Below are 224185 nucleotides of genomic sequence, written 5' to 3'. Positions count from 1 at the left end.
ATGGTATGAAGCTTTCCATGAGTGTAGTACTAGTAGGTCTATATTTAATATTTAAAACGAACAGGTGTGAGTAGTTAAACGCAGTGTACCTTATTCACCACGATTTCTTCAAATATGTATATTTCTATCTACACGGAGCGCCTCGATGATGATGGATATACCCTGAGAGCAAATTGCTTAATTGTAAAAGGTCCTTCAATCATTATCTATACATCCACATTTATAATACCACGGTTTGTATTTCACCCAGCTATTTACAAAATGTTTTAAATTTGTTTATCGCTGCATTTATTAAAACAACGATGTTACTTTTCTGTTGTCTGTGGAGAACTGGTGAGCTGTTCAGAAACGGTAAAAGTAATCACCGATCTTGTACGCTGCAAAAGATAAACACATTACCATTTGAAATCTTGTCTAATGTTTCGTTTTTCGTTACGAATGAAGAATAGCTTCTGTAATGTGAGTGTCACAGACAAAATGGTTTTTACTTTATTGGCTTTTTTCATCCACCGTATCTAACGGGTTTTTCAATAAATGCCAAACGTCGCAAGGTAAATTTCCAGTTGCCATCCTCACTGAAAGGTGTACCTAAATAAACCACAGATTAAAACTCCCATTAGAACACACGTCCTCAGTGCATGGATCTCTAGTCATTAACCAGGGGAATTAGTCAGATTGGGACATTTTAAATGCCGCTTTATTTTACGCCTAAATCTGACTCAGGGCTGAGGTTGGTTGCGTGTTACAGATACCACAGCTGTGAGGACCATATGGAAATCAACTCACGTCGGCGGTACCTTTCGGGTCTCATTTAAGGACGATAACTGTGACACCTAGACGCTTTTCAAACCATAAATCTGAAGGCGCTGGCTGTTGTTTATTTTAGCTGCGACGGCGTTTATTTTTAGTGCGACTGCGCGTTTGGTTTGCCGTCGCTGCTTTTGCTCAATAGTCTGAATCTCACCAGCTGACTTACAAAGATTTGGCGCTTTCTTCGTACGTGCTTTCCCGCCCATGTGTTAAAGACAACGAAAAAGACGATGAGACAGTACCGATTCACGGTTTTGTCTCTCGTGGCTGTTTCCTTGCTCATTTCCGAAAGCTGTGGAGTTAAAGCCAAAGAAGAAGAGCCTACGAACCCAAAGGATCTCGTGAAACCTGTCCGTAAATCGGCCATACCCGAATTAGGAGAGTATTTCGCCTGCAAAGAAGAAATCGACAAGGAAGAGTCATTGCTGGATTATTCTGATAAAGAACGGGATAATTTCTGCCTCAAGAGACTACAGAAGTTATGGTTTAAAATAGATCCTCATCTTGACGATAAGAATGATACTTGGTTGTATGGGGACGGGTCTGATGACAAAAACGAAACTGAAACTGAGAGCCACGAACGAGAACGTAGACAGGCACGCAAGCCAAAGGCCAAAGAAAGCAAAAGTAAAGGGCCAGTGAACATCAGCAACGAGGATGGCTCTGAAGATGAGGAAGGATCAGGTGACGACGCAAAGGAATTTATCTTTAAAGACGCAAATAAAAACTCTACCAAACCTGAAAAACTCCCACCTTTTGCCGAACTTTCGAAATCTGCACGTGAATGGATAGAATCACTAGGAAGGGCTAAAATTGGCCCGTCTTCGAAATCTCGACCGAGACGCGGCGCCACGCCGTACCCTCCTTACGATCTCCCGCGGGCCACGAGGAAAGAATACCGCCTGTTGACAGACTCAGAGAGAAAGAGGTTCCACGCCGCCCTGCACAAAATGAAGACCATTTACATCGAAGGTATCAGTCAGTACGATATCTTTACGCGTCTACATCTCAGTTGTAACGCCCCGGCCAACCACCAAGGCCCGGCGTTCCTTCCCTGGCATAGAGAGTTTCTCAGAAGGTACGTGGCAGATGTTTTGATAAATGCTTTATTTTACCTGATTTAGATGTTAATTCAGTTATACTGATATGTCATATATAATACAATTCTTCATCATTTTTGTACAGTGTACTATCTGATGCTATGTATAAATCTATGGCCTGAAAGAAATGTAATGGAGTTGTTCTACGCGTACCCTCAAATTGACCTCAGTCCCTTTTGTCAAGTATAACTGCGCCATCCGCTCTCTGCAAGGGGTCCACATTCCAAAGCTTCGGACATAAATTGTCTTTGATTTACATTAACTGTCTCTTCTAATATTATGACTAATTCGGCTGTCTAACAGACCTGGAATGTTGTAATCGTCGGTTTGAAATCAGTTGGTTGACAATCCCAAATTTATTGAAGGATTGTCCTTATTTTTTATTAATCAAGATACACCCTGGTAGATTGTTCAAAATGTTCATTTTTTTAGTTTACGAAAACACTACCGGAAAGAGGGCCATCATCCAACAAAATGTCAATTACCTAATGTTGACAAAGCGTATTTTGGACAATGTCATTTTGATTAAGCATCAGCCTTAATGCCAGTTCATTTGCATCCTATTTTTACAGCTCAAGAGGTATTGCCTTTAAATGAAATTTAAGGACATGGTACAGGTATATAAGGTTGTGGTTAGTATGGTGTTAAGGGTTAGTATGATGTGAGGCTTATTTCTTCATTATCGTCCTCTTTATCCATTAACTTCAAATATACTTAAAAAGGTGAATTTCTACAATAATGTTTCCTGTGTACGTTCAACCACAAGTATTGAGTCACTAGGGCACGCGTTTTGGTTGACATATCCACCGTTGAATCTTAATGGTTTGAAATAAACTTGTTCATTTGCAATTACAATCCTATTAAGATTAAACTACAAGTCGGATGACTACGTTATCATATGGTGTTCACAGTTGGTTGATTTTATATCCTTTATATCCTGAAACTCAGATGTCTTATTGGGCGAGCGGCAAAGGCCGAAATTGGCGGCCGCAAATTCTGAATTAGTTCTTAAGATGACTGACAAAATTATCTAAAACATCGCTTATGGTGATTATTTTAGTAAAAATATCTTCCCATTTTGTGATCAGGAGTACAATAAACCTACAAAATCCACCATTTTGTATTTCGATTTTCGCCCGTTTCCATGGTAATGTTTTATTTCCGTGGTATAATTTGGGTCTGCATATAAAGGGTACAATAAATTCCTAAAATAAATCACTTTCTCTAGGGGATTTTGCGCTTTCTTATATTACATTGTACAAAGGATGATTTGACTTATGGTAAAACGGTAAGTCGTTTATATAGAGAACAAACACGTTTTTTTATACCTACGAGGCGTAACTTTTCTACCCTTAATCAAAGGGCTTTGTCCTTCTGTGACCAAGGCCATTTGATGAAGTGCCGAAACGCAATGCCTCGTAGTTGAAACACGTTTAGTCTTTTACAAACGATTACCTTTCTTAAGGATGATTTAAAAACCACGTGTCCTTATACAAGAGACAATGAAGAACCAATTTAACTGAATTTGATCCGTTTTCAAAGCCATACTCTCTTGCCATTAACGCATATTCCACGCTTTTTGAAACGACCGTTTGATTTAGTTTGCTTTCATGTGTTGAGGTCGTTGGGGGAATAAGTTGAAATATGAAGTATTTAGCCATTAAATGGAATTTGTTGTCGATAGGAAGAACTGCCAATGCTGATTTCCACCTTGCTTCTTTTTCCCATGGGTCACAGCTAGCTTCACAATGAACAAACTTACAAATAATTTATCCACGGCACTGTGTTTCGAAATGTTCTTTTTACAGTGAACGAAGATACATGTACTTCTAGGGTACATGTGTGTGAACCGTGCAAAGGTACCCTGATATCAGGGTGATGCTTAAAGTACGCATTTCAAGTATCATTAAAATACTATACGTGTCACTAGCTGAATGTCATAATCACTAGTTATTCCGCTGATAGATGTTACACGGATGACATCAAGTTGACCATTAATGGCGGATAAACTGCATTGATAACACTTCAAGTGAAAAAGATGCTACATGTACGTGTAGTATTTAGAGAGCCTATGAATATGAAGACAGTATTGTGCTCAATTTTATTATTATTATTATTATTATTATTATTATTATTATTATTACCAGCAAACATACTATTTTCATTGACCTAGAAAACGGAGTTTACTACACCATTTTTTTCTGATTTTGACCGTTTGCAATATTGTCACATTTCTGACAACTTTTCTCCTTACAAATCTGCCAAAAGTACTTACAACCCGGCTCGCTATCCCAACATTTTCTAATACCTTCAATCAATATGAAAAACAAAGTTCATTGCCGTGCTTCCGTCTATTGATTGCCCACGTGCTGTCTTGCGTACGTTTTTGTTATTCATTTTAGAAAAGATCGATAATAATTTCAGTCATATCAAGTTTCAGAAATGAATAAAGGCTCCTTTCCCTGTGGTGCCTTACCCAAAAACCACCCACACCCACCTCATCCCTCCCCGCGTTTCAAAAGGGACGAAATCGACATTCAAGGTAGCATGTATCTTATGTTTCAAAGTGTCCCGGGTTGAAGAATACTTTAAGGTATGGCGCATTTTCTCTCACCATAAATCCTCTCATAAGTTCCGAGAATCTCATTTACCTTTGAAGCGTCACAATTTGAGTTTTTGCTCGAAAGTTGTATTGTCCACGGACTTACTTTGAAAATTGTCTTTTATGGAGATTGAAAGAACTATGCCTTCATTCAAAACAATTTCCGTTTTCATAAACAAATGGCGAATCCACATGACAGTTGGTCTTCAGTGACGCATAGAACAAGACGGACCGAAAAAAGGCAATTACCAGCCACTCTCATCTTATAAACGAAACAAAGTCAGCTATTCAATCCTGGGAAAATTTTAATTTATTTTCTTGTTCTGTTATTTTTAACAAAATGTCCTTATTTTCACCTTAGAAGGCCACCGTATTTACCAGATACTTTTACGGCATTAACTCACGCAATTCTATCAGTAAATTAATCTTAAACAAGAATGAACCTTAAGGTTAAATGGAGCCAATTTAGACCATTTTATATTTTGACATATACTTAAACAGTGTAAGTCATTGAGGTTTACGCATTTAATTTAGGAAAGTAATTTTGACATACAATACAAAAACATTTTGCTGATAACAAGGAACTATTTTTTCCCTTTCACATTAAATTGAAGAGAAAGTGATATTATAGATGAAATATATCTGAGGTGTGATATAAAATACCCCAAACTGACGGTTGAAATGAACTTATTAATATGGCCACAATATTGTGCCCCCTTTTGCTACCTTGTTTTGACTATTGATGCAAACTCCTCACACCCTCAGGTGGTATTTATTTAAAACCCAAAACGCCTAAATGCGGTAAGCACATTAAGGTAAGTTTAATGGGAGGTATTAACCTAAAGATACACCCTGTATGAATACTTTCTATACAGGGTGTGCCATATGGTACGCAACAGCTTATTATGTTGCACAAAAATGCGAGGTATAAAACGGGACATTTCACCTCATGTGATATTTTTTATAATTGTATTAAAGTGCACTATAAATTTAAAAGCAAAACACACTTATGAATAATGCCACAGCGTTGACTACGTAGTATGTGTCCCCATTTAAGTCGAACATTAACCTATGGAAAAGTTTAAAAAAATTATTTGTGTCGTATCATAAAAAGAGAGTACAAAAAGAGAGCAAAGAGAGTACAAAATTATTATTATTATTATTATTATTATTATTATTATTATTATTATAGACATTCGTGCTTCAGTTCGAATAAGTGAAAACAATTCAAAAAAAGTGCCTCAGCCCTCTCTCCTCTCTTCAGAATAGTTGGGTACTATTAGTGGCAGAGGAAAATAACGCCATTCAAATTAATACGTGCCTTTACACTGACAGCTCTCTAATAGATTAAATGATTTCTCTGACGTACGTGACAGACATTGACATTGCAAATACCGAAATGCTTTCAATTCTTCTGAAAGACTAATTTACAAATCATCAGGATAAACAGTATACAAGACAATCATTTCAAGAGACTGTCATAGATCTATGACAGATCATGATGGTGAGATTAGAAGATCGGGATTTAAACTAGGATCACTAAAGGATAACCAAGTTCATTCTGTAATTGGACATTAATCTGTATTTGGTTGTCATGACAATGACGTCATTGCACGATGACGTCACTGCCTGAACCCGATTCTCCACTCATGCCATGTGGATTGGATAGTTGAAATTGTTTGCAGTTAAAGAGAAAACGATAACAATTAATAGGCAGTACGTTATGATGCATTACGACCAAAACCATCCTTAATTTGTGGTTTTGCGTTCTTTACGCACTCACTTAAAAGTTGACAAATATCTTAAAAGTACCCATTGACAATCTTCTGAAACTGATGACACGGCTTACGTCCACATTCTGTGTTCCCGTTACTACCCAATCTATACAAAAATGTGAAGAGCGGTCCAAAGTTCACAATCAAAACGAATTAACAGATCATTTACTTTGTAGGTCTTAAGCGAAACCTCGTTGCCTTTTTTGGCATCTGCTCAATATACATGTTCGGACAGGGTACCCAGTATACTACATGCACAGGTAGTACAAAGTTTTGGAGAAAAGGCTTATAAATATATAGGCCTATTGTGGAAATACAAACCGGAAGGCCATATACTGAACAGAACGTTTTTGACTTTGGCCTTGATCCCTAAATATGACCGTCATGTAACGGTTAACTGGGGTATAGGCTACAGGACATCGTACTGTTATGCTCTTTGCATTTAACTTCTAAGAACAAAATGGAATATAGGCATAATAAGCCGAAGTTACAATGTAGGTGAACACAAACGTGACCTACATAGCAAAAGCACTATTTGCATGATTATTGTTGCTGTACCAACACAACGCGTCAAAGATGTAAATACCGGAAAACTGTTCATATTACTACTGAAATTATAGGGGCATAATATATATTAATTACTCCACGGGTTGTATTTACTGAATACCATATTATACACTACGTTTCTTTTTAATATTCTACAGAATCATTCATCGGATGACAAATCTGACTGTCATTCATAAAACTGGGACATCATCCATTTTTTTTCTAAAATCTTTGAACTTTAAAACTTTAAAATCGATCTTTTCACAGATTCGAGATCGCACTGCGTCGCATAGATCCCAGCGTCAGTTTGCCATACTGGGACACCACACTGGATGCCCGACTGAAGGGCGACCCCGGAAACTCCATTCTATGGGCGGACACATTCCTAGGCACGGAGGACGGCAAAGTGACACGTGGTCCCTTCAAATCCTGGATCGGCAACACCGGATTTCCGCTGTACCGGAACATCCGGTCGGGCGTGTACGGACTGATGAATGATAAGATTGTGGATAAAATCCTTAGTGGAGATTACCGATACCTTGCACATATCTCGTGTCCAGGTAGGGGAAATTTGTGAATTCAGACTAAGATTAATTTTGAACCGATATGGGTCCAACTTGCGTCAATAAATTCTTTCACACGCGATTTCGTTACCCATATCTTTGGCCATTTTTTGCACATAGTCTTCTTTAACTAAAAAAAAAACATATCGCATGTACACTGTGCAATTAGCTCAGATTTGACGTTTCTGGAAAATTTCTTTTGCCACCTGGTGGCGTGGTTGATTCGCTATTTGCAAGAATAGTAAAATATTGCCACCCCTCATTACCAGACAATATGCAGTCGCGTAAACGCCTGAAACGGACACGTATTTTGTCAGACGGAACCTAATGAATGTTACATATATTGTGCTTAAATGCCACTTTATCTTTTCCATTACAATAACGAGATGTGCTATCTGCTGTGTCAACAAAAAGTCGACAATTTAATTTGACGTTTTTGGGTTTTTTACAAATGTAACGTTGGATTAACTGCATTTAGTATTCAGGGTACATGTAGCTGTCATATACGCATCGTTCAGCTTCATAATTAAAGCAAAAAGCGTAACTGATAACACACTTTATGCTTACCATTTTTTCACCTAATTTCTCCTAAAAAGATATAACCCAAAAGTTTATTGCGGTCAGACCTTCATGTATGTATTTATGGGCAGTAGAAGCTTGGCTGAGTGGTTTTCTCCGTTTACCTCACCAGAACTCTATGCAAAAGCCATGCATTCGACGCATCTTCTGAAGATCCTAACGAAAAGTTAGACTCTTATGGCAAATGATTGCTGGGTACCGCCGGCTTTTGAGATTGTAAACTCTTCATAATTGCAGTAAAAAACTAGATACATATATCTTGAAATAGCACGTTGACTTATAACCCATGGAACAAAATCAAATTCAACCTCATCTGAGAAGGTGGTTTTGTTTGAGAAGAAAACGCATCCATTGACACAATAAAACTTTTTAAACAACAGTGTATATCAAAATTTTGGCAAAACTGCCAATTACACCGGATGCGTCCCTCTCTGTGTAGTAGTTGTAGTGATTCATAACTACTGGGATCATCCCAAACTGATATTATAACAGTTCATGCAATCACATCTGAATCTCTCTCATCACCAGGTTCCGGCAGTTTCTTGGAGGTGGCTCACGACGACGTTCATTCCTGGGTTGGCGGGAATATGGAATTTCTAGACACCGCGCCGGATGATCCGTTGTTCTACATGTTCCACGCTTTCATCGACTTTCTGTGGGAAGGATTCCGCCAGAAACAGAAGGAGAGGAAAGTAGACTGTGAGTTGGACTACCCAATGGCCTTCTTCGGACCGTGGCAACACGCCCCCTATATGCCAATGAGACCATTTTGGGGCATGCGCAATATCGACGGATGCAGTGACGAGTATACGGAGACGTACTACGAGTATGCGCCACGGCCCACGTGCACGGCGGAGAACCCCGACTGTGGCTCCCCCTATTTATACTGCCGTCGACCGGATTACATCTGTGTTACCACCAAGCGCTGGGACCGGTCTGCCCCCTGTCGTCAAAACTGCGGTGGATTCGTGGGAGAAAAAGAACAGACAAACTCTTATTGCCTGATAGACGCTAGTGGGCAGTACAGGTGTGACGAGAGGGAGTGGGCGTACCTACCTGTGAAGGTTATCTACTCCAGGCCCATCATGTTTCCCACTTACGGCGACTGGTACACAAAACCGGTGCCCAGAAACTTCTCGGTCGACCCAAGCAGGTGCGTATGAGATATTTGTTTGTTTGTTTTAAAATTCTATCTGTGTCTGCATCATTGTGGTGTTGCAGCTTAATTTGCGCTGCTTCTCGTTGTAAATGTGATGTGTTGTGATGTGTTGTGTCCTATTGTGTTGTGATGCATTGCGTTGTGTTGTGATGTATTGTGTCCTATTGTGTAGTGATGCATTGCGTTGTGTTGTGATGTATTGTGTCCTATTGTGTAGTGATGCATTGCGTTGTGTTGTGATGTGTTGTGTCCTATTGTGTTGTGGTGCATTGCGTTGTGTTGTGATGTATTGTGTCCTATTATTTTCCGTTTTCTTGTTCAAAGTCTCTCTTCTTTTGTTAAAACCTCTCACATCTGTACGTGCATTTATGCGATAACATATAGCTAAAATACCTTCTTATTTTGCCCAGGTATGCCAACAACTCCAACGATTACGTGTACCCGGCCGACAACATGAGCCAAGCCAACAAAACGGCCAAGTACTGTGACATCCACTGCGAATGTTGCGGCGGGGCTGCAAAGATAACGGTTCAAGCTATGGGTCTGAACTACATCGGAGAGTACCACGACTACGCCATCGTGGACTCCCGCCAGCCCATTGCGAGTGCGACAACGTTCGTTGCCGTCCGCAACCCGGAATACAGCGGATTTAGTACGTATTCGTATATACGCGCGTACGACGCGTGCGGAAACGAGTGTTACCCCGCATGCGTCCTCCACTACTCGCCCTACTTCTGGGGTCGTCCCATTGACTGTTCCGGTGTAGTGCGAATTGACCCCATCAGAAACTTTCTCCCCTTACAATATGGTAGGACGTACCGAGATGCAGCTTACCTAGGATACACTACCGGTATTCCGTACTTCGGCGCGGGTGAGGAGTGCTCCGTGGTCTTCTACTGCAGCGGCTACCCCAGAGTTCAAAAGATGCCGTCTTACTACGTAAGGTTTGCGCGGACCAAGAAGTATTCTCCCCCCGGGATGAGGAACCAGTGGCTGCCCAATCCTCAGGGGATGCCCCAAATGCCTTTCGAATACGTGAACCCGTACCTACAAATACAGAGAAACTTGGGACTTATGAAAAAGAAGAGATCGACACGCTCCAAAAAATAGACATGGAATATTATTATTATCATTATATGAAACGATATATATTGGAACATTCAACTCGACTTCGTTTGGCTTTCTTCAAAAGAACTGGACATATGTACCGTTATATACTGAAAGTATATCTTATTACACGTGTCGGAAAGCACGAAGGGAACAGATCAAGAAAATTCAACTGTCAGTGACATTAAAACACCATATGGAAGTTTACAAAATTTGTTTTCTAACTGAATTTCTTGAATACCATTGGCCAAAAACATTCTTATAAACACTTTAAGATTAATTTCATGATTGGAGTAGCCTCTAATGGCCATTGATAATCATTATCTTATAGGATGGAAGAGTTTCGTGATAGCCCACTATTGTTTCATAGATTAAAACTGCTGGAAATTGGACTGGACTTATTGGTGAATACAATTAAAATTTAAGGAAATAAAGAATTCTGTTCATTTTGACATATTTTTGGACGGCGTGGACATTACATTGAGCTCCAGCGGTCACTTATTGTGGTGGAGAATTTCGTTCTGAGAATTTTTCTTTTAGTGGTAGGGATGACCATTACATGTAGTACATGTACATGTATCTCGTAAAAACATTCCTGGGATTTTTGGCAGCTCATATTTATTCGTGTAATAAATGATAATGTTATTTTAGCTCTGCATTTAAGGTACTATGGTTCCTTGTACTTAGTACATGTGTAAGGTTAATTTATTTATCAATTTACTAACAGCAAGCTTTGGCGCGATCGGTTAAAGATAAATATATCAATTCCTACATACTAATAGTCAAATGTCAAGTATATGGATATGTGTATGAATTTCAATTTGTAATATAAAATAACGTTTACAAATGCAAGAAAAATGTATGCATTTATTGCTCCTTACTATATGAAAGATATTTGATTAGACCATCTATACTGTCTATTCCTGCAGTGCGAAAAAGAGTCACTGTTTATCACTAGAAAGGGTTGGTATTATCGGTGTAATTCATGTTTAATTTTTCCGTTTACTTAGATGGCGTTTATTCAAGCAAAAAATATCTTCTATCTAATAATATGCTGTCTATCGCATTATTTAAATATTATTATCTGGATTGATTTATTGTACAGAGCACTGATTTCGACTTAATAATACTGTGTATTCTCTGGCCGCATGGTCAGTAGTTTTGGCACTATTTGAATATCAGTCGGTTGATTTTCAAAGTAAAAAAAAAAAAGACTTCACCTATCGCTGAGCGTTTTTTTTTTCTTTTTTGAGTTCTCTGTTTTCTTGTTTACATAAAGCATTTTGGGAATAGTGCCTACTAATTGTGTCTTATGGGCTACATGTAGTAGGCCTACATGTACATGTAGGGGCCTACTTCTGGAGACGCATGCCATAGCTGTGCAAATTTATACTAACAGAATAGTGTTCTGGTTTGCATAATATTATACCCGCGAATAGAAAAAATAATAAAATAATAAGAAACACAATAAGTCAAAGCTATATAAGAGAGAACGAAATAAAGTGAAATATTTTTAAAAATCGCAATTTGCTCTGCGAGCACTGAGCAGTTTTGATTGTGTTAGATGTACCGATCAATTGTTTGCAGGTTGCTGCGCTGTAATTGATGACGTCATCATTTATTGTGCAAGGTGCTTGTAAAAGAAATTCGAAGGTATGGAAATTTTACAATATTTGAGCGTTATTGATTCGATAATTGCTGTACACAGAACATTTCTTGTATACTCATTTCTTGTACTTGCTTAAAATTGCAGCTTTTTTCCTCATATTGAGTGAGTAATAGTAATTTTAATGTACTAGTATTGGAGTGCATGTACATGTATTTCTACAAGGTGCAAGACTTATCAGTGCTACAGTTATGACTATTAAAAGAGTATACCAAGCAAATTGGATGCAACAACAAACAAGGAAATTCTTGATACTGTCATACACGTAACTTTATCTTTCAGAAGTGAGGTTTTCCAGTACATTACTGCCTCATGTATCATGTGTGTACGGATGCATTTGTGTAGACCCAGATAGTAGTGAAGGCCACTCCAGACTGAAGGAAGATGTCCGAAAAGTAAACTTGCATTATTATTATTTGAATTTCGTCATCAAGTTCAATATTTTTCTAGACTTACGTACATGTAGGAGGATTAAATACAACCAATTAAAATAAAGATATGTTTAACTTGTCAGAGGTAAAATAAAACATTGAATGATTTCAGACTCTAATCTCACCATCAGAAATTATGACGTGGAATGTGTACTGAAAATATTGACAAATAAACCAGAGACTTGGTCATTGTAAATTCTTTAATACATAAGTTAATGCATTGTTTACCTTGTAAATGTTATAACACATTCAAATATGGTACATATACTCCCTAAAAATATCAATGTAGTATATGTACATTTGTTAATTCCTACTGTTACAAGAATTAGGGTTGATTTAACCACAGTGATTGCAATCTTCAAAGTTTCACAGATATACTTAGATTGTATTGAAGGATGAATGAGGAATTTATTAATTTCTTTCCTTGTTTCAAGTTCATCAGAATTCACCGATGCCACGAGGAATTCTGGCTCGTCTCGCCCATCCTCTGATATCAGCGGCACCAATGTTCCTCTGGTTTTGATCAGTGCTTACGAGGAACAACTGAAGAGAAATAAATTAGGAAAGCCTTTACCCAAGGTAATATTTTGGTCATAACTTTTATAATATTGGCTTCTTTACTTTTTTATCAGAAGGAAGATTAAATGAAGAGAAACTAGTTTGGAAAATCTTAATTATAGAAACCCCAGTAGCTGTGATATTTGAATCACCAATGTCTATATGCAAAAACATCTTAATTCCTTTGAAGTCCACAGTCCAGGCAGAAACTATATGTTATTCTTAAAGTCTCTCTTATTACTGAAAATTACTTATTTTGGCTGAAGTAGGGGATTTTTAAAAGTCATTTTAATTGAAATTATTAATTTTGCTTACATATTACAGCTATTTGGCAAATTAAACCTGACTGTAGAGTGGGCTTGAACTGCGTTGGTTTTGGTTTGTCATATTTTCTTAAAGTATCAGTATACCATGTTTATAATCAGTTTTAATTTACTGTATGTGAAAGTGAAGTTTGATGTATGACTTCAAATTTTAGCTCCCTTCTGCCAGATTTTGCTACACAAACTGGCATGAGTTGCCGCACACTGATCTCCATGGCAACCAGCTGCATGCTCCGAGGGTCAGAGAAGGTAAGTGTCCATTTATTTGTTGTCATGGCAACATGCATTCATAGTATCCCCTATTAAATACCAGTACTTGCACAAGCACAAAATTCTAATTTGTGAGTTTTATTGTTAAAAGTGGAGCTGATGTGTCTGATTTCTTATGTTACATCTTAAATCTCTGGGTTTAGCTTTCAAAAAACTGAATGGATTGACTGAATTTATGCAATAATTATTATAGGTTATTTCTAGATAAAAATTTCTCCATTAGTTGAAAAATTATATAAATTAATTTCCTTTTGGAATGATTTTCTGCTCTATCCATGCTGCCCCGAACTTTATTGAAAAATCATTGGTGTTTAACATTGTTTTATTTTTGTCCTTTTGTTCCCACAGCCCCAGAGGAAAAAGAAATGACCTTCTACTCGGCCAAGGACGCCAGTGACCGACCACTCCATCATTCCAGGCAAGGCAAGGAGAGGATGGACTACAGAGATAAGACAGAAAACTGGGAACAGGCAGAGGTAAGGGTGGATTAGACTATAGAGTTAAAACTGAAAACTGTTTTTCCAATTTGAATCTGATTTTTGCTTAGCTGTTCTTCAACTATAGCAACACTCATTGTAAGGCCACCAACCTATTTTTGCCTAATTTCTTTGAATTCTCACAACCCAAAATTCTGTCTTTATTTTGTTCAAAGTCAAATATTAATTTAATAAACCAATGTGTGATTTTACAAATGATTTTTTCAGGTCTGCAACCTTTCCTTCCAAGAGCTATCGGATGCATACCAGAGAGAGAATTTTAAGCGTATCCTGAAGCGTTTGCTGAGAGTCCAGGATCTGATCCTAGTGGAAGACAAACTGACAGAGCTCAGCAGCTTTTCTTTTCCACTGTAAGTTAGCCTTACTCAACATTTGAAGAAAATTATATTTCTAGTATTATTGGTTACTAGAAGAAATTGATCAGTTGTGTGTGGCAAAGCTATGTTTTGTTAATAAAAAGTGTTAAATTATAGCCTGTTTGAGGAGAAGATGGTCCATTATACATCCACACTTCTTGTTAAGATTCTCTGTAAACCCCACTCTCAACATAATTGAGGTAATTTTTAACAACCTGTTTCAAAATACTGGCTAGTACTTAAAGAGTCGTTGTAGTACTTTAAGATGATACGACATTTTTGAGCAGCTTACATGATTCTTGTATCTTGCTTGTAAGTGCCTTGGGGTCATAATGCATTTTATAGTGATTAAGTTGGTTTTAAAATTTGCAGAATACAAGTATATCTGACCCTTCATCTTTCCATTTCAGCTGCACCCATCTGAATCTTAACAGAAATTATATTTCTTCTTTCAAGGTGAGTTTTTTTTCCCTTTTTTTAAAGACATATTGTGGTTACATACTTGTATATACAGTTTTGAGAAATAGTAATATGTATGCTGGTTACATCTAGTTGATTTTACTGCAGCTTATAATGAGTGATAATTCAAACTTTTAAATGTGTTTTTTTGTAAGAATAATGAAGTGTGATAATTTCATATTTTCAAAGTGATATACTACAGTTATGTCTCTTCCAGGATCTTCCCAAAATTCCACGTATCCAGTACTTGACTATATCAGATAATAACATAGTGAACCTGAATGGATTGGATAATTTGAGGAAAACAGAGCTAAGAGAATTAAACCTCAAGAGAAACCCTGTGGCTTTTACTGAAAATTATAGACCAAGGTACCCTTTGATATATAATTTTTTTTCTTTTTGTTATTTATGTACATATTTATTTTTGTAATGTTATGTCTTATTTTATTGTTAACTATGTTAATTTTCCAAAACTGTTTACAAATTTCATTAAAAAATTGTTATTAGAGACCATATTAATCCTAACAGTTATTTTTAAAAAACTGTTTAAAAAATTTCTTATCCTCAAAATTACAAACAAACTAAAAAAATAATAATAATCTAATTTTTTTCAGGGTGTTTAAAATTTTACCACAGCTGAAAGTGCTGGATGATATCCCCAAGCTTCCGTCTGATGAAGTTTTTGATGAAGAAGGTCCACAGTCAGAGGGAGGATGTCTCATTTCATAAGATGCAGCCTCACTAGAAGTCAGATGGACTTTAAGACAGTTTAAATATTCAGGAGTTTTACTTATATGAAAGAAATCTTGATGTTCACGAGCATAGAACGTGGAAGAAATTCATTGGGACATTGGGATTAGTTTTGTGTTACATTTGGCAAGTCGGATTTCTCACTTTGTACTTAAATTGTCTCTTTTATAACTATGGGTGTAAACCAATACATTTCAATTTGTGATTATTAATAATTACACAATTTAAATATTTAATATATTAAAATAATTAGAAATTGTAATTATTATTATTTTTCATATAATGTACCACACAATATTTTTAATAGATAATTTTTAATCTTTCACATTACTTCATCTAGCAATGAATTTTATATAAATATTTTTCAGTCTTAAAATGTCAAATTTTATTAAAATGCAATGTTCATACAGAATGTACAACACAGATGTCTTCAACGTTACACATTCCGAAAATACAGTACGTCATTGAACTCTTCAAACTGCAAAACCTTTAGTCCAAATTAATTTTTGTCAGTTGGGGTGTTTTCTTGTTCAAGCTAGTTTTACAGTTGGCAAACTTTATTTCAGCCGACTTAAGCTTTGATAGTAGAGTTTACGTAATGATATTTCAATCTTAACTGCTAATTCTATGCACATATCTTTCATTGACTGTATAACAACTATGTTACATAGTTTGTTTGTAAAACTGTAGGTTTAATTATTAATCCTCGGCTAATGTGATTTGAAGTTCTGTTCCGTCCTGGCATGGCATGCCATATTGCTTGCTGGCTGGTTCCAGCGGATTTTTACAAAAAGTTGCAAATCTGTGTTACTGGGTAGAAATAAATCTGATCTATTCTATTCTGAATCATTTTTTTTTTATGAGTGAGATGTTCTGATGAGTGTTTGAGAATGTGCCCTTATGGGAGAAAATTATCCGAGTTTCATCATAATGAGAGTGGGCCAAAATGTGTTCTCCTATCTCTCACAACCCACTGTGACAGAGGCTTTACATTCTCGCAATTCCACTGTGTTAACTTGAATTTAAACTTTTTTTACACCTGAGATTAGAATGACTTACATATGACACAATTAAGCCCTCTTATAAAGACTTTACTTTTATATAAACAAATGCCCTCACGGTCAATGACTTAAAGCTTGTATTTTTTTTCATGCATTTTGTACATGAGAGACAAAAATCACTGCTACATTAACAGTTCTGCTTTCATCAAACAGAGATGGATCTTTCATTACTGTAACACAATTCCTTGTCAAAACTGTCACTGGAATATGTGACCTATTCAAGAAGAATTCTGTATGGACACCAGCATAACAGTCACATTGTCTGCACTGAGCTTCCTCACTGCCTCGTTGGCCACTCGCCCGCAGGCGGTCTCAAAGTCTGAGTGTAAACGTTCCTTTGATTTGGAATTTGCTGCATCACTACTTGCATGGAGCTGAAATACGACAAATTGGAAGTGCATTTTTCTTTGTTTTTTCTATATTTTATTTTATTTTATTTACTTTGCAGTTTTTAATTACAGGAGGATGGTGCTACTAAATCCAAGCAAAATTTAAACTGTCATAAACTGACACTTTACATATCGCTTCTCTGCTGATTAACAACAAATACTCTTAAAATGCTCATTTAGAAAACTGACTTCCACAATCATTAAAAATACAATGTTGTTCAATACAGAAGCCTCAAATATACGTACCTCTAAAATTCTATTTACAAATAAGACAGATTCTTCACTTTTGAATGTTTTCCATAGGCCATCACAAGCTATCAAAATGTACCTAAAATAATAGCAAAACTCGAGTCAATGTAAGCACTGTGACAGATGTATTCACTAAGTTACATGGATCCTAGAGTAAATGATAATTTAGTAATTATATAAAGTAACTTTAAAACTTAGAAAGTCCTTAAATGCAACTTGTTTTTAAATGACAATAGTGAGAGTTTTGGCTGGCAATAAAGATAGAAGTCCAGTATTGTAACCTTAGAACACTACATAAAAAATCGAATAAAGAAAAATCTTTGGAAAAAATAACATTTTGATTTTTATTGTTTCACTATTTACCTGTCATTATTGGTCAGCTGACATCTCTTGACATCTGGGATACACGTGACACCGTGGGCTTTGTAAGGACCGTCACCCAGTGACCGGGACACCTCCAGTATTCCCATCACACGCCCATCCCTGGAGACAAATAGACCACAGTTAGCTGTGACAGTGTGTTAGGTCAGACAATGTGTTGTTATACAGTGTGTTAGGTGTGACAATGTGTTGTTATACAGTGTGTTAGGTGTGACATTGTGTTAGTTGTGACAGGGTATTATGTAACAATTTTTTTGTGTTAATATAAATATGCTCTATATGTTGTACATTGTACAATTTTTAGGTCAAATTACTCTTTTAAAATTAGACGTGTTTACTCTCATCTTCCCCTTAAACAAAACTTTTGAAAGGTGGGAAATTTCACAACCAATAATACACTCCTGTATAAATAACAGAAATATATAAACAAATAATGAAAACATATCAATCAATCAATATACAACACAAAGTCATATATGTCAATGTTTCTAAGTTAAAAAAGCCATACTTAACATTGCCCCCTGCTTTCTGTATTCTCATCCGTTCTTCATACTGTGTTGGATTGTGGTCTTTGGTGAGAGGAACTGCCATATAGGACTTCTTCTCTTCACTGTATCTGCACAGAATGGCCTAAAATACAAAAAAAAATTATTTCACAGATCAGACAAATGTGATAATTGAATGTACTTAAAACATAACTTACTAATGGAACTGAAAGATAAACTTGTTAATTGTTCTTTGATAATTTGATAGTGATTGTAAAATATTTAATAAATATGCTCATTTTGCAACAAATAATCAGATCATCTAGTACAGTGGTGACAAAATGCTGCAACAACATGACAAACCTTAACACTGTGTCACATTCAACACAGTTTGCCTCACCTAAAAAAAAAAACACTGTACTTCCACACCTGACTAATGTCACATCCAACACAATGCATCATTCTTTGCACAATATATCACACCTAACACACTGCTGATGACTCATCTTACTGTAATCAAGCCAGTTGGCTATATAGAATGTGTCGCAACTAACACAATGTGTCACACCTAATGCAGTATGTCACACCTAACACACAACAACACCTAACTGACAAGGACTCACCTTACTGTCCCCAAGGTTGGCTATATACAACGTGTTGTTGATCACCAGAACTGCCACTGCTGTAGTGCCATCTTTCCATGAAGGTTTCCTTCATTACAAGAAATAAATCAGTACTTTTTATCATTATTAATATTTAAATGCAGTATCTTTCAAAGCAGTATATGAACATGTATCATGCTGGTATATACAATTGTAAAAAGGATCATATGGTTCTAATTTAATGTGTTTTCCAACTTTAACTGCTGGACGATACTTTCCCTTGCACTTCAACTGTTCAATAATGATAATAATAAACTTTATTCAGTGCAATGCATGCAAGTTACACGTACATTTTCCCATTAATGCACATGTAGTACAGTGCATGAGAAAATGAGCCAGAGTATCCGTATGCCCTACTGTATACTGGAACAATGCAGTGGGCTTAGTAATGATAACTAGCAATATGATGTCCAAACCTACCTGGCTGTTGCTAACTTTAAGAAATCATCATTTGTCTTTTTAAATGCCTCTATTAGCTGCCTTTTGATGTCCTTCTCAACTTGAGCTATATCACCTGGGAAAACAAAGTCAAGAAATTCTGGGAATCTATAAAGATTGCGGGATACAACTCAAAAAGTGCAGTCCTCATAATGTTTGACCATGTCAGTTGCATATTACATATAAAGAATGTACATCAGTGAAATTGTGGAAATGCAGTGCTTGGCTGAGTATTCAATTCCTGTATCAGACTAAGTCACTTACAAACATCTCAACTAAGACCTAACACTTAAAATAAACTCCGACTTTTTATCAACAAGTACAAGACAGAATGAAAGGTGTTGACTCTCCCCTACCCAGAACCATCCCCCTGCTTCTTCTTATTATAAGTGAAAGAATTTAGGGTCAAGTTATTTACAATTCCTTAACATCCCTACTTATCAAAATTAATTGCAAGCATACCTCAGCAATTACACAATATTACAAGTGCCTTTCTCATCTAAGACTTACCTTTGGGAAATTTACATGCAATATTTTTGTGGAGGTGGGTGGCAGCATACTTGGAAGCTCTGTCGCCGCCGTGTCCATCAAACACAGCAAAATATGCAACTCTAGTGCTGAAAATGGAATTATTATATTGCATTCAATTTCAATTCAACTAATTTCAAAAGATGGCAGGTTTTCTGATGAGCTATTGAATGAATAAGGGGGAATGGTCATATTGTGACTGAAACTGGTCTATGTAACAGAGTTGATTCAGTATTTTTTTTTTGGTGGGGGAGGGGGGGTGATGTAAATATGTTCATGTTATATTTTGAATTTGCATACTGCTAAGCCATATGAAGATTAAACTAAGTCTAAAATCAGTTAAATAACTTGGACCTGAACCCTGTATGGTGTTTGGATGGTAAATTATACTTACAGGACTGTTGACTCAAAAAAAAAGTTTTTTAAATCATATTTGCATTTTTTCAACAAATATCTCACACACAATATCTTTAATGAGAGATGCTCACATGCTACTATCTACGACCCCAATCTCCGGTAACAGATCCTCAGTAAGATAGTGTGCATCTTGCATGTCCTCACGCTCTCCTTTTCTGTCCGCCACAAAACCTTTCAGCATGTACATTCCACCTGTGACAGAGACAAGAAATAATAACAACAAAAAATAAGAAGAAAGGAGATATCAAAAAGAAAAATTCTCAAAGTGTTAGGATATTGCAAATCCAAAATGAAGCTGACACTGGGTAAAAATATTGAAAGCTCTATTAAAATCAATTTGCATTCATGGGAGTTTTTTAAACTTACATAATTAGTCTTATGATTTGCCTCCTTTGCTTTTAAATAACATTATTTATCGATATTTAGTGATAAATAAAATGATAATAATCCCTTCCTCAGCACAAAGTTTGATATGTTAAAACCTTGTCAAACAATTTATTCACACACTGAGGTTGCATTGAAACTTATTTCAAAACAAAATTCACATATTCCATTGTGCCTTTCCTCAAAGATGGAGGATATATTTTAAAAAATCCCCCCATAAAGCTAGGTGCCTTTGAGGGCATAAAAAACCAAATATCCACATTCAGACTTTCATCTCATCTTTACTATACTAGTACGCTACTTTAGAAGACAGGCAACTGTAATCACCATGTGTAAAAACATCTAAACTTTGTGCCACAGAATACAAACTTGTCAAATGAATAAACCTATTAATTTCTTGCTCCCTGCCTCAGCATTGGTCCTCTCTTGAGCACAGGTCTCTGTAGTGTCATTTTCTGAAAGGGCCCCATCCTGTGATTCATCTAACTTTCTTTTCTTCCCTCTGTCTCCTTCACCATATTCTACATGCTGTGTGTCATCTTTCTGACTGGCATTGGGGGGAAGGTCACTGCTATTGGGAGGCAGGGCAATCATATTAGGGGGCAGACCACTGCTATTGGGGGGCAGATCATCAAACAGACCCCCTCCCCCAGTACCCTGTGTCATAGAGGCATAGTTGCCCCTCACCCCCCTCCAGACAGCTTGACTGGGATTAAAGCCAGACTTGGACCACCTAGGGGCTTGCCCTGGGGGATTCTTCTCTGTGATACTTGTACATGTGGTCTCTGGCTTGTTGTTCTTAGTTTCTGCAAAAAAATTGTTATTAAAAGTAAACCAGCATACTGTGAAGCATTTATTCTTAGCAGATACATATTGGTAATATTGATACTAATAAATATATTGAGTATATTCAATCCAGTGTGTAAGACTGCCGGCTGAATGACAAGGGGAGAAGGAGAGAAGAGGGAGAGAGGAGAGGGGTGGAGAGGGGGAAGGGCAGTCCACCACCATGTACCAGCTTGAGAACTTAAAAAAAAACAAATTATATTTATATATTTTTATAGCCTTTTCCTCTCTCCAAATCCATCATAAGATCTTCTTTCAATCAGCATACTGAAGATGATTACCACAAACAGTACCCCCCCCCCCCCACACACACACACACAGAGGAGCACACACACACACATTTTTCAGCCTTCATTGTGCAGGACCTGATATGCTTTTTATTCCTACTAGTATTTAAAGTAGTGCTGTAAACAAAAACCAATGAAAACGATGCATACTACAGTAGTATTACGCACAGTACAGTATACTAGTACATGAATTATAATATAATATAGTTATTGTACAGTACTGCATTGTTCCAGTATACAGTAGCACTGGCTCATTTTCTCATGCACTGTACCACACGTGCATTAATGGGAAAATGTACATGAAACTTACATGTACATGCATTGCACTGAATATAATTATCTACTAAGTTCATCTGCCTAGCAAAACTGTATTTTGGCTTTGAAGAATGCTATATGCAAGCAGGATGGCGAGAGCGTGTGGGAGAGAGGGGAGAGAGAGAGAGAAACTCACCTGGTTCCGGTAGGTCACCAAATAGGTCCATTTTCACGAAAACTACAATGCCTGGTACATTTACAACAACTGCAGTCACTGCAACTGCTTACCGCCTCCACTAGGCCAGCATGGCGGATTAGCTAAGAGTTTGCAATCACGTGACTAGGGAATTCCCTAGTGACGTCATAACACTAGAAACCTCGACGATTCATGATTAATCCTCACTCCCACATTGCGTTCTTTTCTGTGAGAGGAGTTCAAGACTTAGAATCTGGGAATCTCCTTTTTTTACCAATACATTCTCAACTGTTTTCGAGTTCACCCAAACAATTAGTAACCAACTGTACGTACATGTATGTACAATAACATGTACAATTGTAAAAGACATTTTGAACACTTTGTGTTTTATAATGCAGGTAGCAATGCAGGCTCTCCTGGGTCCGAGCAAATAACATTTTACATAAAAAAAGGTATAGTTTAGAATAAGTGATCGATTTGACAACTTATTGCTGTTCATTATCATGAAGTCAATAATAATTATTTTCTCCTTACTTAAAAGTTCTAAAAACGATGCTTAGCTGTGGAATCAATGGGGATGTCTATCCTGTACCAGCTACGCCACAGGTGTAATTTAAATTGCGTCAACAACTAACCTGGGATGGCGCCATGTATGTCAGAAAAGTTTGTTTTTTTTTTTCAAAAGTTACGTAGCCGCTATAATCATGCGTTTTGTTTTTAAGTCCCCCCCCCCCCCCCTGCCGACATATGAAATGGCAAAGACTAATAAAAACTCTCATCGTGCTCTATAACGTCACAGGCGAAGTCAAAATTAATCTCAATGTAACACAAAATGGAAATAAAAGAATCTGAAGTCATCTAACTAGGAAGGTTTCTGACAGGCAGTAGGCCTACCACGATACGCTTTGCATATGAGGCCTGTCAGTTCTTAAAAAAAAAACTGAACCTCAACTTCAAATAACCCTGGATCTGCCCTTGCTAGGACCACCATAACTGTCACACCTGACTTCCACGTCAGTCACACAGCAAAACATTAGGCAGGTTGACACGTCTCAGTCTGAAAATCAGGTATGTAAGTTTCCTTGTTTTTATTTATGCCTCCTCGATGCTTTTGATTTTGTAAAATTTGTGATCTCAAATCAGAAGTATTGGTCACAAATGTAGTAATGTATTATAGCAGTGGAATCAAGGTCTTACTGGAGTCTGCACAACTGTTAAAGTGGGAGGGGCATGGTTTCACAGTTCATACAGAATTATGGCAAGGAGTTTTAAAACTCCTTGATTATATATACAGTAAGTACACGTACCGGTTATGTGCATGTATACAGGTTTGAAAGTTTCTTAATAATTTGATAGTCTTTACACAATCTTTTAATTTATTTATGTATTTAATAGATGTGTTATTATGTACTTTGAGGGTCATAGGTAAGATAAAATTTAAAATTATCATGTTTTACCCTCAGTAAATAAAATTTAATAAATAAAATAATAAATTAATTAATTGTCATGCATGTACCCGTAGCCTACGTTGTTTCTTAGACGACCCTTATAATTTACACTTAATTTCTTGTATTTTTCTCAAATAAACAAGAGAATGTCGTTTTCAATACTTGTGGTAGAAATAAATTATTGGTACCTGTAGTACTCTCAAGGGTTTCTCACAATTGCCCATTAATTCTGCACTTTTGGCAATAGGTAAAGGTTTTATGTATGAAAGCGAGAAAGGTATTTCTATTATTTATTTTGAAATTTGTGAAAATAATGTACATGTACAAAGCCTTTGCACAGGTGACATTATTCCCATACTTACCCCCATATTTGACTGACCATAACATGCACTAACACTGGCCTTTTATTCCAATCACTATCATTCCTGTCACACTAACCATGACACCATTATCATTACCAGGTTGACAGGTTTCATACTGACAGCGGTGTTAATGTTCAGTCTAAAATGCCCATTCTACGCCATGCTTAGGCAGATATTAAATACGATGATTTTTTTTTACTATGAAAAATCAAGCGTTTTCAAACTTATGTAAAAATTGTTATCGCTTAGTAATGTTTCGCAATTTAATAATCCAGGAAAATTCTAAAAATATGCATCCTAACTAAGATTAGAGTCGTTTTGATGACTTGTTATTACTATTACTATCACTATGTTTATTATTTTTATTACTACATTTGTAGTAATTTTGTGTCACATTGTGTTACTCAGCATATTATGCCACATGTCATCTTAAGAGTGACGCCATAATTGCGATTTTGTGATAAAAATGGAAAAATCGGTTTCTCAAATTGCTCCTTAAACTGAACACCGTTTTAACGCTAATTTAATGACACTATTTAGTACTCCAAAACTCCGTCAGCGATTTTTCTTAAAGGCCTGTGTTCAGATTTTATCGTTGATACGGCAAAATAATGCCTTTGTTTAATACAAATGTGTAATTAGAGGCTCATTACTCCTAAACAAAAACATTTAAAACAAAATGGCGGCACGGGATTGAACCCCATACACTTGTGGTCAACTATGCCAATTTCGGTGATAAAATATTGTTCAGGGATAAAGTTACGCCCCATACTGGGTGCTACCTCACCTCAAAATAGAAAGATGTTAATTTGACGATAACAGCTTTGCCTTGTCGATGCTTATACATAGCAACGAGAAATATAAACGCTGATATTTTATAATTTCGAGGTTATTTTTGTTTTAAATCAGCACAAAGGTAGACGCACTATTGAATAATAAGGGGCAGGAAAAACCTCATTTTCGGTGTCTAGATGATAATAAACCTTTACAATATCCTTAAAGGGATAATAACTCTTCGTTTTGGCCAAAAAATGAATTTTCCTGGAGTAAGCAACAATTTTCCCATACTTACCAATGGTTAATGAATCCATTTTTACATTCAAAGTTAGTCCCTGTTTTTTTTCTAAAAAGTTTGGTTTTTTGTTAAAGTCTCTTAAGAGATTATAACAGAGTATAGCCATCAATGGAGGTCACGTGGTCTGAAGACAAGCTCAGATATCAGAATAATAGCTATAACTGCTGTTTTTGTCATAAAACAGAATACATTATATTTCTATGAGTTATTCACAATGTTTTATTGTGAAATATAGACCTCATACGAAGAGTTATTATCCCTTTAACTTGTGAGTTCCTTTTGCAACTATGTGTTTTCTCGTTTGTAGTTATCAGTTCAGCATTTACATCTTCAATTTGTGGTCTTCATTTCCATCAGGCGCTCATTTGCCTTAATAGGTTGTTTTAGAATTCAAAACATTGTGGTTAACTTGGAAAATAAAAGGCAATCAAAGTTATAGACACCTGTACTTGAAAACACGAATTACACACCGCTAAGTAAATGAATTAAATTACATTGTTAATTAAGAGACAGAAAGAAGGCGGAAACAATTTCCTCACACGTGTTTGATCCTTTTTCTTCTTTTTGTATACAAGAGATCGGTAAGGGACCGAAAACTGGCAATTACCCAGACAGCTGCACTAAATAATCCGAGAGAAACCAAACAGCAACTGCCGTAGGTACGTCTACCAGAGAGTTCTGTTCGATACAGATTCCGTTCCCATTAGTTTCAGATTCCGTTTCCCATTAGCCCAAGACATTGACCCACTTAATTCGCGGTACCTTCACTTGTATAAATCTAATGGCGGAGATGTGCGGATTCACCGTCAAACTGACGTCAAACTGTTTATTTTGCGAAACTTTTCAGGGTGCAAAAAACGCCGGTGCAATAATGGCAGTCAAGCATTTTTTTCTTTCTCATTATGCCAAGACCCATTCAGCAGAGACCAGATTGCCATTTTATTTTACCCTGTGTACATTTTCCTTCCAGAAGTTGAGATGAGGCGGAAACCTCTCCATTACGAACATATCTGGACCAAGATTTGTGTTCAGAAATATATGCTGTTGGTGCAGAGCGTTTGTCTTTTCGTCGAGGTGCTATTTATCATCGGAATATCACCAACATGGCCAACAGTGAATGTCAACCGCATCCTAGCTTGGAGTCCCAACAATACGCGAGGGACGTCTCCCACAAAATTGGTGTCTTTGTCTCTACTGCCAAGCGCTTCGTACGAAATCGTAAGACCACGAGATTACAGAAACATGGAAAGTAAACGATTTGTCTATATGGTGCAAGGGCCGAGTCAAATTGACATTAAAGGACTCGATGAAACAATTGACCGCGACGTCTTTTGGTTGACTTTTGGAAATAAATCTGGTGACATTTTTGCAGAAAGTTCAACAGCAGTTTCAGGAAGAAACGCCCTTTTACACTATGCTGTTAATTTGGCATCGCAGACTTTGAACGGTGGATACCTTTACTATATATTCATTGATGACGACATTGTTCTATCCTTGCGTAATGATGGAAACGTGAACTGGAAACCATGGGACCAAATGAAAAATAACACTTTTGAAAGATTTGAGGATTTTCTCCTGGACTTCAGACCGGCTGTAGGATACGTCCGGTTCCAGGATGACGGGAGGCAACCAACAAATCTTAGCAGGTCCACAGACCTCCATCACGATTTTGACGAGTGTTTTAACGCTTTCCATAAAGACACGTTATCATTTCTCCTTCCTTACGACACCCACTTTGACTACGACTCCTGGTACACGGGTGGCTGGATTGCCCGTCATCATATGGGGATGTTGTACCATTCCTACAGGATACAATGTAACTCTCTTTACATCGATAATACGAAGCATATGGGTCGGAATAATAGATACAAGGCCGGTTACGACTTTGCCAAGCCACGAGATTATATAAAAAGTTCGATTACGTCAAACGATTTGCAGAGATCAGTGCTGCAGGCAGACAGTGAGGGGAAAGGGCTTCAGCCTACAGGGCGCATGCCTGGTGAGCCAAAAGTTAAAAGGAATCACCCCTATTTGATCACCGATGAATTCATAGGTTCTAATTTTATAACAGATCATCCTATGATTCAAAAAATAATTTCCTGGAGAAAGACACCGGAAGTTGAAAAGATCCTGCGTTTGCACACAAGAAATAATGAGTCCAGTTTTGTACCTGATTCTTTATATACCGATTCACCGACTCGATTTTGGGTACCTTAAACCAAGTCGGGTGCAGAGAAAAAATAAAGGAAGACGACTTCGTACGTGGATAAGGTGCCTCTGACAAGTGAATGGGGCAAGTTCCGATTCCCCATCGCCCCTATTTATCCAAAATGCGTAAAACTGGTGCATTAATTTTGAGGGATTTTGCAGGACTTAGGCACTCGTTCTGATAGACTTTGGGATTCTGAGATATACATCATTTTATACATACATCATTTATAATAATAACAATTATTATAATTATTATTGTTTTGATGGCTATAGTTGTCCCACAGCTTGTACTGGTAATTTGACACGTTGTCTGCAGATGGGCAATTTTTCTCATGCGTTAGTGCTATAGGCGAGCCGGTGCGACTGCACCATTATCTCACCTAAAACAGTCGCAGGTGTGCATTCACTTACCTGTTCACGGCGTCCCCATCGTCCTGGGCAGCGTTAAGCCCGCTATGCTTGTACATGTAAGCAGTGAGTGCACCTGTAGACTGCTAAGTGCACAAACAGATTAACGTAGGCAGATATAACAATAAATACTATAACTGGCAACAGCAGCTTCCACTATAAACTGGAGTCCATATGACGCTACGCTCGTAGTTTACCTAGCCGCCAAGGGTCACGGTGGCAGAATCTGGTGTTAAGAGTGACCAGAAAAAAAAAACACATTAAAGGCAGCAGAAGCTCTTCCCAGATAATGTATATATATTCCTTTGTGATTTCTTGGAAATGAAGAAACACATTACCTGGGATTGATGTAATATATTTCGCTACCCGATAAATCACAAAGGAACTTATTACAATGTATGTTACCTGGAAATCGTTACTTATTGTAATAAATGTGCTTTTTTCCAGGTAATCTGCATGTTACTTTGTACCATGTTTTATTTTCCGAAAAAAGGAGATGTTGCTTCATTGTAGGGTCTCGTACGTACATCTCCATGTGTTTGAATTTGATATATATGTAAAACATACTTCAAATGAAATTTAATACTTAAAATTATGTATTTTCTCATTTTATCAGAAAAGGTTTTATTGTTTAGACTATTACTATTATAACCAGCATTAATCATTTTAATTGTTTTATTCACTTCAGCTTTTATTATTTATATAATCACTTGCAATTCTGATAACTTTATTTGTAAACAGCACTGAGACGGTAGTGTAGTGCGGTTTTTAAGAAATAAATATTATTATTATTATTATGTGATCATTCCATTATAGACAGATATGCCAAATGTCCGTGTCTATCTGTAAATTGTAATTAATAACCGAGCAATTGGAAAGATGAGACTTTGCCACAGCAAAATTAATATCATTGAACGAATTGCTTATCATGACGATTCCTTAATATAACGGCAGTAAACCTGATAAAAAAATAAAAGTCTACAGATCTCAATTTTATCAGAGATTTGAATGTTATATATCATGGTGATGAAGAGAAAATGCGGATTTTTTTTTAGGAAAATTAATTTTGGCCAGGTTAAGGACTAAGACTCGTGTGCCTTTAATCTGAATATAAACGAATAAAGTTATACTGTTTACTGTATCAATTGCTTTATTCGAGATAACTGTCAGAAAAATTCAATGGTTAAAAATTAAAAGTAATTAAAATGTTTTTATTGTTGATAATTCTACGGAAAGGAATATAACAATTAAACTAACTACTAAAATGTGTTGAGAACAGTCCAGAATATAAGAATATAAATATAAATATTGCACAGCAAGATAAACCATTCTTCCTTTAAGATTTCAACATGTGCACAGAAATTGCTTTTGACAAAAAAGAAGAAAAAAATTATACCCAAAAGTGTGACGGTGAGTCAGTATATAATGAATCGGCTATAAAACTGGATTCGTTATTTCTTGTGCGCAATTGGAGAATCTTTTCGACTTCCGGTTTCTTTCTCCAAATAAGCAGCTTTTGAATCATAGGATGATCTTCTTTAAAATTAGAACTAAGATAGTCGTCGGTGATTAAGTAGGAATGATTTCCTTTAACTTTTGGCTCACCAGGCATGCGCCCTATTGGCTGAAGCCCTCTCCCTTTTTTATCTGCTTGTAGTATGGATTTCTGCAGAATATTTGACGTTGTGGCACTTTTAATATAATCCCGTGGCTTGGCATAGTCGTAACCGGCCTTGTATCTATTATTCCGGCCCCCATGCTTAGTATTATCGATGTAAAGAGAGTTACATTGTATCCTGTAGGAATGGTACAACATCCCCATATGATGACGGGCAATCCAGCCGCCCGTGTACCAGGAGTCGTAGTCAAAGTGGGTGTCGTAAGGGAGAAGAAATGATAACGTGTCTTTGTGGAAAGCGTTAAAACACTCGTCAAAATCGTGATGAAGGTCTGTAGATCTGCTAAGATTTGTTGGTTGCCTCCAATTATCTTGGAACCGGACGTATCCCACCGCCGGTCTCAAATCTAAGAGGAAATCCTCAAATCTTTCAAAAGTATTATTTTTCATTTGATCCCATGGTTTCCAACTTACGTTTCCATCGTTACGCAAGGATAGAACAATGTCGTCATCAATGAATATATAGTAAAGGTATCCACCGTTCAAAGTCTGCGAGGCCAAACTAACAGCATAGTGCAAAAGGGCATTTCGTCCTGAAACTGCTGTTGAACTTGCCGAAAAAATGTCACCAGATTTATTACCAAAGGTCAACCAAAAGACGTCGCGTTCAGTTGTTTCTTCGAGTCCTTTAATGCCAATTCGACTCGGACCTTGCACCATATAGACGAATCGTTTACTATTCATGTTTCTGTAATCCCGTGGTCTAACGATTTCGTACGAAGCGCTTGGCAGTAGAGACAAAGTTACCAATTCTGTTGGAGATGTGCCTTGCGTCTTGTTAGGAGTCCAAGTTAGGATGTGGTTGACGTCCACTGTCGGCCACTTAGGCGATATTCCTATCATAAATAGCACTCCGACGAAAAGAAAAACGCTCTGCAACAACAGCATGTACTTCTGCACACAAATCTTGGTCCAGCAATGTTCGTTAGAGACCGTCTTCGGCCACATTTCGTTTTCTAGAAAAGATAAATATACACAGGGTAAAAAAATTGACATTCTGAGCTATGCTACAAAGGTATTGTCGCACTGAGAAAGGAAAAAAGAGAAAAAAGTCCAGGACCTACGGATGCTTGAACGGGAAAATGTACCGAATATGGTAAACTCAACGGAATAAAAACTGATTTCACGTGTAGGATAAACAACTACTACATGTAAGTTACTAGTACTTCTACTACTACTACTACTACTACTACTATAGGAGAAGAACATATTGCTTCATCTTCATATCATCGCCGCATTTGTCTCATTTAACGTTCACTTACGGTTCTCAATCTATTCTAGAACATTTGGTGTATTTTTTTCACAGTTCAAATGTTGTTCTGTAATGAATGTAACATCCCAAGAACTGTTTTTGGGAAGTCCTTCAGAATTTCCTAGAACAGATTAAGAACATTTTTCATTAAAAGAGAAAAACATTATGTTCTAGGACAGATTGAGAACCGTAAGTGAGCGTTAAATGAGGCAAATTTTCACAGGGAGTGTACCTTTGGCATCGAGGTCAGTTAAGTACAAGTGTGAGATAATACACTGTCACCTGAGCGATATATACATGTACTAAGTATATACCGAGCAAAAGCACTTGAATTTCACCCAGAGGCACCCCTAAAACATAATATTTAAAGCTTATATATCCAAATGCAGCTACATATACCAAATGTAGCGGATGAGATCCTCCTCGTTGGACAATAATTAATAAACAAATTAATTAATAAATTAATAACCACGATAGCTCTTGCCAGGTTCAATGATTTTTCCTATTGATTTCGAGCGCCCCATGAATACTAGTATGTCATTGTAGCACCGATATTTAAACATTTTCTGAAAATGTTCTCAAGTGAAACTGAGCTTCCGTGTTACAGAGCTTACAGAGCTGTTAAAACATAGTTTATGGCATATTTCTTTGCATGGACACCGATGCCTTGTCAAGAAATGAAGAGGCGGGTATGGAGAACGTTGCGTTATTTTGAATAATAACAAAGGTACATTATCCTAACACTTGGTGCTCATTTGCATATTTTGATATATTACGGTACCGTAGTGTCTGTTCCATTGTACGGTTACCAAAATGATGTCCTTCAAGCAGTATAGCTACTTCTCTGTGCGTTTAGGGGCGTTTACCCACAGTATAAACCTTAAATATAGCACGTGCATGTGCTTACTTCTTTTCCCACAAGTTTAAGTTGTATTATACATAAATTAACTTGGTTATCTACTTTCCCTACCCCGTCTCTTTTTTTAGGTCTTTTTATCTAAACTTTGTAATTTAAATAAGATATAACATTGGAATATATAGGCCTTTCATTGTGTGGTTAAAAAGTTTGTTCTAAACATGTAAGCAATGACACACATGTTAATCTTCAAAAAGACGTTCTCCCGTTTATCTAGGATAAATACAAGTCAATTAATAGGGTCATCTAAGAAACGAGGTACATGCATGCCATCGACAAAATTTGCACATTTTAAACCTGTACACTCACTTACTATAATTCTGTAAGAACTGTAAAACCGTGCAGTCACTGTATCAGCCGGCTCCAGAAAGACGTTGATTCCTCTGCTGTCATATGTACTATGTCCAATACCACTGACGTACGTGACACCGCGTGGACAGGTGAAATGAAGGTGTGAATGGTTGTCACCTTCACCCGTAGGCAGTAAAGCGGTGACAATGTGCGGAAGAAAGGTATACCTTTGTGAAAACCCTACAATTACAATTAGGCCAAATGTTTCATCCCTGACGTGGATCACTTAGGGTTACCTTGCCTTCTACCAGGACCACAGCTTGATTTTTCACTAGATATTTACAGAAATGTCACTGGTGAATTCATGGCATCCTTCTCAGAGACAAATTTCATTAACTGTGTTATGTTATAAGAATAAAATTGACTTTTTCTTCAATCAACAGCTAAATAATGGGGGTAAAACAATTTCAATAGTTAGCTGTTGATTGAAGAAAAAAATTAATTACTTTATTGTTCTGGCACTCTTCTGAACTGTTAGATAATAATTAATCATCAGACATGGTAGAGGGTAGGGTTTACTTTCCAAGTATTAAGAAAAAATGTGAACAAATGGCTTCATGCGCATATATGCAAGATGTGGTTTAACGAAACTGAGAGTCCGTGTAACGGAGAGTCCGCCCTCCATTTAGTTATAATTGTAAGGGTTAGCCTGACCTATGCGGGTCAAAATCTACCCTCTACAGATATTATAAGGGAATCTTGAAAAAGCCAGTGAATGGCAGAGAATGAAATGATTGTCTATTTATTTAAAGACATATCTGTGAAAATCTTGTGAAAAATCAATCTGTCGCCCTGGTGGAGGATAGTCAAAATCTAGGGTGAGGCTTACTTGTACAGTACAACTGAATGGGAAGCGGATTCTCTATCATGGGGGACCCTCAATTTCGTGACACCGGTGCAAAGAAAATCTCGCTAGACAGAAATGTGCAAAGGTCAGATAATTACCTCCGCCAAGGATGTTATGTTTTCACCCCTGTTTGTCTGTCTGTCTGTCATCAACATAACTCAGAAAGTTATGGACCGATTTTGATTAAACTTTCAGGAACTGTCAGTAGTGGGTCAAGGAACAGATAATTATTATTATTATTATTATTTTATTTATTTTATCTTATTATTATTATTATTATTATTATTTTTTTTTTGTGATCCGGATCAATAATCAATCAAAAATCAATAATAATAAAAAAATTGCCGCCTTGGCGGAGGTCTGCGCTCTCGGAGTGCTTTTCTAGTTGGTTGTGAGTTTCTAGTGAAAACCATTCTCTCTCCAACCCTGATAGAGAGCGCTACTGATGATTGCGATTGTATTATTTTTTATTATTGTCTTTTTTTTTGGCTTGGTTAATGATCGTCTGCCACTTACAACGGAAGAGGTATATAAAACTTTATTTAGATTTGTATTAAATGAGTCAGTGTACAGGTGACTTTGAAGATATTTTCTTTGTTGTTCCAAGTTTTTGTGAAAATGGAAAAATAGCGGAAATTTTGAAGTAGTTTAGAAAGATTGTTTTACATCTTATTTATTAGTTTTAATTGTTTGAAATTTGTTTTATATGTAATTTTATATGAAATGTGTTCAGTAATCTTAATAAAATTGCAACATGAAAAAAATTGATGAAATATAAGATTTTTCAGCTTTGTTTACATTTATAACAGGAAAAGGTTTTGTTTTGTTTCACATTTGTATTTAGGGATTTAGTGTACAGGTAAATTACATAATTTTTTATTGTTCCCAGTTGTTGTGAAGGATCAAAACACGAAGGAAAAATCGAAAAAGTTAGGAGGGATGTACTTAAAAGTAGATTATAGTTAAACATCTACTCATAAGCTTATGAAGCTTCAGAATTTCTAGCTTTAGTTTATTAATATTTAATAATATTATGATAAATTTAATAAACATATTTTACTCAGTTTACCCTTACAATACAAAGTCTGAAACTAATTTGTAAGTATGAAGGTTTTTTCTTTTCCAAACCAGACTAAACTACACTGAACGGATATTTCTATTTCACAATATGCACCTCCTAGTATATATTGTACTCGCATCGCGATCATAGAATGAATTTTTCGGATCTAATATTTAATTCTTTATGTCTAGAATTGATTCATATTAAATCATGTTAAATAGGCGTTAGAGATAAACTGACGATCATAATCAGACAAGGCTATGGAGAACCTGCGCGCACTGTCAAAACGCATTAGGATATCCAGCACAACTAAAAATGGCTTTATCCAGTGACATCCAAAGTCATCGTCTCTGGGATCGCTGTCACAGTGTAAGGGTTTTTTTAAAAATAATATGACTGTTTTTTGGGTGTATTAAATAGCAACAAATAATACGTGTACATATAGATCGTTCCAATCTCCCTTATCACAACCGTGGTGCCCCTCAACTCTGAGAACGCACAGCTGGTGTTTCGTTTTTGAAGACTGTCAGAAAAAACTATTTTTTATTATTTAATATGAAAAATTAAATAATAATTATAAATGTATGATGTTAGAAGAAACTATATATTTTATATAATAATAATAATAATAATAATAATAATAATAATAATAATAATAATTATTATTATTATTATTATTATTATTATTATTATTAATGATGTATGTATATATAAATATTTAAGGAACTGAAAAACTGTTAGAAAAAGTAACTGTAGAATCTCTCAAAATGCAACAGTTTTTAAACTATATTTCGCAGCGATGGGTGTGTGTGACGCAGAATCAAGTTTCGCCTCAACCCACCCTTGTAAAAGTTACCTTTCCAAGTTTTTTTAATGCCACTCACGACGGCGTATATGCGAATGTCGGTGTTTATTTGTTTTTCTGCTCTTCTGCTTGGACTTAGGTACCCAAAATCGAGTTGGTGAATCGGTATATAAAGAATCAGGTATAAACCTGGACTCATTTCTTGTGCGCAAGTGAAGAATCCTTTCAACTTCCGGTGTCTTTCTCCATGACATTATTTTTTGAATCATAGGATGATATTTTATAAAATTAGAACTGATGAACTCGTCGGTAATCAAATAGGAGTGATCCCCTTTAACTTTAGGCTCACCGGGCATGCGCCCTATTGGCTGCAGGCCTTTCCCTTCGCTATCTGCCTGCAATACCGATTTCTGAAGCATGGTTGATGTAGGCTTAATTGCACTTTTTATGTAATCCCGTGCTTTTGCATAGTCGTAACCGGCCTTGTATCGATCGCTGCGACCCCCGTGAATGGTATTATCGATGTAAAGAGAGTTACATTGCATCCTGTAAGAATGGTACAACATCCCCATATGATGACGGGCAATCCAGCCGCCCGTGTACCAGGAGTCGTAGTCAAAGTGGGTGTCGTAAGGAAGGAGAAAAGATAACGTGTCTTTGTGGAAAGCGTTAAAACACTCGTCAAAATCGTGATGAAGGTCTGTAGACCTGCTGGCATCTGTTGGTTGCCTCCAATTATCTTGGAACCGGACGTATCCTACAGCCGGTCTAAAATCTAAGAGGAAATCCTCAAATCTTTCGAAAGTGTTATTTTTCATTTGTTTCCATGGTTTCCAGTTAACGTTTCCATCGTTACGCAAAGACAACACAATGTCATCATCCATGAAGATATAGTAAAGGTATCCACCGTTCAAAGTGTGCGAGGCCATATTCACGACGTAATGTAAAAGAGCATTCCGTGCTCCATTGTGCGTTGCTCTTGGTGAGAAAATGTCACCAGATTTGTCTTTAAAAGTAACCCAAAAGACGTCGCGATCGATTGTCTCCTGAAGCCCTTCTATATCAATTCGTCGCGGTCCTAGCACCATGTAAGCGAATCGTTTACTTTCTAAGTTCGTGTAATTCCGTGGTTTTACGATTTTGTACGTAGCGCTTGCCAGCAGTGAGAAAGTCGACCATTTTGAAGGAATCGTCCCTTCTGTCTGGTCACAAGTCTGAATTGATATGCGGCTGACGCTCATAGGCGTTCTCCCTAATATCATCAACAATCCCATGAAAAAGATTGAGCCCTGAACCACCAACATGTACTTTATAACGCAAATGCTGGTCCAACACTGAGGGCCATGGACAGCTCTTGGCCACATCCCGATATCTGGAAAAGAAAAACATACACGTGCCATTCTGCCTCTACTGAATAAGTCTGGGAAAATTGAAAAAGGGTAAAAAGGAGAAAAAAAGAAAAAATACAAGAGTCAAAGGCTAGGTTACATTGCCATGTGATGTTCGAACTTTGACCGAATAATAATAATAATAATTTTTATTAGTTCTAGCACATTTTTGACCAACAAGTCTTTATGTATCGTACATTTAATTATATAGGTAAACATTTAGCGTGTATGCTTCAATATGAATTAGAGGACATAAATAAATTGAAATAAATTGGTTTGGAAATTTATAAATGTTTTGTCTTTCTTTATTTAACCTTCAAGTTCTTTGACCAATGAGATAACAGCAAATTTTCATCCTAGCTATGGCATCAGCTCTTATCATATTAGGATGGCGTAAAGTTCCATGTAAAAATAACCGTTAAATCAGTAATTCATTTGAATAGACATTGTCCCTCTTTGCTTGTTGACGGTTCTTGTTTACTGATGAAACAACAGTTAGAATACAACGGCCATGCGATGTCCGTTCGGTGCTTTTATAGTGCCAGTAAATCCCTTTTCGTGCGGCGAATGGGCGGGGGCAGGTAGTGACCGTGAAAAATCATACGAAATTGTACGGATAGATGGCTTCCGTAGCCCCTACTGGTAACATTTTTGTCAAGAAAACATTTGACAATTTGAAAAAATCGCAAGCCCGTAGGCCGTAGCATCATTGTAAATGGTACAGTTCCCGTTAGGGTATTGTTTGGTGAACTTGCCGTGATCGTGATAAATGTTCAACTTCTTTCCTTCTATCTTTGGTGGTTTTTAAAGACATGACAATAGTAAATATGTTTAAAACTTTAAGTTATTCATATGCAAGTTTCTGAAGCTGTGCGTTTCCTTACCCTGACTGCAGGGGTACTTGAAATCGTAGGGGTATACCGACAACGTAGCAGTCTTCACGATAGCGTACGGCAACTGTACTGAGACTGAAAGGGCTCCGTATGATCACTTTTCAACCAATAACCGAATTATCCCCACGTGACTTCATGATCAAGTTGGAGACTGAAAGGGCTCCGTATGATCACTTTTCAACCAATAACCGAATTATCCCCACGTGACTTCATGATCAAGTTGGAGACTGAAAGGGCTCCGTACGATTACTTTTCAACCAACAACTGAATGCCCCCACGTGACCTCAAGGTCACGGCAACCACACGTAATGTCAAGGTACTCAACGTACCCCATAGCTTACTTAAGATGTCAAAATTATCGCACGGAACATTGTATACGATTTCATAGTGTGGCGCCCATGGCAATAAAACGTAGGCCTAATCTTGGCTTAAATGAGGAAAGGGCAGTGTGATACCTACACCGGAGTTCCACCCCAGAACAGTAGACTTTTCACAACAATGTTATGGATTTTTTAAAATTCCTAATTTGTCCCCTTATCTTATACAGTGACCAAGGCGCATTTGACAAAACTGCATTGGTGCTGGGGCACTTGCGGTTGACCGCAAATGTCTGCGATGGGCAGTAAATTACTAATGAGTGCGAGTTGGTCAGGACGCGAGTATAAATATGTGATTCCGACATGAAATATAGAAATGTCATGCTTATCTGTATTTGTTGTTGTTTTTTTATTCAAAGTTTTCGACCAGAAATGGCATATATCATAATGTTTGATTTCAAAACGCGCTTAGTATTTTGCTTTTCGCATTTTCAGTGCGTATATGTAGGGGACAGAATATAAAGTAACTTGAGCGAAAATTACAAAAATTAACGTACCGAGCTGTCTTTCAAGTGCACATTTAAAAATTAGTGGTATTAAACATTCACAGAAGTAATCACCAAAGTTTCTTTACCGAAACCGTGGTAACCAAAGTTTTACTTGAAAGAATGATGTAGGCCTACGTACTTCGTACATCGTTAACGTCAATATTTATCTATTATTATCACGTGAAATGTAACGTGCACATGATACTGTTGATTTATTGTGTATTTATCAGATAGAAAAACACAGAACATTTAGTTTTGTTATGACGAAAAGCAAAGCAAATGAGATTTGATGCATCTGTGCAAAATGAACCCTTTTCTAGCAGAGCTAGGTTTCGATCCTAGGACCTCGGGGTTATGGGCCCCGCACGCTTCCACTGCGCCACTCTGCTCCAGTCGTGTTCTGACGTAGGTAATTTTTATCATTTTTAATTTTATTTATCAGGTTCTTTTTTAATTAGGCCTATATCTTATGTTTCAACCTTTTCAATTTAAATTAATTTAATTTATATCTAAACTTACATTACATGCATTTTAGTCATTTATTTATTTATTGATTAAAAAATAATGTGCACCCAAAAATTAAACATTTTGTAAGACATATATATTAAAAGTTATCTAGCTTGATCCTGGTTGTTGGTTGAACAAGTTCTTAATGGGCCCTCTTTTTTATATTTGCGCACGGGAAGTCATTTCTTGACGCAAGACTCTTTAACCAAAGGAGATTTGAAAGATAACTAAGCACGTTTTACGCCATTTTGACGTCTGCTCTCGCCGCATACATACTTACTGACCACTAATAGTGATGCAGAAGCACTTGTGTACCAATATCCACCAGTTCAGAGCGTTTAAAGTCCCAGGGATATGGTTGTGTATTGTCACTACATATGTAGAGATATCGAGAAGGGGAATTCATTTCCATAATTTAAATTAATACAACTTGTTGACTGTAGTAATTTACTAGTCTGTGGATTTGTTAAGTGCTTGAAAATTCTGGACATTATCAATTATGATATAAAATTAGACAATGGACTGTTTGCTTTATACGCTGTTTCTTGAGATTTTAATTGTATATTTGCAGAATACCAGTCCTATCAAACACTTAAATTCCAAGTCTCTTGATTTGCAGTGGAGCTTATGGAATTTATCTTATGGAAAGTGGTCACTGGCACCAGAATATGAACATAAACTTCATGAATGTTATCCAGTAAAGATGAACGATGGCTTGTTTTAAGAGGAATGGCTTTAAATGTCTCAACATCTCATTCCTATTGATGCTTTACACCACGGCATGTTTTTATTGGGCATTGTTATTTTTTCACCACACAAATCAACGTCATTGGGGTCGGGTGGCCGGATGTGACGTCACGATTGACTTTCTCTCGGGTTTTAATGCATCATCCTTTGTCGTTGCCCCTAGATACCCGTTAAGTGTCGGTTATGAAGTCGTGAATCCTCGGAACTTGACCACCGCCAAAAGCAAACTATTTGCGTACATGGTTCAGGGTCCCAAGCGAAAGGAAATAAAATGGCTAAAAGAGTCAGCAGATCGTGACGTCTTTTGGCTGACATTTTATGACAAATCTGGTGACATTTTTTCGCCTTATTCAACAGCGGTTTCGGGAAGGAACGCTCTATTACATTATGTTGTCCATTTGGTGTCAAACACTTCAAACGGCGGATATCTCTACTACGTATTCATTGATGATGACGTTGTGCTTTCTTTACGCAATGAAAATGCAGTCAACTGGAAACCATGGGATCAAATGAAAACTGATCCGCTGGAAAGATTTGAAGATTTCCTCTTATACTACAAGCCGGCCGTTGGGTACGTTCGGTACTACGGAGGAAGGCAGCCAACAAACCTCCGGCAACCTGTAGATCTGCACCACGATTTTGACGAGTGTTTTAACGCTTTCCACAAAGACACGTTATCATTTCTTCTTCCTTACGACACCCACTTTGACTACGACTCCTGGTACACGGGCGGCTGGATTGCCCGTCATCATATGGGGATGTTGTACCATTCCTACAGGATACAATGTAACTCTCTTTACATCGATAATACTAAGCACGGGGGTAGAAACAGCCGCTATAAACCAAGCTTTAATTACGTCATGCCACGCGACTATATAAAAAGTGCTCTCCTTCAAAAGACACTTCAGGAACCAAACAAGCCTACTCCGCTATTGCTAGCCGTCCTGAAAGACAATGGAGGCAGTGGACTGCAGCCCATGGGACGAAAGCCCGGGAAACCGAAAGTGAAAGGGAATCAGTCGTACCTGGTAACGGAAGAGTTCCTGCGAAATCATTTCCACCCTGAGCACCCTATGGTTCGGAAGATAAGGGCGTGGAGAGACATGGAATGTGTGAAAAAGGTAATACAATTCAATTACCGCTAATGCAGTTTTTGTTGGTTCACTAGTACATAACTGAGTAGTGCTTTATTGTGTAAATCAATTTATTGATTAATTTACTCATTGTGGCATGTTTTAAACGCTCAACTTACGGATTGAGATTAAAGATTAAGTTGGCATTGGGCATGGAAAGTGTCACATTAGAAACGATTTGTACATGGAGCACTTTTACATTCAAAGTCCTATTTGCGTTGCTTCGCGCCAATGACTTGACCTATTAATAAGAAAACATCAGAAAATACACCACTTTGTGAATAGATTAAAATGAAAGTGATCCATTCATCATTTTGAATCAAAATAAAAAATATCTTTTTTCTGTTTTGAATTTTCCTTTTCAGATATTGAACCTAGGTCAAGCTAATAAACGAGAGGTTCCTTTCATTCCTGATTCCCTGTTTACCGACTCACCGTCACACTTCTGGGTGCAGGACGAACACCAGTGAAAACACTTTCTGAAAACTGCATCACGTGGTGTGTAGGCTGCCCCTACAGAGGAATATTTCTTCTGAATCGTGCAGACGACGTCAAGAAAAGCAGTTCAGTTGAGTAGAAGCTGCATAAAAAAGGATGGATGGCGATTCACAAATCACAAGTCGAAGATATGCCATGGGTCTTGGCAAAAAAAATTACTATGAAGTTTAAGTGATTAGATTGGGTTTCACACAAAATACAGTGTTTAATTTTGTCTACCTTTATACGGGAAAACGTTCGATTTTAGATTTGTATTAAGGGATTACACACAATACAGGTAAATTTGAGATTTTTTTTCTTTATTGTTCCCTTTTGTCGTAATTATAAAAAATGAAGGAAAAAATTGAAACAGAAACTAGCGTGAAATTTGTTGATGTAATTTATTAACGTATTCAGTAATCTCTGGCTTTCATGAAATAACAGCATAAAACTGTGAAAAACGTGTTTTACTGAGTTTACTGTTATAATACAACGTGTGAAACTCATTTTAAGGTAAGTAAGTTAAAAATGTTAAAACAGTTTAAATTCTTATCTCACGTTTTCCTATATTGCGCAAAGAATTTTTTATAAACCAAACTAAAACTTCACTTTACGGATGTTTCTTCGCGATCTGCATGTCTCAGTATATATTGTATTCGCATCGCGATCATAGAATAAATTGTTCGGCTCGTGTTTTCACTGTTTTATGTCTAGATTTGACCAAGTTTACCAAGTATGTATGTACCATTTGTAATATTTTGATCTATATTTTGATCTATTTTTCATCTATATGTCATTATGTCTATATGTCTTTCGTTCAATCATTCATGAATTATTTTATTTTTAAAATCGCTATTATTTTTAATGGTCACTCGAATGAGCTGTGATTGAGAGAGTAACAAAAAATAGTAAGTTAGGTGCTGTGACGTCAATCACCAAAACTGAATAAACCTATTACATCACCTTTTTTAAAGTAATTCACGTACTTCTGTATCAGAAAATAATATTATATGACAAGTGCAGAGAATGAATACGTACACAGCCACCATATATAAAGAGAAACACTCATACTTCTTGGTTTTATTCAGGAGAAAGGGGGAGGCTGTAACCAAGATTGCACTGGAAGACTATTAGAACTGATAATGTCTTACATGTCCACAGAGGATTGTGTTAGGTGTTCTAAAATTAGGGCTTATAGCGCAATCGTGTTGCGCTTCAGCTCACCGACCAGAGATGGGTGTGCAACTGCCCTCCACATTGTACCAGTGACAGAGGGACCTTTTACTCACTACATGTTTGCAGTTTTTTCTTTGCCTGTTTACCAACTGAGCGGAGCGCGTTTTTAATGAGGATTTTGGCACATCATTTGCATTAGTATCCTTTGCCGTTGCTCCGGGATACCAATTAGGCTTAAGACTGGGTACCCATCCCTAGATCGATCTAACTGGATCGGTAAGGGGTTTCTCGCTAAATTGCTTTCAGCTTAAGTGGCTTAGATGTCTGGGACGCCTACTAAAGCTGCTAAACGATAATTAATTACCCCCTATCAGCTTCAGTTGGCATGACAGACATCTAAGCCGCTTAAGGTAATTGCAATTCAGCATGAATCCCCTTGGAGATAGTTCATTCCAAAGTTAGTAAGATAGGGTCTGGGAATGGTCAATAAGGGCGCATTCCCATAGATTTTAGATCGATCTATCCCCGTGGGGAATCTCAGTAGATTACTGTCAGATAATCCGTCTTAAATGTCCATCCCGCCTACTACAAGCTGTAAGGGGGTAATTAACTTTCGTGCCCGCTCGGCTGACAACTATTTAGCGTGAACCCCCCAGGGAGTTAGGTCGATCTAGTTGGATCGATCTAATCTCTGGGAATGAGGTCTAAGTGTCGGCTATGAAGTAGTGATTCCCCTGCACCTCTTACCCATGGTAGAGAGTAAATAGTCCCGTGTTCCGTTTCACTAAAATGTCCTTCGTTTTTGCGCTTTACTTAGACTGCTTAAATAAAATTTGGGCAACAGCTCACGTATGCAGGTCAACTGTGTGTACGAGTACATTATCTGGTTATTCTTTTAGATGTGGAGATTGCTGAATTTTCCTTACTGGTAACGCGCAAGGTTTGCGTAAGATTTGCGTATCAAAAAAATGATTATCGATCGTAACAATTTTAGTAATTTAGTAGTTTGGGGCAGAAAATACCGTATGATGATTAGAAAATATTTGAAATCGTAACAATTTTCTTAGTTTGAGAAATTTTCTGAATTTTTTTAACACAAAGGTCTTACCATATATATATGAAAATGCCAAACACAAGCCGAAAATCTTTCATACCGTTAGCTTTTTTTTGACTTGTTTGATAATTTTCATACATGATCCAACTACCAATCCAATGAACATTTTTGCTCACAAAGGTTTTATGACCAATATATGCCTTTACTTATTATAATGAATGTTTAAAACAGTAAGGGAGTCAACTACATTGTACCCTAGTGGGTGTCTTTATTCAAGCTATGCGAGTACACTTGCTTCATACTGTAAGTACCCATACGTGAACCGGAGGTGATTTTAGTTTTCATGCAGCATGGCAAGTAAAATTAATATTTCTCTCTCTCTCTCTCTCTCACACACACACACACACAAGCACCCAGACATATGTACTTGTACTATTGGAACTATTCATACACCTGGCTTCAGTGACTTGTGTGGAGTCAGTCACAGAATACCATAAGCACTAAAATTTAAATTCTGTCATTCCGTGCTCACTTCATATTCCAACGTGGCATCTACATGAAGAACACAGTGGTGACTGTCTACTGGCTACCTACATATACATTTTACTATGCCCCATACAAGAAGGGGATGGGGTGAAATCAGAGCTATCTGAGGAAACCATTAGCTGTATTCCTATTTGCATAAAATAAACTAAACTCATTAATATTACTTACAGTCAAAACATTTCTATATTTAACTACTGATACAGCTGCTGTATTAATCAAAGTGATATTAAATATGCAATTAAGTTTAAAACATGCAGCTTAATTGGAATAAGTGTCTCATTGCACCCTCTATAATCTTCCAAGTATTTAAGCCGGTACTTTCTTCATTTTGACTATTATATATCGGCTCATTTCTGCTATACACTGGGCTTATAATGCCCTATCAAAGCTATGATACATTTTGACACGATTTTGATTCACATTGTGTACCATTAAAAATTGGTGGGATACACTAGAATATATACATTTTTTCTTTAGTTAGAAATGCAGCTGTGTAAATGCAAAAAAGGTGTGGTGACCCTTAGTCAGCCTCAAAAACAGAACATAAATACTGCTGCAGCATACACTATGAAAACATGTCTGTTGTTTAACAGAAATTCACAGACAAAACATTTCATAAAATATTCCCTTTACATTGTTGGTATTACTAATCGTTGCTTTTGTTCAATGTACAACAACAGAACAAAGTAAAACCGAATTTTCTATCAACCAGCATTTGTCAGATCTTTCACTTCAAGGAGAAATGTTTCTAAATAAGATCAATAAAAAAAACACTTTTACGTCATATTAAATCAAAGACAAAAACTAAACATCAGATCTTTGATAGTAATAAATCACTTAATTGTACAATGTTTCTACTAATTGCACAATTGTACAATAAACTTACAGCATTATGCATGCAATAGCAAACAGTCAACTTAATCAGATCTGCACAAACACTGCGACAAGAACTAGATTTACCAAAACTCATAAACGATGTTGGTGACCACTAATACAAACAGCATGACAACCATATGTAGTATGCTTAACTATATATACATGTACAGCTTTGTCAATCAAATACTCAATCATGATTCAACAAATGAAGAATACACACAACTGGGTCCAACATGCCTTTTGATCATGTAAGCTGTCATCTTCACCGTCATCTGTGGTGGCAAGCTGCATATCTCGTGTTCAAGATAACATTTAAAAGAACCCAACCTTTCTGCTAACTCATGATGATATATATATATATATATAACTACTAATGCCATAGTTTAACAGATGCAGATTCTTGGTGTGTGTGTGGTGGTGGTGGTGGGGGTGGGGGTGGTGGGGGGGGGGGGGGGGGGGTTGGGGGGCACAATCAGTAAAAGCCCCAGTTTGGATCCCCACACAAAAAATATACCCTTTTAGAAGGATAAACCCTTTCCTATATCAATGATGCTCCAAAAAAACAGTAAAATCTCTGAAATGAAATCCCCCTAAATATATGACTGATTGTCTCACATAGGAACATTTACATACATGTATCATATAATTCTTCCCAATACATTACTATACATCTGTCCCACAGATACCTGATACTCTTACTTATAATGTATTCTGAGATCACAGCATGAAACAAAATCTTAAATTCTGAAAAATGTGCATAGAAGTGTGAAGGGGGCACAATCAGTAAAAGCCCCAGTTTGGATCCCCACACAAAAAATATACCCTTTTAGAAGGATAAACCCTTTCCTATATCAATGATGCTCCAAAAAAACAGTAAAATCTCTGAAATGAAATCCCCCTAAATATATGACTGATTGTCTCACATAGGAACATTTACATACATGTATCATATAATTCTTCCCAATACATTACTATACATCTGTCCCACAGATACCTGATACTCTTACTTATAATGTATTCTGAGATCACAGCATGAAACAAAATCTTAAATTCTGAAAAATGTGCATAGAAGTGTGTGTAATTTGCTGTAGTTGAGTATAATTATAAATACAGGCAGATCTTCAAGAACAGATTAGAACATACATTTTATATATAGGAATTCAAAATACAAAATGATAATTGTGTAAAATTAAAATAGTTGACTTTCTCCAAAGTGTCCGTATCATCCTTGTCTCAACCAGATTTTAAGTTGTAAGAAAATAAGTACGTAGTAAGAAATGGCTTGGTGGGCTGAAAACCATGTGTTTGGAGGCCAAATGAATCAAGTTGGAAAGCTGCCAAGAAAAAATCGGATATCTGAATTGGATTAAAAAAAAAAAAAAAAAAAAAAAAAAAAACAGGACTGCTCACCAATGACCATTGATCTGTTTAATAGGTACATCAAATGTGTACCTTGGAACAGTTTCTGGCCCATACATAATACTGGCATCTTTGGAAAGTCTCGGCAATTCTGGCTTGCTCGCCCAATGGTAAATAATCTCCTGGTCTGGCGGACATGTTTTACGGAACACCTCGCACCTGTACGCGTTGGCTAGGTACCGCCAGAGGTGTACAAACTCATGCGGGAACTCGAAATTTTTGAAAACTTTGGACACCACCCTGATGTGGTGCAGCTTAGGTAGCATTAAACAATCCAAATGGGACAACTCATTGCAGCAGAGAAACTCGGTCTTTGCCCCAGCTAAGTACGAGTCCATTTTCATCAGTTCTGAAATTAAATGTGTTGGTGAAAGCGACACCTCTTTGATATAGAAGGAAAACTTTGAGAAGCACCCCAGCGAGGCTTCCGCAGCTTTTGGGTTATTGAACCGCAGGTCAGGATTCGGAAAGTTGTCATCTATGTACTGCACGATGTCGTCACTGTCGCAGAGTACCTCGTTGCCATGCACCACAACCGGCAAGCGACTGGATAACTTTTTGAAATCTGGTGGTGGCTTGGACATATTGACAGTTGTGACTGTGAATGTTAGTTCTCCAGCATTGGCTTTCAGTAACAGAATCATGAACATGCGATGGCAAAATGGGCAAGCGCCATAACTTTCTCCATCGCGTCCTGCTTTAACAAATAACTCCAGGTGATTGGATGGCACAGACATTTCCGTATTCATGTCACCAGTGGTGCCCTCTTTTGGGCCGTTCTTGGCCATATTTGGCACTGAATATTGTTCCGCTGCCTGTGTTTTTTCGATGTCAGTTGAACCTTGCTGAGTCAAGTCCCTCCCAGGTGGGAAATATCTCAATGACACCAATGTTTAATGCTCACTCACTCTACCTGAAAGAATAAAATTATATAAATATTAAGCCTTGAACAGTAAACTGTGGCACTAAGTATAAAGCAAAAACATTGCTTACAACATCCATCTCAGTACATCAAATGCCCCTCAAGTAAAGGACTCACTGTGAACAATATTTTGTTTCAGTCAACAGCTTAAAATATATAACCAAATCAAAATCTGTTGTCAAATCACATAATTAATGCAAAAAAAAAAAGATTCAAAATGTTTTTTCCTTCCCTTATATGAATCATCTTCATCATTAAGCAAACAATGCATGGCACCAAGAGCCTAAAGCCAGATTACAGGCAGACACAACAACAGTACAACTAGTACATTGCAATATGAAAAACTAGAGCACATAAAGGACACTAGTACATGGTACTAGTGCTAGGTATGATTTACAGGAACAACAGGCCCGTAGCCAGCAATTTCAAAAGGGGGGTTCTTTTTCTGAAAACGTGGACCTTTTCCCATAAAAACTTCATGTACCTAGATCAAATTTTACCCAGAGTGGACCTTTTCCCAGCAAAAGGGGCGGTTCTTTCGAACCCCCCGAACCCCCCCTGGCTACGGGCCTGAACAAGATAATATAACATCACAACAAATGTGAAAAGATTATCAATCATCTCTCTAAACAAACATCTTCCACAATCTGCAGGAACAAACAGCAAGAGGCCCTTTCCTTATCAAGTTGTGCACTTAACTAGACTGGTCCACTTTTAGAGGTCCGTACATGTCACGATATCAATGCTACTGCTGGTTTTGATGTCCTTTCATGGGTTCTGCACAAGTTCCATTCCCACTATTTACTTAGGGGTCATCCAATTTGTATCATCATTTTCACAAGTCTACCAACTGTAAACTCATTTTTTACTGGGGGTGGGTGAGTTAAGGCCCTCTGTACGCTTTCAGAAAAATTACTGAAATTATCATTAGCTCTTCACTTTTTATTCTCTCTGAAAGGGGGAGGGTCTGGAAAAAGTTTAGCCTTTATAGAATTATGAAAATGATGATAAAAATGGACGGCAGTCATATTGGTCACGGTATTACTAGTAAGTCATAAACGTGGACCAGTCCACTTAAGTGTACTGTTCAATGTGAAAAGAGCCTTCAGTCTGCCGATAACCTGAAAGACTCGACCGAACACTCAAAAGACTGAACAATTTGTAAAGAAAGCACCTACCCTGAAGACTTCAACAACCAAATAGGTGTACATGTAAAGTACATCTCACACCCAAGCTCTTACAACATTAAGTCCTCTAATCTGTCTAAGATCCCATTCTCATACCTAGATTGTTCTAACAGATCGATCCATCTCCATCTCTGATGTCTGGCAGGCCTAATGAAGCTGTTAGGGGGTAATAAACTATTGTTTAGCAGCTTTAGAAAGTGTGCCAGACATCTAAGCCGCTTAAGCTGAAAGCAATTTAGCGAGAAACCCCTTGGAGATAAATCGATCTTGTTAGATTGATCTAGGTATGGGAATGGGGTCTAAATTACCATCCTGCAATCAAGTCACAGATAGATCTCAGCATGGAATATGACAGCGTGACAAGAACACAACATGATGGTAATTGACTGCATACAATTATTCCTACTATAAAGTAGTGGGACCACCTTAACAGCAGACAATTTATACACCTATGTTGTGGAAGAGTTAGATCCTGGTTTAACAAACCAAGTGTTCAGTTTTACGAGTAAAAAAGATTGATGGACTCATCGCAAGCAATTAGTAGCAATCAATAAAAAAACGCTGACAGCGAGTTAAATGCCTTACTCTCATTGCCAACAATCTAATGGTGCGTTCTCAATCAAGTTGGATTCAACCATTTTATACCACCTAACTCTCCAGGCTGTCTAATTACAAATAGTTTGAAACAGGATGCCAATCAAATATTCTCAGTCTTCTTTTGTCATGAAACTGACACAATATTTCATTTGATTTGATGTATAAACTAACTTATCTTGGATCAAAACTGCCTGAAATATTGGTCTAAAATTTCAACCAACTTTTGGCTGTAGTTTCTTTTGTGAACCAGGCCCCATTTATAATTGTATATATATTTAGACTTTTGTCTTCTTTACTCTGCCCGCATCTTTATCTCACACATACTGTGAAGGTCAGTCTGGAGCTAAATGCCATGAAAACAATCAATGCCACTGACACTGTCATAACATGATTGCTTTACCCCACAAGGTTTGTCTCGGAGGGCCGAGGGTCAGCCATATGCCTGGAGAGGGAAATGGCTGTGTATGTGTGTGTTTAGGTATGTGTATCTATGTGTGTGTGCGACTGTGTGTATGTGTCTGTGTGTATGTGTGTGTGTGAGAGGGTATATGCTTATGTGTATAAGTTTATGTGTAATTTTTTACTAGTGTTTGTGTATGTACTAGTATATACATATTTGTGAGTGTGACCACCCAATTTTTGGCATAATTTCTTAATGTAAATAATGTTTGTTTGTGTGTGCATTTGTGAGTGTGTTTGCATATATATGTTTGTGCATGTGTGTCTGTGTGTGTGTATATTTATGCATGTGTGATTGTGTGCGTGTACATCTGTTTGCTGGTGTATGTGACAGAGAGAAAGAGGAAGTGAGAGTTATTTCAGTGCCTCAAACACATACTTTTTTCTCTCTATGCATGCGGCTATTTAATCAAAATCAAAATTACTTAGTATTCAGGCATCCCGTCCTGAATATATATCAAATCAGATTATACTCGATTTGTTACAGTTGGATATTTAACATTAATTATTTCATAAATTACATAAATAATTAAAGAATCAAAGAGTCAAATGATCATAAAAATATCAGTTTTTGAAAATGCATTCAATTATTCAAAGCTGGTAAGTATAAATGTCACAAATCATCCATTCCTGTGTGTCTTGACAATGTCGTGTCATCTTTATGTCACAGCTGACATCAGGCAACCATTTTATATTCAAATCAGGAACGGAAATTACTCATTCAGATACTTATCGGTATAAGATCCAGAAATGGCACTTTTTATTTAACATTAAATTTGTGGGCAAGTCATAGTTTTGAGCATTCTAATCCAAGCTGGGCAAAAAGGAAAAAAATGGCCAAGTAAACTTACCTGGATACTAGTGAGTTACAAAACATGGCCAATACACTTCTCTGTCCTACCTGTGATTTCCCTACCCCATTTTGAAATATGTACTTACTTATAAAATCGACAAGACCAGAACACTTCAGTATGTCATGTGACAGACACGATTGTTTCCAAAAAACAAGCAGACAGAACTGTCAACAGTCCTCAAATTAAACAGAACTATAACTTGTTTGCTTAATTGAACAGCTGTGGTATACTATAGTTAACAGAGAGAAGTCTTCCTCCTCCCCTCTCCTCACTTACTGGCTGATGTGATCCAATTTCCAAGCTGATACATATCCACATATTCAGTCTGCACTACAGAATACAGTCTGTTATAGTACAGTTGGGTCTGTTGCAATAACTATTTAATATGTCTATGCACATATTCTACTCGATTTTTTCCAAAATTGAACTTTTTTTAGACAAAAAAAAAATAAATAAATAAATAAATAAATAAATAAATAAATATATAAATAAATAAATAAATAAATAAATAACCGACAATTTCAAATTTGAAATTTAACTAGTTAGAAACAGCACAGGCATCTTTACAAGATTACAGTATTACGATTAACTGTTAATCAGACTCTATCTCGGAGTGAAACCCATCCGGGAACCAGAGGGCAATCTAAATGCAGAAATTACTTGGAGTGAAAGCCAACCAGGGAACCAAAGAACAATTAACATGGAGAAACTCTGGGTGAAAGCCACCTGAGAACCAAAGAGCGATTTATATGAAGAAACTACTCAGAGTGGAAGCCACCAGGGAACCAAAGAACAGTGTAAATGTAGAAACTCGGTTAAAAGCCACCAGGGAACCAGAGGGTGATCTATATGTAGAAACCTGGGGTTAAAGCCACCAGGGAAACAAAGAACAATTTATATGGAGAAACTTGGGGTAAAAGCCACCAGGGAACTAACAAGCAATTTGTATGTAGAGACTACTCAGAGTGAAAGCCACCAGGGAACCAAAGGACGATTTAAATGCACAAACTCAGGGTAAAAGCCATCAGGGAACCAGCGGGCAATTAATATGGAAATAAGGTATTACACACTCACACCAAGGAAATAAGTGACCACCTGACACCTTTTTCACAAAACAACTTTAGCCCCAAACATTGGTCTTAATAACTTTCAGAGTCCAAATTTCCTCATTTTGAAGTCTTTAAACCTGACCCAACAAGACTTCTGATTGTCTTTCCAATGATATTTACCCTTAGTAATGACTGTTGCCCATTTACCTGTAGGTAACAATCTAAATTCTTGAAATATTAGTGATTAGTCACTACCACAAATTTGACATACTAACTAGTCAACTATCAAAATATAGCAGTCTAATTTTAGCTTAATCACTGAACTTTTTTTTGGCAAAACAGGCACCTGTTCAACTAACATGTCTTGACCACCTATTCAGATGGCTTGACCACTGGCTCACTTGACTTGACCTCTTAGGCCACATTCACATCGAGTTGAGCCATGGCTCTACAAAGCCACAACCTAAATATGGCGGACGTACATGAAAGGAACACCGCCTAATCTTTTAATAGTCTCTCCACCTCTCACACGCCTCTCCATGTATCGTCCCAATGGAGCCGAGATTTAATGACTGTACCCCCGCAGGGACGACGCATGGGGAGGCATGTGAGAGGTGGAGAGACTATTAAAAGATTAGGCGGTTTTCCTTTCATGTATGTCCGCCATATTTAGGTCGTGGCTTTGTAGAGCCATGGCTCAACTCGATGTGAATGCGGCCTAATTAAGAGAAAGGTAAACTACAGAAAAACTTATATCAGTCCCCTTTTGTAATGTGACACAAAAGGAAAACCGCTTGATATACAACTGCCAAAAATAAAACAGAGATCAAAACAGGATTAAAAACATTTCAGATAAAACTCTCTAACCAATACATGCCCATTTTAATACACCTTGGTCCTGGGCTATGGAGAAATGAAGGCACCAGTTTGACTGTGGACTGCAAGAATACAGTATATATCAGCATCTGGTACGTGCATCTATATATATATATATATATATATATATATATATATATATATAGTAGAAATAGCCTGGCCATGAGCAAGGAGTGGCCAAAAACTGACCATGCTGACCAAACTTAGGTTTACTAATAAAAGTTTCAACAGCGGGCTTGCTTTCTCTTACTCACAGACACACACACACACACAATCTGTCTAGCTCTGTCTTCTTTTTCTCTCTTTCTCTCTCTCTTTCTCTCTCTCCCTCTCAGTATTCATATTGAGCTCCTTCATGCCATTTTGTACACCCTGAATAACTTGCTTAAAACAAATTACCAAATATTTACACAAGGAGTTAATCAATACATATCAGTCGATCATTCAGTAATTCAGTGTATCTCTTGATCCACCCAGCTGACCAAAGAAATCCTACAATTTATAACACCTGTACCAGTAATCAGCTGACCCTAGTACCTTACCTGCCACTAAAAGACTCCATACATCAGAACCAGCCGAAACAGGACAGGACAGTCTGACTGACCACTGGCTTAGACTGACCACTGACTGAAACTGACCACTGACTATAGCACCACTCCACTGACCAGTGGTCAACAGCTAGCCAGCTCTGGACCAGACTGGTCAATTCTATTCTGGTAAAAACACCAGCCAAATGCAGCGCCTACAGCAGGATGCTTTGACCTCCAGAACCCTCCTGCAGTCAATACTGCAGACTCAGGTCTGATGCATGACGTGATAGTGGAGAGCCTCTTCCACAGTGGTCCAGCTCTACATCTGACCTAGCCAGTCCATTGGTTTAATTTTTGATTGGTACATTTGGAGCTTGTGATAGGGAGTACCCCCCCCCCCCCGGCCCATCTCCCCATAGTACAAGGCATGACCAGTCATACTGGTGCCATACAAAACTGACTGCACCACCCCTTACTGACAAAATAGGCCCCCCTCCGGCAACTGTTGCAGGAGTACTTAATGTAAAAAAGGGCCTTAAAAGGCATGGTTACACTCAGGTCAACTTAAACTAGACACTGCTTTAAAATTGTTCCTATTCAGGTATCATGCAGTCAAACTTCACATACTGTAGGCAACCCTCTCCTACCCCCCCCCCACCCCCTTCCCCACCCCCGACAAGACCCCTTCCATTCCCTCTCAATTGTAAGCCTCATGTACAACCTCCATCTGTAGTGATCTCTGGTAATCTGACAATATAAATTTGGATTGATCTACATGTAACTCTATACTAAATAAGAAATAAAAATCTCAAGTATATTATCTGAATCCAGATCCATGACATTCTTTAAAATCTTATAAGCCCTACTTTGGCAAAGCAATTACCTTTATCAAATATTCAATGTTAAATCCTAATTTAGCAAGAGAAACTGCACACTTGAATCTTCAATCCTAAACTTCTAGCTGATCTTGTTAAAAGCTATTATTTGTGTAAAATGATCCCGTGAGTAATTGTTAAAAGAGGTTATCTCCTGAAGTGAACCCAGTGCACCAGACATCTTTTATCTCAAATATCTGGAATCATGTTCTGTGCTAGAGGCTTTTCTAGTCAGGAAATATTTTGGCAATGCTACAAAAGAAATATCATGCAATATCAACATAATTATGATTTGATAGGCCCTCCCTTAAGGCCAACAAGGCACCAAAACATGTCATAAAGCCCAGAAATCAATGATTAAAGATATATTTTTTGCCTGACTTTATCCATAGAAAAATTTGACAGATTTGCTTAAACTGAATAATTCAAAAGGCAGTATATGGTCCAACTTGCACTTTTTCCTCAATCTGTCTTTATTTAATTTATTATAATAAATGTTGTGAGTTTCATATCTTGTCCATTCTTTTTTAGTTTAATTTCAATTTTATTTATGTATTTATTTTTATTTATTATTATTATTATTATTATTATTATTCCAGCTGGGATTGTAAAATCACTTCCAGACCGCATGCAGTTCATTGTTTTTACAATACAGCAAATTAAGCCATTCAGTTTTAAAGTTTTGAAAGAAAACACTTGGTGACATTTAAACAAGTCCTGAAAGTTGTAGCTTCTTAAAACATGGGCAGATGAAACGAATCTGAAAAAACATCCATTTTATTTCCAGCCTACAACAGCAAGGCTATTTCCTGCAACAATACAATGAATCTTACTTTTTGCAAATTGAATCTATTGCTCCAACATTCACTTGTAGCCCTGCCATTTCGCTCAAGGCACTAACACAAGGACTGTTAAACTTCTGCTTGAATAATAGATCAATTTTTTGGCACAAACCCATTTCGGTAAACATCTCCTGACTCAGGAAGCTAATTTGGTCCATTTTGGAACTTTTCTATTCATTTAATTTTCCATTTCACATGATGCCTGAGTGCTATGATTAAATTGCGTTTAACCATAGTTAATTGCATTTAACCACTGGTCTGGGAATTTATCACCTGGGGGTTTTCCACATTATACTCACCATGAGTTCACTTCAGGATAACATTTCTTCAAACCAACCAGTTGGTTTATATTATTTTAGACCAAGCGGAATTTTTTAACCACTTCTATATAAAATTTTTGGTTATAAATAAATTTCATGACTTATCATTAACCTTGGACTGAGTAACAAGTGGTAAGGGTCCAAGCTAGTCTTTACTAAAATTAGAATAGGATTACTTTAGTACTGGTTTAAATTCCCCAATTCAACAAGGAGCCCTGAGTAAGATTTTAAAGGGGCATTACGTGGTAAATTATTTGAAGTCATTTCCTTTTCAGGCCATTCAAGTGAAAAGGAATTTAAACCAGTTGATAGTAAATAACATTAAATCCTTTTATTTGAACAACGAGCTCATGGATTTGAATATTCTGTTTCTCTTTCATTTTACATAACAATCCTTCAGGATGTTACAAAATATGAAGAATGGGTCATTAATTTTCATTGATTATTTCATTATTTAACTGAGATGCAAATGCCAATGTATATTCTCTATTTCAATGGATTAAAAAAGATGGGAAATTTATTTTCCAGAGAGAGCAAAATGTAAAGCAAAAAAAAAAAGGGGGGGGGGGGGGGAGAGGTTAAACGATCAAAAGCTAGAAACAAACACACATTTGTAAAAAATCAATCTTAATAACTCCATCTAGCTTCTACTCACTGTGTGGAGGGCCTCCTGTTCCGCGCTGTATCTGAAGATTGCATCTTTCTCATTTTCTCCATATGTCATCAAGATGACTCATTTATATTGATGTCACCAGCAGTTACAGTGACATATTTATGTCTGAGGAGACAAAGTTATCATTTTCCATTCTCTCTGGATGACATCCTGATGGGGTGTGCTGTATAATGGCTACCTTCACTTCCTCACCTGCTCAGGTGGTGTGAACGCTCTAAAGTTTTCTCTCCAATAAGCTTTTTCTTCTTCTTTCACCTAAAAAAATTAATGGATTGTAATTTGTAACTTTATCCGTAAAGGGAATTAACAATTTTCTCTGACCAGTATGGCTTTGATGAAATATCTAATTAAATACCCATCCTTATCTTTACTCATACTGCACATAGTGTTTTACAAACCTGTACTCAAGTATTTGTTTCCCCCTTGAATCCAAATTACATATATCTCCCCAGAACTGAAGACTTTACATCTCTCTTGGTAAATTTTGAAATAAAAAAATTACACTGTGAGCCTGGTTTTCATCCACTGTCCGACCACGCCCACCTCAAATATTCACTATTCTCTTTTCCTTCCATTTTAAATATCAATTATACCACAATAGATCAGAAAGCACCTGTCTAAGGAACAAAGATAAAAAATGTCCTCATAAAAAACTACAAGTTAATTGTTTCTAAAGAGCTGAAAAGTGTTCCTTCTTGTGAGACTTGACATCCAACCCTCTATTTTATCTCTTTTCAGCGAGGATGTACTTTTAAACCATGTATTTTCAGAGGCAATTTCAAAACCTGTTTCATATCATATTGTACATCACAGAGCAATTATAGTAGAGAACCCATTGTATTATAAAAACAGTTTAACTGATTTGTCTGCCATCTGCCATGTCTTTGAACACATTTCAGGAAAATGTGCATACTTCAGGTGTGTTTAGCACAGATCTAAGTTAAAACCTATGGGTCATTCCACAAAAAGTGAACATTTCAGTCTTTTCAGAATCATACACATTTTGTCAGTCAAGCACATGCACTTTCACATGCATATGATACACACACTCTCTCTTACTCTCTCTCTCTCTCAAAGACACACACACACACACACACACACACACACACACACACACACGAAGAATCACATTTGTGAACTAATTCCCATACATGTAAACAAACACACACACACTTAAGTAAGATCTTTAATCTGCTTTTATGAAGATACTTTAGTCTGCAAAACCTTGATATGTTATAAAATTTATGTTATAAACAACAAGTATGAACATCTTTCACATGAACATTTATCAGAAGTTAAATTACTATTTGGCACACCCATTGCCGTGTTACGTGTTATGCTTCCCGATTCAAACGAAACTCACCTTTCATGTCTCTTAAATCAGGATTTTTAACATAAAATACACTTTTCTAAAAAAAAAAAGGTACCAAGAATTTCTATTAAATCTTAATAAGTGATTTCCATACTCAGGCTGTCTGATGACATCAGCAGGACTACTCCAGGTTCAGGTAAACCTTAGTGTGCCATGTTACAGTACAGTTTTCTGAACTGCTATCCATCCAAGCCGCATATGCACATTATGTAGAGTCAGCTGTCTCCGTAGTTTATATATATCTGCCCTGCGATGTGACTTGGCCCAGAAATAAAGCCAGTTTACACACACTGTTGGAGTACGGAAAATAGAAGTGGCACTAAATTTTATCTTTCTTATAAGAGGCATTTTGACTAGGTAAATTTTGATAAAATATAATGATAATAGTATTGTTTTATCTCTCCTAAACTGACCAAGTTTAACTTGATTCCATTTTGTGAAAAAAATTCAACATTGACCAACTCACATCAGAGGAGACCTCAATATGTTTCTGATCTCACGTAACATTATAGAGCACTGACATCTTGTATATAAGGGTCAAAGCATTAAGACAATGACTTACTTAGAACAGGAAAATTATTTTAAAATACTACAAAAAAACATCAACAGTATCAGATATTTATTTTATCTCGAAGGAATTATCTTAACTAGGGTAAAAATGAAATTATGGATCATTTCTATGTCACAAGAAATGACTGTGTCAAAAACTTCTAAGCAGCTAGCATTTCAGGCAATTTTGGTCTTAATGTGAGTTTGTTTTTTTAATTAAACTTAAGTTTTTCTACTAGCCTGGTACCTCTTTAGATGTGCAATTGTCTGGGGCAAGTGCCTAGTAGCACAAATTGTTTGCCATGTGGGTAATTTTCAAGGAGAAAGATATTTATGTGGTTTTAAATGTAGATTTTTATAATTTCCTGTTGAATATCTGGTGTCGGTGGTATGTTTCATTCTTTTTTTAAGACTTAAAGCACTGAATGATTAGCCTTGGACTGGAATAAAAAAAATGAATTGCTTATTCACAGGAACTTGGAGGCAATATATTTTGTTTATGTTCATTAGCTCTGTCAAAGTTAAGGCAATGGTTTTTAAATATTTGGGGTCTGTTGTGCGATGGAGTCAGTAAGTCAGGGTAGCATTTAGTTAACAATTTTTTTTTCAATTGTTTGCATGGATTCTCTCTGCATCAAAATACCACGCGATGAATGTTTTCAATTTTTATCAAATTGGGAGAAATAGAACACCTTAAAACACAACAACTCACTCAAAAAAGGCAAAAATGATGAAAAACATACATAAAAATCATACCCAAAGGTGAAGACCAACTTTGAACTTGTGAACAAAACTTGGCCTACCTCTACACATCTACGACCCACCTGCCACCCTGTGCTTGCCTACAAACTGCCAGCAACTAATCTCAGCCAGATTAGCACTACCTTTAGGAGTTAACTGTATTGAATTACAATCTAATAGTTTTATCTGCAGGTTATCAGAACAACATTTCTCTTTTCAAAAACACGGGGGTCTTATGCCTGGTGATAAGAAAATCCAGTCCTGGCAACTATAACTGTGCCACCATCAGTCATGTAGCCTACAATTTAAAAGAGGGGTGGGGACCTTTCCACTTAAAAAGTGAAACATTCCTTTTTAATGGAACAGCACCTAGGTCAAATTTAAACTTGCAGATCTTTTCTCAGATGACAAAAAAGTCAGAAAAGAAGATAATATTAAATGAAAATAATAACAAAATAATAAAGAAAATAACTCTATAAGCCATGGTAGTAGTTAGTGCCATCTGTCACAGTCTCTAATGTTTGAATAACAGCTAGCAGACACTGCTGTGTTGTCTGTAACATTTTCCTTTGAAATTCAAATAGGTGGATTTGTATAATTATTTCAACTTATCGATTTTTTGCAGACTTAAGTAATTTCATATTTAATTAGCAGGTTAAAGATATTACTTTATAGTGTGTGAGTGTGTGTTTATGTGTGTGAATGAGTTCATGAGTGTGTTTCTGTGTGTGTGTGTGAGTGTGAGTGTGTGAGAGAGAATGCCTAGAATAGGAGGGAGGGAGAGATGGAAGGGGTTTGAGAAAAAGTCATTCTGACTTCATTAGTTTTTAGACCAAGTTTGTTACTATAGTAATTACATCTATACTGTGTAGTATAGCCTGAATAATAATAATAATAATTTTATTAACGTCTCACGTTTTAAAAAATGAAACCCACCCTACTAAGGGTTATGAGAGATTAAAACCTGTACTACTGCATTTAAATTTCATAAAAGTTCTTTAAAAATATAAATACTAGTACTGAGAATCCTTACCTTAGGCTGTATTCCCAGAACTTTTAGATCGATCTATCCCCGTGGGGAGTCTCACTAGATTACTGTCAGATAATCCGGCTTAAATGTCTGTCCCACCTACTACAAGCTGTAAGGGGGTAATTAACTTTCGTGTCCACTCGGCTGACAGTTATTTAGCGTGAACCCCCGGGGAGTTAGGTCGATCTAAAGTAGATCGATCTAATCTCTGGAAATGGGGTCTTAGTTTTCTGCCTCACACATTAAGTAGGTAAGGCCTCATAACTTCCTGTGTTAGAAACTCTCAATGCGATTAATATACACTTCCCGGGTAAACTGTTTCCTCTGTCCCACACTGAAGTACGTACAGTATATCATTTGCAATTCAAGTCCTTCCAGATCACCCTGAGCTTCAGAGATAACTTGACACTATCCTCTTCACTACGACAGGGACACTATCGTCTTCAGACGATCGATGAGAATAGTTACACGATCGACGAGATTAGTTGGACGATCGACGAGATTAGACGATCGACGAGAATAGTTACACGATCGACGAAAATAGTGACAGCATTAGTTTTAATACACCGTAGATGAGAAATGTTTGACAGTTGAATTGACGAAAGTAGATGTTGAATTTATGACAGGATCATTTAAACTTGAAACTGAATCGATGGGAAGGCAGTGAATCGACGAAACATAACTGAATCGACGACATGATTTTTTGCCCTTTTGGCCGCCCATATCGGGGGCAATCGAATGTGGTCAGAGGTAACTTGACACGATGAAGATAGGCTATTGTGAAGAGGTTAGTGTCAAGTTATCTCTGAAGCTCAGGGTGTTCCAGATTTGTATCAGTTCACATACCAGTTTCACAATGTTTAAGTATTTTATTTCTAGCTATGCATTACTTCGGCACGCCAGTTGTTGTAAGTTACGTCTCTTGTAGCCCTGAGAGTTTCTGACACTGCCACGAGTATTGAGGCCTTATACTGTACCAGGGTACATGTGATATAACTTTTTAACTAGAAACGTTTACTTGAAATGCCGAAAACTAAGGTCATACTGTAGCCGCTCTTGTTGTTGTTAAAATTACATCTATTTATTTTTTCTCTTCACTTATCAACCGTAGCATACATTTGTACATTTTACTCTACGCTCTACTGATAGATTAACAAAATTCAGCGGTATAATTTTATTAAAACTTACCATTAAAAGCTACACCACTGTAGCGGTAATCAGTTTACCGGAAGTAGGGTAAATCCCTGGTCCAAAATGGGATTCTATGTCAGTCAGTAACAAATCTCTTACTGCATGTCGTTCAAAATTGTATTGACATATCGGTGATCAGAATTCCATTTTTTATTTCATTTTTACTGATAAACAACAAGATAACACTTTATCATCTTGCATTCCGATGTGCTTGCGTTTGTCCAGGGAATTATATCAGACATAATTCCCTGGTTTGTCCGACTCTGGCGTCAACTACTGCCACCTATCGCAAGATTTCCAAATCAATGACCATGACTTACACATATCTGGCGCAAAAGGATCGAGTATTTCGCCAAACATATGTGCGTTTGCAAATAAAATAAAAATAAAACAATGATCAATGTGTTGAAATAAATTGAAATTATCCGCTACTATGAAAAGTGAGCAGTTAAGACATGAAATTGTGTCAAATTCATTTCATTTTTTTTTTTTTTTTAGATTCTTCAAAACAATTTAAAAACAGTTCTAAATCCTGTTTAGGAATGATCAGTGCTTATTCATAGCGAAAACGTTTTGTTTTCAAAAAGGTCAATGTATAATTAATAAAAATAAGAAGAAGAAGAAGAAGAAGAACCCCCCTACATATTTCCTACTTTCCTGTCCTATTCTTTAAAGACTGCTCAAGATAATTTCGGTTTTGTATTATAAACTGATGTGTCACACTTCCAAGTGACAAATAACCTTAAAACAACATTGAAATAAATAAATAAATAAGCGGGATGAAATTACTGTAAAACCATATAAAATGTAAACCGTAGCAAAAAAAAAATGATAAGCAGACGATTTTTCCATATTAGACAACTAGAACCCATGGCGAGCATCCTTCGCCAACTCAGAACAGGGAATTATTTCGGATATAATTCCCTGCTCAGAATGAGCTTTCAAGAGGATGCAAACTTTATGATAACGGCACGTCGTTCTGGTTGTTCCACCCGGAATAGTAGGGTCGGCTTGAAACTCACCAATGCTGACTTTGGTCACGGAATGTTCACAGGGCTGGGGTGAGATGCTGTAAGACCCCTGAGAACCAGGGTGATGGCACTTGGCAATTTGCCAAATACCTGAATATTTTTTCAACAAAATCAGTCAGCCGTTATCCCACGTAGTTGCCCTACCCAGAGGGTTTGAACACTGTTCTCTAGCGCCACGTGCTTTTCCCCTATAAAAACCTGTGCTCAAATTCTCTTTCACACAGTAGTTTGGCAGTTGAAGAAGTAGGAAGAACGACTGAGGAATATCACAGGATTACCAACTGTTCGCGGTAACCACGTTTTTATTGACTTATTGTAGGTTATTGCTGACAAAAAAATCTGTTTTCGTAGTCTACTTGTTATGAAGGTTCGAGGTTCAAGTTTTTAACCACGGATTATGCTTAGCAATATCTTTGTCCCAGACAGAGTAAAGTTCGGTGTTTTTTTCTTTTCATTCCGTCTTATGTGGGCATGCTGACTCAACCAGATCTCTGGTTGCAAGTTAATTCCAATTCTTTAATTTGCATTTTAAATATAACCATACCAGAATTCTATTAAAATCCTTACTTTCATACCTGTCACACGGAATGAGTATTCTGTTACTGGTTACTTTCCTGTTTCAGACAATGAAGATTTCGTTTGTGTGTTTGCTTGTGGCAGCGGTAATAATGCTGTACGTCCACAGAACTGAAAGTTTGCCTCGCATCCGCCTGCATAGCATCCGTTTGCCTGTCCCTGTTCGTGACCGGGATGGAAAGAGCCTGAAGCGAGGAACTGGACAGCAGTCTTACTGGCGAAAACTCGAGAACGGTCCCTTCTTCATCACAGAGTGTGCGGTGTATGTTGCAAGTAATAACCTGGACGTGCCAATATCTCTTATCACCAGTCTTTGCCAGAGGGCCCATGGGCTGTACATAAAGGGTACAAAACGTAACGAACAAGCCTATGTCGGCAGTATAAGGAAGGCTGCGGAATCTAGGCCTGCTTCAGTGAGTTGACTGACAAACTGACTGTTTTAGCATCGAACATTTCTAACCAGCTTAATAGTATATTTTGAGTAGGTTTTCTTGAAAATTAAAAATGCTATGTATCATTGTTTATGATTCAAGAAATTAAAAAAAGTATTTAAGTCCTTAAGTTCTTGGCTAATAGTTTAAATGAATTTTAAGTTCTTTCTGAAAATTTTTTCTTCGTTCCAAATATAAGTTTCCTTGTATTCTTCCATTCAATTGTCTCCCATACCATAATTACAATATAGAGGACCCATTTTTTGTCCAGAAAACATTTTGATTTGTTCCAGTTCTTTCTTTACCTATCGTATTGAATTCCAGAGACCTGCTACATTGAGAGACGAGAAAAGTGGACCAACTGGTTACTGGGAGAAGCTAGCAAACCGAGACTTCTTCATCAGTCAGTGTGCCGAGGACGTGCGTAAGGCAGACAGCAAGGCGACAGACGATGCGGTTCAGACCATCTGCGGCAGAGCAGCCGAACTCTATCGCACCTATACTGGTAGAAACCAGGCCGCCTACTTGAGTTGTATCCAAGAAGCAGTGAGCTCGCTTTCGTCAGGGGTAATTTTTTAAAGTCCAGTGCGATTTTTTCATGATGTCCAAAATTAATGTTTTATGATTGAAATAATCAAAAGAAATGGCAAGTGTCGAGTGATTTTAACTTTGCATTTTCAATCGATGATAATTTGATATTTGCCACAAAAAAAACTTAACAGCTTTCTTAGTAAGAAAGATACAGCAATACGCGTTTGCTTTCATTAACTTAACAGCCACCGATTTAAACAAAAATTATCAGACTTGTGCATACGCTTTCGTCCTCGGTACCCTTTTTGTTTCAAAACCACGATTAATATTTTATTTTTATTACCTCGTTCATTTATTTTTCATGCAATTATACATAATACTGCCTCATGGGTAAATTTAGCTTTTTTCTCCTCTTGATGTCAACTTATTTTCCCTCTTCAGAGAGGCAATCGTGGGCCAGATGTAGACGACACCGAGACTGAAAATGATGTCACGGATAAAGAAATGAAAGAATTCCTTGATGCACTCTTAAATTGGTAAATATTATAATTATCCAAGTCTGAAAACATCTACTCATAAAGTCATCCTCACTTTGGGCTTACTATTTCAGCAGTTTAATGGTCTACTTTTATGTTGATTTTCTTAACGTTAGGTTTATTACATAACAACGCGTTTTGTGAACACAAATTGTGGCTTAAAGTTTAATACTTAAAAGGTGTCGGCCGTAGTATTATTGATACTATAGCAACGTAATTTCACATAATTAAAGAACTACTCTGAACAGTTAGAATTTTTCACTTTTATTTTCAGAAGAGTAACCACCACCAACTATTTGGAGTTCTTGGTTGCGATCGGTTATTTTTTCGATTTAGATGGGCAATAAATCAGTCTATATTGTGTATAATTTGTTTGTTCTTGTTAGTTATGAAACTCTTTTCTAGTTGGCTTAAACTCTTTTCTAATTTTTTAAAACATTTTTTGGTAAAAATGGCGGATAACTATAGTATACTTTTCCTATATAATCATGGACACTGCAAATAGTATAATAACACAAACACTTTATTAAACTGTAAATGCTGACGCTATCGTCGCTCATGTTAGTTGAAAAAAAAAACAGGAATAAAGACGATACTACAGTTTGACATACGGTACATAAACATGTCAATCATCTTACAATCGTAACAGTTACTACTGGGATATCCTATCCCCATCAGACCAATTAGGGCACTCTTATCTGAAGGTATTCTCTCACAGGCATTTTCAACAAAGGCGTCTTGCCTCTTCATCGCTGGTACTAGATCACCCTTGTCTAGGGGAATCCTGACTTGCCAATAAAGCATATTTCGAGTTACCATGCTCGTTCAAAAACAAAATGTCTCTTATGGAGTGTTTGCATTGAAGAAGCAAGAATTCACCGATTCACCGATTCACTTTTTATCTGCTCATCATAATTACTTAAAATGCTCGTTTATATTACATATATCATTTTTTAATGTGCATGTAGTTGTGTCCTTTCTGCCTGAGCGCTTAGCGTCAAATGGACACAGCTCTAAATGCCGCATGCGCAGCACTACTTACCACAAGAAAGCGATAGCCTCCTGCGCAAGTTGTCTCAGCCAGGAGAAATCAATTCAACTCTAATTCATAAAATTCAAACGCGTTGAAGTATACATTTGATCTCAAAGCCCGGCATAGAATATGTTGTATACTGCATGCAATTGGCGGCGGCATAACCTTATCTGCTAACTCGGGGTTGAGAGGGGTGAAGCAATTTTAGAGAAGGGTCCTTTTTTTACTGAAAAAATTAACTTTTCGTCGCGAGACCTATTTTAAATATTGCTACTTTTTCTCGACAAAAAGGTATTTCATTCTAATCTACCTTCTAACCCATTATCAATCCAGAATAAAAAAAAAACTTGTTATTGAAACGTCTAGCGTGGTAGGCCTATACCATTGTCCACCAAAATATCCACTTATCGAAGAGGGTCTGTTTTGCGGACTTCTAGTGATAAGTATTAAATTATTAGATGCTATATATTTAAATTAAAAATGTCATTTCAAATAAAAACTTCTAATTGCACGGCTTTGATAGAAAAGATGGGCGGGTATCGTACACGTGGACATCCTTTGTATCAAGAAACTCGGAGACACCCAAACATTTCCTAGACCTCCATTTCACTTGAATCATGGAGAGATGATAATCAAGAAATATAAACATTGAAAACAATGGATTCAAAGAATGCCTAAGTTGTAATAATTAAGATTAAGGTATACTCGAGACCGTCAGAAGGCCAAACCTCACGCCCCAAAGCTCACGTTCGCTTCATCAGCAACGGAAATTTAAGAAAATAGTCATGGAATATCTATTCTTTTTTATCTCCAAAGTTGTCACCAAACCAACAAAGTCACACGCATACAAATCACAAGGGCGGATCGAGGCCGTCTTCTGGGTCTTTTGGATTTTCAAGTTTACATTGATGGGGATCTATTTCTTTTTGTCGGAAGTCGGTCAAAAATAAAGAATGGATCAACAAAGATAATTTGGAAAACGGTCAGAAAATAGCTATGGATCCGCCCCTGAAATCTGTGCTGAATGAAGGTAAAATATTCAATACCAAAAATCAGTATCTTGTACGTAAGAATTTGAGGTGTAGCTTACATGTACTCTGTAGGGTCGGGTGTAATAGGAACGGTAGTCTTAGGAATTAATAGAAGTCCGGGGTCCCATATGATAAGTATGGGTAAGGGTTAGTTGGAGTATTGGGGTCAGCAAAGGGACTGAATGTCACCTGACATAGTAATGGGAAACTGTTCATAAGCAGACTGTTCCACTACCATTGCCGTTGTGTTTGCTTTTGCATCGTATGGAAAATCTTAGCTGCGGCCATCCCTGAAGTACGTTTCAGCACGCTCATCTTCTCTCTCTCTCTCGCTCTCTCTCATCCATTCATTCTCCCATTCTCTCTCTCCTCTTTCGCAGCTTGACGTGGCATAAACCTAGCTGATTTGTTTTAGCAAGACGCCCGTGTGTATAACGTGTATATCGAAGAAAGAATTTGGCCATCCTCGTGCAGTCCCCTAATACACGAAGTGAAAAATCACGCAAGCAATCTCAATATTTCTATACCTTGACTTTGAGAACAATTTCTTTAATTATCATTTTCTGTTGAACTAAACACCGTTTAAATCGTTCAATGAACCCAGCCTGTTAATCTTAGGCTAGATAGATAATCACTAAAAACCAAGGCACAATACAGAAATCGCATTGAAATTCCGAGTTTTTCTGCCAGAACCTGTCGTAGAAGCAAATATTTTCCTCTGACCCGAGTTATCATATTGCGTCATTTTACTAACCATATCATGACATACCTGGAAACTCCATCCCAGCAAAGGAGCGCAAATTTCCTGAAATTTTGATGGAAATCTCGTCGCAGTCTCGCTCTGTTTGTGTCACTAGCGGTGTCAGGTAACTCGATCCTGGAGACGAGTATTTAAGCACCGTCTACTCCCTGCATTTGCACATGACTGGGGGACTGGACAGAAGTGGAAGAAGTCGAAAACCATTGGAGGCTGATTATATCAAAAACGACCGAGATCAACTGTAGGTTAACTGTAAGTAAAGTAGGTAGACCTTTTGTTTTTAATATCACCGTGTTTTGCGACAAAGGTTTAGCCAAAACGAACCAGAAGTTCTTTCGGTCATAAGCTATTTTTTCATTCTTTTACTTTTGATAAGTCTATTAGATCTGGTATAAGAACATGAAATTTCCTAGATTAGACAGTCTGTTTGTTGACGTCATCGTTATAACGTATGTGTTCACATAGGTCTGTATATATATATACACAATCTTTCTCGAACAAACGTCAATCTCGCACGCGCACGCACCCGTGTATTAATACATATATGCTTTCATGTAAATTTCACTTCAACCTTACTGAATAGAATAGTTAGTGCACACTTCAATGACCTTCTGGTCTTATGTTATTGAACAGTGCAGCTTTCTGTAGCGCTCCAGTTTGAGAGACTGACCAAGCTTATATGCTTTCTATGACCTCAGAGAGTCACCTACACTCGACGCGACCAGTTAAAACTAGATTAATATTGAATAGAATATTAATTGTGAAAGGGAGTAAAAATCCTGCATTTAGAACAGGTGTGACGAAACTGAGGGTCTGTGTAACAGATAGTCCGCCCTCCATATAGTTATAATGGTTAGGGTTAGCCTGTACCTAAAGTGTGTCAAAATCTAGGGAGAGGCTTACCTATACAAATGAAGAGAAAGCGGACTCTCTTTCATGGGGGAGTCTCTGTCACGTACGTTACACTGGACAAACTGGTGCGGTACAGGACAGCCCTTCCACTCATGTCTGCAAAAGCCCGCGCACAAACACGCACGCACATACACGTGAACACAGTCCTTCTCGAACAAACGTCAAACTCGCACGCGCAAGCACACGTGTATTAATTTTAAAAAAAGAGCGCCAAAAACATTATTACTTTATCTTTCAGAGCAGCTCTGCGATGAAGTTCACGATTTTATGTCTACTGGCCGTCGCCTTTGCAGTATATTACGTCCATGAGGCGGATGCTTTTAGAAGAAGATTCCGATTTCGCGTACGCATCCGAATACCACGCATCCGGTTACCACCCGTCAGGCTACCCCGAATTCGCCTTCGAATACGCTTTAACAGGATCAAGCATGCCCTTAAGAGATTAACAATGAGAAAACCGCCCAGTCAATGGGAAATGCTCGCTAACAGAGGGGTTTTCGTGCCAGAGTGCACAAAAGCAGTGCGTGAACAGGAGCCCGATGTGCATGCTTCCGATGTGGCCAACTTGTGCAACAAAGCATTCGATTTCTACGTTGCTCACGGTCCCCGTAATGAGCAGGGCTTCACGAATGCAATTGTGAGGGCAGCAGAGGTTTTGTTCAGCCGGGTAAGTTCAGGAGAGACATTGGCACTGGTGTGATTGCTATTTTGTAGAACACACCAGGATTAAAATTCACATTGACACATTTATAAGAGAAGTAGATTATTTTCCCCCCAAAAGTGGCTCATTGGCAAACTCCACATTGGTTTTTCTTCCTATTTCATCTGTTTGTTGTTTTCTTAATTTTAGCACTTGATTTGATTTTTTATTTAACACTAGGATCAGCCAGATACTCTATCCGATGAAGAGATTGCAGAGATGGAGAGAGAAATAACATCCGACTCGGACGAATTTGAAGACACAGCCGACTTTCCGAACTCGGACGACACCGGTAAGAAAACTCATTATGTCGCGTTTTGCTGATGAACATGCCTATTTGATTATGTTCCTCTTACTTGTTACTGAATAGTGTTTTTCAATTTAAAAAGTTCCATCATCTCACCTATCCACTACCCTCCAGTTTACCACCATCTCAACTCATTCCGTCTACAATGTGAGGGAAAACATAGTTGTTTTATTGAAGTGAAATAGAAGTTTCCACTACCAGTACCACTGGATCCATTAAAAAACTAATTTCACTTGGGTTATCATTTACCCCTTTGGATTTTACACTACCATATGGTCCATAATTCCCACCTGTTTAAAACTACAGTGTATGTAGCGTTAATAGACGTTGATTGAAAAAAACTTTATTCATGTAGTTCTACATCATTTACCATTTATTTGTAGAGAAAGTCGAATAGCTGATCCAACCACGTGACTTAAACACAGAAGTAATGTCCTGTCAGGAGACCGTCATGTTGAGATTTTTGATCAAAATCAACTTTCCGCAGCAATAAAATTGTAGAAAAAGTCGACTAAGAGCTGTTCAAGTGTTTGCTTTTGCATCGTATGGAAAATCTTAGCTGCAACCATCTTTGAGGGGCGGAGCACGTTTCAGCACACTCACTTCCCCCTCTCTCTCTCATACACGCACACACACGCTCTTTCCCTCTCTCTCACCTCTCCTTTCTGTCTCATTCATTATCTCATTCTTTCTTTCTCTCTCCTGTCTCTCTCTCTCTTCTGTGCCTGCTGACAAATGCGTCTTAATTAATTTGATGGTGCGGGTCTGGTCAGACGACACCAGATTGTTCTCAAGCACCTTAACTTTTATAATCTCAAGTTATGGAGATTGGTATTTCTCGGAAATCAGATGTCACAAAATGCCAAACGCGCTAATGACGAAGAGAATAAAAAGTTTTGCAGATCATACAAGCACAATTATATCATCTAAATGTATTGCTTATCTCGTAGACTAAAAATCCACCAGTAGTAAATGCTGAGAATAAGAACTGACCTTAAAAAAAAAAACAAATTCTTGAACAGCATAAAGAGAACTAAAAAACGAATGTTTCTGAGGCTCAGTCCTTTCTCGCACACTGAAAACCTCCCTCAAACTTCTACAGGTATACTGTATCGTCCTTGTAGTATTTGTTCCCTGTGCCACAAGTGTTCACATATCGTGTTAAGTATTGGTGCTACCTCGTTAAGGTCGCCCCTGAGTTCAGTCTGCCTATAGTCTGTGATGTTTTTAATGCGGAGCACTGGCGTCCTCCATTGTTGTTCAAAGTCTCGTATGTCCCTCTGCGTGATCTCGCTGTGTGCGTGGAGGTCATATCTGAGACAGGGGTTAAGGAAATCAATTTTTTTATAAATAAATAATTTTATATAAATAAATAAATAAATAATAGATCTGTAAATGATCAGATCAGAAGAAAATAATTTACCTGCACATGTCACTTATTACAACAGCTTCATCCTACTGGATTAGAAAGAAAATGGAACATATTCAAACAAAGTTAGGTCACATTCACAACCAGTTGTGGACAAACTGTGGACAAACTAGTGCCATGATCCACTTCAAAGCATGCCAAGATTTAATTCCTCTGCCCCAGCAGGGACAGTGCGTGTGAGAGGTGGGAATCCATACTTGATCCAAGAACTAGTATAAAACAAATGAATATTTAAGTTTACTACAAAATCACAACAACTTCTAACCACAAAAAAAATATATGATATATTAAAATTATATGTATAAAAAGGGGCCGAGCAGGACACAAGTGCCATCTAGTGTTCACCAAGTAAACTAGGCCCTGTGTGATGTATAAAAACTCTCATGCTTTTTGGTAGCTTTCCCTTTACAGAGTCGAGTGCGATAACCACAGCAGACGATATCATTACAAAGGATACTTAGTTCCCATTATAAATCTACAAACGTTGTCTTGGGGCTCTATAACCCTTGACATCTGCTGCGGAAGATCCTCAAATCCAGACTTGTCCACAAAACTGAAGACAAACATCACAGCATCTGCTTGGTCCTTGCAGGCCTATAAAGGAAATTATTTCTTAGTCCACATTTTATCAACTTAAATTATGTTAAAAATTGCAATCAATTTTGTGAATTACTACCACAAATTCAAGCATGGATATTAAAATCCAGAGCTTGACTACTTCCCTTCAATGTGGTCAAATTAAACACATTATCATTACTCATTATGCATTCCCTACTTTCTTTATCTATCTGAACAAGTTCCAGTATAAATTTTGTTTAAAAACCCATATTTCATATTTCTATTTAACAATCATCCAACTTTTATTAAATCTCTCATAATGCCCGTGCATTGCTGCACTTACAGGTAAAACATGATCAAACTTTCATTAAATCCCTTGTTATGCTAGTGCATGATGGACTTACTGGTAAAACATGGTCAAACTTCTTGAGGGCATTTTCTCCTGCGTCCCAGAACTGGAGCTGAAACATGACCACTTTGTCCTCATGTAAGATCTTCACTGGCCAGTATACTTCTGTAGTCTGGATACCTGGGGGGAAAATGTGACATTTTATATTAAACAGTACTACGTAGTATATAGTAAACAGTGGGAAGATGTGGCATTTTATAGAAATGATATACATGAATGTGTACTGAGCACAGGCATATATTCTTATTTTCTGCAAAAGTTTATCTTTTTTTAACCCCCCTTGACTGGTTTAGAATTTCTTAATCAAACTTGATTCGCAGCAGATGTTTTCTCCAAACACATAAAGGGAGTTCTTTCAACCGCCTTGAAACCATTCTACCTACAGGCCTGATATATATACATGTACAATTTGAAAGGACCAAAAGTAACAAGCCCAAGCATGAAATGTACAGATAACAGACTTGAAAACAACCTCTAAATAACTGCAAAATAATTCCACTATGTCAAATGTACTGGTCTACTCTCTATGACCAGCAGCTAACATCCTAGACCTATATCTACCAGTACTTATACCTGGTGTTTCGCTGTGTATGGAAGGCACTTCATTCCCTGACAGCTTAGAAATGGTGCTTGTTTTACCAACGCCACTCTTTCCACACACGAATATCTTAAACCTGTACTCCTCCGGAGCCAAATGTGGGGGAAAACTGGGTCTTTCCAGCAGCCCTGTCAGAAAACAATGCCAATTGTGAGTGTGGAATATTATATCATTAGCATAAAATACATAGGGTCTTATATTGTACCAGTATTTTTTTTAAACAAGGTTTAATCTTGAGATAGAAAAGGAGGCAAACTGCATGTAGTATTTCAGCATGACTGTGAAATATTATATAATTAGCACAGTCTAGAATATGAAAAATCTGACATTATTAATTGGTATGACAGTAAATCTTTATAATAAAACATCCAAAACCAGTTAAAATTACTAAATGAACTCAATTCAGTTGACAAGAACTACTAGTATGGCTGCAACAAAATTTACAAAAAAAAATGTCACTCTCACCGAAGACTTTTCGTTGATGAAGATTCCTGTGCATAATGGACATAATGACCTCTCGTCCCTCGTGACTCTTGTACCAGTCCCACTGGACATGACTGCCTGGCTTGACCAGGATGTCCATTCTGTAATGACCATGAACTTAATTACCAAGGTTACATGGTTATATGGTAACAGCTTACCCTATCAGGAGCAGTGAGATAGCAGTCTCATGGATATCCTAGTCAACTAAGCCAGGGAACTGACTTCAGTATTTTTTTTTTTTTTTTTTTTTTTTTTTTTTTTTTTTTGTGTGTGTGTGTGTGTGTGTGTGTGTGTGTGTGTGTGAAACTGGGACTGCTTTCACACATCTGTATCTAATCTCATTTCATTACATTGTACACTGTACAGTGGACCAAAAACTTCTAGCATGTGAATGTGATTCCTTTCGCATGGCCCATGTAACGAAGCTTAGGATGTGTAGCTTAAAACGATCGTTGCAAAACACAGCGTACAAACTGAAAGCAAGCACAGCCATGGAGGGAGCAACATACAACCTACAGTACAGGTGTACCAATGTCAGCTACAAAATGTGAAAGTTACAAATACTAGTACGTAGCACAAGTGCATTTACTGCTTGGTAAAATGTATATCTTCATTGAACTTTCTACCATACTTATTTTTCTTTTCATATTTTCACTCAAAAGTAGACAGCTTCAGTGAACAACACACAACTGAAACTTAGTCAAAGACTTGCTTCTAAACCTCACCTTATTTACGTTTGGCACACTGGCGCTTTCTACAGGTGCCCGGAAGTGACCTATTTATAGCTTGCATCCGGGCATTTTAAAGATGGATTCTTCCATGTTTGGGCTTGTTGCAAAATGCGATGACGTGAAGTTCTGGTGAATGGTGGATATTACGTGAGGTTTTAACTTAAAAGATGCAATGAGCTCAATGCAGAGAGGTACGAAACGTCAGACTGTGGACAAGGACGGATGGGGATCTCGGGTGAGATTAGAATTACTTCAAAACGATGTGAAAACGAAACTCGAAAGACGTTCAAATACTGTATACTGAGTACATGTCATGTATCATATCAAATATCGAAAGCGGTCTATCTTCCACGTCTGCATTTAACGCTCATCCAGATTTTAAATAGATCCTCTGGTTCGAATGTTTTACAAAAAGAAGATGAAGTTATTTATTATAATCACAACAATGTTATATCGTCATTATTTTTTGACAATTTCTGAAAAAAAAATCTTCAGATACATTACACATTGAGATGTCCAGTCCCCAAAGACTGCAAACGGTGTCTGAGCAATAAACCTGCAATATGAGCGCACGCTCGGCTGTCACCTTGATTGGATAGTAAACGATTGTCGTAAAATCGCTAAATGATATTAAAATCGGGTACATAAACTTAAAAACCACCTAGGACAACCTAAGACTGCCACATTAATCCAATACAATGCAAAAATAAACTATAACAAGTGGTTAAAGCCTTCAAAACGAATGTCGTAAAGTCCCCATATACCTCCATAGAGACAATAAAATAGAATAAGCTTCTGAAACAAACCTGACCCAGTTCCAACAGAATAATCGAAATAAAATACTGCCGGGCATCGGAGCGGCCTAAAACTTGGCACGCTTACCGCTAATACTGCAGGCTACATCATCCCGTCGCTCGTTTGTAAATTCCGTGCATGGCATACGCACAATCAAACCGTAAATCCAAATATCACCAAATATCACCCCTGATGTTTATCTTGGTCCTCTCAACAATCCAATTCAGGAAATGACGTAACCGCAGAGGTCGCATTGTCCAATGGCATGGCTTCTTTTTCGTAATGGTAGGTTAGAGAGGACTGAGATAAACATCAGAGGTGGAATTTTCATTTACAGCGTATGCCATGCACGGAATTTACAAACGAGCGACGGGATGATGTAGCCTGCAGTATTAGCGGTAAGCGTGCCAAGTTTTAGGCCGCTCCGATGCCCGGCAGTATTTTATTTCGATTATTCTGTTGGAACTGGGTCAGGTTTGTTTCAGAAGCTTATTCTATTTTATTGTCTCTATGGAGGTATATGGGGACTTTACGACATTCGGTTTGAAGGCTTTAACCACTTGTTATAGTTTATTTTTGCATTGTATTGGATTAATGTGGCAGTCTGAGGTTGTCCTAGGTGGTTTTTAAGTTTATGTACCCGATTTTAATATCATTTAGCGATTTTACGACAATTGTTTACTATCCAATCAAGGTGACAGCCGAGCGTGTATGAGCGTTATTAATTTTTGTTGATAAATTGGGGCTTAGCAATAGTCCAAATTAAGGTCCATTGGTCCGAAGGTTTGATAGTCCACAGCTGATGCATGAATAAAGTGTTTAGTCATAGTGTACTGGTAATAAAGTAAAGTTCATCAGAGGTGTGTGCATACAATTCTTTGGACCAATGGACCTTCAGATTATTGAGAAGCCCCTGATAAATCTAGTTGAAATGCATCCTTGCCAGTAAAATGCTGTCATGCCTTTGTTTGTGTGGTTTCAGGGAGGCTATATGAATGCCAAGAAACAGAAACTTCAGGAACAGTTCCAGGAAGAAAAGCCTGTAGCCCAAACTGAAGAAGGGCAAAGTTCAAATATATTCCATGGAGTAGCTATCTTTGTAAATGGATATACAAGTATGTAGGGCAACTTGATATGATTTTGCATGTACTACATTTTAAAATAAATGCAACTACAAAACATAAGAGAATATATTTACCTAAATCAAATAGCATGTAGGAATTATATTGTCCGTAACAATTTTTGCAACTGCCCTTTAAATTGTATTTTACATGACATGAAATAGATAAATACATATTTACCTTTTAATTTATTTATTGATCTATTTATAAATGTATTTATCGATATATATGGTATGACTATTTATTAATTTATTTCTATATTTTGCTCTCCTCAGATCCATCAGCCAACCAGTTAAAGCGTCTTATGATGCTTCATGGCGGGAAGTACATCCACTACCTGTCCAAACTCTCAGTCACCCACGTCATAGCGTCCAACTTGCCGGACAGTAAGATCAGGGACCTTAAGGTACAGAAAGTGGTCAGGCCAGACTGGATTACAGACAGGTGAATGACACAATGACCAGCTCTAAACCATGCACTGGTCAGTTAGTGACACTGACTCAGTCTAACGAAAGTCTTTTGAACTTGGCTGGTGATACATTTGTTAGTATCGAGTTTATGAGTTCATTTTCTTCATCTATATGAAATTGTATGCATCATTATGGGCCTTCTTTTCTCTTTTGCGAGAAGGTTCCTGGAAAAAAACTCAACAAATAAATGTGATTGCAATATTGCTGTTTTAATACAGTAGTCTGAATATATTATTAACAATATCTTCATATCAATAAATAAAATTATTGATATTTTGATATATTCCAGCATCAAGGCAGGCAAACTGTTGTCACATGTGCCCTATCTTCTGTATACAGCCAGATCAAAGCTACAGCCAGCTCTCAGCTTCTCCAGTCATGCAACATCCTCCACACACCAGCCTCACTTTGGAAATGAGGCTGTCAGTAACAACAACTCTAGTTGCCAGTCTGCATATAGCTCAAGATTGGAAACTGAAAGCAATGGAAATTCTGTCAGCAGTAGTAAAACGAAACACTATTCAAGTTCTAGAAATGATCTTTTTTGTGAAGAAGGTTATCTTTCTGGTTGTACTTCGCTATCGCGACATTCACCAATTAGGAACTCTATTTCACCTGCCACAATTTCGCATCATTCTCCTATCACAGAATCTGTCTCAGTTGTTAAAAAATTACCTGATTTTCATCATGGGGCAGCTCAACCCTCCATGTCTGAACAAAATCTTAATAAGGAGCTATCAGATTCTGGATCAAAGCATTTCAAGTCTACAACACTAATGAGAGAGAAGGTCTCAGGTCAAAGAGACAGCTCTGGAGAAGCAGCAAGTTTTTTAAAAGACAGCGCATTCCACATTCCACCTCCTAGGAGGACAGTTGATGTCAGCCGTGATCATCCATTTTTGAAAAACTCCGACCCAGTTTTTAAAGATTTATCATCAACATCATCCGTGTCATCACTATCATCAGCAGGAACATCGTCACCAATGCCTGCATCAACATCACCATCATCATGTTTGTTACAAACTTTAAACAAAGGCCCAGATGAAAATAATGCCAGTTCTACTACTCCACCAAATACAAATCAACATGTTCCAGATAAAAGTGCTCATTTTTCTGGACCCTTCAGAATGTCAGACAATGTTGAAAGATCAGCCAGTCAGCAGATTTCTCCTTCCAGAATTCTAGTCAATGCTCAAAGATCAAGTTCTAATGTACAGCCGTTCTCTGTGTCCCCTCAGTCCAAAATCTCAGAAAGTGGTCAAGGGTCTGGTGGTAGTGGTCAAACTTCTGGTTCAGGTGGCCAGCTGCACCCTTCATCCAGTGTGGCCAGCACGGCCAGAAGTGGTCAAGGGTCCAGTAGCAGAGGGCAGTATTCCCCACATTCCCGTATGTCCAAGGCTGGCGAGGCAAACTTTGTTGCAGAGTTCTACAGTCACTCTCGCCTCCACTATTTGTCAACTTGGGGGGCAGAGTTCAAGGCTTATGTTAATGAGCTACAAAGCAAAAGCTGCGATTTTCTGGGGCGTGCTCATCTGAAGGAGATGATGCAGAAAAGAAAGAACGGTACTGATGCATCATGGGATATTGCTCTTGATCGTCTTTCTGTGTCTTATGGTGAAAAGTTGTCCTCTGAAATTTGTGATATTAGTGGAATGGGTATAAAAAAGTTCAATAGTGACAAAATCAAGCAGCTCAGTGAGGAATCAGGGCGGGTTATAATGCACATTGATATGGACTCATTTTTTGTGTCAGTTGGACTGAGGAACAGGCCAGATTTAAGTGGTGAGTCAGTGTCGTAATTTTTTTTTTTTTTTTTTTTTTTTTTTTTTTTTTTTTTTTGTGAATGATTTGAAAATTTGTCACAAGTTTACCACAAGATAATATATCTAAAATATGTAAATTTTGTAAATCTGTGACATTTTGACATTTGAGTGTACATATTTTTGTTTTTTAGAACTAAAGTATATGCTTCACAATGGTATTGAATTCAGTTTGATATTAAACTGAAAGCACTGATTGAAACTTGGATGATTTTGGATTTTTTTCCACAGGAAAACCTGTAGCAGTCACACATTCCAGAGGAAAGGGGGTCCCTGACAAGTCAGAAAAAGACGTTGAGAAAGAATTCTCTCTTTGGCACAAGAAAAAAGAAGAGAGAATGAGAAAAAATAAAAAATCTGTCATTCAACAATCCAGTGAACTCGATTCCCAAACGAACCTGGATGATGATCTTGATACTGACCTTGGTGAGGTACAAGACAAGCCAGGTCCAGTTCAGCAAAGCAGCGAAGCAACCTTTCATTCCATGGCTGAGATTGCATCTTGTAGTTACGAAGCAAGGAAGGTGAGGAGATGCCGTGCTAAGTGAATGTAAAATGTCCACACAAGTTTGATGCAAAATTATCATAACAACATATCTCATGTGACATTGTATCTCAACTAACACACTGCATCTTATCTAACACAAGCTCAACTAGCACAAAGCATCTTATCTAACACAACTTCAACTAACATAACAAACCTCAACTAGCACACTTAATCAGAACACACTGCATCTAATCTAAGAAAATCTACCATAATGCACCCTAACTAACACAGTAGATTTCAACTAACACATTATACTGTTGTGACACAATGTTGTACATATTTCCAGGTAGGAGTGAAGAATGGTATGTTCATGGGTCAGGCCAGGAGGCTCTGCCCTGAGCTAGTCACCATACCCTATGACTTCGAAGGCTACAAAACGGTGGCCCAGCAACTCTATGATATCATAGCAAGGTAGTAAAGAGTAAAATATATCTCAGTAATTGTTAAGTAATGAAAATGGGGATGCTTGGGCGTGATGCATGCATTTTAAACTGTTTTTACCATGATTTCTACATTCTGGCTACCAAAGAAAATTGTATTTTTTTTTTTTTTTTTTTGAAAATTAGGTTTAGATATATAAATATTTTATTGTTTTTTACAGCGGTAATTGTGTTTCATTGAATTTGAATAAAATTATACTTGATGCCTCAGTATTGATACATAATACATCGTGTTTTATTAATTTGTATTGTTTAAAAAAGGAAAAGCATAATTAGATTGAAATTGATATATTTAGATAATTAAGAAAAGAAACTTCTGAGCGTTAAACACATTTTCTCCCATTCAGCTACACTCATGACATAGAGGCTGTAAGTTGTGATGAGATGTATGTTGACTGTACAGAACTGCTGCAGGACACTGGGGCCTCGCCTGAGGAACTGGCGGCCATTGTAAGACAGCAGATTAGAGCGGTCACCAAGTGCAATGCCTCGGCAGGTTTAGGTACTGAAGGTGTTTGTAGTTTTGCTCTGTGTGTGTGTGTGTGTGTGTGTGTTTGTGACTGTGTGTGTCACTCTCTGTGTGTGTCACTGTGTGTGTCACTGTGTGTTTGTGTCACTGTGTGTATCCTTGAGACAGAGAGAGGAGTGCAGAGAGAAAGTTAAATACATATATGATCCAAAGAGATGTGCATTTACTTTTGTTGATTATTTGTTTATGAAAATTCATAATTGTGTTTGTGTCTGAAACTGATCACATGCATACTGTTCAGCCATTCAAATGGACCTGTAGTTGGTACTAGTGCAAAAAATGAAACTTCATATTGATACCCTTGTTATTCCATTATCCCACCACCAAGATATAAACACTTCTGATTTTCATTTTTCAAATAAATGTTATTCTGTTTTACAGGGATTACACAGCAAGCTTTCAAGTTGGTTCTACAGAATAAATGCACTTTTTTTCTGTTTTAATAGCGTTAGTTGAGATTTCACAACAAGATATTTTACATTTTCTCAGCCAGTAACATACTACTTGCCCGGATGTGTACCAGAGTGGCCAAACCAAACGGTCAGTTCTACTTGCCCCCTGATCAAGTGACAGACTTCATGAAAACACAGTCCATACAAGATATCCCTGGTGAGTAGGAATTTACTACCAGGCAGACCATAGCAAAGAAGGGAAACATACATTAGCTTGTACATTGAGAGCTTAATAGATGTATTTTATTTTATTTATTTTTTTTAGATTGTTTTGGTTCTTTGGGTGGGTAACTTCCTCCCCCTCTTCACCAATTGGGGCAGTAGGATCTTCCACCAAATCAGTGTCATCATAATCCAGGACAAAATAGGCTTCACCTAGCATGTCTAAATCATCCATATCTGAAATAAACTTATGCAATGGTTTATTTTCTTGAATGAATATACATGATAATGAGCTTTTCTTTCAAATGAATATTAACATAATTTTACATTATTAATATAGTATTACACTATCAGCATAGCATTACATTACTAACATAGTAATACAGCATTGCCGCATTAACTATGTTCAAATATTCAAACCAAAAGCAAAGTTAAATTACTTTTATATTAAATCTATGAAAAACTTTATCATGAAAATATATAATAAGAAAAAATTACCTCAACAATATCCAATCCAACTACCATAAATACCGTAACAATATCCAATCCAACTACCTTACATGCAAAACACATGCTCAACTGCAACATATAAGTTTGAACAGTGTAACTATGTTAGGCAATATTTAACAAATTTTTTTTTCTATAACCCTAATCCAAAAGAAATAGCTATAAACTTATTCATGCAGTGTTCAATGTATCATGCTCAACAATAAAATTCGAACAAATATGTAAAAAAATATACCAACTTGGACTGTTGTTTTGATCAAATTACCTGTAATATGATAGGAAGTACAAACTATAATATACTTTATCAAATATATATCTTTATCCATATAATTTGTCTCTCAGAAAAAAAATTATTTGTATCATTTCTTCTTTGGAAATCTCATTATTATAAATATGCATATTATCAATAAGAAAATCCATTCCCTTCTCTTTTAGAAGGTTTTCATTCAATATCTTTCCTAGATAGATTATAGTTCTGGCTTCATACAGAGAGTTTGGTTTTAAGTTTTGTAATGAAATTTGAAACAGAGATGAAGGATTCTCTATCCATTGTTTGGTCCACGTGATATCTATGTCTAGCAAAATGCTGTTTATGTTGGTATCATCCATCACCTAGACAAAAAAATACAAATAATTAAATTCCTTTTATTTCGGCACTGCCGAACATTAAGGAAGTATTTATATACAACTATACCTTAACTAATAAACTAAATATACATCAATATAATCATTCTAAGGCGAAATCTCTTAAATGAGATGGCATCTTAATTTGTCTACCAAATCTTGATCTTTTTACAATTGGTTCCACCAATTGTGGTTCATTCAACTGAAAATCACTCTCTCTTTCAACAAATTTTCTCAATCTATCATGATGTACCACCTGGTTTTTTCCTTTTTTATCGTTAATGGTATAGAGAGGTGGGGATGCTTTGATAACATCATATGGTCCTCTATATAAGGGTCTAAGTTTCTTACTTTCTCCCTTTTTATGACTTTCATCCTTCAAATATACCTTCTGACCACAAGTATATTCACTCTCTCTCAATTTTGCATCAAACAATTGTTTTTGACGTCTCTGCACACCTTTCAATTTTTCTCTAGCCATTTCATGTGATCTATTTAGGCTTTCATTCAAGTTTTTCAACCATTCATGAGTCTCATATGGTATCAAATTTTCATTCACACAACCTGTTAGTAAATACAATGGCATAAAAACTTCTCTCCCTAACATCATCATGTTAGGAGTAAACCCTGTTGATGCATTCACAGTTGAATGTAATGCCATAACTAATTGAGGTAAATCTCTATCCCAATATCTTACATTCCCTTCTACATTATATCTAATCATCTGTGTAATAATACCCATGCATCTTTCAACTTGTCCATTAGCACTTGCTCTAAAACCAGTTGTTCTAAGTTGTTTGATTTCTAATAATTTACACAAATTTCTAAATAGGCTACTTTGAAAATTTGAACCTTGATCTGTATATATCTCTTGTGGACAACCAAAAGTAACTATGAATTTTTCAAAAAATGCTTTTGCTACTAATTCAGCTGTCTGATTTGGCAATGCCACACATTCTATCCACTTAGTAAACTGATCTATCATAACCAAAATATAAGAATTCCCAAATTCACTTTGAGTAAATGGTCCAAGTATATCTAAATGAACCTTTTCCATAGGAAATCCTGCATGATGTAATTTCATTTTGGCTTTTGGTCGAACAGTACTATGCTTGTTTTTATTGCAAAGTTCACATGAACTTACATACAATTTACAATCTCTATTCATTCCATGCCACTTGAATGATTGTTTGAATTTTTGCAAAGTTTTCTCATAAGCAAAATGACCAGCTGTTTTTGAATCATGACGGAAAAATAAAACTTCATTGACCAAATCTTTTGGTACAATTAAACATAAATTTCTATCCTCTCTCTTTTCCCATTTGTAATATAAGACATCATTCAAAAGAATCAATTGTTCTTTGCAATTCCACAATCCTTTCACTGCCATACTACACAAATACAACTCTGATTCTTTAGGTTCACCATTCTCTAACCAACCTATGATTATTTTCAAATCTGCATCTTTTCTCTGCAATTTTTTCAAGTCATATCCTTTCAACCAATTGCATAATTCATCTCTTTCATTCTTATCAGTTTTATCATTTGTATCAGCCCTCTGACACATCAAAACTGAACTGAATTTTTCACAATTTGTTTCATTCTTCATATCATCCATTGCATTCGATTCAACTACATTGTCATCTGATTTCTTACTTCCCAGAGGAATTACATCATTCACATCAGTCTCAAACCTTGACCAATTATTATGTACTCTCTGACAATAATGACATCCTGCACAGGGTAATTCACTCAATTTCACTCCCACCTTATAGCAATCACATTCTTTCATAGCTACAGGTATTCTTGATTATGCATCTGCATTTCCATGCTTCTTTCCTGGTTTATGTTCAATGGTAAAATTATACTGAGATAATTCTTCTAACCATCTTGCTAACTGACCATCTGGGTTTTTAAATCCTAACAACGACACTAAACTATGATGATCTGTTCGGATTCTGAACTTTCTTCCCAACAAATAATGTCTATATTGTCTACAGAAGTTTACAACAGCTAAGAGCTCTTTTCTAGTTGTACAATAACGCCGCTGTATAGGTGACATAATTTTACTTCCATAAGCAATAACCTTTTCTTCACCATGTTGTAACTGTGAAAGTTCTGCTCCTATACATGAATATGATGCATCTGTATCAAGTATAAATTCACCTTCAGACAAAGGAAAGGCTAAACAAGGGGCAGTTGTTAACTCTTGTTTTAAACTTTCAAATGCTATTTGATGTTCATCTGACCAATTGAAAACACTTTTATTCCCTGTCAACTCATACAAACAAGCAGTTTTCTCAGCAAATTGAGGAATATGATCTCTATGATGATTGATGAAACCAAGGAAAGTTTCACCTTAAAACTTGTGTATGAAAAATGCAACAGCTCTTTTTTTTTTAAATCAAATCAAATCAAACAATTCTCTTATTTGGTAAAGTTAATTTTTGCAATTTTAATTAAATTGCAATTAATTTTAATTTTAATTTTAAATTGCAATTAATTTTAATTAAATTGCAATTAATTAAATTAAATTGCAATTGCAATTTAATTTGCAATTTTAATTTTAATTAATTTGTTAAAACAAGGTAATTATTGGATAAACTTTGTCCCTTTTACCTGCTCTACAATTCCCCATAGGTGTGGGCAGGTCAACCTCCAGCAGACTAAAGTCCATGAACATTCAGACGTGTGGTGACCTTCAGAAAGTCTCCCTGTCCACTCTGCAGAAGGAATTCGGCCCCAAAACTGGCCAATCACTGCACAGGTTTTGTCGGGGCATAGATGATCGTCCAATCAAAGTGGAGAAGGAAAGAAAATCCGTCTCTGCTGAGATCAATTATGGGATTAGGTTCACGAAGGTAGACTGCTTGTTTATTTTCATTTTTTAAATTAGCTAAACTGTCCAGCATAATGACATTTTAAAACTGTTCAATTTTTACACTTACTGAAAGCATACCTGTAATAGGTGAACATTTGGGATTTCATCAGTCACATTGAAGTTGCGAGACAGTTTATATTGAACAGTATAGTGAGAACTGCTCACTGTAACACTGTCCCAGGTGTCAGACAAGTTGTGCTCCCCCCCCCCCCCCCTTGCTTGTTCTTGCAGTGAAGGTCTCAAGTCTTGGGACAAAAGCTTTATGCTTTCAGTTATCATAGAAATTCTCCTTCTTTTGGTCAAAATTGCATCATATTTACATCAACTTGCTGTGTTCCAAGAAGTTTTTCAAATGACTATGAACTCAAATATTTATACTTAATCATTTAGTTCAACATATTAATTTATATCCTTTTCATTTTAACAGTGGGAGGAAGTGGAAAAGTTCTTATATGAATTAGCAGAGGAGGTTCACAATCGCATGTCAAAGGTCAAGGTGAAGGGCAAATGTATAACAGTGAAGTTGAAGGTCAGGAGCCAGGATGCTCCTAAAGAGACTGCCAAGTTTATGGGTAAGAAGGAAAACTTATTCACACAAGTTAATTATTTCATCTACATGTTCCAACATCACCCAGTCTGTACATTGTGAGTAATTATTATTGGGTGCCATCCACTTTCAGCAGGTTGGCTGTCATGGATCACCATGCCTCTTAATCTTGTGCCATTCCTATACTTTCACTATATTTTTGATTGGTCCTTTGTTTTATGCGTTGTGACCACTAGGGTCAAGTATGATGGATAGATGGGATATTGGGGACGAAAATGATCAAATAAATGGTTAGAAATTATGACATACAAGTGATAATTTTGTTAAGCAGAATTATCCTAAGAATCCCCCCATTCACCTTCACTTTTATTTATTTATTTTGATGCTAAGTCAAAAGTAGTTTTGTATTTGTAGTTATCCCTTTCACACTTCATTTAGGTTTGTGTCGGCCATGTGTAATCTGTGGATTTGTTAGTCCACAGATCAACTGGTTGTGAATGCAGCCTCATATTCACTTAGGGACCTTTCCCACAGATATTTGGATCAATCTATCTCCATGGGGAGTCTCACTAAATTGCTATCAAATTAACTGGCTTAAACGTCTGTCACGCCTAGTAAAACTGTTAGGGGGTGGTTATCTTTACTCCAAGCCAATTCGGTAGGCGTGAAAGACATTTAAGCCTCTTGAGCTGATAGCAATATAGCATGAACCCCCAGGGAGTTAGGTTGATCCAGATGGATCGATCTAAGTATCGGAACCCAGTCTTAGCTTTTACCATGTGACTATTGTATGACTAGGACATGGAGTATGTGACAACCTGGCCAAATCTGTCACCTTGGCAACCGTCACTGATGAAGCAGATCTGATTGGACAAGAGAGTGTCAAACTTGTACGTCAACTTAAGATTGATGCAGAAGATTTCAGAGGGGTAAAGTATAATTTCTTTCAATCTTTTTTTTAAAATTTAATGTAGTGTAATAAATAAAAGCAGAAAAAAATCTGGTGCCCAAACATTAAACCTTCCATTTTAGACATTTGATTATTTTGTTTTTGCATGATCATATAAAATTATTTTGCCATTCATACTCATGAACAACTATTGTATTACATTTCCAGATAGGAATCCAGGTAAGCAAACTGGAAGACAACAGTGGCAAATCCACAGTGAGGGGTGGGAAACAAAGCATATTAGCTTACACAAAACAGTTACCAGGACCTGGGCAAGATGGCTCTAATGTCTCAGGTACATCAAGACAGACCAAAGCTGAAGTTACTGTGGACTCAGGAACGAAAATGGCAGAGACACCTGACATGTTTGAGTTGGCAAGGTAAAGCAACACTGAACGCCTTCAAACTACTTGTTTTAAGTCAGTTAGCAGAAAATTTTTGTAAAAGATTAAAGCTAATTGTAGGGTCAGAGTTGTGATAACCTGAGAAAACAAACGTCTTAATCTCCCCCCCCCCAAAAAAAAAAAAAAAAAAAGAAAAAGAAAGAAAGAAAAAGAAAAACTGCTATTGGAACAATATACGTAGTTGACTATATGCACTGTTTATTAGTTTTGTACCAAGAAAATAGTTTGTTCTTGGCCTCTTTTTTGTGATCTTTAGTTCTAATAGTCAGCAGGATAATTTGATAATATATAAGAAAAATATGTAGACTGCCATGTAGATTTTAAGGTTGAATACAAAGTTGTGTTTAAAATTAATAATTTGTTCTTATGCTTTGTTTTAACCAGAAGGAAGACTGCCAAGGGTGTCCTTCCCCCTCTCCCCAACCTTAATGTTCCTGTGACCACGGCCCGCGCTGTACAGGCTGAGGCAGAGACCTATCTGCCGTCCCCATCTCAGGTACGTGTATGTATTTAGGATTCAATTTATTGAAGATAATGAATTTGAAAGTGTTCATTATACTGGTAAGGGCAGATAAGGGAAAATTGGTATGAAAAAATATAGAAAAAAACAATTTGTAACTTATGTTCTTGGCATCATTGACTGTATTCTGTTATTAATGTATTGTCACTCTGTTAGGTTTGAAACTAAAAAAAAATGTTTGAAAATACCCTTTTGAGACATCATTGAATTTTTGTACAATTTGCTGGAGACAGGTGGACCCTGAGGTACTGAGAGAGCTGCCTCCAGACATTAGAGAGCAGATAGAAAATCAGATCAAAAGCCACAAAGAAAAAGCCACTGCAGCTGCGTTTACCCAGAATGCACCTCTTGCCAAGATGGCAGCAGAGAATGGTACAAAGTCGATACACAAATAAACTATAAATTAGTCTTAGACAGCCAGATATTTTCACATAAAATATCATTGCAATTCATTTAACATGCTGTGTATATTACAAATTTAAAAAATTAAAAAAGTTACTTTGCATCTTTGTGAACCTGTTCTGACTGCATTGCTGTTATTTAATTATATATTTATTGAAGATGGAGAACCTTTACCAGGCTGTTCACACTGGAGAGTGCCCACTCCACCAAGCACTCAGTCTACAACTAAGAATGACACCAGAGATAAAACAAACATTGATGTTGATGACGCAGAGAAGAGGCCCAGGCATCTGTCTGGTCCCATTGTCCCTCTTCCCTCTCTGTCTCAGGTACAGGTTGTTGCTCCCTTAAAAACTGCTACATAATAAGCAATTTTGTATTTTTTTTCATTTGGCTTCAAGCAGATGTTATTGTGTTTTATTTAAATAATTGTTTTTCTAGATAATCCTGTAACCTTCAGTTCTATTCTAAAAACACTAACAGAAAAGAAGGATAAGTAGATGATTTTGCCTTTTTTGACAACTAGAACCCAGTTTTTTATAAGCATTATTTATCCTCAAATAAACAAACAGACAAACAAACAAACAATAAACCCTCTTCACAAATGACCATATTTTCAGGTTGATATGAGCTGTTTTGATGCATTGCCACCTGAAATGCAAAAGGAACTTAAAGATGCCTATGAAAGACAAGAAAAGAAACAGCAGCAGCAAGAACTGGTAAAAAAAACTTTTATCACTTTCCCTTCCTGGCAAGTGCCACATTGTTTATAAACAAGTATTTTAAATGTTTTTACAGCTAAGTTTAATTAATTGTTTAGATTAAAAGAAGAAAGGGAATTGCTTTTGGATGAAAATGTGATAGAACTTAGAGTGCATTGAAAGAGATGGAAAAATATTCATGTATTTATCATATAAATATAACTGGGCTGTTGTACTTTACATTGTACTACACTTGTTTCTTTTGTCCCACGATCTGAATTTTAAAAATTTTAAAGTCATTTTGTGAAGAGACTCTTGATTCATTCCTTCTCATTCTTAATTTTTTAATTGATAGTTTTTGCATAACCTGAATATATGGATGATTTTTTAGTTCCAAATGCTGCAATCGGGAGACTCATCGAGGAAAAAAAGGGTGTGCTCAGAGTGATCTGTGTTGTGTTTTGTGCATTGCGGTATATCTATGTGGAATGTTTAAACTGACATGTGACATTTCCAGTTTGGTTTGGTTGTGTAAAAATAAACATAAGCTGCATTCAGAACAGCTGTCTAACTAGTCCGCAGATCAAAACATGGCAAACCACTTAAAAACTTCCCACCTAATCCCCTAATAGACACTGAATAGATTCCCGGTGGGGATTGGGTAACAAGCATTCAAGTAGGTTGGTCACTTTTGAAACGAGGACTAGTTTGTTTGCTGTTGTGAGTGGGGCCGTAGAGACAGGAATTGTAGTCCTAGGAATAGAAGGCCTAAATACTACATGACTGCTGAAGGTAAGGGTCAGCTGGAAGTATCAGGGTCAGTGTATGGGGAGACTACCATTCCTGTCGTATCAATTTTATGTCATATATGTTAGCCCAGGTGTGAATACAACCTGCCAGTGGAGTGGATCAGTACAGTATTTTTATTAATGTGGTTCACTGCACTAAGCACACGGGTAATTAGGCTATTAGTGTTTGCATAGACTCAACTGATGTTTATAAAGAGGAGTTTCAAATAGAGTTGTAAACCCCAGGTGTGTATTTTGTGATTTTTTCCATTGCTGCATAATTGTTTATGAAGCACAACATTTGTTATTGCACTTTTTTTTGCATGATGTCAGGGCTTGACAAACTATTTTGAGGTACTTGCCTGGGGGGCAAGTAGGTCTGAAAATCTACTTGTCCCACTCTCAGGGGGTAGGGATAGAAGAGCATGGAGAGACGGTGTTGTGTAGATACTAAAATATCAGTAGACATAAAGTGGACAAATAAATGATCGGCAAGGTACTACTTTATTCAGATTTTCTTGATTCTCTGGAGAATTACACAGAGGTGTCATGCAAGTGATTCATTAGTATGTCGCTTGCATTTTTGGACAAGTTCGGCAAAATTATAGTTTCTGGACAACAGAAATTACTTGCGCTGGGAAGTTAATGCCATTAGGTATGTCAAGCCCTGTGATGTGTTCATTTGCAGTACATGTGCCAATGTGTGTACACCAGGCCTGTGTTCATGTTATAAATATCTTCTAAATACCCAAAGTGTATTCATTATATGTTATCTCAATTTTTTTATTTATTTCAGTTGTCAAAAGAAAAGTCACCAACTAAAAATGCCTCACCCAACAGAGCTGGAAAGAAAAAGGGCAGCCCACTGTTCAAGGTTTGCAATAATCATAAACTTATAAGGGGTCATCTGCTTCTAGAGGGAGTTTGGTGGTTCAAAATAAATGGTCAAAAAAAGGTCTGCTCTGAATAAAAATTTCATGAAGGTTCAGTGCAATTTCTCAATGTTGTATGGGTAAAACAGACCATTTTTAGACCCCCCCTTGAGCCTTTGAATAGCCACCAGTTTCGAAAGGGTTTACTTTCAGATAAACAGATTCACATGCCTCCTCTTGTTTCCAATATACTCGTATAATCACCAGCTTTTTTTATATTCTTCTCAACACCTGTTGATCTGTTAATCTGATTGCATTCAGTGAGAATTAATCCTGGCAGAACTGGATTAATTTACTAAGACTGATTGTTTCAGTTGGGAATGAGTCCTATGTATTTGTGTTACAACCTGATATTTACTTGGACAGATTGTTTCAGTTGGGAATGAGTCCTATGTATTTGTGTTACAACCTGATATTTACTTGGACAGATTGTTTCAGTTGGGAATGAGTCCTATGTATTTGTGTTACAACCTGATATTTACTTGGACAGATTGTTTCAGTTGGGAATTAGCCCTATATGTATTTGTGTTACAACTTGATATTTACATTAGGTCCCCCATGGGAAGCCAGGCAAACACAAAAAGCTCAGCCCAAAGAAGCTGAATTTTACCAATCAGCCGAAGATCAGTAGTGTGATGAATCAACCAGCTAAAGGTGTAGTAACGGAACAAACCAGAAATCAGGTATTGCCTTCTGTATTTTTTTAATCTTTTACATTTATTTATTTTATTGCAAATGGTGGCAAGTGATTTCCTTCATAGGATAACTGTAACAAGTTTTGTTTTCTATATTTTTCTTGTGAGCTATTGAAGTATTCATTTCAAAATATATAAAAGTAATTAAAACCTTTACCATTGGATAACTATCCTTGATTTGAATTTACACGTAACAGATGAACAGCAGTAACAAAACACCAGGTGGCGTGGGGTCGGTGCAAACAAAAGGGGTCACTGTGGAGCAAGACAAGCCTGCTGTGAATCTCTGTGGTGCAGTGACATGGTGTGAAGTTAAAACTCTACTGATGGAGTGGGTGCAATCAATGACAGGTTGGTTGTAGGGGATGTAATTTTACTTAGAATTAAAATGAACTATTTTAGACTGTCTGTTAATAAAAAAAAGCTGAGTAGATAATCGAAAAAAAATTTGTATTCGTATGTTTCTGGGACTGGTATCTCTACAGTACTTAGATTTTTAAGGTAATGCTAATATTTGTCACTTATTGAAAGGGTAAGGAATATGTTAGTAATTCAAAAATAGAACATGAACAGTTTGCATTCAGTGTTGCAGACTATCATCATTATTATTAAAGCACAAGTATTTTATTTTGTACAGTTACTCATTTTTCACTGGTTGGTATTTGCAGCTCCAGTTGAAGAGGACTTGGACATAATTGTGCAATATGTTTCTGAACTTGTGGAGGACAAGAACTTGGAGATGGTGGACCTGACATTGAAGTTTCTAAGAAGGTAAATGTTGCAGTCTCTCTCTCTCTCTTTCTCCCTCTCTCTCTGTCATATCATGTATTTTAACTTGATGCAGAGAACATATTGGTCATCAATTCTTATACATAAAGCTACATGTTCAATAGTCACATACATTTACTACACTAACCTCAATAAAGTATCATTTGATTTAGTTTTTACTAGGATATTTTACAGAACCTGTTACCAAAGGGATCCTTTCAATGTAGCACATTTGTACACAATTATAGTATTTGTATATAGCTGGTGATAACACTTATTGAACAAAACATGACATTATTCTAATTTCAGACAAGTCCAGAAAACTGCATCTAAGGAGTGGAGTAGCGGTTTCCAAAATGTGCTCCGTATGGCTCAGCTGGTGGTCCAGGCTTTCTACGGTAGCTCCCTCAAGTGGGAATAAACATTTATAATAATAGCTGGCCACCAGCTCTAAAACATATAGACATGAAGTTCACATAGCATCATATGTATTTGTTGATAAACATATCTCCTTTGCTCCTCCTGGAGCATGAGGTGAGGCAGATAATATTCTGCCTGGAATAAAACAATAGAGGCCAGCACTGCATACCTGTCTTTCAACTATAGGTGGCAGCACATTTAATCAATTCAGTTTTCTTATCCAAAGATATTTGATAAAGATAAAAGTATGAGCAGCATTGAATTTGTACTGCCTTTTGAACAGCATTACTGTTTACAATGGGAAGATTCCACATTCTGTTTAAGTTTCCATAGAATAAAAGATGGAATTTAAATTTTATTTACAACTCTAGTCATTCAAAATTCATTTTTTTGGCCAAAACGAACAGTTATTATCCCTTTCAATTTCTAATATACTATAATTAAGTCTATGCACTATTCTTTTCCAACCATTGTTGTTTTTCCTTCACTTACAGGACAGAACATGGATTTAGGGTATCAGAATAGAGTGTAGCAATATTATTCTCCTTTTTCTTTCCTTATGAATCCACTGACAGTACTGTGAACTCATACAGTCACATGATGAAAACACTCATGCCATAGACGACAGCAGTATTCAGCTTATCTTGTTGACAGAGACCTGAGGCACTTGGTGACAAACATCACGTAGGCCAGTCACATGTACATGTATGTTGACTCTATGGAAAATCATAAATGAAGCGAATAGATCATTAGCTAGACTCTTATCGCATGCAATCATATTAACAGATTAGGACAACTCGAAAATTTCCTGGATTCTAAAATTTCATACTGAATTTTAATGACAACCAAGCCTTTGTCTGAAACTGTTAGTATATTATTTTTCAGAACATATTTATTTTCTAATATTCTAACAATATTTTAATAATAATACCACAAAATTTTTTTCAAATGTGCATAAATTCAATAAAACACTAATTATATCATTAATTTCCAAAAAGAAAATTGTCAGTGAAATGCAAAAACAAACTACCCTGGCCTTAAAAGACAGCTAACTGGTGCATAGATAATATATAACTCTGCTCTACAAAGAACAGTTTGTTCCACACCCCCAAGATGGCTACAGCTTGTGTAAGCAGAGATGACGAAGAAAGCCTACGAACCAAAATAACTGAACATTTTATCAGCTGTCCATTATGCCTTGAGGAGTACAAAGATCCGACAGATTTACCATGTAGGCATACATTTTGCAAAGGTTGTCTGAAGACTTATATACCTGACTTAACTCCAGGAAGTAAATTACAATGTCCCGTGTGTCAGAAAGAAACTAAAGTACCTAAAGATGGACTTGAGGGCTTCACTCACAATTTCTTCATTGAAAGCCTGCAGGACACTGTACTTCAGCCAATACATAACAAAAAGTGTGGCTTTTGTGCCTTAACTTCACAAACTGAAACTGTAGCAACATCAAAATGTATCAACTGCCACGACTACCTATGTGAGAGGTGTTCCATATTACACTGTGGCACGAAGTTCACAAAAGATCATAGAGTGCTCACTTTCCAACAGCTACAGAGCAAAGAATACAAAAAAGAAATCCAAGAGCAGCAAAAGATTTTCTGCCCTGAGCACAAAGATGAGATGATAAGATACTTTTGTTCAGACTGTGAAGTCCCCATTTGTTGTGACTGCAGAGATCTACACCATGATGGTCACAAAGTCATCTCCCCTGAAAAAGCTGCAGACAAGGTAAAGCCACAAATGCAGACAAAATTTCGTGGGATTGAGAGAAAATTATCTAAAGGTGAGAAAACATTACTTAAAATTGATGTTACATTGGCAAAACTCCAAGAAAATGAAAGCTCTGTCCAGCAGCAGATAAAAGATCGGGCAGCTCACCTACGCCACCTGGTAGATCAAAAAGAGAAGACCTTACTACAGGAGCTTTGCCAAGAAACCAGCACTCACAAGAAAAAATTACAAACTTTCCGCAATAACTGCAGTGCCACGTGCTCCTCCATCAAAACCGCAACAGATGTAGTAAAGAACATCCTTAAGCATGGTGCCCCCATAGATGTCCTCATGTTACAACACCAACATGGACAGAAACTAGATGAACTATGGTTCACTTCAGCTGTGGAGGAAATTCCCGAAGAAGTAAATCTCACATTTTCCACCAACTCGGAAGTGGACCAAGAGATATCCAGTGGGGATGGCCTGGGGAATGTGCAGATATCTAGACAACCAGCTTTGCCCAAGTTTAAACCACAGGCTGAATGTATGCTGGAGTTTGACACTGGCTGTTGGAGACCAGTCGACATTTCAGTGAGTCCAAATGGGAATTATGTTACTACACATGACGTCAAAAATAAGGTAAAGGTTTTTAGTTCAGATGGTACATTTAGCAAGGAGATCACAAATATTTCAGACACAAAAATGAAATGGCCAGTAGGGATTTGTCACTTCCCTGATGGAAGGATGGTTCTAGCCTGTAGAGACAATAACAAACTGTTCATCTTGTCACCACAGTGCAATGTACAGCAAACTGTAGATGTCAACAACCCATGGGGTGTGGCTCTCAATGACAACTGCACTAAGATTGCTGTGGCACAGGGTGAGAAAAAAAGGTCTGTGAGTGTGTTCAGTATTGATACCAAAGGGCAAATAACTTTAACTGATGTGATAAAAGACAAAGATGGGAAACAGTTGTTCAATTCACCATATAAAGTGGCATATATGAGTAACGAGTCCCTTGTTGTCAGTGATACATCAAACCAACTTCACATCCTAACCCCATCTGGTGACCCACTGTATCAGTACACAGGACCTGAAAACAAGTTAGGTCAACATCGTGGTGTCTGTGTTGATGCATATGACAACATACTGGTTTCTGATTATGATAACAACTGTATACACCTTGTATCCCAAGATGGGAAGTTCATCCAGTACATAGCAACCAAAGCTGATGGACTATATAAACCATGGGGATGTGCAATCAACCAAGATGGAGATCTGGTTGTGACTGAACTTGATGGGAAAGTGAAAGTATTTCAATACTTGGAAATGTGACGTGCTTTAAAATGCTCAGAAACTGAACATTATGAAGTTTTTTTGTCTATTTCACAAAAATGGTATTATATTATGAATAAATTAAAATTTTGTATTGCACAAATGACATGAAAAGGATCTTTTCCATATAATGAAATGCTGATAATATGCGCATGTAAAGAAATGTAAGATATGACTGTGTGAGATATTTCTTGAAGATGTTCATTTACAGGCTATTTAGTGCATGTGATGACAGGAATCAGACAATTGCCTGCAGCACCAGTAACAACTGATGTTTGTTTTTATACCATAATTGAATAATATGCTTATCTTCAGCACCAATAAGACAGTAGAGGGCAGCACTGCAGACCTCTCTGTCAACCATAGATGGCAGCACATTCAATACATCCAGATTGTATGACAAAGATAATAAAGATGAAACTATGAGGATTATTTTTTCACATTTGGAAAGAAATTGTCCCAAAATTGAGTCTAATTAAGGTTTCATCTGAGACAGTGTATTAAATATGCAATATTTTTATTATTAAATATTTCTTCCAGTTTTCCATGTTACATTTTTAATACCTGATGGAAAATTTATTGGGAATTATTAAGCAAACGATACAAAAATTATGTTTGGAAACTTGATATTGTTTATTTGTAAATAGCATATACTAACATATAGATATACATGCTCTATACCAAAGCAGACAGAAAGATAAAAAGTAAAAAATCTATTTTTATGACTCCTTAAACAATGAAAAATATAACACAACCTTTTGCATCATTGAGAACTTTTAGGAAAAATAATTATTCAATGAAAAATAGAAATATTGTGTCAATATATAGGCCCTTTTTGTACAAATATTCAATAAACATTATTCAAATTTAATCAATCAAATGATATATTTGAAACCAGGCGAGTGAAAGGACAGCAGCACAAAAAATGTGATAAACATCGTAAATAAAACTGATACTTTGTAACTAATATGTTTGGAAGTACTGTAACAAACAGAACATTAAACCCATTTGATGATCATAACTCCACCTATCTTTTACTCCTGGAAGTAGAGATCTCCCCCCTTTCCCCCCCCCCCCCCCCCCCTTGACCTGTTCCTGGCAACGCCCTCAATTAATCCACGTCCCTCCTGCCAGTCCACACCACCTCGGCCCGCTTTTTCTGTCATCTTTCTCGTTTATTTGATTGATATCATAGCTTCGTTTCTGGACATTTCACGAAAGTTTCAATAATATGATAGCAATTTATACACAGCACTACCTAAAGACATACTTTAATTGATTTAAAAAATGAAAATTATCTTTTTACCATTTTCAAAGCTACTATTATATAATAGAGATATTTTTAATCAGTCATGCCACAGTTAAATTAAACAAAATATAATAAGACTTATCATAAATAATATTGCATGCAAGCTTGTGTATAAAGCAAAACATTTCAAAATGTCAAATATCTTGTACATTTCATGAAAAAAAAGTAAAATTGAAGTCATATATAAGAAATTGAAAAACATAATTCTCAAACAAATGATGCAGCAAAATGTTAATATTCTTGAAAAAATCAGCTAACATCAATAATTCAATTCAAATTGGAAATTCATAGACCTTGACCTTTTTTTCCAGAGAATGTTTGCTATTATTGTGTGACAGTTTCATAAAACAATGCAGCTAGAAAATGCATTTTCTCAATTCCCAATTCTCCTCAATTCCAAACTTTCTCATTTCCAACTGTAAAAATTACTTCATAAAAAATTTTGTACCAAAGAAATGAGCAATGACTTTTATTCACCTTACACATGGTTTTACCACCTCAAAATTTATGCCTTCAATCAAGATATGTAAAATGAGCTATAAAAACAAAATTTCTTGGGTGATTTGTAGAAAAAGAATCATAATTTTTTTAGTTCCATACCTTTGCAAGCATGCATACACTGCCTCCCCTCTCTTCTACTCACTTGGAATAAATATGAAATATCTATATCTATTATAAAATTTCTACAGCTAGTTAATATATATAAAATACAGGTACATAGTATTACATAGAATTCTATTGCACTTTCTGAATGCATATACAGTGATATTTGATATCTATGCTAGCATACAGATATACATAAATGCATTATACACTATAACTACACACTATAAAAACTGTGGGAAAGATCCACACCATTTACATGTAACAATTAATAGATCGCTACTGGTTGTATCATTTCACTAAATTTGTGCATTATTTTCTTTTTCTTCCATACACCATATGTGCACCTGACATATATGTACATATTATATTGCATAGCTATATATACATGGCTACATACACTTTCAGTGGGGGTGGGGGTAGTGAAACTTCCTAATATAAAAAGTAAATTTGATGTCTTAAAAAAAATTTGATTCCTAAACAGCTAATTTTGCATCACAACCACTTAAAAAATCCATTCATCTTGGTGACTTGTGAAAAGTGCTGCATAAGTGTAAAGAAAACCTGAAAACATTTTGATCTTAGAGATAAATATTCTTAGTTTCCAGTTTGTAAGAGAACTGTTTTTCCTTTGACAAGTTGATGTTTTTAGTGGTAAATCATTTAAGAGTAAGGCTCAAGTACAAATATAATTTCTGATATGACCAAATTTGAAGGATATACAGAACATAGTACTTGTTTATATAAGGTTAAATTTAATCTCCTATTTACTGGAACAGGAATATGGGTGGCCCTGAAAAGGGCACCTTGCGTAATACCAATGTGAAAAACCATTTCACTTCAAAATTTTTGCTTTTTGAAGTTGATTTTTTTCACTTATATAGACCAAGTGCAGATCTTTTGTGTAAATGAATGGGACAGTGCTTTTATGGGGAAATAAAAATAATTTTATCAAAGACGGCTAACTTTAGTCTCCTGTTCCAGTAAAAACTGCTCTGGAATTGGGGGTCCTGAAGAGGGCGACTTGTGCGACCTGGCTACTGCTATGTGAATACACTGGACCCACTGTTCAGCACACTTGCGTTCTTTTGGTTTTAGAATAAACTTCTGATCATTGGCAAATATCTCAAAAGCTCGTGGAATGTCTCTCGAGCCCTTCTTGATGGCTTTCACACTCTGGATCTTGTTGATTGGAAGATACGTTTCTTGGGTCTGGAATGAAACAAATACTTTGTACATGGTGTAGGCCCCAAGAAAGCCAAGTGTTGATGGATTTTAAAACAAAATGATAAGCAAACATTGATTTTGTTAAATATCCATCATATCCTTTCTAAATTAATAAAATACACCAGTAAGGAAAATGTCATGTAATGTCATATAATCAACTTTTAAATACACCAGGGTAAAAGTTGTTTCAATCATCAGAAATATCATCATAATTCTTTTTACAATACATATTTGTGATTTTCAGTCATCTTCATGAATGGGGCTATTGGGCTGCTCCCCCCCCCCTTTCCTCGGCCTCAGTCCTCCTGAAAAAGTTCCAGCCACACACCATGGAGAGTTTTTGAATCAAAACCAGTGACTCCTTCTTTTATTTTAATATGAAGGGTCATTAAAACCTTTTTTTTGTAAAAAGTAAATTATGTTGGCAAAAGAGATCCTTACCACCCCTCCTTTACTAACAGAATATGTCATTGTTGAACCAGACAAAGTAAAATATCTCGTTTTCCAGCGTTTGAAGAATTTCCAGCGACCTTTCTTCTCTTTCAGATGACCCTGAAAAAAAAACAAGCATAAATTTTCCTAGATGTATATAAATATGCATTTCTTAACAGGTTCTTAAGTACATTTTACCTGCAGATCACTACATATCACCCACTATCTCTTAATTGTAACCTGTGAACATGTTGAATATAAACTTTATCTAAATAATGTTATTATGGTTATTTATTACCATGGTGCTAAAATATATGAGGGATACATCCCATAAGAAATAGTTACATTTTCACAATGAATTAAAAAAGAGCTCATCGTGGCAGATCTAAGTTTCACAATAGTTGCCTAGGAAATACCCCAAGCAATACAAACTTTCATCAGAAACACTGATTTAAAATCCACTCCCAGTAAAAGTGAAATGATTTCCAGCTTAATTCATTCACATACAGCAATAATTGGGTGTCCATCTTGTAACAAGCCTGTTGCCTTCTCTGGGTGGTTACACAGGAAACATGCCCAGCATCGCTGACTGCCATTAAACTCAAACACATCAAAGAATCTGACACTGTCCAGTTCCTGCCTCAGACTGTCCTGATCCTGAAAGAAAACTGGACTTTATACATAAAAAATGACAGTAGAGGGACCAGGGGTGGGGCATAGTGGGTCATGTAACACCCCTCCCCTTTCCCAAAATTACAGAATAACAAGTAAAGCAAGACAAATGCAAGAAATTATCCATCTCTGGTCTCGACATATTACAGTAATAATTGTCCTCTTCTAGTATATATTTTATTGCAATGCCAAACTTTTAATTCATAAAATAATAGAAATTCTTGATTCCTTGGTCCTTGAAGTTGAAAAATGTGTATACTATGCGTGAGGTGTAAAATCATCCATTCAGAAAATTAAATTAAAATATTGTCAATGGAAACAATTATCTAACATTGCTTGAAGTATTAAAAAACTCTTGGATTGAGAGATTTAAAAAATCCCACAAAATTTTGAAAAAAAAAAAAAACATGGAATTTTCAATTAAGTAAAAAAAAAAAAATCTACAATCAATCAATCAGTGATCAAACCTTTGTTGTTGGAAATGAAGAGGTGACCACTGTGACAAAGCTCCTCCCACTGTCTGCTGTATGCATCATAGTCTCCCAGATTTCCCGCAGCTCTGCCACAGAAGGGTCACGAGGACTTAAAGCTGATGGAGCTTTGGCCTAGAGCAAGATATTACACTAAATAAACTGTTTTGCAGGAGTAGAAAGGAGAGTTAAAGGTGGGATAATTCTGATTTTAATACAAATAAAATTTTAAAATATATTCACACATTAATAATATAGATCAGGATACAAAAAGGTTATAAATAAATATAAATATTTCTACGCACATTTACCACTTACAGAAAAAAACACTTTTTATCTCAAAAAATGACTAAGCAGAATTAAAAATCGTGGAAATCTGTGATTCCACAGAAAAAAAGCTTATGTCTGTTTATGTTTGTTGACCTAGTGAGGTATTAATTCAAGCACCTGTCTGTCTAAAAACATGAGATGTATCCAGGTTTTTGCCTGCTTGGTTTTGATGTTGAAGGAATGCTGACAATACAAGCACTGATCTCCTTTCTTCTCACACAGAAAATGAACTTTAGGACGCTTCTTGTGCCTGTGCCCTGAAATGGGAATATCCAGATACATATAATCAAAGGTAAAATGAATTGAAAAGGTTAGTAGGTATGTGCTTTATTCAACAAAATATTGACTGACACATAATAATATCTATGTTATACATCCAAGCGTATTTTCCAATAAAAAATTTAAATCAACTACTTGACTTGCAATAATTTTTGTCTAGTTGACAATGTTGCATCTCCCTCTCAGAGGCTTCAGTTGGTCTACTGAAAATACAGACTGCAAATAGTTGTTCATCTGTATTCTCAGAACACCAGCTGAATTTTTAATAATATTATAGTGAACAAAATAAATAAATAAACAAATGAATAGATGAATCAAAAAAAGAAAACAAAAAATAAATAAATAAATAAATAAAGAACTGAATTATCATTTCTTTGGGGGGGGGAGAAGAGGGAAATATAAGAGAAGGACAATTCATTATAATAACAACTCTTTTAAAAACCACTGATCAACTGCAAATTCACTGCATTACCTTCCAGTGTTATTTTACTAGGCAGTGGTATCCTCAGCGCCACCCTCTCCATGTATACCTTGATCTTATCAAAGTGCTTCTCACAGAAATGTTGGGTCGCATCCTTCTGTGGATAGTACTGCTAGAATATGTAGACAAGTATCTCTTTTAACTGTTATTTACAAGTTGTTGATCTCTGTTTACAAACTTAGATGAAAGTGTTGTTGGTGTATATCTATCCATGTAATACTAGAAGAACTGCTGTTGTAATATTAATATAATACCTATGTAGAGGTAGTGGTACTGTTGTTATATATTTACCTGTGTAGAGGTAGAGGTACTGTTGTTGTTATATATTTACCTGTGTAGAGGTAGAGGTACTGTTGTTGTAATATATATTTACCTGTGTAGAGGTAGAGGTACTGTTGTTGTTATATATTTACCTGTGTAGAGGTAGAGGTACTGTTGTTGTTATATATTTACCTGTGTAGAGGTAGAGGTACTGTTGTTGTTATATATTTACCTGTGTAGAGGTAGAGGTACTGTTGTTGTTATATATTTACCTGAGTAGAGGTAGAGGTACTGTTGTTGTTATATATTTACCTGTGTAGAGGTAGAGGTACTGTTGTTGTTATATATTTACCTGTGTAGAGGTAGAGGTACTGTTGTTGTTATATATTTACCTGTGTAGAGGTAGAGGTACTGTTGTTGTTATATATTTACCTGTGTAGAGGTAGAGGTACTGTTGTTGTTATATATTTACCTGTGTAGAGGTAGAGGTACTGTTGTTGTTATATATTTACCTGTGTAGAGGTAGAGGTACTGTTGTTGTTATATATTTACCTGTGTAGAGGTAGAGTCACTGTTGTTGTTATATATTTACCTGTGTAGAGGTAGAGGTACTGTTGTTGTTATATATTTACCTGAGTAGAGGTAGAGGTACTGTTGCTGTTATATATTTACCTGTGTAGAGGTACTGTTGTTGTTATATATATTTACCTGTGTAGAGGTAGAGGTACTGTTGCTGTTATATATTTACCTGTGTAGAGGTAGAGGTACTGTTGTTGTTATATATTTACCTGTGTAGAGGTAGAGGTACTGTTGTTGTTATATATTTACCTGTGTAGAGGTAGAGGTACTGTTGTTGTTATATATTTACCTGAGTAGAGGTAGAGGTACTGTTGCTGTTATATATTTACCTGTGTAGAGGTACTGTTGTTGTTATATATATTTACCTGTGTAGAGGTAGAGGTACTGTTGCTGTTATATATTTACCTGTGTAGAGGTAGAGGTACTGTTGTTGTTATATATTTACCTGTGTAGAGGTAGAGTCACTGTTGTTGTTATATATTTACCTGTGTAGAGGTAGAGGTACTGTTGTTGTTATATATTTACCTGAGTAGAGGTAGAGGTACTGTTGTTATTATATATTTACCTGAGTAGAGGTAGAGGTACTATTGTTGCTCATAGCAGTGATACCACTGATACCAGACACTGTTCTCTCAGAGTAAGTGCTACTGACTGTGGCCGCACTGTGAGGGCGGTCGTGTTTGGGACGAGCATCTTGATATCTGAATTATCATTACACAACATATGAAACTGTATTCTTCGTAGGATATATCACAATGTAACTTTTTTCCAATTTTTTATGGTGCTAACCAAGTTCATCTGTCCCAACAAGCACTTATAAATAAATAATTGTTTCCCTGTAATGTATCAGCTATTAAATACCGCCCCCCCTCCCCCCACATCAAAATCCCACACTCTTTTGTCATTCACAGCTTTTTGGACAGCTTACACCCAATAGCTTGTTTACTTTCACATGCATTTAATATATTATGATCAAACATGACTTGAACTATGATTAACAATGTATGCACAAGAATTGCGTTAACTAGTATATCACTATAAAAACCTTTACTTTGAGAAAGAGTGAGCATTTCCTGGTCTTCCATTGGTTACTTGTGCTGTGGTGGAGGAGGTCAGGGGTGGAGGGTTCCCCACAGTAATAACTGTCACACCCCCCTCTGTCTGACTGTATGAGGACTTGAACTCTTTCTCTGTATGAACTCTGAAAGGTAGGACAATAAATAGAAAACTTGGAACTCTTTCAGTGTGTGACATCTGAAAGGTATAGTGACAATATACAGAAGACCTAAAATTCTTTCCTTGATTGAACTCTGAAAAGTATGACAACATGCAGAAGACCTGAACCTTTTCTGTGTGAACTCTGAAAGGTATGGCAATAAATAAAAGACTTACAAACGTTTTATTTCTTTGTGTGTGTGTGTGTGTGTGTGTGTGTGTGTGAGAGAGAGAGAGAGAGAGAGAGAGAGAGAGAGAGAGAGAGATAATACTTATGAAAATATTCATTCTCTTGGTCATGATGTTATGGTCACAATAATGCAGACACACACACACACAACATGGCTCTATTCAAGCTCCACTCACCCTTTTGTATGGATATCCTTAATCTGTTGCACGAGTGCCCTTACTCCATTTGATGCATGCTCAGAGTATTGGTGCAGCGTTTTGATATGTTTGCCCACAACGTTCCTGTATTTCTCAGTGATATTTTTGATTGCACGCAATATTACCAGCAGGGTCTGACGCTCTGCATCAGGAGTTAGAGACATCAGATACTCCATACAAGCTATGGCCTGGATCTGAAATATAGTACTGATCGAATTACCAACACTTCGTATCAGGGTTTAGTAACATCAGGTATTTCATGCATATAAGAAATGGCTTGAATCTGAAATATAGTACCAGGAATTCTTGTCATTATAAATAGGGCTAATTCAGTAAGTATAATAATTACATTTTTGTTTAAAGTGGGCAATAGAGTGCAATAAAAGAAAACTGCATGACTTCACTTATTAATACTTTTTAGGCATTCCAAGTCGCTGCAACTGGATCAGAAATTTGTTTTTTGAAGGTATCCTTCCCATCAAATCTTATTTTCAATTCTAAACTATATATTATATATTTTTATCAGGGTATCAGAATGGATTGTAACAATTACCCGCCCCCCTCTCATCTCTCCTCAATTGCATAAGGTAAACAACAGTGAGCACCTATGTTTTTTAGATGTGATATCATTTCTTTTGCCTTATGAAACCACTGACAGTAGTGTTGAATTTACAGGATGAAAACATTTGTGTCATACAAGCTAGAAATGTTCAGCTTATCTTGTTGACAGATAGCTGAGGCATATGGTGACAAACATCACGTAGGCCAGTCACGCATGTGTGCATGTGTGCGTGCATGTGTGCATGTGTCTGTGCATGCGTGCGTGTGTGTGTGTATACTAACACCATGGAAGTTAATAATAAAAAGGTCAAGCTATGCTGTGTTTATGAAATAAACTAATATGAACAATTACGAAAAAATCCAACCTCTTGAAATATTATTTGGAATCTTATAATAAATGCTATGGTGCTGGCATATCTGATAAGGGATGGCTTCAAAATTTTTTCACAAGAAAAAAAAGAAGGGTTATAATTTGCTTCTGTAAAAAAATAATTTCTTGCTCGTGATATCATGTAAGTGTGTATGCACGAGAGATCACACATACACGCTGTCACAAACTCCAATGCTCTGTACCTGATATTACAAGTATAGATATATCCTAGTACCTCATAATCTCTGACTTGCTTTAAAAAGAGTATTTTATCATATCTAATAATAACGGGATTAAGAATGGAAGAGGGGGGGGGAGGAAGTATCAGACGGGGGGGGGGGGTTAATATTATAAATTAAATGAAGGAATAAAAGAATTAATGAAAGGTATTGCAGACATAATCAGGTTAATCACCAATCACGAGAAATTGAAGGCTATCACCATTCATCAAGATATGATAAAAGCACTCCCATGATAATATAACTATTGTTCAGAACAAGTGGGTTATCTTGTAGATAAAAACCAGAGTCATAAGGCTCCAGACATCCCATAGACCAGTCTTGTGTGCCTATATGTGGATACAGTGAAAATTAATTATCAAATGATTAAAGGAGACAGTAATGCATTACTCATACACCTGGAAGGACAACTAAAAAAATTCCTGGATTCTGAATTTGTATACCCTATAGTGTGTGCGTGCGTGCGTGCGTGCGTGCGTGCGTGCGTGCGTGCGTGCGTTGTAATCTGGCTAGATTTTAATTTGACATGATAAACATTTTTTTCACAAGGAGAGAGAATGAGAGTTACATGCTTGTGAGGATATTTATTAAATGACAGGCGTGCACATTCATGCACATATGGACACACACACACATACATATTTCTTGCATTTTCCACCAGGGCATGTAAAAAAAATTGATATAATATGTGTGTTCGTGTGTGTGTGCATGTGAGGGTGTGTTGCAATCTGGCTAGATTTTAAATTGACATGCTACATATGTAAATTATTTTTCATCATATCTTCAGGAGCATTTATTAACAAAGATATTTTACTCACAAAATATGAGTACTTAAAATGCGAGCACATTTTTGCAAATATATCATTCATACAAATCTCTAATGATATGCTTAATTTTTAAAAATGTCACTGAAAAGCAAAAACAAACTACCTTGGCCTTAAAAGCAAGCTAACTGGTCAATAAATTGAATATATATCTGCTCTCCAGAGAACAGTTCACTCCATAACGCCAAATGGCTACAGCTCTAGTAAGCAGAGATGACGAGGAAAGCCTACTCGCCAAAATAACTGAACATTTTGTGAGTTGTTCTTTGTGCTTTGAGGAGTATAAGGATCCCACAGATTTACCATGTAGGCATACATTTTGTAAAGGCTGTCTGAAGGATTATATTCCTGACTTAACATCAGGAAGTAAATTCAGATGTCCAATGTGTCAGAAAGAAACTGAAGTTCCTAAAGATGGACTTGAGGGCTTCACTCACAATTTCTACATTGGAAGCTTGCAGGACACTGTACTTCAGTCAACACATAAGAAAAAGTGCAGCACTTGTGCTTTGGTGTCCCAAACAGAAACAGTGGCTACTTCAAAATGTATCACCTGCCATGACTACCTATGTGAGAGATGTTCTCCATTCCACTGTGGTAGCAGACTCAATAAAGACCACAGAGTACTCACCTTTCAACAATTTCGTAGCAGTGAGTACAAAAGGGAAATCAAAGAGCATCAAAAGATTGTCTGCCCAAAGCACAAAGATTTGATGATAAGATATTTTTGTGCAAATTGCAATATCCTCATTTGTCCCGACTGCAAAAACCTACACCATGATGATCACAAAGTTATCTCCCCTGAAAAAGCTGCAGACTTAAACCACAACTTCAGACAAAATGTCATGGGACTGACAGAAAATTAGCAACAGGCAAGAAAACATTAGCTGCAATTGATGAGACATTGGCAAATCTTCAAAAAAATGAAAGCTCTGTTCAGCAGAAGATAAAAGATCGCGCCACTCACCTACGTCACCTGGTAGACCAACGAGAGCAAACCTTATTGCAGAAGCTTCACCAAGAAACCAGCACTCACAAGAAGAAATTACAAACTTCTCGCAATGACTGCAGTGCCACTTGCTCCTCTATTGAAACCTCAACAGATGTAGTAAAGAATATCATTCAGCATTTTGACCCCATTGATGTCCTCATGTTACAACACCAACTTGGACAGAGACTAGATGAGCTACTGTCCACTTCAGTTGTGGATAAAGCCCCTGAAGAACTTAATGTCACACTAACCACCAACACAGAAATGGACCAAGAGATATCCAGTGGGGCTGGCCTGGGGAATGAGAAGATATCTAGACAAACTGCTTTGCCGAAAATCAAACCACAGGCAAAATGTATTAGGGAGTTTGACTGTAGAACTAAACATTTTTATCAATATTTAGCCAGGTGGGTGATACCAGTTGACATTTCAATGGGTCCAAACAAGGAGTATGTTACTACACATGACATTCATAACAAATTCAAGGTTTTTAGTTCATATGGTACATTAAGAAAGGAGATCACCAGTGTCTCTAACACACATCTGCGTTGTCCAACAGGGATCTGTCACTTCCCTGATGGAAGGGTGGTTCTAGCTGATGCAGAAAATAACAAAATGTTCATCTTGTCACCAAAGCTGGAAGTACAGCAAACTGTAGATGTCAACAACCCATGGGGCGTGGCTCTCAATAACAGCTGCACTAAGATGGCTGTGGCACAGGGTGAGAAACAAAAGTCTGTGAGTGTGTTCAGTATTGATATCAAAGAGGAAATAACTTTAACTGAAGTGATAAAAGACAAAGATTGGAAACAGATGTTCAGTGCACCATATAAAGTGGCATATATGAGCAAGGGGTGCCTTGTCGTTAGTGATATATCACAAAAGAAACTTCACATCCTAACCCCATCTGGTGACCCACTGTATCAGTACACAGGACCTGATAACAAGTTAGATCGACCAGGAGGTGTCTGTGTTGATGCATATGACAACATACTGGTTACTGACTATGATAACCACCGCATACACCTGGTTTCCCCAGATGGGAAGTTCATCCAGTACATAGCAACCAAAGCTGATGGACTAGAATACCCATGGGCATGTACCATCAACCAGGATGAAGATCTGACTATGACCCAATGGGACGGGAAAGTGAAAGTACTCCAATACTTGGAAAAATGACGTTCTTTAAAACTCTCAGAACTAATTGCTTTCACCCCTATTTGTTTGTCTGTCTGTCTTTCTGTCCGTCTGTATGTTTGTCATCAACATAATTCAAAAAGTTATGGATGAATTTCGATGTAATTTTCAGGGTAGGCCCGAAATAGGTTAATATAGAAGTGATTAGTTTTTGGTGGTGATCCAGGTCAATAATCAATAGTTAATAATCAAAAAACTAAGTTATGGACCAATTTTTATGAAATTTTCAGGAACTGTCAGAAGTGGGCCAAGGAACAGATGATTAGTTTTTGGTGGTGATCTGGATCAATAATCAATCAATCAATAATCAATAATAAAATATATCAAAAATTTAGGGGTGAAACGGCATTGGATGGAGACTTTGCTGCCTTGGTGTAGGTCTGCGCTTTCTGAGTGCTTTTCTAGTTTCTGGTGTATTCTACAGAACATAGCATATATATATATATATATATATATATATATATATAATTTCAACACATACAAATACTTAGCTGTGATAAAACAACCATTTAACAATTACAGCATTATGTGAAGGAAAATTGTTGTATTGCATAATGTGCATGGAAAAGAAAGTGTTGTTTTATTAATGAAAATGTTTTTTCATCTTGAAATGATAAAAAAGAAATGAGCAAAGATGAACATCAGAGGGGAAAAAATCATTTGTCATAAGTAAAGTAAACCTTGATTAAATATTTTCTATTAAGGGCTATTTAGCCATTATTTGGCAAAAATCAGAAAAAAAGACTTTGATACAAATAACAACTGATATTTGTACCAAAAATAATTATATGCTTATTTCAATGTGTATTGTATTTGGAAAAAAATTACTAAGGGTACAAAAATATTTCAAATAAGATGAAGGTCTGAATACCAAATGGGTTTGCAGTAAAATTTGGATTCTTTGCAGATAATGATAATTTTTTCTCTTTTTATTTATGTGTATATTTATCCTTTTACTTATTTTGTTTGCTTTTTTCTTCTTTTATTCTAACATTTTTATTGGGGTGGGAGATTGCATTTGACAATTAAACTAGCTATATTTCCGTCAAAGCCTGAAATAAAGTGTAATAATTGTACATAGAAATATTAATGTCACAGTGATAACTGTGATGACAGTGATGACTTTGAACTAAAAGATGAACACATCAAAGTGTATGAAAATGCAAGTAAAATTATCATTTGTTCAAGGCACCAGCCAGATGAAAAGTATGTTTATCATCACTATCTAACTGCAAACATATCAGATATCAAATAAATTTTGTTGTTGTACATATGTCTGTGAAGGGAGGTGAAAAGATGGCTTTGACTGATTGACTGAGAAATATTGTATCATTTGCTTTTAACTTTGTAATTATTTTTTTCTGCTCTTAAATAAAATCCAAATGTTCCAATAACTATGGTTTAAGTTATCATATAATGGAATAGATAAAAAAAAGATCAATAATCATTAATAATGACTGACGGTAACCTGAAATTCTATAAATTAAATAAAAGACCGCAGTTTTTCAAGGAATAGAAAAATGAGTAGCATTATACAAACTGCAAATTTTGGTAACTGTACTAAAATTGTTTTCAGTGCACACCATTTTTTTTTACCTATGGGAACTCTCTCTCTCTCTCTCTCTCTCTCTCTCTGCCTGCAGCTTATGAGAAAAAACATTACATTACTCAATATCTCTATAACAAGATTATATCCCGTATGATTACCAGTACACTACTTTGTTGCAACATCCAGTCCAAGATCAATGCTTGAAGAATTATGATATAAATTACCTCTGAAAGTCTCCCCACTGCTCCTGTTATTTGAATAACTTGACATATAAACGCAGGATGTTGCTGCGCTGTGGCCTTCACCTTGGCCATGTGAGGAATAAAAGGTTCTGCATTGTTCAGCGCCACATCTAACAGTAACTGTATCACCATGGCAACTGTTGCTGTTGACGACAAGTGCGGCACAAGTTTAGAGAGATGAGGTTCAAGTAGCTGAAATTTCAGAGAAAAAGGATAAAATCAAGACCAATCTTCCAAATGTAATCTTAAAGTCAGCAATTACTAGTATATACAGACTTTCTAAGATCAGACTGTGCCCTAAAGTGGTGACACTTACAGCATTAGTAAAGAAAAATTGTCAATGATATAAAACAGACTTATCCCGCTGCTGGCACTTTGAACTAAAGGATGAACACATCAAAGTGTATGAAAACGCAAGTAAAATGTTCCTACTGTTCAAGGCACCAGCCATAGAATAAGTATGTTTATCATCACTATCTAATTTTTACTTATAGTTGTGACCATTTTAATTAAGCCACAGTCCCAGAAATCCCAAATCAGTGAAACATAAATCTGAAATACCTAATATTCATTTTTTCATTTGTTAATCAGTTTTCATGTCTAATATCAATTTAAAAATTAGAAGACTGAGAGAGCATTGTGAGATTAAATAGATCCAGTTTCTGTACCAGGCATAAATGGAATTCACATGGTAAAATTAGCTACTAAGCACCACCAAAAGATACTGTACAGTATTATTGAACTCACAGATGGTTTATGTTTGGCAACCAACCCAAAGAGATGGAGCAGACTATTTTTCTCTGGTAACTCAGAGTTCTCAGGAGTGGAAGTCATAGCCTCACTTCCATTTGTTGGTGCGGGGGTCACATCAGTAGCAGCAGGGGTATCACAGTCAGGAAGGAGATCAACCAGATCAGAAAGCATGTCATGGACTGGGTCTTTGTTTTGTTTATAAATCTGTGGAAGGATGCGGATAAGGCCATGGTTACCTGCAACACGAATCACCATTTTTTAAAATCAAATACTATCTTCCACGTTGAAATTAACTTCACTGGTACACTGTATTATTGTGGAAAAATGTTATGTGGACACTGCCCAAACTCAAATCTTTGAAAGACTTAAATACTGTTGCACATTACTTATGTGAAGTCTATTATTTTTTTCAAATAGATAAGTTCAGAAAGGAGAAAGAAATTTAAAATACTACAGTAAGTACAATTTTATTATGTAAATTAACTACTGAATTCATGGCTTATTAATTCATGTAAAATACTCATGTTCTAATGAATAATTTTTAATCAATTATTTTCTTTAATGTAAAACATATGAACTACTTTTAAGATAAAATACTGATTTTCTGAGCAGTTAAGATCTTGTACATGTATTAAGGTAAAATAAAAAAGAAAAGCAAATTAACTAATCCACCTATCAGCACACTCTCTAGAATTGGTTTCATGTGTTTTGCCAGCAAGTCAGGGCTGTCTATGGCTGCCAGTGTTAAGTAACTGGACACATTGCGACCAAGTTCTTTATTCCCTGCTTGAAGAAACTGCACTGCTACGGGGATAGCCAGCTGCATGACCGGACGCTTGGAATAATGCTGAAATAAAAAAGATGTATATATTTTTTACATATAAACAAATGTATCACTGATGGGTCAATTCATTCCATAATCAGTCAGATATTTGTGATCACTTTCTTTTAACCTATGCTTAAGGAATTGTATCAATCCAGCAGAGAGTATTCCATGACCATACTATGGCAGTGGTGTTTAAAAACAAGATGTACATAACAGAATATATCATCTTACTGACTGCTATAGAAATCTTTAACTAACAAAATACTCAAAGTAATACTATTGCAGATCTACAAAATATTGTGTTTTAATAGGACAAATCATTTGATAAAACATGAATGAAAATTATAAGATTTATACATTAAAAAGGCGTGCTTAGCTAATGAAAATTTTGGTTAAAAGTAAAAAGGGCCTAGCTGACCACATTTGCTGCAATTCTGATACCTACAAGAAACATGCAGCTGAGCACGTCAGATGCAATCTTGGCATGTGGCGTATCCTCATCTTTATTGGTTGGCTTCAGATCGTGCTTCAAACATGACTCCAACAGGGCTATTAAAGACGGTGAGTGTTCCTCAATTGTGCTGGTCTCCCTGAAAATTAACACTGACATATTAATTTCAGTTCATTTGAAATTATTGATCCTTAATCAATTACCTAATTACTTGGATCAAGTGAACATCAGGGAAGAGCAATGCCTTGAGTGATAAGATTGACTAAAAATAAATTCGCCGAAATATAGATCTGTTTAAATATAAAATTTGACATTGAGACTCATGAGGATTTGTATTATTATTGATCTGGTACAAATTCTGAGCAACTGAAGAGCCTTTTATTTGGGGTATCTTTACGATAACCATAATTAATCTCTGCCTGTCTAATGTTCCATCTGCCCACCTGTCTATGTGCCTGTCTGTCAACCTGTCCCATCATCTACCTCTATTTGTCAATCAGTTGTCTTTGTCCGTCTGTTTGTCTGCCTGATCATCTTTCTGTCTGCCTGTCTCACAAAAATCATTTCACAGCAGAAGTCACCCTATTAATGCATATCACCCGTCTTTCTGTCTGTTTGTCTGCCTGTCTGTCTCGCACATCACTTACCTGACAGCAGAAGTCACCCTGGTGATGCAGCTCTCCTATCTGTTAGTCTGTCTGTCTGTCCATTTATATCTGTACGTCTGTCTGTGTCTGTCTGTCCATTTACCCATCTGTCTGTCTATCTGTCTGACTATCTGTCCATTTGTCTGTATCCGTCTGTCCATTTATCCATCTGTCTGTCTGTCACGCACATCACTCACCTGACAGCTGAAGTCACCCTGGTAATGCAGATCTCCACCACGCTCTGGTCGTTCAAATTCTCCAAGTACCCGCTGGTGTCCGAAATCTCCCGTAGTTTCTGCAGGATGATGGACAGGTCATGAACTATGGACTTGCTGTCCACGGAGAACAGGTCTCCTGCCTTGGAGAGGTCCCTATTGGTGAGAACTTTTTCGAAAAGTTCATGCATTTTGTTTTTCTCGTTATCTCATCTTAGCAGCATCCTGTAATGGTAAAAATGGTTTTATTTATTAGTGCTGATATATTAGTCTAAGGAAATGGGGGTGGGGGGCTTTATGATAACTAATTTTGTTCTGAGCTAGGTTAATACAGTATGCTTATTCTTTAATTAATAGTAACTTGTCATCCTGTAATGCAGTTTCATAATTAAATAATAAAATTGTCTACTTTGGTACATATATGATGATATAAAAAAATCAAGCTGGTCCTCTGGCATTTAAAGTAGTCATAGGACTGGCCAGATATAGGCAGTTTCCCCATGTCTGCACTAACGTACTCTACCAAGCTTCTACAAGTACATGTAATGTGGTAAATAGTGAATCATGCCATGTTTCTAGTTGGCAAAAATATCCCAGGTGTAGGAGAAAAACATGCAATTCTATGGTTTATGGTGAGTTGGAATTCTGCCAAAATTTTCTGGCACAGCCCAAGATAACTCATTCAATTATGGCAGAACATAATCCATAAAATCCTTGTTTATTTAACATTATTTAAAAGGCGAGACAGTAAAAAACACCTGTTTTTCTTCACTGCTCTGTTTGCCAGGGTAAAAAAAGTACGGAAAATAAAGTGAACTGCTGGGCAAGAGACAGAAATTGTAGCCTAATTAGTGATTAAACCGGTTCTAAACCAGAACTGTGCCACCATAAAAATATTGTGAATTACATGTACTCGTATAAAAAACACATCTCAAGTTGGAATTAGATCTTAATTGAAACTGATGAGGACGAAAATATGCAAGTCATAAAGGCAGTCAAGTCACAGGAACTAGAACATGCGTGACTTGTGTTGACAAAAATTACCCTCGTCTCGTCGGGGACCTCGACATTACAAGATTGAAGACGTAAAATGACCATATTTATATATATCCACCCAAATAACCATCACCCTGTGAGTTCTTACCTATATTCTAAGTGAGTTTATAACGTATGTAATCAAAACGTCTCTCGGTTATTACTAGAACGATGTATTTATATTCCCTTTAACGTCGGCTCAGGTGTTGATGTTGGTCTTTACATTTTGTTTCCCTCTTCGTCGATAGATGGCGCCACAGGGTGCAAGTGGCAGGTGCGATAGTCCATTTACCAAACTGATTTTTTATCAACTATTGCGTTCTTTGTTAAATTGAAAATATAATTTACACAAGAACAGAAAATGATATTATAACAATGAATTGATACTAGCTACATATTGTATTTGTATTTCCTTTGTTCTGTAAATGGTAATTTCTTTCAAATATTTACGATAACAAGGTTTGAGACTATAGCCTCGTTTTCGCTACTGTTTATCTCTCATGGCAACTTGAAACACCTCTGTTCATTAAGCTTTACACGGTCTCAGCAGTTGAAGTAATACATTTTGAGAAGAATATTGTTGAAAGTTAAGCTAAAAAAAAGGTAAGACGATTCCGTTATGAACATAATCAAAACTGCAAAATATATAGCACATCGATAACATAAGCATACAGTAATATAATTCGCTTACCGTAATTTGTAATTTGTGGTTAGTGTAGCGCTGCAGTGCCAGTATAATAAAAGATTCACAATCACAGACATATGTAAAGGTATCTCAGACGTTATCGGAGTGGCGAAGATTTTTTCTCGTTAATTAACAACTTATTTACAATTCTTAAAAGTAATGGTGAAATAAACCTTCCATTATTTAATCATCATCTCATTATATATTTTAAAGCAATATTTCTCACAATGGGTACTCAGTACTGCATCAGTTTGATCTTTGAAGTTACTTGTACATGTATGAAATTTCTCTGCAAAATGCTGTAGTAAAAAAATTCACTTCTTTATTTAATAAGATATTTAATATATTTATCATTATGACTATACCAAGGAGGGAAATTAATGTATGTTTTTACCTTTGGTCAGAAATGGGTAAACATAAAATCCATTCAATGACATAATTGAATGATTGACTTTAGAAAAGGTTATTGAGCTGCCTTGGTGAAGGTCTGCACTCTCTGAGTGCTTTTCTAGTTACATATATTTATATATGTATTCCTTTGACGTAGAAACCAGTCATGCCACGAGCACGTTCCCCAGGGTCAGACGCCAGCGATGTGGACCAGGAGGGTCTGGCGGAGCAAGAGCTCCAGAAGCTCCTGCGACAGCAACGTGTCATGGATAATGACCGTGCTGCATACACGGAGGAGTCGCAGAATATCATCAGAAAACAGAGGTAGGTGTGACACCTGGAAATGGTTAACAAAAAATGGATATTGCTTATTTCAGTTATTTTTGTGTATTTATGTCCTGGGGGATATTGTATGAATTAACAGTTAGTATTTGGTCTTGAATTTTTATCTTAGCAAACTTGATGGATCAGATACTTCTTCGTTTAATAAAGTCCAGAATCAAGTACCTCCCCCCCCCCCCTCCCTCCCCCCACTCATCCCTCTCCAATTGTCTTTTTCTTTTGAAGACTTACATTTCTTTTAGGACTCTTCCAATCAAATATTTGGCTATAACTCTATACATAACATCTAATTCATAGTTTGCTTTGTTACAAGCATAAAATCTTTATAACTATATGATAAAACAGTCCAGGTATATGCTCCATACATGCAATATATATGTTAATGCTACTATTAATACAGTAGTTATTGGTGTTAAAACTACAGAATTTTTATTTGCCGTTCAAATTCTAAATGTTTTGATACCATAAGAGAAAGCTTACGTGAAGTTAAAATTGTTTTAATCTTAGTAAATTCATGTGCAAGTATAATTTTTTTTAGGGCGGAGATGGAACAGCTGGAAAGTGAGAAGCAGGAAATACTGAAGGAATTACGATTGGCTGAAAGTAGAGCCAATCAGATTGTGGATGATGATAACACTGACATGTTGCAGGGATTGCTAGAGGCCAAAGGTCAGTCATATAAAGAAAGTTCAGTCATGAAAAAAGTTTTTAAATATAGTGACATCATTTTCTTTTTGTCTCAATGTTCAGCCATGTTCAATCGTTATATATTAGACAGTTTTACTGCATTTACATGATAAATATATTTGAATCAAATCAAAAGAAAACTATTATTTCATATTCAATAAATACCATTTGAGATATTAAACACATTAATATTTGTTTACTACAGATGAGAAGGTGGCTGAGATAGGCCAGGAGAAGCAGCTTCACGACGAGTTGGACGCCAAGATTAAGGAATGGGAGAGGAAGATCCACGCCCAGCACAAGAATATGGGCGGAGTCCACATGTCAGCTCTCCATACTGCCAAAGTACACAAACAGACCCGTGTACTGGAGAACAAACTTGATGGGGTACGTGAATGACAGGTTGAGTGACAGGTTGGGTGGGTGGGATTAATGTGATTGACAGGGGTTGGGCGTGGCACATTGAACAGCCATAGTGTAACTAAGCATGCTGAAAAAATACTATGGAGCAGAATCACTCAATATATTATTTGATTACCAGTGAATTAATGATATGGAGAATTCAAATTAAAATTGGCTTTTTATTTTTAGCGATTGGGTCATGACCAGAAGGGCAGCAATTAGGATTTCTGCAACAATGCATTTCTTTTAATAATAAACTAATAATTTAATTGTAACTTTCCAGAATTTGAAAGAATTCAACAAGATGCTCACTCGTAATGCTTCCCTGCGTGAGGAGATTGACAGCCTGCGTGTGGAAAGGGCAAGGTTCGAGGGACTTTTTAAGAAACTGGAGAAAGAGCTGAACACACTGAGGAGAGAGATTGGAGATATTGTTGAGCAGTCCACGTCTGCTTATGATGCCAGGTTAGGGATTAGTTATAAGTGATGGATCTGTACAGAGATATAAGATCTATAATATTGGGTGAATTTTGTACCTTTTTGACAAGCCGGTTCCATTGTTGTCTGGTTACCCAGTTTTCTGAAATAGCAAAGCTTTTTAGCATCTTCATATAGTTAATAGAATATTAATAGATATTATAATTTCCATTTGTAACCCTTTTACTCTAACAAATTTTAGGTCACTTCAACATTTTGTTTCTAAAATTTTCTGCAAATATCTATTCACAGAAAAACTCAAGTTTGCAACTAGTCTTGAAGTTCTCTTTTACTGGCTGGTTTCTTTGAAACCATGACATATCCCAATACAAAGATTCTGTCCCCCAAAAACTAAAACAATTTTTAAGATTCTGAATGCATTTTTAGAATAGTTTACAACCTGAAATATTTACAAAAAACCAACGACAGACCAAAAACAATGCAGAAAAACATCAAATCTCAACCGACACAATCTCCAAAATCTCACCTAACCCAATTATCTCCCACAGAGATGAAGCCCAAGCCAAGATGATCCTGCTGAAGGAGAAGGCAGACAAGGACATGCAGCAACACAATGCTGAGATGAAGGAACTGATTAGAATCATCGACCATGACCGCAAGCTGAAAGAGTTCATGGGGATCAAAGGTCAGGAGAGACAGGAGGACCCACAGCTGGTGGCTTGGAGAAACAAGAAAGGTATTGTATTGTATTGTGTTGTATTGTATTGTATTGTATGCAGACAAAATTTCCATTGAAAGCTAAAAATCCATGCTATCTTGATATACAAAATAAACAAAATTGCAATCAAATTAAATGTAATAAATTGAAAATTAGTTTAATTGTATGTTTTAGCATGTATTTTGAAATGTGACTGTGATATGTTCTTTAAACATGATTTTACCTCACTGGTTGCAGAGTCTCTTGAAAACGAGCGTAAGAAGGGAGACCAGGAGGACTCCGTGGAATCTTACGAGGCTGCCTTCCGCAGAATTCGTGAGCTCACTGGTGAGGAGGAGATTGACCTGCTTGTTAACAGGTTTATTGAAGTGGAGGATCGCAATTTTGCCCTTTTCAACTACGTCAACGAACAAAATAACGAGACAGAGATGCTACAGGACCAGATTCAGGAGGTGAGGAAAATAATTTTTTTTATTCTTTTGAGAGCTTATATTATCTTAAAATTATTTTATCAAACAAGCTTAAGGTTCTTTAAAAGTAAGAATTAACCTTCAGTATCAGTGAGTATTCATGTGATGATTTTGTGTTACACATAAAAATAAAAATTTAAGAAATCTGACATTGAACAAGGCAGTTTTTTAATTCTCATATCCACTTTTTTCTCCACAGATTCAGAATGAAATTGAGAAATTCAAGGCACAGGGCATTGAGATGGAGAAACAACGTAAAATAATCTTAAAACAACTGGAAGAGAGACAAGCAGCTGCTTCCAAGAGTGCAGATGAATATGATGAGAAATATAAAGGCACATCTAAGATTCTAGACCAGCTTAAAGCAGGTAGATATATCAATTTTGGTAAAAATGACTTACATGCTGAAAATATGAAGGGCAATATTTTTTGCACCGGATATGGGTGGTGTTTGATTCCATACCAACATAAAATTTATATTTAGATTTTTTAATAGTTTTTTAATTTTTGAAAAGAAATATTTGTATAGGCCTCAGTACTTGGGACAAACTTGAGAGTGACTTTGCACATTTTAATAATGATTTTACAGAATTTTCTTCTTTTATTATGAATAAATATGATATTATGATATAATCATTTCAATTTGATAATAATAGTGCTAATCAAAATTAATTCCTCTCTCCCAAGGTGTGGAATCTCTGTTCAATAAGATCAACTGTGATAGGTCAGCTATAGATGACATGCTGGGAGCTCAGTCTGGAGTGACCAATAACAACATGTTACAGTACCTGGGCATCATAGAGCAGAGGACCAATGAGCTGCTCTCTGTACAGGCATTTACCTACTCTAAGGTAAGGGCTAACACGAGTGTACAGGCATTTACCTACTCTAAGTTAAGGGCTAACACGAATGGTGGAGATGCAGTGCTCAAGCATTTATAATCTGAATGTTTCTCAGTGGCTAAAATCCATCCATTTGTAATGATTATGACCAAAATTTCATTTATTGAAAGTTATTTTTGAAATGAATGAAATGGTTATGACATTAATTTGGCTCAAAGACAAAAGGTAATGAAAATTTTAATTTGCTGCCTGAATATGGGATCCAATACGCAGGCTTACATGATTACTTCATTATGTTTGATGAAAGAATTCATTTTTTTCTTCTTTTTTAATTTCTCCAGGATGAGACGAAGTATGATTCAAAGACACCAGGTCTGCTGGGAGAAGGACCAGACGCACCCACACAACAACCTCATATAGTCCCTCCAACTGTTGGGTGAGTCACAGATTTAATAGATCTAGCCCCCCCCCCCCCCCCCCCATCCACCCACCCACCCCTCTTCCTCCTCCAAGATAGGTTTGACTTATAAACAGTTCGGTCATATCAACAAAATAAGAGAAAAAAAATTAAAAGAATTATGATTATGAATGATATGAGATTTGTGTTATATTGTATGTTTATGCCTCCCCCTCCCAAAAAAAGTTTTGTTGGCAATAGTTGAATAGTTGAATAGCTCATTCAGAAGATTGAAACGTTAGTTGGCTTTGTGCCAGAAAATACATTGTCAGTGTCTGAAAATGATAAATTTTGAGAAAGTAAAACTTTAGAAATGGTGAGGCATTTGGACAATGTAAAGCAATTACCAAAGTGACTTTCAAATCCTGACAAGGTTTTTGTCTTTTTTACAGCGATGAATATGACAGCGAGGTCAGTGAAGCCAGCGATGAGGAAAGTCGTCCATTTACTCGATCAGAGCTACAACACAAAGTCATGAAAACTGTTCGGAAACGAGAATCAGCAGCAAGAAAAGAGGGATTTAAGTACGATCTATCAAACGCCAGAGAAAAGACACAGAAAAAAGATAAGAAGGGAAAATAGGTCTAGTCTGATAAATGAACTGATTCTATTTGTGCGCTTTGAAGCAATGACTCAAGTTCAGTCTGGTCCCAAGTAACAAAGAAAACTGAAATCATGACACACCACAAACAGTGAAATCATGACACACCACAGTGTCTGAATTCTACATCAAAGTGGTATGTGTTTGGAGAGTGAAGTGAACTGAATGTCCAATGTATTTTTGCATAATTACTAGGCAGTTTTGTTGTGCCAAATAGCATGAAGTTGTATCACAACCAAAGAAGATTTGATAAAAATATTGGCAGAGTGATATTTAAGGGAAATCTTGATTCCTTCTTCCATGAATTCCAAGAGCTTTCTGCCCCGATAACATATATCATAATTTCTTATCGCACAGTCAAGTCTTACCTTAAAACTGTCCATTCATATATATCTATATTAATATATTGGATCATGTCTCTGAATGAATTTTACTTGTAACTGTATCACTTCCCCCCTCTTGTGAGGTACTCTGTAAAATAATATTTTTAATGTAAATAAATTGAGTATATATCTTTAATAAAAAATGTACAAGAGAAAAATTATTTTCACTTTTTTTTAGTTGGTTGATATCATGCTATCTCCAATGTGGGTGTTAAACGGGTCTATTTTAAATAAAAGTCATTTTAAAAAACAAAAGAGAGAGAGGAATATTTCTCAAATAATTTTATCACACATTTTCTGACACATCATACAACCAATAACTAGTAGCAGTTCAGGTTCTGTAAATAACATTCTATTATGTGTTATTTTACAAGTTTTTTTTCATTGCTGCTACTTCAATAATACTTGAAAATTTCAGTAAGCACTGAAATAACATATTAACAACAATAAACAACACAAACAAATAATATGAAAAATCACAAATGAATTCTTAACAAGGCAGCAAAGCTGTCAAATGTACAGACAAAAAACAGAAAATAAAGATGCAAAAAAGGTCATTTTGTCAATTTTGATGCAATAATAAATAATGCTTATAATAGCACTGTCAGTCAACACTGAATTTTAATCTTGCACAACAGGTAACATGGTCAATAACAGGAGTGGACCCAGTATTACAAAGTATCTATGTTGATCCATCCTCCATTTTGATGGTCTTCCAACAGAAAAAATAGATACCAGTCAATATAAACTTAATAACCTGACTGTCTTCCGGAAGACCCAGAAGATGGTCTCAATCCACCCCTTCAATAAGATTACAGTTTCAGGACCATGAGAGTTCAAATTCACATTATGAAAGTCTCAATATTTGAAAAATGATGACAGTGCATAAAATAATATTACATAATGTTTAAAGATATAAAAAACAATACAACTGCTTATGTAGAAATACAGAAAATGTGCAGAGCCCCAGGCAGATGAGAGCCTGCCTGGGGCTAAAAGTCACAAATGCAAGTGTTTGAGAAAAAATTATAAAGGAAAACAACAAAACTAGAAAAGCACTTTGAGAGTGCAGACCTCTGCCAAGGCAGCAATTGTTGATTATATTGATAATTGATTGATTATTGATCCGGACCACCACCAAAAATTAATCATTGTCCTCTTTGGCCCACTTCCGACAGTTCCTGAAAATTTCTGCAAAATCAGTCCATAACTTTTTGTGTTATGTGGATGACAGACAAACAGGGGTGAAAATATAACCTCCTTGGCAGAGCTTGAGGTAAATATAATTCCAATGAAGCTGCTATTCAAACTTTTAATCTTCCAGTTTGATATATATATATATATATATATATATATATATATATATATATATATATATATATATATATATATATTTAAAACTTATTTGCAATATTAAACAAAATTTACCTGCATAATTATCACTGCTTCCTTATCATTATCTAGCAAAGAGCTTTACCTTTGGGAGTTTACAGGGAAATATCAACAAGTGTGCTTTACGTAATCTCATTTAATGGCCTATTAAAGCAAATGACTTTATAACTCTGAAATTAATCTAGTGATACCCAAGGGTAATTTACAGACTGACCCACTCAAAGGTCTTCAGGCCCATAAGTCACACCTTAAGAAAAGCACAAAACCATAATGCCCAAAATAGGAGACTACCAATCCTGATGCAATAATACATTATGTTTAACTGCACAGTCAACATCAACTTATGCACAACAGGTAACACAGACGAAAGTAAATGCATAAGGTTTCAGGCCCATCAGAGTTCAAGTTTATACTTAGAAAGTGCCAGAATGAGAAAAATGAAAATTTCACAAAAAATGCATAAATACAATAAACATGATAATCCGATAGAGCTGGTTTTCTCATGAGCTGAAGGCCAATCCTAAAAATCGTACTTGTAAGTTTAAAATTATAATAAGTAGCACAGTTTTCTTTTCATAATGTTTGCAGTAGCAGTGCAAAAAGATTGTCAATTTTGATGTAACATTACATAATAAATTAGAGAATAATTATCACCAATTTTTGTTTATTGACTATAAATAGGATGGACATGTAGAAAATATGATTACCATTTGGCTTCATGTCCATGGGAGCTCCGAGTCCCATAATGAATATGCCAAAAAAGATAATGAATATAACACTAAAATGTATAACTTCCAGAAAAAGAAGCCAATTAGACTGCTTTTCTAACTCAGGCTGCATTTTAGTCCTGTGTTTCTTTTTTGAAAGTTTGACAGTCATAAGTAACACGGTTTTTCCATAATGGTCATCAAGGCAGCAGCACCAAAAATTGTGTTTTCTGCTATTTTGATGCAACATTACATAATGCTTAACAGCATAATGACCATCGATTTTTAATAATAAAATATAAGTGTCATGGATTTTCACAAAATGTGACTAGCACGGGTCTTCAAGCCCGTGGAGGTTCTAAGTCGCACCTTGGAAATGCCAATATGTGAAAAATTAAATTTTCACAAAAAACTGTTTAATTGCCAGAAAAAAATTACCAAACAGACTGCATTGCCAACTGAAGCTGTATTTTAGACCCATGTTTCTTTCCTGTAAGTTTGAGAACAGTAATTGACATGATTTTTGTTAAATGGTCATCATGGGAGCAGTGCCCAAAATAGGGGTTTCTTCAAATTTTGATGCAACATTACATAATGTTTAACAGCATAATGACCATCAATTTTTAATTATAAAATATTAGTATCACGGATATTCAGGAAATGTGACAAGCAAAGGTCTTCAGGATCATGGAACTTCAAAGTCACACCTTGAAAATGCCAATAAGTGAAAAATTAAATTTTCACAAAAAACTGTTTAATTGCCAGAAAAATTTACCAAACAGACTGCATTGCCTACTGGAGCTGTATTTTAGTCCCATGTTTCTTTCCTGTAAGTTTGAGAACAGTAAGTGACATGATTTTCCTTAAATGGTCATCATGGGAGCAGTGCCCAAAATAGGGGTTTCTTCAAATTTTCATGCAATATCACATAATGTTTTACAGCATAATGACCATCAATTTTTAATTATAAAATATTAGTATCATGGTTATTCAGAAAATGTGACTAGCAAAAGCCTTCAGGCCCATGGAACTTCAAAGTCACATATTGAAAATGCCAAAATGTAAACAATACAGCACTGTTCTGAAATGGGTTTATTTCCATTTTTAGCACTTTTTAAACATAAAACAAAATAAACAGTTTACTGCCATTTTTATATGACCAATGAAGAAAATTGATGAGATGGGAAAAGTATCAATAGAACAGTTTTAAATGCCCAACTTCCTCCATTCTGAGATTCTGAACATAGTGGATGAATGCATCTGACAAACTGCAATGATATGAGTTTATTTCCATTTTTGACACTTTATTACACAATACATGATAACAAGTTTACCATCATTTTTACAAAATCAACTAACAATGTTGTAAAGATGCAGGAAATGCCAAACAAACACATTTACATATCTTATTAGTTCAATAATGAGACTGTTAACATGCCTAAGAATTGAATGTGAGGAAATGTGAAAAAACAGCATTACCTTTTAAAATAATGGACTGATTATGCTGATTTTCAAACTCAACCTGCGTTTTAGTAAGATTGGCCCCTCCTGTGAGTATAATGACAATTGGCCAATCTGTTTTTCTTATATTGTGTTATCAGTGTTGCATATATACTGAAAAAAGTGAAAAAAAAACAGCATAAATTCCCTATAAGTGACCCGATCGTGCTGATTTTCGAATTTGACCTGCGTATTATGAATATTTATCAGTTCTGTAAGTTTCAAGCCAAAGGGTAAAACAGCTCTTCATTTATTGTGTTATCAGTGTTGCAAAAATGCTGAAAAAAAGTGAAAAAATAGCCTAAATTCACTAAAAATGACCCAATCATGCTGATTTTCGAACTTGACCTGCGTATTATGAATATTCATCAGTTCTGTAGGTTTCAAGCCAAAAGGTCAAATGGTTTTCCATTTATGGTGTTATCGGTGCTGCTTATATGCTGAAAAAAGAGAATAAAAAATAGCCTAAATTCACTAAAAATGACCCAATCACGCTGATTTTCGAACTTGACCTGCGTATTATGTATATTCATCAGTTCTGTAAGTTTCAAGCCAAAAGGTAAAATGGTTTTCCACTTATCGTGTTATCGGTGCTGCATATATGCTGAAAAAAGTGAAAAAACAGCATAAATTCCCTATAAGTGACCCGATCATGCTGATTTTCGAACTCGACCTGCGTATTATGAATATTCATCAGTACTGTAAGTTTCAAGCCAAAAGGTACAATGGTTTTCCACTTATCGTGTTATCGGTGCTGCATATATGTTGAAAAAAGTGAAAAAACAGCATAAATTCCCTAAGAGTGACCCGATCATGCTGATTTTCAAACTTGACCTGCGTATTATGAATATTCTTCAGTTCTGCAAGTTTCAAATCAAAAGGCAAAATGGTTTTCCACTTATCGTGTTATCGGTAAAAGTGCACGGCGACGGCGACGACGGCGACGACGGCGACGGCGACGACAGACGCAGATGATGGCTATATGTACAGACACATCTGTGTCTGTACATAAAAATGGTATGTTCCACCATTCTCACTACTTCATAAATCAAATAGGATCATTTCATGATCAGTACAATGAAAGTAAGAGTATTAATTCTTTGACTCACTACCTCATATAAATTTTTCAATGAATATTAAAATAACTTAGTTGTGCTTCATGCCACGAGGCAGTAGCTGATTACAACATCTTATAATTTCATTATCTGTCACACTTTATTCTTAAAATTCAATTGTACTCTCCGCTACAATTTCATTTATTGAACAGATTTAATTTTTTTCTCTTATTTATAATCAAGTCCATAAGTACTGATATCAAATGACAAAAAATTCACCAGGGTTAATGTATTTCACCCTATTCCTTTCTCTAGAGTAGTCTCTGCCACATTCATCTGAATTTCTGCTATCTATGGGTGCTTTCCCAGAGATTTAGATCGATCTAAAGATTAAGTTTTAGATCGACCTAACTCCCTGGGGGTTCAGGCTAAATTGCAGTCAGCCGAGCGGACACCTTATTTAATTACCCCATTACAGCTTTTAGTAGGCGGGACAGACGCTTAAGCCGGCCAAGCTGACAGTAATCTAGTGAGACTCCCCACAGGGATAGATCGATCTAAAAATCTATGGAAATGGGGTGCTATTCTATAAAGAACCTGCAAGGACTGCAGTTAGTTCTTCTCATCTCAAAAGCTTGTAAAACTTTTAACTTAAAAGTCTTCCTCCACAAGATATTCGCACAACAGTCCCTACAATTTCCCAATTTCTTTCTTGCACATAGTTATATACCGAGTCACTCAAAATGACAGAATTTAGTTGAAAATAATATCTAAATACACAGAATTATTGCACCAGGATTGTATTTCTTAAATTTAAAGTTCCAATATACATATCAGGGGATTATTTCCAGACTTTCACCACCCCGTCCCTGGAGCAGGTCACTATAAAGCACTGTGTTGTCTGGAATGTGTTAATGTCCGTGATAATGTCGTGATGACCCTGGGGCGGGGCGTCAGGACTACGCCGTGGTACATCGTCCACGCCCGCCCCTTTCACTTTGGCGTAGTTTTCCTGGAGCACCTCAGTGCCCTCTATTAGCTTAGACCTGAAATATAAAGAGAAACATTGACTAAAAAAATCACTAAAACCAAATCTCAACTAACACAATATCTTACACAAAATCTCAACTAACACAATCTATAACATCAATTCTCAACTAACACAATATCTCAACTCTACACCCACTTACTCATAGGAGACTGTCGTCTGCTGGTTGATAGGGTCGCTGGCTGCTCCACACACGATGTGGGAGTTTGTGGGAGTCTGTAGATCCCAGTATCTGACCCTCATGTCACTGCCTGCCGTCAGGAGGAAGTTACTTCCCTCCGTCACCCCCAGGTACAGACCATTCACTGAGTGACTGGACGTCTGGAGACGTGGAGAGGAACAAATAATAATGAATATATATAATTATTTACTTCATTGAAATTAAATTAATTCTCTATTCTGAAGAGCAATTAAGATGGAGAAAATGTTAACTAAACTAGAAGAAACAGTAAACAAAGAAGAAACAAGGAGAGAGGAATGTGTGTGTGTGTGTGTGTGTGTGTGTGTGTGTGTGTGTGTGTGTGTGTGTGTGTGTGTGCACACGCACGTGCGCATGCATGTGCATGTGTCTGAGAGCATGCATGTGTGCACACCTGAGTTGAAAGAGAGGGACTAACCTGAGTAGTCGAGAGTGGAGGTGCAGAGCTGGCCCAGAGGGTCTTCTGTCTAGCCCCAGTCTCCAGGTCCCAGAATGACACCTCATTATTCCCCTGTACTGCTGACACCAGCCAGGAGGGGTGGAGAGGATATGGAGTCACTCTCCTCACACGGGCACCTGGTGGTTATAATAATAATAATAATAATAATAATAATAATAATAATAATAATAATAATAATAATAATATGAATACATAGCTGAGAAAGTGGATTTTATGATTCATCCAGTAGTGTAACATCAGTGAAAAGCAAAAAAAATCAATAAATGAACAAATAATTTTAAAACATACATTTAAATAAATAAATAAATAAATAAATAAATAAATAAATAAATAAAGTCACACTAGCTCCTCTACCTACCAGTGGGGTGTAATACAGTAGTAATAGGGAGTTGAAATCTCATGTCCCAGCAGAGGTGTGTGCCATTACTGGTCCCCAAGGCCAGCCAGGCCAGCTGATGATGGACGCTGAATGATGTAATCAACCCTGGAACAGTAACAGTAGGGCTTTACTACAGTGACAATAACAGTGTGATATTAACCCTGTGACAGTAACAGTACTGCTTTAATATAGTAACAATAACAGTGTGTTAACAACACCAAGTAAATGGACATTCAGACACCTATACTGACCATGCCTGGGGTCATTCTTCAGTGTCCATGCTTTCCTGGGTGACCTAAGGTCCCATCCTATAATATGACCACTGACTGTGGCATAGGCCAATACTGACTGGGAGCCTGAAATTAAATTTCTAGAATTCAAGAAAGTTTAAAAATAAGCATTATAAAAATTAATAATTAAAAGTGTAGAGGCATTTATGAGCCAATACTATCTCAAGAACCTCCCACCTGGATTAATGACTTGAAAAATTATTCAGAAATTCAAGAAGAATATTTACAAATAATCAAAAATGATATATAATAATTGAGTAGCCCTTCACATAGAATAATATTGCTGTTAGTGTTGCACCAGTTTAAGAGAAAGACAATTTCACAGCCTGGTTACTATGGAAGAGAGTCGCCTAAATGGAGCTCCTGTATTTGACGCAGCCAGTGAACAGGATTAATTCTGATTAACACAAAAGGGCTTGTGAAAGAGAGTTAAACTACTCCCATCTTCTAGTAAATCATATATATCACAGTTTGTACTACTGGTATTATGTCAAACTGTTCTAGTTAACCAACCCCATTAGACCTACCAGTATCAAAATAATTCATGTCCACCAGAGTTCCGTGCTCCTCCGTATCAACCGATTCCGACAACACTGCAGACATTTTGTGTGCTGGATCAATTCTGTGAAGAAAGGAAAAGAATTACAGTCCATGTGTCCAAACTTACACTGATACAATTGTGACTGTTATAATGAAAATTAATGGGCCTTTTTACCACCTTAGCTGACTCAACTTAAGAAATAGCAGAGTATTTAAATCAAATTTTCCTTCAGAGGAGACATTTTTTGGCCCAAAGGTGATTTGTCTGAAACCCAATAACTCTTCCTTCTTATATAAGCCAGCGTATGTGTGCTGTGCTTTCATTTGCATTAGATGATTTGCGTTATATTTTCCTAACAGACTTAATGTTGAATTTTTTGGAACAAGATTTACTAAGACTAAGCTGAATGAGGGACCTTCATCACTTACCTAAGAACATGGATTGTGCCATTGTCAGATCCTGCTGCCAGGGATTGGGAACTCTCACAGAATGACAAACATTTGATCTGTCCACCTGAATATATAAGACGGTATTTTCGTTTAATACATAATGGATACACACAGACATACCCAGACAAACAGTTTAATTTATAATTAGAGAAAGGCCAAGAGTTATAACCATGTAACTAACTTTTTACAAGGAAACTTAAGTACTCTCTTAAAAAATTTATCAACATTTTCTAAACTTTTTGATGCATGTCTTTATCACTTTATCATCAAAAACTTTTCTTTCCTTCTTTTCTGTTGCCATCTCACAACAAAGTACATTACTCATATTTAATCTTCTTGAACTATCTACTTAAATATTTGTCACTTTCCTACCTTGTTTGTTGTACGTCTGCCTTGATCTATTAGTGACACTCTTTCCTTCCATTCTACTTCCATCCCATAATTTAACACAGCCATCATTAGAGCAGGTTGCAAACAACTGGTGATCCTCGCTGACTCGAATTCTGGAAAAATGGAGGAAATGTTTTTAAACAAGTGTGTCATCGGGTAAATGTGTCATCTGTTGTTGATTTGTTATTTATCAGCCTAACTCAAAAAGTTATGAAAAAGATTTTGATGAAATTTCAGGTTACTAAGGTCAGAAATGAGAGTGATCAATCAATTACCTAATCAATAAACAATCACAAAACAACTTAAAGTCAATTACCAAGGTTACATGGTCACATGCACACATGTTATCCTATCAGAAATACTGTTACAGCACTCTTATGGAAATCTTAGTCAACTAAGACAAGGAACTGACTTAAGTTTGTTTGGTGAAACTGGGTCCTGAGGTGCAATGAAAAAGGTCTGCACTCTCAATGATGTCCTAGTTACCTATTCACTGCTGCTCTGTGCTCATGGAGATGCGCCACCAGAAACCCCTTTGGTCGCCATGTTGACGGCGGCGGGCGAGGATCATGGGTAGCGTTATCTGATAGCTCCCTTGTAATACAGTCATGCAAGTACTGTTCTCGTTTCTCATAAACCAGGTTTCTGAGTTCCAATTTGCAAGGTGAAATTTTACCTTAAAAATTAAAAATGTTTGATAAATTTATAAATATTTCAGCCTATTTTTTAAAATTCAGATGTGAAACATGATGAAAGTTAATTTTTCAGATATTTGCTCTCTCTCTCTCACATACACACACACACACGTACGGGTGGGCATGCACACACTTTACACACTGATATATGTACACACATGTACGTGTACATGCACAAAGGCACACATACATGTGTATGAAAACACGCACTCAACAGAGAGAGAGAGAGAGAGAGAGAGAGAGAGAGAGAGAGAGAGAGAGAGAGAGAGAGAGAGAGAGAGAGAGAGAGAGAGAGAGAGAGAGAGAGAGAGAGAGAGAGAGAGAGAGAGAGAGAGAGAGAGAGAGAGAGAGAGAGAGAGAGAGAGAGAGAGAGAGAGAGAGAGAGAGAGAGAGAGAGAGAGAGAGAGAGAACAACTAAACCACTCACTCTGTAACTGCAGTTTTTCATTTTTGGTCACCATCACAGGTTTCTGGGGCACCCCCTCCACCACTGTCCCCCCCTGGGACAGCCCCAGGGTGGACTGGTTCGGACTCTGGTCCATGGACTGACACAGCGGGGACATCTTGGGGTCCGTCGTCATGTGGGTGAGGGTAGGTTCCGGGAGACCAAGCTCCTGTTTTTGTTTTCCTGGTTTTGGCAACTGGGGGTTGGTGTCTTCCTCGGCAGCCCCAAACATGTGTTTCCATTCTTCATTCTGATATATATGGAAATAGAAGAGTTACCCTAATGAAAAAGTCCTACAGGATCCTATGGGACTTTTTCGTAAGGGTACAGCAGTTATAATTATCATAAATTTGTTCATGCTTTTTAATTGTTTAAATACAATTCATTGACAGATGTTATCAAAATATGTCAAGTTTTATCAACGATCTTACATATCTTATCTCAACGACTTTCCAGAGCTTTGCTGATCTACATATATGACCGTCACAGCGATTTCTCCTCATTAGTTGTCTTTTTGAGAAAATTTTTCAAATTCTTTGCATCTTATGTTTCAATGGGTACAGCTAATGTCTTGTAGATGTGCAAACTCTCTTCATTAGAAAAAGTAGTCAAAGTAAATTGTAAATGGATATATTCCAAAAAGTTCATTTTTAATTCTCTTATGTTACAATATAGGTCTCTGCAGGAACTGAAAGGTTACAATTTTGCTGAAGCTATTTATGAAGGAACAAATCAAATTTTATGGATTTTATGAATTTTATGTCACTTAGTGAAAATGTAGTCAATCATATAATTATGATCATAAGGAAGAGGAAGTAGAACTTTTTATCCTAAAACATGGACAACTCCTATGCACAAAGCTACAAGCAGACAGATTTTAATCTAAACATGATCATTTTAAGGTTACAGTTTATTTTCCTCTTTTTCAATCAAGAAGAGACTTCTTGTATAATCACAAAGAGAATCAACAAGCCAGCTTTAAAACAAATGGTTGGTTTCAGTATAAAGAGTCTTTATGAACTTTTAAAAATCCTTAGGCAAAGGTGATGTAAAATGGTATAAAAAATTATATGCTCAACTCCCCCATTTTGTAAAAAAAAAACAAAATTGTGAAAAGCAGTTTTAAGCAAGATTAAGAGGAAAACTGGCAGACTTAATATTATATTTTCTTCCAATAATAGTCTTAAAAGGAAATCTAGCAAACAAAGGTCAAATGTAAAGCATTTTATCAAACCACACAGTACAAGTATGTAAAGGTGTTTCTCTCTTTTCCAAAAAAAGCAAATGGGAAAAAGAAGTCTCAAGGATTTCGAGATGGCTGCCGATGTCTACAATATCAATACCTGAACTTTTGCCGTGTTTTGAGATGCACCAAGGAATAACTGCATAGAAAGACATATACTAGATAAAATTTCTGGTTTGACAAAAATGCTTATTGTGCATTCTAGGAGCAACAAAATAGCAGAGATATGATGTCGACAAAGGCTGATCAGTTTGGTAATGTGAATTGGTAACAAAAGGTACACAAAGATGTTTTTCAATGTCACTCTCAGGGATGAGACTTTTTGACTCCCCAAAAGTCCAAAATCCCTACTAGTTTGAAAAATCTCTATCCAGCAATCTGATGCCAGGCACCTGCAGTGATGTCAGACTGACGAAGACGTCCGATTGACATTGAAATATATCTGTGAGTATCATTAAAATATTAGTTTGTGACAGCAGGGTATTTACTACCATGAAGAGATACCAGTAAGAGTCTTTTAAAACATTGTTAGTAGGCAGGTAAAATTTTTAGTTCAGTCTAAAAAGTTGCTGGGCAACAAAGAAAAGCTCTCCACTTGTTAATCCCTTCCTGTGACGACTTCTCAAAAATCGCACAAAATCACTGCAATTATTCAGAAACAGTCTAGGTAAAATTGAACTCTATAATCATGTTTATTTCCTACCATGGTAGAAGTCATGCTTTCTCCGGTGGCGGGTTTTTTACTCTTTTTCCTGCTGGCGTTAAGCTGTAGCTCCGCCTTCTGCTCCGGTTTGATCATGTCTGCATGGCGACGCGTCACGGAGTTGCCAAAACTTGAAATGTCGAGAACACCATTTTTGAAAGTTTCTTCTTCAAAACTACTCCCAGACTCTGAGTAGCTGAAAAATAAATGCAAGAACATATTCTTAAGTGAGATATTTTTAAAAACTCTATTAAATCTTTAATCACTAAGACAATGAATTTGCATGGCCATTTTTCTATTCCATACTGTTACTGTACAAGTCACTGAAGAAGTGCAGACTTCACATGGTTTATAAAAACAGGTTTTTTAATACATATGGACTGAGTATTGGGATCTATATTACACAGTCTTCACAAAATGTAATTATTTCTAAATTATACAAAAGTTTAGGAAAAGTCTAGCTTTAAACCAACATGGGAACTAGTACTTAATTTGTAAGTAAAAAAACTCAGCATCTTTAAAGATGAGTTTGTAATAGATTTGGATATCAACATTACCCAACTTAAATCTACTGTTCCACCTACCCTGATCTCATTCTGTTTATCTTTAACATAAAATCCTTCATGAACTGAAAAATATTAGACAGTTTTTTTTTTCAAAAAATTCATTACAAAGTCACAACAGTTTATGGAACTTTTAATAAATTCTGAAAATGTTCACCTGGACAGCATTATTTCCTGAGGTTAACTATTTCAATATCAAGATGTTGATTGAAAAAAAAAATTACTTTATTCATGCTCTACAAGTTATTCTTCAAATGACTGGAACATCAGAAGTATTACTGTAATACTATACATATAACCAAAATATTATACCAAAAGTTTATCCTCCTCTTTGTCCCCTAGTCCTTGAGAGAACAACTTTCTGAACATTTGGTTCAAATTTTCATCCATTTCATCATAATTTGGCGACCCGTGTCGGGTGATGTCTCGGGCGATCTTTCTGTTCTTCAGCACCTCAAAAAATTTGTCAATCAGTGGAGATTTGATGACATAATCATAGATGGCTCTGGGGAGGGGGTCCTGTAGAGCATTCATCAAGACAACCTGGAAAAAAACTTAAAAGATGAATATGATATACTTTTTTACCTAAGAGTAACTACGCTCTATTTAACCTACTGGGTTGTAGTGGACCCTAGGTAAAAAGAGTGAGGAACCAAATATGTTTAATGCTATTCCCTGTAAACTGTCTCCTCACAGAAGACATGATTTTTTTCAATGTAAAAAGTTATTATTGACAGCTTTAAATTATACTTGGAAAAATTTATATATGAATCAAAATAAGAATTCAGTAATCCTAATTAAGTAAAAAAAATCCCTTATTCTGTCAAATACAGCACTTATATCAACTTGTCTTATATCCCTTCGTAACCTTCATCTGACCTACATGTCACCTCCTGTCACATGTCACTGACCCAATTACCACTGACCTTGACCTAATTATAACTGACCTCTTTATCCACCTGTATGATGGTTTGTTGCAGAAAAGGCTGCACCAATGGCAGGAGGTGACAGTGAACATCTGCTATGTTAAGGCTGCGTGCCACTGCTGCTATCACCCCTGCTGCTCCAAACCTGATCCAGTCATTCTGGAAACAGAATGGATATTGTTTTGAATGGTCAATTAAAATTTGAATATAAAAATGGATATTACTTTAACATAGATTTTCACAGCACTGAAATACATTTTATTAAAAAATTACTTTAACATCAAATTTAAAGAACGAAATTCGTTTTATCAAAAATGTTATTAAGCATAAAATCTAAATGCAGGGATAGGTAGAGTACTGCTTCCAGAGAAAGAGAAATATGCTTATTTCTCCAAGAAAATTAAACTTGGCAGGAAAATTCCTGGCATTTCTTTAATACTTACAGGGTGTGCCAAAAAGGGAACAATCTCCTTCAACAGTTCATGTAGTATTGGTTTCTGTATTAGCCCCAGTTCCACCAGAGACGTCACAGCAGCCAGGGCCTTGTGAATCACAAACTCCTCTATATCACTTAGACCCTAGAACTCATACAAATTATATTACATCAATCATTCAAATAAAATATTAAGAAATTTGAGCAAATTCATAAACTATACTGCCTGAAACAATGTTTGCTTAAAGTATGTAATATTGTTTATTTGAGACTTTTCAACAAGTGATGGTTTTGTGCACTATATCATATTAGATAGATATGTAGATTTTTGACATCGGCGTCAACCTACCTGTTCTAGTAGAGGTTTCAGTATAGAAGAACTCTGCCATCCAACATAAGCTGCCACACCCACAATACAGTCGAAGAAGGCTCCTCTCAGTTGCCAGTCATACTAAATATTAATTACTTCTGATTTAATTGTTTTCTTTTCATAAAAACCGTAATAAGACAGGTTAAATTCTTCTAGAATGCTATTAGATATTTTATCTTTACTTTCAACTACCCAAAGCTAAAAAGTATGTAAAATGTCTCTAGTTGACTTATCAAACACTACTGAGGAAAATTAATGCTATTATATGAATATTAATAATAAATTATTTTCTTTTTGTATGAAATGTAGCAGTTCAATTTAATTTTTGGCAGCCATTATGAAATTAAAAAGTAAAATATTGATATACTAGTAATGTAATAATGACATTATTATTGATGTTACTTACTTTGTCATTCAAAAATGTGATCATGTGAGACAGCAAGGTGTCATTGGCTGTAAAATAAATGGTCACATCAGTCTCTATAGTTACTTAAGGAAGATTTCTCAAAAGAACGCTGAGAGTTATTCTGTGAAAGAAGCAAATGGAGGAAAGTCTGGATACATGCTTTTTTTTTTTTTGTTTAGAAACATTTATTAGTCTTGGCAAAATCAAATACTGGCCTAAGTAAGGTGCTGTTATTTATCTATTACCATATTATCATCACCTTACCTTTCTGCCTTCCAAAGAAAACACAAAGTTTTGTGATTCCGTTCTCAATCAGCGTCTGTTTCACTACGTTTGCAGGGTCGCTAAGCAACATCTGCACCTTTTGCTGTATGGTTTCATGTAAAGCTTGGAGCTCCGCGTCGTAACTTCCCTCGTACTGGGCATCCTCCTGCCCTGCTGAGGTCCCCTTATCCTCAGATGACCCGTTTAACTGAACCAATTCCAGAAATCTGAAACATAAAACAACATGACCATTCATATACACTTAAACATTTATCTCTAAGTCTGCAGTGTCTGTCAGTTTTTGCACATTTCAAGAACTATAAGTAATCATCCATAAACGGATATTCTAAGTCCAGATATGTATTTTAAAAATGAATTATGTATGTATCATCTAAACTGATTGTTATAAAATCTTCATGAACAGACCATTTGTGATAAAACATCCCCCCCCAGGTTACCCACATCATAAAGTACCCCCCTTTCCCCACCACCCCCCAGGTTACCCACATCATAAAGTACCCCCCTTTCCCCACCACCCCCCAGGTTACCCACATCATAAAGTACCCCCCTTTCCCCACCACCCCCCAGGTTACCCACATCATAAAGTACCCCCCTTTCCCCCACCACCCCCCAGGTTACCCACATCATAAAGTACCCCCCTTTCCCCACCACCCCCAGGTTACCCACATCATAAAGTACCCCCCTTTCCCCACCACCCCCCAGGTTACCCACATCATAAAGTACCACCCTTTCCCCACCACCCCCCCAGGTTACCCACACCATAAAGTACCCCCCTTCCCCCCCAGGTTACCCATATCATAAAGTACCCCCCTTTCCCCCACCACCCCTGGTCTACCCACACTATTATATTACCTGAGAGCCAGTTCTGCCAGGTGAGCAATGTTTTCAGCATAGGCCACCCTCACAGACACCACGGGGTCCTGGGTCAGGTGGGACTGCCCAGAGAGAAAGTCAGGAAGTTAAAGTGGTGTTTATGGTGTTTTCCATATTTTATGAAGTTAAAGCGATGTTTATGGTGTTTTCCATATTTCATGAAATTACAGCGGTGTTTATGGCGTTTTCCATATTTTATGAAATTACAGCGGTGTTTATGGCGTTTTCCATATTTTATGAAGTTACAGTGGTGTTTATGGTGTTTTCCATATTTTATGAAGTTACAGTGGTGTTTATGGCGTTTTCCATATTTTATGAAGTTAAAGTGGTGTTTATGGCGTTTTCCATATTTTATGAAGTTAAAGTGATGTTTATGGTGTTTTCCATATTTCATGAAATTACAGCGGTGTTTATGGCGTTTTCCATATTTTATGAAGTTACAGTGGTGTTTATGGTGTTTTCCATATTTTATGAAGTTACAGTGGTGTTTATGGTGTTTTCCATATTTTATGAAGTTACAGTGGTGTTTATGGTGTTTTCCATATTTTATGAAGTTACAGTGGTGTTTATGGCGTTTTCCATATTTTATGAAGTTACAGTGGTGATTGTGGTGTTTTCCACATTTCATGAAGTCAAAGTGGTGTTTGTGGTTTCCATATTTCATGATGTTACAGAAGTGTTAGTGAAATTTGTGGTGTTTATGGTATTATCCATATTAACTTCTTCTAATACAAAACAGTTCAAATACAAGACTTAATTTTAAAACATATTCTGCATGACATATTTACATTTTATAACTGAAAACCAAAACTTCCAACTACATGAATGATCTTTAAACCAGTGCCAAAAAATAGTTCTGAGAGAAATGACGTTTGGATCAAATAAAAAATCCCTCATATCTATCGTCTTTTAAAACTATAGCTCACAATGCCAAGGCTGTCAGTATAAAGCATTAAATCAAGAGGCTGCTGTATAATATGTCTACTTACCATGCTGGGTATAATATACTCCGGGAAAATGTTAGCATCACTGGAAAAATATGTGGTTATATGCAAGGTTATTCTTTAAATATTGGCAATAATCAATTTAATATGAAACAGTGCACAAGAATATAATTCTTTTTTTGACTTACTACAACTGGGCTTACTTGAGCCATATTTTGTTTCAGCCACATATCTTACAACTTAAAGCCAAAAAAAATTTTAAGTCAAATCATAAACTGGTTCCCTCTTTCTATAATAGAAACCAGTCTTTGTTTTACGTACCTCCTTGGGACAGACCTCACATGGTCCAACGAATGTGTCAACACACGCACCGTCTCTGCACGAACACGGGCAAATTGGTCATTAACTAGCAAAAGCTGGGAAATAAAAAGAAATCATTGACTGCACAGCTGATGCTAAGTAAGGCTTATTTACAATTGATATTACCTTACAATTAAATCAAATAATAATGTGCAATATCAAAATTTAATTCCACTTTCAATGCTAATTCATAAATAATCTTATCATGTTCAGTTATTTTTTTCCCCTTAGTTCTCAAGGGAAAGCAATTTCCTATTCTTATATTTCTATACATTTATCTTATTTTCTATTTCCTACCATGTAGGGGACCAGTCTGTCCAGTATGACATCAGAGGTGACATATTTGGACAAGGACAGCATGATCTCTAGAGCTGTCAATTTGGAACTGCAATACTGAGGATGACAAGAAAATTTTAAAAATTCACAAATTTCACACCAGTAGAGTGACATGACAATTTCATGCATGCAGTAAAGTAATATAAATATTTAATACCATTGAAATGAAAAGAAATTCTTATACCTATGAAATTCTCTATTACTGTCCTGCCTTTTGAATTATGTTGTAGCAACTGCAGTATATTTGGGTGTGCATAAATTTCATCTTTTATTTCTTTAATGTGTCTAAGAGAGAGAGAGAGAGAGAGAGAGAGAGAGAGAGAGAGAGAGAGAGAGAGAGATACTTGCATGTAAACTTCTCAAGCTAGAAGTTATAACAGATACTTACATGTAAACTTCTCAAACTAGAAGTTATAACAGATATAAACAGCACAAGTCCCATGTTCTTCTCTGGGTGGTCCTCATCGACCCCCAGCTGGATGAAAATCTGTTGCAAGTCTTTCTTGATCCTAGAAAAGAACTCATCTGCATGATCTGTTGTCTAATTGTGTGTTCCATTGATTGAAAAGCAGTAAAGGTTACAGTAACTCTGCTCATGATCTGTAAAATAGACTGCAGCATACTAGTACTTCTTAACCCTGTCATCAGACTCATGTTTAATAAGGATATTAACCATAAACCTACTATAATTACAATGTATATAAACCTACCTCATCACTCTGTCATCAGAGGACATAATGGGAACACTGGCAAATCTCTGCAGGTATAACTTGGCAAAGGTGTAGAAGTATTCTGGAAAAGCTTTCCCTCTCTGCTGTATCAGGTATTCCTCTGCTGTTAGTCGGTGTCTTGGGTCGCGTTCTATCATGTTACGCACAAGTTCCTAAAAATAGATATGTATTAGAAAATCATATCAAATACGAAAACTTCTTTATATCACTTATATAACTCACATCTGGATTCAATCTGGGATTAAACTACCTTTAACCCAAAAATTGAATTATTTCAGCCAATTAAAGAAATCAAGTTTCTGAACTGAATCAAGCATGTGTGGGGAAAAACATTAAAATATAACACTTTCCTCACATCAAAAGGATTAGCTAGGAATAATTTTTATTTTATTTTTTTTTCATTTATTTATTTTTTTTTTTTGGGGGGGGGGGCTTAAATTAACAATTTTTAGATTGAGAGCGGCAAACAGTACCATACCCTGATATGTCTGTCATCAATTCTCTCCAGTATCTGCCAGGGACTATAGCAGTCCTTGTCTCCCTTCCTGTACTCCAGGAGCTGGGACAGGTCAAAGGGACGAGTGCCCTCAGTGAATAACTCTGTTATCACACACCTGGAAGAGACAGAAAGACAAGTAAGAATCACCTGGAAAAGACCTGATTCAAGGTAAAATTAATCAAAACAGACCATCGATGCCGTGGGTCTAGGTGAGAACACCTTGAAAAGACAACAAGACAGGACATCAAGAGATTAAAAATAACAAGTAATTCAAGATGAGAACATTTCTGACCTACCTTTAAAATGTTATTGGAATCTGTCCAGAACTTTCTGAGTTAGGCTGTTATCTAGCAAACTTATAAAGGAAAAAAGATCATTTCCTTGGGCGAAGGTAATAGTTTTATGTCCATAATTTTTGTCCATACCCAGAAAAAATAAGTCCATCCAATTATCTTAAATCCATCATATAATTTATGTCCCTACCCTGCAGAAAATATATCCATGGCAGAGTTAAGATCTCCCTTCTTGATGACGCTGGTGGTAAGGTCTATGTTCTGCTGGACCTGACTCTCACTGTTCTTGCCTGTAAAATATCACATCAATAACATAAATGTAAAATTTCAATTTTTGTCAAATAGCTTTAAGAATTAACTGATAATTTACCAGTCAATATTTGATTACTTTAATTCAGGTGAGTTTACAATTCATATCAGTGTTTATTTACCAATTATGTATGAAAATCTTTAAAAATCATCACCAAATACAGATTATCAAGTCATATTCTAAGTAGTCCGAGTAAGTGTGTGGTTTTATATCAGTAATGTTTAAGACTACAAAAGTAATGGTTTTGATTTTTTACAAACTAAAAAAAACTAAATCTTACATACCAACAACAAAGGAAAGTTTTCTGTCCAAAAGTTAAACATGTCTAGGAGTAGGACTATGGTAATAACTTGATATATTCAAACAGCTTTTTTTTTTTCAGAATTTTACTTTTTAAAAATTTATTGTTTTTCAGACACTCTCTGCAATCTACATTCAAACATGTTTCCAACTAATGTTCCCAAAAACTTTTGAACCAACGTTTCAAAGTCATCTACAAAACGTCTTTTGGGGAAGAAAAAATTATCAATTCATGTTGTTTGAATATATTGAGTATTTACCATAATTATCATAATGTATATAATTATGGTTATTATAAGCAACAAAAATAAATGGATGCACTCTGGGAAAATATCTAGGTATAAGCAAATCATTCTTCTTTTAAGCTTAATAAAAAAATTTGAACTTGTGGGACAGTCAAGGTAGAAATGGGAGCATGAGAGGCTTGAAACTACTTTCAAAGGTCACCAGGACAGCAAAATAAACTATTTGATCAACATCTGGAAAGATAATCATTTGTTCATGAAAATAATCCAATACAATCATTCTAATAAAGGGGATATATCAGGATATCATCAAATGCCTGTTGATTTCACAATTCAGTAGTTCCACTGGTTGCATCCTTTCTTGCACACAAAATGGGTACTGTACCATGCTACATATAGATATCTATCATTTAACACTAAAATTATCAAAAAGGGAGGGCTGGGGTTTTATAAATTATCCTAAAATCATATATATATATATGCATAAGTTAAAATGGAATGGACTGAATTTTGATTTCTTTTTGATTTTTCAGAAGATGGAGGGACAAAGGATAACGTAGCTAGGGCAGGGTACTGGAGTTGGACCACCCTGACTGGAGGGAGCTCTCTCTTATAAAACTGTCCCTGCCACCCTACTGTTTCTATTCGTAAAATTCCCAGAGTGTCTCCAGCTAGCTCGAGCTCGCTGTGCGGCCTCGGACATGCCTGTGCTTTCTATAAACCTCTCCGGCGCGATGTAACATGTTCTTCTTCTGGAGGTGTCGAAAAAGTAGGAGAAATCTGCTGGGTTGTCCTGAAAAGTGAATATAATAATAATAATAATAATAATAATAATAATAATAATAATAACAGGTTCTCTTTAAAATGCACATACGAGCACAAAGTAATATTATAATAGTGCATCTTGGTGAAAAAGGGAAAACCGTTGAAAAAAATTAATGTGAATATCAGTAAGGTGTACCCAACAAACACAGAACATTTTATAACATTGCTGTAATGTTCCCAGGACGTTTTTTGTTATATTTACTTTATGGCAACGTTATAATAGCATTCTGTGTGTGTTGGGTATGCCTTACTGAGCATCATGCAGCTACTTACATCAGGTAGGTATGTGGGTTTAAAGCTGGCAAAGTCTGTCAACAGCACCCAGTTCCATGATGTCACCAGGACGTTTTCAGATTTTATGTCACCATGACACACCTGACATAATACAAATCTTCATTATAAGTAACAGATGAAAGACAATACTGAGATAATAAATTGGTTACAGTGAAACAACAGGGTTTTTATTGTCTCTTGCATACTAATGGTGAAAAATGTCATTTCTTATCTGTAAATTAACATACTATACTTAGTCCTGACACCCACTTCAAAAACATACCAATTAGTCAGTTATTTAGTCTATTTAGTTTGGTGTAATAAGCAGTTAGTTATAACTATACAGAAGAGGGGCCTACCTGCAGCTTGTGGCACTGGTTTAAAGCACACAGCAACTGGAACGCAATCCACTTCTTCTCTATCGCAATCAGGAAGGGCCTGGTGCTGATCCTGTCATACAGACTGTCCTTGATAAACTGGCGGAAGATGAAGGCTGCCTTGGACGTCTCTGACAGCTGGGGTAATCCAACAAAATAGAGTATTATCATTGTTATAATAATATCATTATTTATATCACAATTTTTATTTTTATTATTATTATTAGAACTACTGCTAATATTACCATTTGTTATTTTTATATTATCATCATCATTACATCTTTCACGGCTGGGGTAAATTATTATTATTATTATTATTATTATTATTATTATTATTAAACTGATTAGCATATATTAAGATAATGGTTTCCTTGGGCTTATGTTATACTACTGATGGTCTGAATGCAGTTGTCTTAATGAAAACTTAACAAGTAATGTGACTACACTGAAATTACAGTTCCTTAATTCAGTGTGACACTTTAGCTTATCGAAATTTCAAAAAGAAAAGAAAATTACAAACATAACCAAATCTTCTCTAACAGCTTATTAAAATTTTTTGGAATACAATAAAGAAGTGCCCAGTTAAAAACTTATAAAATTCCTCATTTTCCACATTTTTTTTACCAAAACTTACCACAGTTTTTTGGAATGGCAGACAGTTGGTGGCATTTAACAGCCTCATGTTCACTTCTACAAGTAACACAAGATTTAATCAACAAATCTACAGCACAAATATGTCCCTTAAAGCCATATCGTAGGAGCAACTTGAAGTTATCACATACGATCCACTGTTAAAGTACTATAAAGTAAATTACATCAATGTAAAATTAAAATTCTACCTTTATTTTTTTCAAATTTTAAAACATTACACTAAAGCGTCAACTCAAATTTCTTCAGCATGAATCACGGTAGCAATTATATTACTATTCAACAGGCCAGAAAGTTATCATCAATACCCACATAGCAAGTGCATACCCTACTCCTCCCCCTCCCCTCCCCCAGTACGGGGCCCTACACCCACTTAATGAATTACCCTTTATATCAGAAGAACAGCACCCACCTTCTATCTTCTTCCCGTGTAGCGTGTACGGCAGGGACGGGTCGTGGACCACAAACACTTTCACCACCACATTGCCCTCCTTGTGCTTGGCCTGTGCCACCTTGAAGAACCTCGTACTGCCAAGACTAGAACACAAAAATGTATAAGTTAATCATCAATCTTTCCATCTCTCGCTCTCTTTTAATCTCTCTCTATCCCAATCTCTATCTATATATATCTAACTGTTTGTCTATCTCTCTCTCTCTCTGTCAGCTATCACATGTATAACTGATAATAACGATTGTCAGTGAGTCTAACTAAAAAACTCCAGTAACAACATTATATAAAAAATTATACAATCTGTGTACTATACATGTATATCGTGCATATGTAATACAGTAAATTGCACATTCGAGTATATGTATTATATGTTGTAGATACAGAACGGATTCTTTATTGACAAACACCTTCACATAAAGGTATAATCAATTACAATACGATACTAGTGGCTAGAACATAGAACAGACAAATAAATAGATAAATAAATATATATATATACACATATAGATTAGCAATTGTTGAAATCAGTGACTATACACATGTATACGAATGTCGCATTCCATAATCAATTTACCAGGTTTGATCTACACGCCCAGTCTCTGCTGACAGCGCATAACGGGTCTCACACTGGTACTATGATCTGGTTTGTACATATGTACTGAACATTGTGTTTGCCCCAGTAAGTGTGCTGTAATATGCACTGGTACAATGTACTGTGTATTGTCAATTGTGTCGACACAATATGAACCCACCTGCATACAAAATCATACTCTGGCAGATCTGTTAAATAGTGTTCGACAGGAAGAATCTGCAGCGGCGCTGCCCCCGTCAGCTGGTTTCCCATTTTGCTAGTAAGCTAAAATGAAAACTTGGCGGACACTCACTGGCCTTGCTGGTGAGAGTGCGACGTCTGCGCCGGCAAAGTTTAAGCAGAATCTACATCAGTTTCAGCTTGTTGCAGCAACTATAAAGCGACTGACTCAAGTGATATTGCGTTTCAAAATTTTCTCTCGGTTCTCAGTAAGCTGGAAGTGGAAAATAATATTCCTTTGGAGAGTCACTTCTGCTCCTGGGAAGTCATGTTTACTTCCTTTGTCATGAGGAACATATATCTCGCATTTATATTGATCTATGATATTCATAAAAATACAACTTTAGAAGGTAAAATATTGATAAGTAAACAAATATAATATATTTATGTTGTAAATGTGCATGTACACTGTACCTTTTTCCCCAAAAATAGTTGTTTAATTTTACTTTAAAAAGCAATTATGGGTGCGTCATGAACTTTCATATAATACTGACTGCAGTCTAGTGACGTACCATGTCAGGACTCAAGATGTTGAAATGTGTCAGCTCAGGTCAGTATCAGATGTCATGTAAGGCCACATGTCACAAACATTACCGAAATAAATACCCTTTTATATCGCTTGCCAACTTATATTATACTGAATTTGTGATTAATTCGATATCTGAAGAGTAATTCTATTGACTGTCGTTTTATTTGTCCAAGTTAGTGGACGAATAATTAGTTATTTCTTGAAATGGCATTTGACCATTTTTATTCCGAAGGTTCATTCTGTTGAATCCTTATTGCCTGATCAGCACTAATTAAGGCAAGACATTTGCGATTTTTGCATCCTTGTTGCCTTATAAAAAAATAGATATGACAATATAGTCCAAAACTTCAATAGGCCTAAAGTTCCTTGGTCCGAATGTTCACTATAAAACCTTCGGTCCAACGAACCCTTAATAAATAATGAAAATGGTACGATTTTTCGGACCAGTGAACCTTTTGGCCAATGAACCTTCGGACACACCCATGATCACTACCGCTTTCTTGTTTTAGAACCTGGCGAAGAACGTACTAGCGGGCTCCTACATGTACACCTATGGTAAGCGATGTCTGCGAGTGCGGAGCGAATGGATGTCACGTACGCCTTGCTGCCGTTTGCTGTAATTGATAATACAACGGCTCATAAACTTTCATTCGTGCGTGGCGTGCGTGTGTGCTAGATATATTATATTTATCGCTGGTTGTAAAACAAGAATAGGAAAAATTTGCCAAGAAAAGAGAGAAACATTAAACCGCGGACGAGGGAAATTTAAGTAGGCTTTTGTACATGTACGTGGGTTAACCTTTGTCATTAGTAAAATCACAGGGTTGGTTGGCTTGGGTTTAGCTGTTTTTTGTTTTTTTTCTTTTCTTTTCTTTTCTAGACCCAAAATTAGACCTACTTTAGTTCAGGATATAACCATAGTTGTCATTATAGTAAGTAATGGACTGAAAAATTAACTGCGCCCCCCCCCCCCCCTTATCATATAAAAAAGTATCCTGTGTCAAAACGAACAAAAATTGAAACAAGCCTCCTTGTCAGTTTTTTTCCTATGTATTGCTAAAAGAATGGCCGAGGCTACTATGTTATAGATTGATTTTGTTTTTACATCTCCTCCAAAATCGCTATGTAGAGTTGGTAATGCGCATTTTGCCCCTTTTTGTGGTTAAGGTCACCCTGAGCTTCAGAGATAACTTGACACTAACCTCTTCACAATAGCCTTGTAACTTGACACGATGAAGATAGGCTACAGTGAAGAGGTTAGTGTCAAGTTATCTCTGAAGCTCAGGGTGGGTTAAGGTAGGCTACTTCACACATTATCAGATTTATGTCAATTCGTCAGCCGGAGATTACAATACATTTCGCACCCCAGAAGTCATTCTTTATTTATAACATCAGAATACATCACTGTGTGCAGCTGTCTGTTATGAGTTATCAATTTTATGTAACGTCTGGAATGCTGTAATATTATGTTTCTGTTTCTCTTCCTAGTCTAGTCTTGAGTAGAGTAGAGTAGAGTAGAGTAGAGTAGAGTAGGGAGACTGAACTCGCTAGGTGGTAAGTGTTAATTTTTCTCACACGTTACAGCTATAGCTAGGTACATTCATGCTGTAAGCTGGAGTGAGCAAATTCATCCCGACGTATTTTTGATGCCACAGCATTATGACATAATGTGACAATATTTATTTTAGGGAAAAACTCCTACCGTATCTATCTCCCCTGAAGCTCACACAGGCAATTTACAAACGCGTTTACATATGCAGCAGGCGTTATTTAATGTGCAGCACGTTAAATATAGGTACCTTATTTTCTAACTGACGGGGGGAACCAAACGCAAAAACTTTTTCGCCAAAAATAAGTACCTTATCTCCACGATTGCCTAAGGCTGTCTGACTGAGCAGATATCAAAAGGTGAATTTTTTCCATAAACAAAATTAATCCGTAAAAATAGGAAGTTTAGACAATTAATAGCTATCAATAGTATTATCTTTTAATCGTTAACTTAAGCAAAACGGCATCGTTGAACTGTGCAAAATCCAGTTTCAAATATGTCGGTGATGAGTACAAAGAGGCCTTATGACGCTGTCACACACATAGCGTAAGAAGTACGCATGAGTATCGCGATTGACATCGATTATAGGCACAACTTCGAGGGCATGAAATCACCCTGAGAGTCCGGGGTCCCATAATAAGTTTGGTACAGATTGGGAATGACCTAAACTATCGGGTGGGTATATGGGGCGAGTGTTACCTGTAGACTACGGTTTTCAGCGGACTACCATTCCTGTCATAACGGTTTCACAAAAAAAAAAAAAAAAAAAATGTCCGAAATTTGGTGCTGTTTGTAGAAATTGAAAGCGCTTCTATTTTAAACGTTTGTCTCTCAATTGATTTAACCTTTATTGTATTGTCAAATCATCTGTGTTCAGACCAATTTTCCGTCTACGCTCATTTGTGCAGGCGCCATTTGTGAATATGGACCGGGGTTTTCCTGCTTCTCTCTGGCCATTAGACAACGAATCTAGCCTATTCGGAAAAAATATTGTATCATTTATCGCTTGAAGCACACATTACTTCCTCCAAGAACAATCTATCATTATGTCTAGGAAGGTCCGTGTGAAACATCTCGAGCAGAGCTAGATTGGAGAGGCAACGGTTGAAACGTGGTCTTTTTCAGTTTCCTGCGGTAATTTAAGGGCCCCTTCCCAATTAAACTGCCGTTTTACGTGGATTGATCCAACTCCGCGGGGACTCTCGTTGAATGCAATCAGGTTGCCAGATTAACACGCCTCCTCCTGGCGTTAAGTGCAGAGTTAGAATACAGAAAAGCTGGTGATTATAAGACCCCATTCCCAGAGATTAGATCGATCCAAACTAGATCGACCTAACTCCCTGGGGGTTCACGCTAAATAGCTGTCAGCCGAGCGGGCGCGAAAGATAATTACCCCCTTTCAGCTTGTAGTAGGCGGGACGGACATTTAAGCCGGATTATCTGACAGTAATCTAGTGAGAGACTCCCCACTGGGATAGATCGATCTAAATGTCTGGGAATAAGACTACGTTGGAAACAAGGGGAGGCGGGTTGATCTGTTAATCTGATTGTATTCAGTGAGATTCAATGGCACTGAGTCCTTAGGGTGTACCAAGCGACTATGCGGACTTTTTCCCGATATTGTTTCATTTGAAGTAAATGAGGCGCAACGTTGTTATTCCACCCAACAAGGCCCTTCCACATCGAACGGTATACTAAACTAAACTGGACCGATCCACTTTGAGAGATCAAAGCATGTTATTACGCTACAGTGGTTTTTATTCACTTTCAAAAGTTCCAGACAAGTCTACGCCTTGTTGTTAATTCAAATGTCCGAGAACTATGTTTAAGTGACTCTCTTACAGAGTAGCCAGGTTATAATTACTGGTGAAGTTGTCAATCTCTCAAAGTAGACCGGTCCAGTGAAGCATACCGCTCGGTGTGGAAATGTCCTAAGATGTCACATATGTATAGATTTGGGCCCAAAGGCTGAAGCTCGCTTTTTTTCACATGGAAATATCCTGTCACCGATGTCACCAGCTGCGACCTCGCGTCGTGCACTTAGGCTGCATCTTGGCATTGGAACCAAATATTTCCCGCCAGCTGTGCGTCTGAATGAAACATGGCGAAGTCCGATTAAAAGCAATTTTCGTACCTTACATTTTCACCTGTGCAGGTGCCTCCATTTGTCAACCAAGAGCTATAAAAAAAAAAAAACAATAAAGTACTTCAGACAGTGTCTCACTTTTATTAATTTATAGTTAATTTCTGTGTCCCACGAACGGTTTGTGTGTGGAAAAAATTTTCAGCACAAAACAACCTCTCTCTATCTCTCTCTCTCTCTCAAGATGCATCAGTGTAACTGGTGACCGGCTTCGCATTCAGCACTGACATTTACTATGATTACTTCACAAAATACATGGACACTTTATCGCCCTCCACTATCCTGTCTTCTTCCTCCAAAACGTGTTGGTGCTTCCTATTCCAATTGGTTTTACATCAGGAGCGGTTCTGCAATAAATATCAGAAATAGGTGCCAGGAATGGACGTGGGTTAAGGGCATCGCGTTTTATTATTTATTGCTTAGCTACCTTCGGCAATATTGCATGTGAAACTAGAAAAGCACTCCGAGAGCGCAAACCTCCGCCAAGGCAGCAATTTTTTATTATTATTGATTATTGATTAATTATTGATCCAGATCACCACCAAAAACTAATTATCTGTTCCTTGGCCCACTTCTGACAGTTCCTGAAAATTTCATCAAAATCGGTCCATAACTTTTTGAATTATGTTGATGACAGACAGACAGAAAGTCAGACAGACAAACAGGGGTGAAAACATAATATGTAACCTCCTTGGCGGAGGTAAAAAGAAAATTTTATTCATATGCATACTGGGAGAAGGGAAGCACGTCCCTATTATGACCCAGCAAACACATAACGTTATTAATATTATAACATTACGATAACTTTAACATAACCAAAAACGTTCTGATAGCGTACAGTGTTTGCTGGGTGCCTATTTGATATAATCTTCGCTGAATTCGTTTGGTAGATGATTTTAGCAGCCTACCGCTGGCACCATAAACCCTCTACCAGGGCCACAGTTATAATTCTGTGGATTTTTTGCTGAGACGACAGAGATTAAACAGAGACATATCTGTGAATATCTTGTGAAAAATCAATCTGTGGCCCTGGTAGAGGGTAGGCACCATACAGGTCCAGCTGTCAGATATGTCATAATATAACACAAGAGCTCATCTCCAGTATATTGTAAATATGCAAGAACATCGATATAAAGGTTAAACAGCAAGTGCTCTTTCGCTGCCCTGGATATGTACGTATGCAATGTTAGCTATATAAATAGCACAAAACTAACGCAGACCCAGACTAGTCCAGACTAGTTTGACTATCAAGGTAAGGCCGGTCAGGTTCGCTCACTGGACTTTTTTTTCTTTTTCGGGGTTCCTTTTATCCGTAATATAGCAATGAGTGATAGACATCATGTCTTTATCTTATATTGGAAAATGTGATTATTGCGATGTGTAATTGTTAGGGAAAACCTGTCATTAGAACATGCTACAATGAACCAATGAAAATTATTATTATTATTATTATTATTATTATTATTCATACATCCGATGATCGTTCATTTTCTAATTTATTATATGTGCAAAACGGCTGGGCCATCCATTGTTCACATTTAATAATAATAATAATTTAGTTTTTCTGCCTTAAGTCACTCTCCCCAGCTTTATTTAGATGTATTCCATTTTCTCTGACACTGATGAGTTTGCTTGCAGGTCACTTTTGCATTTTAATGTGAATTAATCCGACTCAGATATGTTTTTAATCAAAATGTGAATACCAGTCTGACAGGCCATCTCATTTTGTGACTTTCAATCTCAAATGAGCTCCATTGTTTGCAACCGCGGATAACTCGATGAAGACTAATATTTCTGTATTACGGGAGTTAGAATGTCAGAAATCCTATGAATAAACGCATCCCAAATTCTGAGTTCAGAATAAGTAGTTGGCATACTCGCTTAATGTGCTGTTTGGTCCTGTTAACGCGGCAACAAAATAGGTTACAGGTTTTATGAGCGTCTATGAAAGTTGCACGCTATTTGTTTCGCATTGAGGGCATGTTATTTCCCGCCAGCTGCAATGATAATATAAATTTTGGCAAGACTGGTTTGTTGTTTTTTATTCATACTATCTAGTCCTACATCGGGTCATATGCAGACTAACGTAAATGATGTGCAATTGAAATCACTGTAGTAAACATGGATAAGCGTACACTTCACCAACTGAGGGACATTTTTGAAAAAAAGTTCGAGGCGCAGGCCCGTAGCGGGGGAGGAGGGGTGTTTGGGGCGTTCATATGAACCGCCTTTATTCCTGGGAAAGGGTTCTCTCTCGGCAAAAAATTAATCTTGGTGCTAGAAGGTTTCATGGTGAAAGGCCCACCATTTCAGAAAAAGACACCCCCCCCCCCCCATTTGAAATCACTGGCTACGGGCCCGAGGCGCATACATGTAGGCCTACACGCATACGCACGCGCCCGATGTAAGCCCCTTGGTGCCCATAGCACTCCCAGCACCACCTGTCCCCATAACACATTAAAAATCCCGCTATGTACTTCTTTGTTCTACTACTTTTTTTACTTTTTTTTGCTCTTTCAATTTCTATCTATCTATCTATCTATCTATCTATCTATCTATTTTGTGCTATTCTAGCAGCTTTGAGACCCTTGGGCCTTAGTGGAGGTGTCCGAAGCACGTGCTTATACATAAATCCGGCCCTGGCGCGCACTTACAAACACACGCATTAAATATTTAATAAAATCGTAAAAAATAGAGAAAAGATAACGATAATAACACACTGGCAATACGATACAACTCTACTATTTACAACACATAGTCCATTTTATATAATCATTCACATATTGTAGCCCTTATTTGTTAGCCTCCCAGACGGCAAAGCAGTAGAGGTGTACGTTTAAGCTGGTTTGCCGCGGTGCAGTCACATGACGAGTACATCGAGGGCCGTAAACAGGTGGAGAAAGTGTGTGGGTTAGCGTTCAGGCATCAGCCAACTGCTATTCGATCCGTCTTGGGCGTTTTCACTGCCGAGCTAGAGACCTCGTTGCCGCACAGTCAAGATTACGACTGTTTACGTCCATAATAACATCCGTGAAAGTTGAGACACCAAGTTAAAAAGGAAAAATATCAGGTAGGTTTATGAAATGTTTGGAGTAGAGTTAATCATGTTTTATCGTGATTGAAGTTTTGTTTAGATCTGGCGATCCAGGTGCTGAGTTTTTTTTACCGGCTGAATCATTTTGCTCCGAAAGGGATTACCTAAAAAACAGCAAAACTCAGCACTCGGAGTCAATGGTAGTAACAGATCGGTGTTAATTAGTTTATTTCAGAACAGAAGTGCACCATGTAATGTCTGTATGCACTCTATTGATTTAAGGGAAACAACAGTGGATACGGTGTAGATATGCCAAAAAAAAAAAAAATATAATAATAATAATAAATGCCGGCATTTGAGAACCCAAATACGATTGATTGCACCGAAATCTTCTGTGTACTTGGCGTATTACCAGGGGAAAAGGAAAATGAGAGCTGGTGAGATTAAATAGCAGAATAAGATTATTTAGCCGATCTGAATGAGTCATAAGCATGCGACATATAGCTGTTTAACGCCATAATGATATTCTTTTTTTCTTTTCTTTTTTCCTGTACAGTTGAAACCCTTATGAAGCGCATGTGTAATAAAATAAGTCAGTTATTTTTTGCCAGGTACGGTTCATTTAGGTAACTATAGAGATCTACGACAACCACAGGAATACTTAAGCAAGATATTGTTCACACGTTCCGAGTCACTCTGCATCTTTATTCTGCGTTGTCTTCGTTGTAGCCGTTTAGTGTTGCAAGTTTGGTCCACTCTCGGTCTAAATTGTCTTTGAACGCAACGAGCTTGAATAGATTTCGTCCGAACGCACGTCCGAATTGCTTTTCCCCATAAATAATCACCCAACTTGCTCAAGACCTATTTGTATCTAGGCTGCAACCTTTATTGCTATGTAAGTGCATAAAGAAACCCATTCCCCTGTGTTCCAGGGATTCTTCAGGTCCATTCCTCATTTTTGCTAAGCTGTAAACATAGCGCAAGTTAAGCAGTGGGAGAACAACAGAGCCTAGTTCAAGGGGGCACTGCCATATCGTGCAGGGAATGTACTGCCAACGGGAAAATCCACTATTTCAGATAGGGTATCTTAACACCAAAAGACAAAGACGTTGCTCGGTTCTATTTTTAAACATATTCAGCGAAGCCTGAGAAGATTTTTTTTACAGAGTAAGAAAGAGATTTCCTCTACTCCTTATGAATCTGTGATTTTTATGAAAGGTTACTGTTAGTCTTTATTAGTTATGATGGGTTTTGGAGTATGTTATATGTGCTCGCCGCAGGAATACTTTCCACATCAAAAATAAAAATTCCAGAAAATAGCTCCAGAGACGACGCCGGCGGCTTGCATTGGGAAGAAGACATAATGCAGTCGGCAAAATGCTATTTCTTCAGCCTTAAAGCCATTACACCTTCTTACTGCTCACTCCTTTATGTCGAATTCTTTCTAAGATATGTCTATGCACAGCGATAAAATGTGAAGATATTGAGGAAATTTGCAGGCAGGAGGTAGTAAATAGGAATCTTAATGACAGCGCCGTTACAGGGCAATAATGCGCTTGTGGCAAACTATCACGGTGACAACAAAATATGCAGTCTTCATTTGCCATAAAATGGCCACGACCTTCGTTAGGAACAAAATAGTTTTTAATGTCTCGGGGCCTTGACATTTTGTGGTCTAAAGTACCCAGAGGACTATTTAGACGAGGCGGACTTTAAACCGGAGAGCAGTCCGAATTGCATCACCGGACAAAGACAGCCCAGAGGGAAAAGCTTAAGTCGACGTTAAATCTTTTGGAAATGACATGTCATATATCTTTATGTATATGATCTCCTGATGACGTGAGTGAGACCGAATTCCGGTTTAATCATGTGCTAGTTTAAACAGACTGAAATATTCATGGATATTTGTGGTTGTATTTATCAAGGTCAGCTCGTGATGGCATGGACGTGTGTCCACTGGAGTGTGTGTCTCGCTCACCTCTCGTGTTAGGTGTCATAAGAGGGTCACTCTACAAAAAAATGAACATTTAGGTCGCATCAGAGGGTCACAAAAAAAAATGGTCGCATAATGACGCAAAATATTTCGTGTAATATTTGCATAATTCTGCCTTGCTCCATTATTTTCTCTGTGTTATACAATGGACGCTTCCGATATGAAAATAATTTAAAAGTAATTATAATGTGATAAATAAAACAATATGAAAATATTACTCAAAATGTTTACGTCACTGACCTGACTCAAATATTCACTTTTTGTGGAAAGACCCCTTTCTCTAAAAGGCAGGCTTTTATTTCACCAAAGGTCTCGAGTCGATAAGTTTTTTATCTTAAATCTGAAGATTCTATTGCACTTTGACTAATGACTGATATCTGTATACTTAAACTCCATATAATGTGCAAAGTATAAAACCTTACACAATTATTCATCATATCGACCTACGCTATTTCCAGCATTATTTCTGCAGAGCATATAATTATGTTTCTAAATTCATTTGCTTCTCTCTCTACATATAATAGTATGCGGGTTTGCGTGTTGTTCATTTCGCTTATAGGATGCTTTTATCTTTTGTCTTTTTTATCTCTCTTTCTGTGTTGACAGTGCAGTATCTTTCCGATGAGCCGATCAAAGTGGGTGTTTTTTTGTTTGTCTGCGTTCTTTACTTTTTATTTCAGACATTTTGAGGGTCAAAAATGTCTTTTTGAGATCGATTCAGACATGCCCCCCCCCCTCCAAAAAAAACAAAAAAACACGAGGGGTGGGGGGGTGGACCCCACACTATATTTCAGACTTTTTTTCACAAAATGGCAGTTTCATCCCTGCATCCACCGTCAGGGCAGAATAGACCTAATTCAACCCCCATCTTGTCCCTTCTAATGGCTACACATCAACAAGCAGTACATTAAATCTACACACTTTATTATTAATACTTAAGACAACCAAGACCCGCGGATGACATGATACTTGTAAAGAAAATTGCCTTAATGGCAATGTCAAAGAGAGAAAAAAGGAAACAAATAAAAGACGCCAAACTGTGTTGATAAAAAGTAATACCATGACTCTCACGTGATGCCGCAGGCGGCCTTGGGGATGTATTGACTGTTATTCCGCCACATGTGTTATTACTTAACACAGTTCTTCGCGATAGTCCTCTCAATCTCCTAAGTACATCGCGTATATGTGGGTTTTATTTTATTTTTCATCTTTTTAATAACTTATTTATTTATTTATTTTTGAAGGACAATAATTTCTGTAGGAACAATGTTCTATAACAAGAAGGACCTTCAAATGCCTTATAAATGTATTTAAATACAAGTATCTAGACACATCGATTCAAAAATAAGCGTAAACCAAAACAATATCGCATCTCTTCTATAAGTGAAAGGAATGTAAACCGCGTAAACTAAACCGCAAACATTAAACGAGCACAGCCTAGTGTTCCACCTACTAAGATAATAAAAAAGATTCTGCTGTTATGACAAGACACCCCCTCACGCAAACATTTTCAGGGACAACAAGAGAGAAAATCACCGGTGACACGTAACGGTCGCGGTAGGGAAAATCCGTCTCTCTTGCGAGATTTTAGACGATGGCTATATTATCTAATAGACGTCTGGAAATTTTTTTATGAATAAAGATGGGGCACAGTGAAATGTAAAGAGAAATTATGCTCCATACGCCAGTCGAGATGGGCGTCTTTTTTTTTCAACAACGCCCACCAACTGAATGGCGGTTTATAATACATAACGGCGTCACGGAATCTTGTGACTCTGCTTGGAGTGAGCGTTAGTCAGAGGGAGGTTGAAATGCTAATGATTTACAATAGACCTATACTATGTGCGTTTGAAAATACTCCAAGAGTTTTTTAATGTGCTGTAAAACTACCGGTCTTTCCTAATTTAAACATCAAAAAAGCCTCACAAGTACCTGGTGACGACTTTGGGGGGGGGGGGGGGATGAACCATGGGCAATCCACAGCTAAAAAAGATATTTTATCAGAAATGAAGCACACCAGCGAATGAAAGTGCAGGAACGGGTATAGCAATAATTTATGCATTGAAATTTTTTTCTCGAGGAAAAGAACATTTCGGTCGAAAATCCCGGATGGAATCCCTTTGACAATGAACTCGCACAATTCACGAAAGAAGGAGAAACGAAATGAGTGAGAGAGTTTAGCCTAATTTCCCTCACACAGATGTTTGCTGGTGTAGAGAGGGCCACCGTTAATACTCTGAAACGCAGGGTGTAGGTATTTAGTACCGCTGGCATTCCCATGTATGAGGAGTAAAAAAGAGATAAGAAAGTTCACAAGGTGGATGCAGTATAACAGGCATTGCGGTAGACACCTGTGCGGGCGGTGTACCATATAGACAGACAGTGACTGGTTATATATATTACGTCGGGTGAAAAAAGCTAGAGGGTCACTTAATAATCCTGAATGCTGTTTTTTCTTCAGGTAATACCTCCTTTTCTTTGAGAGAATCAAGGAGTTGTATGAGATACAATATATAATGCATATATAGGCCTACAATAGTATTATACATATATTGATCGTCATGCCGAATCATATCCTTTTATTTTATTTTATTTCATTTTACTTTATCTTTATTTTTGGCATAGCAAAAAAAAATTACTGATCTTGCAAAAAAGATTACCGCAGCGGATGCCTTCCCAGGGCTCCACATTGGTACCGAACGTAATGAACTTTGGTTGGCATTGTTTTAGGAAAAAGTCTGCATTTCAATTTTATAAAGTCATTTGTAATTATTTGTGTAACGGAGGAAAGACCCTTTTTCAGAATAAATTTATATTCAAAAACCTGTTTCGAAGTAGGGCAGTCTGTGTTCACATAGTGTAGGCCTAATGGTTAATTAGCCATTATTTCTTTTAAAATACAAAGGATTGTCAAATACGAAATGAAAATCGGGTTACATGTATTTATCATGGACAAAATAATCGCCCTTACATCCTTCACAAATATGCAAACTGTGACAGTAAAACACCCCTGCAGGCAAACGATCTCATTAGTTCTCGCGGTGTATTACGAGATTTCGCCAGGTGTGCACAGCATGGCGTTGCTCTTATAACTCGAGTTAAATGAATCGTCCCTGTAAAGTTTTTACACTCGTGTCTGATTGTCTGCTTGGGTGCGTAGAATACGCTTTTTTTCACTTAATTTCACTTCTACACCATTCGATTATGGGATAAAGTGTGCCATTTGGTGCAATACGTTTTGGAAAAGCGCCCTAAGATGAAAATCGCTTATATTTGCCCAAGGAAAATCCCAAGATTTACCAATTGACTCCAAAACCTCGTTTATGTCTCAAGGTGACTTACAGAGGTTTCAGGTAATTCTACCTGTAATATGTGGGTTCGCTTAGAAGATATCACTCTCAATAACTCGGGTGTTGCTCAATAAAGTGTTTTATGGGATAAACGTGTCCTCTTTTTGCAGCGTTTTTTTGTACCCTGCTCTACGTTTTTACGCTGTACACCACGGACAAATCAAAGGCACGTGCACCTGGTTAGCAAGATAACGAAATAATTAATAAACATTGTTGTTTTAACGTGAGACTCGAGTAGAGTAAGACTACTACTAAAACGGTCTCCCATTGGCAACGAAAGTCTGTATGCTTGTTTTCTGTACCTCCATAAAAGTCTTAGGCCTATCTCTTTCTTATATCATCAAGGGTTACGACCCAACCGGCAATTTTGAAGATTGAAATGAAAAAAAAAATTAGCTTACTTGTAAAGGAAACATGTAAAGTTGTAGCACTTTTCCCTGGAAATTAGAAAACAATTTAAATACTTTGATCCTTGAGGCTGTGTGCCGCGTTCTTTAAAATAGGGGTCAAGTCGTATTGTTACAATTATGTATCCAATTTTTTACATTGAAAGACATTTTAAAAGAGTAGATTACTTTTTTAGATATTTATCTGAATTTACTTCCACGTGAAACAAATAAAAATAAAAAACGAAACACAACACTGTAACACAAGAGAGGAAACTGCTCGAGAGACGCAAGGAATTTCCCCTTTAAAACAGTCTGTGTTTTCAATATCGAAATTTCAAACATCCTTATTGGATTTCCTATGTGGGTTATTCAATCATGCCTCATATAATGCGTGTACGGACATGGATTACATTACATTACCCGCTTCAAACACCTTCAACTCCGGTTTATCTATCCAATTAACTGACGAAGTGAGGCAGTCATATTTCCGGTCTAAAAAAGTCCATGTCTGAGCACTCCCTGTGTCTGTGTTATATAGTAGGAGGAGGCGTTGCCTATGATTCAAAGAGCACAGTGAGTACAGTGCCAGCGATATGATTAAAATATGAAATATATTAGCATTATGATGAAGACCTAAATATTAATATGTGATAAAGCATTTCTGTCACCCTGAGTTTCAGCACACCAATGGCGACAATTTTTGAAGAGATATGGTTAACCTTAATTTCAAAGATGGGAACCTTCATGATAAAGTTGAACAGAGAAAAGTTTATCTCCATCATAACATAGTAGAATATGCAATTATTATTTGTCAAAAAAAGCATAAAATGCACAGAAAACGCTTTTTTGTCGCCGTTTGAATGATAAAAATAACGTATAAAGGTACACAAAAAATCCCGTGTAATATTTGTAGGTGAAAATTACCTTGAGCGATACCTGCATCTCTGCAATGCAAGTCTTGTTTATTAATAACTTTTTCCTTAGCCGTCTCAAGTATTATCACTTTCACACAACTTGTTATGTCTTATTTTGAGCCGAGAGCACTTTTCTTTACAGTGACTCATTTACCACCTGGGAAGACGTTCTAGTCGAGTAAAGATGTTAGCTATACAGTGTGTGCATCTTTTTTTAAATATATATGCACTGGCAAGAATGCATGCATACAGATAGACAGGCAGAAAGACACACAGACAGACAGACAGTCAGACATGCAGACAGAAAGGCAGACAAACAGACAGACAGACAGACAAGCAGACAGACAGAAAGACAGACAGAAAGACACACAGATATACAGACAGACAAACAAACAGGCAGGCAAACAGGCAGACAGAAAGGCAGACAGACAGACAGACAGACGTGCAGACAAACAGACAGACAGACAAACATGCAGACAAACAGACAGACAGACTAGCAGACAGACAAACAGACACATGGATTGTAGCAAGGACTGGATAGCGTGAGCTCGAGCGTGTGCGTTTACCCCCAAATCACCAGAATATACGAAATATACGGTGTCCAAAATATACACGTAGTAACAATTTAACATCCACTGTATTTTTATCGCTACAATGAATTGACGCACGAGTAGAAAAGGCCAAGAAAGGGGCATTAAATGAGTGGCCTTCATCTGTAAATATACGTAGACTTCACCTTGAAGCAGCTCGGGTAGAGGCATGCATACCCAAACAGAAATAGTTGTCCTCACAAGAATATTATGGCCAATATTTCACGAGTGTTCGGTGTAGTCTGGTTCACAGTAAAAAAAAAAAGCCATCGGGCGGATAAACAAGCATTAATATAAAAAGTAAGGATTTTTTACGTCCGATTTCCAGTGAGATCTCTGTTGTATAATTCTACTGTCTATTCACGCAGAGAATCCACTGTGTTACAAGCATTCTCTGTTAGTCATGACTGTATAACAAATCAACTTTTTAACACGTCATATGGTTTCAAATGACCTAGACAGATAATGCGCATCTGAAATATTCAAGGTATACGTTTAGCATATGTTTTCAGGTTAATGGTTATATAGACTTTGTGCATATTTTTCAACAGTGAAAGGCACTTCAAGAGAGATCAGTCGCGGCATAATGCATTTTTGATGGCTGGTCCCCATTACGAAAATCATATCGTATACAACCTATGGCCTGTTAATGTCGATAAAGTAACTAAAGATCTTTTTTGTGCGATGATGAACAGAGGGAAGATGAGATTGAAAGACAGGCTAATATTTTGATATTGTGGACACTTATCATTCTGTGCAGAACTCATTTAGTAGGCCCTAGATAAAATTGTGGACGCCGCGAGAATATTGAGCAGATTTTAGTGTTTTATTCTCCCGACGGGAAAATGTCCAACATATGCGGTATCTTCGTGAGTGATGATACTCGGATGTACGGACCTGGACATGCCCAAATTCAAAAGGGCCTTTTTGTCCCCTTCTCTTAATTTGAATTGTAGGAATCTCAAGGAATACGCCGAGCTCAATCGTACTGTGCATTATTTCATAGAATCGCCTTCTGGCAATCATTTTCATTCATGGGGCATAGACATGTATTACGATGGGGTTGCCCCTCAAAATCTTTCCTCTAACCGCGTATATTCACCAGAATTTTCTGACTCAGTTCTTTAATTCTGTTATGGCAAACTGATTTACCACTTGATTTCAAATGTCCCATATGATTTGATATTTTAGCTCCAACAGTCCTTCATAAATTGTTAATCTCCATGTTTTGCTGGCTAAGGAAAACGACATCTAGGCATGCCAGTCTTCCTCGACCAACGCCAATAAATGAATGCGGTGTCAGTTTCTAAAGAAAAAAATTATCTTGTTAATTTTTCTCAATGAGATACATCAACAACAGATTTTAGAACTGTCATCTTGGATCCAGCGATATATTTTTTCTTAATTCAGAATTGCCTTGCAAAACATCAGAACCCGCATTACGTCACAAAGCGGCAATATCAATTACATCAATCAGGGATTGTTTTTTCACTTAATTCAAAATGATTCAGCAGACGCTGACATAACAGCCCGCAACCCAAATATTACACACAGGTTTGAGAAGTATTACGTCCCAAGGCAGGAATATCAATTACATTCATCATGATTCTACAGGTTTGTTTTTTGTTTTTAAATTCAGAATGGCCCAGCAGACAGTGACGTCACAGCCCACAGTCGTGACGAGTATTACGTCACAAGGCGGGACTATCACAGTCAACGCCCCCAATGACTGGCAGACAGGAATCTTTGGCTGCTTCGAGGACATCACAACATGTACGTATAGGTAGAACTAGTATGACCAATGTGTTAGAAAATGCATCAGTTTCGAATGCGATAGGTGATCCTATCCAAGAACAACTAAAACAATGTCTATGTGTATGTATCTATTCATAACTGTCGTGTGTCCTGAATAATAGTAGATGATCAAATGAAATTTAGTATAATTGGAAATGAAGTAAAAGCTATCCTATAAATATTCTGTCTAGTGTTGTTTATGTATTTGTCAATTCATATCTTTCATTTAACTTTTTGAAAAATTCTCCTTATATTCTATTATCACGATAAGCAGTACGCCTATGGAAGTTCCAGATTTCTCATAAACTACTTCACAAATAAGGTACAAACGTGGACAACACATCTAACTTCATCAAATAAATTAGCCGCACTGTAACATAGATTAAGGGTATCAATGGCTTTTTCCTACTGGACAAAAGTGAAATGATAAAATCAATCATTTCTATATTAACGAATTCGTGTATCGTCTCTTCCAGGTCTATGTGGACTGTTCTGCTTCCCGTGCCTGTTGTGCCGTACCTCGGCTCAGATGGGCGAGCACTACATCATGCCTTTCTGCTGCCCGCTAGGTGTCGTGGCCATGAGAACTAAACTGCGCATGCTCAGGGGTATTCAGGTAAAACCTTGCGTGCATTCGACGTTGAAAATCAGCCATTGTAAAATATTGCAAACTTTCTTCGCCAGTATACTAACAAAATGGTACTTGAAAAGAAAGGCTAATTATGGACCAGCGCTTCATTCGTTCAGTGTTTTTCATACTAGAAATATGTAGCCTCAAAAAATTCCTTTACTTTATTTAAGATTAAAAGTGTCTGGACTCTCTCTCAATCACAGGCCCTTCTAGCTGGTGCTTTTTATGTCGATGTAGACTTCTAAATAGCTAATTATGAGCAACGAACTTTTCCTGAAATGTCGTCAATTTTCTCATTATAACAAGGCATACCTGAAACGAATGCCTTGAGAAATTGAAATGATAGCCTTAGCCAGGTCCGTAGCCAGGGGGGTTCGGGGGATTCGAAAGACCCCCCCCCCCTTTTGCTGGGAAAAGGTCCACTCTGGGTAAATTTGATCTAGATAAACTAAGTTTTCATGACAAAAGGTCCACATTTTCAGAAAAAAACCTTTTGCAGTTGCTATCTACGGGCCTGGGCTTTCCAGATCAATTTAAGAAAAAAAAAGGCTGCGTCTTTTATTCAGTCCTGCTATTTGAAGCATTTTGTGAAAATGGTTCCCGCGTTACTTACCGTCTTTTTAAAATGCGATATATTTGTCAGTTTCTCTTAAAATCAATAAAGAACTGATTACATAACAACACTTTTGCAATATGTTTTATTTTACTCATATTTTGAAGACGTATGTTTTCTTGTCGATCAGGGCTCCATCTGCTGGGATTCTCTTGCCATGGAGCTGTGTGGCCCATGCGCAGTCTGCCAAATGAAGAGAGAAATGGACAAAGCTGGCTGGTAACCTTGAAAAACGCTTGCGCGCGCAGACTGTTGCTTAGCAACAACAAAGGTCTATCTCTGTAAAAAGAACATTATCGAGGAAGTATGCTTTAATGGCTAACATGAACGAAGTTATCTTTGTGCAAAGAAACAATTCTACATTTGAAAACTCTTCTTTTGAATAAAAACAACCTTACAATACAGAATGTTTCTTAGCACAAAGTTAAGTTAGTTTTTATGGGGAAAATTTGCAATTGATTCATCGTTCGCTTGACAATTAGATTAAGGGACGGGTTTTTTATTTTAATACTTTTATGGGAAATATATAATTTAGATTCATTAACTTACTTTGATAAATTAGGTTAACAATACTTGACAAATTATTTTAAAAATGCAAAACAATGAATCAGTTCCGTAGCTTTTTGTATATTAAAGACAAGGTTTGGCAGGAAGGATTATCGTAGGCGATTATGCGACATGAGATGATATACTGGTAGAATACCTCTCCGCGTAGAAATCTCCATTACGCAATTCCACTGGTGTATATCGGCGAAATTACTACATCGAGAACGAGATTTTTTCGCGGAGAGGTAAAAGGAGCTGCCAAGCTGGATTGTTTGAACTTGTGATTTATGCTTTCATTGATCGTGCGCTTCGATTTGGGTAAATCTGTGCACCTGCTTTTCATAATAATATTTTTCAGAAATTATTTTCTGATGGTTTGACTGAAAGCAACCTTTAAAATGGATGGCGTTTCAGCATCAGCGGGACCAACAAAGCCAGACTGCGCATCTGGTTTGGTCACGCATGCGCATATTGCTCAAGGGTCCTCCATTCTAAAGTATGAAAACCATTGAGTTTGAACAGGAAGATATAAAAAATATTGGATAAAGAGCATCAATTTATAAATAAAAGTCGCTATTTCCATTTAAAAGAAGTGAATACGCATTGGATCCTTTATATATACTGTACTTGTAGAAAATTAGTTTTGGTGCAAGCATTTTGTATTTATTTTATATTTAATTTTTGAAGCATTTTCCTTGGGTGTAGCTTTTGTGTCTTTGAACGTAGTTTAGACCACATTATGGACACATCATTGTACAGAACTTTTTGTAATGATGTATTATATTGACTATTGCTATTTTACTTGTAGCCAAGACTTGTATTGCTAAAAAGGTAGCACGAACATAAATCTTTATATTGATTCTGCGGTTACTGTAACTATTAATATTGGTCTTTCTGTATACTGGGTTTTTAGTTGCGACTCGTGTTGCAGAACGGACCAGAGTAGACATCTTAGTATGCAGTTCACACAATGTTGGATATTTCTTCAGTCGTTGAAGGTTATACGGTAGCAGACATGATATTTTCTGCATCAAATATATTTGGTGTATAATTTCTAACTGTTCTTGCAAGTTTCAGAACTTTTCGTTTAGTTTTGATGTTGGTCCATTTCAATCTAGAGCACGTGATCTGTAGTCGTGAACGACCGGAAATAATCTCGGCCGTTCGGATTTGAAATGCACGTGCCGACCTTATTTCGATTTCGAAAGATGTTGTTAGAAATAAATACCGTACTCATGTTATGTGTAAACAATGATTTATGCTCAATTTCGTATGCCTTTCGATTCACTTCAGCAGGAGATCAGTGTGGTCTCCTCAAGAGGGATTGCAATTTATGAAACCATCCGATGTGATAACAATGAAAATTTCTATATTTTCATATAATTTCTTACTGAAATATAATTTATTTCGCTATTATTTTTTATACGTAGCAAAGGTACGTGCAGTTTCATCGATAGAAATCGATATTTCTTGAAAGTGTCATATGAAGATGGACCTAGCCTTTATAACAAACAGGTCCGTTTTTGACACATTCTGGAAAATCTTCCATTTCCATTGATGATGCTTTAAAACTAAGATTGGTCGAAAAGTGATGGACGACTAAGTAAATACCACAAATGAAAACTTCTGTTGCATGTTTTATGTTACTGAATGAAAATAAATTTTGACGGCTTTTGCCTTTCGTTTTATTTCATTCTTCTGTATTAAAATGCATTGTGATGTGGTCGCTTCAATGTTTCTGACCACACTAGCTCCTGTTGACTCTCTGATAACTGCCTTTAGCGCTTTACAAATACACTTTTATTTGTATTCTGTTGCCTACTGTTATTATCCCTGTAATCATTTTTGCTTTCTTGGTCAGGTTACTGATAGTGAATAGTGATCAAAATGACGTCAGAAATACCCGGAAAAAATTCTTATTTACTGTCAATAGTGGTATCTTCATACAAAACGTTCTTCAGAGCAGACAACAATATACCGAGTATATAGGGTTCAACAATTTGGGATTCGTCGCAGTATGTTAATGATATCATGGATATTTTTCAATTTGCTGACCATAATAAACCTTTGTATACATAATGACTGTTGATATCTAAATAGCAGAATTGCAGACTGTAATGGAGCAATCAGACTGCAAACATGACTACAAAGAGCGATGTCATTATCAAACCCTCGTTAATTTTTTTTTTTTTTTTTTTTTTTTTTTTTTTGCTGCGTTAGTTGATAAAGTAATGATAAGGTTCGATAATAGGAGCAATAGCCTGAATTGGAAATATCATCAGACACCCCTCCAATAGTAATATTTCCATTGTATTGTATAGTACACACCTCCTTGTACTAAGTAAGGTACAGTACCAAAGGCCCTACTGAAGTTTTTTTTAAATTTCTTTTAAATAATGAAAACATGTTGTAACTTCATCCGAAAGTTTCTATTTTTCAGATCATAGTGTTCCCCAAAGTGGTTTTTATCATAAAAATCAAGAAACAGCATTTAGAGTGGAATTTGCCATTAACAATTTTAACTAGCGAAGATTGGTAAATGCAAAAAGTTGTGCCGCTCTCTCATTGGTCGAAATAAATGGAGTGCTGAGAACAATGGGGGAGACGAGGTTTGTTACACTCTCGTAAAGTCTCGCTTTGCAGAAAACAAGCATTGATTATTGTGTCTCTCCTGGCAATAGTGTTTAGTATGGCGGCGCACCTTGCTAGCCATGTCGCTCAGTACATGTGTACGGTGCTATTGGGATATTTCAGAAATAGTGATACTGAAATATTACCATCAATATTTTTGTCAGAGGGGGAGGGATATCCAATCCCGCTACATCACAGTATATAGCCGGCGGTTGCACAAATGCCCACTCTGGGTGATTTGTTTTCATTAAGATACTGTTACAAAACCGAAAATGTGTATTGTAATTATGTAATTTATTTTCTTTCTGGGAGTTGTTTTAGCTCATTTTTTCACTTAACCTAAGGGTATACCCTCGGCTAGACGTCCATTAAAAATGATTGTATCATTGAAAATCATTTTAAAATGTTATCAAATTACTATTAACATGCTGACATGAGAACGAAATTGAGCAATTCTGCACATTTCCCCTTACTAGCCAACTATATCGTTCTATCTAAAAGTCGGCGATCAAACAAAAACCTATTATCGACAGTATGATTATGAAATTGAAATTTGCCATCAGCGACAAAAGGGTATGCATATAAATAACGCCTCTATCGACGTATTTCACAGTCACTGATCTCCCAAACAGCTTTGAGTTGGGTTAAGATCTCTCGTTGCACAACTGAAAATGATTGCGGTTTCGGCCCTACTTCTGCTTGGAGTTTTTGTGCTCCAGGCTTCTGCGTGCACTTACTTCTGCCCCCAGGTCCTGGTACTGCGGGGGTATGTCAATGACAAGGGCGAATTTGTGGAGGACAAGTCTTTTACTTACTGCCCAGATAAAATGGATTTCAGTAAGTTTAATAGATAACTTTTTATGCTAGTTACGATTTCGTACATCACATGAGATTGTGATCTAGGTACCCAAGGAAATGTGCGTTAGCCATGACTTTGGCAACTTTCCTTCAAGAGCCATTATTCGAAGGCAAATTATTGAACGGGTATGAAATTGTTTAAATGAGTGACAAGAGAAATGAGAAGGGAAACTTAAAGCATTGTTTTGAAAGTGCGACTGCTTTCATGTAAAGTATGCTACACCAAAACAATGGACAATCTCAGTTTGGAAAACACCATGAAATGACATCACTGATGACGCGGATGCGGTATGTGATATCCAACATTGTATATTAACCACGAATCTATTCAATTCCAACTGGTACAAGCGTTGTCTACGAAAATTATAATCCCATCCCCTATAAATGCATTTTGTAATGTATGATTTGTAATTATATGATATAGTTATCATAGAAATTAACAAAAAAAATGTGATTTTATTATTTTTTCATATTTTGTCAACTTCAGTCATCAAGGGGTATGTGGAGGGTTCCAGTATCGTCAGCGAGGAACCCCAAAAGCGGGGATCAGTGAAAACTGTGGAATACACCGTGAGAGTGGACCAGGTGTTTAAGGTACGAGAGAGAGAGAGAGAGAAAATCCAATTAGAGTAATCTCTTTTTTCCTCGAACAATATCAGTTTGCCCATCTCTGTGTTAATGCACTTAATATTTTTAGTGAAAAATATGCATGTTCCTTCCCCTTACTCAGTTTTTGAAATCTTAACAATGGCAATCAACGGTGCCTCTACCTGACAGAGCTTAGACCGACAGTAAGTGTTCTGTACTCTATATCAGAGACTAGTCGAGTGACGAATTTACATTGTAATTCCATACCAAAATGCTCGTTGAACAGTATAAAAATTGTCATAAATTAGAGGTTTGTCTGTGAATTTCTAGTGAAAAATCACTCCTGATTTAGGGTAGCTGTACGGTAATTAATCAATACATTCCAGGCTCCGGCGTCCGTCACTGTGGGGTCCACCATAATTTTTCCTGAGAAATACAGGGAAGATCCTCTGTTGCCTTCCTGTGGGGAAGTTAAGCTCACGAAGGACGCTACATACCTGCTTAGAGGTAGGTACGGGTGGATCAGTGTCGGCGATAGTTAGTCTTTTTCAATATCCCATTAAGAAATTTGTGATTAAAAGTTCATGCTCTTATTTAGGAAAATATTACTGTAACTTTAAGTGCACATAAGAACTGATGAAATTCTTTCCTGGACTGAAGTTTTAATTTATTTTAATCACTTCATCAAATCTTCTAACTATACGTCGTCCCTTCAGTTTTAGTTACGTAGAAAATGGGAGCTGTGCGCTAGGTATTCATAATTATTTACCTTCTACACCATTTCTTATTCAGGCGTTAAGACACAAAGTGGCTTCAAGTTGGCCAACATGTGTGACTTTGGCAAGGAATGGAAATACGTCCCAGAACTTGAGAAAAAGTACCTCACGACTGAAGGATGCAAATAAGCTCGAAATACACCTTGTTCACCCTGAGTATCAGCATAATTTACATGAGAGACCAGCGTCTATTGGTTGATATGGCATGAGAGGTCAGCGTCTATTGGTTGATATGGCGGAAAAATTGATGTCAGATTACTGGTACCCAGGGCGACGACAGGCGTATGCTCACATTGAGAAAAACAAAAATTACTGTGTTTTTTATCCAATTTTGCCAGAGCGAAATAAATGAATACATTAGAGCACACGGAGTTTTTTTTCTTTTTGCATTTATTTGCACTGATTTTTTTTCAATCTAAATACTATATATTATATTGCTGCACAAGCAAATTAGTTCACTATATACAAAACTGAAAATGTGACCGTGACTCGGAGAGGCAATTTGAAAATATTGGTCATGCTGCATGAATCTTGTCTTCTTTCTTCTATCAGTCAAACGCTCAACTGTCACCTTGGTCGGGAATCTAAAAACCCCATAAATGGCTTCAAAATACCAAACGAATCTAACATAATGCAAAAATACCTGCTTGTGCGACCGAAAAAGAAAATATGACTTTGTGACATTTTCAAACGCGTAGGCCCTACAGGACACCCTTAACAGCTCGAGGAGCTTAAACTCCACAGGTAATTTGTCCTACATTTATGTTGTTGGCTCTTAATTCTTAAATATTGCAAATTGTGTTACCATAGTCACCACCAAATGTTTGTGCAAAGTGAACGTGAAAAACCATTATTTTTAGGATCACCAACATGCCCAAAAACCGAGGTTCAGTTTTGAGAACTGGATACGTACATTCTCCTAAAACTCCATAGAAGTATAACTTGATTGTCAAATTATCAGTCATAAATATGTACTTTTAAATTACTCTGCAATTCCGTTACATGATATATGTCAGAGATTGTCATGCCCTTTAAAATGTGTCTGGCCAGCGTATTTAGACTCCTTCATTCCATTTCCGTTCGGTGTTCTATTAACAATTTGCTCAATGATAATAAATATTGCCCTTTTGACTATTTCGCCGATATGGGGCGCGGGACATAATTATATAGATCATATCATTATAGCTAATAAACGTCCTAACGTTTAATATTATAATAAACGCCTTGTCCTGTGAAAATTATGGACATTTATCCTATTGTTAATGGCGTCGTTTCTAGTTATCTTTGTCCTTATTATCCTATTTTTTCATTAACAAGCATCATTTAACAGAAATAGATTATATATACACGTTATTTTTCTCTTTCGGGTGATTGCATCTTGTTTTTTCTCTCGTAATAAAAAAATTCCCGGTAATTATGATGATATTCACCAAATTCACATAAATAGTCACACCATTCGACCCAAATTAACTACAGCGACACTGCCATATAAACAACATCTCACTGGACGCATCTCAATCACGGATCTGCCAGAGACACTTGCGTTGGGTTAAGTTTCTCTCGTTGCGCCACTGAAAATGAAAATGTTTGCGATTTCAGCCTTACTCGTGCTTGGATGTTGTGTGCTGCAGGCCTCTGGGTGCCGTGTCTCATGCCCGCGTACCCTAGAGCTGCGGGGGTATCTCAATGACAAAGGGGAATTTGTGGAGGACAAGGCATACTATTTCTGCCCAGCAGAGATGGATTTCAGTAAGTACATGTAAATAAGCTTTTACAGATGGCTTTTTTTCAAACGGAATTTATGTTACTCCATATAAATAAATAAATAAATAAATTTGTTTATTCATTTATTTATTTTAATTTTGTTTTAGCTCTGGTATCATTCAATCAGTATTGAATTTCATGATAATTTCCTTGTATTTGTAAGACGTACATTTTTACTATCTTTAGGATTGAAACACACACACACACACACACACACACACACACATAGATATATTTTTTATTCAGTAATCAAGGGGTATGTGGAGGGTTCCAGTGTCGTCAGCGAGGAACCCAAAAGTTGGGGAACACTGAAAACTGTAGAATACACCGTACGAGTGGACAAGGTGTTTAAGGTACGTGAATACATTTGAGAGAGAGAGAAAGAGAGAGTTCCGTGTCCATATCTGTTGAATACACTGGTTGAAATAACTTCCTATCAAACACTGAACGTTATGATAAGGTTACCATAAAGTAACCATAACGTTTTTCTGGTTATAATATTATCAACGTTTCAGTAACGTCATAATAGCGTTCTATGTTGCCTGGGTATAAATCTGCGCCTGCCCCCTTCCCTCCACTGACCACCTCCGTTTATGCAATACGAATAAAAAAATTCAACTATTTGAGAGTTGCAGAGAATAGACCAACAGTTTTATCTTTTACTTAAAAAATTTCGCCAATTGTTTTAACTTCCACAAAAGTACTGCACCAATGGTTAAAATTCTTACAATGGAAACTGCGCCAATAGTTTTAACTGTTACAACGGAGAATACACGCAATTCCAGGCTCCAGATGGCATGGATGTTGGATCTAAGGTGGCATTCCGTGAGAGCTACAGAATAAAGCCATTGTTGCCTGGCTGTGGAGAAATACATCTGGCTAAGAAAACTGCATATCTCCTTAGAGGTAAGTACAGGTGTGGGCAGCATGCTGTTTGTCATTGCCTGTGCACGTGTGCGTATACGTGTTTGTGCAAGGCTGCGATGGGAGGGGAGCATTAATAAAATTTATTTTCGTCCTTATATGTAGTGTCCTTTGTTTGTCCATCAGGCATTTAGTCAGATTCTAGTGGGGTACTTCAGACGGCAAAAATACCATATTAATGTTTGTTTGCATATATACCAAGCCTTCAACAGCTGCCTTTAAAACATTTGCTGGGTCTATGACCCTAATGTGCGTATGTACCGCGTGTACGTAGGCCTACGTGTTCGCGTGCTTGTGCGTATCAGACCATGTGGATGTGTTATTGTGCATGAGAGACCATGTACATGTGGACTTGTACGTGTTAGAGCACGTGGATGTGTGGTGCATATGTCTGTATGCATGTAGATGCACGTGCATAAAGCATGCACAGTAGTTGTGTATTGTTGTGCGATTTCATGCGTTATGCCAGTGGATAACTAAGAATGTTGTTTTTTCTCTTTTCTTTTTGTGAATACGTGCGTGAGCGCATGCTTTAACATGCACAATCATTCTCTTACATGCGTTACGTCCGTATTGCCTGTATACTATTTCGTTTCTTCTACAGGTATTAATACAACAAGTGGCTTCAAGTTGGGTGGTTTCTGCAATTTCGGCAGGCAATGGAAATATGTTCCTGATCGGGAGAAAAGGTACCTGACGACGGAGGGATGCTAGTAAGCTTGGAACACGTCAAGCTCACCCTGCGTTCCATAGAACCTATAAATTGATGAACAGCGATTTGTTGGTTGATACGGCGAAACTCCCGACATCACATCAGGGTGTCGACAACTTTATGCTAATACAATGTGGACGATAGACTAAGATTTACGGCTAGAATAGTGAAAGAATAAACGTCAGGTTCACTCTTCAGATTTGAACTAACGTCTTGTTTCCACACAAAATGAAATAAACCTCAGTGAAAACTACTTGAAAGCAGTGACTAGTCTTGTATTTCAAAAAGAGCTACATAGAACCTCTTTGACGCGTTTTGCTAATACTGGGGCTTAATACTTGTAATATTACACGATGTAATATAAGTTACCATTCTGGTCACGTGTCTCGCCCCGATATAATATGTTCCAGTAACCTCACTTTTTATTCCTTTCCTTTTCTTTTTTTTAAAAGTTTTATACCTTGTGGTATAAACGGATTAAAAACGGAGTAAAAACTATCCACCTGTAATTTTATTTTCTGGATAACGCGCAATAGCAAATTAACCCAACTATAGAGCCCTTCATTAATATACACATTTAGAATGCGACGAAATTAATTTAGACTGGCAATGAACAGATGTGAAATATTAGTTTTATGGTAATTGGTTTCATCGCATGCGTATTTGACGTTTTTAATTTAGACAATGGTTGTAATGGGAAACTACTTGCATCCATGTGCAAAGAGGTTCGGATTTCATGAAAGCCCACATCAAATTAGAGCTTGCACGCTTCAAAAGTTTTATAATGGTTTACTTTTAAAAAATGTACGTTGACACGTTAGGTTTTTAGGGAAAATAATCCGTGAAATTACTTTTGTTTGTACCAAGCAATTTATTGACAAAATGTTTTCAAATACACTTCGTGTAAAATCATCTTTCAAATGTCAGGGGCTTGCCCTCAGCATGTAATCCATGTCCAACAGAATTAAGGCACTACATTACGTCTTAAACAGCCATTCTAGCACATACACTGCATCTTTCAATTACTTTCATATGGTATCTCTTCGTCTCCAGAAATGAAAAACATACTCAATTCTAAAAGATATTACCAATACTTCACGTTTGTAGCAGGGTATATAACTGGAGTACTAAACTGCCCTTAGAAACTCGCACCCAGCACGCAGAGAGCAGTGTATTTAATTGATCATTCGCTGCAATACGGTTCAACTATCGCATCTTACATGGGGGGCGTCTCGATAGTCCGAAGGTTCATTGGTCCGAAAAGTGGTAACATTTTCATCGATTTTTTAATCAAGGGTTCATTGGTCCGAAGGTTCTATAGTGAACATTCGGACCAATGAACCTTAGGACTATTGAACCTTCGGACTATCGCTACGGCCCCCTTACATGAACAAAATTCTTATTGATGAAGACTGGATTACTACAGCCACTGTACCAAGATACCAGCTCTAAGTAAATTGTTAATAATCAGCGACGTTTCATTTATAAAAGAGCACCTTTCTGTAAAAACAGCGAAAATAGCACACAAAATATTACACATCCAGTAGGACTGAAGATGGTAGAGAAAAGAAAGAGAAGAGGGGAAGGAGTGAGGGAGGGAGGGAAGAGACAGCCACCCTCACATTAAATATCTCGAGGTTTTGAATGGGTTTTACATAATCCATATTATTACTAAGCCTTTACAATGTAGTGCTTCTTATATGTCACTAATATTTGAATGTGCTCTTCAATACAAATTTCCACTAGTATGGTGATATATTCTTGGTATTGTAAAACAATATTTGTTCTGTGTTTAAGAACTTTCTAAACAGATAACAAAGTAGTAAATATATACAATATGTATTGATTCTATTCAACACAAGGTTGGATAGAGAAATATATAATTGAAAAACTTTTCATACTGACATCATATAATGTTGATGACCTTGAATTGTTGCGATTTTTGGAGCATTGATGACCTTCTGTAAAGACGTGGTAAAAACACTGCTCCTCTAACAACGCAAAATTGTACGTATTGGCAATAAACAAATATGGAACCTGTACCGGTAAAATTGACTCTGAATTTTCAATACAGATATTCAAACTGAAAGTGAACCCCAACATCCAGGTTTCTGGGTTAACAATCAGCAATCGGAAATCTTATAATTACAATCTCATCTGAGATATATAAAGGCTGTTAAGAATAAGTTGGGTCCCAATATCTAGTGAGCACTAATTCCATGGGGACTTTTGCTGAATGCAATCAGATTAACAAACATGCCTCCTCTTGATTACAATGTTTTAGGCCTCATTCACATGCAATGTTTATTTTCTAAATTCTATTTTCTATTTGCGGTATGTCTTATGATCAGGGTCTGTGCCCTGAATATCCCGCGGTGTAATTACTGGCAGCGCGAGCCAGTTACTATAAGTTACTATAAGTAACTGGCTTGCGCTGCCAGTAATTACGCGGCGGGAAATTCAGGGCACAGACCGTGATCATAAGATAGCACGAATAGAAAATAGATTTTTAGAAAATAGACATTCCATGTGAACGAAGCCTTAGTGTATCACCAGCTTCTTTGTATACTACACACTGCCAGGAGTCATCACGTTAAGCTGATTGCATTCTGCAAGAGTCCACATGGAGTTAGTGCACACCAGTTAGTGAAACTTTTTTCGTTCTAAATAGCCCCATTGACTGTCTCTAAAGATGACTCACTTGGAAACATGAAACATTTTGCACCCACAGCAGCATTTTGGGCTTACAGTTTTGTGCCTCGCTATTCACCACTGTAATCACCCTTTAAATATCAAATGCAAAGTTCAGCCATTTAAAAAAAATATTCAAAATAGATTGTTTTCCTTTACATGGAAAATTTTACCCAGTAATGATATGATGACTGTCAAGCTTTGGATGACTGACATCTCACTAATATGCCCACAGCACTGGGTACAAGTCATGTCACTTGAACTTGCTTTCTGTGCTCAGTTCTCTACTCTGCTGACATTCCTCCCACCAGATTCATAACCTACAACAACTGGAAGAATGAGAGTGAGTGTGGGAGAGGGCAAGCATCACAGCTTCCATGACACTTGCTATGGTCAATGACAATATACAAAGTCACTTTCCATAGCTGGTCAATCCATCTTTAGGCTTGAGATCTTTAAGAACATCCACAGCTTTTGTTTTTTTTCTTTCAAAACCAAAAAGAACACGAAAACATCATTTACTGTAGGGATGGTCATCACTGATGGAAACTGTGTGCTTAAACGTGTATCGCGTGACCTCAAACACGCCGGGACTGTAGCCTCCACTGATCTGCGAGGCAAGACTGATTGTTGAGGCATCACTGGCACCACTGAGACCTCGGGGTGTGGCACCAGCGCCACCTTGAGCTCTCCGCGTCTTCCAAGCAGACAGAGCTTTCCAAATTTTGTTTCTGTGATCTGTGCCGATGCTCAGTTTCTCCAGGTCCTGAACAAAAAGAAGAGCATATTATTTTTTTCTCTGATTTTACGACACCATCACATTTTTAGCTTCAAAGTACCTTAAAATGTTGTCAATATGACAACCTCATAAATCATAAACACTAAATACAGGAATAAGTTACAAGTAGGAATATTGTGGTATTTCAATGTCTTGTTTAAAATATATCCTTGAAATGAATTTGGGAAATGTTAAATGTGGATGATTTATTTTTTATTTAAATGGTAACACCACAGAGAGTAACCTGAATGGACCCCTCATACCGTAAAAATCAACTGAACATCAGGAAGCAGACTTGTGAAACAGAGTAATGTTCCCAGTATCGTAATTAATAAATGCTAAGACCTCTCACAAGTGAAACACATGATCTTACTGTACCTGTAGACTGCAGTCTTCCAGCTGGTACATGGTGGTCAACCCTATCTGGTGGAAGTTGTCTGCATAGGCAGCAAACCCCAAAGATGTCAACCACCTGTTAGGGAGAGGGAGAGGGGAGAAATTAATAAATTTTAGAAAAATGTGTAAATGTAGTGTGATAAATACATACCATGACAGAAAACTACAATAAACTTTCAGATTTTTTTTCAAGTACAATACACAGCATATTTGCAAATGGTGAAATTATAGTTTGACAAATTCATCTTATAAAGAAGACCTACTTTGCAATTGTCATGTCAGCCACTTCTCCTTGAGAGGAAACTTGACATTGGCTTGTCTTGGGAACTGGGCTGACAGTGTCTGGCTCCATCTTGACAAGTTCTTTCTGCGTGCTGGAAACCGGCTGTGTGTCTCCACGTTGGAGACTAGGCATACTGGAGAAGGGCAGGGGCGGAGGCTTCAGACTACCCTCCGTGAGCTGTTGTGAGAAACTGCCACTGAGGTTGGCCAAACCGCTGGGAATCCTGGACAATGTGGGTCTACAATAAAAGTAAAATAAATACATAAATAAACCACAATTTAATTAAGAAAATATCAATGAATTGGTTGGACTGCCGAGTTTTCGTGGGTGATAATGAATGGGTGGACAATCCCTTTCTACAACTGCAATTTTAAGTAAATATTTCTGACAGGTGGTGATTTTAAATATTTCTGTTGAAAACAAGTCAAGATAATGAAAATATATCCACGTCATTCTCATCCATCTCATTCAGGAACTTCATCATATTATTGTAAAAACCAATCTCACTCTTTCACACAACCTTTCAATCATCTGACATCTTTATCTGAACAATATCACAGTAGACTGTTGATCACGCCTTTACCCGTGTTATTATGTTCAATTACAATGGTGATTAATGATACAATTTATAAACTTTATTAAAAAAAAAAACATTAATACAGTTCAAAAGTGAAAATTTAACTCCCAGTATGCCCTTTGTGCAAATATTTATTTATTTTATATATGGTACACTATCTTAGGAAGCGATTTTCTACTATGATCTTACAAGTATATACAAAAAAATAATTGAAATATCCTCAACTTGCACTTACAATTCTAAAATTAAATATACAGAAATAATATTTAAATATCAATTCCACATCTAACACCCTTAAATATACCTAACAATGATGAAAAGTTTACAAAACACAATCAGACAACTGTGTACAACAAAAAACAACAAATCAACAGTTTCATTTTCATTCTTAATAAATAACACCGCTCATCATTAAGACCCTCTGGGATCAAGTATATCAAAGGCCCTTTTCATTTGAAAGATCTACTCAAGTGATTCATTCTGTACCAGTACACTCTGAGAGACTGACAAATTAAAAAACTGACTATTACGTAGAGTCATCTAAACATAGCCAGCTACACTCCACACAGCCTTTAACTCCACTAAAGAAAGCAAAATAACAAACTAAGAAGGCATTCAGAACAGCGGACTAACAGATCCGCGGATCAAATATGGCCGCCCCCACTTGAATGCTTGTTGCATAATCCCTGCGGATAATATATTCAGTGTCTAATCAGGAATTAAGCAGGAATTTAAGGGGTGCCATATTTGATCTGCGGATCTGTTAGTCTGCTGTTCTAAATGCGGTCTTAGACCTCACAAAGTGTTCCTGGTACTGACTACACAACTATGCACTCCACTTAATGGAAAAAGGGCCCGTGTGTGTGTGTGTGTGTGTGTGTGTGTGTGTGTGTGTGTGTGTGTGTGTGTGTGTGCGTGCGTGCGTGTGTGTGTGCGTTTGTGTGTTTGTGTGTGAGATAGTGCTAGCACAATAATCTTTGGGGATGGGAATTGGGGGGGATTTGAGACTGTTGGGCTCCAAAGGTTAATTTGAAGATGGAATGGGTAGTGGGGAGCTCTATATAATGAGAAGTGCTCAATGATAGGGAGGAGGTAGGTCCACTGGTATGGGGTTGTTGTAAGGACTAGACATGAGCATTATACGGGAGACATATGCTTCATGGCATCACTCAGCATTGTGTGCGTGTACGCGAATGTGTGTGTGTGTGTTTATGTTTTTACACTGACTAATGCCACTCTCAAAATACTGGCCTCAATAAAATTGTTCTATACCCAATGCACAGGTGTAAAAAAATTGGGATTTACTATCATCGGAACAGTTTCACCGGGAGTCTGACATTTGACTTAGAGCCAAAAAAGCACATCACTCATCATAAGGCACTAAGCTCATTATTACAAAAGGTGAAAAATTAGCCAAATTACATAATTAATGTTCACATTTGGTCACCTGTGATTAACTTTTAAAAAATATCGTGCCATGATGCAGGCATATATATATATAGAAATTGGTCCCTTTCATAAAATTCTACGAAATGTAGAGAGCACTACTATTTAACATGCAATGGTATTGGAATTTTAAATAAAAATTACTTTTAACAGAAATTAAACAAAAGTAATATCTTATAACAAAAAGATTGAATAAATATGACATGTTGATGTAGCCAACAAATATGGATAAAATTTATCACACTGGAAATATTTCAAATATGGTTTTTAATATTACTGAGCTGCAAAAAATGACTTAAATAACTCATGAGTTTGTCGTTACAATTTAAAAAAAATTCTAAATATTTCTAGACAACATATTTTAAGTAAAGATGTCCACATATAATGTAACTCTACGATGCTTACAAAACCAAATATAGTCAATGGTCCAAGAAACAAAAATCTGGGCACCATGCACATGTAATTGCTTTTTTTTTTTGTGCCTTTGATATTATGCACATTATCATATCCCAAAGATATGTAGGGAAATGAATGATAATCAGACTGAGTCAAGTGTGCAATTAAAATCACGGTAAATCTCAGATCTACCCAGATCAATCATTTGTCCTCCATAAAATCTCATTTTTTCACATATGGACCTACGTCCCTTGAAGCATTATAAAACTTGACCTTCATTGGGTTAAATAACCCGGAATTTTTTTGACGGAGTGACCTTGTACACTCACACTTGAAGTTTGACCTTTGGAAATATCCTCACATAATATTTAGGAATTGGTTCAGTCAATTTTACTATCCTGGAAACGAATCCAAGGAAATTCATCAAACATCCACTGCTCTAATGCAGATGAAAAAAAAAAAAATGGCATTCCAATAAACGAAGCAGTATTCATGTTCCAACCTCTGTCATTGCCAGAAAAAGTATCCAATGAAATACAGGATCAAATTTGCTGCGATACATATTTGCTGCAAACACAGCAGCAGAGGTTATTGACACTCTTATTCTTGGTGACATTAATATAATTTATTCTAGCAAAAAACGACCACTAAGAAAACACTAAATTTACACCATTTCATGGTGGCCCAACTTTATCTGCACGGCATGGTTTGGGTTTGGGTTTTAACAGACGTCGACGTTCATGGTGTCTCTCACGATGCTGACTTGGTTTTTTAACGAGGCGTTTACGTGACATTTGGACACTTTCGAGGAACCTGTAACGATGCAGCCAGAAAGAGAATGTGATTAATTCATCATCAAATTATTTCCTTCATTGAAATCTATTATTAATCTTGTCAGACTTCGTGAAATGTAACAGAAATTAGTTATTTGACTGCATCGAAACAATTTCCTCCATTTTCAGTCGAACTATGTTCGAGGACTTCCATTATTAGATAGCTGACAATTTTTTAATCTACAGAGATGGCAGTTTTAGTATTATTGTATCTCGTTTTAAGACAATAAGATTGAAGAATGGGATTAAAAAAAAAAAACAATTCAAGGGCATTCTATTTTGCTTTTTGAAGCAAAAAAGGAAAATTTTCTTTCTATTCATTTACTGGATGTAAGGAAAGACATTCTCTAAATGTTCAATTATTCCCAGTCTTTATTTAGAATCACACTATTAGCAATGACTGAATACATATATTTCTTTATAGATCATATGAACATGATTGTAAAACCTCAACCAAGCCTGCAGTCACATGTCATACATGCAGATACACTTACAAGCCAGGTGCTTTATATGAAGTTTAAACGTTCATAGGGCACTCTGCAATATTGCATATTATCACATATAGTACAAGTTTTGATAAGATAAATGTGCTCAGTCAGTTATACACAGGAAAGAGTCACCACTTCTCCCTCGCACACCCTCTCTATCTCTTTCAGCCAGTAGCAAGTAATACATCTAGGTATTCCACACATACCGGTCAAATTAACAAATCAATTCCAAAAAAATATTGGAATATAATATCACATAATGACTTTGCCAAATAAAAAATAAAATACAATATGAAAAAATAAATAAATAAATTAATATAAATTAAATAATAAAAAGCTGTACTCACTGCTTCTGAAGCTCCAGCTGCCTCTGTTTGTAGTTGTTCACCTGATCTGGCGATAACATGTTGGACATTTCCAGGGAGTCCCGCAGCCTGCAGAGAATTTCATAGTTCTCTCTGCCTCGCACCTGGAGTGAAACAGAGAATTTTTTTAAATCCTGCATTATTTGAGGTACAATTTTCACAACTACGGAGCAAGTTTACTATTTTAGGTACAATTTTTACAACTACAGAGCAATTTCATTATTTCAGGTAAAATTTCAACACCTACAGAACAAGTCAAGATCCTACTTCATTACTACAGCTACAGAATACAACAAAACTGAAATGTGCCCCACATAAGCTTCAACTTTGAAGAATATTCAGACCCAGTTGTGAATATCCAATACTTTAATAAGAAAAGAGAGATGAAGAAAGTGGAAGGGGAAGTTCTAGTACATTTACATGAGAAATGAAACTTACAGTGATGGTAAATATCTCATCTTTACTGTCCAATTTTCTCTTTTTGGCAGCAGGACCCACCCTGGTGATTTGAGTGCTGTGAGTCACCCGTGTGGCTGGAACATCAAGGTTGAATACAGACTTATGATTTTTCAGTAAAAAATAATAGCAAAACTAAAACATGCTAGTAACCACAAAAGCACAGAGAGAAAACTGATCTCTGCCAAAGAAGCTCATTTCTCATTGGAGTCTGCTTCAAGAGATTCCTAGACCCTTGTTTCCTGAAAGCCAGTAGGGGAAAAAAACTGTTTCAGTAATATGGGGTCAAAATCAGCATCAATCTTTTAAATTCATCCTTGGGGTAGATATGATGCAGTTCTTAGCATTTTCAATGTGGCAACTCCATGGCAAAGTTAATCGTAAACTTACGCTTTTTGCCCATGTTTGTCACCTCAGGCTGGGCTGTCTTTTCTTCCGATTTACGATCTCTTCCAGGACAGGCACATACTCTAATCTCCAGGGCCCTTCTGCCCAGGATCTGACCACTGAAAAACAAATTTAAACAAAAAAAAATAAGATGAGAATTGTGTCAGGAGCAGTGGCTAAGAATGCAGCCATGTTGCAGTCAAAAATTCATATTAAAACAAAGAAACATTTTAAAGAAAAACTTGTACAGGTTTAGCACATTACACTTTGTAAGACCCCCACCTCCTCTAAAAAAGTCATTTGAAGAAGTTTTATTGCGTAACTTCAGCTGTAAAACTTTCATTTACGCACTTTTCCTTAACCAATGTCAAAGACTAAACCTACAAATATATTACCCATTAAAAGCTATCTAAAACTTGAAGAACTATCTTAAAAAGAAACGGACACTCACTCATTCTCCAGAGTGAAGATCAGCTGAACCTGTCGTCTGTTCTGGCCACCAACGCAGGAGCTAAAGCAGAGAAACTGGAACAAGTTCGTCACCCACTCCGAGCCAGCTTGGGGACCCTCAAAGGGAAATATGGCGCAATGGCGCCCTGTGACTGGGTCTGTGTAGTAACTGACCTGTTTGTGCTCGCAACGAACCATGTGCGTGTTGGGGACATCACTTTCTAGAAAATGTACAGAAACAAAAGCATGGTTTGAAGAAACTATCAGGAACACATATAACTGAACCTCATTTCTACACATGTTTGATAGATATTTTAACACTTAAAAGTATTATTTAGTATAACATTGTACGGAAGTTTACTTTTAGATTACAATGTGCCTACTGTTTAACGCCAGAATAATATATTTTTCATGGCCTGTAATATGCAATGTACCAGAAAAACACTATGAACAACATTACCAGAAAAGAAATAAGGTAACTTTGGACGACATTTCACAAACATTTTCACTCGAATCACAAGGACAACAATAAATTCGATATAAAACTATTTGAACAAAATAAAAAGAACGCGAACCTCCAAACTCCTTACTAGTCATGTGGTTGGGACACCTGGCTACGACCTCCTGAATGTGCTCAGGCTTCATGTAAATGGGCAGTACCCTGATAACACTCCCTGGGGGCGGCTTCTTCTGTGTTTTATAGCGTATGGGGGTTGACTTGCCAATATTCACAAATAACTTCTTCAATACATCTGAATACTGAAATATATATACATATTTTTTAATTACACGTTTCTGTCAATTAATGTCTATCTTTAGCTGAAAGTCTGGCAAATATAATTATAAAACAACAACAAAAAATTATAATACTGAAATTATAAATAATTTATATTGATATATATAATTAATTTAAGAAATAGCAAGATAAAATATGAAACATATGAGATACTAGGTATACTGCCTGCAACCCAAAATTTCAAGTCAGGAAAGTTTTAGATAGGACATGCAAGTTTTAGGGTTCACTAGTTCAGTTGCCCAATGTGTTACATAAACATGACAGACTTCAATAATGTAAACAAACAAACAAAAGCAAACAAACAAAATTTGAAACTTGAAAAGAGTACTTACAGTCCAGTTGGCTGACTTGGTCTCTTTAGTTTGCTTGGCACAAGAGACAGTGAATCCATAAGGTCCAGGATAGTCAGTACTGGATGGAAGAGAGACACATGACAAGGATGGAAGAATGTCATAAAAGTTAACATTTATCAGACTGGGAAAACAGCATACACAACTTATTGTCTCTCCAGTTCAATTATGACAACCAGCTGACATGGCTAACTAAAAGATTCAGTGCAACATGATAAAACAGGCTGAATGGAAAACAGACAGACAGACAAATCGCATGCTACAAATTCTAATAATTAAAATTAAGACTTGTAAAGAAAATCCTGATTAATTGAGGTATATTTAGTCTGGATTTGAACTTACTTGCTTGGCATCACTGGGAGTGGGGAGTGTGGAGGCTGGAGGACCTGTAAACCAGTAAAATTTATTATTATAAAATAAGGTACCATTGTCATAAACAAGTAAAAATGTTTAATAAAAATACAGCTTTCATTTTCAAAATGTATCTAAGGTAATGCAGGGAGGTAAAACAATTTCTTCATGCAAGTATAGGTGACATTTTTTGTCAAAGTATAACTATAACAATTTTCTTTAATGTCCAATTTTGCCAGACAGAACCCGTAAAGATGGAAAAGAGGCAAGAGAAAGATAAGCAAGACAGAAATAATTTCCTTAATTTTGAACACTTTACGCATAACATTTTCCTAAAATTTTATATATATATATATATATATATATATATATATATATATATATATATATATATATATATATAACTATAACTTAGGAAATCTGCCAAAATGAGAAAACTCCTTTTCCTGAATTATACAAAGGCAAAAGTGGGCCTCAAAAAATAATCCTGAAAATGCAAGCACTTAAAGTTGCAATTCTAAATTTGTAGTAACTTCTTTTACAAACACTGGATTTCCAGATAAATCTGGAAGACTTTAATCTCAGATTATGCCACGTGGGGAGGGAAAAGGGTGAGGGGGGGAGGGGTATAAGGGGAAGGGGTATATAAAATCCACCCACCTGTCCCGACAGCTCCACTGTAGCGGGTATATTACTGGGCACGGAGTCCACTGCTGTAGTCTGGGAGTCTGGACTCATGGTGTCTGGTTGTGTCACTGATGGAAAGCTGCTCAGCTGGAAGGAAAATAATAAAATACAATTTTACAAACAATTAATTGAAATGAGAGAGAGAGAGAGAGAGAGAGAGAAAGAGAGAGACTCATCATGAATTCTCTAAATCTTTTTTTTCTAAATGAAAATTAATCATCTTTTTAATCCCAATTTTAGAAATCTGCCTAAATCCACTAACTGTTCGTCTGATATAAAATTTTATGACAGTATGTGCCCATGCAAGCCCACAATTTCAAAGCCATATTCCTACAATGCTGTGTATAGCTGCTGGTCAGTCAGCCTAAGTCAGTCTACCACAGACTGCCAAGTTTAATCACGTCCACGTCACTGCCTAGGTAAAAACCCATCTACCTGTCTCAACTTGCTGCATATCTCACCACATGTATGGACCTGACTGATTTAATCACTGCATTTACATTATTGTTTTAACCACAATTTACATCATTATGTAAACTCATCTTTGGACTGCAGCCAGTTTGAGAATTCTCTTTTCTCATTCTTTCCTATTTGCAGAACTTGAAGGATTGATATTATTCTACTTTACTTATTTAACTTAAACACATTTTTTAAAAATTAATTTTTCTAACCTGTTCCATTTTTTAACAAATTACTAGTTTTGATCAAAACATATCTCCTCATAGTTACCAAAATATCAAAGAGGCCCAGAAAAATCCCCCACTGCAATATCAAAGTCATGCCCAGTCAGGTCCCAATATTTGTTTTCAATATCCACCTCCCGTGTAACACGCCCATTCTCTCCTAACCCTTTTCTTCCATTCTCTGAGCCTTTCCTGAGATCAAACCCTATTGTTTTCTATACTTTAGTCTTTTCAACAGTTGGTTCTCTATGCTCCCTCTTTTCTTAAAGTTAACGACCCCTTCCTTAAACCTTTAACATTTGTTGGCACAATGCCCATTGTGTATTGACAAATTACAGGTAACAAATAAAATAAACACCTTGATCAAGGGACAACCACTTGAGTCACCTGTATTATCACACCTGTAGTTCTAAGGTTCTTTTTATCTTAAGTGATAAAGATGATTCCTTCCATTTCTACCTTACGTATCATAATTAAAAACCACTTAAACAGTCTAAATAAGTAATGATTAGTCCAATATGATAGGGCACTTTAGGTGTTACTTTACATTATTGACGAAGCATTAATGTTTAAAGAGTTGCATATGGATTTTTGTTCTTATAGACCCATGGAGTCAAAACTTTGTAGAGAATTTCAAACTAGTAACTAATGATATGTTTACATATACAAGTGAAATCTACATATGAACTGTTTCTTAACAGACAGATTCTTAGAATTTCTAAGAAAATTAAAACATGACAACAAACACTTTACCCACTCCCTGTTGTGTAAAATTGGTTCATTGCATAAAACTTACATAAGCTTTTCTCAATTGAGTTCAAATTTAAGCTTAGAAATGAATTCCACTTTACAATGAAGACACACACGCACTGATACTAAATCTTTAGATGGTTCAGTTACCCCCCCCCCCCCCGGCATGGTGCTGTACAGTGTTAATAATAAATCTATCACCAAAAGTAAATCATCACAAATGGAAAATAACAAACTCTGTCCTTAAATTTTCTAAAAGTTAAAAAAAATCAGCTGACAGAGAAAAAAAAACTAAACCCCAGATGTTTCCCTACCTTTGGCAAAATCCTTCTGGGTGCTACCCCACTTCTTCTCAAGCTCATCAAAATAAACAATGTCAGATATAACAAATAATCAATCTCGGACAAAAATCAGAAAGTAAAAAAAAAACTCTGCTGGTTCTGACTAAACGTTCATATGCAGCAGCAATATTGACCAATATTAACACCCAACAGTGTGTTATGATATCAAGGTATATAAGCCTGGGCCTTTATAACACAATCAGGCAGGCCCAGGCAAGACTGAGACGTAGCGGTGAATGAGGTCACCTGAAGTTGGGCACTGCAAGCCTGCCCGGGCTTGCCTCATTTGCACGTGGCATTGAGAGCACAATTATCTAATGAGTCCAGCTGATGTTGTTTTTGGGCGGAAATGACGAAAAATGCGCAAAATGGCCCCAACCTGCACGCTTCACGCGCAGTGTTATTAAACAAACGAACACGTGCATTGCTAGTCTAATTTCATCATATATGAACAAATTTTCCACAGAATTTCATCATGAGTTTAGACATCTCTCTTTCAAGTTCATTCATAAATATTTTCTGGCACATCACCAAGATTGTCAATCAATGAAATAGTTTACTATGTAGTAAGCAGAGTAAATAGGATAATTTATTTTACCTATTCTATTACAACTACCTAGCCTATAATAATCTCTCCAGGGACCATATAAGGTTATAATATCCCTATGTAAATCTACTACATATTGATACACTATGAGTAAGCACCTGTTGATAGCTACTGACCTGATTACCATAATTAGTCCCCAGGCTACTGTGTTTAATGTGTCACAATACTGAAATGTACATCTTTATTGACCTAATTCCGATGAAATTAACAACCTCAGGGTTGAAAAAGGGGTTGCACTTGGGTGGTCCCCACCCCACCCAGAGAGAGATTAAAATATATTGCAACTTTGTTTTTATTTGTTTTAACATTGTTTCTTAATTAATTAACTTTATTAAACATGATACAACATATGATGTAACTTACCAGCTGCATGATACTGTCTTGTTGTGGAGCGATTAAAAATCTTTGCACCTCTACTTGTGCACTTTCTCCTCCATCAGCATAATGATACTCGGGCTCCTGGTTTTGATTTATAATATTTGTGTAAGCTCTGTAAAAATAATAAATAAAATAAATAAACAAAACATGGGGCTTTTAATATTCAATACAATCAAATACAAAGATATTTATGCTGAGAAATATGCACTCATCCACCTAATATCCGAATATTTCAAAAATGCACATTAAAAAAAGTAATTAAGATTTTATTTAAAACACATCTCTTACCCATTCTCTGTTTGTATCATCAATTGATCCCACAATCCGTCAAATGTTTCCTGGGAGAGAGGTGGGTTCACCCCTTCATTTCCTTGAGAGTTCATCCTCAAAATATCCTTTTTTTCCTGAAAAAATATATTTGCACCTGTAAGTCAGTTGACTTTTTAAAGAGAGAGCTTTCCAGTAGTTGCAGACAGTAACTCTCTCTACTTCTGATATGCATGGAGAGATTGCATCGATGTACTTGGAAAATCTTAAATGCAATACATTGTGAACATTTCAAAGGAAATGGAAAAGTCTGGAAATCAAATCTTGCATCATTTTAAGATCTACAAATTCAAACATTAAAAAAATTATTGACTAAACTTTTGCAAAACCCTCACACACTAAAACAATTGCAGACATTAACCCCATGCATACAATGCAACATCCTTCAGAAAATCTAAAAACCATCCAACTTACAGTTCTGATTTGCAACTCGTCGTGAAAAATCCAACGAAAGCCAAGAAAAGAGCACTGCATTAAGTTCCTCTAGAAGACAAAGAGTCCACCCAGGATGAAACAACTTCCGAAAAAGTGTCCCATTCAACAACAGTCCAACTAGAAAATAGCATGGAAACAAACAATCTCGAGAGTGAAAATGTTTGGACCCCAGCAGCAAACACGCCTACACTCTTCGCCAGAAATTTTCACTCTGGCATGCAGGGAGACCGCATGAGACAGCCACGTGACCAAGCGTCCAGGGGAATCCCCAAAACAAAACGTTGCCTTGACGTTTTCTTTTAAGAATGACGTGGAACTAAGTCGAAATCGGTCATTTTCGCGCCATACACGAAATCGATCTCAACATGAACCATGGGTTGGGATTTGTTCAATGTCAAACACGCCCCTGGATGCCCTATGTTGAATATGCGTGATAAACTTTTATGATAAATAGCAAATTCACTTTCCTCCATTGACAGTAGCACTTAGAAGTCACCAAGCTTAAATTAACATGGCGACTACTGTAAACAGAGCAAGTGAGGGCACGTCCGAATTCCACACAACAAAAGCATGCTAAAAAGTGTACAACTTTTAAAATCTCGCTGCCTTTTCAATGCATACACACAGTCCAAATGTAATCATCACATATACATCTGCATTGCGATTGCACACTGATGATGAAAGCACACAAAATCAGAGTAAAATTTACCTCTCCCGACCACGCTGGATGAAAATATGTCACTGACGTCATTTTGGAGTTCCGTCACATCGGGACAAAAATCTTTACGCATCCGTTTGATTTGTAGAATTTTCTTTATGTATATAATGATGTAAGCAAAGGATAAGAAATTTATAAAGTGACGTGTAAGTGTCGTCGGAAATATCTCTAAGCAATAATTTAAGGCTGGTACGAGTGGAGATCTACTTTGTTTTGGTGTATGACGTTTGACCTATATAACCGGCATGGGCGTGGTGCGGTTTCATGTGTTTGATGAAGTCAGCGAAATTTGAAATCGAATTTCTAATTCTGTTGAATTCACAAAATAAAAACCAAAAGAGGGGAATCAAAATATATTATTCTGTTGTCTTAGATGGCTGAAACTCATCCAAATAGCCTGCATGATAATGAAATTATGGAAAATCTTATTTGATCTTTCATGCGCATGCTTGGCGCGACGTTTGAAATAAGGGCACTTCCGGTTGTTTTAGTTCATTGAGTTTTGTGACAAAAATGGCTGATTACAGGTGCCCAGATTAGTTTGATACTGCCCTCAACATGAATTTTTCGGAGATATTCAAACAGTCCAACCAGCTGTGCAAGTTTTCACCCGATGGGAATTACTTGGTATGAAAGTACTTAATTTTTTTTATCTTTATTTATTTTTCATAACAAACAGTTATTTGTTATGATTAATGTTGTCATATGTGTTTTTTTTTTATCATTTATGACTACGAAAATAAAACAATATTAAGCTCCAATGCCCTTGGGTAACCCTTGGTGAGCATTGGCACCTTATGTTATACATTATGCATTGGTTAATATTGTCACTGTGTGTGTGTGTGTGTGGGGGGGGGGGGGGGGGGGGATCACATATGTACAGTGCATTACAATCACACCCACCGGTAACAACAGTCAATTAAGTCACACACATACTAATGTGATAATGACTCACACCAAGTTTGACCACTTCAGGCCAATGCTGTCCAGTACAGGCTGATTGTGAGAGATGTGAAAACTTTACAGATTTTAAATCTTTACACCTGCTTGGATGCAGTTCAGTATGTTGAGGTAATTATGTCACTTTGCATGTAATTTTCATGGTAAATTTAACTATCAATTACTAGTAGAGACACAAAGTGACAATACAGATCTTTTTTTTTTTTATCTTTTTGACTTATTTCTAAGAAGTAAGGCAAAGGTATAGACTAGTATATACATGTCCATTGGAATGAACTGCCTAGTAACTTTAGCACAATAAACTAAAAGGCGTATTTTTTTGGAAAAATGATTGTGATAAAGAGAAGAAAAAAAATAATAATTATACTTTTAAATGTAAACAAAGTTAATAAGTTTTATGTCCCAGAACAATGTGATGTTAGTCTATCCTGAAGAATTTCATTTGACAATTCTGAAAAAGCTTAGTTTATGATTGAGTGGGTTTACGCAAGAAATGAAACATGATAAATCTTAAAAGAATAAAATTTTCAAGTAATAATAAAGTGGTTGAAATTCATGAGTAACAACTGTATCCTGTATCTGTCTTCAGTGGTCCTCAGACTCCCAGTTTATACTATGTGGCATGTACAAGAGAGGACTGGTACAGGTATGATACAAAGTGCAATTTTTGGTGCATTTTTTTAAAATCGTTTTTGATGCTCAAAATTTTTTTGTTGAAATTGAAACAACACAGAACAGTACCTGAGATTATTCAGGATTTTAGTGTTTGATTTCATGATAAATGTGCAGGAATCTTTTGTAAATTAGCACAAGCTCATGTCTGTAAAGTTTTTTTTATATAGACTTTTACGCAAAAAGATGAGCTTAACTTTCATTCAAGGCATATTTTCAAAGAACTTGGAAGTCCCTATACTTTAAAAACTGAAAAAAATGATAATCCTGTTTACTTGACCTTGACCACTGAGAACGACCTTCAACATGACCTTGACCTTTCTGTGGTTTCCAGATCTGGTCACTCGAGCAGCCAGAGTGGACATGTAAGATAGATGAGGGGTCAGCTGGTCTGGTGGCCGCCAGGTGGAGCCCTGACAGCCGACATGTACTGACCACTGCAGACTTTCATGTAATTGTGACAGTATCTCAAGTCAATTTCATAGTTTTACTTGTGTAAACTTTGTCTGACTAACTAGGTTATTTAGCAATAATTGTTAACCATACACACTTTAGATTTGCCAGTTCAAACTCAGAAGTTTGTAAAGTTTGACTATGGACAGAAGACTAATAAGGTTGAGTCATAATTATTAAGCCATAAATGTTTCATATTTGGCAAAGGGCTGTGTGTGTGTGTGTGTGTGTGTGTGTGTGTGTGTGTGTGTGTATGTTGTTTATGTATTACTCTTACTTGTTTTTGAAAATTGATATAAGTTCTGAAATATGTATTTCTTGGTTTCAGCTGCGAATTACGGTATGGTCACTTGTAAATAAGTCAGTGTCATATATCAAATATCCCAAGGGATGCCAAAAAGGTGAGCTTCTCTTGATTTAAACAGGATGAAATGTAGTATGTTTTTTGATTTGGCAAACTTGAAGAACAGGATTATCAGAATTATTTGCCACTGTATTTATGAGATAAATATTAAATATTAATTTCAACCAGTTTACGTTTTGGCGGAGAAGATAGAGTGATGCAGATACCTGTGTTATTTCCCAATTTGTAGGTCTTGATTTCAATGATGTAAACCAGTATCTTGCCCTGGCAGAGAGGAGGGAATGCAAGGACTATGTCAGCATTTTTACCTGTAATACCTGGCAGCTTGTTAAAGTAAGTTATGATGGACACGGACATGGACGCGCGCACACACACACACACACACACACACACACACACGGTTAACAAAGCATAAAAGTGCATGGTTTAATCCACTACTTTGACAATTCGCATTGTTTAGATATCCTAAAGGTAGCTTTTGCTCATGGTGAAATAGTATTGGTATAACCAATTGAGTAATTTTTTAAAGATATTCATTATTTCTTTTTCCAGTAGCCATACTTTATCAGCCGTTCAGTAATTTACATTTTGTTTCAGCATAAGCCAGTCACAGTAATTACAAGTTAATTTCTTAGTTCTTTTTAATCTTTATATTTCAGCATTTTGAGACCAGTACAGATGACCTGGCTGGGGTGTCATGGTCTCCTGATGGACGGGTGCTCTGTGTGTTTGAAAACTGTCTGCAGGTCAGAGACCTTTTGTAAATAAATTCTATATAACAAAAATATGTGTAAAGATACTAAGATGTATACTATATAATGATATGTATCATATATAATATATAGCGATTATATATATATATATATAACATTGAATGATATATAACAATAATATATTTATAGATAATAATAAAATATGTATAATACATATAGCATTTTGGATATTAAATTCTTTTTCCTATATGTTAATATATAAACCTATAGGCAGAGGGGGTTGGGTGGGGTTAGGGGTTCAAAGATCTGCCTTTTGACCTGAAAGGTCCACTCTTGGTTAAAATTTGTTCCGGGTATTATGCCGTTTATCAAATTGGGTTAGCTAAGGGGTTAAAAGGTCTGCTTTTTGAGAAAAAGAACCCTTTTTTTGTTATGGAAACTCATTCAAAATTTTAATTTGCTCTTTGAAATGTAATGAAAGTTAAATGGGGAAAACCTTATATATGATATAAATAGAAAGTAGAACTTGTATACATTTTTATGTAAAAACACAATGTATTTGTACAAATAGCCATCACTGACGATGATTTTTATTTTGGTGTCTATCGCAGTGGTGGTTTTATGAACATTACTGAAGAAAATTGGCCTTTTTTTCTGTACACTGCACTTGTTCTAAAAATAAGCCATGTCATGGGATGATAGTTGATGAATGTATCCTGATATGGTGACTGAACACGTGTTGCGTGCTATATCCCATTATGTATTTACCCCGAGAAAAATAATGACTGACTTCCTTCGTGACCCTAACTAGGTACATTGTAATGTAACTACTGTCTGGAGTCTGGCAGACTCTGCATTCTAGCCAGACTCACACTTGCATTTAAACTTGGTTACCTATTACTGAAGATTTTCTCAAAAAAGTTTGTCATAAAACAAAGTAAAATTTTGACAGATGTTGTAAAATTCATTTTATGTAGTTTGACTTTGTAACCTGGGGTTGGTGGACTGAAACGATCAACTACAATGTGGTTAAAATGTGGAAAATATGGGTTAAAAAAGGGCTTGTCATTTGTTATATATTGATATATAGATTAACATGTGTAAATGATTAGTTGTTGAAAATCTATTTGAAACAGCATGTTATATCTTTTTTAACACCTATATAGTGTCAAAATGCAGATAGAATTGCATGCAAATTGAGTTGTCCATCACATAAAAGTGCAACAATTTTAAGATAAGATTTAAAAAAAAAGGGGTCTGTAAACCAACATTAACTGAAGAAAATTATTTTGACTTCAAATGATGTAATACTTCATTCAGCCTAAGCATGCACAGTGAATGCCATTCAGTAACTCTGGTATTGTGAAAGACCAACACCCCATTAACTCTTGTTTCTTAACGAGTAATCGCTTAAAGGTTTACCTTGCCAAAATCTCTGTTGACACTAGGACTGAGTGACTAAGAGGAGGGCTATTATGCCAAGCTATTTAAATGTCACGCGTGATGCATTGAGCTATTGAAAGTGGACTCTTAATAATTTGAAAATTTTCCTGGCCTGCCCAGACTCGTTGGTAGGGAAATGTATTTGCACTTGGAGTACTGATGAGTATCAGAGTTGTGAAACTGGAAATAAGTGAATAAAAATTTAATGAGTGAATAAAAAAAATTTGTGTGTAGGAAAATTGTTCTAAAAGGGAAAATTTATGACTTGTTGATACATGTCTAAGACAGGATGTTAAAATTTTGTTGTTTATAATTAAGAATGTTAATGTTTCTTTGGAATTTTTTTTATCTGACCAATTATATAGATTATTAGAAGTAGATACTTTTTTTAAAGATCTGTAAAAATGATCATAATGAATATGCTGCAAACAATAGTATAGACAACATTTTGGGAATACTGCCTGCTGCTGTTGGGGGGTCTTGGTTTAGGAGGGGTTGATTGGTATCAGAGTTGTTATACAGAAACAGAATCATTTTTAGGAAGGGAAACTGTTGTTGTAGAAAAATAATGCTTGGGAAACTGAAATTAATGTATAACATATTTTAAAAAAACCCAGCATGTTGCAATTTTGAAAATAGCTTAATGATTTTTTTTTACATTTTTGAGAAATTTTCTCTGGATTTTATCCATAAAATGTAATAGGATATAAGTTTTTTGTTTGCTTGTTTGTTTGTTTTTCAATGGAAATTATTGTACTGCAGTGAACAGCGAAGACACATTTTTGGTGATTTTTTTGTATAGAATAACAGTCTGTACATGCAGAGTATCCTGCTTTTCAATTTTGCTGCCACCATTAAATAAGAATGTTCTAATTTTAAGAATTTAAAACTTGAAGAATCCATAAGATCCACCAGATTGCATCATTATCGTACTGTCTGTTGGCTAGGAGAGCGTCTATGAAAGGGGAGACATAGACCCCATTCCCATAGATTTTAGATCGATCTATCCCTGTGGGGAGTATCACTAGATTACTGTCAGTTTAGCCGGCTTAAGCATCTGTCCCGCCTACTAAAAGCTGTAAGGGGGTAATTAACTATGGTGCGCGCTCGGCTGACTGCAATTTAGCGTGAACCCCCAGGGAGTTAGGTCGATCCAAATCTTAATCTCTGGATCGATCTAAATCTCTGGGAATGCACCCATAGTCAACAGCATGAAAGATGTAAATTAGCTATTTGCCCAAGGGCTTTGGCACTGTTACTGTAACAAGCACTTTAAAATGATAAAAAAAAGTTATGATATGAATGAAAAACATGAACTTATTATGTCATATAAAAATGATGTATCTTAGCATCTTCATCTTCGGACTGTTGCCTGCAGTGAAATTTTCAAATTTGACAAATTTTCATATTATAATTTCAAAAACACTTTCCCCCACTTTCAGTACAAGGTCCTGCTGTATTCAGTGGATGGTAGATGTCTGTCTGAGTACTCTGCCTATGAGCATGCTCTGGGAGTGAAGAACATTGCCTGGGCTCCAAGTAGTCAATTCTTAGCCATTGGTAGCTATGACCAGAAGGTAAGCACACTGATTCACTAGGGGCTGAACCAGAGTTATTTTTCTGACAGTCTTCCAAATTATCTTTGTTGATCTGTCCTCCATTTTTGCCCCTCTGCCAGCTGAAATAATTAGAGCCAAAAATATAATTGGCCTAGTTGCCCCCCCCCCCCCCCCCCCCCCCCCCCCCCCCCCCCCCCCCCCCCAAACAATACTTCATGCCATATTTCTGACTTTTTCACTAAATGGCAGTTTCGTTTGTGATTAGCTGAAATTTGTGCTGTGAACATTTTTCTGGGTGGGAAGGGGAGTTAATGATTTCAGATTTATTGCCTTAACACTTAAAGGAAAATAATTTCCACCTGAATGAAAAATAATTGTCAAGAAATGTCTCCACAGGTGCGCATTTTGAATCACATCACATGGAGGGCAGTGGCAGAATTTGACCATCCCTCAGAGCTGGACAATCCTAATGTGGTCAGTATGATAGTGCTGGAAGTGTTGACCAGTTGGTTGCTGTAAATGTGGACCAGTTGGTTGCTAAAATGTTGACCAGTTGATATTTAAAAGTTTAAAGATTTTTCACAAGCAATATCTCCTGATAGTGAAGCAACAAATTTACATTTTCAGAACATTTCACTAACATGTAACCGAAATTTCAAGTGACTGTTTTTACAACATGATTAAAAATTGGAAAAAAAAATCCAACAAAATGAACAAATTGGTCGTGTCCAAGGAAATGCTCTAACTTTTCCTTCAATTTAAAAAATGATTGGCAAAGCAGTAAAATAATTATAGTAACTTTTTCAATGAAAGTAAATACATAATTATTTTTAAAAAGTGATTTTTTAAAAAATATTTTACAAAAAAAAAAAAAGATAATTATGTTGTGTCCAACACAAATATATTATTCTTTTTCTCATCCACAGATAGTTTACAAAGAATGGGAGAGAAGACCCCAGCTCTTAGATGGTGAATCAGAACTCCCTCGAGGAACTCTGTTTTCTACTCAAAGCAAATGTTAGTATTGAAATCGTTACTACTTGAAAAATGATAATTAAATAGATCGTGTATTAATGAAAATAATAACTAATGAATCTTAATATCGAAGGAAAGTCATTGACTGGAAGCAGGGGAAGCATGGTTTAAGTGTTAAAAATTTTAAACACAGTGAGAGATAAATGAAAAGATAATTTTATTGATGAATTAATGATGAAATAAATTAATAGATAAATAACAAAAGGACAGTGTAGCATGTTATTCAAAGTTTGCTTTGAAAAGTTTTTCTTACATGATTGGTGTCAAAAGTTAAGCCGTGTTGGTCAGACTGGCATTAAAGTTTATGAGTGCTGGCAGTCGAAGATTCAGAGAAACTTTTTGAAGATATTTTTAGAACTTTTAATTTCATTTACTCTGTAGACAGAACTTGATCACTTATTTCAGATGAGTTGGTGGAAGGAGCAGTGCTGATCCCAACTATTAAGTCAGATCTGAACAAGGCTAACCCCAAAATTGGGGTGGGAAAGCTGGGCTTCAGTGCCAACAGCAAGTACCTGTACACTATCAATGGTAGGCAGGGTCTGAGCACAGCATGGTTAACTATCCTTATTATTTAATGCCCCATTTAGAACAGGGGACCAACTAGTCTGAGAGTCAAATATGGCAACCTACTTCAAAGATTGCTGTCTAATCTGCTAAAAGACACTGAATAGATATCCTGTGGGGAAGTATTTAAGTGGGTCAGCCATATTTGTGGAACAGTGGAATAACAGATCTGCGGATCAAATATGGCCAACCTACTTGACTGCTAGGTGTGTAATCCCTGCAAGGAATCTATTCAGTGTCTAATCTGGAATTAAGCAGCAGGCTTCTTAGTCGATCGCCATATTTGATCCGTGTGTCTGTTAGTCTGCTGTTCTGAATGTGTTCTAACAGTTTTGATGTGAACTTTATTTCCATTGCCCATAATATCCTACACATGCATATTTCAGTCAATGCAATAATGTGAATTTGTCAAGCACCTGTGTGTTGAATTTGCATTTTACTGGGCCTGATGTGCAGGAAATTGAGTATGATGATTTTCCATTTTTTTGGGCCCTATAAATATGCGTACATGCATTGATTCTGGTTGTCAGACATCAAAACGTATAAATACGATGGCTTGGAAAAATGTGTAATTTACCTATTCTTTATATAAATAATTCATATATGTATATATTTCAGACAATATGCCTCACACTCTGTGGATTTGGGACATCCAAACACTCAGCCTGGCATTCCTATTGATCCATGCCTCACCAATTAAGTGTAAGATGAAGCTCTTAAAAAGATTACTTTTTCCATCTTTTGGTGACATATTAGAATCGTCCCATATTTATATGTATACAGATTTTGAGCAAAAGAAGAAAATTGATAAAATATGAATAGAATAATCATAAAACATATTTTTGGAATATTTAAGTTCTGTATTTATTTTCTCACTCACTGATAAAATAAAATAATTGTGAATCAGTGAGAGCAGGTCACTAAAGCAAATAAATAAGTCCTCAATATCATTTTGATATTTAAATATTATTTGAAACATCTTTCAAGGTGTAGAATGGGATCCAGTGCACACAAGACTGGGCCTAGCCACTGGTAACAACAGTATTTATATGTGGTCTCCTGCAGGATGTCTGTCTGTACCAGTACCAACTGAAGGTAGGTCTTTACACACACACACACACACACACTTCTCAACAGAATTGCTGTTTTGAAGATTCATCTTAGGTTAAATCTTTGCACACAGGTTAAATTTTTATAATTTTTGTCTGTACTCAATGGTAAGAGTCATTATATATGACATTTATTACAATAAATCATTGGTTGAAAATTATATTTTTGATTTTTATGAAATGAGCCATATTCTGACATGCCGAGGCCTTTAGAGACTTTTTAAACTGACACTCATGTGTTTTTGTAAAAGTCTTTTTTTTTTTTTTTTAAATTTCCAGCAACATTCCAAGTCAATTTACTGAGGTGGCACCAGGAGTGCCGAGCCATGGTGTTAATAGGGAAAGATGAAATGAGCATGTGCTATTTGACAGACCCAGAACAGCAAATCTGACTGGAAAATAGGTCATAGTAGCCTACATTTAGAATAAGGTGACACTGACCTTTATGTCGAGTTGATCACATTGATCCGGTCACAGGCATGCACAGACAAAATTCACCGATTTACTGGATGTGGATTGAATCCAGCAGGGCTCTACCAGTAGGAAGAAAACCAAGAATTTCTACTAATGCTTGGACAACCTTCACCCATACCCTCTTCTTCAAGATTATTAAAAATATATATTTTAAGTGTGAAGTGAGCTAGTGGACTCGATTGTACCAGTCCTGTACCTGTGCTGTTTGATGTTGATGTAAAGATAACACCCAGAGCAAAAGAGAGAAAGTGGGTGTCTCTCTCTCATCGTAAAACGCATGAAGACGGTGGTTCTAAAAATTAATAATTTATTTTTCTCTCCTGTAGAAAATAATGAATATAAAAGAACCCCATTCCATCTGTTATGTTAACAGTGCTGCATTATTCTGATGCAAATAAAACTTGTTTTGAATAACATCTGTGACTTACATCATGTTTTGAACTAAAAGGAGGAAACACTACACAGTATAACCTAGTTGATAAATTTCAAATTTGTTCCAACCATACTGACTAAATTATAAAGTAAATTATTCAGTTCACAAAAACATATCCCACCTCCCCAACAGAACATTACCTTGAAAAGAAATCGACTTAGAGAGGTTCCCAAGTCAAATATTTCGTATTTGACTACTTCCTTTCCAACTAAAGCTGAGAATTTAAAACTTCTACAATTATACAAACCATTAACAAAATGCTTGTAATAAAAGGAATGAGACTGGTTTAAACCTTTCATTAAGGCTTGGCTTAAAGCTGAGCTGATAATCTATTTTATAAACTAAAAAAAAAATTGATGTGAAATGAAAGAGGTAAGAAACGGCAATCTTTACAAAACACTATTAGGCATCATATACACTTTTATAAAGGCAGGCGCCAAGCAATTTCTAAACTTGAGAAGCATCTCGACTGCCTAGATGCTATTTCTATTGTAAAAAAAAATATTTCAATATACTTCACATCATTTCTATAATATAAAGACTACTCTGATATGTATAACCCCTTTCTGAAGTATATATATAAACATTTCATAATGCTTATGAAAAGAAAAAAAAAGGAATATATTACTATTACTACCTGATTTTAAATAATTTAACCGTTCAACAGTCTTTTCTACTCCATGGCAAAAATCACTTAGGATTGACTTGCAGTGTAAATCAAATACACTTTTAGATTGATGAAAATCTATCTTTCCTGACAGATTTATAAATAACACTGTAAACTGCTGATGTTCTCAAGGTGCTTCAATATTTGTATAGCAAGAGTCGTCTTGTTCACTCAACTATCATAACTTATCCAGTCTACACACCTCATTTCTTATATTACCCCTTGTGGTTGCCGAAATAAACAACCACCATAATACTTTCCTTGATATTTCTGATTACCTCTCAACTGTACAATTTGCCTTCCTCAACTTTCTTGCCTACTGATAAATATTTTAAACCAATTACCATAATGGTGCTGAAATTGTGATAGTTTTCTTATTACCACAGTTATCTTGTTACCATACAAATACATGGCAGTTACCATCTAACCCACTGTTCTTCTTATTTAAAGGTTGAAACCAGTATATGTGGAATTAATTAAACACTTAGTCATTGTCACATTTCTACTGAACACCAATAAAGAAGTCAAAAGTTATGGTCATCTAAGGGAAGCATGTACTTCCAAATAATCTCATTTAAAGTTTTTCTCTTTTTTCACTTAAAAACTTCTTACATCATAAACTCCATTATATATATACTGTGAGATTGTTTTGCTAGCTACTTTTAAGAATACCAACATACATATATTGCAATATTGAAACCCTGCTAAAATAAATCTTTACTGAATGGAGAGGCTAGCAAAGTATAGTACAGATATTTGTGCATTTAAAGAAAATGCAAGTGGCATAGCTGTGAGCTATAATATAAAAATGTGACCTAAAAACACTGAAACAAAAAATTTGTGACCAGATAGTGTGTGCATCATGCAAGAGCAGCAAGACACGATTATCATATTTGCACATATAAAAATCATAAAAGTGAAAAAAAGACACTGGAAAACCCCTCTTTGCTAGTTTGATGCTTTGAACCACATATTATGTAATCTGTGTAACTCTACAACATCTATTTGGCCTTTTAATAAATGAATGAGATTTCCACTGCAGGCTCAATTGTTGCTAGGTTACCATTTAGGTAAATTCACATGTTGCTAGGTTACAACCCTGACAAATTCAGTTGTTACTAGGTTACCATTCAGACAAATGCAGATGTTGTTTTGTTACCATCCAGGTAAATTTAAATAAATTGTTGCTATGGATTCATGGGTGTTAGCTTCATGTGATATCACAGGGTCATTCAAGTTGCCTTTTGTTCAAGCAAGTTAACCATATGTTAGTTCTGCCAACCCAGTTTCTTTGCTGTTGTCATGGCAACTGTGCTCATAGTTACAATCACCATGATCACTGTTGTTTACAGTTATTTTTCTTGTCTTTTGTGGATTTATTTTTCTTGCTGGAGTGTGACCCGCGTTCGCTGCCTCGCCTCTGCCCTGGGACAGCCATGACACCTTCGTCATCATCATCGTACATGCCATCGTATCCTGCCTCAGCTGAAATGATAAAAACACGATTGAACTGTTGGGTACATGCTACTGAAGGAAATAACAAATTCCAAATAACAACAAGTAGAAAAAAGCCTCTAGCTGCAACCATAATTTTTTTAAAGGCCAAAGTTTTTAAGTTATTACAATGTAAAATATATAGTACTTAAGACTTGTGAATTTAAAATCAACTGCAAGAGACCTTTACATTAATTAATGGAATTTGGAACAGAATATTTCAAATATGGTGATGTCAATGCTGTTTTTGAACATCAATATGCAGCAGTAATGCAAAATCAAGTAGTCAAATTAGTACGACATGTCCACAGCAAATTCATAAAGTAATATATTGAGAATGTCTCTCTTCTATCAGTTGGTATTATGTGGTTTACTTCATGCACCTGTATTATGTTTAACTGTTCCCAATTAAAGTACTATATAATACTGAGTTAAGGGTTCACAAAGGTAGATTAATTATTTAATTTGATGTTAACCAGGTGAAGTACATAACAACAATAACAAATATTAATTACCCAGGCAATGTTAACAACAACAATAAGAGATATTAATACTGTCTTGTTGTTATATAATTAGAACTTGATGTTGATGTTATGTACTGGTGTCTTTGAATGAAACAATCACACAGCATTACAAACAAGACAAAATTCAAGCATGGAGAATAAAATGAAAAAAAAAAATTATTATAAAGATACAATGAAACTGCTATTATTATAACATTGATTTTACTATAATTATGAAAATTCATCACAATTGGTGAGAACCTCTTAACTTTCAAAGAAAAGTGTTCTTGTTTGCAGAGACAAACTTCATTTTACTTGCATAAGTGTGCTTCAAGCAGCTTTCAAATTACAAAGGATTTTGTTAAGAACCCCATATTTTCAATTATTTTACCATGCTTTAATGACTAAACCATGACCGCATTCTATAGTTATATTATGTAAAAATAACAAATGTATAATATAAACCTATATACCATAAATAACTATCTAAGCACACATCCCTATATGTAGGCCATACAAAGACTACACTACCAAAGCATTGCAGCACATAATATTTCATTTGTACCTATACAACTTTATACTTTTTAATTCACAAGTTGTATATATAAACATCCCATTTTGTTACCGAGAGAGGTGAAATGTCTGATAGAATTGTCTTTCAACGGTAATCTTCTGGTCAGTTGGACAGTATCACAAATACGGTCATGCAATTTAATGACCCTGCATCACACAGAAATTGACCACTAAATGTGGAATGTTATGTGTAAAATGATATGTGTGGAATATCTTTTAGTGAACAAAAGGTTTATTGGCTCATTCAGCATCACTGATGATGGTTAAAAAAGTAAAATTGTTCCTACAGAAACTAAACAGGTTGTCTACTTATGTGGCATGAGGTTTTGACCCCTCATCAAAGGTCTTTGACCGCATTTTTAACTTGAAATTGGAAATTAAGATGTCATGGTAGATTATGTGAGCAAGCGGCTTCGATGACGACTAACAACATCACACCTCATTGGTAAAAAGTGTTCAGTCTCTGTAGAAACAATTTTATTGTCTAACCATAATTATTCAAAGGACAATGAATATGTATTTCACCATCATACACATTATATTTAATAAAAGCCTCACTGTTATTGGTGTAAACACATCACATAAGCTATAAGCCACTCCGTTACAAACACAATCACCATTATACGCCATACATGGATTAGCCACAGTGAGACAAATTAGTTGTTACTTAACTTCCTAAAAATATGTACAGGAAAGAAACTGAATGCTCTGATATCGATTGATGATAAAATGGAACCAAAATTGCACAGATCACACTTATTCCATTGTCACTCTTATTTATCATTACACCAAAACAGGGAAACCATAAAGAATATAGAAAGGGTCACATGTGAAGTTACTTGGCAGATTACTCTATAAATTATCTGAACTCAAAATTCTGGAGAAATCTTTTATCATCAATGCCAATTATGTAAAGCATTCAGTTTCATAATCATTCTCCGATGTGAACCAAATAAAGGTTAATGGGGTGCGATGGTGACTTATGTACCTCCTGGTCCTAAAGAGCGCTTGACGTTTGTCTGCTCTGCCCTTTCATCTGATGATGTTGAAAATTTGAAATAGTTAAAATAACTATTTATACTGACCACTTTTCAGGCACTATTTGACTGGTTTACCATCATTATAACAAAAACAGATAATACATTGAAATAAATATTTTACAAGTTCACAGTCAAGAAGTCTATCTGCAGATGGTGTAGTGGATTGAACTTTATTATTTGTTAATGAGGACTGACAATTTGTAAACCATATGCATAAATACCGGCCACTACTTAGTATTACTTAAGATACTGAAATCAATTATGTAATAAGTGAAACTTTACACCAATTCAAAATTAAGAACTGACTGTAACAAAAACATGCATTCAAATCATAACAATATCTTGATAGTCTGAGCAACACTCATGCAACCAATGTGATCAAGCGAGGTTTTCTCTAAGATAAAGAAAGCAACACCCCTCACATCATTCACTCAAAACAACAAGAACCAGACAATATAAATATTTCCTTTGATATGTCATATAAAAATGTTTTCTTTGCAATATAAAATACTGTGCAAAGTTGGCTGCTGTTTTGAAGCCTCAGCAACAGAAAACTTTTTTTAAGTGCCAAATTTTAGACATCTCAAAGCTACAGAATATATGATAAGCTGTGTAAAGTCCAAAAAGCCAGAAGCCAATTTTATTGACCTCAGTGCACAAAACAAGCCACTGTGACTCTAAGCACTAGACAAGAAAAACAACAATTTTTTATTAATCCTACCAGCCACACCAAAAATGGCATAACAAGGTGGATTCATACAGAACTGCCCAAGACATGAATACACACTTAATTACATCATCTGATCACAAAAAATTAATGTCTAGTTATAGACTAGAAATCAAGAAATGACAAAAGTTCAGCAAATTTCCAGCCATGAAAAAAAATGCCATCTTACCTCCAGGATACACCATCCGCCTGTTGATCAATGTACTGTCCCTTAACGAGTTGTCCGCAGGTGGTGGTTGGCTCCCTGGTGTCCTCTGGCGGCGATATGTTGGATCTAAGGCAGCAGCGATATTGATGGCGCCCCCTGGGTATTCATGTGGGGGGCTTTGTGACCTGACGGGAGATTGGTTGAAAAATTATCGGTTAGAACTGTATCACGATTGTTCATATGTTAACTATGCCAATACAGTTGGACATGTGCAAAATAATTATTTATAGATATTTTTTGTCATAACAGAGAATAAACCTAAAAACATTTTTGTTGTTTTGACACAGATAAGACATTTTTCAACTTGATGGAGAAGACAACTGTCTACTGTAGTGCAAGGGCTGATTTAATTGGAAATTATTCTTGTGAATTATACTCATTCTTTAAACACTATATCAAACAAAATATAAAGAAAGAGAATGTTAACATATCAACATAAAACAATTTCAGATTCAAAGTCCACACTTAACCAACCTCTGTGATTCAAACTCATCAGACTGGTGATCAAGATCTTCAAATGGCGGAAGTGGTGGCGGTGACGGTGACATGCGCGGCATAGAATCATGCTGTGAAGAAGGCGCGGGAGAGTGATGTGGTGGCGATGGCCTGCTGTTTTCTAGTTCGGCCCCAGCGCCAGTCACGGCCAGCTCCAGTTCCCAGCGCGGGCGCTGACCTGCTGGGATAGGTGGAGGAGGCATGCTGGGAGGGGGGGCCCTTGTGCGACCAGGGGAACGCTGAAAAAAAATAAACGACAAAATATCTAGTCTGACTCTGATACCAAATATAAAACAAAGAAAATATTTAAACAATAGTGAAATAAGTTTAAAATGGTGCCCATGAATACAGTCCACTATCTGAGTGCAAGGGTAAAAACATCTGAACACAATACTTTAAGTTCACTTTTCATGAAAAATAGGCAGCAAAAAATCACAGCATTAAAAAGAGCAACCACCTCCTCAAGTCATTTTAACTTGAATTTTGAGAATATTTAAATGTGATAGCGCCACATCTTGCACCCACAACATGCCATCCATTGTCCCTTTTTTTTACGTTGAAATACTCACTGCATCCTCCAATGCTGAAGAGTTATCTAGAGCCACCCGTTCTGGTAACGGGGGTGCTCTGTAGGCAGGTGGTTTGTCTGGGCGATAATCATGAGAGGGCCCCGTAGGAACGCTTTGTGACCTGGCTGCCGCAGGGTGCCGAAACTGAAGAATATAATGGAAGTGTTTGGAATAATTTTATCAAACAATCACCTGTCAACTACAAAGAATATTGTTTTTTGAGAGAGACAGAGAGAGAGAAAGAAGAGGAAAAAATGCTGCTAGGGTCTTATGGATATTTTCAGAATTAATACTGTAAAAAAAATTATGTAAAAGGAGAAAAAAATTGAAATTATTGACGAAGTGAATGGTGCTGACGAGAGAGAGAGAGAGAGAGAGAGAGAGAGAGAGAGAGAGAGAGAGAGAGAGAGAGAGAGAGAGAGAGAGAGAGAGAGAGAGAGAGAGAGAGAGAGACCCACCTCTTCAGATAATTGTCTTGAGTGTGGCTGTTGCATAGAGGCCTGTCTGTGTTTCTCCCTCACTTTCCGAGCCTTCAGCCTCTCCTCTTCTTGAATAATTCTTGCCAGTTCCTCGTCCTGTTGCTCAATTTGCTTCAGTTTTTCTTTATTGGTGCTTGCACCTCTCTGAAAAATAAAATATTCCAATAAAAGATTCAAATGGACTCTCAGTAAATAAAGTTCTAGCATTTTTTTCATGTTTTAGATGGAAAATGTTGAAATGACTGGCTCTTTAGAAACATGCCCCATGCATGACTCAAGTAAATATACCCTCACACCCGAAACCTTTTTATCAGTTCATTTTGACACCAGTGTGCTATACTACCCATGTTGAATAATATTTAATATTTATTTTTTTACCTTATGTTCTTGTTCTTGTATGAGTCTGGCCAATTCCTGCAAAATACATAGCAATTGAAAAATATTAAAATCACTGAATTATGGAAAAGAAGATAACCGTGCCATCACCACAAATTAAGTAAATCATGTTTTGAGCTTATTATCAAAATATAATCAGTCACAATATACATTATTATCAATCTCATGATCATCAACATGGTGAAGTAATTTTTCAATGCCTTTTCAAGTTTATGTCATGAGTTATTGAGAGAAGTTAACTTTCAACATCTTAAATGCATATCATATTATACAGTTCTGTACCAGACTTATAATTATTTTCTACAAAGTCCCCTTAAGTCATTTTAATTCCATTTCCTGTCACATGACCCACCTCATCCTGCAGTTCTTGCAGCTGTTTTGACTCATCTGCATCCATTTCTGGGGCAGGTGGGATGTAAAAGTCACTGAAGTCTCCAGAATCTTCTCTACGACCATCGTCTCTTGTGTGTCTAAAAAAAAGGAAAAAAACAACTAAAAATAATAAAAAAAACATTATAAGATAAGAAAACAAATTAACCTTTATCTTTGTCATCACCATGATAAGGTGCCTCGATGTTTTAGTAATGATTTTAAAATTTATGAATAGAGTTAGTCCAAGTCTAAAAAATAAATAAATAATACTTGGCACTATTCAGTCCCATACCCAGTCGTAGGTGACATTTCTCTGCTCTCCTGTGCAATCTGTTCTTCAAGACGCTTCCTTTCTTTAGCCAGGCGCTTTTTCTCCTGATACCTCTCGTAGCGCCTCTGCTCTTTTTCCTGCAGCTTCCGAGCAATGTCCTGAAACAACAGATTGACGAAAAATTAATTCCCCCTATATGGTACACACAGGGTACATTTAAAGCCACCAAAACAGATAAAAAATCTCTTTCATAAATCAATGCCATAATTGTGAAAACTTGGTAAATACTTTCCTCAGTGTTCCAAATCTGTAATTAATAACAGCTTAAATTTTTGTCCATTTAAAACAATTTGAAATTTATAATTCTTATCAAAAAATATATATTTTTTTAATGTTTTGAAAACACCACTTAGTATGAGTCAAAAATATCTTTCATATATGAAGAAACTGTAACACAATGGTTAGTATTACTGACCAATGATTAGATTGGATTCATTAGATTATGCCCTCAAGCAACTTAATAAAAATTCAAATAAATACGAGTCAATCTAACCCAAACAAACATGCTGTAACTCAAATTAAAATAAATAATAAAAGAAATTATAAGAAATTAATTCTAAAACAGGCTTACTATATTTCAATCAAATAATGTTTTTTTTTTTTATATTGATATTCGAAATATCTTTTACACCTAATTTCTGCTCATGTATCAAATTTTTTAAATCTAACAACAGGTAATGTGTTACTACATAATTCAAATAGTTTCAAAGTCATAATGCTAGTTCTGAAATGAAATTAGTGTCACATTAGGGGTCTATATTATAAATATTATATATACAGTAATGTACAGTCAATAGTTTTGTTTTTAAATTAGATAATAGATATTCAAGAGCACTGGCATCAAATGCTATTGATTTTGCATATCCAGTGAAACCTTTGTTTTTGGCTTTCAAAAACTGCTAGGTAATATTTCCCCAGGTGAAATTAATCCATAAGAAGACATTGGTTTGTTTTTTCCATCGTTGATTACATTAGGTCCAAACAATATTTAATGTAAAATGTCCTTGATGGTTTCGGGCAGTAATTTTTTTTTTAGATATTTACATACGAAGCTCAATTATACCACCAGATGGTGCTGCATTCCAATAAAGGCCCAATTTACAAAATAACAACAACAGTTTTGCAAGAAAAGTCAATATTGATCAATCATAAAATCACACTGAAATCATACTCTTTGACACCAAAATGTTTTCCCTTCTAAAATTGCAATATTCAAAGCATTATGCTATGCAGTCAACTAAAAGCACTACAACCCAATCTCCTTTGGTTGGTCAATAAAAAGCGATAAGCTTTCAAGCATGCCTCGTAAGCGACTGGAATAAAGGTCTGTTATGCATGAGGGTGCCACTGAGGACGTTCATGAAAGGTGATGCATTTTCCAATCTCCTTTAGAGTGGGGTCAAAGGTCAAGGACAGTGCACAAGGTCGTTGACAAGACTTCCAATGCGAGTGCCATCATGCGGAGAGTGGTACATTTTGAAATTACAATCTAGTTGACAGTGATCAAGACATGGGGGTAGGTTGTGTATAGATATTTGACAACTGGACTTGGGGGGGGGGGAACTGTACTTTATATAACATGAAATTTAATGTAAGTAATTTTAGATATTTTTTTTTCTTTTTCAAACACAACATAGGAGATTTTTCATAATAAAACAAAGCCAACAGACAACAGTTCAAACATTGTTCATATTAAGGCCAAGTGACACTCAACCCAGCAAATTATTGTTGTTCTTTCTGTCAGATTTTTTAAAATTCAACATAGCATTTGCCAAATCATAATTAAAACATTTCTCACAAACAAGCATGGAAGGCAAGTGCAAACAACATAACACAATGACCTTGACCTTTATGTGCTTAGAACATGCAATTATTTCAATGAGGTCAAAGGTCAAGTGAGGTAGGGGTCACCTCATCCGTCTTTCCAATAGCCCTCATCTGGCTTTCACCCTCTTCACGACGCTTCATTTCAGCTTCGATAATCTCAAATTGGAGCTGACGAGCCTTTCTCTGAAGGGTAGATAAATGACAAAAAATGTTTATGATTTATTTGTGTTACGAAATTAAATCTGCCAATTGTAGCTTCTTGACAAAATATTCTCAATAAGCTAGAAAATAAGTTTCAGTGAAAACCTGGTATGTGCTAGTTACCGGAAGTGGGTCAAAAATTAGGTACAAATAAAAAATGCAGGGAGGGGCAATTATTTTTATTTGGACACTGATCAAAAATTGTAACGAGGGTGACTTTCAATCTAAGCATCCCATAAAGAACTGTAATTTCAAGGAGTTTTTATAATGCCTGAAACAAAAGAAATGCATCTTGGTAATTATTCAACAAATATAGCCCTGGCAACAAAAGCAGTGTATCTATACTGATGTATGCTTTAATGACTGTGCATAAAATACTGTATGATATATAAAGAAATTATAGTTATATAAATAAAAGGTACTTCATAATATGTTTGTTAGTAATTTCAGTGCACTTCTATTGAAAAAAAAGTTTTACATAGATACTTTATATGGTATGTATGGAAACCATATTATACAATTGATAATATCCGAGCTCTTAACAATAAGCAAAAACCTGTTTTTTTTTTTAAGCTGAGACTAAGCATAACAACTTTTACAATAAATATATACTTTTAGAAATAAGGCATTTAAAATTGAACAAGTAATTAGTTAGCACATATAATGCACTCAGTACTAGTATTCACATAAAAATGTATGTCTGACAAACATTACATTTACCACAAATGGTTCATGACTAAGACCAAACTGACAATTATCTAGGGGAAAAGAATCCGAAATGCACATTCATCACACATAATTTAGGGTTAATACCTGTTTTAAAGAATACACATAAGTTTTCAGCATCTGTTTTGGCAAGGTTAATACTGATATTCCTCTAAAATATTTACTAAGTGATAATTATTTGTAACAGCCAAGACTTATAGATATAATAATCTTTCACATCCAAATATATATCAACTTTCAAATTTGGCAGTCTCCTTAAAAATAGCAACTTTCACCTTTTTCAGTCGCAATTTAAATAAGAAATTTGTTTTTTGTACTTTAAAACATTCATCATTCAAATCTTAATTTCTCCATTCATATTTGTACAAAACTCAGGTAGGCAAGGGAGGTACAGGGGGTTCACCCCCCCCCTCCATTTTGGCCAGAAACAGACCCACTTTGGAGTCACTAGCTACATGCCTGGGAGACAACAAAGTAAAACAGATGCTGAGACAATACGTGTATTTTTTTAACACAGTAAAGAATTGCAACACTAGAAGAAAAGATATCTGTATTCTAAAGCAATGAAACTACATGCAAAAAACAAAACATCAAAATACCTCATCGTCGAGTGCCAGACGCTCCATTTGACGTTCTTCTTCCTCCATCTGTAACTGTAGGGCTCGCCCCTGGAAGTGCATGGGGGGGATACAGAGCTAGCCTCACTCTAGCACATATTTGGTTTTTCACTATAACCTAAAATTTCCCCCAATTGTTTTTTTTTTCGATGCAATGACAATTTGGCAAAAAATATTAAAAGTGTAAAGTAACAAAATTCAATGAAGTAATTTTAGTTTTTCTTTGCCCAAATACATAATTTTCACTATATTAATTACCCTAATTTGATATTTTATAAACTGGTCATGCTAGTGTGAGGCAAGAGGGACATGGCTTGCAAGCACACAACACTCAACTATAAATGGCAAGCAATTTTAAGCCTTGTTAACACTGATAAAAGGTCAACCCTTCTTGGTGCAACCTTGGTTGGGTACCCTGAAAATTATCATCAACCACAGACAGTTCTTTTAAAATAACTATCTGTTATCCTGCTTACTCATAGGCAATGCAGCTTAATTATTTCAAAGAACAGAGGCATCACATTTGCTGCCTATGACTTATGACCTGTGAAAGGAGCTGACCTATCGTCAATGTAAACACGGCTTTCGAAAGCAGCCTGCCTATGGGAAAGGCCACAACAACATATTAAAATTGGATCCTAATATAACTGGTTTACAGAAATGTGACAGAGGATCCACGAACTAACTGATCCGCCGACTAAATATGGCAAAACGAAAAGCAAATAGTTAAAATGTCTTCTTACTAAAAATATGAACTTTACAAAAATAGATAAAATGGACCCCAAGTCATTTATCAGTCTCATATATTTACTGCTATTTTGTATATTTGATGATTTTCAATTTCACATATCTCAAGATTCTTCATCCACATGTCTACAAGGTTTTGGTTTTCATTCTTTCCAATGCTAATAAATATTTTTAATATTACAAACTTTCCCTATCAGCAAGGGGAGATATTATCACATTTGCTATCTACTAATACCATACACTAAAAGTAAACATTAAAAAAACATTCACTCTTTCCATAGCTAACATGCAGTCACAACAACACTTTTACTCAACACGCAAGTTTGTTTTATCCGAGCAAGCCATATCAATATATGTTTAAATTAACAAACTGGAGAGGAAAATATTGATATAAATTCAGTTATAATATTTTTAATTAATTTTTTTGAAATATTTCAATACCAACGTATGACAAAATCAAATACACTTTACTTTTAAACCTGTTTATTGTCTCATAGCTCAAAAGGATTAAAACAAACCCTCTTCAATACACAAACACACACACTGAATATGAATAGCAATCAGAAAACTTCTTAATAAAATATTCCCAGAAAACGACCATTGTACCTCGTCTTCAGCCTCGTGCCTGCGTCGTTCCTCCTCCGCCTTCTTCATCTTCTCTACCTGTGATAAATGCACTTTCCTGGCCACCTCTTCATCCTCTCTGGCCCTTAATATTGGTAAAAAAATGGATAAATTATCAAACTAGACAGCGATGCTGACAATATGTACAGACACATGTACACCTACGGTAATGTGCCATGAATTTCGAACAGTAAAAAATAATTAAATTTGGGAAAAGATCGTTCTGGCCGAAATTCATGAAAAGGAGGTGCTCAGAACTCCTGAAAGTTCGAATTTCATGGAATTCTGTCAATTTTGACCGGAAGTTGTCTGTTCGTCGCTAGGCCTTCTGTTATCTTCTCCCGACGATCTATTTAAAGTTACCATAATGTATGATGTGTGAGTGTCGGTAATTGCGACCAAAGGTATACACGTACTTTCACCCGATCACTGTGTATGGCCCATAGATAGAGCGGTACTCTTGTCTAGGGCCGCAAAACAGCATCGTTATCAGTAGTGTCGTTTTTCAAAAGCGATTCTGGCAGCCAGAAACTAGTGTCGTTTTTCAAAAACGATCCTGGCGCTCAGAACGGGAGTGGACGGAGGGAGAGACGGCCGACGATTAGCGTCTGCCACGGCCAGATAACCTTTAATATGGAAGCTTAGTGTTACCGTTGCTCCTTTCCGTGCACTGAAACCGAGACGACAGCTGATCAGTGTCTATGGCGCACGTGCAGGTAGCCTTCATCTGCGATAAGTGTCTTCCGCGACCAGGTTCGTTGCCTTTACCGTTAAAGTCGGGCGGAGCTTTATGCGCGAATGCGTCCTCATCTCGCCGTTCGCGGTGTCTCCGACGCATACGTAGCCTTCCCTGCAGAAGCCGGCCTCGGCACTACGGCCTCTCCTCCGTGCGGGGAGGCCACTACGACCGCAGATCGGTATGTGCGGCGCACAGGTAGCCTTCGCCACGGCAGCCGAACTGTGTATTACGGTCTCTCTCCGTCGTGCGCTGCGACCAAGATGACCGCTGATTGTTGTCTGCGATCAAATATACTATGTTTGGGGGGGGGATGTGCAGGGCCGTTTTTTTTTTTCGCTCAGGCAACCCAATCTTAACCAGCAGCAGCAAATGATTTCCTGGCGCACAGTTGCGTAAATGTACGCATTTGAAAAGCGTGTACGTTTTGTCATCTTCAAACAAACGCGAGAGATAGGTAATCTAGAGTAAACCGAAAAGGCAGTTTTTATATTCGTTCAAGGGACTGGAAGATCGTCAATGGGAGATAGTGAGCGATCTGAGCGCGATAATAAGCCAATTTCCACACTAGTTCAAGGGACTTCGTTACTATATTCGTCAGCAACAGATCGTCAGCGATCCGAGCAAGCATAGAAGCTTGGACTTTTTGTCCATGCTAGAAGGCAATTTTCATGTAGTCAGCAGGATATGGTTTGCTGGTTTGCGACAGGGGCGTAACCAGGCATACGCATGGATACACTGTGCGTATATAATTTTTTGGCCAACCATGATATTATTCTCTATAAATCTAGTGTACTTTTCAAGGAATATTATCGAAAATCCCCGTCGATTATAAGTTAATGTCACCTGAGTGTACAAATTCTCTGTATAATTTATATATGCACCATTGTTCTGACACCCTTCTCGTTAGCTTTCACAGAACTGAGGTAAACAATACTAGTTACCATCTGAAGTCCGATCTTAATCGTCCATCTAGCTGGAACTTGCTTTACCTCTTAATTAGAGGGTAAAGTGCCCTTCAGCTCACAGGTAGCTTTTGTCTTGAGTGTATCGAACGCGATATTTATCTCAGATAAAAATCTACCCGTGTATTATTTCAAAGAGCTGCTCCAGCAGACCTGGGGGCACTAGATAAATCTGATCATCGGGATAAACAAGGAGCCAGAGAAACAAAGGAAGATTGATTTTTCCTGCAAAGTTTCAAAGAATTTTGACACGGACTTGATCCAGCTTAACCCTCCAAACTAACGGGGTGGCATGGGCAATTTTTACAAAATTTACAAACAATTATACTTAGATATATTACAATTTTATCCTTTAATATAATTTTGGGAGGCATGCACCCGCATGTAAGCTGGGTGATGTCAGTAAGCCCCTAGTTAAATAAATATACCCTTATGAGCAAGGCTTTTCCCAGCGAACCGTCCAGCCGTCATTTGGACGGCCGCTGACATCACCGGACGGCCTATATTTTCAAAGACGGCTAGACGGCTTGCGACTTTTCTTTTAATGACGTCTTGGCTTGTCGGGACAGCCGTGGACGTTGTAAGAAATTTTCTTAGAGTAATTTGACGTACCTAGCTTTTATGATGCGTCACAGATGAATGGTACTACTTTGTAGTGTACGCTGATATTCAGTCCCGACGAAACTACTTCCTAAAGCTTACAAAACACAATAAAATGTTTCTATGAACCTTAAGATACACATTCCACGCCGTATGCAGCAGTGACAAGAGTGACCTTCATGCGGTACAAAACACTAAGAAAACTACAGGCCAATTTGTGAAAGGGGACACCTTCCGGACCTTCATATGCACGGCAACTGACAAAGCTGATTGACAAAAAGGAAAATTTCAAATTTTCAGCGAGAGACGTTCGCAATCCGAGAGAGACCAGGAGGCAATTTTCATATTTGTTAAAGAGACTTCGTAAGCCAAAGGGCGAGACGAGAACGCAATTTTCGTATCATCAGCGTCGCAATCCGAGTGAAACGAGAAAGCTCATACTCGTTCAGTGGCTTTCGTTTGCGGCAGATCGTCAGCCGGAGATCGTTCTCGATTGTTTTTAACCCTCCATCCCTCCCCATCGGAATTTTTAATTTTTAAAAATATTTTTCATTTCATTTGTACATTTCAAGGGACCTCATTAGCGGAAGATCGTCAGCGGGAGATTGTGAACGATCTGAGCGAGACAAGAAAGCAATAATGGTAATCTTTATTGCAGCTCTTAATATTGCTCTTTTGTTCTGTTACTGAAGTCTCTACTGTTAACAATGCTATTGTGCGCCTCAGCAAAACTACCGATCGCTATCTCACACCGAATACTGCGGTAAAGAAACAACAGCCCGACAGTACAACTCTTAATAGATTCTCCTGTTATCTGAATGAATGGATATGACGATGTTGTTTAGCGTCCTAAACTAACTGTACTGATCGTTATCTTGCACCTTGGGCCGCACACGTAGTACTCAGGTAAAGGTACGCTAGGGCAACATTGCCGACTGATCTTTACAAGCGCGAGAATAGCCCGGTGGCCGATTTTAAGGTGTACGAAATTCACGAAATCAAGATCGCGCAAAATTGCTTACTGGCCGAAATTCATGGTCCAGAAAAAACTCCAGACGGCCGATTTTAAGATAGTTCGAAATTCAAGAGCCGTTCGAAATTCATGGCACTTTACCGTAAATGGAAAATGGCAATGCAGATAATTTGAACCAAAATATGCAAGGATTAATATTTATGTTATTTAAGTTTTAGTTGTTAAATTTACATGCTGACAATTCAGACCAAAATACTATGAAGTATCAAATAAACGTACCGGTACGTTAATTAATTTTCCAAATTTCTTCCCGCTGGTACGCTCCATTTTCACCCAGTACGCTTATTAATTTTTCAAAAATCTTCCACCCGGTATGTTTATTAAATACCTATTGTACCGGTGGGAAATTACACAAGTACAAGTCACGCTTTTTATTTTCTTAAATTGAAGTATAATGAGAAGAAAATCGAAATCTCAACTCGTTACCGACTGTTCTACAAACAGCACTGGAAAGTAGGTCAAGCGGAAGTCGCTCTCTGAACACTACGATACATGCGTCACCTGATTTCAGTTCCTATAAATAGACGTGCTTTCCCTTCAGCAGTGACAACTACTCATGTATATCGATCGAATGATGCAATGTCGCAAGGTGATAGGATCATATTTATAGCTAAGGAGGTCATTTCAAGTGCAGCAAAGAAGTTGTGTCTGTTTTCAAACGTCAATTATTTCATGCCGATTTATGATTTAAACGATGTTAAATCACATTTCTATGTAAGATAAACCCTTAGGAGTTTACAGGTATGCAAAACGGACCTTATATCTGAGAATAAATTTACTATGAATAACGTCTCCGTATGGCTCTCGGAGGCGGCTTAGGTGCGACATATCTGGGTCTTCGGCCCCTGACGATTATGAAATTTAACTCATGGCAAATATATATATATATTTTTTTGAAAATAAATTAAGTATCCCGTTTTTAAGATAAATTATAATACTGAGTGAATTTTACCTGGTGAATTTTTTTTTTACAATGATCAATAGCTAGCTTTTTTCTTTCTCTTCTTCTTCTTTATTTTTATTTATTTATTTCATTTCTTTTTTTTGGGGGGGGGGGGGAGTGGTGTAAAGGTTTTTTCCACCCAGTACTTTTATTCCATCCAGTACTTTTATTAAATTTCGAGGTTTTTTCCACCCAGTACTTTTATTCCATCAGTACTTTTATTAAATTTTGAGATTTTTTCCACCCAGTACTTTTATTCCATCAGTACTTTTATTCGATACTTCAGAGTACTTAAAACATTGTTATCTTTCAATGCAGAATAAAACTTTATTACAAACTAGCACTGCACCTGATTTAAAACAGACCACACACGCAGATTTACACCCTCACATACAAGGACACATGCAAACACATGATCAAGCAATTGCCCATACATGTGCTCAATATACACACATGCAGCCATGATCCATCCATACATATATGTACACCTATGCACACATATAAATACATATGCAGCCACATATACACTCTTGCCCATGCATGCACACATACATATATATGCCTCCATGTGTGCACACATATCATGCACGTACAAACTACCCATCCCAGCCCAGCTCACCGCTGTTGAAGGCGTTCCAGCTGGAGCATTCTTTCTCTCTGCTGTACAAACTCCTCCTCTGTCTGGACAACTTTGGCCACCTGGATATCCTCGCGCACCGTACGCCGCGTCTTCCGGTTTAAGCCAAAGTGATCTTCAACTACATAAGATAATTGTTTGTGTTAAATTCGACGACTTCTTTTTTATATATTATTTAAAACCAAAAATCAAGTCCCTTCTCTTTAATTATTCCTTTTTAAAATACCTTGAATATGTAAATAAGATTAAAGAGTGCATTTTAAAGACAAAAAAGAACATACATATATCCTATTGTGTGTGTGTGTGTCCCATATCCTATTGTACGCCATAACATAAAAAGAATTCTAAACGATTTCTTACAAGCACTGAAGATGATTTATTTTTAGAGGTATTACTGATAAACATTAAAGGGACTACTACCTCCTACAGCTCTGGGAAAAATAATCAAAGAAAAGAGAGTAAGTGTTCTATTGAACAACAAATTAAAATACTGCAGCTTAGGAAACCAAAAGGACGCATGATGTAAATACATGCAAGTTTGGCTGAACTTAATTCACAATTAGAAAATATAAGGGGATATGAAATGAAATGTCTCAAGCAAGGTGGATATGATGAAAAATTCAAATTTTTTTCTTAATCTTGAAAAGAGACAAATGACTGATTTTGAAAATTTATCTTGGAAATTTATAAGCAATGCCTTAAATAACCTTAATTTTGGTGAAAATATAAGCAGATGGATTGATATTTTTTTCACGGCTTTTAAAATATGCATGATCCAAGGCAGTAAAGGATCATATTTTTTCAAGGTATAATGTGGATGTTGAGAGGGAGACCCAATTTTGTCTTACCTGTTTCTGCTACTATACGTGTACAAATAATGGGAGCAATGTTTTGAAAAAGAAGGGCAGTAAACAGAGTTCAAACCAAAACAGATCCATTTTGATATGTTTTAGCTTAAGAATATTACAATTGTCAGTTTGGAGACTTTTTTCTACACTTAAATTTGTTTATAATAAAAGGATTAAACCAGAGATGCTGCCAACAAAAATGCAAATCATCAAACTACTTTAAATTTGGGTTTGGTAAAAAAAAAAAGTCCAATTTCAATGGACCAATTCAAAACCTTATAATTCAGCTCCCTTTTCTTTAAATAAAGGCATGATAATGTAACTCAAATCAGCAACAAATCATTTTTATTGGTCAGAAATTATATCATGTGACCAGCCCCAACTATATTCAGACAACTCACATTCCTCCTCCTGCATTCTGTGAGCCAGGGCTCCGTCTTCGTGGACCAGCCATTCTTGACGGACTGAAAAAAAAAAATAGAGAAAAAAATTGATAAAATCTAAAAAATTCAATAAAATTATTTTGTAAGTATTGTCATATTTCATATTCAAAATAATATGGTAGATCTGATGTTGCAACTGTAAATAATCCTTCAATACCACATAGTTGACTGTTCTATGATCTGGTAAATGACATTGACCTTGTATTCATCTTCTTACTTGTTATTTGTCATCAAATTCTTCTTTTGATATATTCAAGATCTGAAAAGCACACTTATTCCTCATTCCTACATTACTAATAATATGTCAAGGTGGCAATAACCCACAGAATTCAAAGAAAGCAAGAAATATACAATATTATGCTGTCAATATGCACAAATAAATAAATAAATAAATAAATAAATAAATAAATAAATAAATAAATAAATAAATAAATCCACTGTCAAGAAATTCAAAGCCCAATTCATCAAAATTCATAACAAAACACTGTTTTACAAATTACAGAAATCTATATCATTTGAATTCAGTGAGGAATTACCACCGTGACATTATTACAGAAATAACGAAAGTGACAATCAAGTACTGTTGAACCTGGGAAATGATATTGCATGCAGACAGCTCGTTACAGTAGTCTCAGTAACAATAGTTACTTATCTCTTGCCCTGTATTTCTGTCTGTAATTCACTATTTCCATATATAAACTGAGTGGTATTCAGATACCAGAACACAGCACTTAATACCCTGTGACTCATGTCAACACTAGGAGAAATATAAGCTGTGACACTTTTAAGTTTCTAATTTGAGCTTACTGAATGCAGATAAAAATAAGCGATAAAACATGAACGCATGTCCATTTCGGCCACTAATTTTTGGAAAAGCACCTTTATAATGCCATTAAAATTAATGGCAATCAGTCTAGAAATGGTCAAGTCATAACTGCTTGGTTTGCACCTGCGTGCATACTAGTAAGCTTAAATACAGAGTACTTAGTTGTCTGTCATTTAATCCCATAAGTCTCAATTTGCAAATTCCAACGCTGTGAAATCATAATTATTATTAACTGACTGCAGCTGCACTGAATGTATGGCATTAAGATCCCTGTGTGTGTATGTGTATGTGTACAAATTCCAACCATTTATTATCATCATAACCTGTAAACATATCCTCAGGTAGTGGAGTGTAAAGCTGATAAGGTGGTTCTTATGAACACTGCCATTCTCTCTCTCTCTCTCTCTGAGAGAGAGAGAGAGAGAGAGAGAGAGAGAGAGAGAGAGAGAGAATTATTATACAGGCAGGTATGAAGTCAATGCATGTGCACACACACACACTTGCATGCAGGTAACCAGTCATTGTAAAAACACACATTACACAGCCTGTCTCAGTTTCTCTAATCTGATATCTTTTTCATGATTTACTTTCTCCCCAAGAACTGTACAGTAATAAAAAAATCAATGCATGACTCATTGATACCAACACTGGAAGAATACCTTACACAAATCAAGATATCAATTAATTCCTTTTCAGACTGCAATCAGGATGGCAATATTAATATCCCCGGGCTGACTGTGAAATCTTAGATGTCAGCAGTTATGAATAATGATGAATTATAATAATACTGTGAATGACCTGGCATTAGGAAGCCTCATGTTAAGTTTTACTTCTGTCATGCCGCTTGTAGGATGAATATAAATAAGAATGCTTTTTTCATGTTGGGGCATTCTTTGGTATATATGTTTGTCATTTTGATTATCGATTCAAAATTTTTATTTTTTAACCAGTATATATTGCACACCTAATATCAAAACCATTTTTTAAAATTTGTGCATTTCTTTATAGTGAAAAGAAAATATTAATTTCTGTAAATAGTCATAAATTATCCGACCAAGAGTTGGGGAAATTTGTAAAAAAAAAAAAAAAAAAACACATGATACTTTACTAATTCTTTTGGTATTTATCTGAGTCAGCATCATATCTGTGTTGGCTAAGCTCTACATAATAACAATAACAATAACAGATCTACCTTTGTATTCATTTGCATTCAGTCTTGTTGTACAAAGATCAAATTACAAGACACCGACTAGTATATACTACTGGTAGAGTCATTTCAGTGCCATAGCCCATACTAGTATGTATGGGTTTATTTTGGCCACTTTTCTCTTCTCCTATTTACTGTGTCAAATTTTCACCAAACTTATGATTCTTGGTGTAGACTACTCACACATTTCATTTTATCTCTAGAGGCGAAAATATGTTAAAAAATATTTCATAGAGAGTGCATTTATCTATTTTGCCAGTAGGAGATGGTGGATGTTTTCTTTAAGGTACAAGTAACATTAGTCACACATCTTCATCATATTTCCCAGCTATCTGTGGTTGAGGCAGAGATGATCAGTGTGATAATAATATCTGTTTCAGAATTACAGTCAAGATGCTGGGCTTGCTTATTATATGCTATATAGATAGGGTTCTGCGATTACAGAATATTGACCCAAAAACAGGTGCACTATTTAAACCTTTTAAGGATCACTCAAAGGTATTTTCTCTCCTGCCTCTGTAACATCTCCACAACAAGTCTATTTCCATTTCATGAAAAAGAAAGAAATCTAGAGGCAACAGCATATTCCAGGTACAGAAAGCTGCAGGGTGCATATTTTTCCTTAAAGAAATGTATATATTCAACAGAAACGGAAGAAGAAAGAGGTCACCCTCTGCCACCACATACTCACCCACTTGCACACATACAGTACAAACATTAATACATACTTACACACACACTGTTACTGTCACACACACTCACTACAACACTTTCACTCAAGTACTCTCTCACACATACACACACACTATGACACTTTCACTCAAGTGTACACACTCTCTCTCTCTCTCTCTCTCTCTCACACACACACACACACACACACACACACACACACACACACACACACACACACACTATACAACCCCAGTAGAAGCCAGCCTCTGTTCCCTGTAGCGTGAAGGCAGTGCTAGGGTCAGGCCAGGCATCCTATCCAATCAGACTGACACTTCACTGAGGTCTGTTCAGATATATTCCCAGTAAAAGAAGAGGATCTCTTTTCTATTTGTACTGAATTTATGGAAAACACCTTGCCTCCCTGTAGACTCAGACCCTGTCCTCAACAAGGTGCTAGTACAGTAATAACTCCCAGTATTGGAATAGTGAAATTTTTTATTTTTAGTTACACACATGCTAGTCAACATGTCTTCAAATTCTGACACTGTCGACTGCGTTACCTTTAAGAGCTTTCAATCTTTATTTTTCTAGTACTACTAACATAAAATTATACAAGGATTATTTTACTTAAAATTATCTAATATTTTTATTTTCAAAGCGATCAATTACTGCTACACTTTTTCATTTAAAATGGATTTATGGCAAACACTCTTTCCACCAAGTACCACAACTCTGGAGAAAAATGATACAAATATTGAGGGCGTCACTCCAGCACCTGCAGAGTCAGGGCAGAGCTGAGGGTCAGACCAGGTATCATTTCTAATCAGACTGACATTTCATTCCGTATGTTCACAAGAGTAGTCTTGTTTCGGGGAATTTTATTTATTTCCACTCTGGTTGAAGGTTATTTCACTGAAGTAGGTAGCACCTGGATTTACAATCTTATTTCGACAAATGTTTTCTACACTGCAGTACTTACTAGTATTAGTTATTTATAAGTGACTTTTATATCACCAGAATGTTAAATTTATTTATAAACAAAGGGACAGAGATTGTTGTTTTTGTATATATACCCAATGTCTTTCTAATCCCACTGTAATAACATTTGCTTTTAAAATTGTGAAAATCCTAAAAAGAAAGAAAAACTCCTTCCGTGGTAATTCATTTTCCCTACCAGCTGTTTTAAAAAGAAAGTGGTCTTTTACTTTGCTAATTTGTCATTAAATCTATTCCTCGATGTTTGTGCCTTGGAGTTATTTATTGTGACACGCTTAAACGGACAATCTAGGGCCCAGAGCAAAATAATACAGGTTCAACCACAGGTTCAAGTTAATGGGTTGATGAATCATAAAAAAATTACTTTCATGGCTTACAAATAAAATATAAAAAGATTACCTTCATGACTCATTACATTCATCTAAAATTCTTTAGCTTTATTTATTTTGTTTTTAAAATATTGATTTGGCAGAGAATTTATGATGGAAACAATTAGTTTTACAAAACTTGTGTCTACAGATAAAAATTTATCTTATACAGTCCATTCCCTGCACAAAATATCCTACCTTGTCTCTGACATTTTAGATCCCATTCCCACAGACACCACAGGTCAACGTAGACCCAATTCAGAGGGGACTCTTGCTGGGTGCAATCAGTTTAACTGTATGACATGCCTCCTTTTGTTTTCAATGCACAGGTATAATCACCAGTTTTTCTATATTCTACTTAACATCAGGAAGAGGCGTGTCTTTCAGTTAAGTTGATTGCAGTCAGCCAGGGTCCTGCAAAGTTGGGTTGATCCATGTAGACCGATTTCTATGGGAATGGAACCTAAAACATCTATTAGAAAACTTACAAGATGTTAGCCAGATATACTTCTAACGACATATCAACCGCCCAGAGTTGTCTCATATGTGCAAGCTGGTCATCATTTTTGCAATTTTTGAGGTCCTTCCTTTCATGCAATAGCACATCCAGCTCATATCAGAAAATATAAACAGTTAGTGCTAATGCATAAATTTCAATCGCACCAGCCAATAATGACCATTGCTGAGTGGCAAAATATTTAGTATTGTATCAATTAAATAACTCAAACGATGGGTGCCTGCATTACAACTCATTGTTGTGGCTGTTGATTTAACTGTCAAAGTGCCATCAAACTGGAAGACATTCCCTGGTTAAGTAGTGTTTACAAAAAGATATGTGCGTTGGATTTTACGCTAAATATTGTAGCTCCCTGATCAAAAACTGAAGTCAGCCACGTGAAGTCAAGTAAAAGCGTGCCTTGCGTTCAGTGTGCACATTTAATGTTAACCCAACAACATCTCTCTGAATCATACGGCCCAAAAATGACCTCATACTGTTATAATGGAGTCGACTTTTCTTTTCACATTCTCAACGCTCACCTCTGTTTACCCTCCCGTCCTCGGGCAAATCTTCGGAATTTTTGGGGTCAATTCCCTGTCCAGACCGTATCTGAACTTCTGCCATTATGTAGTTTCCGAAAGCGACAGTTAAAGATGAAATACGGACATGTTTTCCGTCTACATCGTAGCAACAGTCCTCAGCTTTGTTCAAACGTGTTGCTTTCCGCTTTCTTGTATATGGCGGAAGTAATGTAACCGGAAGTGCTTTATAATCTCTAACCCCAAAGCAGTGCAAAGCATTGCTCATTCACGCACCTCGATCGATTTGCAATTTTGGTTGACTCAAAATATCATAACAATATTCAAGAATTTAAATGAATGTAAAACATATGGTCCTACTATTCACCTGCAAGTTTGAGACTACAGTCACAGTTGTGTTGACTGACTAATTGACCGCCAGATGTCATACCAGGCCAGGAGTCAGATGTCATGCCAGGCCAGGAAAATGTAGATTCTTTTCAGTTGAATACGCGAATGTCAGACTTGTATCATTTTCTTTAGTGTCACTTTATACAACGTAATTGACATAGCACTTCTCGGACCTTCCGAAATATTGACACAGTTTGTGTAATTCAAATAAAAAAAGAATAAACACAACATCGTTCCGAATTTCTTTTTAATTTTTTAAACATTCACTAAACGTATATCCATGACATAATTTTAAACAACAGTGTTTGCGTGTGTGTGACAGCATTTTTTTCAATCATAACAATAAGAAGATTTTATTGATATTCCTTTATTGTTGGCCACAAAGCCAAAGACGTGACCAACGTCTGGTCATGTCTTGCTGCATGGGTACAAAGTCTTTGAAAGAGCTTAATAATAAATATATAAACTTTATTATTCCCCTTTTTAGGGAGCGTATAGAGAAGATGGATGAGTCTATTCCACAATGTTTTGCAATGCACTTCTGTTCTTGTGCCGATCGAGTTTTAAAAACTACTATTAGAAAAACATTGTTGACGCGATTGTGGTAAAACTGGTTCATTTGTCATCAGAAATTTTAAAATTCTAATCCTCTGTATGCGTACGTTTTTGCACGTTTTGCGTAAGTATCACGTCATGAAAAGTCACACAAATAATTTATGTCGAGGCTTACAAGAAGCTGGCCGCAGTGCAAAAAAAAATATTAATAAATATAATAAAATAAAAGGGTTAGATAATCATGCGAATTTCTGCAGCAGGTAATAAGATATTGAATGATAAGCATGTCAACAGAATAGTTACGTCTTCCGTGTAATGTCCGTGAACAAGCGGCGACGCCGAATAAAGAATATGATTGCTTGTCATCAAATTCTAGATATATTTTTGCGATGTTCTCTTTTTATTCTTTATTATTACCTCTTTGTCTTCTCTGCATTCTTGTTCATAGAATGAGCGATTTTGCAAGTGCTTCCTACGAAAACTGAATTTAAACTGAGGCCTCGTACAATACATTTATAGCGGGCTAACGCGTGACATCATGAGCAGGCACCTGAAATTACTGCCATCTATATGACAAGCTGAAAATTCTGCCAATATTTCATACCAAAGCAACGACATCTCATTCAATTTGCCGTTGGAAAGAAATTGCCCTTTCTGCATTGATGCCCCGACGTATATCCTAATTTTTTTTTCTTACATGTGAAATGGTGAAATTGCCAGTTGAAAACAGTCGATTAGATCCACTGCGGTACACCAACAGTGTATCTAATCGCCTGTGTATGTGACTCACGTTATGTTTTAAAGGGATAACAGCTCTTCAAAAAAATTCAAATTTCTACAATAAATGCATTGCCAACAACGCATGAAAATATAATAAATTCCATTTTACCACCAAAACGGCGGTTACGAAAACAGCGGTGATCTGTATTTGCCATCGCGCCACGAGGGCCTTCATACATTTTCTGTTCCCCGCAATAATCTCTTAATTTTCTAAAGAGATTATTACAAAAGCCACGCTTAAAAAATCGGCTTACTTTCAATGTCTGAACGGATTCATTAACCATTGAAAGTGCAAGAAATTTTCGTTTACCCTAGAGAAAATCTGCCTAAATGAAGAGCGGTCATCCCTTTAATATTTAAAATCTATCAGTTCAATATTGTGAAAGTTCAGTCCCGAGACATTCATATGTCACAAATATTGGTCTCTAATATATAAAGCGCTCCTCAAATTAAAAAATATTTCAGTTACTGCTCTGTAGTAAATATTTGTCAACGCAAAAACGTTAATTTGTCCAGATGATAGATGGCTGCACTTTCGCTGAATCCACTCTAGGTGCCACCATCGTCGAGATTTTCGTCACCAGCCGGCGCTGTCCATTTCTCGCTTCATCTGACACGTGACACACAACGGGCACCACACCGTCGCGCAACAGTCGCCGCATATCGTACCCTGAAAAGAAAAAGGATGGTTCCTTAGGCTGCATTTAGAACAGTGGACTAAATAGTCCGAAGGTCAAATATGGCCGACCCACTTGAATACTTACCCCACGGGGAATCTATTCAGTGTCTATTAGTGGATTAGATGGCAAGCTTTCAGTGGGTCGCCATATTTGATCCGCGGACTAGTTAGTCCACTGTTCTGAATGCTGCCTTATTATCTATTTTGCGCAAGCATGATCAATGCATCTCGGATAATGTTTTCACTCAAGCACCACTGAAACAGTTTTTACATTAAATAGAGGGAATGAAATAAAGATAAACTGCTTTCGTCGTTAAAAGTATTGAAAATATTTTTTATTGGTGGTGGTGGTGGTGGTGGTGGGGCGGGTTTACGACTGTCTCTTACCTCTATGCCCAGCATGGATCTGAGTCGTGTCCTGAGCGTGATCAGTCCCCCAGGGACCATGAAAGGGACACAGCAGTGCTCCCCCATCCTGGTTGACGTCTGGCACGTCAAACACGGGAAACAAAACAGACCACAAAGACCTGGGGGATAACAGAAAGAAATTTTACTGCAAACACGACATTATATCATATGTTGAAAGAACTACTAGACAGATATTTGTACTGAGACAAATTGATATTCACATACAGATTTAGAATGGTGCACTGAAATGGATCCCTGTTCTAAAACACGTCTAACAAAACATGTATTGAACGGAAGGCAGAAACACAAAGATCTGGAAGCAGGAAAGGAACTTTGTATAAAAATAAATTATCTATATTTAAAGGTGACGAAATTACGAAAGATGCATTCCTGACTAGACAACATGAATTGGGTACGCGACTCGTGGAAGAGTTCTCCTTGGGACTCGAATTCGTTATCAAATGATTTAACGTATATATTTTAACGAACGTTCCAAGCTTATCAGTTGTGATGGTTTGCTGTAGGTGCGTCGAAGCACAATCATGCCTCCGGTCACTGCTACCACAATTTCAGATATTTGCCCATGCCTGGAAACATGCCCGTTTCCATCGGATTTATCACAACGATAAGGACCCTATTACGTGGACGAAAAACTTGGCAAATTAAATAGAATTTCGTACTGCACATTGGCTCTTCAACGCGTTCGGGTTATTTTCGCTGGATCAGGACGCACTTACCTGTCTTCCCCTACGTCACACAAATTGAAAAATAATAATTGAAAAATATTTTTTCAATACTTACAACTTTTTACGTCTGAGAAACAGCCAAAGATTCCCGAGGACCAGTCCCTCAGTCCGTCCATCTTCACGGTCCTAGCGCCCCCTGACGACGTGACTTTGACTGTCTTCGTGATTTGCTGCGTCACGGGCATCCTGGAATTCAAATTAATTATTATTTTATTAACTTTGTGTTTTAATACTCAGTTCCTGCAAATTGTTTTTTTAAGTGATATTTTCCTAAAACATATTTGAATAAAACAACAGTTGATATTTTGGTGATGTGTTGGGTCCTGGAATTAAAAAAAAAAGATAAATATGAAATATTCTGGCTCAAAATATCTAAGGGGATATTTAATACAACGCAGCATTACAGATAGATGATCGACTTAAAACATATAGCTTAAATTGCACTCCATCAGATTTTATCTATCTAATCAAAGTTCTTTCGATAAGCAGGGATTTTTATGACCTTGGGCATCCGGGACCTATGGATAAAGCTTAAAGCATTGCAAGATGTGGCATATGAGTGCCGCCCTGTGTGCTGCCTGCCTCGAAATTCAATGAAGAAATCAGTATACGTAATAGCTCATTTTGGCACCAAAAAGAAATTATCAGCGAGATGAAAAATCTAGTTACACAACTTTCACTACAGGTGATATATTTGACCCAGCTACCTGAAAAGATACATAAACCCATTAAAAGTACAAAAATAATATTTTCTCATGAATAAAATAACAACAACAATTATCGTACGGCTCCCAATTTTGTATTGCCCATTTGCACCATGCAAATGCAATAAAATCTGTAGTTAAGTTGATCATAGCGGACAACTTGATTAATTCATTCATTGAATTCGTAGACAAGGCATCAATCTACACGCCATACTTCTTCGAATGTGCATACTAAGCATTTAATATGCCATTGACAAAGATTGGAAATGGACATGATAAATAAAATCAATGTTCAAGTTTCTCGCAATATTGACTCGCATACGCAGAGCAGTGGTGTAGTGAAAAGTGCTCGTAGACTATCCTGTATACGTTGTCAAAAGGTTTTAAAAAAAAGATTAAGATATATACAATGACAAAAGCTATAATACATAGATTCAAATACAATGACAATGGGTCTTACGCGATCACGGGTCAGACAATTGTAATAAGTTTTGTACTGATTTGCCGGACATGGTTTCTTAAATTGAAGTACATACTTAAGTCTAGAGCCCATATAGTATTGGTATCACATATAAAACTTTGTATCTCCACCAGTTCTTATCACAATATCCGCATAAAACGCATACAATCTCCGGTTCATACTGAACGTACCGAACGAGTAGATAAGTGGGTTTACGTTACGCTGTGCTTGTGACTACTAATTTTACGGTGGGTTTCCTTATTCGTGGCCCTAGTCGGTAATTTTGTCATTTGTGCTAAAAAACTAAGGCCTGAACAAAGTTGATGATTTCGTTTCTCAAACGAAAGGACAGTATAGCAACGATCTCTTGACCAGTAGGTCTCAGAAAACATAGGCCCATTATTATGTATGTTTTGTAATATTATAACAAGAATTTTCTACTAATGTGAATAGAGTATTGTCGAAAACGAGCTAAATTCTCCAAAATGGAACAGCATTACAATGCGTTAAGGAAAAACGCTAAATATAACCTGAATAAATAGCTCCAACCTTTAATGTGTACAACTGATAATGCCATAACCTATACGGAAAGGTACATTGTATATATTGCTACCTGGTATCACGCTGGCAAAATAATTGTTTTTGGAAAAGAGCTACATCATCAGCCAAATCAAATGATTAAGCCAGAACGGTAGAACATTGGAGAGATATACCCCAATTATTCTTGTGTTTTATTCCACAATTAAATTAGTATTGGCCACTGTTGAAATCGGCCATGCCAGCATAATGTACATTAGCAACGCGAGGCAGTGTTAATGCCATTGCCATTGCCAGGTAATGGTACCTGTTCCAGTTAAACATGTTCTGCCTTAGACTCGTTCTGGTTCTAGATTTCCCCAGCGGATAAACAAATGACTTAAGCAATCATCACTAGACTTAATGTCAAGCCGCATGTCATTGCTAATCCCTCTCAAATTAGCTTCATCATAGTCCAGCAGCTGGCCCGTAGTCCGGGTGGTGTGTGTGTGTGTGTGTGTGTGTGTGTGTGTGTGTGCTTGGATCCAACCGCCTTTTTTTGCAGGAAAAATTTGATTTACGTACAAGTGTCCATGAAGGTTTCACAGTAAAAAAAGTCCACTTTTTCAGAAAAAGAACCTCCCCTTTGAAATGGCTGGCTATGGGCCTGAGCTGCAGTTATTGCAATGCCTCCAATGCATGAATATAAAAATAGAATATATTTAATTGCCCAAAGTTGCCATACCAGTGGAACCCTGAATCAAGAAAACCGCTCATACGGAACACAATTGCTGGGTTTCTAAAATTTCGTCTGGGCTACAAACAGAATATATATTTGCAAAATCGTATAGGGGTCTTCCTTAGTTAAATCAAGCACTGGTATATGAATTGCACGACCTGAGGCCTTATCTTGAACCAGAACACTTCCTAATTAATGCCCGTCTAAGCGTTCCTTAAGACCATACCTCGGAGTCTTTTTTTCTGGGTTCTTCTTCTGATGTCTTCTGCCCCCAGATTTACCGTCGTTGTTCCTGTGACGGTGTTTTTTATCCTCTTCTTCGTTTTCCGATTCATCGTCACCCTCCCTCATTTGACGCAGAGTATAGGGGTAAAACAACATGGCTTTTGCTGAATATCAAGGGTCAAGGCAGAACGTTGTTGGCAATCTCTCCGAGCAAAATTCGTCAGATTTCTCACACGTCTTAAAACTTCCTACCCTGTCTGCTATCCTCAAGGCCCGACTTAAAGAGTCCCTGCCGGCTGGTGAGCAAGTCGGTCGGAATTTTTTAAAGTTGTTTACGAGCGGGTTTTCATGAATTTTTCTAATTTGACAAATTTTTTGCATGTCACATGTACTCCAACTAGTGCTAGGCGTGAAACTTCCGGTTACAGCTCATCTTTTATTTAATTGGCTTGGCGTTGTTTTTCTTCTCAAATAATATGTTTGGTAATTCCGGTCTCTAGTACATACTTCTCCTTGGTACAGACCCTAGATACTGTAACGAGTTTCTAGGCAAGGCGATTACCAGTGTAAACGAACTCATCACTAGTGAAATTCAGGTAATTATATCCCCGGAAGCCTTCTTTTCCATTCTGTTCTGGTTTTTAAAGCCTCTGGAGATACTCTGTTGTTGTTTCAACGTTGACAAAGACTTCTTGTAAATGTATGTTGCACTGGTGATTTACCATACAGACTAAAGTGCGATTAATCGGGATAAATCGGTTTTCTCACCCTCCGTCTACTAGCGGCGGAAAGTATGATATATAACGCTTAATCACCTTCTCCACTCATCATCCCGCTCTAGGGGCAAACGAGGAATGAGATATTCTTTACCGCAGCGGAAAATTATATCAGGTAAATTCCGGGATGGGGTGAATTTGACCGCGTACGGCTTGTACCTGGTGTCTCTCACGTCAATTGAGGCGTGTGTATGCCTTAAAGGAGAGATAGAATTGATGTTCGTTTACATTGGAAGGTTCACAACATCGGCCGTGTATCAGGAACCACGTTATTCATACCGTGTTCCAATAAAACGATGCTGTCCGGGAGGAGGGGGGTCTCTATGTCGAATTACCTTAGAGGTGAATTGCACACTAGATTTGCTCAATAATTATTCTCTGGAATGAAGAGTTGTGACTGTGACAAACGTGACGAAAAATAATAAAAACGCAGACTGAAGTATCCATTTGCATTTATGGTGCTGCAGGCGTTCTTCTTAGGTATCTGTGAACCAAAATCAGCGCTGAAAGAGTGGTACTCTAGTGACTTGTACTTCTGTCTTCCTCCGAGGTAAATTAACGCTCTGGTTTAATGTATGTAGTTTGGTGCATCTTGTTCGTTATGACAACGTCATTACACTTGCATGTGATGACCGCACGGTTTGTGTACCCTACGTCTGAACATTCAGTGAGATGATGAACAATTTGACTGCAAAGTCAACACAATATTGCACGTAACGACGACATAATTTCTTATGTAAATGAATTATATGACATTTTCTGAGCCTGAAATTTCAGAATCTGGTAGGTTAGACTGTACGCGATTTGAAATTCATAGTAACTGAAAATTCCTAACGGGGTACATGTACTAGTAGGAGATTTTCGATAATCTTAGTAATCGGCTTTGGACGGCTGTATATGAATACAGAAAACATCATATTAGCGACTTTTGCAACAAGCATCTTACAGCAGAAACACCAAAACGCACTGTCACATGAGTAATGTGCGTGTGTTCGTGTATGACGATAGTCTTTTTTTTTTTTTTTTTGGTAATTTATTTATCTATTTATTTCTATTTATTTTTGTTTGGGAATGACGTTTGACCTACACAAACAAACAAATAAAAACACCCTATGGTCTTAGTTGTCGCAACAATAAATAAAAATGAAATTTGATGACATTGCCACCATTACGAAAAACTCCTATAGAATCCTTTAAGATCCTACAGGATTCTATACGAAATTGACCCAATTTCCTATAGGATCCTATAAGACTTTTTCGTTAGGGCAGCGCTGCTAGCCCGTCAGGTCATCGGGAACGTACATGTAAAGCGATCTACATGTATCTACAATGTAGGATGCCTACCATATCTGATGAAAATACAGTTGGCTTACACGATGATAGCTCGCTAAGACCGGATCTATAGCTGATTCTTTAAATACATTTGGCATCACGCTCATCTCAAGGTCACATTTCAAGGTCACGTCTTTGTAGCAGTCACAATTACCTATAATGGTATTAATTCAATATTCCCTCGGGCGTACTGCTGGCGCCAAAATGTCCTTTATTTTAATTCAGTGGTGCAGCGTAATTATGGAGATATCAGATCGATATGGTATTAGTCCGAGTGTTAAACACAG

General features: G+C 36.6%; 22 protein-coding genes, 1 long non-coding RNA gene and 1 other non-coding gene across 40 annotated transcripts; 13 read left to right on the top strand and 11 right to left on the bottom strand.

The window, feature by feature from the left end:
* The first annotated feature begins 743 nt into the window (after positions 1 to 743).
* On the top strand, positions 744 to 11316 carry LOC106164473 (uncharacterized). Its single transcript, XM_013542404.3, has 4 exons — positions 744 to 1888; positions 7101 to 7393; positions 8504 to 9128; positions 9545 to 11316. The coding sequence occupies exons 1-4, from the start codon at positions 1041 to 1043 to the stop codon at positions 10242 to 10244; spliced, it is 2466 nt and encodes an 821-aa protein (XP_013397858.2). The 5' UTR covers positions 744 to 1040; the 3' UTR covers positions 10245 to 11316.
* A 508-nt stretch (positions 11317 to 11824) lies between these two features.
* On the top strand, positions 11825 to 16390 carry LOC106164504 (uncharacterized). 2 transcript variants are annotated; one of them, XM_013542442.2, is made up of 9 exons: positions 11825 to 11894; positions 12190 to 12302; positions 12773 to 12917; positions 13375 to 13468; positions 13838 to 13965; positions 14194 to 14336; positions 14753 to 14798; positions 15019 to 15170; positions 15416 to 16390. In XM_013542442.2, exons 2-9 carry the CDS (start codon positions 12292 to 12294, stop codon positions 15528 to 15530), a joined length of 834 nt encoding a protein of 277 aa, XP_013397896.1. In that variant the 5' UTR covers positions 11825 to 11894; positions 12190 to 12291; the 3' UTR covers positions 15531 to 16390. The 2 variants fall into 2 exon arrangements, with proteins under 2 accessions (XP_013397896.1, XP_086851412.1); XM_086995286.1 differs by having other exon boundaries at positions 11866 to 11884; positions 12189 to 12302.
* On the bottom strand, positions 15912 to 22289 carry LOC106164502 (integrin-linked kinase-associated serine/threonine phosphatase 2C). Its single transcript, XM_013542441.2, has 10 exons — positions 22130 to 22289; positions 20932 to 21351; positions 20233 to 20353; positions 19727 to 19833; positions 19199 to 19292; positions 18740 to 18827; positions 18140 to 18261; positions 17614 to 17733; positions 17248 to 17329; positions 15912 to 16986 (listed from the first exon to the last, which is right to left on the bottom strand). Exons 1-10 carry the CDS (start codon positions 22158 to 22160, stop codon positions 16831 to 16833), a joined length of 1341 nt encoding a protein of 446 aa, XP_013397895.2. The 5' UTR covers positions 22161 to 22289; the 3' UTR covers positions 15912 to 16830.
* A 6476-nt stretch (positions 22290 to 28765) lies between these two features.
* LOC106164501 (uncharacterized) lies at positions 28766 to 32044 on the bottom strand. The gene is made up of 2 exons (XM_013542440.3): positions 31789 to 32044; positions 28766 to 30267 (listed from the first exon to the last, which is right to left on the bottom strand). Exon 2 carries the CDS (start codon positions 30257 to 30259, stop codon positions 29024 to 29026), a length of 1236 nt encoding a protein of 411 aa, XP_013397894.2. The 5' UTR covers positions 30260 to 30267; positions 31789 to 32044; the 3' UTR covers positions 28766 to 29023.
* A 1449-nt stretch (positions 32045 to 33493) lies between these two features.
* Positions 33494 to 37196, bottom strand: LOC106164500 (uncharacterized). The gene is made up of 2 exons (XR_015331236.1): positions 36815 to 37196; positions 33494 to 35914 (listed from the first exon to the last, which is right to left on the bottom strand). It is a non-coding gene; the product is annotated as an uncharacterized LOC106164500 (long non-coding RNA).
* An 809-nt stretch (positions 37197 to 38005) lies between these two features.
* Trnam-cau (transfer RNA methionine (anticodon CAU)) lies at positions 38006 to 38077 on the bottom strand. Its single transcript has one exon. It is a non-coding gene; the product is annotated as a tRNA-Met (tRNA).
* A 367-nt stretch (positions 38078 to 38444) lies between these two features.
* On the top strand, positions 38445 to 41249 carry LOC147759821 (uncharacterized). Its single transcript, XM_086994847.1, has 3 exons — positions 38445 to 38552; positions 38767 to 40063; positions 40441 to 41249. Exons 2-3 carry the CDS (start codon positions 38906 to 38908, stop codon positions 40543 to 40545), a joined length of 1263 nt encoding a protein of 420 aa, XP_086850973.1. The 5' UTR covers positions 38445 to 38552; positions 38767 to 38905; the 3' UTR covers positions 40546 to 41249.
* A 1781-nt stretch (positions 41250 to 43030) lies between these two features.
* On the bottom strand, positions 43031 to 73155 carry LOC106164505 (chloride intracellular channel protein 4-like). 8 transcript variants are annotated; one of them, XM_086996142.1, is made up of 3 exons: positions 72553 to 73155; positions 54790 to 55062; positions 43031 to 46536 (listed from the first exon to the last, which is right to left on the bottom strand). In XM_086996142.1, the coding sequence occupies exon 3, from the start codon at positions 46409 to 46411 to the stop codon at positions 45611 to 45613; it is 801 nt and encodes a 266-aa protein (XP_086852268.1). In that variant the 5' UTR covers positions 46412 to 46536; positions 54790 to 55062; positions 72553 to 73155; the 3' UTR covers positions 43031 to 45610. The 8 variants fall into 8 exon arrangements, with proteins under 8 accessions (XP_086852268.1, XP_086852269.1, XP_086852263.1 ...); XM_086996143.1 differs by lacking the exon at positions 72553 to 73155 and adding an exon at positions 60713 to 60732; XM_086996137.1 differs by lacking the exon at positions 72553 to 73155 and adding an exon at positions 59688 to 59939.
* LOC106164485 (uncharacterized) lies at positions 60879 to 63163 on the top strand. Its single transcript, XM_013542418.2, has 5 exons — positions 60879 to 61011; positions 61345 to 61710; positions 62053 to 62295; positions 62701 to 62795; positions 63070 to 63163. Coding segments are annotated over exons 2-5 (702 nt in total). The 5' UTR covers positions 60879 to 61011; positions 61345 to 61347; the 3' UTR covers positions 63071 to 63163.
* Positions 65707 to 68060, top strand: LOC106164468 (uncharacterized). 2 transcript variants are annotated; one of them, XM_086996146.1, is made up of 4 exons: positions 65707 to 65871; positions 66770 to 67198; positions 67412 to 67523; positions 67922 to 68060. In XM_086996146.1, the coding sequence occupies exons 2-4, from the start codon at positions 66782 to 66784 to the stop codon at positions 67933 to 67935; spliced, it is 543 nt and encodes a 180-aa protein (XP_086852272.1). In that variant the 5' UTR covers positions 65707 to 65871; positions 66770 to 66781; the 3' UTR covers positions 67936 to 68060. The 2 variants fall into 2 exon arrangements, with proteins under 2 accessions (XP_086852272.1, XP_086852271.1); XM_086996145.1 differs by having other exon boundaries at positions 65732 to 65880.
* On the bottom strand, positions 68184 to 71896 carry LOC106164495 (ciliogenesis and planar polarity effector 2). The gene is made up of 6 exons (XM_013542434.3): positions 71741 to 71896; positions 70998 to 71116; positions 70508 to 70660; positions 69930 to 70054; positions 69425 to 69561; positions 68184 to 68852 (listed from the first exon to the last, which is right to left on the bottom strand). The coding sequence occupies exons 2-6, from the start codon at positions 71113 to 71115 to the stop codon at positions 68627 to 68629; spliced, it is 759 nt and encodes a 252-aa protein (XP_013397888.2). The 5' UTR covers position 71116; positions 71741 to 71896; the 3' UTR covers positions 68184 to 68626.
* Positions 71809 to 89477, top strand: LOC106164496 (translesion synthesis protein REV1). 2 transcript variants are annotated; one of them, XM_086996130.1, is made up of 22 exons: positions 71809 to 71981; positions 73524 to 73656; positions 73938 to 74106; positions 74422 to 75914; positions 76184 to 76476; positions 76786 to 76910; positions 77287 to 77441; positions 77958 to 78077; positions 81854 to 82074; positions 82522 to 82666; positions 83440 to 83570; positions 83759 to 83970; positions 84379 to 84490; positions 84748 to 84886; positions 85076 to 85245; positions 85537 to 85635; positions 86009 to 86050; positions 87202 to 87279; positions 87889 to 88020; positions 88230 to 88383; positions 88701 to 88803; positions 89110 to 89477. In XM_086996130.1, exons 1-22 carry the CDS (start codon positions 71919 to 71921, stop codon positions 89219 to 89221), a joined length of 4401 nt encoding a protein of 1466 aa, XP_086852256.1. In that variant the 5' UTR covers positions 71809 to 71918; the 3' UTR covers positions 89222 to 89477. The 2 variants fall into 2 exon arrangements, with proteins under 2 accessions (XP_086852256.1, XP_086852257.1); XM_086996131.1 differs by lacking the exon at positions 86009 to 86050.
* Positions 89478 to 90117: 640 nt separating this feature from the next.
* On the top strand, positions 90118 to 92791 carry LOC106164483 (E3 ubiquitin-protein ligase TRIM56-like). Its single transcript, XM_013542416.2, has one exon. It carries the CDS (start codon positions 90334 to 90336, stop codon positions 92284 to 92286), a length of 1953 nt encoding a protein of 650 aa, XP_013397870.2. The 5' UTR covers positions 90118 to 90333; the 3' UTR covers positions 92287 to 92791.
* Positions 92792 to 92895: 104 nt separating this feature from the next.
* On the bottom strand, positions 92896 to 110708 carry LOC106164474 (ventricular zone-expressed PH domain-containing protein homolog 1-like). 2 transcript variants are annotated; one of them, XM_086996133.1, is made up of 15 exons: positions 110541 to 110708; positions 109379 to 109621; positions 108529 to 108673; positions 107930 to 108104; positions 107252 to 107493; positions 106487 to 106696; positions 100511 to 100725; positions 99981 to 100130; positions 99495 to 99630; positions 98081 to 98201; positions 97447 to 97586; positions 96997 to 97134; positions 96365 to 96514; positions 95867 to 95977; positions 92896 to 95410 (listed from the first exon to the last, which is right to left on the bottom strand). In XM_086996133.1, exons 2-15 carry the CDS (start codon positions 109585 to 109587, stop codon positions 95150 to 95152), a joined length of 2403 nt encoding a protein of 800 aa, XP_086852259.1. In that variant the 5' UTR covers positions 109588 to 109621; positions 110541 to 110708; the 3' UTR covers positions 92896 to 95149. The 2 variants fall into 2 exon arrangements, with proteins under 2 accessions (XP_086852259.1, XP_086852260.1); XM_086996134.1 differs by having other exon boundaries at positions 98081 to 98198.
* On the top strand, positions 102684 to 105140 carry LOC147759820 (uncharacterized). Its single transcript, XM_086996136.1, has one exon. The coding sequence runs from the start codon at positions 103676 to 103678 to the stop codon at positions 104693 to 104695; it is 1020 nt and encodes a 339-aa protein (XP_086852262.1). The 5' UTR covers positions 102684 to 103675; the 3' UTR covers positions 104696 to 105140.
* Positions 110709 to 110907: 199 nt separating the features above from the next.
* LOC106164497 (coiled-coil domain-containing protein 63-like) lies at positions 110908 to 117010 on the top strand. Its single transcript, XM_013542437.2, has 11 exons — positions 110908 to 111034; positions 111664 to 111830; positions 112387 to 112517; positions 112741 to 112922; positions 113221 to 113402; positions 113924 to 114111; positions 114331 to 114545; positions 114763 to 114931; positions 115251 to 115414; positions 115747 to 115841; positions 116255 to 117010. Exons 2-11 carry the CDS (start codon positions 111673 to 111675, stop codon positions 116442 to 116444), a joined length of 1674 nt encoding a protein of 557 aa, XP_013397891.1. The 5' UTR covers positions 110908 to 111034; positions 111664 to 111672; the 3' UTR covers positions 116445 to 117010.
* A 5301-nt stretch (positions 117011 to 122311) lies between these two features.
* On the bottom strand, positions 122312 to 139875 carry LOC106164475 (phosphoinositide 3-kinase regulatory subunit 4). Its single transcript, XM_086996132.1, has 32 exons — positions 139543 to 139875; positions 138752 to 138876; positions 138326 to 138381; positions 137674 to 137829; positions 137315 to 137416; positions 136922 to 137009; positions 135552 to 135651; positions 135048 to 135183; positions 134549 to 134721; positions 134227 to 134347; positions 133800 to 133895; positions 133464 to 133558; positions 133188 to 133227; positions 132178 to 132260; positions 131305 to 131531; positions 131041 to 131087; positions 130614 to 130715; positions 130275 to 130409; positions 129853 to 129990; positions 129218 to 129448; positions 128927 to 128970; positions 128343 to 128538; positions 126379 to 126646; positions 125743 to 125932; positions 125239 to 125369; positions 124846 to 124930; positions 124404 to 124498; positions 123838 to 123942; positions 123569 to 123691; positions 123166 to 123326; positions 122691 to 122869; positions 122312 to 122546 (listed from the first exon to the last, which is right to left on the bottom strand). Exons 1-32 carry the CDS (start codon positions 139632 to 139634, stop codon positions 122342 to 122344), a joined length of 4125 nt encoding a protein of 1374 aa, XP_086852258.1. The 5' UTR covers positions 139635 to 139875; the 3' UTR covers positions 122312 to 122341.
* A 6812-nt stretch (positions 139876 to 146687) lies between these two features.
* LOC106164506 (placenta-specific gene 8 protein) lies at positions 146688 to 159350 on the top strand. Its single transcript, XM_013542444.3, has 4 exons — positions 146688 to 146892; positions 155732 to 155865; positions 156363 to 156502; positions 157261 to 159350. The coding sequence occupies exons 2-4, from the start codon at positions 155733 to 155735 to the stop codon at positions 157351 to 157353; spliced, it is 366 nt and encodes a 121-aa protein (XP_013397898.1). The 5' UTR covers positions 146688 to 146892; position 155732; the 3' UTR covers positions 157354 to 159350.
* A 146-nt stretch (positions 159351 to 159496) lies between these two features.
* LOC106164487 (uncharacterized) lies at positions 159497 to 162887 on the top strand. Its single transcript, XM_013542419.2, has 4 exons — positions 159497 to 161144; positions 161653 to 161759; positions 162140 to 162260; positions 162546 to 162887. Exons 1-4 carry the CDS (start codon positions 160979 to 160981, stop codon positions 162656 to 162658), a joined length of 507 nt encoding a protein of 168 aa, XP_013397873.2. The 5' UTR covers positions 159497 to 160978; the 3' UTR covers positions 162659 to 162887.
* Positions 162888 to 164022: 1135 nt separating this feature from the next.
* Positions 164023 to 167152, top strand: LOC106164484 (uncharacterized). Its single transcript, XM_013542417.2, has 4 exons — positions 164023 to 164278; positions 164540 to 164646; positions 165079 to 165199; positions 165822 to 167152. The coding sequence occupies exons 1-4, from the start codon at positions 164107 to 164109 to the stop codon at positions 165929 to 165931; spliced, it is 510 nt and encodes a 169-aa protein (XP_013397871.2). The 5' UTR covers positions 164023 to 164106; the 3' UTR covers positions 165932 to 167152.
* LOC106164488 (cellular tumor antigen p53) lies at positions 166777 to 182057 on the bottom strand. 4 transcript variants are annotated; one of them, XM_013542421.2, is made up of 15 exons: positions 181890 to 182030; positions 181160 to 181297; positions 180707 to 180822; positions 180404 to 180530; positions 177633 to 177746; positions 176964 to 177007; positions 176604 to 176682; positions 176051 to 176234; positions 175477 to 175696; positions 175029 to 175144; positions 174621 to 174715; positions 174165 to 174286; positions 170058 to 170315; positions 169777 to 169870; positions 166777 to 169386 (listed from the first exon to the last, which is right to left on the bottom strand). In XM_013542421.2, the coding sequence occupies exons 2-15, from the start codon at positions 181217 to 181219 to the stop codon at positions 169135 to 169137; spliced, it is 1881 nt and encodes a 626-aa protein (XP_013397875.2). In that variant the 5' UTR covers positions 181220 to 181297; positions 181890 to 182030; the 3' UTR covers positions 166777 to 169134. The 4 variants fall into 4 exon arrangements, with proteins under 4 accessions (XP_013397875.2, XP_013397877.2, XP_086851239.1 ...); XM_013542423.2 differs by lacking the exon at positions 181160 to 181297 and having other exon boundaries at positions 181890 to 182057; XM_086995113.1 differs by lacking the exon at positions 181890 to 182030 and having other exon boundaries at positions 176066 to 176234; positions 181160 to 181862.
* Positions 182058 to 182334: 277 nt separating this feature from the next.
* On the top strand, positions 182335 to 191663 carry LOC106164490 (WD repeat-containing protein WRAP73-like). The gene is made up of 14 exons (XM_086995114.1): positions 182335 to 182525; positions 182874 to 182969; positions 183448 to 183504; positions 183865 to 183981; positions 184312 to 184384; positions 184577 to 184680; positions 185007 to 185093; positions 187946 to 188080; positions 188459 to 188536; positions 188989 to 189079; positions 189503 to 189628; positions 190283 to 190366; positions 190652 to 190759; positions 191053 to 191663. The coding sequence occupies exons 1-14, from the start codon at positions 182457 to 182459 to the stop codon at positions 191163 to 191165; spliced, it is 1338 nt and encodes a 445-aa protein (XP_086851240.1). The 5' UTR covers positions 182335 to 182456; the 3' UTR covers positions 191166 to 191663.
* LOC106164489 (uncharacterized) lies at positions 191538 to 215813 on the bottom strand. 3 transcript variants are annotated; one of them, XM_013542425.2, is made up of 15 exons: positions 215589 to 215813; positions 210440 to 210502; positions 209173 to 209311; positions 204259 to 204361; positions 202888 to 202956; positions 201446 to 201544; positions 199496 to 199632; positions 199184 to 199301; positions 198814 to 198849; positions 198415 to 198579; positions 197957 to 198100; positions 197367 to 197626; positions 196854 to 197017; positions 195906 to 195953; positions 191538 to 193832 (listed from the first exon to the last, which is right to left on the bottom strand). In XM_013542425.2, exons 1-15 carry the CDS (start codon positions 215671 to 215673, stop codon positions 193684 to 193686), a joined length of 1779 nt encoding a protein of 592 aa, XP_013397879.2. In that variant the 5' UTR covers positions 215674 to 215813; the 3' UTR covers positions 191538 to 193683. The 3 variants fall into 3 exon arrangements, with proteins under 3 accessions (XP_013397879.2, XP_013397880.2, XP_013397881.2); XM_013542426.2 differs by lacking the exon at positions 195906 to 195953; XM_013542427.2 differs by lacking the exon at positions 201446 to 201544.
* Positions 215814 to 216329: 516 nt separating this feature from the next.
* On the bottom strand, positions 216330 to 222621 carry LOC106164482 (placenta-specific gene 8 protein). Its single transcript, XM_013542415.2, has 4 exons — positions 221792 to 222621; positions 219202 to 219332; positions 218380 to 218519; positions 216330 to 217983 (listed from the first exon to the last, which is right to left on the bottom strand). Exons 1-4 carry the CDS (start codon positions 221944 to 221946, stop codon positions 217891 to 217893), a joined length of 519 nt encoding a protein of 172 aa, XP_013397869.2. The 5' UTR covers positions 221947 to 222621; the 3' UTR covers positions 216330 to 217890.
* Between the last annotated feature and the right edge of the window lie 1564 nt (positions 222622 to 224185).

This window comes from Lingula anatina, chromosome 9 (genome assembly GCF_051362555.1).
Source record: "Lingula anatina isolate TDL-2025a chromosome 9, LinAna3.0, whole genome shotgun sequence".
NCBI lineage: Eukaryota > Metazoa > Brachiopoda > Lingulata > Lingulida > Lingulidae > Lingula > Lingula anatina.
Note: the sequence above shows the minus strand (reverse complement) of the source record. Positions and strands in the feature narration are given on the sequence as shown.

Excerpts from the sequence above, each read along its gene's own strand:
- LOC106164473 (XM_013542404.3), top strand. The coding sequence starts at position 1,041 with ATGAGACAGTACCGATTCACGGTTTTGTCTCTCGTGGCTGTTTCCTTG. Across the intron at positions 1,889-7,100 it reads CATAGAGAGTTTCTCAGAAG|ATTCGAGATCGCACTGCGTC; the intron begins GTACGTGGCAGA and ends ATCTTTTCACAG. Across the intron at positions 7,394-8,503 it reads TGCACATATCTCGTGTCCAG|GTTCCGGCAGTTTCTTGGAG; the intron begins GTAGGGGAAATT and ends TCTCATCACCAG.
- LOC106164504 (XM_013542442.2), top strand. Across the intron at positions 12,918-13,374 it reads TAGGAAAGCCTTTACCCAAG|CTCCCTTCTGCCAGATTTTG; the intron begins GTAATATTTTGG and ends TTCAAATTTTAG. Across the intron at positions 13,469-13,837 it reads TGCTCCGAGGGTCAGAGAAG|CCCCAGAGGAAAAAGAAATG; the intron begins GTAAGTGTCCAT and ends TTGTTCCCACAG.
- LOC106164502 (XM_013542441.2), bottom strand. The coding sequence starts at position 22,160 with ATGGACCTATTTGGTGACCTACCGGAACCAG. Across the intron at positions 21,352-22,129 it reads TGGTGACCTACCGGAACCAG|AAACTAAGAACAACAAGCCA; the intron begins GTGAGTTTCTCT and ends ATTTTTTTGCAG. Across the intron at positions 17,330-17,613 it reads CAGCTGACCAATAATGACAG|GTACATTTTGATAGCTTGTG; the intron begins GTAAATAGTGAA and ends CTATTATTTTAG.
- LOC106164501 (XM_013542440.3), bottom strand. The coding sequence starts at position 30,259 with ATGTGGCCGAAGACGGTCTCTAACGAACATTGCTGGACCAAGATTTGT.
- LOC147759821 (XM_086994847.1), top strand. The coding sequence starts at position 38,906 with ATGGCTTGTTTTAAGAGGAATGGCTTTAAATGTCTCAACATCTCATTC. Across the intron at positions 40,064-40,440 it reads ACATGGAATGTGTGAAAAAG|ATATTGAACCTAGGTCAAGC; the intron begins GTAATACAATTC and ends TTTCCTTTTCAG.
- LOC106164505 (XM_086996142.1), bottom strand. The coding sequence starts at position 46,411 with ATGGCCAAGAACGGCCCAAAAGAGGGCACCACTGGTGACATGAATACG.
- LOC106164485 (XM_013542418.2), top strand. The coding sequence starts at position 61,348 with ATGAAGATTTCGTTTGTGTGTTTGCTTGTGGCAGCGGTAATAATGCTG. Across the intron at positions 61,711-62,052 it reads CGGAATCTAGGCCTGCTTCA|AGACCTGCTACATTGAGAGA; the intron begins GTGAGTTGACTG and ends ATTGAATTCCAG. Across the intron at positions 62,296-62,700 it reads TGAGCTCGCTTTCGTCAGGG|AGAGGCAATCGTGGGCCAGA; the intron begins GTAATTTTTTAA and ends TTCCCTCTTCAG.
- LOC106164468 (XM_086996146.1), top strand. The coding sequence starts at position 66,782 with ATGAAGTTCACGATTTTATGTCTACTGGCCGTCGCCTTTGCAGTATAT. Across the intron at positions 67,199-67,411 it reads CAGAGGTTTTGTTCAGCCGG|GATCAGCCAGATACTCTATC; the intron begins GTAAGTTCAGGA and ends ATTTAACACTAG.
- LOC106164495 (XM_013542434.3), bottom strand. The coding sequence starts at position 71,115 with ATGGACATCCTGGTCAAGCCAGGCAGTCATGTCCAGTGGGACTGGTAC. Across the intron at positions 70,055-70,507 it reads CATACACAGCGAAACACCAG|GTATCCAGACTACAGAAGTA; the intron begins GTATAAGTACTG and ends TTTTCCCCCCAG. Across the intron at positions 68,853-69,424 it reads AGATTTATAATGGGAACTAA|ATATGACCTCCACGCACACA; the intron begins GTATCCTTTGTA and ends CCCCTGTCTCAG.
- LOC106164496 (XM_086996130.1), top strand. The coding sequence starts at position 71,919 with ATGAGCTCAATGCAGAGAGGTACGAAACGTCAGACTGTGGACAAGGAC. Across the intron at positions 75,915-76,183 it reads GAACAGGCCAGATTTAAGTG|GAAAACCTGTAGCAGTCACA; the intron begins GTGAGTCAGTGT and ends TTTTTTCCACAG. Across the intron at positions 88,804-89,109 it reads ACATTGAAGTTTCTAAGAAG|ACAAGTCCAGAAAACTGCAT; the intron begins GTAAATGTTGCA and ends TTCTAATTTCAG.
- LOC106164483 (XM_013542416.2), top strand. The coding sequence starts at position 90,334 with ATGGCTACAGCTTGTGTAAGCAGAGATGACGAAGAAAGCCTACGAACC.
- LOC147759820 (XM_086996136.1), top strand. The coding sequence starts at position 103,676 with ATGTTACAACACCAACTTGGACAGAGACTAGATGAGCTACTGTCCACT.
- LOC106164474 (XM_086996133.1), bottom strand. The coding sequence starts at position 109,587 with ATGCATGAACTTTTCGAAAAAGTTCTCACCAATAGGGACCTCTCCAAG. Across the intron at positions 96,515-96,996 it reads CTTCATTTCCAACAACAAAG|GATCAGGACAGTCTGAGGCA; the intron begins GTTTGATCACTG and ends GTTTTCTTTCAG. Across the intron at positions 95,411-95,866 it reads CTGTTAGTAAAGGAGGGGTG|ACCCAAGAAACGTATCTTCC; the intron begins GTAAGGATCTCT and ends GTTTCATTCCAG.
- LOC106164497 (XM_013542437.2), top strand. The coding sequence starts at position 111,673 with ATGCCACGAGCACGTTCCCCAGGGTCAGACGCCAGCGATGTGGACCAG. Across the intron at positions 114,112-114,330 it reads GGCTTGGAGAAACAAGAAAG|AGTCTCTTGAAAACGAGCGT; the intron begins GTATTGTATTGT and ends CACTGGTTGCAG. Across the intron at positions 114,546-114,762 it reads TACAGGACCAGATTCAGGAG|ATTCAGAATGAAATTGAGAA; the intron begins GTGAGGAAAATA and ends TTTTCTCCACAG.
- LOC106164475 (XM_086996132.1), bottom strand. The coding sequence starts at position 139,634 with ATGGGAAACCAGCTGACGGGGGCAGCGCCGCTGCAGATTCTTCCTGTC. Across the intron at positions 125,933-126,378 it reads TGAAAAACTGCAGTTACAGA|GTAAAATTTCACCTTGCAAA; the intron begins GTGAGTGGTTTA and ends TTAATTTTTAAG. Across the intron at positions 122,547-122,690 it reads CAGACGACAGTCTCCTATGA|GTCTAAGCTAATAGAGGGCA; the intron begins GTAAGTGGGTGT and ends TTTATATTTCAG.
- LOC106164506 (XM_013542444.3), top strand. The coding sequence starts at position 155,733 with ATGGCCCAGCAGACAGTGACGTCACAGCCCACAGTCGTGACGAGTATT. Across the intron at positions 155,866-156,362 it reads CTTCGAGGACATCACAACAT|GTCTATGTGGACTGTTCTGC; the intron begins GTACGTATAGGT and ends CGTCTCTTCCAG. Across the intron at positions 156,503-157,260 it reads GCATGCTCAGGGGTATTCAG|GGCTCCATCTGCTGGGATTC; the intron begins GTAAAACCTTGC and ends CTTGTCGATCAG.
- LOC106164487 (XM_013542419.2), top strand. The coding sequence starts at position 160,979 with ATGATTGCGGTTTCGGCCCTACTTCTGCTTGGAGTTTTTGTGCTCCAG. Across the intron at positions 161,145-161,652 it reads CCCAGATAAAATGGATTTCA|TCATCAAGGGGTATGTGGAG; the intron begins GTAAGTTTAATA and ends TGTCAACTTCAG. Across the intron at positions 161,760-162,139 it reads GAGTGGACCAGGTGTTTAAG|GCTCCGGCGTCCGTCACTGT; the intron begins GTACGAGAGAGA and ends AATACATTCCAG.
- LOC106164484 (XM_013542417.2), top strand. The coding sequence starts at position 164,107 with ATGAAAATGTTTGCGATTTCAGCCTTACTCGTGCTTGGATGTTGTGTG. Across the intron at positions 164,647-165,078 it reads GAGTGGACAAGGTGTTTAAG|GCTCCAGATGGCATGGATGT; the intron begins GTACGTGAATAC and ends ACGCAATTCCAG. Across the intron at positions 165,200-165,821 it reads AACTGCATATCTCCTTAGAG|GTATTAATACAACAAGTGGC; the intron begins GTAAGTACAGGT and ends TTTCTTCTACAG.
- LOC106164488 (XM_013542421.2), bottom strand. The coding sequence starts at position 181,219 with ATGCAGTGCTCTTTTCTTGGCTTTCGTTGGATTTTTCACGACGAGTTG. Across the intron at positions 176,683-176,963 it reads CTCCCAGTGATGCCAAGCAA|TACTGACTATCCTGGACCTT; the intron begins GTAAGTTCAAAT and ends TCTTCCATCCAG. Across the intron at positions 174,287-174,620 it reads ATGAGATATTTACCATCACT|GTGCGAGGCAGAGAGAACTA; the intron begins GTAAGTTTCATT and ends GTTTCACTCCAG.
- LOC106164490 (XM_086995114.1), top strand. The coding sequence starts at position 182,457 with ATGAATTTTTCGGAGATATTCAAACAGTCCAACCAGCTGTGCAAGTTT. Across the intron at positions 188,081-188,458 it reads TTGGTAGCTATGACCAGAAG|GTGCGCATTTTGAATCACAT; the intron begins GTAAGCACACTG and ends ATGTCTCCACAG. Across the intron at positions 189,080-189,502 it reads GTTTTCTACTCAAAGCAAAT|ATGAGTTGGTGGAAGGAGCA; the intron begins GTTAGTATTGAA and ends CACTTATTTCAG.
- LOC106164489 (XM_013542425.2), bottom strand. The coding sequence starts at position 215,673 with ATGGCAGAAGTTCAGATACGGTCTGGACAGGGAATTGACCCCAAAAAT. Across the intron at positions 201,545-202,887 it reads GTCTGGCACTCGACGATGAG|AGAAAGGCTCGTCAGCTCCA; the intron begins GTATTTTGATGT and ends TCTACCCTTCAG. Across the intron at positions 199,633-201,445 it reads CTATTGGAAAGACGGATGAG|GACATTGCTCGGAAGCTGCA; the intron begins GTGACCCCTACC and ends CTGTTGTTTCAG.
- LOC106164482 (XM_013542415.2), bottom strand. The coding sequence starts at position 221,946 with ATGTTGTTTTACCCCTATACTCTGCGTCAAATGAGGGAGGGTGACGAT. Across the intron at positions 219,333-221,791 it reads CCAGAAAAAAAGACTCCGAG|GATGCCCGTGACGCAGCAAA; the intron begins GTATGGTCTTAA and ends TTTGAATTCCAG. Across the intron at positions 217,984-218,379 it reads GATCCATGCTGGGCATAGAG|GGTACGATATGCGGCGACTG; the intron begins GTAAGAGACAGT and ends TTTTCTTTTCAG.